At 44.1% G+C, this 249,488-nt stretch overlaps 1 protein-coding gene across 1 annotated transcript; it reads left to right on the plus strand.

Moving 5' to 3' along the window:
* The first annotated feature begins 88,607 nt into the window (after positions 1-88,607).
* Positions 88,608-243,454, plus strand: NCAM1 (neural cell adhesion molecule 1). Its single transcript, XM_087970211.1, is given in 22 exon segments — positions 88,608-89,072; positions 184,631-184,705; positions 185,276-185,488; positions 186,231-186,374; positions 186,754-186,891; positions 188,317-188,434; positions 189,233-189,402; positions 190,297-190,439; positions 197,238-197,267; positions 199,932-200,082; positions 201,521-201,705; positions 202,972-203,068; positions 203,664-203,834; positions 204,921-205,052; positions 208,164-208,178; positions 223,472-223,596; positions 225,615-225,795; positions 234,289-234,496; positions 236,303-236,419; positions 237,229-237,407; positions 237,410-237,983; positions 240,025-243,454. Coding segments are annotated over 22 exon segments (3,342 nt in total). The 5' UTR covers positions 88,608-89,020; the 3' UTR covers positions 240,149-243,454.
* Positions 243,455-249,488: the final 6,034 nt, after the last annotated feature.

A 249,488-nucleotide genomic window follows, 5' to 3' on the forward strand; every position in this document is an offset into this window, starting at 1 on the left:
CTAAATAAACTTTGTGGGTTGTGTGAGCAGGACAGCCAGAGGTCTCAACTCTCATTTAAGACTTTCTGGCTGTCATTCTTGGCTGACAAATCCTTACTCTGACATTACTCCAGTGCAAAGCTGGAAGGAAACAGAGGTTGTTAAACCAGACACTCTTGCCTGATCCAATTTATTGAATATCAGAAGCAATGTAGGCAAAATGAGAATTACATTTTAAATCAAGTGTGTCCAAACCAGGAAACTTTAAGACTTGTGGACTTCAACTCTCACAGTTCCCAGCCGTGGGAGATGAAATCCACAAGTTTAAAAGTTTCCACAGCTGGACAGTCTTGTTTTAAATTAGAAGTTAGTCCAAAAGTCTTCAGTTTTGAACCTGTGACTTGTCTTCGGATCTTCATCTGATATTCTGGGACAATTAGGAAGATTTAACAGGAAGATCTAATCTAAGATGACTTTTGGTTTAAAATTTAGTGTGGTTGATTTGGTAGGTGAAGACATTTTATGCCTGAAAACTGAGAGATTTAGGGATTTCATAACTGACATCTGTTAAGGCAAAAATAAGCGCTGTCATCTTGGAGTGTGAAATTTCAGGAAAAACAAGATTACATCTAGGTTTACACTAAAAGGCTTTCATTCTGAGAGAATCTCCTGTTATGAGAACAGTGGTCTCATTTCTTTTATCTCACATTGTTCTATATCCTCTGTCTTCTTTTTCTACAGAATATACCCAAAAGCTCTTTGGAAATCTTCTAATCCTCATGGCTGGATGAGGAATGCAATTTCTCAGCAATAAATACATGAATGAAAACATAAATCCGATGCAGCTTACAACAATATCCTTAAGGATGTCAATGCATGACTACATTATTGGCACCTTAAATATATTTATCGGCACCATCAATTTTTCATTATCTGAAGTCCCAGGAATACTGGATCTTGAAGACCATATTCTGGAAGGGAAAAAAAAAATCTTCTCTCCCTTCTGGTCTTGAGATCTTCTCTCAGCCACCAAACGTTGGAGTAAGAACAAACACGATGACTTTCAGCTACTATACAATCATATCTAACAGAACAGCAGAGTTGGAAGGGCCTTGGAGGTCTGCTAGTCTAACCGCCTGCTTTCCAGCTCCGTTCTCCTGTGCAGGGCAACAAAAGAAGAGCCAGCTGATCAGCTGGGACTCAATGGGAGGCAGAGAATAGATGGGGTTGGCAGGGCCAGTCAGAGGTGGTATTTGCCAGTTCTCCAAACTACTCAAAATTTCTGCTACCGGTGGTTCTCCAGAACTGGTCAGAACCAGCTGAATACCACCTCTGGTTGGAATTCTGCTAAATCAGCAGAAGCTTGTTCTTTCTCAACTGCGCATCAAATATGAATTTTCATTCTTTGCCCTATTCATCACTTGAACAATTAAATTAAGACAATTGTTTTAATGAGCTAATGGATAATAAAGAGCTGTAGACACACATTTATGAGCACTTACAGCCTGAAGACTTTGATAAAAGTCAGACTTGTCAATAATATATTAGGTCGTAAACATGCTCCACCAGGAGCAGCACAGAGAAGACTTCAGTGGTGGATTTAAGCTGCAGAACACCTGCCTTGTCAGCATGCAGTTAATGGCCCTGCAACCATGTGCCAATCATGGGTACATTTGATTGGCACAATGTGTCTTTTACAGGGCCAGCATGGCCATTCAATCTGATGGACATGAAATTGCTTTGGAAACAAAATGGAGAGCAAGGATTTTCAACGTCCAAGGTTGGACATGGAATAGAATTTTGCTTTCCACCTTATGGATAGTAGCTTCTTCTGCAGTGGATACACACCTGCCTTGTCAATCTGCCAGGTCCCTAGTGCTATCATACTTTAGACATCCTCTAAGCCACTGCGTCTCAACCTTGGCCACTCTAAGACATGTGGACTTCAACTCCCAGAATTCCACATGTCTTATAGTAGCTAAGTCCCCTTTTCTGCTGATGGCCTTCCAGGGATGCAATCACTCTCTAACATCTGTCGTTTTGCTTTTTCAATTTTGCAAAGCCATTTTTTGCAACAGTTGTAAGCTCCTTTGGGATGTTTTATCACAAGACGTGACATATAGACATTTCTATGTCATATGGTAAGCTACTTACTACATGCTTAAAGCAAACCCTTCTTCACTGGAAGTGATTTCATGGACTTTGTATGCCATCAGCTTCCTGGACACACAAAGACTAATGGGAGTTTATTGCCCCAAACAGTACAATTAGCTTTGGTGCTGCATGGATCTCTTATCTATCCGATGGATCCTTCCTTGGCCAAGCCAACTGCCTTAAAGGTTGATGAAGACGTTCCTCTTAGTTTATTGGATCCATCTCAGCAGCCATGGGAATACTGGAGAATGAGCAAGGATGGTTTGAAAGGAAGGTTGGTGTTTCCTTTGCACAAGGGAGGAAAAGAGACATTGGAACAAACATGACAATGAAGAAGCGTGGTTGAAGATCATGCCGAAAACCCTGACTTTGAGAGTGAAGGAGAAACCCAATTAAGTCGCTCCAGGCATCGTTCTCAGGACCTCTGCAACATCTTATGGATCAACCAGTCATAACTGTGGACTTCTTTAGAAGAGAGAGGCCCATTTATAATCTCTCTCTCTTGCTCTTGGGTAGAACTGACATGATTAATGCTTACCCCAAGGGAACACGGTGTGCTTGATAAAGCTGAGGAAAGTGCATAAATCACAAGTGGTAGATCTCTAGTTTGCCACATCATTTATTTATTTATTTATTTAAAATGCAGAGGCTTCCTGACTCCCAGGGACACAAGATGGGATGTTGACTAGAATCCAGTGAAACTATCCATGTTCTGCAGATTAATGGACTACGAGAAATTTCAGAGGCATTCTTTGTGCTTTCCACGCCAACAGAAGGGTTTCTATAAACATCTCTTCGTACAAGTTTTCCCCATCATATTTGGGGGTTCCTATCTTCACATCGCTTGTTCCTAGTCCTTCAAAAAGCAGGTACCTGAAAACATCAATGTCCAGACTTCAGGTGAGTTGAGCATCCTCTAAGGCAGGTGTGTCAAACTCAAGGCCCGTGGACTGAACCCAGCTCATGGAATGCTTAGATCTGGCGCACGGGGCTGTCCTGGAAACAGCCAGGTGCCTCTTCCAGCAAAAACGGAGCTTGAAAAAAATGAGCCTCAGTGGCACAGTGGTTAGAGTGCAGTACTGCAAGCCACTTCTGCTGCCTGCTGGCTGCCTACAATTTGGCAGTTCAAATCTCACCAGACTCAAGGTTGACTCAAGGTCAGCCTTCTGTCCTTCCCAGGTGGGTAAAATGAGGACCCAGATTCTTGGGGGCAAGAGGCTGACTCTGTAAATCACTTAGAGAGGGCTGGAAAGCACTATAAAGCAGTATATAAGTCTAAGTGCTATTGCCCTTCCTTCCTTCCTTCCTTCCTTCCTTCCTTCCTTCCTTCCTTCCTTCCTTCCTTCCTTCCTTCCTTCCTTCCTGTTAGAATGCAATATTGCAGGCTAATTCTGCCAATTGCCAGCAGTTCGAATCTCACCAGGCTGCCTGCAATTTGGCAGTTCGAATCTCACCAGGCTCAAGGTTGACTCAGCCTTCCGTCCTTCCCAGGTTGGTAAAAGGAGGACTCAGATTGTTGTGGGGGGGGCAAGAGGCTGACTCTGTAAACCTCTTAGAGAGGGCTGTAAAGCACTATAAAGCTGTATATAAGTCTAAGGGCTATTGCTAGGGCTATTGCTATTGTGAGGGCTGCATGTGGCCCTCCTGAGCTCCGTTTTCATTGGTAGAGGGTTGCCGGACGCCATCCCAGCTGAAAACGGAGCTTGGGAGCCCGTTTTCCTTGGCAGAGCATTTGGACCGCCACACGTACCCCGACACGAGTGATGTCAAGCTTCCCACCCTCCTCCAGGTCAAACACAACCCTGATGCTGCCTTCAATGAAATTGAGTTAGACACCCCTGTTCTAAGGTATCAAAGGCACGCCATTAAAACATCTGGCTAGAGGCAATGATGCCTCTTCCATCTTCGAAGCAGGGATTTCATTTTCATTGCAATGCTGTCCTTGCAATTTAGGCCTCCACAAAAGAACAGTTGGATGGTTAAATACAGGTACATTTGTCAGCTGGGAGACTTGCACACCGATTACATTTTCAGTTTTTGGCATCTTGAACCCGTTTTTTTTTCCTCCAGAGGAGAGAATTTTGTCTCCTTTCCCCTTCCAAACAAAAGTTTTGAAGATGAAAAATGTACGCCCATAGAATTCTCATTAATCTGGAGTCAGAGATAGGGAGATGACAGTGGCTTAATTTTAGGCTCTTATTTTTAAATTCAAAACTATTTTATGCCTTTCCCCCATAATCTTGCCAATATTAAGAAGCACCCCCCCCCCCCCCAAATTTCTGGATCTTTCAGTTTTGGTAAAACTCCTGCATTTGGCTAACCTATACATGGTCGCATTAAAAACAAAAAAACAAAATTGCTCTTTTCCTCTAAACTTCACTAACTGTCGGGGCTGCATCGACTCTCAGGCATTTTCCTATAATGGGAAATTTATTTTTGACAGAACTTAAAAGGAAACAAATTGATCCTTGATGTCAAAAGCGGTGTGTTAATCTTTGTGGTGTCACAAGTATTTTGTTATTTTAACTCCACGCTGAATGACTTCTTTATCCATTTGAATTTCTGCTTGCTTTTCTGAGATTATCAGAAAAAGAGAGAATTCAGCTTTAGCTGCTGGGGTTTTGCCTTTGGAAGATATTTCTTTTCAGGTGGGGAGGGGGAGTAGAACTCCTAAGCATCAGAGCGTGTTAATAATAATAATAATAATACGGGAAATACTCTAAATGCTCTGGTGGTTATTTCAAAAAATCCTTTCTTAGCAAGCCCCTAGAAGCCAAGAGGAACATATGGGCCAAATTTCAAGTTTGTAGATTTTGTGATGACACGTGAGTGGTATTTCACACACACACACACACACACACACACACACACACACACACAGAGAGAGAGAGATAGATAGATAGATAGATAGATAGATAGATAGATAGAGATAGATAGATAGATAGATAGATAGATAGATAGATAGATAGATAGATAGATAGATAGATAGATAGATAGATAGATAGATTGATTCCTGGTATTCAAAGTCTAGCAACCCCCAGTTGCAATGGACTGCACATTAGAAGGTGGGACCTCTCTGCAACATCTTAAGAGGATATCAAGAACATGAGGGGCCCAAGACCATCATAAAAAGGATTGGAGTCTCTAACTAAGGAGTGAGCAATGACCCCAGTTGCACATCCATAATTTAGAAATTAGAGTGTGTGTGTGTGTCTGTGGGCTGCTTATTTTCAAATCCCCTCCCCTCAAAGATAGACAACTAGCAAGGTTAAGAAATAGTCCCTACTTCTCTCCTCATGTACAAAAAACATGAATCCCCGTTGCCAGTGAAATATTATTGCATCTGACCACAATTCTTTGCAGTGGGAACAAAATTGTTGCATCTCTGAACTGGGAACCCCAATTATGATTCCAAGTTTTCCCATCTACCCCCATCCTGTGGTTGTGCCCTGTAAGAGGAAAATGCCAAGAAATGGTGACATCAGTTTCCATTAATATAGTCCTCAGTTTTAGAGTGACACGATTAAGCCAGGGCTGGGATTCTACCAGTTCGCACCTATTCGCTAGAACCGGTTGTTAACATTCTAAGCAGTTCGGAGAACCGGTTATTAGAAGAAATTACTGGCCTAATCCTGTAAGGAAGGCAGGAAGGAAACATTCTGGTATTGCTTATAGAAACTGCCTCTCCGTTAACCCTTATTACATTCTTGGAAGGACTAGACTTCCTGTCTCAGGAACGTCTCTGGAGTTTTTTTCCCCCTCCTTAGCTGGTACTTTGCTTGTGTGGAGTGACCATTCAAAGCTACAATGGCACTGAAAAAAGTGACTTATGACCATTTTTCACACTTACGACTGTTGCAGCATCCCCACAGTCATGAGAGGCCAGGCGAGGAGATGCGTGCCTCGATGTGAGTGATATTGAATTGGCCACACCCAGCCAATAACATGACCACCAAGCCACGCCCACCCAGTGACATGAACACCAAGCCATGCCCACCAGCTAAGCCACGCCCACAGAACCGGTTGCTTAAAAATTTGAATCCCACCCCTGTATTAAGCTATCTGTACAAACAGCCTTTCTCGCCTTGTGCACACCTGTGTTTTTACATAAACTGCATATGTATCTTCAGGCAAAATGAGTCTATTTTTATTTCTTTCACTCTAAATAGGGAGGAGATGAGAGATCTTTCCCCTTTCCTGTTTACTCTTGGATAGCATCTTCAGCTATTAAGCAGCTTGCCTTCCTGTCGTGGCTTCCCGGAACGACAGAATTGCAAAATGCAGAACTCTAGAAATGTAAGAAGAAGCATATTTTGGTAGGGCATCAAGATGGTGGCCATCAGAATGTGATGGAAATGGGGAATTTGCACAAAAAGGGGGCAGGGCTTTCATTGCACAGGCATGACTGCCATCTTGACTTTTTGGATCCCCCTTCCCCTGACGTCCAGGTGTTGGAGACGGCTCTGTTTCAGGACGATGAAGGCATCAAGGTGGGAAGTGTGGTGGAATGTAGTCTGGATTCCCAGGAAGGAGAGTCTGCTTTCCAGAGGACTAAGAGACAATGGAGTTTAGATTGTTTGTTTGAGAGGAAGAGAGTTCAGAAGACCACTCCCTAACAGTTCTCAGAGTGTATCTTTCATGAGGCACTTAGTTGCTTTAGTTTGGCAAGATTCTGTCTGTAGGTGAGGAACAATAAAGGAAACTACTTAGAAGATCCTCACCGTACTTCTTTCTTGGTTTTGGGGTCTGACAAGAGTATAACGTACATAGAGCTATGTCAAGCACAAGATTTCTCTTGGGGAAGAGTTTGGCTGTTTATTTTTTAATCAGAGCCTTGTAATGCTTTGGAGTCAACCCCAAAAAGTGTCTAGGGGTGCAAATAGATCATATCTTGCAACACGTTGAAAGGCAACTGTGTCATATCAGCAAAAGATGTAGCTGCTTTGAAGAGTTTCAGAGAGGAGCCATGTTTGCTGAAGCCTCTTTTTTGGAAATCATCGTACAGCTCTCTCTCTGCCCCCACTGCCCCCAACAATCATTTTAGAAAGAATGACAAAACTTGGTTTCGAATGCACACTAGGTGTTCTAGAGCAGGGGTGCTAAACTCGATTTCATGGAGGGCCGCATCAGGGTTGTGTTTGACCTTGGAGGGCCGGTATGTGTGTATGTGTGTATGTGTGTGTGGCTGGGGGGACATGGTCATGGTGGGCAGAGTGTGGCTGGAGGCCAGGGAGGCGGAAAACAGGCTCTGACGCAACCTGTTTTGGCCGGCAGAAGCATGGGCTGGTCCTTTGATATTTCCAGACTGGGCCTATGGGCCAGATTTAAGCACCCTGTGGGCCAAATCTGGCCCGTGAGCCTTGAGTTTGATATCCCTGTTCTAAAGACTAGCACTGATGACGTTACCTAGTTTAGTAATGAAACATTTGCATGAAAACAAGCAAGCCCAGAGAGCACCAAAGACTCTTCAGATGTTCTACGCAATTTCCATCGGGTGAGAAAGTAAGCACTCCATTTCAGCACTTGGGCTTGGAGTGACTTCATAATCCTGGTTCCCTGGTCCCCCAATTCAGTAGGGAAATGGCCATTCATTTTCTGTGTGCCTGAAATACAGTATTTGGGGTCTCCTCTTTCCTGCCACTTTGGGTTTCTCAAGAAACTAAAATGTATGCAATCATTTTTCCTTCTAGGCCAATGCACTATAATTCCCAGGTTTTGGGGAAGCTGATCCTTTTTTGATTTCCAAAATCGTATATACAACTAACGCGAAAGAGCAAGAAGAGAGATTTTGTGGGGAATATTCCGATGGTGATAAATATCTACAACTGTGAGACCGTACTCTTTCCTTTGTTGGGTAAGATAACTCGCTGCTCTCTCGTTTTGTGGCCTTTTCAATTAAGAAGCCTGTATCCTGTGTTTCCGTATCACCCTTCAATTCTTAATCTTGTTTTTTCTTTTTTTATTAAATTGCCATCTTTTCATAAACCTCCGGAATTCAATGAGGTTCACAGCAGGAGAGGGAAAAAATAGGTTTAAATACTTTGGAGAAAATAATTAAAAGAGGGGAAAAGAAAGAGTAGCGAGAGGGAAGATAATTTTTTATACGTAGAGGGTTGAAGTCTCCTCTTTAGCTCTGTGCCATTTCTAAGCTAATCCCATCATTTTATAACACACCAGATTTGCTTTAGCAACTTGGTCGTCAGGAGGAATAAATTAAGGTTCTCACTGGGTCAGAATATAGAGCAAATAAAATAGATACGTACTTTGAGTTCTGCTTTTATTTTTTATTTTATTTTTTAAATATTTTTCTTTTATTTTTACATACAATAAATCCATTCTATTTCAATTGTGTGTTGATTAGATACACATTTCATGTGCTTACAATTAATAATAATACTCTTCTTATCAATATAACAATAGTCACATTCCCATATAACTAATTTCCAATATATCTATTTCACAAACCTCTTTTATTGCATTATAAATTCATCTAGTCCATTTTAATTTGTTTTATTATATAACCATTGATAAAACAAATCCCATACCATATAATATTCAGATTCTTCTTTTTCTTTAACTTCTAATGTTAATCTATTCATTTCTGCACAAATATTTTTTCAATTACTTTTCCCTCTATCCGTATCTTGTTACTTTTCCAATTCTGAGCAAATACAATTCTAGCTACTGTTAAGACATGTATGATTAAGTATGTTTTTTCTTTACTGTAACCTTCAGGTATCATTCCTAATAAACAATAGTTCAGGTTTCAAATCTATATGTTGTTTAATCGTTTTTTCCAACCATGTGTGTATTTTAATCCAATATCTTTTAGCTTCTGTGCAAGTCCACCACATATGGTAATATGTTCCTGGTGTTTGATGACACTTCCAGCATTTGGTTGATTTATCTTTGAACTGTCATACCCTTGGTAGAGTCGGACTCTGAGGGAAAGGAGGAACAGCCAACAGGGAGTGGAGGTGTGGCTCCGGAGGTTGTGGAGGAGGCTGGGGAAGGGCAGAGATTGGCTGGGCAGTCAGAGGAAGAACCAGGCCCATCCCCTCTTCATCCTAGGACACGCAGGGAGGAACGGGGAAGGAAACAACTTGGCTTCTGAGAGAAGAAGTGGCCATGATCCCCTTCATTGGTTGCAGCTGGGGAGAATAGTATATAAGAGAGAAGGTTAAAACACAGTGTTGCCAGAACCAAAGCGTGTTTTATTTTGGGCTGAAGTTATCTTGGTTGGAGTCCTTCCAACAGACTGTCCCTTGTCATCTCCTTGAAGTTGGTAATTACTTCTCCTGATCCATTGTGGAATTTCCTTCATTGTAGTTTGTTTTGGGTTTTTTATTTCACCTCTGTCTGCTCATTAAGTTCGGACTGTATTGCTTTCTTTTGAAGACTATTTTTGAATAAGTTTTATCTCCAACTGAGAATTATTGAACAGTGGGGCCAGGTTGGAGGCATTAAAGGACATTTATTTACGTTTTGGATTTTGTTACACTTGTGTTACACTCCGGGTCATCACATGAACATTTTAAATAGATATGAACTTATGAGGAGGTTTGGTTGTCTTTGCTGCATAAGGAACATCTCTTATACAGGTAGTTCTCGACTTACAATAGTTCATATAATTACCGTTTGAAGTTACAACAGCACTGAAAAAAGTGACTTATGACCATTTTTCACAGTTAGGACCATTGCAGCATCCCCATGGCCGCATGTACAGAATTCAGAATTGGTTCATATTTATGACGGTTGCTGTGTCCTGGGATTATCTGATCCTTTTTTGTGACCTTCTGACAGGTGAAGTCAAGCCCGATTCGCTTCATAACTGTGTGACTAATTTAACAATGGTAGCAATTCACTTAACAACAGTGGCAAAAAAGGTCGTAAAGAGGGGAGGGAAAATTCATTGAACAAATGTCTCGCTTAGCAACTTAGACATTTGGGGCTCCGTTGAAGTCATAAGTTGAGAACTGCCAGTAGTCTGGAAAGATACAGCTAGCTTGGCCTTCTGGGATGGCCCTTGTGCCTCAGTATCCTGAATGTGGCACCTCAGCCTTCAGTCCTAAATTAAAACATGAGTTAAAAGAAACCTAAATGTTTGGAGGATAAGGAGAAGATCAAGATGCTGACTAGGGCAAGCAATTTATTTATTTATTTCTATCCCACCAGTAGTAATTTACAAATAACTGAAGGCAGCGAACATATCCAACACACCTTCCTCCTCCTATTTTCCTCACAACAACACAACTTCTAAGGTGGGTGGGGCTGAGAGAGAGGGACTGGCCTACAGTCACTCAGATGACTTTTCTGCCTAAGGTGGAACTAGAACTCCCAGTCTCCTGGTGATTGGACCAAAGTCACCCAACTGGCTTTCATGTCTAAGGCAGGACTAGAACTCCCAGTCTCCTGGTGATTGGACCAAAGTCACCCAACTGGCTTTCATGTCTAACAGAGGACTAGAACTCCCAGTCTCCTGGTGATTGGACCAAAGTCACCCAACTGGCTTTCATGTCTAAGGCAGGACTAGAACTCACAGTCTCCTGGTGATTGGACCAAAGTCACCCAACCACTTTTGTGGGACTAGGAATCATGGTCTCCTGGTGATTGACTCAAAGTCATCTAACTGGCTTTCATGGTTAGGGAAGGACTAGAATTCACTGTCTCCTGGTTTCTAGCTGGTACCTTAATCACTAGACCAAATGGAAATCAAAGCCTGACCCACTTTTTGAAGGTGCAATGCCATCTTGCCTTCTCTTTAACCATGCTCTGTGGACACCTCCGATCTTCTTGCAACGGCGGTTGATAAAAACCGAAAAAGATCAGATTTGAAGTTCAGCGAACCAGTGAAGATAATCTGTACTGAATGGGTGATATTGACCCTTAGATACATAGATTAGAGCTGAAAGGGGGAGGGGGGGAATATGGCTGGCAGGAAACTTGTCCAGTTTAGCTGGTCCACATCTTGCTGTTTTTCTCCCAAAGCTTTTCATCTGGGTGGTTGCTGGGACTCTTTTGACAGCAACTCAGTCCTGCTATAATGAAGCATCTTATCTTTTCCGTAAATGAGTTTGCCTCCTTAATGGAATCAGAGGAATAATTGACAGTGTCATCCCATTAGGATCGAGAGGTAAAGCTTCATTTCCTTCCTGCTTCCTCTCATCTCCCCCCTCCCACCGCCTCCATCGACTTTATCTTTATTTTGATGCTCTGTTTATGGCTTATAGGGAGAATCTTTTAATAAAAAAAACACCAATCCAAAATGCTTAAAGACTTCATCATACCTTTTTCACTTTAGGCCTTTGGAAATCCGATCGACCCAGGAACCATGAAAGGGCAGAGTTGAGTAGGGTTGCAAACTTTAACTCGTTAGTGCAATGGAATTAGAATAGAATGAATGAGCTGGAAGGGACCTTGGAGGTCTTCTAGTCCAGCCCCCTGCTCAAGCAAGAGAACCTATACTATTTCAGATAAGTGGCTGTCTATAGACTCTTCTTAAAAGCCTCCAGTGATGGACCACCCAAGATTTTTGCTGTTCTACTGGTTAAATGTCCTCCCTGTTTGGAAGTTTCTCCTTAATTCCAGGTTGCTTCTCTCTTTGATGAGTTTCCATCCCTTGTTTCTTGTCCTGCCTTCAGGTGCTTTGGAGAATAATTTGACCCCCTTTTCTTTGGGGCAGCCTCTCAAGTACTGGGGTACTGCTATCATGTCACCCTTAATTCTTCTTTTCTTTAGACTGGCCAGACCCAAATCCTGCAGCCGTTCTTCATATGTTTTAGTCTCCGGGCCTTTGGTCATCTGAGTTGATCAAAGATCAACTTAGAATTGTTAAAACCCTTTTGACCAGATCTCCACTGAGTCATGATGAAGGCCTACAATTATAGAATTATTATTGTTGTGATGGTCATTGTCAACCTGCCTTGAATATCCACATTTGGTTTCATTTGCAAGGAGAGCAGCTGTCCAAGGACAGTCCACATCCAGGGCTCATCTGCTGGGGGGTTGCAAAGTCAATATTGTGGTTACAAGCAGTCTGATTTAGATCTGAAACTCTTTTCTTATGCCCCTTCCCTTTTTGGAGACTTCCCTCCCTGAAGCTAATTGTAATCTAATCTGGAGGAAGAAGAGAAATAAATAGTTGTGGTGACTTCTAATTAAATCATCAGATATGCTGCAGTGTTTATTGGATGACCTTAGAGTAAACATCACTCTGTGGATATTAGCATTTACTGGTTTCCCTAGTTCAGCATTTTTTTTGAGTAATGGTTTTGTTTTACACACACACACACACACACACACACACACACACAGGCATCCCTTAAATGAGGAACTTTTCTGTTGGAAATGATTCAGCCTCTCATAGTGTCTTTATTCCTCAGAATGGCTCTTGGGCTCACACGGAATGATGCTCTCAGAAAAGAAACAGCGGGATGTGGCAGACTAGGAGTTGGGAATTGGGCTGGCAGCCATTTTGGAAATTTTGTAAGTGCAATCTCAGGTTGTTAGAGTAGGGTTCAAATGGGGTGTTGGAGAACTGAATACATTCTGCCAGGGGGCCGACAGCTGATTTAACACTTCTGAAAGACTATTTCTCTATAATCCGATTGAAGCTGAATTATAATCAACTAATCATTTTAAGAGGGTGCAATGGCTCCATGGTTAAAGATCCTGAACAGGTCAGCTGGAGAGCGGACAGACTGGGTTTGAGACCCTGAGCATGAAGCATTTCTTGCTTCAACTCCTGCCCACCTAGCAGTTCAAAAGCATGCCAATGTAAGCAGGGAAATAGGTACCACTTAGGTAACAATGTTCCATGTCCCTCAGTGTATAGCCATACTGGCCACATGACCACAGAAATGTCTTCGGGCAATGCTGGCTCCCTCCGCTCTAGAGTCAGACACGACTGGACAGGGAAACCTTTACCTTTTAGCTTCTAGACATTTTAAAAAATAAGATACAAAATTGTATTGGCAAGGACCATTTTTTAAAAAAATCACAAATTAGCCACATTGCCCTGATGGGTAGGGCCAAGAATATAATGTTTCAAATGCATTTTTGGACACATCCACATCTTTTATGCTAAATGTATTTTGGGATTAGGCTGCTCCTTTCATGCTCCATTGGTGGAGGACCCTAACCATTTTCATCAGTCAGGTGGGCTGAGAAGCTTGGGAGCCACCAAAGAGCATGGAGGCTGCTTTCTGATGATGATGATGATGATGATGGTGATGATGATATCTATTCAGTTGTGTCCAACTCTTGGCAATTCTATGCGGCAGTCTCTCCACATCTTCCGATCTTGCACTGCTTCTCTGAGTGGTTCAATGTTCTGGCTGAGGTCTGATTTGATGGTGTCCAGCCACCTGTTCTTTGGTGGTCTAGTTTCCTTTTATCACTTTCTAAAGGTAAAGGTTCCCCTCGCACATATGTGCTAGTTGCTTCTGGCTCTAGGGGCCCACTGCTAATCTTACATGTTACAAAGCCAAAGAAGAGCCAGTGCTGTCCGAAGACGTCGCCGTGGTCATGTGGCCAGCAGGACTAAACGCCGAAGGTGCACAGAACGCCGTTCCCTTCCCACCAAAGGGGTCCCTGTTTTTCTACTTGCATTTTTACATGTTTTCAAACTGCTAGGTTGGCAGAAGCTGGGAGAGTAACGGGAGCTCACTCCGTTATGTGGTGCTGAGGATTCGAACCACCGAACTGCCGACCTTTCTGATCGACAAGCTCAGCGTCTTAGCCATTGAACCCCAGCATCTCATCACTTTCTACTGACCTCCAAAATCTTTCCTCCAGTTTAGAACCCAAGAATTGGTAGAAGCCATGCAAAGCACCAACGCCAATCCTTTCCCCCACCCCTCTTTTTCCTTCCTCACTTTAGTTTTTCAGATCTAGATTGGACTTTTTGAGAAGAAGTCTGTCGCTTCAGAGATGTTCCCTCAAAGGGCCACATACATTGCTGGGTTCCATAAGTAGGGCTGAGACTTTGCCCTGTCAGACAGAAGTGGGTGATTTATTAATGTTTCCCAGCATTAACTATATCGCTCTTGGGCGATGGGAGCTGGTTAAAGAGGCACAGGAAGGGGATTGAGCACTGGCAAAACAATAATAATGTTTATAGTTCTTTTCCATAAAACCTCTAATTGACAAGATTATAGCCTGCTTCTTATCATCCTGGGGAGGAATTAAAGATTCTTTCCATCCCAAGAAGTAATTACATCACTGTGCGTCGTCTGAGGTACCACCAATACAGTCTAATAGCAGCAACTCTAATAGCAAATTAGCAAATGATGGTGCCAGGTTTTTGGGTTTTCATCGTTTTAATATCTTTGCTTTTAATATTTTTATTGTGCATTGATGGGGTTTTCTGTCTGGTTGGGAGCTGCCCGCAGTTTGGTACAAAATGGGCTGTTGTATAAATGTTTTAAATAAATAATTGCTTTAAGTGAAGTAAGCGTTGGGAGTACATGTATTTCAGATGTTGATTTTCTGTAAGACTGAACTCTTCCCCAGTGATATGTCAGTCAAATTTCAACTGTTCATGGCATTGATGTGAAGGGAAGGACAATGCCATACATAAAACAAGATTTCTATTTTGAGAGATTGTTTCCCCAAGAATGATTTCAGGACCACATCGGACTGTACCAAGAGCACATGGGTAAGCCCACAGTCTCGCATGCATACCTTTGAGTGTATGGCAGACAAGCCAGCTTTTGCAACAGGAAATAGCAACAAGAAATCTCACTCACAGCCCCAACATGTTGGGACCATGAAAGGGCTTCCTAATCCCACAGGATCCTACTGTATCCAGGGTGGTTTTCTCCAGCTGCTAGAAAGACACAATTGGAAAACGGCAACACCGGTGAAATGAAAAAAGAAACCCGCAGGAAAAATGTTTTTCTTTTTTTTAAGTTTGTTTAGTCCAAGAAGTTTCGAATCAAGAACTTCCTTTGGAGTTAGGGTGGAGTAAGAGTTGACCTTCTAAGAAACTTGATCTCCTGGTGTGTGGCTCCAGGCAAGGCATCAGCATTCTCTAGAGCAATGTTTCTCAACTTTAGCAACCAAGGAGCTGCTGATCCAGTTCTGTAGATGAATTATTGAGTCTGCACCTCTATAACAGTCTGGTTTGGTTCTGCAATCCAACCAGACAGACACAGATTTCAGAAAGTAGTTAGGATGGCAGAAAAAACAGTTGCTACCAATCTGCCTTCCATTGAGGATCTGTACACTGCACGAGTCAAAAAGAGGAATGTGAAATATTTACAGACCCCCTTGTAAACAACTAGACACAAGGACAGTTTTTCCCCCTGAATGCCATCACTCTGCTAAAGAAATAATTCCCTCAATACTGTCAAACTATTTACCAAGTCTGCATCACTATTACTATTAATCCTCCCATCCTTCCTTTCACCCATCTCCTCCCATTTATGACTGCATAACTGTAACGTTGTTGCTTGTATCCTTACGATTTATATTGACTGTTTCCTAATATGATTTGATTGCTTACTGTACTCTATGACTATTATTAAGTGTTGTACCTGATGATTCTTGACTCTTGATGAATGTATCTTTTCTTTCATGTACACTGAGAGTATATACACCAAGACAAATTCCTTGTGTGTCCAATCACACTTGGCCAACAACAAATTTTATTCTATTAAAGATTGTGGACTTCAACTTCCAGAATTGCCCAGCCAGCAAGCAAGCCAAAAATGAGAAACACTGATCGAGAGAGTTGGATGCTTGATTATTTCATCAGGTCTGATGGGGCTTCCTGTGAATTGCAAGTCCCTTATTGGACAAGATATCCAGGGCAGAAGTCCATTCTCATTGGCCATTTCTTCAGTCCCTCTGGGATGAATGCCAAACCCTTTGGGTTTGGCCTTATACAATGTGCTTCCATCTGAAGACCAAATTAAGGCTTTGAGGATGTTAATTTGGTTCCTCCTTCCAATTTTTGCTGCTTCCTGTGCCAATTAAATTGACAATGTAATTATTTTTTTGTTCAATGGAGTCTTGGCCATAATAACTAAACTCCAAAATACTGAATTCAGTGTTGACACTGTGTTGTAAGGGATCTGTTTCATGGCACCGAATGATTATAAGCCACCAATCATTTCAAATTCTGAGCCAAACTTTGGATGTGAAATGTCTGCCTGGGCCCCAAGCCCTTCCCTTTCTTCATTTGATTGTATCTTTCTTTCTGTTCATTCCTCCAGAGTGAAATGAGAATTACCTGCACATATCCCTCCTTGGCTTTTGCCGACAAAACCAAGTTTTTCCATTTTCATCCCTCACAATCAAATTAATTTGAGTCTCGACGACTGACAGCTTAAAGCATTTCCCTGTGCAAGTGCCTGTCAACATCTGCCTTGTTATTGCCAGAGGAAGTCAGCAGAAATGGATATGCAGCAAAATGTGAACTCCAGAGAAAGTGGAATTTTATTTCCTAGATGAACGATGCACTCCTTCATTGGCCCTCATTGTTCTAATGTTCCCCCACCATGGCTACCAAGCTAAAACTCCTTTTGGAATCCCAAGTCTATGACTATGCAAATTTTTGTTATCTTTAGCCCTATAGAAAAGGTGAGGAGGTGTTACATATCCATGGAGGTTCACCACTGCAACTTCTCCCATTATCAACCATAGTGGAACAAGCAAAACTAGCAGAACCGTTGGATCACACAATATTTCTGCAAACCCCAAGTTCCTCCTGAAATCCATTCTAGTTCATTAGCATGGTTTTGGAAAAGTCTACTTGGATTAGACACTTCTATAGTTATCAGTTGGGTTCACCCAACCCACTATATCAACAACCAAGGGTTTGCAAACCACGATAGGAGAGATTCAACCTAGAAATAAGGATAAATTTTATAATTCTGTTCCATGAGCAATCAACCAATGGAACAGAAGCTGCCTTCGGAAGTTGCCTTCATCACTGGAGGCTTTCAAGAAGAGACTGGACTGCCATCTGTCAGAAATGGTGTAAGGTCTCCTGCTTGGGCGGAGGGTTGGACTAGATGGCCTACAAGGTCCCTTCCAACTCTGATAATCTGTTAATAGGTCTTGGGGAAGATTGATCCAGGAACTATTAGATCAATCTTGATCTAATAGTCCCTACATCTTGCAAAAAGGGTCAGCACCAGCAAGCCAAAAAGCCATCATAAAATGATCTGACCACGAGAAAGGAGTCCTGGGAATGTCCTCCATCTTCTGGGAGGACTCTCCCAAGGCTGAAATCAGATCTAGGCTGCAAATTTTGGTATGGTTCAGGGCCCTGATAATTCCAGTAGGCCCAAGGTGACCATGGACTCCTATGGTGCCCTTGACCCAGGCCATTGTGGGCCAAGTTCAGCTATCTGAGATTTCACTGCCAACCCAGCAATGGAATCAAACAGCTCAAACTACATTTGTTTGCAGCAACAAATTCAACTCTTCCCAAGAACCCAAATTTAATAGCAGCAGTTGGAGACTATGGCCACCATATATCTGGTGACTAAGTATCAGGCAGTGATAGGATTCAAAAATGTTTACTACCGGTTCTGTGGGCGTGGCTTGGTGGGCGTGACAGGAGTAGGATACTGCAAAATCCCCATTCCTTCCCCACCCCGCTAACCACCTTTCCAGCTCCGTTCTCCTGTGCAGGGCAACCAAAGAAGAGCCAGCCGATCAGCTGGGACTCAATGGGAGGCGGAGAAGAGATGGGGTTGGTGGGGCCAGTCAGAGGTGGGATTTTCTGGATCTCTGAACTACTCAACGTTTCCGCTACCGGTGGTTCTCCAGAACTGGTCAGAACCTGCTGAATACCACCTCTGGTATCAGGGATCAATATTGAGAAATGACAGGCGGGATTGATCTCAACCATTGAACCTCCCAACCCTAGGAGTAGCCTGTCCTTTTTCACGCTACCGTGAAACAACAGAATGATTGGCATTATATGCTGGTGATAATAGATTGACATTAAATTACCCAAATATGGCTTATTAATTGTGCAGTTGTTCATTTACGCATTCTAAGACATTCTTGACATTAAAAAGAATTTTCTCCACCTATTCTATATCTCAACAGTCCTAGAACCTATCATCCACTCTCCTTTTTCGGCAAAAGTTGTGTGCAAATATCTACAAAAGTATTGTACTCCTAAGGTCCAAATGACAAGTCAGGATTTGGCCTTCTTTGGTTAGAGACCAAGAATCTGGAGATTTGTAGAGTAAAGCTCACAACACCTGAAAGGATAGCCGATCCCAGACTTCTAATACTTTCCATTTTGTCACAATCCTCACCATTGATTTTTCTCAGACGACCAACACAAAGCTTCAGGAACACTATTAATTACACATTGATTTGGTGTGCAAAAAAGGGCCAAGGAGTGTTTGCAAGTTCCAGCTGCCTCTCCCTCAACCATAACCCCTTTTATTCAGCAAATCAAGGATGGAAGCGAGTCACCGGGCAACCCCCATGTGCAAATCCAGAGGTTCTTAGGAATAACTTCATGAAATTCAAAGCGGCTCACTTTTTCTTGTCTCTCATCTCATTTTCCTATTGGTTTTAGAGTATTTTTTAGAAAGTCTACACAAATGTTTCTCATTTCATGTCGTTGCTCCTGAAAATAAATGGTTCTTCGCATGCTTTTGTACAACTTTCTTCTAATGTATATTTTTTGCAAGCAATATGCCTTTAATACCCTTTAGGTGTAATTGTGCTCAAGAGCATGTTTTTTTTTGGGGGGGGGGGAGGTATATGTATTTTATCCACAAACATTTCCTTATGTACATAATTTGTACCCATTAAGGAAAGACAGGTGGAAAGAATTGTGAAATTATATGGAAATGTATACCTAACAAATTTGTTCTCTGCTGTACTTCTGAAAACGATCAAGTTCTGTATATAGAAATGTCACTATGTTGGATTTTAGAGACTTATCGGACTCTCTACGGACTCATTTCTGTTAAATTACGTGGAGTTCCACTATAACTTGAGATTTATGTGCAACTCTGAGAATTCCTTCAATGCAATTGTCATAAGCCACTAAATTCCAAGTCTCAAGTGCTGAGATGTATTATTTTTCCCACTTCTAAAGTAAGGGAAGATGTAGAGAACTTTATCCTCTGAGATCACACAGGTGAGCCAAGTCCAGAACCGAAATTATAATAAAGTCCACTTTGGCCTTATTTGCAAGTGACTTTGAAGTCTTTGTCCCTTGAAATCAGCCTGTTGCTTGGCCTTTAACACAGAAACCGCACACCTGTGACCAAACCTTCCTGGACTTCTAGTTGGATTTATTGGATGTTTCAGTTGTGTTGTTTTCAGACTCTGGAATTCCTCTTTTCTCCTTAATCTTCCATCTTTCTGTGTCATGGAAACCTGAAGATGTAACTAACCAGTGATGGGGTTCAATTTTTTTACTACTGGTTCTGTGGGCATGGCTTGGTGGGCGTGGCAGGGGAAGGATACTGTAAAATCTCCAGTCAGAGGTGGTATTTGCCGGTTTTCTGAACCACTCAAAATTTCTACTACTGGTTCTCCAGAACTGGTCAGAAGAAGACCACCTGAATATTAACTCTATCAAACTATCTGTCTATCTGTCTGTCTGGATAGAATGAATGAAGGAAGGAAGGAAGGAAGGAAGGAAGGAAGGAAGGAAGGAGGAAGGAAGGAAGGAAGGAAGGAAAGGAGGGAGGAAAGAGATAAAGGAAGGAAGAGGGAAGGAAGGAAAAAAGAGAAGGAAGGGAAGAAAGGAAAGAAAGGAAAGAAAGGAAAGAAAGGAAAGAAAGAAAGAAAGAAAGAAAGAAAGAAAGAAAGAAAGAAAGAAAGAAAGAAAGAAAGGTTACCCATCTCCACTTTAATAGGGCCTCTGCCTTATTTTGTGGAAGTATATCAACTACATTGCAATGAAATCAATGTAGATTCCCAACAGGGAGCCGGTACACATTTTTTTGTCTTCCAAGAGGAAAGTAACTTTTAATGTTCTGGTTGCCACAAGCAACTACTGCAAACAGAGCTTCCCAACTGGGCTCAGCCTGAAAAGCATAAACTTCTACCACAGAAGAAGGACCCCGTGACAATTTCTGGTCCTGCTTTTATGAGGTTGCTTTCATCATCTGCCGGATCCCACCGGTGCCTGCTGTTGAAATGCCTGAACTAACCCCAGCTATTTCCATTGCAAAATGCAAAGTTCTTCGTGAGCTTGGCATGCATTTCCCACCAAAGCAGGGAAGGTGATGCACGAGCCTTGGACTTGCAAATTAGCCTCTGCAAATTCTGCATCGAAACAGAACTTCATTGATTTGTTCACTTAAGCCAATAGTCCAGTGGTGGGATTCAATTTTTTTTTTACTATTGGTTCTGTGGGCATGGCTTGGTGGGTGTGGCTTGGTGGGTGTGGCTTGGTGGGCATGGCAGGGGAAGGATACTGCAAAATCCCCATTCCCTCCCCACCCCACTAACCTGCTTTCCAGCTCCATTCTCCTGTGGAGGGCAACAAAAGAAGACCCAGCTGATCAGCTGGGACTTGGGAGGCAGAGAATAGATGATGGCAGGGCCAGTCAGAGGTGGTATTAGCTGGTTTTCCAAACTATTCAAAATTTCCGCTACCGATTCTGCAGAACTGGTCAGAACTGGCTGAATACCACCTCTGCGATTGTCCCCAAATTAACTCGCCATTGCTGCACATTATGGGTGGTTGACCTAATGTGAGCCCATTGGAGGCATTGTTCATAAAAACAATTGGCCAGTGGTAATGAAAAAGCCTTCATAATTAATGGATGGTTTCCAGTAGAAAATGCAGTGTCAATATTAGAGCCCCATTGACACTTCATCGGGGCAGCGGGAAGTGATTAATTTTCACGATTCTTCTGACCACATGGCGGGAAGTAATCGTTTAAATTAGATGCAGTGAAATCTTTGGTAGATTCCACCACCACCACCCTTCTATTGATTGGACCCTAAACTATCTGAGGTGATTTATTGGAAAAACCAAGAAAAGAAACGCACTGCAGTTTCACAAATGCTGGTTAAGTTTCATTGCTGTACCATTTTCCAAGCTCATAGATAAATTACAGAGCACGTAGCCTAACCCTCACAGGTGATCTTCAGATTGTGATTAAGGGTAAAAGAGGAAATTAACTCTCCTTTCTCAAACCACCGGAAAGGTCTTGCAAATATTATCTGCAGAAACTTAAAGCCAGATGCAGACTCAGCTTCTGGAATTACACTTCAGCGAGAAATGATCTTAAAACTAGCCGTGCCATAATTCTTCAAAGAACATTATTGGGACTATAACTTTCCCAGTAGTGAGATGTAATTGGAGAGCTTGGAGTCAGCTGGATTTGGGTGGGCATGTGTGTGTGTGTGTGTGTGTGTGTGTACAGTACACACACAGAGAGAAAAGGAGAGCAGGGTGGACCTTCTAAGATTCACTAAGGACAATGCTGGCTCTTCAAGATATGGAAGATGTCCTTCATACTTTCTGGAAGGTCAGCCAGGTGAAACCCTAAATAAAGGAACTTCTCTGGTTTAGCGGACCAAAGTTTCAACCATTTGGGATTCTCCAGATGTATTTGACATCAAATGGGCAATTCATTCAGTCTAGTGTGAATACAACATCAGGTCAGGATGGTGGAAGCCCCTCCCTTTTTCACATGTCACAATGAAGGGATGGATGTCGAAGATGATGGAACATGACAAAATGGTTGAACGGACGTCTAGTTGCAAAAAGGACAATGTGTGTGTGTGTGTATCTTTATCTATCTATCTATCTATCTATCTATCTATCTATCTATCTATCTATCTATCTATCTATCTATCTATCTATCTATCTAATCAGCCAAATTTATATGGCTCTTGGCAGAAAATGACTCTGAGCGGCATACAACAATCTAACCCTTTATTGTGTAAAACAGGAAAAACAAACTTATGATTTATAGTTTGGATGATTAGACAGAGTAGATCATAGAAAGAAGAGACAGATAACCAGAGACGAAGAGGTGAACTTACTTTACTTTTACTTTATTGTTGTTGCACCCCGTACAATGAAATTAAATGCCACCCTCAGGGTACATTATACATAAAAAACAACAACAACTAATACTTGGACTTACGTTGTAAAGAAGATCGGAAGCTACTTCTCTGTAGCTTTTGGTCAAGCAAATTCCTCTGCAGATATGTAGTCGTGGTAGATGGATGTCCAAGCATCTCAAGCGTCCAAGATGAGGCCCTCACTTCTCAGTGAAGTTAGTTAAAAACTGGGCAGATGTGTTCTCTCTAGCCTGTCCCAGTCCCAGCTGTTTCCAAGATGCCTTCAAAGCAGCCCACACACCAAGTCTTCTTCTACAAGTTTCATCTGCTCTACAGACATGGCCAAAGAGCGTGTGCTTTGGAGTCCAACTTGACAGATTCCTCTGGCAGGGAAACCCCAGCCTAATCCTTTCAAGAGTGTGTCACTTTCTTTCACACTGCGAGTGTCCAAGACAGTGAATATTTAATCCAGGAGAGAGAGAAGGAGAGAGAGAAGGAGAGGGAGAGGAGAAATAGACTGAGATTTTTGGGATACAAACTCAAGGTTAATCGCACCAAACTTGATTGCAGGAAATACGACTTCAGCAACAGAGTGGTCAATGTCTGGAATCCTCTACCTGACTCTGTGATTTCTTCCCCAAACCCCAAAAACTTTAACCTTAGACTGTCCACTATTGACCTCACCCCTTTCCTAAGAGGTCTGTAGGGGGCGTGCATAAGCGCACCAACGTGCCTACCGTCCCTGTCCTATTGTTTCTTTTATTTTTCTTATATGTATCCATTTCATGTACCTAACCATGTTTGTACTTATACCTGTTATTTAATAATCGCTTGACAAAATAAAATAAATAAATAAAAAATAAATAAAAATGTTGTGGGAATGCATTTGCTAGGTCTTGACCTGACGTGGTACGCTGTGTGGTCTGAATCAGAGATGACATTCAGCAGGTTCTGACCAGTTCTGGAGAACCGGTAGTGGACATTTTGAGTAGTTCAGAGAACTGGCAAATCCCACCTCTGACTGGCCCCGCCCCCATCTATTCTCCACCTCCCGAGTCCCAGCTGATTGGCTGGGTCTTCTTTGGTTGCCCTGCACAGGAGAACAGAGCTGGAAAGCAGGTTAGTGGGGTGGGGAGGGAATGGAGATTTTGCAGTAACCTTCCCCTGCCACGCCCACCAAGCCGTGCCCACAGAACCAGCAGTAAAAAGATTTTAATCCCACCACTGGTCTGAATATAGCCCTGAAGTTGCACAGCGGTTTTTATTAAATAAAATAACCTGACTAATTCAGAGCCAGTGGCTCTGGAGATATGATGTCTGTGTCGCATCATAGAAAGGAGTGCTTGGAAGTGGATTATCTTGCAGATCATCTAATACACTCTCATGGCTGAATTCTTGGTACTTCCTTTTAAATGTTATTTCCTTGCTATTGCATTAGCAGTGCCTTAATGTCACTTAATGTTTTGACTGATTTGTTGTGAAGCAAACTGTTCTGGGTACTTTTAATTTCTGCTAAAATGCAGCCGAGCAATGAAATATAAATACTTTTGTTATTGTTAGTAGTGATGGTTCTCAAACTTCAATTTTATGAAAAATTTGTGGAAGCAAAGAGGATAAACTTATGGTGACTTCAGCTGGGAGGCAGAGGCCAAGGGACAGGCATGCTTGCCGAGTTTGACTTATTGCAGATTTCTTTTGTTGTAAAATTGAATCTAGAGGAAGCCCTGGAGGATCTGAGATCTCACTCTCCGTTCCAGGTGTAGCTACAAAGGTAAGTTCCGAATCTCCCTGCCTGCTTCTCCTTCTAAAGACTCTACTTCAGAAGTTGATTATTTGCTACTTATTTTATTTCACAGCTGCCATTGAATTTTTCCTGAAATGTTGCTGAAGACTAATTTATTGGGTCTCCTCAGGCAAACATTGTCAAGGAAGTTTCAAGCTAAAATGACTTTTTTTTTTTTTTTGGTTAACACGAGAACATTTCCTCAGGGGCATTTCACAAATTCTTCTTCCTTTGCAGCGCTAAGGAGAAACTTTCTAAGGGTTTTCAAAACACACCCAAGTCTCTCCACAATGTAAGCTCTGGTGTCTTCTGAATTGAGGCAAAGTTATTCACTCTGGAGTCCTCCCCCCCCCCACCCCCCCGAGGCGGGGTGGTGGTGTTTAGAACTGAGGTCCTGCAAACAGACGCAGTGCAAATGTTGGATTTCCAAGGTCAAAGTGTCTCATTTTAGCAGATTCTTCACTTATAGTGAAGACAAACTCATCCCAACCAATTTAGCACTGCTGATGTAGGTAGTCCTCAACTTACGATGACAATTGAAACCAGGAGTTCCATTGCTAAGCAAATCCGTTGTTAAGAGAGTTTCAACTGATATTTGATGCCGTTAAGTGAATCCCTGGAATTGTTATGTGAACCAGGGGTCTCCAACCTTGGCAACTTTAATCCTGGAGGACTTCAACTCCCAGCAAAGCTGGCTGGAGAATTCTGGGAGTTGAAGTCCTCCAGGCTTAAAGTTGCCAAGGTTGGAGACCCCTGATATGAACCACATCAGTGGTGATATGCTACCGGTTCGGACCGGTTTGACTGAACCGGTTGTAAAAAAAAAGCCCCAGATCAGCTGAGAGGAGGAAAAAAAGCCTGAGGGGAGAAAGAAGAGAAAAGCGCAGGATCGTCTCTCCCACCTGCCACTGCACTTTTCTCTTCTTTATCTTCTCAGATGATTGGCACTGCAGGCCTCAGCTGGTGTGGAAAGCTGCACGCATGCGTGTGCGATCACCGATCCAGTAGTGGAACAGGTAGGATCCTTCTGCTGAACCACGTGGTTGTTAAGTGAATCCGGCTTCCCCCATTGACCTTGTGTGTTGGAATCTCACTGGGAAGGTCACAAATGAGGACCTTGGGATGCTCCAACTATCATAATTACATGCTGGTCCCCAAATGCTCAAATTCTGGTCCCATGTATCAGGATACCCCCCATTTAAATCATGAGTCTCGAGCCTGATTTTCAAAGGCTTAAAGAAGATTTATTAGGAGTAAACATGCCAGTGCTACCTGGGTTTGAGACACATCATTCCTTGTCACCCTTGACCCTGGTTTTCCCCTCACCCCCTGGGTGTATTATATTTCATATTCTCCAATGGGACACATCCATGGCCAAGAATCATCAATCATGCTCTCCAGTTAGAATTTTGTGCAGCAGAAACTTCAGTCACCTAGTTACTATCTTTGAAAACATTTATGGAATGCAGTTTCAGTTTTCAAGCTGCTGCACTGCTCTTTCAAACCCCTTTCCCCCCCCTCTCTTTCTGTTGGCAACTCTAAAAAGACCATAGAAATATTTTATGAGTTGACACCATGTTGCTATAAAGATCCAGTTGGTTATAATTACTTTTTTCAGTTGTAACTTTGAATGCTTGCTCAATGAACATTTGCAAGTCAAGGACTGTCTGTAGATGCACCTTAAGTATCTCGATGTCTCAACATATGTCTCAGTTAAGTTTTGGACTCAAGAAAAGGAAGCCCTGCCATCCAGTTGTAGTTTTTTTTCTCCCCAGTGGCAGTGATCAAAATTGAAGAAGTGCAGAAGGAGAAAAGATACATCGATGTCTCCTGTGGTCCAATTTATGTGTGAGGGATTCTGTAAATAATTCACTTGTCTTGAGGGAAGAGAGGCTTGCAAAGAGCTAATGTTAAAAGCTCTCCTTTTGTTTGAAAAATTCATTTTGATGGCGTATCTGAATGGACATTTAATGCCGGTTCCCATAGCTACAATGGGCCCAGAGCAAGACAGAGAGAAAAATAAAGTCATTGGCAGTTCTATAAAGCCAGCATCAAAGATAAATATCACCATGAAAGATCAAAATCGGGGATAAGTGTGTTGCCATACTTGACTCCATAAACAGAGGCAGCATAGAAAGGTATTCTAATGAGAAATAATTCCCAGGGAAAAGAAGATAGGCAGATCAAATGGTTGTGGGGAGGCCATTAAAAAGCTCTCCTCTGTGAAGCTTAGCATTTTAAATATATGAATATATAAAAAGTCCAGTGGCCTGTATGTCAACCATGAAAGGATCTCATGCACAATTCATAACCATTGTCTTCTGCACTAGGAAGAACCAGGGAGTGAAGTCATCTGTAGACCCAGAGACATCCAGGGGGTAGGTCCAAGAATATCAGGATCACAATAACAGAGTTGGAAGGGACCTTGGAGGTCTTCTAGTCCAACCTCCAGCTCAGGCAGGAGACCCTATACCATTTCAGACCAATGCCTCTTCTTAAAAACTGTCAGTGTTGGAGCGCCCACAACTTCTGAAACAAGCCATTCCACTGGTTAATTGTCCTCACTGTCAAGAAATTTCTCCTTAGTTCTAGATTGGTTCTCTCCTTGATTGCCTTGGCATATTATACAATGTGGGTAGAAACAGGTTGAAGAGATATTTTTGTTGCCTTCACATAATATTAGAATTCAGGGTCATCCAATAGGAAAATGCAGCTGACGAAGCAAAATTGCTGCCTACGGAACAGAAATTTGTCGGATTTTCCCTGCCCTGGTTCAAATTATTTTAGGAAGAATTAAACCAAGCAATGGTGGATGAAGCACGCTCTAATGTTTAATGGGGCTTCTATGTTTAAGGCCAGTTTATCACTGAGAGGTTATGAGTGAAACGAGTTACGTTGGGAAATAAATTCTCAAAGCCACCCTGGTTGGAGAAGCCCGAATATTCTTCCAGAAATGCCTGTTTCATTCACCTTAATGGTGTAAACAGTATTTCTGTTGATAGTTGAGTTTCCTAAAATGAAGACACAATATGTGGGTAAAGACACAGATTTTAACTCTCAAATACCATCACCTGTGATTCCTGAAGAAATATGTAATTCTTTTCCAAAAATTAGATTAAGACAGGGCATGTTAATGTCTTTTCTCAAAAGAGGTATTATTTCTTCTTCTGAGCTTTAAACCCTTTAATTTACAACAAAAGATTAAGTAAGAAGTAAGCTAATTTAACATCCATTATCACTTTGGATAGGGAATTAAAAATATGACAAAGGGGATCTGCATTACAGTGCTGCTGTTTGATCCATGTTTCCTTGATTAAGCAGATGGATTGCAAACATCGTGGAAACCTGTTGTGGCTCCTCTAGTTGGCTTTGAACTGCGGGTAACTTTGTTTAAGCCTGAGAGACCTAGAGCCTTAAGGAGTGTCCTGTTGAGTGGTTGGCCAACATTGCTTCTCATACTTCTCCTTCAGTGCTCTGGACTCAACTCTTTGAAACCCAATCAGTTCTAGGACAGATATTCCATAGGTTTGGAGGAACACCAACTAAAGAAGGTGTCATTCAAGCAAAATAACAACCAGAATATGTTCTTAGTAGAACTACTCAGGAAGTTGTAGGTGAAAATTGGCTGCTACTATTCAATACCATACTATGCATTTTGGAGAAAAATATGAGCTTAGCTGATGAATGGAAGATCAAGGGTCCAAAAATGATAGAGTTTCTGTTGTGAAAAAAACTCAGCTAGGAAGACAGAAAACAGCCCAATGAGATCCTAGGTATACACCGGAGGTGGTATTCAGCAGGTTCTGACCAGTTCTGGAGAACCGGTTAGTGGAAATTTTGTGTAGTTCAGAGAACAGGCAAATACCACCTCTGACTGGCCTCATCTCCATCTATTCTCTGCCTTTGAAGTCCAACCATCTTGAATTGCTTCCAGCCAAGCACTGCTGACCGAGGCAAGACACAAGAATGGAATCTGAGCTTGTGTGGAAGATCTTATCCACTGCCAGTGACCATTGGAAAGAAGGAGAGCAAGGCAAACCAGCAGAAGAAAATAAATAGTTGCGAAGTTGATCTGGGGGTAAGGAAAGAAGGAGAACAGCTTGGAAAGGTCTGAGGTTTAATGGCATCTTTTTCAGCAAGTCCAAAGGCCCATAAATTCCAGTGGTTGTGCTTTTAAGGGACACCATGTGAGCAACACATGAAGATGGATTTTCCAGGCAGCACAAGTGGAGATTAATTAATGCTTCTCTTTGCCATCTCACCAGCCAGAAGTATTCCCTTGCCTGCCTCCACTTCAGCCAGCATTCCATATTGCAAAGCTGTCTGCCTCTAAGATTATTACCCATGGATGGGTTGTAATTCAGAGCACACACACCAAAAATCACCCCCAGGAGAAAAGGGACAGGCTGGAGCTGCAATTGTGGCCACCTTCCGTCTCTTTTGGCAAAAGGTGTGACTGGAAAGAGCTTTGCCATCTCTTCTGTTTGCCATCTTCCTGAGTTTGGGGACTGGCATCAACTATTTTTTCATTCCTGGGCTTTCTGTCCTCTTTCCTCCTTTTTCAAAAGTGGTGGAGGAAGCTACTTTCGAAGTTCGGCCTTGAAACAAATAGGTTTGGTGTTGAAGGCAACTTCAGAATGAGATGTTTGATCCAGGGATGAACAAGGCTAAAGTAGCTTAACCAAACAGCAAAGGAATGCAGAGAAGCTGATTTTGAATACTGTTTCCTTTCCCCGTAGAAATAAAAGCATTCTGCCATGAACTTCCTCAAGTCTTTTTTCTACCCTGTTGAGTAGAGAGTAACTTACACAATTTGCTGTTGGTGATCACACAATTCTGCAGATAGGAAAAAAAACATATTTATTGAGTCTCCCTCCTCGGCTCCCCTCTCTGCTAACCATTCACACCACAAAGTCAAAACACTCAGTTTTGGCAACTGCTCGATATTTCAAAGGAGAGGTGAAGTTTCAGGTTTCATTCTTACTCGGTAACCCAAGTTTGTTGCTGAATTGGCACATTGCATGAGTTATTTGTCCTCACAGAATTTGTCCTCACAGCCAAGGGAGAGAGGATGATTGGATTGGGTGAATTGGCACATAACATGCTCCGTTGGAGTTGGCCAGGTAGGATGGTTGAATGAACCCAAACCATGGGGGCTTGTAATCCATAGTTTATGGGAGAGAATGTTGTAGCAAGCCTATCTGCAGTTTAGTAGAACCCAATAAATCACAGTTGAACAAACAACAGCTTAGTGTGGTTGGTGAAAGAGTTCACTGCACTTCCCCCCCTCCCCCCCATGTCTGAGCTGCCATCTGCAATATGGGATAACAGCTGGAAGAACCAAAATATATGGGAAACAGAACCTAAAAAAATAAATCAATATATAACTGCAGCCCTGAACTTCTGGAACAATACATCCATCAGCAACGGAGTGTGAAGCAGGAACTAATTTTGATCTTCCTCCCCCTGTGTTTATTTTGAACACCTGAACAGGATGTGGCCTAGCAAGGAGAAATAATTTGGTGAGGCTTGTCAAATCAAAGCTAAGGTAAGGAGTGTGGAAACCTTTTGATAAGGCAATGAAACTGCTGGGATAATTTGGGAATGAAACAACTCCCTCTTTCAGCTGTCCACCTCCAAGCATTTGCCACCCTGACACCTTAATGACTGGCTCAGTATGTAAATCTTCCTGTATCCCCCTGGAAGGTCTCATTGGCACCGGGGAAGATGTTTCCCCATTGCTGATAATTACATCCTTCAAATCAGTGGCTTACCTGGTAGCTGAAAGCCCTTCAAACAGGGTAGCAGGTGGGAGATTGCAAGAGATGGGCCCCCCTAAAGAGCAAAAGGAAAATACGGGAGTTCAGATGGGTGCCACTCTGACACTTGGAAATAAGGAGAAATTTTCTGACAGTGAGAACAATCAACCCATGGAACAGAAGTTGCCTTCAGAAGTTGTAGGAGCTTCATCACTGGAGGCTTTCAAGAAAAGACAGGTCTCCCATCAGAAATGGTGTAGGGTCTTCTGCTTGGGCGGGAGGTTGGACTAGATGACCTACAAGATCCCGTCCAACTCTGTTCATCTGTTACCTGTAAACTGCAGAGCAGGAGACCCTAACTTTGGCTTATAAGAGCCTGATCCAACAGGTGTAAATGTTGGTATTATTTTCAGTGGGTGCTCACCTGGTCTGCTGAAAGGAAGATCAGCCATAAGAAGGCCACCAGCTCAATTTCTAAGAAGCTCCCCAAACTTTTAGAAAAAAGGTTTCCAAAATGCCGAGACCTACTCCAGAAAAACCAACATCTTACAAGATTTGGGCTGCTCTTGCTGAAGACTTCAGCTGTCTGGATGGGGTTTGGAAAAGCTAATGACCTCTAGGTTCCTCAAGCGTAATGAGATCTTCTGTTATGTCTTTTCAGGTCAAAATATTTTCATACACAAGCTCATTACTTTTTAACATGCCTACAAGGGACTTCCATTTAATGCAGGTGGAGTGTGTGGCTAAACAGGGTTTAGTTCGTCCAATAAATAGCTATGTTAAATTGTTTTGCTCAGAACTTCCCTAGGAGCTTCATACTCATCTGTGACAGTAGTTCCCCCCAAAAGATTATGAAGGACCCTTGATTATTTTGCTACCCACCAACCAGCTGGCCTCTTCCTTCCCATCTTCTTTTCTCCATCTTCCCCTGCAATAAGAACATCAGCGGTCCCAGGAGAAAAGAGATACTCACCATGAGACATATGGTCTTCCTCCTTACATGTCTTTTTGCATTAATTCACTGGTACTTGGGACCTTCATAGGTCTGGCTGGAAATAATAATGTGCGGGATGGAAGTGAGTAGCAACTGTGCATATTAAGTGGCTACCAGATGGAAGCGATGGCTCAGTGTCTACCCATCATAGCAAGAGCCTCTCTAAGGGAGGGTTTGAGGACTCATCTTGAGTTGGAAGACATTGGGGAGTCCTTGGTTCTCTCTGAGCTTGGTTGGGTCCCCCGCACCGATGTTTCACTACACAACTAGGGAATATCATCACTATTAGCTGGAGTGGATTTTCTCTCTGTTTATATACAGGTGGCTTGTCCTGTAGTGGTGAGAATGTTCTTGGTCAGGGGTCAGCCACCCATGGCTCTGGAGCCACATGTGGCTCTTTCATCCCTCTGCTGTGGCTCCCTGTCACTGGTTGGCTCCACAATTGATAGGGCTTTTGGTTAGGACAGGTAGAGGAAAAAGGATGCCATGCTAGGAGGAGACTGTATGATGGGGGAACCAGACTTCCGGTCAGCTCCAGAATAATGGGGGGGGGGGCTTCCAGTTAGGACCTTTGTGGCTCTTTGAATGCTTAAGGCTGCCGACCCCTGTTCTTGGTGGTTCTTTGATTAGGCTGGTTACTCCCATTTCGCACTGATGATGTTACCTAGTTGGTTAATGAAACCTCTGCGAGAAAACAACCAAGTTCATAGGGCACCAAGGATCCCTCTTTTCAACCTTGAACTACAAATATCCTCCTCTACTGGAAGATATTTTGTAGGTTGGCTTCATCTCATGTCCTCCCCCTTTCCAGAATCCCCAGCCAGGTGGGCAATTTTGCAGTTCAACAGAGCTGAGGGCATCAAATTGGGGAAGACGATACTTTCGCTAACTGAGGAGACCTGAATGGACAACAGTCCGAACCACTTTCTTATAGGTGACTCTGTAAAAACGGTGCAGAGAGTTGCAAGTGCAACCACCTTGTTTGTTTGCCCTTAGATCCTTCCAGGAACCTGGCACTCTCTCTGGACAGGTGGCAAAAAAAAACAGTGACAGCGATTTGGCCAAGTTCTGTTGGAGACGTGGCCTCCTCTGGTGTCATCACGGCATCCCCTGCAGGAGTTTGGTGGATCCTGTTTGCTTGATCCAGACAAACGTCTCTTTCTCCTCCCTGGCTGGCTTCAGGGCCCTGCCTGGAATGCTCACAATGAGCTCTGCGGGTTACAGCAAAGATACCAGCAGCCAAAATCTGGTCAAAGAGATCCTTGTCTTCTCCCCTACCGTGGCATGAAAGAGACATGAATGGCACTTCTGTCCCTTTTGGATCTGCTGGCTGACAGTTCATTCAGGATCCCGAAGCACCTGTCTTGGCCTGGCTCTTCTGCAAGGAAATTCAGTGCCCTCCAGGACCTGGCATTTTCTTGGGATTTTATATAGGGGGACTGCCTGGCAGGCAGGGTCCCCTTTGCACCTGCGTATTTGGAGGGTGAGAGAAGGGATGACCTCATTCCTATGCCGGGTGTGACACCTCCAGAGAGATAAGGCAGCTCTGATTTACATATTGGTGTGATGCATTACCCTTTGGGGAAATTGTGCTTTGGATTGTAGTCCACACACATGCTCACCTACCCTGACTGGGAAGTGTGCAGAATGCAGGCAGGAAAAATGACTCACTTGAATCTCCATTCACTGAAAAAAGGACAAACAAGAAATAATGGATGGATCTCTCTGCTTGCTTTGATGTGACCTTCAGCAAGCTTCAACTCTGTAAACATTTTCTTGACTTGTGGAATTACAATAAGGACCCTTGACCAGTTGGGTCCAGTTGAGCAGAATGTTCTTTCAGTTGTTTAATTATGATGTTTTGCACCAATTTATATATTGGGTGGTTATAGTTTAGTTAACATTGCGTAATCATGTTTCCCTGTTTATGGCTTGTTTTTGTTGGGTTCTGCTCAAAGCCACGTTGTTTGAGTGGGGTTAACAAGCAATCGACTTTGCTGATCAAAGCAAAGAATGGATGAGACCAAAGAATATTTATTAGACAATAGGGATAATTTTAGCATGTACAGTGAGAGCAAAATCTTCCTAAGCCAGTCTTGAAGTAGGATGATGTATTCAAAGAATGAGTTTCAAGCTAGTTGGAATCTGGAATATATATTTATATGTAAGTTACCTGGGAGTAGCAGGTTAGGAGAAATTCCTTCAGATCATACCTCAATATTGCTGTGGAGTTTCCTTGTGAAAGTTAGGAGCTCTAGGGAAGCAGAACTCCAGTGATGTGCCCTCTGTCTCTACCATGTGGTGGTCAAAAGACCAGGTCTTTAGTAGGTCAGTGGACATTTCACTTGAGTAGAATTGTCCTTGAAGGAGCCATTTTTTTTCCCTCTGGGATTTGTGAGATTAAAGGTGCTTCCTCAGCCTTTATTGGCTTTGCTGGGCTGAGAAGCTGTGGATAAGTGTTTTGCCAGGAACAATGCTGTTGGATGCTTTGGTGGCAGCTATGATGACATGTGAAAAATGATGCAATCGCTTTGCAGTTACATCATGATGTCTATGATGTCATTTGTTCCAGTAGATGCCAATCATCAAGGCTCCCTGGATGCCTGAAAGAGTTGAGGGTTCCCCTGTGGCTTTGTGAATGGCAGAAGCATGCTCTAACTCAAGGGTCTCCAACCTTGGCAACTGTAAGACTTGTGGACTCCAGCTCCCAGAATTCCCCAGCCAGCTGGGACTTCTGGGAATTGAAGTCCACAAGTCTCAAAGGTTTGGAAAGCCCTGCTCTACCTAACTGCTGCCCTCTTTTTTCTGGGGTGTCCAGGAAAGTCCCCCAAAATCTGTTCCTGGATTCCTCGAAGGCCAGACAGCAGCCTCAACCTTTATTTTTCCAACTTTTGATTTTGTAAAATATTTTAGGAATCTCTAGTTCCTGCGACATTTCCAGAGTTTAAGAGCTGGAAGAACTGACACTGCTGGGAGTTTAATTTAGTTTCATCCTTCACTAATAATGTTTTGGTTGGATTCCAATTTTATATTTTTCTCTGGTTTGATTGTCTTCGTATTAATTTCCTTTTGTTGTATGAGAATATTGGATAGCGGGTATCATATCAATGTTGCAAAACATTATAAATTTTAAGTGGCTTGTATTTTTGCACAGGAGTAGGGAGAAAGTCTCATCTAGGTCTTCTATCCAATGAGTTAGAAAATCATCCCTTCCTTTACGAAAGAGCAAAGATGGAGTTATCCTTGTTTTGAAAGCATAGAGACAGACCTTTATTCCTCCTCCTCCTTTTCTTCTTTCTCCTCCTCTCCTCCTCTCCTCTCCTCTTCCTCTCCTCTCCTCCTCCTCCTCCTCCTCTCTCCTCCTCCTCCTCCTTCTCCTCTCCTCCTTCTTTCCTCTCTTCTCCTCTCCTCCTCCTCTCCTCCTCCTCCCCTCTCCTCCTTTCCTCTCCTCCTCCCCCCTCCTCCTCCTCCTCCTCCCTTCCTCCTCCTCCTCCTCCTCCTCCTCCTCCTCCTCCTCCTCCTCCTCCTCCTCCTCCTCCTCCTCCTCCTCCTCCTCCTCCTCCTTCTTTCCTCTCCTCTCCTCCTCCTCCCTTCCTCCTCCTCCTCCTCTCCTCCTCCTCCTTTTGTTTTGATTTCAGCAGCTGCTTAGTAATTGGGAAAAAATTCAGCCTCTTCTTTCTACATTTGATCTACTTTCTATATGCAGAGAGAAGTGATTGTAAATCCCAGTTTAGCACAGGAGCTTCTGAAAGGAAATTCTCATCCCAGATTCTTTCCAGGCTGGTGGATTTAATTTTTTTCTGTTTTCTTTCTGCAGCGCCGCCGAGGGCACAAGGGGAGAGAGGTAGATCCCCAGGGTCTTCTCCCTAGAATAACAATGTCATATCCTTTGATATGGAAAGAGGGGCTTCAGTTACATCTGGAGGCGAAGAAGCCAGCAACAAGAGGCCAAGGTCAGCCTTCCCTTTCTTTCTCCATTTTTCTTGAACCTTCTCTTGCAGCAAGGTCTGGGGGCTGTTTGAAGGTACACCAGGGGAGGAGGAGGAGAACTGGAATAAAAAGGAGTTTTTGGTTTTCAGCCTCTTTTTCAAGGTGAATATAATGAGAGACAATTTGGAGAAAGCAAGGAATCTGGATGAGGCGGGGCAGAGAGGAATATCTGGTGATGGGGACAGGGCCACAGATTCTTCCACTGCACAGAGGGCTGTTGGTTTGTCCCAGACTTACTCCTTGTCCAGCACTTGGTAGTAGTGGAGAGTAAAATAAACCCAACACATTCCTGAGCTCAGGAAATGAATGTACACAAAGGAATGGAAAGCCGGGTGGCTTAACCAAAGGACACCATTTCCCACCTGGTTTTAGAAGGATTGGAAGGGAGACTCAGGGTGGGTTTCTTGCAGGTTTTCCAGGATGGATTTGATGTCATCTAAGATCAAAGCCACCATCACAGCTGACACTAGTTGGACACAACTGAATGGATATCATCATCATCATCATCATGATCATCACCAAGATCAAAATGGACTTTTGAGGAGCAGCTGGAGCTATCTCCCTGTAAGGCATCCAGAAAGTATCCATGATATCAATCACTCCGATACATTTTCTCTCCAATTGATTTATTTAGAAACAGATCTGGTATGTCTAAGGCAATTTCCCAAAGTGAAAGTATTTTTGCACGTTACACAGAATCCACCTTCTCTCCTCCCACTTCTACACGTCATAAATCACGAGAACCAATTAACTGCAACTGGAATTTCTTAATACGATATACAGAATAACCTTGAACTTTTCAACTCCTCCACCCACCCCGCTTTCCATTAAATGTGGCAGCTGAATTTCAAAGCTGACACTCCCCAGCTTTGCTTAGCTTCTGGCCTAAGAGTATAATTTTCTCTTGATTCATTCTGGATTTGTGGATTCTTTTCTCAGTGGGGCCTATTCCTAAGAGGCAGCCAGAGAAGGATTCCTAAAGGTGAGATCAAAATCCTTTGGCTTCCCCTTCTGTTCTGAGAGACCACCATGTTCCTAAGTCAGAGTGGAGTTCTGGGGCTGAAATCTGTTTCTGAATTTTGCAATGCAATTCACATTCACACCCTCACGGGCATACCATACACAGCCCAAATGTAGACTTCGGGGGAAAGGGCACACATGGCATTTGTACAAAATAGTTTTGCACAGCACAAACATCTTGGCTTCGTGCAAGGGAAGGAAGGCCAAAAAGTAGACATTTGCAAAAATATGCTCATGTAGACTTTGGGTTTTGTTTTGTTTTTTAATCTATAAACAGTTCCAGAAATTGCCTGAACTAAATTTAATGCTGAGGATAATAAGACATTGATTAAAAATAATTGGAACATGCAGCTGTCACGCAAATCCAGGACCCTTTTGGCCTCCGAAAGTCTGAAGTTTTCCTGCCTTATTTGGTTTCTTTGCTTCCTTTCGTCTTCCTGATCCCCCTCCTCTCCTGGTCCTTTCAGCGGAGACCCCATTTATTTGCCTGCCTGTAATCTGGCTGAGCATAAAAGGCGAAGTCTCTGGTTGCATGAATCAAAAGGGGAGGTGTCTTTTGTTTTCCTCTCCCCCTTCCCTTGCCATGCCTTTGTGGTTGGGTGGGGCAGCAGAGTGTGCTTTCTTTTCAAGAATGGAAAGAAATGAAACTTTGGATAACCACTTAAGGGTAAATATTGAGATGATGTGTTGGTAATTAGACCATTAATGCTAATGGGATCTGTCTCTGGAGCTAATTTGCACTGCAGTGTTGGTCCTGAGTAGCTGACCCTCCATGCTTGTGGAAGACAAAGTGGAGATGGAGAGCAGTTGGCTTCCATCTTCTCCTGGTCCCTTTCTCTCTTTCCGACCAGCATGTAAACCAAGGGTCTTCAAACTTAGCAAGTTTAAGACTTGTGGACTTCAACTCCCAGAATTCCTGAGCTAACATGCCTGGAGGAGGAATTCTGGGAGTTGAAGTCCACAAGGCTTAAAGCTGTCAAGTTTGAGGACCCCTGATGTAAACCCTTGAAGTCCTAAGATCCCTGGCTGCAAGGATCAGTAGCTCTGGGGCTTTGGTGAGAAACATCACAACCTCGATAATTATTGTTAATTAAATCACAGCTTGCTAGCGAGTGTGTAGACCTAAAAGTCAACCTTGGAGGCCTTGGAGGTCTATCTGGACCTGGGGAGAAGCAAGCAGTGGCAACAGCCCCTGGGCTGGCCAAACAGAAGGGAGCTTGCTACAACACCCACAACGTGCTTGGATCACAAAGTAGGTCTTCTTCTCTTCCCTGTTTAGATGCAGACCAGGGCTATCAACTTCTTTTGGTTGGGAGTTCTTTACTCCATCCTGAAAAAAAAAATCCAACAAAAACAGAATAACAGAGTTGGAAGAGACCTTGGTCGTTTCCTAGTCCAACACCCTCCCCTCCCCGCTCAACCAGGCAAATGAAATAGAGCTAAATTGGTTGGCTCTGACAACCTCCCTTGTGTTGGTGTTCTCCACACTTTGCTTGGTTTTCTTCTTGCAAATGTTGCATGGTCAGTGGTAATAAAATAAAATTTGTCCTCACAGCCAAGGGAGAGAGGATGATTGGATTGGGTGTTGTTTCTTCTTTGATTGACCTTCTATCGTTTGGTACTTAGAGAACAGTTGGATGCTAGTTCCTATCCCTGGATAGTTGGGTAATAGGTGGTAATGTGGGAGTCTATTGTATATTGACTTTTGCTTGGTTTTTTATCAGTCTGCAAGAAGAAAACTGAGCTCAGAGGCCACCAGGAACCAACCAATTCAACCCCGCTCTCCATCATTGCCAGTTTTGCTAGTTTCCATTTTTTTAAACTGCCGTGTTCTTCCCAGTTCCTGTCTTCTTACAGACAAAGTTCTCACTCTTGCCTTTTTTTGGTAGTCCTCCCAAAGGCTAAAAAGATCTTGCGGTGAAAACTGGTGGCAATGCAGTCAGAGTAACGCTGGAGCAATTTCCTGCTGATTTTGAGCAGAAAATGAATTATTTAAAAACACCGCTCGTTTTCATAACCCTTTGCAAAAAAAAAGCAAGGAGAGGCAGAGGGTATAGAATCGAGTCAGCTTCCATGCTGGAGATTCGGGGGGTGTCTTAAAAGAGACTGGGTTGGGCCAGAAAGGGGCGGTTATAATCTAACTTTATTTTGGCCCTGAGAAACCCCAAACTTGCTGGGATGTTCCTCCACGAGGACCTCCCGTGGTTTTCCTTCATGTTTGTTCTTCAGGTCCTGATTCCTGACTAAAGACCAATTCTTGTGGTGTTCAGCAGAAGCCCTTTACCAGGTTCACACCTCATTAAAGCCATAATGTGATCAGAGTAGCTTTGCCATGGGGCGTTTCGCATAAACTCGACTTATGATTGGTAAAGGCTTAGCATGTCGCGTACCCAGCCACGTAATAAAGCATTGTGAGGAACATCATGGTTTGGTGGGAGGTCTCGTTTGCTGAAGACCCACGTGATCCTCGAAAGAAAAGTCCTTCCACAGAAGAATTCAGACTTCTGATTCCAGAAGCTGAAGCTGAAATCCGAGTTGGCTTTTTGTGAGAAACACAAGTACAATTTCTCTCCCCCCTCCCGTCCTTTGTTCTCTTTCAATTCAGTTTCCTCATTGCTGCTTTTCTCTGCAGTGAAAACCCTGTTTACTAGGCCGACAGTGGTGCCTGGAGAGGGAAATGGAGCCTTTTCACCCTAATCATCCCTTTTTCTCAAAAAGTTTCACGTTGTCGTGATTAGAACAATCAAAGCAAACAGCATGTAGCTGATTTCTCCGGTGTCACTGTTACCAACTGTCTGGAAAGGCAGGGTAAGCAATTCTGTTTGTTTTGCAAATGACTGAGCACATAATATTAACATCAAATATTGATTCGGGGGAGAGAGAGAGAGAGAGATGGGAAAAAAGACAGAAGGAGAGAACCTCATTACAGAATATTTTTCTCTTCCCCACTCTGCTAATAATTAGCAGAGGTCGAATTGTGAACATTGACCAGGTGTGTTGGACCCCAAACTTCCACCAATGTTTGCAGAGTTAAGGCTCCACTTTGGTTGCTCACCTCCATTGTCTTCAAACGGAGGTAGGCCGATGAATACAGCTGTCATCTTCACCTTGTACAATGGGTGACCTCTGAGCAGATGAGAGGATTCAGGGAGAGTCCCGTCTCATGGACAAGAAATATTCCTAGCTTCTTGGGAGGAACTATCTTGAATCAATGTCTGCAAAAATAGAAGGGAGATGCAAAGTCAGAATGACCAACCTGGCAGCCAGGTGGACTATTAACAGAAGAGACTGCTCTTCAGGTAATGCCCCCCTCCAGGTGGTTGCTCCTACTTGGTGGCACTATGGAACCCAGCGGATCTCCTCGGACCCCAATCCGGTGTCTGTCTCATTCTTGGACAGAGGTTGAAGTGGTTTTGGGAGGCCTCTGCTCTTTGGTGTTGACATTTGAAAGAGGAGGAAACGAAGTCTTTTTTAAAACAGCTACCAAAGCCTGTCTGTCCAAGAGCAACACATCAACTTGTCAAACATTGTCACTGCCACGGCCTTATTCACCAGGCAGTGAATAGTACAGGAAAGAGATGTTACACTGAACATGCAGTCGTTCGCCTTTCCATCGAGCAGAGATTGATGGGTGTGTGCAGACATTCTTTCAAAGGCTTCGGAGACCCCATCCAGCTTGGCCAAAAGGTGCCGTCAACATCTCCCTCAAATCACTTCTTCTTCTTCTTTTTAAACAAATGAGCTTCCTCTCGTGGGGAAGGAGGAATGGTGGGGTGGAGATTAGAAGCCTGCTGTCTTTCCCTTGTGTTTGCTCTGGGCCCCTATCGCTAATTTCAAACTTTAATCTAACATATGTTTGAAAGTCGTTTGATGGAGCTGGCTGGAGTCTGTTCTTGGCAGTCCCAGCTTCTGGCAGAACTCAACTGAGTGAACCATAGCTTTGCTGATTAAGCTAGCTGTCAAGTCAGCCGACAACTGGATAGCTACTTGGGCAATAACTCCTTTTATGGCAAACCTTAGCAGGATCTGGCTGGAGGCGAGGATGTAAAGTTTTGTGCAGGGCGTCTGTGCCTAAGAATGGGAAACAGAGAAATCTTGCTGAGAACCTGGGAAGCCTCCATTTGCATTTTGCAAATACCTGATCAGCTGGCCTCCAAATTGGTTGGGTTCCTAGCTAAACCCAGCCACGAGTGAGTCTCCCTTAAGCAGAGAAGCTCAGAGGCATTTGCAAAACAAGCCATCATGCAGAACTATGATGGTCTATGAAAGACCGTTCTTCTGTGCTGGGTGAAACACCCCCCACTTGAAGGTGTGGTAGTATCAGGACTTGAAGCAGCATTGTTAGAAATAATTACATGTTGTAGAGGTACATCAGGGAAGCCAAGAGATCCAGAAGTCTCCATGCAGGGTAAGTGATTCTAGACACTCATTCCAGAATCCTGGAGGGTTTGTTCTCTAAGCTTGTGATGTGAATTTCAATCAGGTCTGTGGAGATACTTCAGGTCAAAGGATTCTGAGCTTGATTCTTTGCACCAAAAGGCACTTTCACAATCAGTGCAGCCGTCAGATACAAAATTGGACTGTTTTTTTCTTGCTCTTCTTTTTCCTCCAGAGACCCAGCTGGTTGTCCTTCAACCAGGTGAAGAATGGCAGTCTCCCCCACCCCCATGGGATGTGGACTTGTAACACATCTCAGAGGGGAGTTTGCCCCCGTGCTGCCAAATCAGCTGGCTCGATGGACATGCCGGCCCTTAAAGATAGCACAGAGTTGCAGTTTTGTGAACAATTATAGTCCTCTCCATTTTTATTCAGGAAAACAGTACATTTCTCTCTCTTTCTCTCTCTTGGGATGCTTTTGCTTGAGCTCTGCAGTTGATGAAGATCTGGATGGAGCAATGAATAAAATCAATATGAGCTAACACTGAGCCTCTACAAATCACCCCCTCAAAATGTCCCATGGCTTACACACTCTGTGGACAAGTTGCATAGTTGGAAACCCCCTCCACGTAGGCAGCTGAAGTGTAGAAACCAAGAACATCTGGAGATGTTCTTCTGAAGCGGGTGATCGGACATTCCATAAATTTGTGGTGGCCATAAGCAAATTAGAGGGGCTCTACTGAGTCTCATTAAAAGGTTTCTTTTTGAGTCACTTATTTACCACATGTTGGGATGTGTCCTCTGCGAAGAAGTTTCATGACCACAGCAAGCTGCCGTTGCATCTCTGCTTTGCCCAGGGAGGTCCCTTCCAAGCCAAGGGTTTCCAAACTTGGCCATTTTAAGACTTGCGGACTTCATCTCCCAGAATTCCCCAGCCAGCATGGTTGAAGTCCAAAGTCTTAAGTTTGGAGACCTTTGTTCTAAGTGGCTTGAGCTACAATCAGAGGTGGGATTCTACCAGTTCGCACCTATTCGTTAGAACCGGTTGTTAACATTCTAAGCAGTTGGGAGAACCGGTTGTTAGAAGAAATTACTGGCCTAATCCTGTAAGGAAGGCAGGAAGGAAACATTCTGGTGTTGCTTACAGAAACTGCCTCTCTGTTAATCCTTTTTACATTCTTGGCAGGACTGTCTCAGGAACGTCCCTGGAGTTTCCCCCCCCCTCCTTTGCTGGTACTTTGCTTGTGTGGAGTGACCATTCAAAGTTACAATGGCACTGAAAAAATGACTTATGACCATTTTTCACACATATGACTGTTGCAGCATCCCCACAGTCATGAGAGGAGATGCGTGTCTCTTCGTGAGTGATATTGAGTTGGCCACACCCAGCCAAAAACATGACCACCAAGCCATGTCCACCCAGTCACATGACCACCAAGCCATGACCACCACCTAAGCCATGCCCACGGAACCGGTTGTTGTTTAAAAAAATTAATCCCACCCCTGGCCACAATTCCCACCATTTCCGGACAGTTGGGGCAGTGGCTGGGGCTGATGGGCAACGTGGCCATGCAGAGAAACTTGTTCCACAGATTTACCTGTTTTAGTCGCAGCTCTGCAGCAGTGGTGGGATTCAAATTTTTTTACTATTGGTTCTGTGGCCGTGGCTTGGTGGGTGTGGTGTGGCTTGGTGGGCATGGCAGGGGAAGGATACTGTAAAATCTCCATTCCCCACCCCACCCCCACTGACCTGCTTTCCAGCTCCATTCTCCTGTGCAGGGCAACCAAAGGAGACCCAGCCAATCAGCTGGGGCTCAATGGGGGGAAGAGAAGAGATGGGATTGGTGGGGCCAGTCAGAGGTGGTATTTGTCGGTTCTCCAAACTATTCAAAATTTCCGCTACCGGTTCTTCAGAACTGGTCAGAACTGGCTGAATGCCACCTCTGCTGTGCAGATGGAGACAGCTTTTCATCCATTGGCCATGCTGTGAATCCTGGACAGGACTCAGGAGTTCTTAAAGAAAGCACAGAGCTATTCTCCTGTTTCGACCCTAAGATTCCCTAATTCTGGGAGTTGTGCGGGGGAATCCATCCCTCTGCTCCCATTTCTGGGGTGGGTGGGTGATAGGGAGTAGAACAGCCCCCACATGCAACAACACAACCTCAGCTAAAGCAAAGCAGCCTTGCAGAGAATTCAGTGTGGGAGGAACGTTCTCTGAGCTGTTTGTCAAAGAGACCTCCTGCAGATCCCTGTTTGAAACCAGAGCAGATGTTGGCTGAATGCAGCCAGGATGTCTTGTTCTTGCTGAAGATTTGTTCTCTGCCGGATTGCCATGCAAAATTCACTTTTCATCGTGGATCCACGAATGAATTCCCTGAGTTGTATGTGTGTGTGTGTGTGTGTGTGTTTTAGGCAGGGGGCATTTGACAACTTTCTAGGCAGATTCGCTTTCTCCCCTGGTCTTGTCTCTTGATTAGAGAGGCAGCCCAGAGTGACACCCATTGTTCTTCCCCACTTTAACATATTCAGGGCAGGACTTAGTTATTGTTGTACGGCTGGATTTGTACGGTCTGTTTTACAGATTGGCACGGGAGCGGCTGCGATGGTCTTGCCACAGTTATTAGGCCTTATGGAGACCATTAGCACCTGGCTCAAGGGAGTCTCTTTGTTTTGACATTAAGGGATTGGGCGCATGGATTGGCGCTGAACTGTGCAAGGACCGTTTGCCATTTCTCCCGGGAATCATGATGGCAATTCCACTCGGCTGTTTCAGAAAGCAGCACTACTTTCCCCAGCCAGCTTCTCCAGAATCCTGGGAATTGAAGTCCACACATCTTAAAGTTGCCAAGGTTGGGTAACCCTGGCTCTAGATCAAGCTTTTGATGAAGCAAAATGTCCTGGAGAAGATTCACAAGCTCTGTAATGTCTCTCCTTTTCTGCTTCGGATCATCCAGACGGACAAAGTTATCTGTTGTACTTTTTTATCAGTTCTTCAGGTTCTGTTTGGGAGCCTTCTTCAGGGATATCATCACCCATCAGTGGTGCATTAACCATTAAGCAGACTAAGCGCGTGCTTAGGGCACCAGGCCCAAAGGGGGCACCACAAAGTTGGAAATATGACTTCATTTGTACATTATGTACAAAGGAGGCGGGCACCAAGATTTGTCAGTGCTTAGGGCACCAGTGAGACTTAATCCGCCACTGTCACCCATACCTGGATCCATGAAAGAATGTAAATATATTGGCCAGGTTCTAGAATAAACAAGGGCGAAGAATGATATGTCATTTAACATTCTGTTTAAGATGGGAAGACAATTATGTTCATAAGTGTGTCCCCCTTTTTTCTGTCAAGAATTGAACGGGATGTGTATCAAGAGGGCTCAGGTTGAGGTTCCTATAGTCACAGAAGCCCCACCAAGTGTCTTGGATGCGTTTCTTAAAATATCAGAAAGTTGCCACTGAGCTGTAATGTTTAATCGGATTGAAAGGAGAATTACGAACGCAAGAATGTGGCAACATCTCTGTTGCATCAAGTTAACACCAATCTAGTCCAGCAATTTGTTCTCACAGTAGCCAGCTTTTTGGGATGCCTACAAGCTGATGCCTGAGATATAATGTTTTCACACTGCCATAGTGGAGAATGGATGTAGTTCAGGGTTCAAGTATTGGGTTCTTGACTACCTTTCTGAAGATGTTTTGCTACCAAACTAGGTAACACCATCAGTGTCTCTCTCTCACATTTACTAAAGAAATAGAAGAGGTGAGAGGAAGAGAAAATCAGGGGGGAGATGGAAGGGAATGAGCTCCGATCTTGACGATTTGGCTTGCCCATGGCTCTCTCACATTGATGGCCCATGGCTCTCTCTCAATGTAAGAGAGCCATGGGCCATTTTCAAGCCAAATCGTCAAGATCGGAGCTCATTCCCTTCCATCTCCCCCCTGATTTTCTCTTCCTCTCACCTCTTCCATTTCTTTAGTAATGCTTTGTTAGAGCTTCCCCCAAATGCAGGTGTTCCTCTCTTGCCCCCACCCCCAGAAACCAAAAGACCCTCCCCAAAGTGTCCTGCAGAGATTGAAGAGTGGCCTCTTTATCCGAGAGCCTCTTTTCAGCATCAAGAGGTAGGAGACAAAAAAGAAAAGGGCCATAAAAATACCATACAAAGACGGGGACGTTCTGGGGTAATTGATGAGGAGGCTGTGTAAAAGCAGGCCATTGTCTAAACATTCCCAGGATGCAAATACGGGGGTATTTTCAGCTGGGATCCCCCCTGCATAGCTAAGTATGCCTTCTGCCCATGGATTCAAGGTGGAAATGAATGTTCATGAAGGCCAGAGAAGCAACCTTCTCAGGTTCTCCTTCATGGTGCTCCTTCTCTTTTCCTTCTACCTCTGGTAGCTGGAAGCCAGAGAAACAGAGGCCAGAGGCCAAGAGACAAAGAGGTAATAGAAGAACGTTTGGATCTTGTTCATGGAGACGGAAGGAACACAATTGTTTCTTTGGACATGTGTTTTGAAGTAGCTCCTGGTGTCCTCAACAATCCGATGAAGATTCTTTTTAGTTCCGATGGCATCAAGACACACATGTGCTTCTAGGTGTGGCAGAGAGGCTCCGTATTATTAAAAAATAGACCCACTGGTGGATTCCAGGATTTATTTTAGAAAAGACAAGCAGGAAGCTGGAATCGGAGTCAAGCATAGGCCTGGGAGATAGTGAAAAGACGGAATTTCTCCTTGCTATTCGTCCTTGCGGAGAATAGGCAGGCCCTCTCTTTGTCCTTGGCTGGCTTCGCTTACATATTATCCTGGGACATATTCAGCCTTGTGGTTGGCTTACAAGATCTAAGCCAGGCCCAGTAGGCCTGGTTAGATGCAAAACGGCTATGCTATGTTAGCAAAGAATGGTTTTAACAAAAATCCTGGCTTAGCCTTGTGGAAATCCTAAGCAGTTCCCTCACTGACTTTTTTCCTTAGCCTGGAGTACAGAACTGAGCTGTCCAAAGAAGTTTTTGAGCCTCCTTCCATGAAGGAAAGCAAGGAGATCTTGGCCAAGAGTGATTAGCAAGCTCTTCTTTTCTCAGTTGGTCATCTCATACTCAAAGTGGATGCATTTTCAGATTTTTTTTTCTCTGCTAAAGGGGTCCAAATTGTAAGTCCTGTCCCTGGAATGAAGCAGTCCATCCCAGCTGATAGCCAAATGCATTTCTTCTCCTCGCTTGTCACTGTTTTCTGCTTTCGTTTTTTTTTTATTTTTGAAGAAGAAACTCAGTTCTGTCTTCTTTTCTATAAGGAGACATCACAAGGAGCTCTGGAAGATTGACACAATCTTCCCTTGTCCCTTGTCATGTTTCATTTGTGGCGATGGCACAAGACAGGCTCCCAGCACAGGGACCTGGAAAAAAAAAAAGACAAAATCTTAAGGTTGATGTTCAATAGGCTTAGGTTCTTCTCTCCCAGGGTTGCTTTTCGATCTGACTTCTTTCCCAAAAAGAGCAATCCGTTCTTCTTGGAGATAGACCGTGTTTCCTTGAAACAGCCTCTCTCCCCATTGGCTACTCAGCCTTGGCAATTCTCTCTTTGATGTTTGAGGCCTGAGCAAAACATTTCCCAGTGCCCAGTCGAGCTCAACGTGGCATTGGAGCGTGGTTCCCTCCTGAACTTCTCATTTGTAATTTCCCCATGAGTAATGTTCCTTTGCTTCTACTTCCTTGCAAAACGATGATCTTCTCAGATTTCCTGAAGGAAAAAATGCTAAAGGCTGCACTGACTGTAGCCTCTTCTCCTTGGCTGGCCTTCGTTTCTCAGTAAGCTAAATGGATTTTCCTACGGCAGATGGTAAATCCATTATGAAGCTTTGAGTAGCTGGGCTTTAGTTCTGAACTAAAGACATCCTTACAATGGGTTCCTTTCTGTATTCTCAAGGGAGCAAGAGAAGGCTGGTCCAGTTAGGAAGAACCTTAGCCAAAAGAACCCCATCTCCAGAACTGTGTCCTGTTCTGGACACAACTCAGTAAGAAAGGTTTAGAGAAGAGCTTAAGCGAAAGACAAGGTAGACAGTCAGGAGATTGGAAGTGAAGTCATGCAAAGAGAGATGGGAAGGACGTTTGTGTAAGAAAGGACAACTCTTCAAATATCTGAAAGGGTGTCCCACAGAAGATCAAGGCCACAGTGCAGGAATTGAGATAAGGACTAGGTTATGGGAAAGTTGAATTCCATCTGAACCTTAGGAAAGATTTCACAACAATTACAGCAGCTCAACAATCAAACCAATGACTGTTGAGCTTGAAGGGAAAAAGAGAACCAGTAGAACCTCTGGTCACCACCATAATTCGTTCCATAACTTTGGTGATTTCTTCATCTTCTAATGTTTTGTCTTCAGGAATTTCTGGGTCAGGGGTCATGTTTGATTGCCACCCAAATATGTGTTCAGATTCAAAAATTTTGTGAATTTTTTGTTTGGAACCTGATTTAGTCGTGGTCAGAAGCGTTCGTGACCAGAGGTCCTACTGTATCTTGAAGCAATGGCTGAACAGCCTTCTAGCTAGTATATAGGTTTCTGCAACATGTAGGGGGTTGGATGCCAAGGCCCAAATCAATGTCCCTAACCTCCATCTATGATTTTTATGATTTTCTATGGAAGCTGATAGCCTATAAAAGAAGCCAGCTGACTTTTGAGTGAGCTCCAGCTGACCAAGGAAACAGCCCCAATTTTCCTAAATTCTGGGATTATGGGTCAACTTCTGAAGTGATGTTATTGGGCTACCAATTGTTTTCCGAAGACAAGAACAGATGTGGACAAACGGCATGGAACTGCAAGGGGCACTTCATCACTGTTTGGGGGGGGGGAAAGCAAATAACTTAACCCTCTTTCCAATTTTGAAGGGTAGATATTTAGAATTCAGCTGTCTCAATAATTGCTTGATTTTTGCTGTTTCTACAAGATGGAGCAGAAATGATTGATATAAGCAATTGTAGCAAAACCTTCTGGATTTTGAAAATCCCATTCATTTTCTGTCCCACTCATTTTGGAGATTATTTTATAGCTGGACTCAGTTCAGGAGTCTAGGATTCTTGCCAATTTCTTTTGGTAAGCTTTCTTTCTTTCTTTCTTTCTTTCTTTCTTTCTTTCTTTCTTTCTTTCTTTCTTTCTTTCTTTCTTTCTTTCTTTCTTTCTTTCTTTCTTTCTTTCTTTCTTTCTCCTCCTCCTCCTCCTCCTCCTCCTCCTCCCCTTCTTCTCCTCCTCCTCCTCCTTCTCCTCCTCCTCCTCCTCTCCCTCTCTCCCCCTCTCTCCCTCCCCCTCTCTCTCTCCCCTTCCTTCCTTCCTTCCTTCCTTCCTTCCTTCCTTCCTTCCTTCCTTCCTTCCTTCCTTCCTTCCTTCCTTCCTTCCTTCCTTCCTTCTTTCCTTCCTTCCTTCTAATGTGAAACCCAAGGTTATTTGGATAGCCCATTGGCCAACATTTCGTCCAGAATAAATAGCCAATGGGACAACTCAAGCTCTTCCAAGTTGCATCTCCAAAAACTCATTAAGGCTCCCAGGTCCAGCTGGAAGGCACCCAGGGCAGGGCAGCAAAGATCATTCCTTTGTGTAGAATTTTAATTTTAAAGGGTCTGGCTTGCAAGTCGAAAATGCACAGCTAGGTGTCATTGTCTCTAGAATCAACCAAAACAACACAAATGGATTGGTAGATTTTCAACTTCCTCAGAACATTTCACTGACTAAAATGCCAATACAGCTACACCATTGCTAGTCGTGATTATCTACGGTGAAGAAGAGGTTCTTTGAAGGCCATAGCATTGTGATGTAGAAAGGTGACCAAAGCAGATGAGGTTCTCATTGTTGTTTTAAAGCAGAGGCTGCCAAACTTGGCAACTTTAAGATTTGTGGACTTCAACTCCGAAAACCCATGCTGGCTGGGGAATCCTGGAAGTTGAAGTCCACATGTCTTAAAGTTGCCAAGCTTGGCGACTCCTCTTTTAAAGGAAGCCCATAATTCTGCCACCAAGCCCAGGTATCACAGAAGGTAATTTAATTAAATCAAATTGGGCCATGGCGTTAATAAACTGCAATAAACATGAGCTTTCCCACCGCCCATGGCTAGACAAGACCATGGCCTGCCTCCAGTTAATTGGTTTAAGTGCTTGAGCATCTGCGCTTCTCTGAATATGAAAACCATATATTCCTGCCCCAGCCACATGCTGTCACTGTGATACCCTCCCTCGCTGATCTATGCCAGATTTTAGCTCGATTCTTGGAGATCTGCATCTTGCTGAGTCAACAGGCAGCGGATTTGGTACAGAGAAAAATGAATTCCTCGCCAGTATGGGTTTCGTTGGCAAATGCTCAGCCTTGGAATCCAGAAGATACCTGGAAATGATCATCCCAGAGAGGAGTGCATGTAAACAAGAGAACCTTTCTGAAAAATGAGCTGGAGAAACTTGATGAAATGGGGGCTTAATCTTGACTTTTGCCATGTGAGGTTTGGTTCCTTGCTGATCCCATCTCATGAGACTGACAAGAATAATAAGCAGAGGACCAGGCAAGGAGCTGAAGATGGCAACACTCCTGCCAATGACATGATTATGGGAACTTAATCTGGAACGTTTAGAGAGATTCTCAATCATCCAGGTCATGGTTGTCCCAGGGTTGCTTCTTCCAAAAGACAACTGGGCTTTATCGGGCTTTTTTCCCCCTTGAAAATGTTTTACTTCTCAGAGAAGAAACTTCTTCAGGTCTGACAGAATGGTGGGTGGGGAATAAAAAGATTTATTTTCTTTGCAGTCATCTGGTCCTTGGCACTCTGAGAATAGTTGAGGCCCTTCGGGTCACCTGAATCAGAATGCAAATGGGTATGGAGCTTTCCTGAGACTGCTGAAAGGACGAGGTTGTAGGCAAGAGGTTTCGTATCCAGTGGTGGGATTTAATTTTTTTTTTTTTTACTACCGGTTCTGTGGGCGTGGCAGGGGAAGGATACTGTAAAATCTCCAGTCAGAGGTGGGATTTGCTGGTTCTCCGAACTACTCAAAATTTCCATTACCAGTTCTCCAGAACTGGTCAGAACCTGCTGAATGGCACCTCTGGTTGTATCCCTCCTCCTCCTCTGTTGAGAAATGGCTGTTCAGTTTTGACATAGGTGGCCTCTTTGACCCTGCTTTCAAACCATTTTCTGTCTAGAATGTGGACTTTGATGTCTTCAAAATGGATTGGAATGGAAATGTTGGTAGAGTCTTCAAAGATGTTCTCTGTTGTTCGGTAGAAACGGGCTACCAAAGAAATGAATGGATCTCTAGCAGCAGTCGGTTGTGTGCTGCACGCAACAGGGATTGGCCCCTAACAGAAGGCCTTTGTCCAGCTTCATGAACAGCCAGCCTGGCCCCTGTAAAAATTCATGTGCACCTGTCTGACAAATCTCTTGAAATGCAGTTGACAGGCAGTCATAACAAAACGTTGTGCAATGCTGTTGTAGACATCGGTGGCTCTCATTAGCGCTCAGGACTCGCGTCTTTCAGATTAATGGGATCTGGCACCTGAGAAGCCCAGAAGTGCTCTTCCAAGGGGAAATCCAACAGTCACAGCCTGGAGTTGTCATTTCGGTTCTAGCGGGCTACAGACAGCAGGAGGGCCAGTGACAAACAACCTTGAATTCAGCACTGTTCAAACTTGGAAGAATGGAAGGAGCTGAATGTTTGGGGAAGGAGCTGGGTTTTCCTGAACTTCACAAAGGCCCAAAGGAAAAAATTTGGAAGCTTTACACTCCATAGGCTGTTCTTATTTTTTATGGATCATTTTCTACATTTCTTCCCTCCCTCCCATTTTCCTCCTTAACTTCCCTTCCTTTTTTCTTTCTCTTTCTTTCTTTCCTTCCTCCCTTCTGGCATTCCTCCCTCCCTCTTCCTCTCTTCTCCTCCCTCCTCCCTTCCTTCCTTCCTCCCCTTCCTCCCCTTCCTCCCCTCCCTTCCTTCTTACCCTTCTTCCTTCTTTCCCTCCCACCCTTCCTTCCCTCTTGTCTGTCCTTCCTTCCTTCCTTCCTTCCTTCCTTCCTTCCTTCCTTCCTTCCTTCCTTCCTTCCTTCCTTCTTTGCTTCCTCCTTCCCTCCCTCTCTCTTCTTCTTTCCTCTCTCCCTCCCTCCATGGCATTATTAATGCTGGCATTATTGAGAGGAAATGAAGGCCATTTAGAGTCGAAGTAATGCTTTCATCAGACACCAGATACAGGAGTGATTGGCTGTGTACACGATTAGGGATCATGAAGGAAATATTTTCCTTGTGAAGTGAATCTTCTCTCCCTGTTACAGAACAGAGCGTCCTGTTTTGATTTTATACTACATTTGTAGAAAAACGGGCCCAATCCCTGCTAACAGAAGGCTTGCAGATGAACCACCATTGGGAGGGAGGGAGGGGAAATATCATGTTCAAACAAAAGCCTTCCTTTTGCATCAGGATTGGGCCCACGTTCATTTCAACCAAGCCCTTCTTCGTGTATTCATGGCAAGCCCTGATTGCAAACAATATTAGTTAAACAGATGATCACGTTCTGGGTTGTTGGCCAGCATCTCGGGGCTCCTGGCATCAGATTGGTCCCTGCTGTTTCTCCACACTTTTGCTAATGAAAAAATAGCTTCTCCCAACTTCTCAAAGGTTACGGTGTGGGGTGCAGAGAGCATCTGTTCTTCGCAGTGTTTCTTTGTCAACTCTGGATTTCAGGGCTCACCTTCATGTCTGGTCGGAAATGCCAGCCCCTTGGCTGTATTGGGCTGCTCAGTTGCCTCCCCCTCCCTCCCAAAGTAGCAAAATAAAATGCCTTATGCCTCCACAGCCAGCTCCTTCTCCTTGGAAGAATTAATGGTTCAGCAATCTTTTATGCATTTGGATTTTTGGAAGGGGGCAGCATTGGGAGAATGTAGTCAGATACAACTGCAGGACAACCCATTGCTCAGGCACGCAACTAGGAGTTACTCTCCCGGGACTGAATTATGCTCAGATAACCAAGCAACGCTTTCTTTCTTCATTCCATGCACACAAGAGCGGCTTCTGCACGGGGAGAGGCTGAGACGCTGTCTCGCCAAAGCATAGAAAAGAGGCAAATGGTTGCCGAAGTAAATAGTGAGCAGCTCTTTTGACGTCACCTCCCTGAATGGCTCTTACCTCTCTTTCCAGAGTGGTTGGCTCAGATGCCTGGGGTCTCATTCTCGGTGGAGAGATGGTCTTCCTAGCCTGGTAAACAATTATAGTCCAGGGAGTCTGGACAGGGGACATCTTTTGACCTGTTGGGACCAAAAAACAGTATGGCTGGGGAAACCTAAAATCTGCTCTGAATCAAGGAATAGATGCTATCTGGTAATCCTACAACTGAATATAAAACCTTGGCAGTGACCTGTTTTGGGTGGTAGTGTTTAATATGATAAAGGGAAAGGAATAATTGTAGATTTTACTCTGTTAATCATTGCTAACTTTAGGGGGCATTGCTCATCTCCATCTCCAGTTGAGCCAGCACTGTCTGAAGATATTTCCATATTCATGTGGCCAGCATGATGTCACGGAGCCCTGTTACCATATTCCATATTCATGTGGCCAGCATGATGTCACAGAGCCCTGTTACCTTCCCACCAAAGTGGTACCTATTTATCTACTCACATTTGCATGCTTTTGAATGCCTAAGTTGGCAGGAGCTGAGGCGAGGACATGAGGTCACCCTGTCATGTGGCACTCAGGTCTCAAACTTGGGCTGCCCATTTTCCAGCTGGCCAGTCCAGTGTTTTAACCACTGAGCCACTGAGCCACCAATGTTTAATATGTGGGAAATAAAAATTTACATGACTACTGAGTAATACAGTTATAAAAATTAATTTTAAACAAGCACAGATAAAACCGAGCTGAAACTAACTTCATGTTTTATCCTGGCCCAAAAGATGTCACTCAAAGCATAAATTCAGCCTCGAGAACATCGTGCCTCCCTTATTGAAGTACAAACCAGGAACATCTGGCCCAGACTCACAAAACATGTGGAAGCAAGAAAGGGGCATCTTGGCTTGATGACCATCGCTTTGTGATCTTTCTTCAGAAGCTTCCACTTGACCAAGGACAAAACTCCTGAGTGTCCAGTCAGTTCCCAGATGTCCAAGAGTAAAACCATCATGTATTAGCCCAAGGTCTTCCAACATCAAGTGCGCAACAGCTGCTCACACACTCTATGCTTCTCAATTCATATCAGTGTTTCTGACTCTAGAACCATTCATCCATTGCAAGTGTGGTTGCAAAGTAAGTCAAAAAAAGGGATGAGGGGAAGGAAAACTGAAGTGGAAAACAAAATTGCAACCCGGTGGCTTTGTGGCTACTCTGTCTGGGACTCAAAGAAAGCTTTCAAGAAGAGACTGGACTGCTATCTGTCAGAAATAGTGTAGGATCTCCTGCTTGGGTGATGGGGTTGGATTAGAAGACCTACAAGGTCCCTCCCAATTCTGTTAATCTGTTAAATCTGTTAAAGGAGGAACACCAAGAATCTTGAAGCCTGAAGCTAATGCAAGTCAAGAGCTTTTATTAATGCAAAAGGAGAAAAATGCCTCAAAACTCCCCGTATGCTTTCTGTAAAAAATAGCTATACCAACTAAGGAGTTAAACCTTCACAGTAATCTTTCTATTTTTCTATTTATCTTTAATTCAGGTATTGGAGGAGCAGGCAGGCTGCAGTTAGCCAAAGTTGAAGCTGCTTTTGAAATATGCATCACTGTCTTCCAAACATACGTGTCCCATTTCACAGCAGGAGTATCCGACAAAGTATAAATGCACTCCGCTAAAAATTCTGCGGAAAGTGGTTGGTGGGTTGGGAATTTGGAGTCGAAAGGGATGAGCACGGAAGGAGGGAAACCAATTCCCTTAAACTTTCTGAAGAATGGAAGGAAGAGGAATTCGACAGCCCTTGATTCATTTAAACTCTGGCATATTTAGGTCAAAATCCATCTTGTCAAAAATGTATAACTTTGCACACAGCACTTTTAACTACAGAGGATGGGGAGAAAAAGCAGAAGAACATATGCTGGAAATGAAGAAAGGATAAATCATATGCCACTCGCTGCCTTGCCTTCAAAAAGATCTATCTCCTACTTGGAATGCATAAATATATTAGTAACATTTGCTCAATGTAGTACACATGAGGAAAGGAAGTGGAAAACAGCAAAATAAAGTTTGTGCGAGAATTTAGGCTTGTGATGGGCTCAGCTGGAGTTGGGAGACTGGGGTGCAGTGACAAATTATCACCATTAAATTGTGGCAGAAAATAGCTGGGGCGCAGTTGCTCTTCCTAGGCAACCTGGTGGATCCCAGGTGTTCCGGATCCATTTCCACCATCCTAGGAGACAGTGCTTGCCTTAGAAAGGGGACAAGTTCTCCTCCAAGCCACATGAGCAAAAGGCATTAGCAACAGCAATAGCACTTACACTTATGTACCATTTCACCGTGCTTTTACAGACCTCTCCAAGCGGTTTTACAGAGTCAGCCTCTTGCCCCCAACAATCTGGGTCCTCATTTCATCGACCTTGAAAGGATGGAAGGCTGAGTCAACCTTGAGCTGGTCAAGATTGAGCTACTGGTGGTGGGCAGAGTTTGCCTGCAATGCTGCATGATAACCACTGCACCAGCAGAGTGCTTCGTTAGATAAATATTTACTATACTTCATTAGCAGTTTATTTTTCAGTTCTTTCTGGTATACGTTTAGATCATCTGGTTTTTTTTTAGCCTAGGGTACAGTGTGTCAAGAAAACTTTGGCAGCGTTTTATAAAATGTTGGTATAGAACAGAAGTGGGCAATTAATTTTCACAAGGGGCCACATGAGAAACTGCGACTGTTGTGGAGGGTGCATGCACCAGAGGTGGTATTCAGCAGGTTCTGACCAATTCTGGAGAACCAGTAGTGGAAATTTTGAGTAGTTCGGAATACCACCTCTGACTGGCCCCACCTCCATCTATTCTCTGCCTCCCATTAAGCCCCAGCTGATCGACTGGGTCTTCATTTGTTGCCCTGCACAAGAGAATGGAGCTGGAAAGCAGGCTAGTGGGGTGAGGAGACAATGGGGATTTTGCAGTATTCTTCCCCCAGGAGTGCGGAGGGAATGGGTGGGAGGGAGGATTTTGCATTTTTCCAGAACGGGTATCCTTCCCCTGGAGTGGGGTGGGAATGGAGATTTTGCAGTGTCCTTCTCCTGCCATGCCCACCAAGCCATGCCCACAGAACCGGGAGTAATTTTTTTTAACCCCACCATTGGCATGCATGCACATACTGCAAATTGAAAACAAAAAGCAGTCCCCTTCGAAATAAAAACAATGCAGTATAATTGGGGGCATGGTGCACACCCATTTCCATTTGATTTCTAATTTCTAATTGACCTCATGTGGGCTCAAAAAAGGGACAGCCAGAGGGCCGGATGTGGCCCAGGGGCCCTAAAATGCCCAGGTTCCCCAGGTATAGGAAAATGTTTCTCAACCTCCCCACAGCACAATCCTGGCAACTGAAGTCCACACATCTTAAAGTGAAGAGGTTGAGAATCTCTGGCATAAAGAGAGGGAATAAGGGCATTTGTCCCGTCGCTTTGAACAGTGACACCCCCTGCAAACACCCCCTGTTGCAAAGGAAAGGCTGGGCAGGGGGAAATCTTGTTCAATCTTCTCAAATTTCTGTGTCCTTAAAATGACGACTGTCAGATAAATGCGGGTGAGTGGAGAATTGCCAATAACTCTTTCCAGGTATGCAGATCATGGCTAAAGGAAGAATGCAACTGACAAGCGCAGAGAACGGTGCCTTGCATGCTTGCTTGCCTGCCTTCAGTCGGGAACCGAATCTGATAAATTTAGCAGAAAGAAGCATGAATGCTTCCAGGGAGCCATCAGCCAGCAATTCCTCATCCGGCTGTATGAGTGACAGTTGTCTCCAAGAAGTCAGTTCCCTAATTCATTCTCAGCTGCCTCACTGGCTGTCTGGGGAAAGGCAGCAAAACATCCCTTGCTTTATTTGGCTTCTATAGAGGGTTAGCACCTGTTGTTCCTCCTCCTCTTCTTCCTCCTCCTCCTCCTCCTCCTCTTCTTCTTCTTCCCCCTCCTCTTCTTTCTCCTCCTCCTTCTCCTCAGTCAAATTTATTCTAAAGATCTAAAGGGCATTATGTGTATGATAATATCTGTTAAAGGAGTGTGTCAGCCTCACTAGAAAATCAATTTGACAAGACTTCTAGAATTACTGTTCTAGCAACAGAGATTTTTATGTCTAATTGTGCTGCACATCCATCTCCCTCCTTATACCCTAGTGAATCAGGAAAGTGCCTGCCTGAGTCACTTCTGAATGTTATCTGTCTCTTTTGGACTTAAAATAAAATCCTTCAGCCCCATTTGCTGAGGCAAACAATTCCTGCATCTTTCCATCAAGTCACCCCGCTTACTCTCTAGAGCAGGGGTCTCCAACCTTGGCAACTTTAAGCCTGGAGGACTTCAACTCCCAGAATGCCCCAGCCAGCAAAGCTGGCTGGGGTATTCTGGGAGTTGAAGTCCTCCAGGCTTAAAGTTGCCAAGGTTGGAGACCCCTGCTTTAGAGGGTGTGACACTGAAGATCCAAGTTCTATTTTCTATCACATCGGAATTCAACACATGGGATAAGTTACAAGGAAAGTTGGTTCTGATGGTCTATTAGGAAGAATTCTTAATGATAAGAATAGTTTAAGAGTGGAACCCATTACTGGGAGATCTGATGACTCCTCTAGGCGCTGTTCAGGGAGACAGGAGTCATTTATCAGGGAACTTTAATTTGGATTTCTAGAACATGGACCATTCCCAGCCCACAAGTCAGCTGGTGAACAGAAGATATTTTTGGCAAAAGCAACCAAAGCCCAGGAAAAAAAAAAAAATCAGTGGGTAAACTCCAGCTGTTTAGCAGATTCAAGAGAGTTTTTGATTTGATTCGAGATAGCTTTTGGTTTTCTACTGGAAATTTTATTTGGTTAATATAATTCTCCCGTGGCTTTTCTCACCCCTGGGAGAAGAATGTTCTAGAGTTGTGGCAAATGAGCTTTGGGAGCTGTCCATCACAGTTATTAATGTGGAAATTGGAGGGTGGTTTTTCTGAAAATTGGTCAGGGAAGGTGAAGAATTTTAGGAATTTCTCATGAACAGGACTCCGTTTTTATTTTTTTATTTTATTATTTATTTATTTTGTCAAGCGTGCATTGGATAATATATATAAGAATAAACATGATTATTAATGCATAAAATAGATACGAATAAAAGGGAACATTAAGACAGGGATGGTAGGCACATTGATGCGCTTATGCATACCCCGTACAGACCTCATAGGAATGGGGTGAGGTCAACAGTAGACAGTTTGAAGTTAAGGTGTTTGATAGTAGCCCCGCTTCTAGAAACGCTCTTTTGGGGGGTGGAATCCCCTTCTGATGGCTTCCTTGGGAGGCTGTGGATATGTGAGAAGCCAAGGAAGCTGCTAATACTTGGGGAGAGGACGGTTACCATGTGAGAAAGCGCATTCAACTTCTTTGTCCTTCTGCCTTATTACTAACCAAGCACAAAGGATGGGCCTGGCCTTGACAATACGCTAAGAAAATAGATGGGTTTCTCTAACTCCCAATTCCAATTTTGGTCTTCTCTAGCATGTAAGTGTCATTGGACTTTGTGAGTCTCCTGGAATTTTGGGGGGTTTTGTTCTTTGGGTGGTCCAAAGTGCTTTTCCCTGCAGCTGAGCACTTCAGAAGGACTTCATGGAACAGAGTGCTGAAGTGCATTGAATGCAGCCAAAGGTGTTCTAATCCAGCTTCCTTCCAACTGTTGGCTAACTGCCTTTGAGACATTCCTTTCCATTTGTGCAGCTAGCCTCTTCCAAAGCAATTGTCATAATCTTGTTTGCTACATTTGAGGGCCAACACAACTACTTGAGAACCATACAGAAGGAGAGCTGCCCAGAGCTAGTTGAAAGTTGGGGGTCTATATAAATGTTTTAAATAAATAAGATAAATAAAACAACACAAGGGGGGGGTCTCTGCCCCACTGGGACATCCATATTTGACTTGATCTTCTCCTCTGACCCAAGGATCATGTTGCAAGGGTCAGCTCTGGTTGCCCACCAATGGGCTTCTTAAGCATGGAGATGCCACTAACATCAAGAGAAACAGCTCCTTCCATGAATTTGTCTGTTCCTTTTTTTAAAAAGCTGGCAGCTACAACACAGCTTGTAGCAGCAAATGCTCATAATCATAATGGTAGCTATGCAGGGAAAGTAAAATTGAGCATTCTTTTCTTAAAGAGAGTTCACAATAACTACAGTGCTGAAGCTCAGCTTATGCTCCTGAGTAGAAGGGGCTGAACAGAGGCAATCAATGTGCAAGAATTCGTGTCCATTCCTGGTCTCTGATGAAATGATCTTCCATCTACTTTAGCCAGATCAGTGGAATCTAATAAATAAAACAAGGTTACTATTGCTGTTCTGAGACGATCAGTCTGGACCATCTCTACATGGGCCAGCGAACTGAGTCAACACAAAATAGCTTTGTATACTGTAATAAGCAGATCATTCGTTGTGTATTATTGCAGCTTCTCACTGCTGTTGAGTGATGCTCCCCTTTCCTGCACCAATCCTAGTAAACTAACCCCCTGCTAGCAAGATAGTCTGGCTAAGTGAAGGTTGCAGAGAGACACAAAAATGAATCCTCCTCCAAGCTGAAACAAACAAGTAGAAAGGAAGCATGAAATTACTTGCTACTAACAAAAGGGGAAAGATGAGGATACCCACAATTTGTGTGATGTACGGCCAGGGGAACGTATGATCCTTGGCCATGACCACTCTGCATAAGTGGCCTGGCTCACAGTTGTGCTAAACCTGTTTCCTAGGAGGTTGTCTTTTTTGTAAAGTCCTGCAGTGGAATCCAACAGAGGCATCTTGCAGCCATAAATTTGGGGTGAGAGGAGGGGAAGGTTTAGAAGCACGGGTGACTTTAAGAGGAGCATGCAAAAAGAAACTAAAAAAAGGTGAATGGTGGGATCAGCCTTAATCCTGCCATGTTGACTTGGCAAGTACACCTGCCAATTTTATATGGTGGCTGTTGACAAATTGACTGCAAAAGAGATTTTTCTGCTATTGTACATAACTATGAAAATGATTGCCTGTTTCCTCCATTGCAAAGTAATCTGGAAATTTACTATCAGCTTCTGAGAAAATGCACCACAGATAAGCCAGTATATATTTCTTCTGTCAGGAAATAGGTGGGCTGGGAGGGGAGAGAAAGGGAAGCAGAGGGAAAAATTGGGCTAGGCAAAAGACATTGCCAAACAGGTTGGCATGCTTGAAGGCAAGCAATTCAGAAGAAGGTTGCTGGGGCAGAGAAGCTCATTTGGTTTTTCTTTTTTCCTGAAGAAAAGCTTCTGAGAACCCTACAGCAGTTGGCCAGCCAAGCTTGTCTTTGTCTTGAGCAGGTTTCTCTTTCTGGGAGCTGCTGGGATGGGAAGAGCTTCATCCCATGAAGTGCCTTTCTGAAATTGAGGGGTTCTTGGTGGATCTCTGAGCTTGGTGGTCTTTCTGAGATCATAAGACCCATGGAAAGGAACATGAATGCAGTTGGCTGAGAAGTCCAGCAAGGATAGTGCTTTGAAGGGAGGAACCTAGCAATAAGAAAATCCGGTGAGAAGACAGGCCAACCTGCATCTGGAGATGGTTCACCAAAGGACTAGTAGCCTCATGGATCAAAAGGAGAACCAGCTGCTGTAGTTATGCCTGGAGGTGTCCATGGAGATTCTCAATCATCCAGGTCATGGTTGTCCCAGAGGTGCTTTTCCAAAAGGCAACTGGACTTTCTTATTCTGTTTTTCCTTGAAAAGGTTTCACTTCTCACTGAAGAACCTTTTTCAGTTTTATGGCTGGAGAATATATTTGGTGTTTAGTTTTGGACTATGAATACATTTTGGTTGATTGAGAATCCCTTCGAATGAGTCAAGTTTCCTCCATGGATATGTTGATCAGAGACAAGGGCAGTTGAGAGTAGGGGGATTGTCTGGAGAGGACGGCAGTTTAGGGAAGGGGGTTTATCTGAGAGGAAGGTGAAGCTCACAATAGGAGGCCTACAAAGTTTTGGCATAATGCCTGTATTGACTGAAGAAATTGTGTTGTTCACACAGACTCCTCCATCTTCCAGAGGACATCATTCAATTCCCTTGGTTGGTAGATCACCAGGAGTCTAAAACATTTGCAACCTGAAAGCTTTCCAGTAGAAATCATTATTTTTTGCACTTTATTATATAACTTCCCAATAGAGCAGCTCAATCAACTTCCTGCATTAAGAAGCTACCGCTCCAACATAAAGCTGGAAGATTCTCCTTATTCTTTTAAAATGTTCTGTTATTAAAGAACCTTCCAGAACCTGGAAACGTGAAATATTTTTTCCTTACTAAGTGGGAACTGTTGAATGGTGCGCATGTACATACTAGCAAATTCCCAACAGAGCTTCAACACAGCCAGAGAGTAAAAGCCACTTGTGTTTTGAAATAGCAGGACAGTGAAGGTGGAAAAATTGACAGAAGACGCCTCCCAGGTTCCACCTGATGCTCACGGGGGATTCTGGATCCCAGAGGAGATCTCCTGCCACTGACTCACTCTCCTTTCACAAAAGCCTTCCAAATGGGCAGCAGCCAGGCGCCCATCCTGTTTTGAGTGCACCATCTGTCTGATGTAACAATTGGTGTTGTCTACCTCTCCTTGGGCCTCTTGAGACTAATTTGCTCAACGGTGCTTGAACAACACAGCTTTGTTTAGGCAACTAACTGCATTTTTCCCCCTTCACCAGTTGCCTAGGTCTACCCTGAAGAAGCCGTGGGTAGGACAATGGTACCAGCACCACTCTGCTTTCTCAGGGAGGATCAGAAAAAGGTAGGAGGGAAAAAAGCCAATGCAAGCCTAAGTTGCATTAACAGAGGGATACAATCAAGGTCAAGTGAGATACTAACACCACTCCATAAAGGAGCCTAAAACATACGATGAACGGTTGCAGAAACTGGGCATGGTCAAGCTATTTTCCAAGACACCTGAAGGCCAGACAAGGAATAATGGATGGAAACTGAACGAGGAGAGATGCAACCTGGAAATAAGGAGACAGTGAGAACGATCAACCCATGGAACAGAAATTGTCTTCAGAAGTTGTGGGAGCTTCATCACTGGAGGCTTTCATGAAGAGACTGGACAGAAATGGTGTAGGGTCTCCTGCCTGGGCGGGAAGACAGGACAAGCTGTCCAATCTTCCAAAGGACAGAAGGCAGGTCAATCTCCCCGAGGAGACAGCTGTCAAAATAACTTTTTTTAAACAATTGGAAGTCTTCTAATCCAGCCTCCTATACTATTTCAGACCAATGGCTAGACCCTCAGAGGATGGATAGGCATTCCCTCTGCCTACCCTCAATCCTTTCCTGAGTCGACATTTATGACCCACAGATGCCAAGGACTCTCTGCAAACTCCAAAGGCAGCAGGCTGGCTCCCTGCCCCAAGCCCTTTTGGAGCTTACTTGGAGCGTCTTTCCCTCCACAGTGAACCTTTGAAGGCAACCGATGAACCCGACAGGATCAACCTGAGCCAAACCTTCTGGGAAGCAGCCCCAAAGCCAGGACTTGGATGAGTACGATGGAGCAAATCCAGAATATCCAAACAAGCCCAGAGAACAGGGTCTCTAAATGCTCTCTGGCATGGGTAACACAGACTATTTTAGTCTCCATCCACCCTGGAAGCCAAAATCAATGTTTACCTGTTAACATAATGAGAGTCCTTTCCTCTGTCCAGCACAATTAAAATAGCCATTGGGATGGAAAAGAGGCTGTTTGGGTCACCTCCAGCTGATGTTTTACAAGACAACCGTGGGCTGGAAGGCCAACAGGGTTTGGTAGTTCTGCATGATGGGACAGATGGAGCCACAGAGATGGGGCTGGTTGGGGTTGAATGTAGGCCCCAGGACTGTTGGAACTCCAGGAAGGAGCAGAAGGAAAGGAAGGCATCATTGGCAGGAAATTCCACTTTTGCAAAGCTTTGGAGGGAATCCTCACTTAGCGACTGCTTTGTTCAGCAACCACAGTGATGAAAATAATGACTTTGCAACCAATCCTTGCGTAGGTGACCTTTGCAGATCTGCAAAACAAGGGAAAGCTGGTGTCAGATCATAAGCACAGTTTTGAGGTTGCTTAGACACTACTTCACTCCACAAGTGAGCTGCCAGTCCCAAATCTGGATGCTGTGAAGATCATTTCCTCTATGTCGGGGAGAGGGTGGGGGGGAGAGAGAGTTGGAGGAGGCCAGACGATCTTAATTAGATTTCCCAACTGTCATTGAGAGAGTCACAAGGGGATAGATCTGGATCTTCTGGAAATGGCTGAACCCAAATAATGATATTCCCCCTTTGCTTTTATTTTTAAACTTTCCAAATTCAGACCTCATGCAAAATAAATCTAGATATACTGCAATATGTAGTGTGAAATAGGGTTTTTCACCAATCTGTTCTACTATACCTAAGAGGACTACGTAAGGTTGAAGTGATGAGCAGGAGCTCGGTGTGAAATGAGGATGATGGAATTGAGTGAAGACCAGCCGTTTTCCTAAATTTGGTGACCTCCAGACTGATGGTAATTATTTATTTATTTGGTTTGTCAATTGCTTACTAGATAATAGGTATAAGTAAAAACATAGTTATGAATACATGGATTACATATACCTTCTCCACCCACAACCACTCTGAGTAGGAAATCAGGAGACCCCAGGTCTATCTGGAGGACATCAGGGTAGAGAAGGCCAAGGCAAGAAAAGCACCAAAACTTGTTGAACTTTTGAGAGGAAAAAGGAACTTTAGAACTTACTGGAAATGAACTGTCTGGCTTAAGTGAAAAATAGCATCTGTGTGCAAGGCAATTTTGAAGTGAAAAATGAGAAAAAATGGAACGGGGTGCACTGGTCTCTACGGCTGCTTTGGGATGGAGAACAAATCACAGAATTGCACAGAGCTGAAGCCATTCAGAGAGGCTGATTGGAGAGAGCAAGATAGATGTCCACATGTAGCTCCAGTATTCTGAAAAGATTCCGGGGTAGATAGGGGAGGGGGCTGGAAATACTGCTGGTATTAGAAGTATGACCGAGGTCTCTTTTGCAAATGGCAGTGGTGGCTACTATTCATTGCTCAGCCTTTGCTAGGGATAACACAAATGTGTTTAGAAGATCAAAGAACATCTGGTGATACTTAGGCCCCAAATCAAAATGTAGGGCTTTCCTCGAGCCTCCAGGAGGGCGAAAACGGCCTCCCTGGGCCCTAGAGGCTCTAGAGCTGGAAAACGGGCCCATTTCCGGCCTTCTGAAACTTCCAGGAGGCCTGTTTTTTGCCCTCCCAGAGCCTCCATGCGCACCCTGCACTTACCTGCATCCAAAATTGGCTGCGTGGGGGCTCCTGGGAGGGGAGGGGCAGGGTGGGTGAGGCCAGCAGGAGTGGGATTTGGGGGTTCTCCAAACTGCACAGAATCTTAGCTAGGGACTCTCCCGAACCCCTGTGAACCCCCAGCAGCCCACTCCTGTGGACAGACCATAACTGGGCCCTAAAAAGCATTCCCGTTTGTCTCAATTGGAAGGAAAATTTGGAAAAGCAGAGCTCTTTTGCGGAAGTCCTCTAGGACTGAGTTAGACTGAGCTCCACCAAGTGGAAGGAGAGTTGTGGAGGAGTTTAGGAGCCGCACCTGTGAAGCAGAACATAGGCAGCCTGGAAGATCTCAGGCTGCAACCAGCACAATTTCTTTTGCCAAGGTCTACTTTTTATAGCTAGTTAATCATGGCCAAAGTCACTGTCAGGTGATCAAGTCCAGAGGAGTTGTATCTTAGATTGCCATTCGGAATCGGGGAGATCCCAGACTAGAGAAACCACTTGGCTGACCGGGAGATCTTGAATGACTAAGGGTTCTGCTACATCTGGTAGACATTACATTTCCTGCAGCAGCTTCATGGTGGTCTATACCTTTTTTCATTTAAGGAATAATAAGGATCCTTCACTTCTTTTTCCTAACTGCCTGCCTGTCAGGGTTTGTTACACATTTCCATTTTTCCGATTTTGGTACAAGACATCCATTCTTCCCACGGCCAACCTTACTGTCCCTACTGTGTTCACAAGACTTTAAACTTGTCACCAAATATTTATAAAGGAGGTGGAAATGGAGGGGAGGCTGGGATAGAGAGAGGCAATTCCTCCTGCAAACATGGAACGCTCATTTCTAAAATTACATAATCAGAGGTTGTGCTATATAATTAAAGCTAATAGGTTAACTAGAGAATATTTAGACTGCAGCTCTGTCAGGTGCTGGCAGTTACTTGGCACTTAAGTGGAGTCTGGAGTCTAAGATGCCCAGACCAAGAATAGTGACAGGACTGGCAACTGACCATCAAGCATCTTGAGAAATGTAACCTTTTGCCAAGTGGGAAGGTTTGTATTCAACTGTCAGTTCCACAGAAATGTTACTTTAGGGCCAATTTCATAGTTGCTGTCTTAGATTGGTGTCAGATGGGATTTCAAAACAATAAACCTGAATAGGTGTGTCTAATAGGTTTTAAATATGGCTTGTACCTTCTTCTAACCTCATGACTGATGGATGCTTTGTATGCCTTTCTCTAGATCTCTAATTTCTACATTATCTGTTGAGAAGACAGCCATGGATTGACTTTCCAGAAGCTACCATGGATCAACTCCAGTTAGACCAAACCACCCAAAGGAAATTGGCTTCTCCGTGGGGTGTCCATCTTTGGTAGGTCATCACTCCATGATCACATTCTTCTTCTGTATCATAACTAATTTTTGACCAGATGGACAACTGGTGGCCCATGACTTCATTGCATTTCCTCCAGCAGCCTCAGATTGTCTGGTCAAAATTCAACGGCAGAATGGCAATATTGTGACTCAGGACTTTTGGAGGGAGGGGAATATTCATGGCAGTGGAAAATATTTGACACCCCAAATCTTCCTACCCTGCCCTTTCCTAAAATCCCATTTTCATTCAATGTCAGCATTCCAGCTAACAAGCTCCAACCCAATAGACTCCAAGACAAACATTTCCTCAAAGTTCCATTTTATTAGAGTTGTCATATTGGCACATCGGGGAAAACCCGAATCTGAAAGTCAAGAATCCATCCCATGCACCCACCACTCCATCACATGGTCCAATCAAACATCATCCCAACTGGAGACATCCCTCCAGATGCTCCTCTCCAGGTGCAGGGTAACATGTCCTTGACTTTCTGAGAAGAATGTTGTTGAGTCTAATCTTCCACCTCTCTGTTAAATCCCACCCCCCAAATTCCCAGGCACGAAATGCAGCAGCCTTGAAACTTCCATGTAAAATATGTCTCCCAAGGTTGACACTCTAAACTTTCCCTAAAGAAAAAAAACCAAGTCAATATAGGTACCTCTCCTTCAAGGAAATTGCATAATACTTGGATGAACTCTTGTGGTCCTCTGGAAGGTTGAGAAACCAGGTTGAAGCCCCCCCAACCTCCAAGGCATCCCCCTGCCTGCTCTAGGAGGTCCCAACCCAGCTTTGCAGCAGGAAGAAGCAATCCACTTCCAGTCATGCCAATAAGAAGAAAAGACAGTTGAAGAACGGCGGTATTTTAAAGGATACATCAAAACTTAAGCCAGGAAAGTGGGAAGATTGTGCTGTTATTTCCTCTGGATGTCTCATCTGCATGCCTAAAGGATGCAGCAAGGTGTTCTTGGATTGTCCCACCACAACGGAACCTCATGTCCTTGGACACTCGCCAGAGATCAAGATGGTCTATGTTTCATTCTCCGGGCGGCCTCCTGAATCAGCTTGAAACTCTTTTAACAAGCTATAAGTTCTGTTTTTAAAATGCAATCTGTTATATGTTTTATAATTTATTCCTCTCCCTGCCTACCCCTTCCAGATTAAGCCCTGGGTGATACATTGGGGAGAGGTGAATGAACACATGGTTGAGGGGCTTACATAAGTTGTCTGAAAGCAGATCATTCTTGAGCTGGGGAACAGGTGGAGACAACTTCATGGTGACCCAGAATGTGATGACCCAGGGTGGGATACAAAATAAACACAGTCATGAAAACAGGTGAAGCCCCTTTTGTTCCTTCACTTTCCTTCAAAGCTCTGAATATCCTTGACTGGAGACAAAAAATTCCCCCACAATCAGTTACAAAAAGGAGGAAATGCCATTTAAAATAAAAATGCCTATAAATTATAAAGAGGAAAAACAACACAAACCACACTGAAGCAATTCAGGGAACCAGGCAAGATAAGGGCTTGAAGATGTCCACAGATATCGGAACACACACTGGGAAGGACACCAAACTTGGAGAGGAATGACAGACTAGAGATATTTCCACGCTTTGTTTCCAGCACTGGCCCATACGCATGTCTGTCCTTTTATCCAGTTCTCACAGCTGCAGCCCATGAAGAGGATCAAGGCCCTTTCCTCCCCCATAGACCACGCCATTCATGTCTCTCCCTTATGCTCTCCTTCCTGCGTGCCCTAGGATGGAGAGGGGATGGGCCTGGGTCCTCCCCTGACTGCCCAGCTGGCCTCTGCCCTTCCCCCAGCCTCCTCCACAACCTCCAGAGCCACACTTCCACTCCCTGTCAGCTGTTCCTCCTCTCCCTTGGAGTCAGTCTCCTACAGGGGCATGACACAGAAGATAAAAGCAGTTTCCAAGGTGGGGATTGTGCTATGATTAGGGGTGTGTGGGAGGAGGTCCTCTGAGGTGTACATTCTCTCCCATCATTGATATTCCAGCCAATCTTTACATCTTCATCCTCTGAGAAGAGACGGAAGGACCCATTCTATTCTTAGGAACTGCTGTCTTGGCTCCTATTACAACTTCATTTATCTTATCCCCTGAAATGCATCATTCAAAGAGCTAAGGCAATTTTTTTTTTTAAAAAAAATGATGCACTGATGATGATGTTACCTAGTTTGGTGATGAAACATCTGCAAGAAAGCAAGCCAGCTCAGAAAGCACCAAGGACTCCATAGAAAATAAACACTGGTCGCCCTATGGAATAACCTTGGTTGGCACCATCTAGTTCAGGGGTGTCCAACCTTGGCAACTTTAAGACTTGTGGACTTCAACTCCCAGAATTCCTCAGCCAGCTTTGCTGGCTGAGGAATTCTGGGAGTTGAAGTCCACAAGTCTTAAAGTTGCCAAGGTTGGACACCCCTGATCTAGTTCCTTTCCCACCTCCCCAATTCTTATCCATTTGAATGGTTCTGCTGGACGTGGAAGAAATCAGGCCACATCGGTGTGTTTTGCCAGCAGCCATTTGGATAGACAGAATTGAAGAACTTGTGATATGTCCTTTATTTATTTATTTATTTATTTGATTTGCCAATTGTTTACAAGATAATAAGTATAAATGTATACATAGTTGTGAATACATGAAATGGTTACATATAAGAAAAATAAAAGAATAAGAGAAACAATAGGACAGGGACGGTAGGCATGTTGGTGCGCTTATGCACCCCCTACAGACCTCTTAGGAAAGGGGTGAGGTCAATAGTAGACAGTCTAAGGTTAAAGTGTTTGGGGTTTGGGGAAGAAACTACAGAGTCGGGTAGAGTATTCCAGACATTGACCACTCTATTGCTGAAGATGTTGTCCTGTTTTAATATTTCTCCCTGGCATCAAGTGAAGGATGCCGAGAGAATTCTTGTGGCATTCTCAGAGCATACCGACTCTGGGCTCAGTGGGGGTATTGACAATAAAGGGTCTTCATGAGGACCTTGGCTTACTCTTGGATCCTACCCCATTATGGGTATCCTACCCCATTCTTGCTTTATCACCCAGCCCTCATTTCCCCTTTCTGGCCTTGTTCTCTTGTAATCTTTCTTTTTTTTCCTCTTTCCTCCCATACCTTACCAGGCAGTGGCAGTAGCACCTCTGTTTTCTTTCATTTAACACCTGAAAGGGCACCAGCATGGGGTTTTTTCCCTCCCAGAGGGGATTACTAGAAGCGGGGAGAGGAAGAGAGAAGCCTCTCCTAGGCAAGGCTGTGAAGATGGAGGTGCGTTCATCCTGCAGCCATCCATTTCAGAGGAAATGTCTGCCTATTTCTGTAATGTGTCTCTCTGTCTATCATCTCTACCTGTCCATCTATCAATCTATCATTTATCAATCTATCATCTATCAATCTATATCTGTCTATCTGTTTGTCTGTCTGTCTTCTGTCTGTCTATCTATCTATCTATCTATCTATCTATCTATCTATCTATCTATCATCTATCTATCTATTTATCAAGCATCTATCTGTCTGTCTATCTAATCTATCAAATCTGTCTGTCTGTCTATCTAATCTATCTATCAATCATCTGTCTAATCTCTATCTATCTATCTATCTATCTATCTATCTATCTATCTATCATCTATTTATCTATTTATCAATCATCTATGTCTGTCTATCTAATCTATCTATCTATCTATCTATCTATCTATCTATCTATCTATCTATCTATCTATCTATCTATCTATCTATCTATCTATCTATCTATCTATCTATCTATCTATCATCTATGAATGAATTATTTTGATGCATCTCCTGAAAGCTTCTCCTATGGGCTGCTGTCAACTCTCTTTGTAGGTCCTGGGTATGATCAGAAGGAATTTGTCACAAAATGCACCCCCACCACCTGCCTGCCAAATGAAACCATTTTAAGCATTTGGGAGGGAAGAATGGGGGGGGGGGAGACAGAGGAAATGTCTTCTGCAGTTGCTATTTCATTTTAATCCTAACATAAGGTAGGCCCAGATGTTGGGAGAGATTTGGCCATCCTCCACTTGGACTCCAAATAAAAATTAACAAGACAAAAGAAAATATAAACTTCTTGCAGGAATGTTGAAATCTGTTTCTCTTCTCTGGGTGGGGAGAAGATGGCCCTGCAGAACCAGAGACAGAAGGCATCCCTGCCTCGGAGGGGGGAGGCTGATATCACTCAGGATCTTCTCTTGGAAGGAGCTCTGTGCTTGGTAACAAGGGGGCTCTTTTGAGAACGGCTGCAATGGACCGAAAAGACACCAGGGGATTCCATTATTGAACCAGAAAGTGATCTGCAGAAAACAGAGGCTGAAACTGCCTTCATGTTCTCCCCTTCCTTTCCCCTCTCCCCTCTCCCTTCTCCCTTCTCCCCTCCCCAACTTACAACCATTTGTTTAGCACCGAAAAAGGTCATTTGCAACCGATCCCTGTTGGTTACTAAACCAATGCGGTGAAATAAAGTAAAATAAAATATGATTGATATGACTGCCCCTCATGACTACCAATTCAAATATTAAAATAATAATATAAGGAACTGTCAAATGGGAGGAGGAAGAGAAAGGGGAGGAAAGGAAGAGGAGAATGAGAAGCAGGTATCATTAATAGCTTGTTGCTGCTAATCAATTTGGAATTGAGAGAAGGGGGAAGAGGAGGAGGAGATGAAGGAGGAGGAGGAGGAGAAAGAAGGAGGAGGAGGAGGAGGAGGAGGAGGAGGAGGAGGAGGAGGAGGAGGAGGAGGAGGAGGAGGAGGAGGAGGAGGAGGAGGAGAAGGAAGTTGGGGGCCATTTAGTTTTGACTTATTCAGACAGACTGTGTATCTCTGACATTCTCCAATGCCAACAAATGAGTTGGTCTTTTCTTCTTTTTTAATACTGCCAAGGCAGAGCCAGCCAAAGTGCAAAGATTCATTTCTTGAAAAACTGCAGTGGGCGGGAGAAAGGCTGGCTTGTGCGATTTGCCAAAAAGTTATTAATATACACAACTGTCTCTGATGAAAGGCCATATGGTCTGGCTTTCGCCCTTTCTATCTTTCCATCCGCCCGTAAGGAATACCCCAAGGCCAATCAATGCTGGAAGAAAATGCAGATCCTGCGTACACAACAAACTCACATGGAACGAGAATGGGAACTCCATCAGTTCAGGTAAGGTTGAACTTCTCGGTATGGACATTCCTGAGTAAACGGGATTATTTTTCTTCTGCTAATTACTTAATTGTCAAGCAAGGCCAAGTTCAGCACCTACAGCTCCATCCTCATAACAAGCCTGTCACCATCTGACAAATGAACCTTCTCCAATGCCATGAGCCTTCTCACCTTTATTGTGCTTGGAGATGTTTTAAATTCATACCAAGGAATCTAAAATGGGATTGGTTTTTTTTTAAGGGTCAAAACATATACAGTAGAAGGTGCAAAGGTGGTGAAGCTGTCCATCACATACTTCTTGGAAGCCACATATAGTTGGCAACTAAAATATTGTCCCCTAAGATTAAAAAAATAATAATCCATGCTTTTACTGGATTCTGAAGGATTCCAGATTTCTCCAGGATCTCTTGATCTTTCCTGCCACCTGCCTACATCACAGCCTGGCTGAATGACCTTATGGGTAGTCCTCAATTTATCACTATAATTGAGCCTGGAATTATGGTTGTAAGTCATTGCAGTCATAAATGATTAGATTCAAAGTTATGACTGCTTTTATTATTATCATTAAGAGACTCCATTTACCCCAATGGGTATTCCCACCCCCTGAACATTGGGAACCCCCAAAAGTAGCAAATCACAAATAGCTCTAAAAATGAGCTGGTTGCTACCTATCCAAAATGCAATCACTTGACTGTATGTTTGAGTATAAATACAGCCATTGTGACTCCAAAATGGGTTATACATGGGGTCCTTGGTGCTGAGCTTGGTGGTTTTCTTACAGGCATTTTATTACCAAACTAGGCAACCTCATCATGTTGGTAACAACATCAACTGATGAGGTTACCTAGTTTGGGTTATGAAATGTCTGCAAGAAAACAACCAAGCTCAGAGAGCCCCAAGGACTGGTCTCTAGAAGTTGTGGCTGTTCCAACACTGGAGGTTTTTAAGAAGAGACTGGACAGTTGCTTGTCTAAAATGGCATAGGGTCTCCTGTTTGAGCAGGGGGCTGGACTAGAAGACCTCCAAGGTCCCTTCCAGCTCTATTCTGATTGATTGGTTGATTGACTCCACATTCCTCCTCCTCTTCTACAAACCCCCTTTCTTCTGGCACTGATGATGTTACAGCTGGATCATGAAATGTCTGCAAGAAAACAACCAAGCTCAAAGAGTACTATGGACCCCACAGTCCTCCCCATTCTCCTCTTCCTCCTCTCCATAAACCCCACTCCCTTCTAGCACTGATGATGTTCCCTAGTTGGGTCATGAAACATCTACAAGAAAGCAACCAAGCTCAGAAAGCAGCAAGGACCCCCAGTCCTCCTCCTCCTCTTCCTCATTCCTCATTCCTCCTCCTCCTTCTCCTCCTCCTCCTTCTCCTCCTCCTCCTCAATTCCCCTCCTTTCTAGTGCTGATGATGTTCCCTAGTTGGGTCATGAAACATCTGCAAGAAAACCACCAAGCAGAGAGAGTACCAGGGAGCCCCTCATTTCAACCCTTCGAATATTCTCCTTTACTGAGTGGTAAGTAGCTCTGGGGAGGTCCATCATAACTGGTTAAGCAACCAGTTGTAACTCAAGGACTACTTGTGCTTGTTGGCCTACGTCAAAAAATGGCTCTCTTTGTCACTTTCCTGCTCCGCCTTAAGCATGATGTTTCATAAGTCATAAGAATCCTGCTTCTTGCCATTTAGCACTTTAAAGAGTGACAAATTGCTCTTCTAGTCCACCAAAGGAAAAGCGAAACAATGCCATTGCTGTCCTGATTCTGATAAGGGCCTCTTGTTTCCCTTCTGTAGGATTCTTGTTAGCCTGTGAGTGGGCTTCGTTTCCTGCTTAACATTTGATTACAAACAGCATCTTGTCTTAAGCCTCGCTCGATGCAGGGAAGCAGATCTTGTGAAATAACATCCACAAGGCCAAAAGAAAGCCCAAAGAAAATCTGTAGCCGAGCCTCGCTTTACCAACTCGTACCAGAGGTGGATATTCAGCCAGTTCTGACCAGTTCTGGAGATTCACCGGTAGAGGAAATTTTGAGTAGTTTGGAGAACCGGCAAATACCACCTCTGACTGGCCCCGCCTCTATCTATTCTCCCCCTCCCAAGTCCCAGCTGATTGGCTGATGGGCTGGGTCTCCTTTGGTTGTCCTGCACAGGAGAACGGAGCTGGAAAGCAGGTTAGTGGGGTGGGGAGAGAAGGGGGATTTTGCAGTATCCTTCCCCTGCCATGCCCACCAAGCCACACCACTCCATGCCCACCAAGCCACGCTCACAGAACTTGTACTCAGTGGTGCGATTCAACCACTGTAACAACTGGTTCGGTGAGCGTGCACAAGCCAAACACATACTCTGCACATGCTCTCCATATTTTAAAAAGCCCATTTGCAGCTCTAATACTTACCTTCAACTGCAGCCCCTGTGAATAAAACAGCTGAGGCATGGCAAACCACAATCTATTACACACATCAGCTGAGCTCTAAAAAGACGAGATAAAGCCACAGGGAAGGGCTGGCCAGGTCCACATGCTCGCCGGAGCGAACCAGTTTGGAGCCAGCTGATCATCGGAACTAGGGGTTTGCCCGAACTGGTCCAAACCGAGAGAATTCCACCCCTGCTTGTACTCCAACAATGGCTGGAAATCACCTGAGGGAAACTGGTGGTGGCCGTAAGTATGGTGTCAATTCCCCCCATTTTCCAAGTATGCCAACAATACCATATTCCTACTACTTTTGCTTAGTAATTTGCTGCTAAATAAGTGCAGATGCTTCCAGTTTATTGTGAACCAGAGCCAAAACTGAGCTTCCTATATTGTTCTGAGATAGATAGATAGATGATAGATAGATAGATAGATAGATAGATAGATAGATAGATAGATAGACAGACAGATAGCAATAGCAATAGCAATAGCACTTAGATGTATATACCGCTTCACAGTGCTTTACAGCCCTCTCTAAGTGGTTTGCAGCCTATTGCCTCCAACAATCTGGGTCCTCATTTTTCCAACCTTGGAAGGATGGAAGGCTGAGTCAACCTGAGATTTGAACTGCCAAATTGCAGGCAGCTGCCAATCAGCAGAAGTAGCCTGCAGTACTGCACTCTAACCACTGAGCTACCATGGTTATATATAAAATACCCAAACAAAGCTGAATACCATACATATAGATACCCACGAAAACTTAAGAAAACAAATCTATCTATCTATCTATCTATCTATCTATCTATCTATCTATCTATCTATCTATCATCTATCATCTATCTATCTATCTATCTATCTATCTATCTATCTATCATCTCTATCTCTATCTCTATCTCTATCTCTATCTATCTATCTATCTATCTATCTATCTATCTATCTATTCCTAGATTTTCACGGGTACAGGTATGCAGGTCTAGGTGTGTTGGGTCTTTTCCAGTGTAAGATTAAGAGTATCTTGGTGACGTTTGGCGAGGTCCCACACGCCATCCTCAGGCTGGTGCTTTCAGCTTCATGCCAGTGCTTCGTGCCAGCCTGAGGATGGTGAGTGGGACCTCGCTGAAACATCGCCAAGATACTCTTAATCTTACACGGGAAAAGACCCAAACACACCTAGACCTACATATATATACATGTGTGTGTGTGTGTGTGTGTGTGTGTATAGATGGACGGGTGATAGAAAATCCTGAAGTCTCATTCTATTCTACTCGCAGTGTCAGGTGTCCTGGACACAGACTGTGTTCAATGCCATGAACTATGGATGTTCATAACTTCTTATTTGTGCATTTGGTATCATGGCTTTTAGCCAGATTTCAAGATAGCAGAGAGATTATACATGTATTGCTTCGATCATTTTGAGATGCACAGCACCAGATTCGTAGTGAATCCAGGTTTGGTGAAATATGACGCTTTGTGTATTCCTACTAGAAATTTCTCACAATCTTTCTGGCCCTTGCGTCTTGCCATCTCTTCTGTCTCAACGGGCTCCCGGATTGCTGCCCATGGTCCTGAACATGAGTCCTGGTGGCTGAATCTGCACTGCTGTCCCTGTCCAGGGTCCTGACCTTCCCTCGGCACCAAATGGCTGAAGGATCTGGCCTGACTTCCTCCATGAGCCTTTCATAATGGGGAGAAGAAACCAAGACAACTGTGTTTCATTGAATCTCAGTTTAGGCCCAGCTACCATAGTCCTTTTTACATTGGCCACCAGCAGATCTTCAAGGTTTCCAAACTGCAGACTTTCTTAACTCTGCCTGGGGATTGAATCTTGACTCACAGGTACATTTTTCTGCAACCCAGATTTCAAGGGAAACTTCTTGACAGTGAGATCTGTACCCCAGGGGAAGTCTTCCTGTGAAGGTTGTGGATTCTCACCTCAAGAAACTTTTTAAGAGGAGGCTGAATACCACCTCTTGAAGTTGGTTTTATTGGGTTTTCTGCACACTGCAGAAGAGTTGGGCTAGATAATTCTTGGGGTTCCTTCCAACTCCACAATTTCTGTGATGTTTTCTTGGTCAGCTTGCTCGAGGGAATCTCTTTGGGCCATATCAGGGAACAGAAATCTCATTTAGGAATGAATCCAGCCAGACATGTTGGTGTTAGCATTATTTTTGAGAGTGGATGTGAAGATAGTTCCAGAGTTGTACAATTACTACACTCAAAAATGGGGCCTGGACATTAATGAGACTCACTCCTTCTGCCAAGCCCTTTATAATTTTGGAAATACATTTCCTAACTCCCGTTTCTGGCAGCAGCAGGGTTTCAACAACAGAGAAGAAGAAGAGAGAGAGAGACAGGGACACACAGAGAGAGACAGAGAGAGACAGAGAGAAACAGAGAGAGATATGCAGGTATTGAATTTCTTATTTGAGCAGTTGGAAGTTGGTATAGGATCCTGTTAGTTTGTTGAAATCCCATCTGCATTAGTCAAACAAGTAAGCAAAGCTGCTTATCTTTCTTTCATCTACAGAAGAAGAAATAAACCTGTTTGGGGGCTTATTCTCTGCAACTCATAGGGAAGCCCGGATAACCTTCCTTGTTTTTAAGAAGTAAAAGAGAAATCTCAATATGTTATTGCCCAGATAAAAATGAACATTGACCTGTTTTTTAAAATAAATAAATAAAGGAAAGCAGCATTGTGTGGGAGAAATCTTTATGCCAGATTTTTTTTTCACGCATTTATCTTAGAGTGTATTGTGATGTTAAAAGCATATTCCTGAAAGGAAGACTAGGCTGCACATAATTTAATATGCAGAGTGCATTTAAATGATGGGGGATACAGACGATGTAAGCTATCTACAACGGAATGAGTTTATTTTTGATTTGGATCTTTGCAGCTTTCAGTGGGGAGCTGGCAAAATGGGGAGGGGGCCATGCAGAGTTCTGCAAAAGCTTTCAGGTTCATGAGTAAAGGAGGACTCGCTAAACATGGAAATGAGACAGCCCTCCCCTCAAAATACAGTATAAGCTGCTATTTCAGAATAGCTCATCCTAAACCCTTCCACTGGCACTTGGAAATATAGGGTGCAGAAGAGAGCAGAGGTAGCCGAAACGGCTCTATCCATGAATTTGAAATCTGATGTGACAATGGCTGAGCATTGCAATCATGCGTCTTGTAAAACCTAGACAGAGGGATGCATGCTTTTTCTTGCCTATTTTGGTTTTATAAACCAACATCCATGGCACATTGGCTTCCGCAGAAATGCAACAGGTGAATTTCAGAACCTCTGGCAAACACTGGTAAAGCCTCCTAACTGGAGGTCCAAAGAACCAACTACTGAGGTTGTGAGTATCATGAGCCAATAACTTTCCACAACCTTCATGGCCTAAGCGTCCAGCTCTTAAACCCAGTGAGTGACAGTCCTTGTGATGACCCAGGGCGTGGCACAAAGGCAACACAGTCAAATAAGCAAGAAATGTCCCTTTAATACTTCCAACTTTGCCCCCAATGTCCAGGTTACCTTCAGCTGGAGAAAAAACTCTCCCAAGAACAGTCTTTAACTGGAGAAAATTCAGTCCAAAAACAAAGTACATACAAACTGTAAATAAAAATCCAAACAAACCACGCTGCAGTAATTAACTTGACAGGGCAGGAGAAGGAATTGCAGACTTGAAAGGCCTGCAAAACACGCACAGTTGGGAAGAAGCCAGGAACACAGATAAGCCTCAATGATACCAGATAATTCACGATTTGCTCCCAACAAATTTGCTGTGCACAGCTTCCCTTTTTAAACACTGTGTTTCCAGCTGCAGCTAATGAAGGGAATCGGGACCCTTTCCTCCCCTGTAAGCCATGCAACTCACGTTGCTCCCTTCTCCATTCCTCCCTGCATGCCCTAGGATGAAGAGGGGTGGCCCTGAGTCTTTCTCCGAATTCCCTCTCCCTTGCTCTACTTCTCCCCTGCTCTGACCAACCAGCCTTTGCCCTTCCCCAGTTTCTTCCCCAGCCAACGGAGCCACACTCCCACTCCCTGTCAGCTGCTTGGCCTTCCCCTCCGAATCAGATTCCAACAAGGGTATGACACTCCTTTTCCAGGGAAAATTCTTGCTACGATTGCTATGTTGACATTCCTTTGCTTTAGGACCCTACAGGCTATGGTTTTAAGTCCACTGATGTTAAGAAGATCCCTGAGCTGCTGAATATAAATTCAATATCATAACCAGAATGGAGCGGATGTAATTTGACATGGACAGCTGCAACCTCAAATTATTATTAAGGAGAGAAAAGGGCTACCCTCTCAATTGTGCCTGATCAGTTCAGAATGTTGGGATGTCAAGGTTGGCATTTGTGAAAATAATAACAGAAAATCATATTCTGTCAAGAAGAGACGTTCCGGAAAGGGAGGGCCGTCCCCACCGATGACAATCAAAGACTGAGCCAGCCCCATCTCCTATTACAAAACTTGCCTTCTCTCCTTTTCCAACAGAAAGTGTGTTAACTACAACAGCACTGAGTCTTCATCAGAGGTAAATTAGTTATTTCCTAAGGTTTTAATAAACACTCATCTAGTGAGCAATAAAAGAAATCTCTTGAAGGTGGTTTGGAAGGGAAGGTTTATCTCCAAGCCAGGAAGAGAGAGAGAGAGAGGGAGGGAGGGAGAGAGAGACAGAGAGAGACAGAGAGAACCAGACTCCCTAATCACCCAGTCCTCATTCTGCAGAGATTTAGGTTGTGGCTGCCAAGAGAAAATTCTGCATGATTGCCTTTTGCTTGATCAAGTGACGTTTCGTTGCTTCTCATTGCGAATGTTGTTTTTGTGGCAAGAACAGCAGGACAGAAGCTCATTTGGGGAGAGAGAAGGCATCCTACCCAGAGCCCGGGAAGGAAAATATCCCAGCACTGCAGGAGATAAGTCTAAGTACAGACAAATCCAGTTACTAACCAGAGCGAGGGAATTTTTTTCATCTTGTTTACCTGAACAAGGAGCTGTAAACTGAAAGTAGGCATGTGGGTTTTGCTTGAAAGCATCTCTTGTGCTTCTGACTTCCTTCCTTCCTTCCTTCCTTCCTTCCTTCCTTCCTTCCTTCCTTCCTTCCTTCCTTCCTTCCTTCCTTCCTTCCTTCCTTCCTCTTTTCCTTCCTTTCATTCTTCCATAAAGCAGCAGTTAGATGCACCAGTCCTCACCTCCATTCTGCAGTCTTGAAGGACTGGACAATTGTTGACTGCACCTTCTAAGAAGAGGTCTCTCAGCTGATCACTTCAAATGGAAGAAGATTCCTGGAAGGAACTGAGCCTCTGCCTGGCCTGGCTTTTTTTCCCAACTTTTCTGCTTCAAGAGCTGGGTTGATGCTATTGGGTTGGCCCAGATGCTAAATGAATTTTCCCACTACGTGTCCATGAAGCTTGGCACACATATTTCTATAAATGCAGCATTATAAAGTATCTCTGGCTTTTCCATTACGTAGTTTGACTTCTGTGCTGGCATTTGGACTGTGCATGGAGCTGCGTTGCTAGGCAACATCATATATGTGACAAGAGAATCTGAGCGGCTACCATGTCTCTGGCGAAGAGAAGGGCTTTGCATAGCAGCATTCTCTTCTCCTAAAGCTCTGCTCAGTGATGGCAGAGAGGTTGCCTTTGCTGGAATTCTGGGAGTTGAAGTCCTCAGGTCATAAGAGGGCCAAAGTTGTTCACGTCTGATCCAATCGAGTAAAAAACAGCCTATGCATCTCTCCACTTAGTAGACTGATGCACAAATCGGTTGCAGTCACCTACCATGAAGAAATAATGATGACATCAGGAGTGAGCAAACGGATATTCTCCAGTGATTTAGATTTCAACTCTCCTAAGACCTAGCCAGCAATTCCCAGGTGGTTTACTCAGATCCTTATTAATCAAGCTTGAGGCTCCAAATTCTGTTTGTTAGGATGATGAATTTTGTAACTTCCCTGCTTAATATGCATGTTGGAACTGAGTTGCCTACCAAATGTTGCATTGCTGTTTTTAAAGGCAGAAAATGTTTTTTTTCCTTTTTCTTAAATTGCTGTCTGTGGTTGGGCAGAAAATATATTTGGAAAGTTGTCAGATGAAAAATTGATCTTAAGCTGGATATTTAAATGCTAGGTTGAATATACTGTTTATTTGATTAACGGTGTCCCCTTTCCTTGGCAGCAGCCCTTCCATTCTACACACAAGCCAAACCCACCTTCCTTATCTCTTTGTAGAGAGCAATCCATAATGATTTGCCTAATCAATACTAGTGTGTGTTTTTCTCCTGCAGTTCTATAAAGAGTCAGATATATGCAGGGGATCAGGCCAATATATATGACTCTTCATGCAGAATGTTTAAGATTTACTGCCATCATTTACTTAATTAAAAAGGAGACATACTATTGTGCATATAGAAAGGAGAACTTGGAGGACGAGTCTAACTCGCTGATAAAAATGAAAAGGTCTCCCAAATGAGAACCACATCTCCCTCCTTTCTTCATTAGCAAATTGCTGGAAGGAAAATAGATTTTTTTAAAAAGTTAGAGCAAAGCGGACATTGGGAGCTGCACGTGTCTCTGCCACTGATTTTGCTCTCCTTTAGTTTTGTCTACTGGTGGACCAGGGATCCAAGTTCAATGAAGTTCTGGAGATGGGCAAGTTCTTCAGTGCAAATTAGTCAGAGACCTTCTACCTATTGGTGTGGTTTTTTTTCCCTCCTAGTCATTAGGTTAAGCTATACAGTTTATGTTGAATGCCTATCTCTGTCTGCAATCTAACCAGGTTGTTGAGGGTTTTTGTTTGCAGATTAACAGAGTTGGAAGGGACCTTATAGGTCATCTAGTCCAAACCCTCGCCCAAGCAAGAGACCCTACACCATTTCTGACAGATGGCAGTCCAGTCTTTTCTTGAAAGCTTCCAGAGATGAAGCTCCCACAATTTCTGAAGGCAACTTCTGTTCCATGGGTTGATTGTTCTCCCTGTCAGAAAATTTCTCCTTATTTCCAGGTTGAATCTCTCCTTCAGTTTCCACCCATTATTCCTTCTCTGGCCTTCAAGTGCTTTGGAGAATAGCTTGACCCCTTCCTCCTCTCTGTGGCAGCCCCTTAAATAGTGGAAGATGCTATCCTATCTCCCCTGGTCCTTCTCTTTACTAGACTAGCCAGGCCCAGTTCCTGCAACCGTTCATCATATGTTTTAGTCTCCAGTCCCCTCATCATCCTGGTTGCTCTTCTCTGCACTTTTTCTAGAGTTTCAACATCTTTTTTATAGTGTGGTGACCAAAACTGGATGCAGTAACTCTAGGTGTAAGGTTCTTACTAAGGTTCTTACTAAGATTCCTTCTGGCTACTGCAGCAATCTTTTTTCCTAGGAGCCCACATTCTGTCCATGAGGTCGCCAGGAAAAGTGAAGGGTTAACATTGAGTAGATAAGACACCTCTAGTTAAGACCCTAAGTAGCCCCAATAAGGCTGATTAGCTTCTGTAACAGTTTTTCAAAAACTTTATATAAGATGATTAGATTACATAAAATGAACTTTTTCTCCATAGCATGCATGGCTGCAATAAGGAATGATGCTTTATATTGTAATTCCCTTGTGAGAACCTCCATTTAATCTTCCTTAATAATAGAATGAATTGGACCTAAAACTGGCAAAAAGGAGTCTACTCTTTGTGCTTCTGAAGCATTAAAGCTCTTGATGCGGCAGTTAAATATATAGCAGAGTTCCTATTACTCATCCAGTGTCTCCCACATCTGTTTTATGTTTCATTAATAGCTCGGTAAACGAAACCCTCAACCAGGCTGCTTTTTCCCCCTGTTCAAGGCATGTGGACCAAGAAAAAGTAAATTCACCAATTACTCTCTCTAATAAGCTTTTTCTGGAGTTCAGGAAGAGCTGCCAAATCCACAAATCATATTTGAGTGGCAATCCTACATTGGCCTTGAATAAAAACCAAATGGTGTTTGCATCCTACACATAGATAAAGCAGAACAGACTAAGCAGGGGATCAACCTTGTTTTGGAAGTCAACTGGGAGAGGAAACCAGGATTGGGCAGGTTCACCCCTACCTCCTACGGTTATTTGTACTTTCAAAATGAGTTGGTATGACCTTCCTTAATGATTCTCCCAGCTACTCTTTTAATTGCTATTCAAATTACCAACCTGAGAATTTGCTTTATTAACAATTTTTCAAAGTTAATTGCCTCATCCTTTCAGGTAGAGAGGTCTGGTTCATGCTTTGGGCTCCCTTTGCTGAGATTCATTTGGTTTGGGCTTAGTAAAATATGTGAACCAGGTCTTGTGGTTTTGCAAACAATTCTCCATTGTTTAGTGAGTATGATCCCAACCTATTGTGTTTTTTTCAATGAGAGCCAAGGCTTAGCTCAAGATATGAATCACACCTGCCTGTAATAGCCAAATAATAGTAACATGGTTTGTGTAATGCGTAGACGATTTTTAAATTCTTGAGAAAAAAACAGGGTTCATGTGTTGTGCTAAATTGTACTTTATTGAGTATGCCTCTGATAACTAGATTCATATCCTGAGCTATAAACCTTGTTCTACAGTGCATAATGGTTTTATTGTGGCCAGCAGATGGTTGAATATTTTTTGTAAAATCCAACCAGTAAAATTTATGTTCAATATGCAAACTCTCTGCTGCATGTATCCACCCTTAATTTCCGATAGCTTTCTAGTTTTTCAAAACATTTGCCATCCAAATTCTTTTTCATAATGGTCAACCCAGAAGCCAATGAACAACATGATCCCTCTTAATTTCATGGACAAAGGCTGGAAAGGCAGGTAAAGTAGGAGATGACCAGGCTGAGCCTGAGAAAGGAGGAGTCAAATATGTTATCAGTCTCGAATGCCCACAAGAGATCTAAAGTCCAGCCCCTCTTGAATTCCATTGACCCTTATCTACTTCCAACTCGCTTTGACAATTAGTAGTTCAGATTCTTGTAGAGAGTGTTAGCATACAATAAACCTATAGATTCATTTGAACTGCCTGGACTCCTGATATATCTCTGCTTGACAGATAATAGGTTTATATTTCAGTATTGTCAGTGGTAGAATTGTGGTTGAATTGACATCGATAAATTCCAAAGAAAGGGCAATTTCAGGAGTCATCCATCCCGAAATGGACGACTCCATTTCATCCAAACCTTCAAGCAAAAAATGGTGCCTTTAATTGAACACTTCCTGTTTCTAGGGTTTTGTTTCTTAGCCCAGATGTAGAATTGCTAATGAATTGTCTCTTTTTCTTTTTAAATATTTACAGCCCACGCAGTTGCACAATCTCCCAGAAGAATGAGGGGAAAAAAGCACTTGAGTTGCTTCTCACAGCCCCATCTTTACCACTGTATAAGGGTCAAGATGATGACATATGTGGGGCATTCTCATATAGTGACCGCCGTGGGAGCCTACAACTTGGTTGTTCAACTAAGTGAAATGGTGACAGTGCTTATGACCTTCATTCAGCTTTCCTTTGCTTTGCAGACCTGCAATGGTCATCAGTACGAGGATTGGTCATAAAGTGAGTTTTTCATCACCGGCGTAACTGCAAACAGTCATTCAAGAAAGTCTACCTGTATGCTTAAAACAGAAAACCTTCACAACCTTTTCTTTATGTCCCTTCCCAGGACTGGAGAACATAATCAAGATAAAATTTAGGGCACTGTAATCTGAAGGGGGAAGAACCAATAGAACAGCTTGCCCTCAGAAGTTGTGGGAGCTTCATCACTTGAGACTTTCAAGAAGAGATTGGACTGCCATTGGTCAGAAATGGCGTAGGGTCTCCCGCTTGGGCAGAGGGTTGGACTAGATGACCTACAAGGTCCCTTCCAAGTCTGATTATCTGTTATTTAGATTCAAACTGGTTGGCCAATGAAGGTGGAACAGATCTTTGGGCCAAAGACTGACCTCTGGGGAGCTGAGTTACATCTGGTCCTTTGAAAGACTCTCTTCTCCAAGCAAGGAGTACCTGAGTTGATTTGAGAACCAAGTTCTGGAAGTAGTAAATGTTAAAGAGAAATTTCTGCCTTAAAATTAAGGGTCTGATGCTTGGCAGCCACTGTACTTTCCTTTCCCACCCCTTCTTCTGGGGATGTCCCTGTTTAAGAGCAAAATAAAACAACACTATTCCAATAGAAGATCTTTGAACATCAAAATGTTCCTTTATTCAATGTATTATTTTTTTTAAAAAAAGGCTTGGATCTACTTTTTGAAGTCCTCATTAATGAGGAACTAATATTTTCTTTCCGACTAGGGGATACTTGGGAAGTTTTGGTTGGATCTTGTTAGTATGTTAAGATCTCTGGTTTTACTACCTTCTGCAGACTTTTTCTTTGGTTCAACTATACAGATTTGTTCCTCTAAAAGTTCCAGAAAAACAAGGTGTCTGAATATAAAATGTCCATTCAGTAGCTATTTGCAAAGGAGGTCATTAGAAGTTTGGCTTGATTATGATGGGCATGGTTCACATGTCACATTAAACCGTAGTTTGTAAATGGTGGTTTATTGAATAAAAGCATTGAAATGGTGTGTGAGGCTTTGTAGCTTTTAGTGGAATTCTGCTCCGGGTCAGTGTGGGAATTCATTGCAGAGGGCACTGAGGTGGGGATACCTGTTGTGCAGGTGTTAATGAAAGATTTGTGAGCAAAACATATTGGTTTTATTGCAGAGAAATTCCCATTTGATGGCGGTTTTAAAGAGTAGAATATCTTATGTTTGGTTTAAAAGGGTGTTTTAATGCCACCTTTCTGCTTAATAAAACTCTCAGGGTGGCTTACAATAATCATAAAAGTAATACCATTTCTTTAAATAAAAAAAACCAGCAGAGAACACTAAAAACCGTGCCAAATCATAATGTAAGCCAAGCTGGTAAAAAAATCATCCAATTAAAGCAGCTTTAGTTGAGCCTGCTAAAAAGGAGGAGAAAATCAAAAGCCCCTCACCCAGCATAGATCACAGAGTGAGCAAAGTTAACAAGGGAAAAGCATCACTTTTGATCCTATTGAAAAGTACACTTGTGCCGAGAAATGAACCCGAAGCCAAGATCTGACCTAATATTGAGGAAGACTTAGCTGGCACTCTCACTCTTGGTGTTTGTTTGAATTCTTCCATGTTTTTAAATGTTTATAATGATTTGTAAACTACCCAGAGTTGTTGGGAATCGGGTAGCATATGAATTTAATTTTATTATTGTTGAGTGACATCAATTTTAGTTTCTGTCCAGCTAGGGCTACTACGATTAAAGTATTTTGACAGATAATCTGTACAATTGTGTTTTGTTTTGTTTTTTTACAATTAACTTTGGACATGAATACAGCAAACTTGGAGGGAACACTTGTTTTTCTGTTTTGGGTAATGTTTCTACAAGTTGCAACAGACTCCTATCATAGAGTATATGCAGAGCCTCTTTCAAAAGGGGTTTTGAAAGTTGATAAACTATTTTATTTTTTATAGTCTCCGTTCATATTTTATTGATTAACTTTTCTTACTGGCCAACCAACAGTCCCAAAAATTCAAAGGGATTTTCAATAGCATTAGATAATCACTCGTTTAGATGGTCTGTGTTTTCGAATAAATGGCGATACAGCCTTGGATAAATCGTTACGAGGTTTGTAAAATGATAGATAGCAATAGTAAGTTTGTAGTAACTTCATGCCACCATGGAACTATTACAGAACCTGTTTTACATTGGCATCTGATTTTTTTTTTTTTTTTGATGAAGAGATGCTACAATGATGGTTGCAACAATAACATAGAGATGGTTCACAGCTACTCTAGGAGAAGACATGGTTGCCTACTGGAACTGTGGGGACGCATGACCAAATGAAGACTTCTTCATGCTCTTAGTTGAGGTAGCCAAAATTCATCTCCCTTACAAAACCAAGTATTTTCAGTATTAAAGAACAGATTTTAATATCACGAAAGACTTTTATTTTGAAAGTAGTTAATGGGCCACAGTTTTTTCATGTTGCTTTGCAAACAGACAAATGATTACAGATCTTCTGAGTGTGGGTGAAGTCTAGCAAAGCTGCTCATAAACTAAGTCCCACACAAACTTACCACCTGTTGCAACTGAGTTAATGCCAAACACATAAATTTGATTGGGAAGGGAAAGTGAGAAAAAAAATAACTGGAAGGCTCACCTAAGTGCTTTTTTATCTTTCCTGGACGTTGATCGTTTTATATTAGGGTGTCGTTCAGTAGACCGAGAGAGACTGAAAGTATAAATGAGTCAATTTTACAGCGGAGAGCAATCTAAGCCAACTGTGTCTATGAACCTTTCAGGAACTTTGGTTTGGCTAAAGTTTAGCCTCCTGTCTAGATGGGTAACATAGACAAGAGGACATCTGAAGACCATCAACAGAAGATGACCCAGCTTCTGACTTTCATTGAAATAACATGGGGGTTAGGAATCCATACAGCTCTAAACCATGTTTAAATGTGGCTTAGCATTACATGTAAAACTGAACCCTGTCTCAGCTCACTTACAGCTGTAGCTGAAACGTAGAAGGTGGTTTGACAACTTTCAGATGCGTGGCTCTCTTTTTTCAGAGAAAAAGAAGGATCTCTCACTTGTTGAGTCACCAACCTCACTTCTGTGCTGTTGTATCGTATTTGTTGTGATGGTATCTGTTAACTTTGGTATTGGTGTGATACAGATATGAAGTAATTTTCCCCGCCAACAAGAGGGAAGTAATGCCCTGATATTCTTTCATCTCCTGGTGGGGTTTGACAGTTGATGCTCCTTGCGGCCTCCTCTGACACTAATGTCATCCCTGCAAAGGAAAACGGAGCGGTAATTGCAAGACACCGATCCTTGAAATGTGTGATTTGAAAAATGGTTTGTATTTGTTCTGTCTCCCTAAATGGCAAGAAATTGCTGTAGCCTAAATGGGATCCTTCACTCACCTGGCTAAATCCTGTCTACCCTAATTTGCTGTGGCATTCCAGGTTTTTCAATTGGAGGCTGTCCCAGATCGGTCTGGAGATTTTGGGGGATGGATAGGTAACGCATAGCCTCTTGGAGGGATCTTGATTAGTTCTTCACCTATCTGAATAAGCTGTGATCATTATAATTATTAACAAATTTGAATGATGAAAGTATGTAAGGAGGGAGCCAGGATCAGTGGTAGAGGATATGCTTAGAAAGTAAGGTTGGGTTCCCATGTTAATTAAAACATGGTTCATTTAACCATAGTGTGCTGAATAGTGTGCTCTATGTCCAGATTTATGACAGAAGGTATTTGTGAGAATCCGTTACTTATTTACCCAACGGTGCTTTTTTTTTTCAAGAAGCAACTGGACTTTCTGGTTTTTCTTTGAAGATGTTTCGCTTCTCATCCAGGAAACTTTTTCAGTTTTGAAAAAGCACCTTTGGGACAACTATGACCTGGATGACTGAGAATCTTCATAGACATATTTATTTACGTTCAAAAGAGCTAAACATTAGTGTCCAACCTTGGCATAAGTGTCCAAACTTTCAGAATTCTAGGAATTAAGATCCACAAATCTTAAATGTTGCCAAGGTTGGAGAGCCCTAATGAGTTACTCACAGTAATTCATGCTTATCCTCCCAGTTGGATAACTGTGATGTGCCCTACATAGGACTGTCTTAAGGAGTGTTTGGAAGCTACAACAGTCCACAATGTACACTGAAAGCACTTTGGGGTCTTCCAGAATATGCTCATGGAATATCTCTGCTCCATGAGTGCTACTGGTGCAGTTCTAATGGATTGTGATGAATAAAAACCAGAAAACCAAGGTGAGTTCATGAATTAAAGCTTGTTAAGGAAGCAGAGGTGGGGACAAACTTTATCTTACCTTACATTATAGCTTATTTTATTCATGACTCTTGGACAAACCGTACCACCTTGGTTTATACATTGTGATAACCCATCCAGGCATCCTTTATAGATTTCAAATCCCACAACTGAAGGAATGGGAATTTGGGGAGTTGGTCCACATTTCAAGATGTATGTGCCCAGGCTGGAAAACACTCTCTTAGGCCATAAATCATGATTTACGAGCCACGATTGGCTGGGTTTCACATCATGCTAAAACCGCAAAAGCAGCCTTAGAACTTAGTGCAGTGTATAAATCTGAACAAGGTTATGTCACTTGGATTTCCCATTCAGGCGCTCTTAAGTATTTCAGCAGCAGATAAACATTCACAGAGTTGGCCTCCGTGCCTTACTTACTCATAGATTTTCCTCTCTGCTTTTCAGTTTTTTTTAAAAAAAATATGTTTAATAAGATGCGTAAATTAGTTTACACTTGTTGGTCTGCTTTCTTTGACATGCCATCTTGCAGTTCTGATTATTTCCTTGGCAATCAAAAAGCAAACAATTACCTGCATTTTCAAGCCTCTTTTTAAGCAGAAAGAACAGTTAATCATCTCAAATTATGTTGCTTGTTATGACAAAAGGGCGTTTTCAACTGAAGTATTTGCTAGTATTTTAGGTAAAAATGAAGTTACTGGTGGAAAATAATTGGGTTTTCCCCTCCCTCCAATTAGTTGAACCTCAAGCACCTTTAATTTAGTCTCTTTTGGTATCTTCCTCTCTCTTTCTCAGTGTTGCCTCTTATGAGATTATCACAACAAAATGTTCACATGGATCCTCTCCTGGGTGGTTCTCTGAATAATTAAAAATAGAAGGGGAAAAAAAACACTTTGCACAGGCTAAGCTAAACTTCTGAGGATTGTGCTTCTATCCATGGTTTTAGCAACATTAGCAAGTAAGATAGGGCTGATTTTCCAAACGTACTTACTACAGACTTTCTGGCATTTAATGGGAATTAGAAAAAGAGGACTGTGAAAATATCTACAGACTCCTCACATCTTGGACACAAACTGTTTCAACTCCTACTCTCAAAACGACGCTATAGAGCCCTGCACACCAGAACAACTAGACACAAGGACAGGTTTTTCCTGAACGCCATCACTCTGCTAAACAAATAATTCCCTCAACACTGTCCAACTATTCACAAAGTCTGCATTACTATTACTATTAATCTTCTCATTACTCCTTATCACCCATCCCCTCCCACTTGTGACTGTATGACTGTAACTTTGTTGCTTGTATCCTTACGATTTATATGGACTGTTTCCTGGTATGATTTGATTGCCTATTTGTACCCTATGACTATTATTAAGTGTGGTACCTGATGATTCTTGACAAATGTATCTTTTTTAAAAAATGTACACTGAGAGCACATGTACCAAGACAAATTCCTTGAGTGTATAATCACACTTGGTCAATAAAGAATTCATTCATTCATTCATTCTTTTCCAACTCAAAGTTGAGATTACAGGTAGTAGTCCTGGGCTTACAACCACTTGTTTAGCAACTGCTCGTAGTTAGTATGGTGCTGAAAAAAAGTGACTTACAACCGGTCTTTGCATTTATGGCCATTCCCAGGATCGTGTGATGAAAACTTGGGCACTGAGAATTACCGGCATGTATTTATGATGGTCGCAGCATTCCAGGGTGATATGATTGCCGTTTGAGAGCTTCTCAGTTGGCTTCTGACAACAAGTCAATGAATGGGAGATTTTTCTAAAATCTAACGTTGGCTTCAAGAACATCCTGATGAGAAGACGTCAAGATTTAGAGAGTGAAAAATCTTGGGTTTCAAAGATAAAATTGTTCTATGGTTCCAGAATATGCCAATGAACAAGCAATTATGGTACAGTCATCTTCCAATTAGCTTATAGTCCCTATGAAGTCTTGACGTTGGAAGTCCTCCGCCTTGCTGCTCTTTGACACAGAGTTGGAAGAGACTTCAAGGATCATCTAGTCGTACCCCCTGTTGTGTGTAGGAAAATCAGTTAAACCACCCATAAGAAATGGTCTATAGGTCTCCTGCTTGCGAAGCGGGTTGGACTAGAAGACCACAAGGGCCCTTCCAATTCTGTTGTTCATATTTGGCTTTCATCATACTTGGTTGAGCTCTGCTAAATCCTCCTGTCTTCCTGGATGAAGGTCCCTGAAGAAATCTAGAACCTTTTTTTTATCCAGAGCTGCTTTTTTTCTAGCATTTACCCTCCCTTCTACCTAGGTTGCTCCATCTAAGCACAAATTCATGGATTTTTCTAAGGAAACCCCCCCTCCCCAACTTGGTAGCTCCAGATCAGTGGTGGGATTCCATTTTTTTTTGTTTACTATCGGTTCTGTGGGCGTGGCTTGGTGGGCGTGGCAGGGGAAGGAGACTGTAAAATCTCCAATCAGAGGTGGGATTCTCAGGACTACTCAAAATTTCGGCTACCAGTTCTCCAAAACTGGTCAGAATCTGCTGAATGCCACCTCTGCTCCAGATGCATCAGGATTTCATGTACAAGTGGTCCATCAGCCCATTCAGGAATTCTGGGAGCTGTAGTCCCAATCCTGCTGAAGATGCCCAGGTGGGCGTGGAGCGGACCTCTTGCCTAGAAGAAATGCTTTGAAATTTACGTTTCAGGGGTTCAGCTGGTGGGCATATTTTTCCTTCTGGAGGGCCTTGAGATGCTACACTTTGTCTAACGTCAGCAGTTGAGTGTTTGATTTGGACACGCCCCCCCCCCCAATCCATCCTTGCTGGTCCAAATGTTATTTTGAGTTGGGTTTGAATTTCAACCCCTTCTGTGGCTTTGGGTTTTGTCCAAGCCGATTGGCTTCTTATGGTTTCATGTCTTCGGAGTTGTATATGTTTCCTATAGATGGCAAAGTAAAAACAGTCCTCGTGTTTACGTTTTTTGGGGATAAATGAGAGGGGGGAGGATAAAACACCCCACCCTCAAGTATGCCTGCTCTTACAACATGTACATACACAATCCTTCCAAGTTTACAAAAATGCACTGGTTTTTGTTTTTTTTATTCCCCTAACCACCGAAAAAAGGAGAAGATCATGCAAATGTGTATGTTTGTCTGCAAAGGGGAAAATTAAAAGGAGGAGGAGGAGGAGGAGATGAAGGGGTGGAGGGGGAAACAGCCTTTTTTTATTTGAAGTGGGAAGGAATCCAGATCCTCCACCAGGCAGCCAGTCCACCTTTTCTAGGCAGTTCCGCCTGCTTTTCCTCCTCTTTCTCTCTCTCTCCCGCCCCCCACCCTCCAAGCATCCTCCTGGATGCTGCCTATTGCACTGAACTATTTCGGTGGCCAGTCTGGGTGGAAGAACACAGCGCAGTGCCTCGCCCGCCTCCCTCCCCAAAGCCGGGACAGCGCAGGGATCCGCGTTGCTGCCCGCGTGCTGAGGCTGGGACTGTCACTCATTCTCGGATCAGCTCCCGAAAGCAGCTCGGAAGCCGCTGGATAAAAAAAAAAAAAGGAAATAAAAATCAAACTAATTTCTCCCCCTCTCCCCCGATAGATAGAAGAAACGGGGAGACTCGGGCATAGCTAGGTCGGTTGGGCCATTCCGGACGTTTTTGTTTCTCTTTCCCCCCCTTTTCCTCCCCCCTCCCTCCTCGCCTGGCATCTCCCGGATTGACCCACCCAGGTTCCTAGTGAAGAAGAGGGAATAGATCAGCCCGGGCATCGTCACATCTGTATCTGGTCCAGCGAAAGAAATCTCTGCAGCGCAACTTCCGCGGCGGCCGGCCGGTGACAATGCTGCAAAGCACGGACCTCGTCTGGACTTGGCTTCTGCTGGGCACCGCAGGTACGTCTCAACCTTTATTATCTGGAGGCGTGTGTGTGTGTGTGGTGTGTGTGTGTGTGTGTGTGTGTGTTGGGGGAAGCAAAGGGGGCGACGCCGGGACCCCAGCCATTGCCCAGCTCCGGCGGCTTTGCTGCCCGCTGGCTCCCTTTGCGCTTTGCCGGACGTCTCACCTGGGGGACCCTCCGGCAAGGCGCTGCCTCTTTTGGGGCGGAGGGAGGGAGGGAGAGACACCCCCCCACCCCTTGGCTTGCCTCGCCCTTGTCTTCACCCGCCACCCCCCCCCCAATCCCCGGCTTGCCTTCCCTCTGCCCTGCCGGGCTTCGTGCGTGTCGGCGAGGCTGGGTGCCACCATGCCAGGGCGCTAGCGGGCTTGGGAGGGCAGAATTTGGGACCGACCCACGCCTCCTCCTCCTCCTCCTCCTCCTCCTCCTCGCCTGGTCGTGGGGCGAAAGCCGCCCGAGCATCTTGCGCGGAAACAATGAGCTTGGCACTGGGGCCGTAGAGGGAGGGAGGGGGGACTCCGTTAACGGGGTGCAGAATTGCGCGCAGGCAAGGCGAACCTCCCGAAAGTGGGTGCGGACGCGGCCGGCAGGCAAGGAGGGAAGCAGGGAGCGCCCGTGGGACGGGGGCTGGAGTGGGGAGGGCGGGGGGAGCCTCGGCGCACCCACCCTACCCTACCCAACCCAACCCCCGGCGGGCTGGCTCGGGTGATGCTTCGCTCCTAGCAACGTCGCCCTCATTCAAACCAGCATGGAAAATTGCGGGATTGGTTGGGACCGGGGGTGGGGGTGGGGGTGGGGCGGGAGGCTGGGTTGGGTGTGTGTGGGGGGAGGACTGGCTGGATGAGGCGGGGGGGACACCGCGCCGTTTGACAGGCGAGGGCGGAGGGGGCTGGGAAGGGCGTGCAGCAAGGGCGCGCGCGGGGGAGACGGCCCGGGCGCCTATTTTTTTTGGGGGGTTGGGGGTAGAGAGAAATCAGCTGCGCTTTTGCAGGGGGGGGGGAGGTGCAGATGCGGGGCAGGGATTCGCCCTCCACGCGCGCGAGACGCTGCCGAGTCTGGCTGGCGTGCCAACTGCAGACAATGGAGGGAGGCGGCGGCGGCGGCGGCTGCTGCGTGGAGGGGATTCGCGGTGCCGCCGTGGATGGGGGCAAGGGCTGCCTTTCCCCACCCCCGCCCCTCGGGTGCCTTGCTGAGGATCCCCGCTGCCGGCCGGCCCCGACACGTCCCCGTCGCTCCGCCGCCGCCGCCGCCGTTGTCATTTCCCCGCGTCCAATTATCTGTAATTTAATTCATTAGCTGGGGCGCTTGCAGAAGCGCACACCTTGCTTTGAGGAGGGCTTGCGGGGAGGCGGCGGCGGCGGCGGGGGGCGATTCCCGGCGGGAGCAGAAGCCGGAGGGCGGGTTGGAGTTTGCAAAGAGCTTTGCAAGGAATGTGGGAGGTGGGATTGAACTGGGGGGAAGGCTCCGGGGTCGGCGCCGGCGGAGGCCAAGTGGAGAGGGGGTTTTCAGCCGGAGGGGGGGCGCGGGGGAGAATTACTCCGTGCAAGCGGGGCTAAGGCGAGAGAGGAAAAGACCCTTCCCCACGCCATTTATGGGGGCGGGGGGAGAAGAAAGCAATAACAACAACAAAAAGGGCTCGTCGGAAAAGATGCGCGCCCCCGCGGCCGCCCCTCCTGGGTCTGGCGAGCCCAGCCAGCGCGCGCGCCGCCGCCGCCGCCGCCGCGGGAAGAGCGAGCGAGCCCCGGGCCCCGGGAAGCAGAGGAGGAGGATGGGGGAAGCTGGGCGTTGTTGACGGCCGCCTGGGCCAATCAGAGCGCCGCGGCGCCCGGGCGGGAAATGCCGTTAAGGCTCCGCCGCTGCTTTTCTCGCGCCGCGCCCAGGGTCTGCCCGAGCTTCTCCAAGCGGGCGCCCGCCTGAGCAAACGCCGCCAGGTCGGCTCCTGCGAGCAGCTGAGCCTCTGACTGCGGGGAGTGGGGGCGGAGGTCCGTGGCCTGGCGAAGACTCCCCGTGGGGCTCAAAAAGACCTGTCAAGGGTCTCTCTCTCTCTCTCTCTCTCTCCCCCTTCCCAAAGGGTTCATCGGGAGGGTCCTGAGCCCCTTGGCACCCCAGCAGCTGGGCAAGCGAAGATGTCGTCAATTGCCCCCTCCCATCTCCAAGATGCCCCCAGCCCCGAACTAGGTCTCCCCTGGATTGGCATGGCCACTTGGAGGGGTTTGGCTGCAGTGGTATCCCCCAGGTGACCCCCACCCACCCAGCAGGGTCAGTGAAGTTTCCTCAGATTGCCCCCTTCGATTGGAAGGGCTGGAGAGGTGACTTCCAATCACCTTTCCAGGGGCATGGACCCCTGCCCCCCAAGTGCCCCTTTGATAGATGGAGCTGGCGAGGTGGCCCCTCCACCCAACTTTGGATGGAGAGGAAGTCTGCAAATTGCCCTTCACTCAAGCCATGCCCCTTTCCCTCCCTGGCACACACCCACAGTCCTGGTTGGTCAACTCCAGTTGGGTGGGCCTTGAGTGATATCAGCCAGCACTGGCCTTCCATTCAGTGCCATAGCCCAGGGCCCTCCAACTGTAGCAACTTGAAGACTTGTGGACTTCAACTTCAGTCTCCACAAGTCTTCAAGTTGCTACAGTTGGAGGCCCCTGCCATAGCCAACTAGCAATGTTGTGGTAACTCCAAAGCCTTCTCATTGCACTAGAGTTTGATGCTGGTGCACGGCCCACCTGATACAGGTAAGGGTCTGTTGCAACTGTACCCTGTGTGATGCAGTCACTGGTCTCTGGTAGAATTGTGTCTTCTCCCAAAGGTGCTTTTTTTTCAAGAGACAATTGGAGTTTCGGGTTTTTGAAGATGTTTCGCTTCTCACCCAAGAAGCTTCTGGAAGCGAAACGTCTTCAAAGAAAAACCAGTCTAGTTGCTTCTTGAAGAAGTGCCTTTGGGACAAACCATGGCCTGGATGGCTGAGGATCTCCATAGACATTTAATTGTGGCTTATGTACACCTGGTTGTGATCCTAGTTTCTACAGCAGTGGAAGTGTTCAACCTTGGCAACTTGTAGACTTGTGGACTTCAACTCCCAGAGAACTCTGGGAGTTGTAGTCCACCAGACTTCAAGCTGCCCTGTTCTACAGTTTTACTGTTTGATAATTGTTTATGTGGGCATTGTTGGCATCCTCTTACATTATTTGAAGATGTTGAAAATGGAACAGAGTGGCATATGTTAAAAAGTCATTGGTCTCCTTGTTGCAAGGACCTTCTCATGGTTGATTCTATCCATGTGGTCTCCAACTCTTGGGGAGATCATCTGGCATTGCTTATGGTTTATTTGGATTGATTTTTTTCCCACTGGAAGTTGATTCCATTGCTTCTTATCAAGTCTACCAGAGTTTTTTGATGTTATCTGCTAGTAAGCACAAGGTGGTTGATAGACCACCCATGGTCCACCTGTGGTAGCAGATTTGGCGGCGCACTCACAGGTTTCGAAAAAAAAATGTACATCAGTTAGATCTAGCCTCTGGTGGCCATATCTTTTTTGCAGCTTCGTATTTTGTCTGGTTTGTTTTGTTTACAGTGGGATGTTCCAAAGATCCTTTTTTTCAAGAGGCAACTGGACTTTCTGGTTTTTTTTTCTTTTGAAGACGTTTCACTCCTCATCCAAGAAGCTTCTTCAGCTCTGACTAGATGGTGGGGGAATGGAAGGATTTATCTTCCTTGCAGACAGCTGGTCATTTGCATTCATTGCAAATGAGTCATTGAGGCCAATTGGAGGTTTATTTGTGTTCTCAGGGTCACCTGAGTGGCGCTAATGGTTCCTGTAGTCTGCAATTTTCCCCACTTGGCAATCCGTTCTTACTCCCACACCATTCCAAGGGGGTCCATCCCAAATTGTACAGCTAAAAGTCTGTAGAGATTCCTGGGAAAAGCACCTTTGGGACAATTATGACCTGAGAATCTCTGACTGAGAATCTCTACAGACTTTTATGGTCCTCAGTTTACTAACATTTGTTTAGTGATGGTTTGAACTTACTGAAAAAATGACTTACGATCATTTTTCACACTTACGACCATTGCAGTATCCTCAGGGCCATGTGATCCAAGTTCAGAGGCTTGGCAACAGGCATGTGTTCATGACAGTTGCCGTGTTCCGGAGTCATGTGTTCAGTGTTTGCTACCTTCAGATAAGCAAAGTCAAAGGAGAAGCCAGATTCGTTTAACAACCATGTCACTAGCAATAGCACTTAGACTTATATACTGCTTCACAGTGTTTTACAGCCCTCTCTAAGCGGTTTACAGAGTCAGTATATCTGTTAACTTCAGTGATTCCTTTAACAATGGTGGCAAGGAAGATTGTAAAATGGGACAAAGTTTTCACTTAAGTGTCTTGCTTAGAAAATGGAAATTTTGGCCACAAGGCAAGGACTGTGTTGTGTATACCAAGAAAATACATTAATTTAGTAATCGTGCTTAGCATGTTATATTATCCATTTCCTTCCTGCTGATCAATTACTTTCTACGATACGGGCACATCAAAAAGGTAATAGGAATAAGATGCTTCTGTATCAAAAAGACAAGTTGTAACCAAAGTCAACAACCCAGTATAAAAATGGCTATAATTTAGGGAAACAACAGCTCCTTGAAATTTGACACAGATTGTTGCAATAAGCTTTTGTGGATCCGATTCTCAAAACACAAAATACGTTGCTGAAAGATCACAGAGTTTCTTCCCCTCGGCCTTTGTTACAACTATCTTATTTTGTTGCAATCTGCACTTATACAACCAATACTGCACTCTGAATAAAGTTGCAACCCCGGGAACCCTGATGTAATAGTAGATTGATTGCACGGTTGACACTGGATTTCATTCGTTCCACATGATATTGTTGTTCTTTCTTGCTGCTTTTATTTGTTGTCAATAAAAGTTGTACATTTTGTGTGTGCTACCAGAGGTGTCCATAGGATATGGTTAAAAAAAATCCAACCCATTAAACACACACACACACACACACACACACACACACACACACAAGCAGAACTTTGATCAGTGAATAATGAAGTTCTTATATTTTCAGGGGAGGGCCAATAGTATGTCCTAAAAGTTTCAGGGTGTTTTGGACTCTGAGACCCCGTTACTATTGGCAGGATGGAGAATGGAAGGAAAGCTGGCCTTAACATGACATTATTGGATTGCAATTTTATGTGGAAGAGTTGGAGGGGAAAATATCCCAGGTTGGCACTAAGAATTGTCAACATATCTTCCTTCTTGAGAGGAAAGCTAAACACAGATTACACCCTTTCTAGAGAGGTGTCGGCTTCTAAATGTGTCAGCTTCTAGATAATTTTAAGAACTTGGAATCTAGCTGATAACGGAAGAAACTTTGTAGGACAGGAGAGTTAGCCGATGTGTAGAAAATAAGCACGTTGGGATGATTCAATTTTAAGTAATGTTTCTTTTCCAGGGTTGTGAATTGTGCAGGGAGTCTGACAAAGCATGTCTTTAGCTGCAGGGAGTTGCCCTCCCAGAGCTGTCCGAGTTAACATGCTTTTCTTTGTTTTTTTGTCACAGATTTTGGGTCAAGTGAGAAAAAGATACCTTGGCATAGAACTTGGGTATATTGTGTTTTGTCATAATAGTTGAACACTGATGTAGATACAAGATACAGTCTTGGGTTCTCCTAAAAATTGGCTATGTACCAATGGAGGAGAATACCTGATTGAATGTGGGCTCCTTTTGATCTCTGAACTTGGTGGGTTTTCTTGCAGATGTTTCATGACCTAACATTGCACTGATGGTATTACTTAGTTGGGTCATGAAACGTCTGCAAGAAAGCAACCAAGAGCCCCTCAAATTACCATGTTGTGCGAGAGAGAAAGTGGGGCCTGCTTGGATGGCCCCATTTCTCCCATCTTTCTCTGACTAGTTTCACCATTTTCCTTATGTTGGGAATGAAGTCCCTGCACAATGTAAGACTTAAAATAACTTTACAGAGTTTACGGATAATCAGAGTTGGAAGGGACCCAGTAGGACATCTAGTCTAATCCCCCCACCAAGCAGGAGACCCTACACCATTTCTGACAGATGGCAGTCCAGTCTCTTCTTGATGTCCAGTGATTGTCCAGTGACGAAGCTCCCACAACTTCCAAAGACAACTTCTGTTCCATGGGTTGATTGTTCTCACTGTCAGAAAATTTCTCCTTATTTCCAGGTTGAATCTCTCCTTGATCAGTTTCCATCCGTTATTCCTTGTCTGGCCTTGTTCTTCTGATGTTGCCACCCCCACATCCAATTGTATTCTTAACAATTCACCTTGTGAGAAATTGCTGTCTTCATCCTACTTTGGGAGACCCTGAAATGCACGTGATAGACTTGTTAAGGGTACTAATGATTGTGCAGTTGTGAACCCACACATTTCCTGAGCAAAAGGCCTTTTCTTTTCTTTTGACTGAACCACGTGAAATGGGGTGGGGAGGAATTATAGGCATAATAATAAACAAAGCATTTGAAGGATAAGGATCCCGGTTTGAAGGGTGCTAAGCCATCTGTCTTGGGGAGGAGAGTGGAGGGGGATGGCTTCAAAGAGGAGAGGAGGAGCAGGGTAGCAAATGAGCACCCTTTGAAGGTCACAATGTAATTAAGAAAAGAGGTCTGAGTCTTATTTACAGTAGGGGAAAGAAAGCAGGAATCTCAATGGTCATTAGCTTGGATGGCAGCATGGCTGCCTTTGACCGGTGGCCATTTCTGGCACAGTTGGTTGGCCATTGTGAAACTCTTCTGGACTAGCAGGGAGGTGCTTACGTAGTTGCCCTGTTCTTAAGTAGGAGATAGAAGATGAGGCAATAGGGAAGCCCTCAGTACGACTGTAATTTCTGCTGGATGCCCCTTCTTGTCCCAACAGGCTTTCCAAACCATTTCCCTTTGGTTCTGTGTTCAGGGATATGGACACCCCAAAGTAGGTGGTTTTTTTTTTTTTTTTTGAATAAAACAGAAACGGCAGCCTTTAATTTATGGATACAGCAGATGGCTCCTCTGTTTCCATCTTATGTGTTTTTAACTAACAGAGATATTTGGTTATACATTGACCTGCAGATTTGGAAATCTCAGTTTTGTCCAGGTGACTTTTGAAAGTGACACTTAATTTAAGGCTGACTGGAGTAATCTTAGTATTTTAAAGCATTCAGGGGTGTGGCTATCTTGTAGGTTTCAAAATTGCCTTCATACGTTTTCTGTCTAACCCCAGACAGTTACTTACATATTTATTTTTAAGTGCTGTTAGAGATCTGCTTTGGGTTCCCTGCTATTAATTTTTTTTTAAACTCATAGTTGCATTTTCCTGATGTGGCTTTGTGTGAGTTGGGTGGCATGACACCCGAAAGAATAGTTGGGGAGGAGAGAATGTAAAGACATTGTAAACACTACCATCAGTCTAAAGCAGGGGTCTCCAAACTTTTAAGATTTGGGAAATTCAACTCCCAGAATTCCCTAGTCAGCTGGGAATTCTGGGAGTTGAAGTCCACAAGTCTTAAAGTTGCCAAGTTTGGAAACCTCTGATCTAAAGAAGGAACAAACAACGATTCATTCCATAAGACAAAACCAAATTGTATTGATTCAAAGAGTGCCATTCCTTTGCTTATTGATTACCAATGTTATCTGGAAAGCATGCAGGATTCTCTCTGTTTTATTGGAGGGATTGTAACTTCTTGAGCTGACTTCCACAAAGGTGTTTTGGGGCACAACCTGGATTTATATCTATTCCATATTCTCAATCCGTATTGATTTTAACTTTATTGAACCATAAATAAATATTGGATTTCTGTTGTGGTCTCACTGATATGGAGGGTGAAACCCATTCAGTGGTATCTGAGATGCTCTCTTGGGGAATACAGAATTTCAGGCTAATTTACCAAAGCTAGTTCATATGCACAACAAGGAAGTTTGATAAGTTCGTTTACAAGCTGTTGAGACATTTACATTGTCATTTTCTTGGTAGGAAGTGTGCTCAAGTGTCAGGACAGAAAAGTGGAGATGTTTTGTGAAGAAAGATGAGTGCAGATGTAATAAACAAGAATACATAGTATAGTATAGTATAGTATAGTATAGTATAGTATAGTATAGTATAGTATAGTATAGTATAGTATAGTGTATAGTATAGTGTCTCCTGTTTGAGCAGGGGGCTGGACTAGAAGACCTCCATGGTCCCTTCCCGGACTGTTCTATTCTTATTGAATCTCCTGGTATCATCCTCTTGGCTTCTGGTCCATCTCGCTTATATTTTGGCATTGTTTGCAAATATTTCCAGTTTGGGAATGTCATCCCTCACCCATCATTAGGGTGATGATTTTCTTGTTGGGCCGGATATCCTGATGATATTGTCCTGATATCTGTCTTTATTTTGTTAAATATTCAAAGCACTGAAATTAAATGCGATGGTCAGATGTGTGGAGGATCCTATCCTTTTGTCTGAGAAAACATCGCACGGGGCTGAATCTTAAAATCCTTGCTCATATAAAGGGATGTAAATGAATTGGCGTTTGTTGGTGGCATCATTAAAACCTTTTCTCTGTGTTGAAACGTTGCTTCTTTCTTGCAGCTGTTCATTAGGGACTTTGCCTTTGATGTTACCACGGGTGCCAAATGGCAGGTTTTCAAATGCTTTTAATGTGCTGCCTTTATAACTATAACCACAAAGTCTCCACAAAGTGTCGGAACTTTTTAAGTATCAGCCTGTATCTGCCTTTCAGCTTACAGTGCAGGGGTCAGAATCAGCCTGCAAAAATGGCCAGGGACAATGTTGTAAAATTAAAATAAACCCCACCCCTAATCATGACTCACGTGGCTTCCATAATTGACATCACACTTAGATGGAGATCCATGGCAATAATTTTACTCGTTGACCATATAGTATTTATTTTGTATTGTTTGAGTTGCTTTTATGCTTTATGATGTACGCCGCCCAGAATCAATGGTTGAGATGGGTAGCTATAGAAATAAAATGAATTAACTAATTAGTTACTTAATTAATTAAGCCCAAGTTCAAAGGTTGTTTCCCACTTCATGGTTGTAGCCAGGCAGCTCTGCTTTCATGCTGACATGTGCCAAGTAGCACCAGCCTCTTGGATAAGCTGAATAATTCTGCTTTCATGTTATGTTGGAGCAGTCATTTTTCTGTTAGGAATGAAAATGGAATTTCAAGCCAAAATAACCTTGGTTTTATTTCATTTCATTTATTTTATTTTATTAGCAAAAATGTCAGTGTAGTTTAAACCAGAGAAAGGTGGCCAGGCCAAGTCAGGTCAAATTTGTTCATTTCAGTCTTCAATCAAAAAGACAAAGCTTTGGAAAACAGGATTACAGCCATCTCACCTGAATAATAATGTAGCCTATATGTTATAAAAATTGGCTAAAACATTTAATCGCTAACACATATATTACATATAAATATACAATTACTTTATTGTCATTGCACCTTGTACAACGAAATTAAATGCCATCTTCAATGTAAATTATAACTATAAAAATAAAACACAAATACACATCCTTCACATTCTATACAATTGAATTGAAAATCTGATATAAGTATATATCTGTGAAGATAGCTAGCTAGCTAGCTAGCTAGCTAGATTGATCTATCTATCTATCTATCTATCTATCTATCTATCTATCTATCTATCTATCTATCTATCTATCTATCTAGACATAGACAAAGATAGATAGATAGATAGATATAGATAACATATGTATGGGTATGTAAATATTCTTTTGAGAGCAGGCATCAGAATTTCCCTTTTAATGTGTGCCAGTGTGTTGACAAAAAAAAAGTGACAATAAAGATGATTTTACATTATAAAATCATGATACCACAATTTTAGATTTAGTGTAGAAGACTTTATACCCTAGAGTGAATATAAACAGGTGGCAAACACATTTAATAAATGAAATAAAAATAAATATTTGATTTTAACGCTGTGCCTACCAGAAGGAGGACATGAGGCTAAGAAGGAGGACATATCCAACTTCTACAGAATGTCTGATAATGTTATTCCTGAAATGGGTGGAGTGAGGGATGGGAGAGCACCTCCCTTATTAGAAGATACTAGTGCAGGTTGCAATGCATTGTGAAGTTGAGATTTCCTGCTGGTTCCTGTGTGGAGAGATAAGGGAGCTGTAGAGATCTGTGAAATAAGAATGGGGGTCAACCTATTCCCCAAAGCACCTGAAGGCAGAACAACTAGACACAAGAACAGTTTTTCCCCAAAAGCCATCACTCTGCTAAACAAATAATTCCCTCAACACTGTTCAACTATTTACAAAGTGTACACTACTATTACTGTTAATCTTCTCACCACTCCTTATCACCCATCCCCTCCCACTTGACTGTTTCCTAGTATGATTTGATTGCTTATTGTACCCTATGACTATCATTAAGTGTTGTATGTTATGATTCTTGATTCTTAACAAATGTACCTTTTCTTTTATGTACACTGAGAGCATTTGCACCAAAGACAAATTCCTTGTGTGTCCAATCACATTGGCCAATAAAGAATTCTATTCTATTCTATTCTATTCTATTCTATTCTATTCTATTCTATTCTATTCTATTCTATTCTATTCTATATTCTATTCTATTCTATTCTATTCTATTCTATTCTATTCTATTCTATTCTATTCTATTTTCTATTCTATTCTATTCTATTCTATTCTATTCTATTCTATTCTATTCTATTCTATTCTATTCTAATCTAAGAAGCATGGATGGAAACTAACCAAGGAGAGAAGCAATCTAGAACTAAGGAAAAATTTCCTCACAGTGAGAACAATTAATAAGTGGAACAAGTTGCCTCCAGAAGTTTTAAATGCTCCCACGCTGGAAGTTTTTAAGAAGAGATTGGATAACCATTTGTCTGAAGTGATGTAGGGTTTCCTGCCTAAGCAGGGGGTTGGGCTAGAAGACCTCCAAGGTCCCTTCCCACTCTGTTATTCTGTTATTTTTCTATTATTCCAGTAAGGCCTTAGGACGGAGGCAGGGAGTTGCTTAATGAAACTGCTTTAGCACTGTAACCAACATCAGAAAGTGAAGAAATCTTGCAGCCAGCGAGTTGCATGCCTTCATAGCTCATGGAAGGAGTGTTTGAAAGACCAAGGACTCCTCCACCAATCATTCCATGGGGCTCCTGGGACCGGAGCCAGATTGCTGACACAGGAGCCTCCACAATGGAAACCGAATCCTTGCAACTGGCAAGCTGTGATTGTGTTACTGAGTGGTGGTTTGACAAAAGATCATGTCTTTCACAATGGTATTCTGTTGAAAAGAATGAGATAAGAATGTTTTACACTCCTCTTTAAAAAAAAAAAAAAAAGAAGAGGGAGGGATTGTATCTGGCAATTGGGGTTTTTAATTCATAGTGAAAGAATGATCTAAGAATAGCTGCATTGGGATTTCATCACTGTTAATCTTAGCTAAGCACAGTGTATGTGTTTCTAGAGTTTCTTACAGCTTCTCTTTAGTTTCTACACAAACTTTTATATAGAAAGAGAATAAAAAGAAAAACAGAAAGTGCAGGAGTTGAAGTCCACAGGTCTTAAAGTTGCCAAGGTTGGACACCCCTGTCTTAGATAAAATGCATAATGTATTTGATGAGAAGCAGCTGTCGGCAACCCGGAGCCAGTCAAAACTCTTCCAGCCACAGTTGCTGAAGATCAACACAGAATTGAAGGCTATTTTAGTGGATGAAATATAGGAAAACTGTAAGACTGGAAAAATGGCCAAATTTCCCCCAAACTCCAAGAGGAAACTTCCACCAAAGTTCTAGACCTCTCCATCTAGAACAGACTTGGTCTCCTTTCCATCATTGTTGCATACAGGTGGCAAATAAATTTAACAAATACACTGGTACCTTGGTACTCTTCCTTAATTGGTTCCGGGTAGTGCAGTGAGTACCAAAAACGATGAATACCAAACAGATTTTTCCTATAAGGAATAATGTATGAATCACAAGGCAGCCGACACCAACAAGTTCTAGCTTGTATGTTGAGTACCAAACAAATGATGAGTACTGGGACAAAATTTTTGCATCAAAATGCATCGAGTACCAAATTTGATGAGTTTCAAAGCAGTTGAGAATCAAGGTACCAGTGTAAATAAAATAAATAAATAAATTCTTCCCCCTTCCAAAGCTCTGAACTCTCGCCCCAAGTCAAAAAAGGAGGACCTATCTCTGCTTCTCACAGGGAAGATGATCTTGAAAATAAAGCATGGAAGAATAATTCCAGGAAATGGAAATTAATTCATGATTTTTTTTAAAAAAAAAAATCCTGTTCTGAATGGGTTTCCTCAGTTCTCACATCTGTTGTGGAAAGCTCAGGCTGTCATTTTAAACAATCACTCCTTGTATGATGCCTAGTATTAAAATCACCACCATTGTCCTGCGTTTTGTCACCACAAACACTTTGAAGAAATCATCAAACATTCATAAACAATCCTCATTAGCATATTGATATTTAAATGCACTTTCTCCCAGTAATTCGAATATGAAATTACATGTTTGTTTGGGGAATTAGCCGTAGCTGGCTTTGCTTTGTTGGATGTAAAAAATTTAAACAAAATGAGTGAGTTGGCGCGTGTTTACAAAATATTGACAAATTGGCATCTCTTGGTTTGGTGAAATTGAATGATCTTGCCCGTGAAAGGGAAGGGTGTGAATAATTGACGAAAATGTGAATTTAAAAAGCAACAACAACAGCAACACTCTAAAAAGAAATGCTCGGTGGTTTGCATTCTGCTTTGGAGAAAAGCAGCCTCTCTTTGCATATTAATTGTGGCTTGAAAAGCGTTTTTTTTCCCCATCCAAGGAGAAGACCCACAATGCGCCCGAGGGAGGGGAGGGGAAAACAGGGCAGGAGGGGAGGGTGATTGTTTTTCTCAAAGGGGTTTTATTTCATTGGACGCTTTTTTTTAAAAAAAAGGAGCTGAAAAGCAGAGAATTACTGCAATGTTTTGTGGGTGCAAGAGTGGCCAGTTGTTTGCTGTGTTTTTACTAAGACCTTCTAAGTCACCAGGAATGCAGAAATAGCAGGTCAAGAGGAGAGCAGGATGGGGTGCCCCTTGATGCAGGACAACTTTTCCCCCCAAATGATCAATGTTTTATGTTCCCTCCCCGCGACAACCGGATCGTGATCTCATTTCTAGCAGGTTTGGGAGAGCAACACCTAAAGTTATACTTTTAATAATTTTTTTTCACCTCCGTATCACAAGGATTCTCAAAATTGGTGCTAAGGAACGGCCCACGTTAGGCTTCGAGAGGGGAACAAAATGAGTTTTGACAGAGCTCCCATTTTGCCCATTGAAACTCCGATTTCTTTCTTTTCTTTTCTTTTTTTAAATGGGACTCCTGCCAGCTGCCTACAGAGCCCTGGAGAGCTCCAAGCTAAGCCTGAGAACTCCTGAAATCAGAGTCTTGATTCGGAGAGGTAAATAATAAGAGAAGGATGCAAAAAAAAACCATCCATGGGAAACCGTCTACTAACATCTGTGTGCCATTTACCTCTCCAGAGTTCCCTAGAGCAGGACCTTTGATTACTCTTTTGGTAAGAGTTATTTCTCAATATTTTTAGTGCTCCATATCTCCAGCACTAAAATGTTTGCTCTGTCCTCAAACCTCTGCATTTCCTCTTATTTTATTTTAACCCTAAGGCCAACTACAGCCATTTTGGAGTATCCTATAAAGCAGGGGTGTCCAACCTTGGCAATTTTAAGACTTGTGGACTTCAACTCCCAGAGTTCCTCAGCCAGCTGGCTGAGGAACTCTGGGAGTTGAAGTCCACAAGTCTTAAAGTTGCCAAGGTTGGACACCCCTGCTATAAAGCTTAAGCCAACGAGGGTAGGCAGGAGTGGGTTTCAACAGCCATGCAAACTGCAGGAATAGTTATTTGGGAGGAAGGAGATAATGTTGATTGGGGAAATTCAAGAGGGAGATTTTTGTGTGTGGATTAGATCTATCCTTTGGTTTCCTGGATGTAATCGGCATTCCCAAAAAAATAAAATAAAAAGACTTTCCTTTGATGTGTTGAGACAGTTGTCCAAGCCATATCTACTTTCCTTCTTTCCTTTTTCATAGTAGGCTGGAAAATGACCAGTTTCCTCTTACAGTTAGCAGTGTTTGGTGTTTCCTCAAATGCCCACCAAAAAAAGTTTGCTTCGGTTGAAGAACAGGAAACAATAGTTTACTGTAGAATGGAAGAGAAAGCTGTGGGATTCCCTTCCTTTGCCTGTGAGAGAGTGGGGGCAAAGAGCTTGGGTCCAATTACTCTTAGCTGTCCTATGCTTGTTACAATTCTGGTACAATTCCACTTCCTAGCCTGCTCTGGTTCCATATCTGGTGAGAACATACAGTTGATTTTTTTGCTGGTCTACGACTCTAATAAAAGACCTGTGTAATTTGAAGGTTGGTTTCTAAGTGCAGGAAAAACTTGAGAAATCCTTGCACCATTCCTAGTTCTTCTGAGATGCTTCTATATTCCATATTCATGAAGGACAATATTTGTAGCTCAGGGTTGAAATGAGGGGTTGCTGGTGCTCTCTGAGCTTGGTGGGTTTTTTTTTAAAGTCTTGGTGGCAGAACTTACGCTAGCCCTGATAATGTTATCTAGTTTGTGGGAATGAAAGGTCTGCAGAAGAAGCTTCTTGGACCAGAAGCCAAAAGTCTTCCAGGTAAAACAATGTTCAGTTATCCTTTGAAGAAGCACCTTTGGGACGTCTGATGCTGCTGTCCATGGGGCAGAGGTTCTATGGGACTCTTCCTGCTGCTGAGCATGGATTCCCCTCCCCCCATCAACCTGGGTTGATCTCTGTGGAAGAGGGCATTGATTTTGAAAATACATTGTATTGGATTTTTCTGAATATATATAAACATGGGAACAGTCCCATCTACGTCATTCTGATATGGCTGAAATAGTTACCATTTTACAACCTTTGAAGATATTTGTCTTTCGTGTTCATTACAAGGAATACAAAATTTGGCTTTCTTATTTTCCTGTATGATTTGCACTCTGCTTTCTAACTGGAAGACTCCAAATGCTTCACAACATTCCCATAGATTGACATTTCAAAGAACATACATTAAAAATTCGAAGCAATGAAATATATAAAAGTGAAGTTTCTGGTTGCACCTGAAACAGAGTCCTGCTGCTGTAAGCATTTCACTAATTTTTATGAGTTGGATCCCTGAAAACAGCTGCATTGTTTGTTCAGGCTCACACAGAAGCTTGGGGGCGGGGAGTCAAGGAATGGTTTTTAGGAATAGCAGACAAGTGTTGCCTTTGAACAAGGCAGGAGTTATTTTTGAAGCATGCATGCACCCTTACAGGAAAGTTCATCCCAATAGCCAAGAGGCTGATGGATCGCAAAGCCATAATTTGCTCAGCCCCACATCATGATTAAAGATACCCATGGCAACTTTTGGAGATGGGTGACAGCTGTTTCCAGGAGCCAAGTGCAAATTATTAAAAAGAAGAAGAGTGGCTTGGGATTGAAAATGACAACCATGTTGAAGGTTGATGTACTTAGTCAGTGTGATGTACTTGGGACCAGCAATGCTTGTTGATGTCCACAGTTGGAAATATGTCTGGGCTCTACTAGAAGTACAATGTTTCTCGACCTTGGCCACTTTCAGAGGTGTGGACTTTTGACTCCCAGAATTCCCCAGCCAGCATGTATAAAAACCAACTGGTACAGGGAAGGAGAGAAATTAAGGTGGAAACAAAAATGGGTTTTCTTTAAAAATCTAGAAAGATAGTTGAAAAGCTTTTCAAATTTGGAACCACTCTAAGAACTCTGTGAGAGCCACTTTGATGTGGTGGTGAAGGGATCAAGCTAGAGACCAGGAGATTTGTGAGTTCTAGACATATCCCAGCCTCTGAACATCCTTTTCAAGGTCTTCAGTCCCCCCATACTGGCTTCGTGAGCTCCTGAAGAAGAAGAGTTCGTTCCAGTTTATCATAAGATCCCGTGTTTCATTTCTACGCCAAGCCAGTTGGGTGTTGTCTAAATCAGGGGTATCCAACTGTGGCAACTTTAAGACTTGTGGACCTCAACTCCCAGAGTTCCTCATCCAGCAAAGTGGATAATTAGGACTCCAGAAAGAAATAATTACTACCAACCTGCCTTCAATTGAGGACCTGTATACTGCACAAGTCAAAAAAAGGGCTGTGAAAATATCTACAGACCCCTTACATCCTGGACATAAACTGTTTCAGCTCCTTCCCTCTAAATAACAGTACAGAGCACTGCACACCAGAACAACTAGACACAAGGAGAGTTTTTCCCTGAATGCCATCACTCTGCTAAACAACTAATTCCCTCAACACTGTCCAACTATTACAAAGTCTGCGCTACTATTACTATTAATCTTCTCATCACTCCTTATCACCCATCTCATCCCACTTGTGACTATATGATGCTTGTATCCTTACGATTTATATTGACTGTTTCCTAGTATGATTTGATTGTTTATTGTATCCCATGAATATTATTAAGTGTTGTACCTGATGATTCTTGACTCTTGCCGAATGTATCTTTTCTTTTATGTACACTAAGAGTATTTGCACCAAGACAAATTCCTGGTGTGTCCGACCACACTTGGCCAATAAAGAATTCTACTCTATAAAGAATTCTATTCTTAAAGTTGCCAAGGTTGGAGACCCCTGGTCTAGATCTTGTTGGGAGCCCAGATCCCGATCCACAATGACTGGAATCCTCTGAATTTGAAACCAGGGCTTTTCGAAGATCATTCTGTGCAGCTTCTAGACCTCCTTTGGGAACACAACTCAGCTCTCGGGGGGCCTTTTGGAGACCAAATGTCTGCCGTGAAATCTTGGCGCACAACGCAAGCCCAAATGCAAATGGGTCTCCAGAGGAGCAATGTAACAGGGCCTATCTGGTCTTATTTTTGCTTTGTTGTCCCCAGCTCATCAATCAGACACAAAGGCGGCTGCAGCGGAGTGGGGGCTGGTGGAGTGGAGGATGCTGGGGACAAATGGAAGGGTTGTTTTCTTGAACAGAAGGTTGGAATCCCAATTTATTATCTGGCATTCATGCCGGGTGGGGGGTGGACGAAACAGATGGAAAACACATTCTCTTTTGAAACGCAGCAGCGATGGTCCCTTACTTGCATCTTATCTTATCTTTCTCTCTGTAACATTTGTTTCTTTTAAGCTTGGCTTTAAAAAAAAAATGTTTCGGTGAAATCTCGGATAATTGCATGCCTGGGATTTGGGAAGGGAGGTAGAAGGGAGGGAAAACACCCACCGAGTATTATAGTCTGCAAGGGTTAAAAATTTCCCTGGATTGCCAACATTTTGAGTTAATGGTCTCTGACTCACTTAGAGCCTCCATGATGGTTTAATGCATGCAACCATTTGTAGTAAGGAGCCAGTTGCGCACAGTGCTCCCATATGACGTTATTTCTTGGAGGGAGGGACTGATTGAGTGTTGATTGGGACTTTTTTTTAATGGGTAGACAAGAAATAAAACAGTTATTTGTAGAGATCTCCTATTGTGCTTCCATCTCCTCCCCTGGTGCCTTATTTAGCTGAAAAGAATAAACCTTCATCGTATTGTGCTAATACCTTGTTTATATACTTCATGTAGTCTGGCCATTTCAGTAAGATGAGAATAATGGCTGTACATTTCTCATGATTGCTCAGCTAACCAGGAATAGTGGTATAAAGATAAGCAAGTTACAGTTCCTGGACTTCATTTTAAAAAAATATTTATTCAACATGCCAACATTTAAAACAAATTTCCACTCCTTACAATGATTCTGTAATAGTGTTCACACTAAATTAACAAAGTCTATAACTATATCGATTACTTCTCCATTCTATTCACTTATACTCTTATTTTTCATCTTAACTTATAACACTATTAACATATACACACATATATAACATTGAATACCGTGTTTCTCATATAATAAGGCCGGGTGTTATTTTTTTTTGAGCCCCGAAAAAATGGCTAGGCCGTCTTTTTGGGGGTGACTTAATTCCCCCCCCCTTGCATCTTCAGGTGGGCGGGCGGCAACAGCTTGGATGTTGACCTCGGCGTTGGTGGGGCACTTCGTATCGGGGTCAACGCAGGCAGCACCATATCCGGGTATGCAACAAAAGTACTTCCTAATGGCAAACCCCCCTGCCATTCCCCCCCATTTCGCATGTTTTAATATAGGCCTTAATTTGGGGGGGAGGGGCTTAATTTCATTTCATGCCTATAAAACATGCTGGGACTTCCTATTGGGGGAGGCCGTATTGTTGGAGAAACAGAGTAACATTTTCTCATATTTGCTATCAATTGATGCCTTTGCATCTTCTTTCTAACCATTTATATCAAACATTCCATATCATATAATACTCTATTTCTTCTGTGTCTTTCAATACCATTGTTAGCCTGCCCTGGACTTCATTTGTATGTGTTGACATTAGAGCAGTCTTACTCGCCTCTTGCCCATGTGCTATAAGGCTGAATCACCCAGAATTTTGAGTCTGGTTTGAATGTGGACTCTATAGTCTGGAAATTATATACCTATCCCATGTCAGTGGCATGCGATATAGGAAGGCTGCCGTAAAAATGATCCCTAAAGTTTATTTTGCTTTTTTCCTGAAGATTTTCTACTGTCTTCTGTTAGAAATCTCACAATTCTAGTCAAAAGGGCGTGTTGGCCGTTGGAACACCGCAAATGTCTTTTTCCAAAATTCTTGCTTAGGTGTTGAGTTCTTAGGGAGACAAAATGGAGGAAGAGGAAGAGAAGGTAGCAACGGACTGAACCAAGTCGGCCAACAAATCTGTAGCTACTCCTCTCTCTGTCCCTCTAAACTCAATCAAATGAAATCATTGTATGTAGGTGGTAGCTTTCGGTTTACAGTTCCTTTTAATGTCACTGCTTTGGATACTATTTCTACTGAGTTGCTTGAAAAGTGCAGAGCAGAGATGTTCGCAATGCAGAGAAGGCCATAATTCCTGTGTTTTCTTGTTTACAGTTTCTGGTTCAAAGTCTCAGCTAAGCCACTTATTCTTTGTCCTTTTATTGGATGTTTTTGGTCTGATGGCTATTAATGTTTAATTCCCACAGTAATGATATACTTTTCTTTGCTGTGAAGGGAGGAAAGGTTGGTGCTCCCTTCCACCACTTGTGTGTGTGTGTGTGTGTGTGTGTGCAATGAAAATTGGACGAGTAAGGCAAAAATGAGGCACAAGGTAATGCAGTTCTTTCTTGTTCAAAGCTTCGCCGGTCATCTACGAGCCTTGTCCAATTCATTATAGATCACTGCTTTAGAATTAGCAAACTCTGTTATTAAATCACAATGCCATTCTGTGCTCATCAAATCCAAGCGAAGAGCCTTGGAATTCCTAGGAGGGCTGTCCTTCATGAACAGCTGGGTCTTGAGTGGCAATCGGGCAAGGTAGCCTTGCAATCTGATGAAACTTTTTCTCCAGCCCCCGGACTTATTTTTCACAGAAGGGGACTGCCTGGAATAAGCAGAGGGAAGCAATAATGAAGAACAACTAAGGTGTAACTCGAAAAGAAAGATATTCTTAAAAGCTGAAGGAAGAAGGAAGAATGGTCTACTTTCTTGGTCAAAGAGTTGTTGCTGTAGGACGCTTGTCAATGAGAGAAATGGCTCCTTTTTGCCACTTGACAAAAATAGATTTTAAAAAAGGGAGTTTGGAAGTCCACAAGTCTTAAAGTTGCCAAGTGTGGAGACCTCTGGTCTATGGAGATTCTCAGTCATCCAGGTCAAAAATGCTTTTCCAAAAGGCAACCGGAGTTTGGTTTTCCTTGGAGACATTTTGCTTGTCATCCAAAAAGCTTCTTCAGTTTTGAAGCTTCTTGGATGAGAAGGAAGCACAAAGTCCAGTTGCCTTTTGAAAAACCATCTTTTGGGATGGTTGGGACCCAACGTTCTACTGATGAGAAGAAGCCAAACAATCAGTGGAATGTTTTGCGTGCAGAAATTGTGGATGTTCCAACATCAAGGTTTTTCAGAAGAAATCGGACAACCGTTTCTTTGAAATGGCACAGGGTTTTCTCCTGAGCAGGGGGCTGGACTAGAAGACCTCCAAGGTCCCTTCCAACTTTGTCATTCTGTTATATAGCCTAAGTGCTGGAGTGTTTCCCTGTGTCATTGGAGGGGGGGTGGGATTAGAGAAAGAAGTTGGCAGTGTATTTACAGGGACGGCCGGTCCAGTCAGTTCCCATGTACTGTTGATTTATTAATTTTATAGTTAGAGATCAGAGGGAAGTATATTGCACAGAGTATTCACAATTCTAGATAACAGGGAAAATGGGTGACAAAAGGGTCTTTGTCTCTGAAAATACTATACTGTGTTTGTTCCCTAGAAACGTGGAAACTTTGCAGATCATATGATTTTGAAATATGCCTCCAAGGGATTTCTTACTCAAGCTAAAAATGATGCAAGATGGAGGAAACAAAATGGCAGGCTGAAGCTTGGTGGAGGGAAGATGGCAAGCCTCTTGAATAATAACTGACTTTTCCCTGCAGAATTCCAGCTGTGTCGGTTGATGTAATAACAGTCTTGGGTTGTCTTTGTTTCAGACCAGCTCTGCATGCTTAATTCTCTGGCATGCTGTAGAAATGACCTGGATCTCAAGTATGGACTTTAAGCAGGGAAGGCTGGTGTCTCCGTTTCCAAAGACAGAGTAGCTGATTTGGAAATCTTTCTAGAGTGTCGAGTTTATGTTTTACCGACAAAGAAATAAAGGGGGGTCTAGTATGGATCTATTTCAAGCTATTTAGCTCTCATCAGCTAGCCTTACCTTCTGGGATTAAAACCTGGGCTACTTGCATATTAGGTAGAGTGTATTAACCTCTAAGCCACAGGCTCTGCTCCTTTTGTCAGCTATACCAGGGGAAAGATTGTTTTTTTGTCAGGGCAACCTGGTCTACCCAATTATGGGATGGAGCATATTGCTTCCATTTTCACCTTTCAGCCCCAATCCAGGAGCCTTCACAGGCAGTTGCTTTTGCGACAAACTATTTTTGTGTTGAATTTATGAATCTGTCCCATAATTGGGAAGGTCAGGTTGCCCTGACAAAAAAACACTTAATCTTTCCCCTGGTATTACTGACAAAAGGAGGAGAGCCCATGGCTTAGAGGTTAATACATCTACCTAATATGCAAGTAGCCCAAGTTTGAATCCCAGAAGGGTATGGCTAGCTGATGAGAGCTAAATAGCTTGAAACAGATCCATACTAGTCTCCCTTTATTTCTTCATCAGTAAAACATAAATTCAACACAAAAATAGTTTATTGTGAAAGCGACTGCCTGCGAAGGCTCCTGGATTGGGGCTGAAAGGCGAAAACGGAAGCAGCGGTATGCTCTGTCCCATCATTGGGTAGACCAGGCTGCCCTGACAAAAAACACTCTTCCTATAGTAGGGACATTAATCTGTGAACGTCTTTAAGGCCGAGTGTGCTCCTTTCCCAGGTTTAATTAAGTTGAGAAGAGAATGAGGGAGGCAGCAATCTGGAGTTCTTCTCGAGAAGATCTCTTGAAGAACCAAGAGGTGAAACTAACTCTCCACCTCACCTTTCTTTCTCTGTTTCAGATGTTTTAGGAGAAGGAGCTGTCAAGAAAGCAGGCAGAGCTATGACCCATCCTGTTCTGTCTTGACAGGTGGTACCCTGGGTGGAGAGTTTTCTTCCAACGACATGGCCAAGGCAAGAGGGAAGGCAAGTGAGGGAAGAGGCCTTTCCCATCTTGAGGCAATTTAGCCATCTTTTCTGAGAGATTTGGGAGACACTGAAAGAAAAGGGCCGCGGATCCTTGCTTGGCATCTGAGGAATTGGCTGTCGCCAATATTAACCCCAAGGGTGTCTTCCTAATATTATTCTAAGGCAGTGATGGATGACACAGGTCTCAGCAACTGTTTTGCTTCTTTCCCTTGACGGTATCAATATAGACATTGTCTAGGTGTTGTTATTTTCATTGGAGAGGATAGGAAATTAAAAAAAAAATTCTGGACCAGGATAACCACAATGGCTAGAATCATGGAAGTAGAAATCACTTGAAGGCTCCAGGTTAGAGAAAACTTGTGTGGAAGTTTCAGTTTTATTTTCTCTCACATACAGAATTGCATTCAGTCTCTGATAAGATAAAAATTTAGATAACAAAAAAACCCTGTCAAACTATTTAGTAAGACTGTATTACTATTATTCTTCTCATCCTTCCTATTACCTATCTCCTCCCACTTATGACTACAGCCTTGTTGCTTGTATCTTTACAGTTTATATTGTTTGATTTGACTGCTTATTAGTAACCTATGACTATCACTCAGTGTTGTATCTTATGATTCTTGATGAATGTATTTTATTTTTTCTTTATGTACACTGAGAGCATTTGCACCAAAGACAAATTCCTTGTGTGTCCAATCACACTTGGCCAATAAAGAATTCTGTTCTGTTCTATTCTATTCTATTCTATTCTATTCTATTCTATTCTATTCTATTCTATTCTATTCTATTCTATTCTATTCTATTCTATTCCATTCCATTCCATTCCATTCCATTCCATTCTAAAACGGTAACAGAAATCACCACATGTTACTTTATCCATCTTATTTCATGAGTTTTATAGATCATATAGGTGGGTGAGTATAAAACAAGTCACTTGTCTGCCATGTATTACCATATCACATATGCAACACAAATATTTAGACTTAAAGCTGTGTCACTGGGAGGCAACTTCTTGGGTGGGCGACCCCCTGGCCCACTGTTTACTAGCAAAGGCTTCTAACTCTCCTTCTCTATCTTTCCCTTTGGGGTGGATGTTTTCCCCGCCCTCCCCTACCCCGGGGAAAGTGCTTCAAATCAAATGAATGCTAAATTATTCGAAATGTAAGGATGCCTTCTCAGGAACAAAGATGGAAAACACAATGACGTGTGTCCTCTATTTACTGCCCTAAGACCAAGGCATCCCCTCCCCTCCCCTTTGTGTGCACTGAACTTAGAGCACTACTAAAACAGTACTCTTTAAGAGACCGACTGAATGGCAGGCTAACCCCCTCCTCCCCCGTTGCTCAAGGAGTAGGAAGCAAGTAGAAATGACTCTTATTGAAATGCAGTTTCAAGTCTTGATAAGGGCGGCCGGGGAAACAGAGAGAGTGGAGGCACTTGAGCTGGAAAACCCACGACTGTGGCAAATCTGCAAACTCCCTGTCTTTCTCAGAATGCAAAATCACAACGTGGTGGTTTGCCCACCCCCTCCTGTGCACTAACTTTTTTAGGACCAGGAGTGCCAGACGAGATTGGCTTTGCTCCTTTTGGGCTTGTAGGATGTTCTGGAGAGTGAACTGTGTTCAGCCTGTTGCCCCTAATTCTTGCCCCTTAACCAATGTCAAGATTGCCACCTTGTGCATTGAAACCCAAGCCTCGCCTTGAAATTGTAAATCAACTCAGAGCCACGAAGTGGAATTACTGTTTTTTTGGGGGGGAGTCACGGAAAAGCTTAACTCTTGCACGTCAGGTAAACATGAGACATGAAGAGGTGGGAAAGGACCAGGTGGCAAGTTGAAGAGAGGCTGCCCTGAGATTGGATGGATGTATTTATGCCAGTTGCTCATCAAAATTCAGAGTATATGCATTGTGCAATGTTATTTCTTCCCCTATTATGCACATATATAGGCCAAACTGCTCCCTAAAGCAAGCAAATATCCAGGAAATGCAATATGCAAGATTTGAACTAAGAACCAAATGACAAACTACACAGATATGCAGAATTAAAAGAATGCATTTTAAAAACTTAACGAGTTGAATGACATATGATGGCTGTGTCTACTTGCTGATTTTCATGTCTCTCCAACATGCTGTTGAGGGAGGGAAAGGATCTGAGAAATGGTATTTTACCCTCCGGTTGTATTTATGACTCTCCTTTTGATTGTTCCAAGTTGGCCTTTGATCTGATCAAGCCACCTTGGCTTTATCTTATCCTTCATGGATCTCCAAGCTTGGCAACTTTTAAGATTTGTGGACCCTCAATTCCCAGAATTCCCCAGCCAGCATGGCTGCGTTCACACTTTAAGGCTCTACAACAGGGGTCCCCAAACTTAGCAACTTTAAGACTTGTGGACTTTGTCTCCCTGAATTCTCCAGCCAGCTGGAGAATTTTGGGAGTTGAAGTCCACAAGTCTTAAAATTGCCAAGTTTGGAGGCCTCTGCTCTACAACATGGCTGGCTGGGGAATTCTGGGAATTGAGGTCCACAAGTCTTAAAGTCGCCAGACCCCTGTCATACATTAAAGATCTTTCTTATTGGACAGATGTTGTTGTTATTTTGAGGTAGGAACAGGATCGAAATTTGGATAAGCTAAGATTTTTTTTATTGGTGGTATATTTTACCTGTGAGTTGGCTAGAGTCCCAAATTGTGATTATGTCCTATTTTATTAATAAATTAAATTTTTAAAAAATCACGCTTATGAGGAGGAAGTTTCCCTCATTCCTGAAATCCCTGCATGTAGTAGACTTGGTTGTGAAGTGTGCTGAAGTGGAGTGCCATATGTCATCCAACATTTATTATTATTATTATTATTATTATTATTATTATTATTATTATTATTATTATTATTAGGCTTTTTGTAATAGATGTCCTGCCTCTCTCACATGGTGGAAGTTAACAGAGTTGGAAGGGACCTTGGAGGTCTTCTAGTCCAACCCCCTGATCAGGCAGGAAACCCTACACCATTTCAGACAAATGGTTGTCCAATCTCTTCTTAAAAGCTTCCAGTGTTGGAGCATTTACAACTTCTGGAGGCAAGTCGCCCCACTGATGAATTGCTCTCACTGTCAGGAAATTCCTCCTGAGTTCTAGGTTGCTTCTCTTCTTGAGTAGCTTCCCTCTGTTGCTCCTTGTCCTCTCCTCAGGCACTTTGGAGAGTAGGTGGACCCCTTCTTCTTTTTGCAAATCCCTCAGAGATTGGAACCCTGCTCTCATGTCACCCCCTGGTCCTTCTTTTCATCAAACTAGAACTTCCAGAAGGGGTCCTCCATGGGGCCCTCAGTGGTCCCATCCAGAGTGTTCTTGCCTTAGGTGGTCTCCATCTTTGCCCGACACAAAGAGATGGACTTCGACAGAGGCTCCCTTGTTGCCGTTTTTCCACAGCCTCTGAAAGAGCCGCTCCTGGCTTGGATGTGTGTGTGGAGTGGTGAGCCGCTGGGGAGAGCGTTGATTGGCGAGGCTCGGAGCCATTCAGGCAAGAGAGAAAATCATCGACTGCTATGAGAATTGGCTCATGTTTCCTACATGCCTTTTGGGAACAAGAGCTCCAAACCACGGCAGCTCTGCCTGATGGCATCTGTTCCTTCGCTTGTGCGCGCTGCAGTGACAAATCGACTGGCAAAATATGGACACAGAAGATCAGACTTATTGTAATAACAGAGTGGAACCATTACACACACACATAAACACATACACACACACACACATGCTTGGCCATGTTTGAAATGTTTTCCATTTTTTAAAAATAACAATATTTATTAGATAAACATACAAGCAGAGATCCTCATTCCCAGGTTGTGCTAAACCACAGTTTAACTGTAACAGCTGTACTACTCAACTTTCTTTCTTGTCATGCCCGCATTCTGCTTGCTGAGTTGGATAACTCAGCTCAAAACTCTTGCCTGCTTTCTATATCAGGGGGTCTCCAGTCTTGGAACTTGAAGACTTGTGGATTTGTGGCTGGCTGAGGAATTCTGGGAGTTGAAGTCCACAAGTCTTAAGAGTTACCGAAGTTGGAGACCCCTTGTTCTGTATGACTTTTGTTTTTCCTAAGAAATGTATTATCTAATGGTGGATGGATCTAGTGAGAGGATGCATTTTCCTGATTTCTCCTGTCCTTCATTTTGGTTGTAAATGTGTGGCCAAATCTTTTGTCATTTTGAGGTGGTGATTTTTTCAGAGATTGACATCTAAATAAGGATGCGCTCCAGCACCTCTGCGCACTCAGGAAATCAGAGTGCTGAAAGGCATCTCAATGGGATCACATGATTGCATCAAGGGTCCTTTTTGTGCTGCAGCATCATCATTACTGATCTTCAGTGGGGCACACTGGCACCCGACTCTAAGGATCATTTGAAAAGCAAATAGAAAACTGGAGGAAATGGATTTAGGTAGCAAAATCTGAGCTGTATCTGCCAAAATATAGATGACTGGCCATCCCTAGCTGGTTGTTTCTTTCAGAGTCAGTTAAACCAGCATCTCTCAACCTTGGAGTTGAGGTCCACTTGTCTTAAAGTTGCCAAGGTTGAGAAAAACTGGATTAAAATAATCTGGAGGATGTATCATCTTTGAATTAGCCAAGCGGGACTATGTTAGACCAGAGATTAGTGATAATCCACAAACTAATAATCCACAAAGTGCTTATCCCTGGTGCCTCTACGGTAGATTCTTTCTGAATGGATCATTGGGTGGTTAAAATAAATAAGCTCCCATTTGCTTTATGTTCTTTGGTGTCTCTTGTCTTTCCTGTTTCTGCAATAATGAGATTCATTCTGCTCATTCTACTGTTTTTCCAAAATCGTGCATCTGTTGATGTCTATAAAGCTCCACATCATAAATAACCAGCAGCTTCAACCACCCATTGTTTGTGAAGTAAAACATCTGAAGATGATTTTAAAGACATTTGGAGAAGAACCTAATTTATTTTCTGTAAAAAAAAAGGGGGGGAAGGGGAGAACAGCCAATAGCTTCAATTTTCAGTTTCAGGACCTTTTATTGACCAAACTGTCATACCATTTCTTCAATTATTTCATCTCAACACATTCCAGATTAATGAAACTGTCATCAGGGCAACCTGAAGACCTCATAAACAAAACCAAACATTGGATGCGTTCAATACGCCAACCCTTTAAATTACGAATAGAGAAATTACCTTTTTTTCCCTTTCTAATGGCTTTGATTTTTCTTTTATGCCTATGCACCGTTTTGATTTAATCTATAAAAGTCAACACATATTTTATGTTTTCCCTGTGTTTCTCTAAGGAGAGCATCCTAAGCTACTGGAACTCTTGGTATTTGTTCACTGTCATTGTTCGGTTTCTTTGTCATGTTAGACCCCCCCCCCAAAAAGAGGGGGGGCTTGATGAAGCTCCCAAAATCCAGGGCTGATAGTGAAATCTCAAACTGTCTTCTGTCAGGATCTAGAGTTTGATTTAAATAACTGCCTCAATTCTGTGAACGTTGATGACTGAAATGTAAACTCTCATTGCTGCCAGTATCATACAGAGATGAAGATGCCACATGAGTATGCAGCTTTAGTCAGATGAATTGATTGATTGATTGATTGATTGTCCAGATGCTTTGGATACCTAACAGCAGGGATGAGCGTCTATAACAACTTTATGACCTCTGGACTTCAACTCCCAGAATTCCTGAGCCCTCTCTGTTGTGGGAGTTGAAGCCCACAGATCTTCAAGTTGCCATAGTTGCCCACTCCTGCCTAACGGGGTCAACTTAAAGTAAAATAATAACCCTAAAACCCCAATACATATAAAACAGAACTAAATCAAAAAAAGATAAAAGAAAAGAAACAGTTGATCCTGTAATTGAAGAAGGACTCTCCCGCTAGCTCTGCAGACCATCTAAAAGGAAGAGAAGAAGAGTTGGGCTTTTCTTAGGCAGGGCTAAAGATGGCGGAACATGAACTTACAGCTGTGGGCCTGACAGCTGTGTTGAGCTATGCATTATGCTCTTGATTCTGTAGAGCAGGAGTGGAATGTGTGGATTTTCTGATATTGCTGAATGACAGTGTCCAATATTTCTCCGCCACCATTGGGGTGGCTCTTCTGTGGACAAAAACACCCAGAGGGCCACAGTTTCCCCATCTCTGTCATAGCCAGTGGAACTGTTGCTTAATTGCTATGCAGCTGTCATGCCCCTGAGGGAGACTGACTCTGAGGGAGAGGAGGAACAGCCAGACCGGGAGTGGAAGTGTGGCTCTGGAGGTTGTAGAGGAGGCTGGGGAAGGGCAGAGGCCAGCTGGGCAGTCAGAGGAGGACCCAGGCCCATCCCCTCTCCATCCTAGGGCATGCAGGGAGGAGAGGATAAGGGAGAGATGTGGTCTACTGGGGGAGAGGAGAGGGCTTTGATCATTTTCATGAGCTGCAGCTGTGACAATTGAATAAGAGGACAGACATGCATACGGCCGAGTGCTGGAAACAAAGCATGGAAATATCTCTAGTTTATTGTTCCTCTCTGAGTATGGCGTCCTTCCCAGTGTGTGTTCTGATATCTGTGGATCTTCAAGCCCTTATCTTGCCTGGTTCCCTGAATTGCTTCAGTGTGGTTTGTGTTGTTTTTCCTCTTCTAATTTATAGGCATTTTTAGTTAAAACAGCATTTCCTCCTTTTTGTAACTGCTTGTGGGGGAGTTTTTTGTCTCCAGTCAAGGATATTTGAAGCTTTGAAGCAAAGTGAAGGAATAAAAGGAGCTTCACCTGTTTTTTGTGACTGTGTTTCTTTCGTATCCCACCCTGGGTCATCACAGCAGCTAAGAAAAGCTATATCTGATCAGGTGAGAGGTTGGGTAGAATTTATATTGAAAGAGGGATAGATCCCTGACCTGATCAAGACACTTATGCATCTGTGATGTGTTTGTGAATAAAGGGGGTGAGCTATTTTTGTCCTGCGGCTTTCTCTTTCAAAATGAAGGCAAAACGAGCCAATTTTGCTTTTAGAAAACACCAGTGCAGAGTAGTTTATATTGCAGGATTTAACCTTGTCTACCTTGTTCCTGGAACTTGTGGTTCCTCTGGCCTTTTGTCGAGAGAATCGTTGTCCTCCATTGAGGGCAAATAGAACTGAGCCCATGGATTGTAGAGCTGTGAAAAGAATGACAAGGCTAGGAAGGTGAATCCAGGACACCGAGGCCTTTGAGGTCTGAAATTCTTTGGTTAGACTAGAAATGTTTCAGAATTAATATGTTTGTATATGTCTGCCTTTGTCATTCGCTTTTCAAGGGGAAGGAAATATTGCTTGGAGATAAGAGGAACCACCTAAATCAATCATCTGGCTTGTGTTAGAACTAGCTCAGCTTGTGGAAGAAAGATAAGTCAGGATGAAACCTGGAGATGGGCAGCAGAAATTTTCCATTTGTCTTTTTGGCGCTATTAATATCGGGGATTTTTTTCAACACAGTCAAGATTTATACCTGTTGGGAAGTCCCCACAACTCTTGACCGTTTTCCTCCCTGGTTTTCCTCCTGGGTTTTCTATATGCCATTAGATGAGAGGAGGGAAAAAATCAGAGCTTATTCTATTTGGGCCAATAAGATCAAATAGATATCAACAGTTTTGAGTTGTAGCTCTCCTCAAACCAATATCTACTGTTGGTTAAAGTCCAGTATGTTTTGTAGCTGAGAAGCTGCTGGAAACTATAATTATTATTCTGTCCATACAAGCGGACATCTCTCGCCACCCATGTCTTTTCCTGTGTCCTTTCCTCTTAATTTGCTTGCTATTTCTTGCCTCGCATTCAGAGTTTATGTTCCGGCATACAGCTGTCAGGCTGCTGATCTCTCTGGCATAGAATTAAGCAATTGATTTGGAACTTGTCTGTGAGCTGCATTTCGGAGATGGAGAGATGCATTGAGCTGTCCAGTAGCCCTAATTCTTGTTAAGAGACTTGGCTGTGGCATGGGGGCCCCGTGGCATCTGCCAGTCCTAGCTGGTAGACTGTGGGAGATGAGCAGGCTGAGCCCGAGGGAGGAGGAGTCAAACGCCTCATCAGTCTCAAATCCCTTCAGGCTCAGAAGAAATCTAAGTCCAGTCATCCTTGAATTCCATTGATTCTTATCTACTGCCAATTTGCTTTGGCCGTTAGTAGTTCAGCTTCTTCTAGAGTGCTTTGAATCATGGTGGCGCAGTGGTTAGAGTGCAGTACTGCAGGCTACTTCTGCTGACTGCCATCTGCCTGCAGTTTGGCAGTTCGAATCTCGCCAGGCTCAAGGTTGACTCAGCCTTCCATCCTTCTGAGGTGGGTAAAAGGAGGACCCAGATTGTTGGGGGCAAGAGGCTGATTCTGTAAACCGCCTAGAGAGGACCGTAAAGCACTGTAAAGCGGTATGTAAGTCTAAGTGCTATTGCTGTTTAGCGTACAATAAATCTATATATACATCTTAACTGCCTGGATTCATGATTTCCAGACCAAACACAGAATCATTTTCCAGAAGGCCAAGAGTACCTTTATCGAGAGTGGCTATGATAAAAGAGAATATTGCAAGTCTGATGTTGCCTCCTCCCTTTTTTACGCTCTTGTGAATTAGGGAGTTGTCTGTCTGGCTGCTTGCACATACTCTCTGCTTGTTTTGGGGCTCAAGCAATGTTTTCCTCCTTGTAGCTTTGATAATGGCTCCAGCCAATCTCTGTCTCAGAGGTTACCTTCCTTGTGTCAGGGTTACGAAGGATGCCCTGATTAATTCATGAGCCTCGAGTTACGAGCCCACACCTTGCTCTCTGCTGGTCCCTGAGCCTTAATAGAAAGGGCGTGGATTATCTCAAAAGAGTGGGGAATTATACCTGATTTTTTTTAAGCAAGTATGGAAGGTCCAGGAGCCACACAAAAAGGAGTGGTACTACCGGAAGCACCAAATAGTGCCACGGAGAAGTTCCATTGGCTAGATTGGGATTGGGCAATGTGTATATTCCCCCTAGTGGAGAAGCCTTAAAAAGGATGGAGCCCATATGCTGTCAAGGGTTTGGACAAGCAGGGCTGAGAATGAGCTCTGGAAAGTGGATAATAAATTTGAGAAGTCACTGAAAGGAATATTAATGCAAACAGACAATTTAGCCCTCGTGATCCTTCAGCTGTTGGAAAGATGACATCTCAAGAAATGAAAGACGTTGCTTTAATTGTGGATCACTCCCTGACTTTACTTTTTTAGCCTCTGTATTGATTTTAAAAAATGTGATTTACTCTCATCTCAGCACAAAAACTCCAGAAAATGCTTCGTTACAGATAACAGGGATTGCCTATCGATCAGCTCATCTTGCCTTTTTCAGTGGCAAATTCCTTGTTCTGACCATCATCAACAAACCTTCTAAACTGCCAAGGATTTGTCTCTAAGCCAGAGTGCCATATTTCTGACCAGAGTTGGAAGGAAGGTTGGAGGTACTGTCATATTTATTTTTTATCTCGTCCATTTCATTTGGCCAAATGTAATCACTCAGCCTGGAAAACTAACATTCAGAGGGGATGGCTTCTTTTGAATGGAACTGGAGCTTCCATTGTCCCGAAGGTGCTTTTTCCCAAAAGGCAACTGGACTTTCTTGGTTTCTTCCTTGAAAATATTTCGCTGGTCATCCAAGAAGCTTCTTCAGTTCCGTTTCCTTCAGAAATAATGGGGTTTCCATTGTTACAAAGATTAAAACGCAGGAATTCCACACGCTCCAAGAGGAAAATGACTTGATGCATATATACTGTAAATAGATCCACAGCATTTCATGCATAAATTGTGATATAACTGCTGGCCTGAAGCTTCAGATCTTCACAGTCTTTCCTCTTTACTGCTCTTTCTACTTACTGCCTTCCCTGAATTCCTGGAATTATGCAATTTATCATCGGAATCCAACTAGTCAAATTTTGATTTCTCTGCAAGAGCAAAACTGCAATGTGTCTAGCGCTTTGGGTTTTGCGCTCACACAAATCCCTGACTTGCAGAAAATTGAGTGGTCCTCTTTGCTCATTGTGGCAATAAAGCTGTAATAAACTGCAAGCAAAGATGGGATTGGAACGAGTTTGATACGTAAGGAAAGTATGCTTCATCATCATTTGCTAGTTTCTTCGGCTTGGCTGGATTCACCTTGTGGCTACAGTTTTCCACTTGTTCCCACTTCTCTTCGTAATAATAATATCATCATAATGCTGTGGTTTGGAAGCATTCCATGAGATCTTTAAAAAGGTTTCTACCTCCCAGGACATTATGGGGTGTAATCCAGTCCTGTTTTGCAGCTTGAATTACAGCTAATCCTTGATTTACAACCGTTGGTTTAGTGACCTTTTGAAGTTAAAACGGTGCTGAAAACAGTTGTAACCAAAGCCAGTTTTTTCCGTACTTATGAGCGTTGCAGCATCCTCGTGGTCATGTGATCAAAATCCAGACCTTTGCCAACTGACTCATATTTATGACGGTTGCAGTGTCCCCGAGTCATGGGATCCCGTTTTTACAACCTTGTGACAAGGAAAGTCAAGGGAGAAGCCAGACTCACTTAGTAACCATATGACTCACTTAACAATTGCAATGATTCACTTAACAAACATGGCAAGACAGATCATAAAATGGGGGCAAAATTTACTTAGCAAATGCCTCACTTAGCAGCAGAAATGTTGTACTTAAGTGTGGTGGCAAGTCGAGGAATACTGTACTTGAAATTTCTATAGTAGGTTCAAGGGTGGGATTCTACCTGGTTGGTCCAGTTCATTCCTTACCTGACACGCACGCCATCCAATTTGCCTGCCTAATTTTTGTTAAGTTGCTATTTTTCATTTTATTTTCCAACCATCAGCTGTTCTGAATATCAGCTGTGCAGGGAGATTTAGATTAGCTAGAAAGCAGGAAATCGTTGGATTTCTTGCTTTCTAGCTAATCTAAAAGCAGAACTGAACCTTCCTTAGGACTGAAGCTCCTATTTTTCAGTGCAGACTCAGGTAGCAGATTGCAGAATGGTAGATCTCTAAGTGAATCTGTGATTCTGTGAGCAACTCCATCTGCCTGCCTGCTTTGCCTGATTTTGGGTAAAAGTTGCTCTTTTTTATTAAAAAAAATAATCAATATTTACATCAATATTTACAATATTTACATACAAGCCATGCCCACCCAGTCATGTGACCAACAAGCCACTCCCAGTTACATGACCACCAAGCCATATCCACAAATTAGGCTACACCCACAGAACCGATTGTTAGGAAATTTGAATCCCTCCCCTGAGTGGCTTGATACTTTTGGTGGCATCAGAAAATCCTGCACTGCGCCCATGTTTTGGAACAATCTCAGTGGCATGTAAATTTTTTCTCCCAATTTTGCTCGCACATCAATTCTCGGTCCTCCCTGGACAATGTCTGTGAGCGCTTTCTCAGGCACGTAGCTCTCCTCGCCTGTATGAATTACCCACTCGTTTCTTGGTTTTGCATCTTTCCATTAAAGCATTTTATGACTCAGAGACTCAGAGATATACCGATAAGTGTCTGGACAAGATGAAAGGAGTGTATTTCTTTTAACGAAGTGACATCAATTCCTGTCTCGAGTATTTATGCTGATATGAAAGTCTTTCATATCAGCCTAACTCTCCAAATCAACTTTCTCCAAATTGATGGCTCCCAGATTTGATGGATTGCTGCTCCCAGTATTCCCACCTAGCCTTTTATAATTAGGGTAGATAAAAATAGATGAAAACCAATGTCCTGTATTTATTTATTTGTCTGTTTATTGACCTTGACTATTGCCGAGTCCCATAGGACTGCTGTCTGCAGGTAATATTGTACAGGTAGAACATCTAGGTAAATAGTAAAACACTAGAGTAGGAATTTAAGTAAATATACACAAAGCAAATTAAAATTAAACTTCAAACAACAATTTAATAGGTTTTTATGGTCTAATAAAACACATCACAGCTGAGGCTAACATTATTTATTCTTGGTTTAATTCTGGTTACGTTGGCCTACGGATATAGATCAAATATGTAAAATAAATAACATCTCAAAGCAAGGCTGAGACTCATTTAAACATTTCTTCTACGCTTTGGCAAAAAAGAAATTTAATTAAACTTCTGTTGGCCAAAGTCCAATATTAACTAATATTTAAGACAATTCACCTAATAGGTTACTGCATGTCAGACTAGAAACGAAAAAGCCTTTCCTTCAGGGTCTTTGTTAAAATTAGTCTCTAGTGAGATATCAAGATTGTTTTGCAAGGGTAGGGGTTGGCACCTGGTGCTGCTTCCATAATACTTTTTTACATAATTAATTTATGGAATTCATTTCCTTTGGGGGAGTGATGATGATCATTGGGTTTGATAGCTTTAAGAGTGGATTAGGTACCTGCCGTATATGGATAAACAGTATTTGTGTTGGTAACACATGTTTTTTTTCTCAAGTCGTTTTATTAAAATTACAATTACTATAGTAAAAATTAGTACAAACTAAAAGAAAATTGGAAAAATCGAAATAAATAGTAAAAAGGACAGCTGGGAAAAAAGGGTGCCTCCTTTTCATTGTTAAAACATCAGCCAGTTTCTTTTGTGCATTCATTGTAACATCTTTTCCCGGTGTCATTTTTGTAGCCAGTCATTTTTAAACCCACTTTCAACTTGATCTCTGTCTTGTCAGGAAAAATCTGTCCCTTTTTCATAACATCTTCTAGACAAAGTCTATCCATAGAGGCAGATATCACGGTTGATGTTGTTATTAATTTCTGACTCCCATTTTTCAAAAGTATCCTTCAACATTTCCAGTATTAGAATATTTGTGTCATTCTATAATTACCAGTCGAGTTTATATATTGTTTTCTTTTAAATAAAATCTTTAGTACCCTCTAGTGTCCAATTTTTAAAATCTTATTTTAAAAAACAAAACAAAACAAAATCAAAACAAAGGTATTTTCCCACAGGAAGGTTTCTTTATAATTAATTCCAAAATCTTATTTCATGTTTATCAGGATCTCATTTGTAGCCTTAAAGTTTTAATCAAGTTTTTGATATTTATTTATTTATTTATTTTTAAATAAGTTCTTAAGCTTGTAGTTATTTTTTTTCTTTGATTAAGGATGGAAAGAAGACTTAAACAGCATTTTCAGACTTGTCAATCCAAAAGTTTCTAATAACTGAAAAGTAAAATTTCTGTATGTGTTTGGAAAAGGAAGCACGCAAGCTTTAGTGCCTTTTCAAAGGTGCAGACTAAAATTTGAGCAACATCCCTTGTCTTTCCAGTGCTCAAAATCCCTTGTTTTGTGGTGAGAGATGTCTGGAGCACTTGTGGGCAACCTCTGGATCTCTCCTTTGTCCATAGAGGTTCGAAGGGCCAATCTACTCTCTGCCTTTTTGTTCTTCCACCCTTCTTCCTCTGGAAGTAGTTCATATTGTTGGCTAAATGGAGTGTTGGCTAAATTTGTTCTTTGGAATGCTATTTGCTGTCAGTAAAATTTGTCCTCAGGCCTCATTCAGGGCTTCCTAGATTTCCTAACTCCTTAATTTAATCCAGTGCAACTCCTCTTACGTTTGCTGCTCCTTATTCATGAATCCTGCACCAGCACTTATTCCTTATTCAACACTCCTTATTCATGAATCCTGCATGCTGCTTGTTTCTCTGAATTAGGCTGAGCAAAAGATCTTGGAATGCTAGGACATTATGACAGCTAACCCATGAGGGCTTCCTCGTGGCTGGTGGAAGAAGAAGGCCCTGACCACCATGTCAGCAATTCTTAGTTCTCCCAGGACAAATAAAAAGGCAAATGTAAGGCCACGTGTCAAAAAAGGAATGATCCTTATTCCTTTTCTAAACATTTCCAAGTATTTCTCCTCTAGGTGCCGGAAGCCAAAATCCAAGCTGACATTTTAGCTAGGTAGGTACTTCAGCAAACAACACAAAACAAAACAAGAACAAAACCCAAGACATTGCCATTCCACATCTGGCATGCCTGATGCACTGGATTCATGGGGAGTAAACATGAAAACCACTGTTTGCCTTGAGACAATGGCAAGAACAAGAACTCCCAAGAACAAGACTCATGACAAACATCAGCACATGTAGCCCACGGAGTCTCCTCCTCCTCCCCTGAATTGTGCCTTCTGCATTTCTACCCCAGCAGAAGGAAGCCTTGATTTCTTTTTAGATGGAGTTCATAAATTCGCAGTTAAGGAGAGCGGCTAGGCACAAAGGCAGAGCTTGTTGTGCTGATTGTTTGCCTCCTCAATACGCGTTTCCTTAGCTCCGTGGAGGACTTGGCTCAGACTTTGGCCTTCGTTGAATGAACAAGAAAGCCATTATTTCCACCCCGGCGTTAATTGCGGAAGCAAAATATGGAGGGAAAAGGCACCGGGGTGTTGTGGATGGCTTTGAAATATGGCAGGGCCCCTGTTGCTTTTTTCTTTGTTTTGGGGAATATCTAAAGCCAGCCACCCCTTTTTCTAGGCCGCTTCCTGTAGGGGAGGGGGCAGCAATGCAAGGTAAATTACACAACACAAAATCAGAGTTTGCATCATGGTGGCAGGAAGGCTGGGGCTTTCCATGGCCTTAGATGAAAATGGGGGGCCCCAAGAAGCTAATGGGGTTCTCCTTGAAACTGAAAGATGATGATGATGAAGAAGATGATGATGCATTGCTTGGTAGCACCGGGTGCTCAGATCAGTTCAGGGAAGAAATAATTGAAGATTCAATACAGTACTAAGAATGATTGATCAAGGCCAACAGCAAGGACTGTCATCAGGCCAGAGGATGCTGTCATGCCTGGCACAAGGACAATAGAATCCGAGAAGAAATGTTTCAGACAGCATTCCAGAAATGAATCTAAATTTGAGAAGGCCCTCTTCCAAAATCACCGTCACAACTCCCTGGGAGTTGAAGTCCACAAGTCTTAAAGTTATCGTGGTTGGAGACCCCTGACGTAGAGAAGGCCTTTGGACAGTACATGGACTGAACTCAGTACATGGGGTGGGCTGGAGACCCTGTCAAGAAGGTCTACCTGAGCAGAAAGCCCTCAGTATTTTTGAGAAGATCCGCCTCTTGGGGCTGCCCCTCCGAACAAGGCAACAACAATTTTGCTTCTGGGTACTATGGGTCAATAGGAGCCTTGTACTTCTGGGGAAATGACACCTTTTGTCTGGTGTTGTTGAGCTCGTTCAGGTTTCTGTGGTCAGTTGATTTTATATTTAGCTTAGCAGAGCTGCATAGTGAGGGGCCGCTTGCTGGATATCAAATCCTTTGGACATCTGCTGGAACTCTGTGCTAAAATTAACTGATAAAAATAAGCCCTGAACATCCAACAGAGGTGCAGAGAACGGTGATGGGCAAACTGTAGTAAGAATCGCCCATCTGAGAAAGCGTTGGCCTCACAATTGCCAGTCTGTTTATTATAATGTTATCTTGAGGAGGGAGAAAAAGTCAAAGCAGTTTTGTGCTTCTTTATAATTCTGTGGTTGGCGGTGGAAGATTGAAAGTTGCTTTCTGAGGATGTTAGGAGAACATTCAGATAGAATCCCATCAGAGGTGGTATTCAGCCCGTTTGGACCGGTTCTGGAGAACCGGTAGTGGAAATTTTGAGTAGTTCGGAGAACCAACAAATACCACCTCTGACTGGCCCCCATCTCTTCTCTGCCTCCCATTGCGTCCCAGATGATTGGCTGGGTCTCCTTTGGTTGCTCTGCACAGAAGAACGGAACTGGAAAGCAGGTTAGTGGGGTGGGGAGGGGATGGGGATTTTACAGTATTCTTCCCCTGCCACGCCCACCAAGCCATGCCCACCAAGCCAAGCCACGCCCACCAAGCCAAGTTCACATAACTGGTAGTAAAAAAAACCTGAATCTCACCACTGAATCTTATATCTTGCTTTTGGTTTCACCAAACTGATCCATGCCACGGTCTGGACTAGCACTCCTTCCGTTTCTCCCTTTGTGAGGGAAGTACTAGCTGTAGGAAAATGGTTATTTGCCTGCAAACCAGAGGATCAAAGCAAAAGTATTACAAACAGCAGCTAGTAGATATGTTGAGTTCAAAAGGACTGAAGTTCAGGTGATAATAAAGAATTTTAAATCCAAGTTGAGCTATGTTGGCCAGAGACTTACCACAGCAGAATTGATCGCCATCTCCAATGTTTTAGGATTAATTGCAATGTAGGAGTGATGGATTCAGCTTTATCCTTTCTGTATCCAACTATTGAATGTCCACAAAGCATCTGTATGGTAAATATCTTTTAATTGTCCATTTTATGCTATCCTTTGAAATAATTCTGAAGAAAAAGCATCCATACTTCATTGGAAGTTTGCTTCATGTGAACATTGGTGATCCCTTGGACATTGGGGTGAAGGCAGGAATAGATTTTGCTGGGGTTCTTGACTAAGTTTCAGAGCAGAATTAATTGATTTTTTCGGGCAGCCTTTGAAATGAATAAGGGAAGTGGTGCTGTCTGTTGGATATGCAGTTGTTCATACGTTGCAACAGCTCTCAGCTGAAACAAAGCAATGGAATATATATTTAGAAATGCTATTTAAGAATGAATAGCAATACTTTTGAAGGGAAGAATATATGCAACTGAGAGAAATGAACACAATAAGATTTTCTTTCTGTTCTAAAAAGAGCACAAGGAAAAGTGTGAGGGCTACAGGATTTGGAATACTTATTGTCTTATAGAAATTAGTATAGACAGATACAGATTAACAGAGTTGGAAGGGACCCTGTAGGTCATCTAGTTCAACCCTTCACCCAAGCATGAGACCCTACACCATTTCTGACAGATGGCAGTCCAGTCTCTTCTTTGAAAGCTTCCAGGGACGAAGCTCCCACAACTTCCAAAGGCAACTTCTGTTCCATGGGTTGATTGATCTCACAGTCAGAAAATTCCTTATTTCCAGGTTGAATCTCTCCTTGTTCTCCTAGTGAATGGGTTGGTATTGGATTGAAAAGAATATTACAGCCAGGAATGGGTAGGAGCATGGACTGATGAATGATTAGTCCATTTGGCATGAAACATTTATGCTGCATCTCTGAATTAGAGCCCATCTTTTGAATTTCAGACATTTTTAGAGGGTGTAGAGAGTTGAACTCAGATCAGTTATCTGCTGTTGGCTACACTACGTTGGCTTCCTTTTTTTCCCCTTCCTCCTTTTAAATCTTTTTAAAGAGAAATTTTATCCTGCCTTTATTACTGTAACAGTTACTCAAAGACAGCAAAGAAACCTACTATCTACTCTATGGAGATTCTTAGCCATCCAGGTCATGGATGTTCCAAAGGTGCTTTTTTCCAAGAGGCAACTGGACTTTTTGTGTTTTTCTTTGAAGACGTTTTGCTTCTCACCCAAGAAGCTTCTTCAGCTCACTGAATAAGCTTCTTGGATGAGCTGAAGAGCAGTGCTGAAGAAGCTTTTTGGAGGAGAAGCGAAACGTCTTCAAAGAAGAAAAACCAGAAAGTCCAGTTGCCTCTTGAAAAAGCGCCTTTGGGACAAACATACCTAATACTTCCCACCTCCGTTTTCCCCACAACTACTCGTTGGGTTGAGAGAGAGAGAGAGAGAGAGAGAGAGAGAGAGAGAGAGAGAGGGAGACGGAGACAGAGACAGAGAGACAGAGACAGAGACAGAGAGAGAGAGACTGGCCCAAGGTCACCCATTGGCCTTTGTGTCTAAGGCGGAACAAGAACTCACTGTCTTCTGGTGATTGGTCTAAAGTCACCCAACTGGCTTTCATAACTAAGGCAGGACTAGAACTTTTGGGGGGTGAACGTGACTCATACGATAATAATGCCATCATTTGGAAGAATTTGGGGAATTTGTTTTTGAAAAGGAACAAGAAGCCGTTGAAGGAATTCTTCTGGCCCATAAGGTTTTGCAGAGACACAGATCTGTTTCCCTGGGACCTTTTCAGAATTTCTGAGCACAGCCACAAAAACTGGGGAAAAGATGTGGCTGCGTGAAACAATTTTGTCGTTAATGCTTCTGTGCATACCGGAGAACCTTATTTCCAGATTAGCCCTAGTGCAGCCCTACTGGGCAATAAGTGGACAGAGAAATTAAAAAAGAAGCGATTGGAGCGTCTGCCATGGTGTCTCTTAATGGTCGGAAATGTTAGGCTTCAAGATTGTGAGTGTTTTATTCAATGTAGTTTTAAGACTTTTCCCTGGGCCGGTTTTGAAAAAGGTCACCAGATTTTTAGAACTCTGTAGGGAAATTTTTATGCAGAACAAAAGGGTGAGGTGGATTAGCACTTGAGATGATTTAAAGACCTAACTGTGAGGTTTCTACAGAAGGTAACCTTGCACAGTGTATGCTAAGCAAATAACCTGAAGTTGGATCTGCCTTGTAAAAGAAGAATTGCCCACAACTGCTTTCAAAGTAGCCACCAAAGTCCTATTTTCATGTGTGACAGCGAGAAAATTATTAAATACAGAGAGCATAATCATATGAAACTCTATAATCTTCTTCCTGGGAAGAAATCTAGGAGCGTCTGAAAACCCACTGTGGTAGAGGCTGATGATTGCAGATGAGTTAGCATAATGTAACTTCACTCAGTAAATTACAATTGTGAATTGAAAGCACAATTGAAATTTTACTTTGCAGATTACTTTACAGGAAAGCTGCAGAAACTGCCTGGCTCTTTTCTGAAGCAGTATTGTTGCTCCTCTTGAAAATATTCTTAAGTTACGTGCATGATTTCTCTGGTACTTCCGTGTTGGGAGTGGTGGAAAACGGAAGTGGTCCCTTGTGTATTTCCTGGGAAATTTGAAACTCCCGGTCTCTCGGTTTCTAAGCTGATGCTTTAACCACTGCACCAAATAGGATTTCACATTATTATTAGTAGTAATTCAACTTATATACGTACTGCCCGACTTCCAACTTCTCTGGGTGGTTAAATGTTAAAAACAGTACAACAATAAACAAAGGAGAAGATGGGAAGAGTTGTAACAAATTGAATTGGACCAGTTTGTTCATCCACTTGATTTGGATTGGAGACCCTATTCAAGCAATCAATCAGAATAGAGCTGGAAGGGACCTTGGAGGTCATCTAGTCCAACCCCCTGCTCAAGCAGGAGGCCCTCTACCATTCCAGACAAGAGGCTGTCCTGTCTCTTCTTAAAAACCTCCAGTGATGGAGCACCTGCAACTTCTGAAGGCAACTTCTGTTCCTCTGGTTCATTGTCCTCACTCTTAGGAAATTTCTCCTTAATTCCACATTGCTTCTCTCCTTGGTTAGTGTCCATCCATTGTTTCTTGCCTTGCCTTCTGGGCTCTTTGGAAAATAAGTTGACCCCCCTGTTCCTTGTGGCAGACCCTCAAATACTGGAATCATATCACCCCTTTTTTTCTCCAGCCTAGCTGTACCCCGTAGACTGGGGTATATTTGGGGGTTCAGTTTTAGAGCAGTTTCTCAAGTGAATGCTATCATTTCTCCCGGGAAGCTTTGCTAGTGGGTTATTAATCTTGCAGCCAATGTTTATACCTCACAAATTTCAGGCTTTTGTGCTCTTGCAAAAAAAAGTATCATTAACAATGTGTCATAAAATGGAATATAAATCTACAGAGACTGCTCGACCAAAGAGGCAAGATGAAAGCAAAATGACATTTGAAATGCTATCAATGCACATTTGTTGTTGAGCTCATTGTGTTGTGGTTGAAATGTTTTGAAACGTGTTGCCTTTTGTGCCACGGGGTGTAATTTTCCCCCCGTGCAATTCCTCCATCTTTTCTTCTTGCCCCTCTTGCCAGTGAACCGTTCCTTCTTCTGGATAAAAGCCATTCCTTCCCCCACTGTGCTTTGTGGCTGAGGTTTCTCTCCATTCATCCCTGCTGTAGCTCCTATTAATCAGCCTCGAAAAATGTTTTCAAAGGACCGTTAAAAAAAAGAAGAAGAAGAATTCGCTGGTGCTTGAAAAGCTGTGACTTCATGTTTGAATGTCCATTTGACTTATGTCCCCATCTGGTAAGGGAGAAATAGTTGGCATTGAAGTGTGAGTTTTCTGGAAAAAAGTTGGCTCAGTAAAATTTCCTGTACTTGAATAAATGGATTTTACAATAATTTTAAAATACATGACTTTTCCTGTACACGAATACTTTAAGACTTGTGGACTTCAACTCCCAGAACATGACTGTCTGAGGAATTATGGGAGTTGAAGTCCACATGTCTTAAAGTTGCCAAGGTTGGAAATCCCTGATATAGATGGATTGGGTATTCGCTTTTGTGTATCCCCCCAAAGGTTAAATACGTTAGGAGTTAGAAAAGTAATCAAGTTGTGGTGGTTGTAGCAACAAGCATGTGGGATTGGTCGATAAATATCATCCTCCTGAGTTCTGATAACTTACCAACATCCAGAAACAGTTTCAGAACAAAGCAGTCCTGAGCGTGTTTATAGAAAGAAATTCTGAGCCAACGACTGATGATTTTTGACTTCCCCAAGGAATTTGTAATTGCCTTTCATGAGCAAAAACATTACTCATTTAAGCTTGTATTTCCTTATCCTGATTCTCTGTCCAAAGAATGAATTCTTTGGTGAAGGTTTGGGTTTACTATTTGTCTCCATCTGCTGGGTGAGAAACAATATTTGGCCTACCTAGTTTTGCTCAAACGGGTCTCTTAGAAATAAATAATAATAAGTGGCTAGCAAACTTCAAAGCCTTAATTTGAGGAGTTTTGGCAGTGATGGATTTGTCTCACTGACCCTTGTTGGGTTTTCACTGGCTAATAGTGCAGAAGGAGGGGAAATGATTGTTTTGTTTTCTTTCTCATAGAATTTAGAACATGGTTTTCAGTGCATGAAAAAATTATGCAGTGCTTCAGATTTGAAAGGTGATTTGGAGTAGATGGGAGAGTAAATGTTGGTAGCTCATGAAAGCAGCCGCATGTCTTTCCAAGCTTTTCATGGCTGCTTCAATGACATGTCATCTGTTCTTGACTCTGCAATCTCTTCGGTTTTGGAATCTTTTTCTGGAAGTTAAATTCAAAGCCTTTCCTGGTAGAGTTAATTATTACCATACAAGCTCAAATAACTTATTCGTTCATCTATTCACCCTTTGTGGAAAATATCTGTGGGAAATTGTTCTCATTTAACCTCAGAAAATATTTGGGGAACAAAATTGAAAGCTTGCAGGGTGAGATTTTGCACCAAGCTATCTTTCTCTTAAAGGCCTTTTCTTCTTTGTCTTTTGGTGCTCCTCAATCCTCAAAAATCTTCTTGTATCGTTGAAATCTGAGCTGGTCCTGCATGATGGGATGAAGTGATGTTGTCAGCGTGGTGTCTTTTTTCCATGCTGTACAGCTGCACTTGTCAGACTAATGGAAAAAATCAAGTCTTATTTTGACCTGAATTTGATATACTATTGATTTCTTTGTGTTATGTAGGTGGTAATGCAGGACATTGAATTCCTTAATCTCTTTGCAGGATAAGTTGCCAATTGAAAGGTTATTCGTCCCTGACATTTATTATTATTAATACAATAAAAGTGGAATGTTTGAACTCCTGCTGTGCCACATTCACTTTGATCTGGCCTTAACCCTTGAACCAGGAGGCCCCACAATGGCATGAAAGCAAACATAGAGCAAGTCTATGTTGAAAGAAAGCATGAGTTCCATGCCTCTCCATGTTCTTTCCTTGCCTTTCCCTTCCTTGCGCTGGTTAGGCACATCATGCTACATCAGGGGTCTTCAAACTTGACAGCTTTAAGACTTGTGGACTTCAACTCCCAGAATTCCCAAAGGCTGAAGAAGCTTCTTGGATGAGAAGCTAATCTTCTTCAAAGAAACACCAGAAAGTCCAGTTGCCTCTTGAAAAAAGCACCTTTGGGACTTGTAGTTCACAAGTCTTAAAGTTGCCAAATGTAGAGACTCTGGCCCTAGCTAAACAACGAGTAGTTGAAATCAGAGTGGCCATCTTTGTCAGACCGAGGACTGAACTTGGCTTTTTTGTGATATGTTGAGATGGTTCTTTATGAGTCAGAGAAGGTGAGAAGAAAGTTTGCACCAGATTGAAGAATGGGACTTGGAGTCAAACATGTTTGGTTGGTATAGGTTGAGGTGGGCTGCTGTAATGCAGCCAGCAAAAAACAAATATCTCTTCACCTTAGTGGATTCATATGGCAAGAAAGAATCAAAGTAAAAAATAACTTCTTTCTCGAGTGTGAGAAAGAGAAAATAAAGTCCAGGTGTTCCTAAATGTTCCTGTATCCTGGACAACATCTGGCTTCCATTTCCTTGTGCATCCTGTTGCTTCCTGTAGGACTTCTTGCTGCCTTAGCTCTTCTGGGTGCTTCCTCATTGACAATGTGGATTTTTTGACAAAAGTCAGAGCAGTGAAGACTTCTATTCCTTGCTCCTGTTCTCCCATCCAGCAGCCCCCTTTGCAGCATAGAAACCTAGCACGTAAATATTTCAAACGCTGTTTTATCATTAAGCATCGATTACGAACTACTGTGTTTTTAATCCAGGCAAACAGGATCTAAAAATAAAAGCTGTCCGTGACTTTGATGAAGAAAACAAAAAACAGGACAGCAACATGACAGCTTCCCCACCTCACTCGGGAGCTTTTATCTTCCATTGAAAGATTGTGGTCAGCGTCCTCTTCTAAAGTTAGAATATTGGCTTTTCTCCCAGCAAAGAGAGCTTTATCTTTTTAAGGAAAACTACCACCTAGTGGTGTTGAATGGCTCCTAATGTTACTTCTCCAAAGTAGAAATAAACGAGGCTAGCTCCAAAAGACACTGTGAATCAGAGCTCTTTCCAATCAGGGGGATCCAGAAACGCTTTGGAAATCCATCGGAAAATCCAGTCCTGGAGGTTTGGTCCCGAGGCTCCTTCAACGCGGCTAGATTTTGTAGAGATGTGTTTACATGAGTTTTCCTGTTGCTCGCTTCTGGGTGTTGGTGAATTTGGGAATGCATCATGAACATGAACAAGAGAAAGGGGGAGTGTTGGAGTTGACCATGCTGTTGGGATTGGAAAGAACTGGGGTAGGCAGAGCATATTTAGGGTCTATGACAACCAACTTGTCATGGCCAACTCACCGCAGGACAACTTGCTGAGGGACAAGTGTTATGCCAATATCAAAGAAATGGTGGAATAGAATAATTGAAGAAAAGATGCAAAAGCAAGGACAGAATGAAATGGGAACGGCAAAAATTAAAATAATGTTTATTTATTGTAAATAATTAAATAGAATTGTTAAATTGTCCCACAGTGAGTTATCCTGTGGCAACTTGGCTGTGGTGAGTTGGCCATATTGAGTTGGCCATGGTGAGTTGGCCATGGTGAGTTGGCTGCAGCAAGTTGGCTGTGGCAAGTTGTCCCATTCCCAACATTTAGGAGGGGCTTAGTATAAGGCACTTTTATAGGGTGGTCTTAACAATGCTTCAGCAGCAGGAAAACAACCATCCCTTGGTATTTGAGTGTTGCCTGTAGTCTTTCCTTTTCTTTTTGACACCATGGAGTTACTGCTTCGGATTAATGACATACAATAAAGAAGCTACTTAAGATGGTATCCCTCCCCCAGTTTCCCCTATCTGCTTTTCATGGGAGAGCCCCATGAAAAAAAAGTCATTATCTATTGTATGGCAAGGCCTGTTCCTCTTCTTGTGCTTTTTCTGGCTAATCAAATGTTACCTTTTAACTAAACATCTGGTTCTACCTGCTCATAAAAAAATATGTTTTGCATTGACTTGAGGAAAGACTTGAGGAAAGACTTGAGGAAAGAGTGGTCAGTCCTGGGGAGGCAGGCTGGGTGCCAAATGTAACAGAAATACCCAGGCAGGGTCTGTGGCTTTGGAGGACGTTTGCTTTCTTCTTCACCATCATTGACCCAAAGATGTTCTTGTCCTCTTAAACCAACACCAGATGATAGAAACTCTGTAAACAATTGGACTAGAATAGCTGCTTTTCTCCCTGCTCTCTATAGCTTCTTCCACCAATGTGTAACACTACAAACCATCAGTCACGTCCAGTCCTTTCTCTACTGAAGTTGGGTTCTCTTGTCTGTATCACCAGTTTCTAAGCTTGAGACATTCATATTCTACCTTGCCTAAATCTGTCTGCTTCTCATCCCCTCAAAGTGTGGCCAATGAGGCTGTGTCCTTGCATTGCTGTTATTTAATTTAGTTGTAAACAACCTCATTTGGAATGGGGAGAAAGCCTTTTTTTTCCAGTTAAAATGCACAAAAGGAGACGATGTTCTTCATTTTATGTTGATGATGTCATCTTTGTAACTCTGGCCCCTCGGAGTGGCTTGTATAGATTCTTTTTGACCCCTGGTTGCCTTGGAAACTGACTAATGATTAATTATGAAGAAAAAACGAGCTGTGGATGTGGCTGAAAAGTTCCCCAAGCACATTGACACTTATTTCAGTAAACAAATCCCTGCACCTCTGTTCCTTTAGTTACCTTATTTTTTGTCATTTGGAAGGTGGCTTGCTCATTATGAAGGCCCCAGCATAAAATAGCAATTAAATGGGTTTGCAAAGTTTTGCATGTTGTCAAACACAATCCAGTTTTCTGTGTGTATTAAAAAGGAAGTTGTTTACACTGAAATTCAGGCTGTGCATTTCCCATTTGATAGGAAGTCCTTTCCAAACTAACGGTATTCCAAACAATTGTTGAGGTCACCTGTCTGTCTATCTGTCTATCATCACAGTTTCTGGAACCCTTGAATCTATCTCTGACTCCAGATGCTAAGTTGATGTTTAATCTTCCAAATATTGATGTGAATTAGAATTAGGGGTAAGACTGAGAGGTGCATATTCTGAAAATACTTCCTACTTCTACATAAATGATCATATCCTTGAACATGGCCATCAGATATTTTTCCCCAGCCTACATACTCCAACCATATCTAAGAGGACCCCGATCGCCTTCTTTGCTGTGTTGGCTGGTTGTGGACATTTTTCTGTTTACAGGACACCATGGATACTGATGGCAGTAGTTGAGTGTTGGGTTAGTAGTAGTGATAATCAGATTATAAACCTTGGCCAAGTATTTCCCTGAAGGCCCATTCTGGCCATGTTGGCCCCGATTCCTTCTGCCTCATCCTAACTCACTTCCTAAGAATAGCATGCAAGAGAGGAGTTATATGCACGGCATAGGATTCCTGGAAGGAAAAAGAGGATTACGACATCTGCTTAATAACAGTGGAGATGCCCCAACTTCAGACTGGAGAAGGTCACCCTAATAATGAGAACATGCAAAGATGATGGCATTTCCATCCTCTTCGGAAGAAAGCTGTTAGACAGATTTGAAGGCCAGGCTGTCCCCTCGGTTTTTATTCACAGAGAAATGAGCCTCTCACAGGTTCAAGCAGCAATCTTAACACTAACTTTTTGACATCAAGTTATTTGGCAGGATTTCAGCAAGATGATCTCGGTGCCTGAGAAGGCCACGCTCACCCAGGTTTTGACTAGTTCGGGGTTATTTTAAGCTCCGTGTCTCTCAACTGCGTGGAGCCAGCCGGTTGTCTGGTTTGGGTTTCACACTGACTGAAGAGGGAATACTCTTGTTGTTCACTTATTGAGAGTGTGGGCTGAAGCAGGCCATCTGTCCAGAAATATTGTCAGTATCACTTATCTGTAGGCTAGAGAAACAGAGAGAAGAGTGTGTTTGATGTGATTTGTGGAGAACAGATGTAGGGACTCAAAAGTCAAGGAAGCCTTCTTGATGTCAGTGTTTCTACAACTCAGGTTGAAATTCTGAACACGGTTCAAACGGCCACTTGAACTTTTGACGGTTTTGAATCCTTGATACTAGGTAATCCTCAACTCAGGAGCCCAACAGTGCCCAACGTTTATGTCGCCAAGTGAGACTGTTGTTCAGGGAGTTTTGGCCCGTTTTACGAAGTTTCTTACAATCGTTGTTAAGTAAATCACTGCAGTTGTTAAATTAAAACATGGTCATTCAAACATGGCATCCGCGTTCACTTTGCTGGTCAAAAGGTCGCAAAAGGGGGACCATGTGACCCCCAGAGACACTGCAACTGTCATAAGTATGAGTCAGTTGCCAAGCATCTGCATTTTGTTCAGAGACCCTGGGGATGCTACAACTGTTGTAAGCATGAAAAATGATTGTAACTCACTTTCTGCAGTGGTGTTGTACTTCGAACAATCACTGAACGAATGGTTATAATTTGAGGATTACCTGTACTTGGAAACCCAGTTCTTCCATTTCTGGATCCCTAATGAGAGATAATTTTCCTGGAAATATCAGCCTGGCTGTTAATTCCTGACCATTTCTCCTGGCCCACAACCGCAGAGGGTTTGAGGAGGGAGAGTTACGTGTAAGAACTTCCTTTATTGTCTGGAAAGAATTACAAGCATACCTCAGAGATCTTGCGGCTTCGGTTCCAGACCACTGCCATAAAGTGAATTATCACAAAATAAAGCAACTCCCACAAATATTTTGTCTTCCCAAAGCAAATAAAAGTGATGTTCAACCGTACTACAGTCTACTAAGCGTGACAGCATTACATCTAAGAAAACAAGGTACATATGTTAATTACAAAACACTTCATGATTTAAAAAATACTGGCCCTCATCTGAGCGAGTCGTATTGTCTTGCTGGAGGAAGGCCTTGTTTAAAAAAAACAACAACTGGAATATCTGCGAAGAGCAATAAACCGAAGCATAATAAAAATGAGGTATGCCCGTACTTGGAATTGTTGAAATGCTGCAGGCATGTTTTGGGTCAGATATTGGTTCTATTGTAAACTGGGTTTGAAGGACCCAGTTCAATATTTTCATCTGAACTGGGTTAAGTTGAACCTAGTTTTCAGTATTGAAAATTTGAGTTTGAACCTAGAGCTAAGGAGAAATTTCCTGAAAGTTAGAACCATTAGTCAGTGGAACAACTTCAGAGGTGGGTATTCAGCCGGTTCTGACCAGTTCTGGAGAATCAGTCGTGGAAATTTTGAGTAGTTCGGAGAACCGGCCAATGCCACCTCTGACTGGCCCTGCCAACCCCATCTCTTCTCTGCCTCCTGAGTCCCAGCTGATTGGCTGGGTTTTCTGTAGTTGCCCTGCACAAGAGAACGGAGTTAGAAAGCAGGTTAGTGGGGTGGGGAGGGAAGGGAAGGGAGATTTTGCAGTAACCTTCCCCTGCCACGCCTACCAAGCCACGCCCACCAAGCCATGCCCACAGAACCGGTAGTAAAGAATTTTGAATCCCACCACTGAAAGTTGTGGGTGCTCCAACACTGGAGGTTGTTAAGAAGAGACTGGACAACAATTTGTCTGAAATGGTACAGGGTTTCCTGTTTGGGCAGGGGGTTGGACTAGAAGATCTCCAAGGTCCCTTCCAAGCCTGCTGTTTTGCTATTCTATTATTCTGATGTGTTGTGGGCCTTACCTTACCTTTTTAAGCAGAGCTTCAGTGAAGCAGGCTGGAGGCTTCCAGATGGAGCTTTCTACTCTATAGATCAGGGATGTCCAACCTTGACAACTTGAAGACCTGTGGACTTCAACTACCAGAATTCCTGAGCCAGTTATTCTGGGAATTAAAGGCCACAGGTTGCCAAGGTTGGACACTCCTCTGTAGATGCTCTTCCTCCTTATTCTGCGGTGGCATATCCAGCAAACTAAGGTCAAGGTACCACAACTTACTATATTGAGAGAAACTATCTTCTGTTGATACTCTTTCAAGCTCTTCCATGTCCTCTTCCTTTGTTTTATCATAAAGAATGTGTGTTAAGGAGGGAAAGGTAAATTACTGCATTAACATATTGATTAGATTTTCCAGGAGCTCTTTGCTGGTCAATTTCTGTTGTTCAGCTCAGCATTTCTTCATCAAATGGTCTAGCTACTTCTCTAAGAAATTAATGGGTAGACCAAGAAGATCAGTTCGCCTCTTCCAGGAGCTTCTGATTTTGAAATATTTCATCCCACAAAGTGTCCAGAGAGTCATGGTGACACATTATCCTTGATCAATCTCTTCTCTGGGAATTTAGCACAGGTAGTCCTCAACTTAAGACCACAATAGATCCTGGAATGTTGCTTGTAAGCCATTGCAGTTGTAAGTTGAGGCACCACAGGACTGGACTCGATTTTATAACCATTTTTACCATGGTCATAAAGCAAGTCATATGGGTAAAGGAATCATGTGGCCAGTAAGCAAATCACTTAAGCAACCATCGTAAATCAAGAACTACCTGTAATGATTTGTTTTCTACACTAGGAATGGATTTTCTTTGGTGCTGGGGGAAGAGAGTTGAGCAGTCCCACCTACTCCCATTAATTAACTCTTAAATTGATTCTCTTTGCCATACAACTTTTAGTTTGGCTTTGAGGAAATGTGGGAAGTGGAAAGGCCAAGTTGTGGATCATACTATTCTTCTCAAACAGTGTCCGCTTATAGAGGATGATGAGGATGAAGATGAAGATGATATCCATTCCGTTGTGTCTGACTCTTGAATCAGATCTCTCCACATCTTCTGATCTTGCACTACTTCTTCTGTGATTTGGTAGGCATCAGTTGTGATGTTGCTACTTATCAATAGGTAGCAGCATTTTTAACTGTTCAGTTGTTTCCGGCACTTGGGAGACTTTATAGGCAAATGTCAAGCACAGCTCCTTTCAGTTGTTGGATGTTCATCTTCACACCAGTTTTGATGGTGTCAAACCAATGAGTCCTTTGCTTGCCCCTTCTTCTTGATCCGCTAGCCATTCCTATCATCACTGACTTCTCCAGTGAATTTGCATGCAAGATACCGCCAAAGTAAATCAGACGTAGTCTTGTGATCTTGACTTTTAGTGATGTGTCTGATTTTATACCATTCAGCACCTTTCTGCTGGTACCTCTGGCTATCCATGTTATATACAATAATGGTCAACTCATAAAATATTTCTATGGTCATTTTAGAGTTGCCAACAGAAAGGGAGGGGGGGTAGTGCAGCAGCTTGCAAACCAAAACTGCAATCCATAAATGTTTTCAAAGATAGTAACTAGGCGATTGAAGTTTCTGCCATGCAAAATTCTAACTGGAGAGCATGATTGATGACTGAGCTATGGATGTGTCCCATTGGAGAATATGAATTAGGATACACCCAGGGCTTGGGGGAGGGAGAAACCAGGTCAAGGGTGACAATGAATTATGTGTCTCAGAGTCTGCTACACCTAGGCAGTGCTGGACATGTCCCAATAAATCCTTCTGAAGTTTTGGAAGTTTGGCTCGAGACTCATGATTTAAATGGGGGTAACTGCCAGAATCCTGACAGCAATTTTATAGATCCATACATGGAAATTAATGAGACTTATGGCTGGTCCTGGAGTCTTCAGGGGAGGTCCACTTGACCAGTGGAAGTGCTCTGGAGTGGTGTTTTTTTGTTGAGCTAGCCAATGTGAACCATCTGTTTGCCAGAGTACTTCCAAGTGGAGATGCAATATTGGGTTGATACCCACCTATAATGATGACTTCTCTGTTCTGTTCTGCACAGCTAACCCAATGATCTCTTATTAATTCTGCACCAGTTTCCTGATCCGAACCATTTATTGCACTTGATATTCCCTTGCTTTGATTAATTTGGTACTTAGCTTATCATAAGACAACCGAGAAATGAAATGGCAATCATTACGCAGAGATGAAAGGGGACATCATAGTAGACCCCTGAGCTTTCATCGGTCAAAATGCACTCAATGCGTCCGAAAATGGGGCAGCAACAAGATAGGACATTATTGAGCTTGTGTGTTTCTTCACAACAAAGATAAATTAAGAAGGGAGGGGGTTTAGTCTATGGTGTCCTTTTTCCCCGAAGCAGAGGACAACTGTCTCATTATGCAGATAAGAGCACTGAGGATATGCAATTTTTCTGATGGCTAGGGCAATTGGTCTATCTTGCTTTAAGTTCCCAGATTTTATGAGGAAATGGGAGGCTCAAGACAGATTGGAAGAGGCTGAATTAATTAATTTATCAGGCCTGTTCCATCATGCTAATAGAATTAGCATACTCATTCTGATTCATTGCTCTACACCAGTCCTTTTGTGCACAAACAAGCCGAGGGGTGTAACCTTTGGTTGCAACCTTGCTTTCTTCATCTCATCAAGCAGTTCTGCCTCTGCCAAGTACCAACATTTGACTGATGAAAATTGCCATGCTCTTTTGGGATATAGTTTACTTACGGGGACGCTGGGCTTATCGAGAGAGAAGATAACATGGTGTGTTTTTTTTAATCTCAGCTCCCTTTAGGGCAGGGGTGGGGGACCATGTCCCTTTTATGACGTGTGGACTTCAAGTTCCAGAATGCTATGCTGGCTCAGGCATTCTGGGAGTTGAAGTCCACATATATATCTGCATTTTGCTTCAGGGCATCTTCCTTCACATCGTAGATGCTCAAAAGAATCTGAGAGCAATGTGGCTGAGCTCACAGTGTGGTTCTTTCAGATAAATGAGCTTTGGTCAAGGTGACTTTGCAGCACCCTGAGGGTTTTGGTAGGACCTGGTGGCATAGTGGTGAGAATGCAGTATTGCAGGCTAATTCTGCCCACTGTCAGCAGTTCAATCCTGACCTGCTCAGGGTTGACTCAGCCTTCCATCCTTCCGAGGTTGGTAAAATGAGAACCCAGATTGTTGGGGACAAAATGCTGACTCTGTAAAATGCTTAGAAAGGGCTGTAAAGCCATATGAAGCGGTATATAAGTCTAAACCCTATTGCTATCTAACGACCTAATATCTAACATCCAACCAAGAATCCTGGTGGAACAGTGGTTAGAACGCAGTATTGCAGGCTGACTTTGCCCACAGCCAGGAGTTCGATCCTGACTGGCTCAAGGTTGACTCGGCCTTCTACCCTTCTGAGGTCAATAAAATGAGGACCCAGATTGTTGGGGGCAAGAGGCTGACTCTGTAAACCACTTAGGGAGGGTTGTGAAGCTCTGTAAAGTGGTATATAAGTCTAAGGGCTATTGCTGTTGCTATTGCTAAGGGTACTTTCTGTCTCTCCAAATCCTTAACCTTAAATCATACAGTTGTTTATCTCCAAATTCCTTCCATAGAAATGCAGTTGGAGAGAAGTTTGGGGTCACTGGAGTTCTGTTTATTGAGGGCATGGGTGGGTGGGATGCAGAGACAACAGTAGATTTGATGGCATGGTGGAAGGATAATTTGCTTGGTCAGATTCCACATGTGACATATTATCCCTTTATATTGTTTCACGGCTCTGTCCAGCAATTGTTTTCATATTTTACAGGGTTGAGTTTCTTTTTTTTTTTTTTAAATTAAACAAGCCAAACAGAGAAATTTCATTTCAGTGCTAGGACAAAGTGTTTAGCAAAACACGATGGTTTTTAGGAGAAATGTTTCTTTGAAAGGACAACATGACAATCTCCTTTTTTTAGGAAAGAGCAATTAACCACATGGGAACCTTTTGGTGAAACAGAACAAGAAGATGGAGTATCTAAAGGTGGAAAACACAGGACAGTTTCATAAATCTCCTAAATGAAACGCCATTTATTCTTAGCTTTTAATATTTTATGCCTTCTTCAACCAACTGAGAAAGCAATTTAATCAGTTGTTAACCACAATAAAGCTGTGTTTTGAAAAATGATCCGAAGCTAAAAAGTAAAACTTATTCCTTCCATCAAAGCCACAAAGTTGTGATTGTGCAGCTAGAGAAAGTAACTTCTCTTTGCGGTTCTGAAGTGGTGCTTATGGAGTTCAAAGTTGTAGGATATCCACTATGGAAATTTTTGCTTGAGGTCTCTTTGCAATGCTTCTTGCTCACAGCAGACCGGGTTCACCTCCTGCCCTTTCCCACCTTGTGCCAGAGTGGAGGTAATGGATCTGGCAGACTCAGCACTCCAGCATGAAGATGTTGAGCCTCCAGCTATTAATTAAAGTTTCTGTTTTCATCAACACTTGGTTGGAGCCGTAGAGAACAATAAATGCCCTTGCCACATCCATCTGAGAGGGAAGGTGGAGGCCACCAAGCCTCCCTTCTCCTTTTATTTTACAGACCCCATTCGGTGATGAGGGCCCACTGATGGAGGGGAAAGGGATGGGTAGGCACCCGTCATTCATATTTTTTGTAATAATAATAACTGTAATGCAGTGGTGGGATTCAAATTGTTTTACCACCAGTTCAGTGGGAGTGGCTTGGTGGGTGTGCAGCTGCAGCACCAATCAGCTGAGAGGATAAAGAAAAGCGCAGGGACAAGTGGGAGGGGCCAATCCTGCGCTTTTCTCTTCTTTTTCCTCTCAGCTGATTGTGGAGGATTTTTTTTCCTCCTCAGCTGATCATGGGTTGTTTTTTTTTACTACCGGTTTGGCTGAACCGGTCCAAACCGGTAGCATGCCATCACTGCTATGGTGATAACATTAGAACAGGGATCTCCAACCTTGGCAACTTTTAAGACTCATGGATTTCAGCTTCACAACATAGCCAGCTGAGGAATTCTGGGAGCTGAAGTCCACAAGTCTTAAAGTTGCCAAGTTTTGGGGACCCCTGCTCTAGAATGTATATTCTGCACAGATGTTTCACCCAGATACACCAAGGCAAGGAACCATAGTTACAAGTAAATTTACCCATCCTTAGCTGGGGATTCGACAATGTAGAAGCCCCATCCAGGCTGGGGAATTCTGGGAGTTGAAGTCCACAAGTCTTAACATTGCCAAAGTTGGAGACCCCTACCTTAGAATACTAGAGTTGGAGAGGCCTCTAGGTTGGAGACCATGATGTCCAACTCTCGGCTCACTGCAAAAATCCAAATTAAAGCCCTACAGTGGACCTTCTGGCTCCCAGTTGAACACATGTAGCAGATTCTGTGCCTATCTGGGTCATAGCCCAAACTATGTTTATTTATGGTTAGGATTTATGGAGCACATAAACCAACATACCTCAAAGACATTATGTTGGAAAAGGACGATCAAGGCCAAAAAAGATGAAAAGACCAAAGGGGCAGGAAGACCAAACTGGAATTTATGTAAGTCTCTTCAATTCTCCCAAAGGCATTTATTTCTTTTATTTCTTTTATATACTAGAGTAAGGAAAATCTTGATATGCCCCAAAGATTTGACATACTTCTTCTGAACTATTTAACAAGCCACATGCATTATACCTTCTGCTCTGTTGGAGTTACCAATAAATTCCTCTCTTCCAACATACGTGTATTTTGAACCAGATGGAAGCTGTAATTCATTGCTTTCCAATGAGACGAAGTGGGGAAGTTGAAGAAAAAAAAACAAAACGTTCAGATCAATGAATCATCTGTTCTTTTAGTAGGAGATTTTCAGCCTTGTGTGAGTTGTAGAGGCTTAAAGTGCAAACGGGGAGCTCCAAGGCACTCTTCTCGGTGTTTCAAACTACATCTCCCAGTGTCCCTTTCCTGAACCAATTTTTCTTTCTTGAACCCCCATTGGATGAACGTAGCAGTGGATCCTTCTGCTTGGAAGTCACGAGAACTTGATATGTCAGTGGCCCAAAGGTGCTTTTCCAAAGGACAACTGGATTTCCTTAGTCTTTTTTTTTCTTTTGAAAATATTTTGCTTCTCATGCAAGAAGCTTCTTCTTTATCCAGCTTCTTGGATGAGGAGTGAAATATTTTTAAAGGAAAAAAACAAAAAAGTCCAGTTGCTCTTTGAAAAAAAAACACCTTTTTGGGGGGGATGGGAGAACCATGACCTGGATCAGGGGTGTCCAATCAACTTTAAAACTTGTGGGCTTCAACTCCCAGCATGCTGGCTAGGGAATTGGGGGAGATGAAGTCCACAAGTCTTAAAGTTGTCTTGGTGGACACCCCGGACCTGGGTTGATTGAGAAACTCCACAGATGTTTGAAATGTCAACTTGTAAAATGTGTGCACAACCAGGGTGCTTTTGTTTGTTCCTGAAAGCAAACACCCCCCCACCATTAAGGGATAGAAACAGCTGCAAAACAGTTTATAACTGGATCTACTTATAGTCCTTAAATAAAAATGCACGGGGCCCTTTCTCTCTCAACGTTCCTTGCTACAGCGTGATGCCAGGACCTTCCCAGGGTGTGTGTAAAATTCTGTGCCAACTGCTTTTCCAGAAATATTTTATCATTTTCAACATCTCTGCTAAAAGATCACTTCGCTTTTTTAACAAGCCATATGTGGCTCTTCAGATAGCTCGAAGCTCAAACATTTGTCTCCTCTTCTCCCTTCCTCTCTTTTCTTCTTTTCCTTTTGCATAACACCAGCGATGCTAGAGAGAAACAATGCCTGTGTCTTGCCCAGTGTGCTTTTAGTTGTTTCTTCTAAGACAGTTCTGTTCGTGTTCTCTCTCTCTTTCCCCCTCTCTCTGTGTGTCTCTGTCTCTCTGTCTCTCTGTGTCTCTCCCCCATCTCTCTTTCTGTCTCTCTCTCTCTCCCCTCTCCCTCCCTCCCTCCCCCCCTCTCTCCCCCCTCTCTCTCCCTCTCTCTCTCTGTGTCACTGTCTCTCTCTCTCTCTCTTTCATGATTATTGGATCACAATAATGTTCAGGTTCCTCCTCTGACCCATTCACATTATGAATTGCACATGGAGTGTTACTGCATGAATCTCAGGGTCTGGAAATTAAAGGTCTACGATGTTGGTTGTTGGCAGTAAGTTTGAGTTAACATTCATGATGGCGCTGCAGTGCATAGATGATTACTTACATATTATTACTGACCCATAATAACGGGATGGGGAGCTGTAGATCTTCTCCTGAGGAGCAGTGGTGCATTCAAGGCCAATAATATGGGTTGGCAGGAGGAGCATTTTTTTCCTTGGATGCAGAAAATATACGCAGATAGTGCATAGACTCGGAAGGGGATACACAGATCTAGTTGGATGAATAAAATTGATCCACAGGATGGTTTCTGGAATTCTATCCTCTTTGGCCAAATGGAGTACAATCCCTTGCTGAGTAACTATGACCAAGGAGGGGCTGCCCTAGTAGCTTTGACTGTGGATGGCTTTGCAGGATCCGATCTGAGTCACTTCACCGGGCGAAAGGTTTTATTTTTCCATGCTTTGGGGCTTGCGCTGAAGCCCATTAGGAGGGAACGTCTTTCTCTCTAGAATACATCCCCATATTCTGAAGGTAGAGAAGTTTCCCTGGTGATGGGCTCCAGAACGAGGCCAAAATCTGGGAAGAATAAACCTTTGGCCCCATTGACTGACTCAGATTGGATCCTGCAACCTTATCCCGGGACACAGGTATATTTTTACCGTCTTATATGGATGTTTTTTTTTACACAAGATTTGTCCCAAAGACTTCACCAAACCTGCTCTCCAACTCATCTCTACATCCAGAGCACTGGATCCCACTGGATAATTTCACAACTGCTCTTCTTCTTCTTCTTCTTCTCTCCCTATGATTGTAGTTTCCCTGCTACCCAAATGGCGTGACTATAAGGCTGGAATGCGCATTTACGAGGCTTCGTTCCTTTTCACAGTTTCTTTCCAATTTATTTATGTTCTGGACTCCCTCCCTCTGCCCCCCCCCACCCACCCCTTGGCACAACAAAGGGGTCTTTGAGGCCTGTGTGGCTTTGGTCTCTCCTCTCCTCTCAAGAGACTTGTGATTTACGGCTGGGGCTCTGATCATCTCCCCTTTCCCCTCTTTGCCTTCGCTTCGGGCTTTCCCATATGCTAACAGGCCACCGTGTCAGCGGGACGTCGGGAGGAGGTCCTGGCGATGGCCGTTTCCAGGCCTGGGAGGAGGAACAAGGCAGGAAAGGGCTTCGGGTGGGTAGAGACCATTCAGCGGTCCTTACAATGAACGGTTTGCAGGTTTTCTGAAGAGGCTGTGATGGCCCAGAATAGTAAACGGGTGGAAACTGATCAAGGAGAGAAGCAACTTAGAACTAAGGAGAAATTTCCTGACGGTTAGAACAATTAATCAGTGGAACAACTTGACTCCAGAGGTTGTGAACCCTCCAACGCTGGAGGTTTTAAAGAAGAGATTGGATAACCATTTGTCTGAAGTGGTGTAGGGTTTCCTGCCTAAGCAGGGGGTTGGACTAGAAGACCTCCAAGGTCCCTTCCAACTCTGTTATTCTATTCTATCCTAAATCTCTCTCAGCTGCAAGGAAGGACTCCACAGCTTCTGGGACTGGCTTGGAAACCCTTTTGCCTTGCATTAAAATATTGTGGTGTGTGATGTGTTGAGCAGGAACCTTGGCAAGAGAGGAAGTGCCTGAGATTTAGAGATGGACAAAGCTAAAACATACTTTTTTCTATGTAAAAATCTGCTTTTATTTGTGCATGTAGAAGTGCCATCCCCTGTCCCTATCACACAAGAATTGAATGCTAATAATGAGAGAGAGAGAGAGAGAAATAAATTACAAGGCAGACTGAATTGCCGGGACGCCTGTTCCTTGCTTTTAAAACAATGCCAGCAGAAGCCATGCCGGGCATATGGCTGCTCTTGGCTGCAGCGCACAGTTGCGTTATCTTGCCATTGTGCTGCCGAGGCTGTCGTTGTTTCTGTGTTAACATTTATTCAGGAAAAGCACAGCATGATCCTCGAAACACAGCTGTGGCAGAACAATAGTAGCACAGTGTGTGTGGCACACAGAGATCTCGCTGTCACGCCTGGGTGGCTGCTACAAGACATGCGCCTGTGCAGGTGTTGCGAAAACCCAGCCATGCATCTTTGATGTGGTGCAATATTTGCCGGGATTCCTCGTGGTCCCTGGGATATTTTCTGCTCCCTGGGGAGCAGGTGTTATGTTCGCTGGCAGCCTGTCCAGACAGCAGTGGAATCGGACAGTGGAGAAGAACGCGGATCAGTCCGGGAGTCTGGGGAGGACTCAGATGAGGGTCCTGTGTCTGATGCAGAGATGGGGCCAGGACCACCTGGGAGTGGGGTGATGCCTTCGGAGCCTCCGGAGTCTGGCAACAGTGAGGCAGAGGAACAAGGGGAGCCTGTTCCCAGTGCAGTATGCGCAGAGCTGCTAGAAGGCAGGAGCTGCTGAAACAAAAGGGGCGACTCAGGAGTAAGGCTGGGAGGTGATTGCCCCTCCCATAAGGTATAAAAGACAGGCAAAGGTGATGAAACCTTTGCAGGAAGCAAAGTCGTTTGCTCTGTTCCAATTAAACCTTGAAGCTCTGTGTGGACTTTGTACTTTGGGTTTTTTTTATAATTCATTTGGCACTCTAGTTGTTGGCAGCAATTCAAAGGAAAGAAAGGTGGGTGCTTATCTCAAGGGACTGTTTGGGACTCATTACTGGCTGGGAATGAACATAATTCCCAGCATTGAAATAAAACAAGGCTTAATTACGGTCTCGGGAAGCCTTGGTCAGAACAGCAGGAGAGAGAAGGACAAAGGAAGGGAATGGCGGAGGGCTACAATAGCCTTTTGCAACCTGGCACCTGATAGGTGTGGTTGGGACTACTGGAGAATCATCAGCCAGCATGGCACACCCGTTATTTGGATGTTGCTTGAAAGAAACATGGCTGGCTCAGGAATTCTGGGAGTTGAAGTCCACAGTCAGGTCATAAACTCACCATAGATGCCCATCACTGCCTTAGTTGCTTGAAAACGTTGCACTTGGATGCTCCATTGGTACCTTCATGTGACAAAGCTCCTGCTTGGAATCGCACCTGATTTGCCGCAGAGTTCTAATCCTTGGAATCAAACAATTTCAAACAGTCAGTTCACATAGCAACATTGGGAGAACAGGTAGCCATTTTTCCATAGGGAGAAACAGAAGGAGTTGATAGAGCAGAACCGTCCTAACAGAAGAGGAACGAGGAGCTCCCTCTGATAATATTGGTGTTGGTGAGGAAATCCATGGCGCTGCAGTTGCAAAGCCTGAATTTGAATGGAGTGATGGGTGAAGATGTGCCAATTTCTCTGAAAGGAAGCTGGCTCAGCCCTCTCTGCCCAGGAGGTTGGTTGGGGGGAAGGGAAAATAAGCTTCTTCCTTGATCATATTCTTAGCAAACTAAATGCATTACAATAAATTATTTGAGGGAACCGTCTTCCTTAGATTACGGTGATTTGGTAACAGGCCAGAGCCAAAATCTGCATCATAACATCTATCGCCGAACTTTCTCTACCATTAAAGCTTGGTGGTTTTGCTCAAATTCTGCCAATTTCCTCCGTTTAATTCACAATGGTCCATTTAGTGTTAATGATGCTATATCAGTCAGCATCCTTGAGTCATTAGGGACTAATGAAAACTGTGTTTTTGTTTTCTTTTTTCTCTCTTGCTTCCTGCTCAACTTCATCTGGCTGCTCGTTTTTTTCAAATGTGGCTGCCTGGAATGATCTCCCTCTGGCCTTACCTCTGGGTGCCTTTGGTCTTCATCTTAAAAAGGTAAGGCCTCCTCTACGCCATAATTTAAGTTTTTAAGCAAAATGGGGCTGTCTTTTCTCGATTGTGCTAATCAATCCATTAATTAAAGATTTACCTGATGTTACTGTCCATGGGCAGATTTGGAAACTCTTTTTCTTCCGGCATCTTGAGGTAATCCTTGGTATGAAAGAATGGCCTAAAAGTTAACATACAGCTAGGAGGCTCAAGCTAACATTTATAGACTTGAAAAATGGCCTTGGGGCCACAATTTTATGTGAGCTCAACTTGTCAAAGCTTTTGAACTCATGCTTTGGAGCTGAGCTATTCAAATAGCATCCAGCTGGGCAGCTATTTGTTGCAGGAGGTGGTGGAGACACGCACGCACACTCTCGTAGCCTCTTGCTTGTTGCCCTCAAGCTCTCTGGTGCTCTGCAACAGATTGGGTCTCCAAACCTGGCAACTTTAAGACTTGTAGACTTCAACTCCCAGAATTCCCTAGCCAACATGGTGCAGGATGAAGTCCACAGATCCTAAAGTTACCATAGTTGCCCGCTCCTGAAATATGCGGACTGAGGATTCTGGGAGTTGAAGTCCACGGGTCTTAAAAGAGCCATGGTGGCATAGTGGTTAGTGTGCAGTACTGCAGGATACTTCTGCTGATTGCCGGCTGACTGCAATTTGGAATCTCACCAGGCTCCAGGTTGACTCAGCTTCTGTCCTTCCGAGGTGGGTAAAGTGAGGACCCAGATTGTTGGGGGCAAGAGGCTGACTCTGTAAACCGCTTAGAGAGGGCTGTAAAGCACTATGAAGCAGTATATATGTCTAAGTGCTATTGCTATTGCTATTAAAGTTGCCAGGTTTGAAGACTCCTGTTCTATAATGTGCACTGCTGCACAGATGTATGTGATACACAGATGCAATGAACTCATAGTTACAAGTAAATTTAACTATCCTTAGCTCAGGATTTGACAATGTACAGTCACCTGTGACTAACTGGTCAAGGATCTTAGTTTCCCAAAATTTTGATGTTGTTGCAATTACTTTACAAGACATGAGCCATGTCCTTCTTCAATAGAATGAACACTTTTTCATGGTATTCTGTATTGTGTTCATTGTGACTTCTGTTGTTCTTTTTCTCTATGGTAAGGGGAGCTTCCTAGAACCAGGTCGCAGTGTAGTTGTTCACGTGTTTTATTGAATGGTGCTTGTTGGCCGGAGAGCCACGTAGGTGTAAGGCAATGTGTAGGACATGTAAAGGTTTCATTTAATCATTGGGAGAAAGATATAGTCTGAGTATTTTTCACTCATTGCATAAAAAAAAAAACTAAAGCAACATGAAGATATTTGATTATGACAAATTGCTACATGCATTTAGCCTTGTTTTCTTTCAATTTGAGTTACATTCCGAGTATGTTGTGAAATGTTGAGAATGTTGTCTAATTTCCTTTCAATAATATTTTTCTTCTGACTTTCATTTGTATGTAGGAGCTCTTTCAGACCTTTGTCTGAATACATCAATAGTTGCCTCAAGGGCTTTGGATGAGTTCCCTTCCCTTCGCTTCCCCTCCGTCCATTCACTCAGCCGATCAGTGGAGGTGAATTAGCCATCCAGAAGATTTTTTAATGGAAGGGAAGGAGAGAAGGAGAATAACAGAATAACAGAATTGGAAGGGACCTTGGAGGTCTTCTAGTCCAACCCCCTGCTCAGGCAGGAGGCCCCTAGACCAGAATTGTCCAATCTCTCCTTAAAAACCTCTAGTGGTGGAGCACCCATAACTTCTGGAGGCAACATTTGAATTATCTGGTGGATCATCCATTTATTTATTGATGTATTGATTTCATTGATTCATTCATTCATTCATTCATTCATTCATTCATATTGAGGATTCTAGCCCTCTTAATTTTGTTTGCTGAATGCCCGGATCATGATCAATGCCATGCCTGGAACTTCAAGGACTAGATTGTAACTGCATATCCCTCGTGAACCTCCTTTGTAAGTTCGAACAGTCAATAAATGAGCGGTCATTGAGTGAGGACCACCTGTAATCTGTGTGATGAACAGAAATTGTAAGAAATCAGCTCTGTTTAGGGGTTGATTTGGCAGGAATATAAAAGTCTGGATGGTGTGAAGATAGTAAAAGGTAATTCCCCCCCCTCCCCCGCTCATAATTTCTAGAACCTGAGGTCATCTCCCTGTGGGCTGAATGGCAAGACAGGGACCAAAACTAGCCCCTTCTTCATCCAGCATGCAATTAAATTATGGAGAAGGCTGATGGCTGCCAACCTAGGCAGCTCTAAAAGCAAATTAGACCCAATTTGTGGACGAAAATGCTTCGAACAGCTCAATGACTAATCTTACTTCCAGTATCAAAGGCAGTGGGGCCCAGGCACCTGTTGTGCTCATCTTCTTCTGTCTGAGGGCCTCCTGCTGGCATCCAGTTAACTGCTTTGGGGGGGAAAAAGAGTGTGACCTAGCCAGGCTAATGATCTCATCCAGCGCAACGGTCTCCGGTCTCCGTTTGTGCGATAATGAGATGCGCCAGAGGGAAGAGATGGTGCCAGGTAAAAAGAGAAGCAGGCAATGGAGGCCTTGTTTGTCATGCATTGGCTTTTCGGTAAGAACAATGAACCACCCAAAGTTGTCTTTGGATCCAGTTTAAGCTTTGCTCCTGGTGGCATTAAACACATAGGAAAACTAATCCTGTGCTACTCAATGCTCTTATCATAACTTGATTAAGAACTGGAGTTCTCTTTGGAAAGGCCTTTTGATCCATTCTAAAACAAAGGCGAGAAAGAAGTTGCATTCCTAGGATGGAGGCGGAATAACATAGTTGGAAGGGACCCTGGAGATCTTCTAGTCCAACTCCTTGCTCACTTCCATTGTTCCTCACTTTCATTGTTCATGGCCTGGATATATGAATATATGGATAATGTTGTGGCCTGTTGGCTGCCAGCCCCTCCAGAAACTGAATCAGGTGAGGAGGAGGGAGGGAGGGAGGGAGGGAGGGAGGGAGAGAGAGAGAGAGAGAGAGAGAGAGAGAGGCAGAGTCTGGTCCATCCATCAGCCCTCAGATGGAGAGTTAACAGCCCCCAGGTCTGGAAGTGGCTGATGAGGAAGAAGCGGAACAGCTGGGTCCAGTGCCTGATGCACAGATGCACAGAAGGCAGAGGAGAGGAGAGCAGTGGAAATCTATGGGCCGGTCCCTGGGACCACTGCAAGGGAAGCCCCACTCTAGCTCTGGGGATAAAAAGCAGGGGGTGGAGATGAATAAATGTGGCAGATAACTATTCATCTCCCTGCTGGACAGACTTGTTAGCCTCTGGTGAGAGAGATAATTCTTGCTGGGGCTGCTGGCACTCCTAATAAAGGAATAATTGCTTCAACTACAGAGGGTTTCTCATGTTTGGGGATCTGGGTCAGAACAGATAGTTTCGACTCTCTTCCGTGTCAATTTCACCTCGGGCATTGGCTTAGACAAAGATGGTGAGATCACGGTCTTTCCAAAAAGCAGTGATAGTGATAGTGATTGTAGCAGTTGTGCTGCTGCCATTCCTCAGTGCCTGAAGTGGCAAGACAGGTAGACAGAATTGTGGGTGTCGTAGTGTGGCTAGGGTGCCACAAGTTTTACTCTGTTTCCAAGAATTAGTCAGGATGCACTGTGTCCTATAAACCAGGGGTCTCCATCCTTGTCAACTGTAAGACTTGTGGACTTCAAATCCCAGAACTCCCCAGCCAGCAAGCTAAGAGTTGAAGTCCACAAGTCTTAATGTTGCCAAGGATGGAGACCCTTGCTCTATAGCTTCCTTCTTACTCAAAGAGGAAACAACCTAAATACTTGCTTCCTTTCCTGATCACTGTCTTGCATCTTCATCTGTCTTTGCCATCAACTGTTGATCTGGAGCCAAACTTTTGCCTGTTTTGGCCCATCCATCAATTAAAAATGGCTGCAATCAGCCACATGTGTAGCCCCTAACCATTACCACACCTGTGGAAGGAGCTGAAAAAGAAATGATGTAATGGATTCATGGAAGGATGCTCTCAAGCATGGCTGGCTCAGGAATTCTGGGAGTTGAAGTCCACAAGTCACAAAAGGGCCATAATTCTCCATCCCTGCCCCAAAGGCGGGTGCTACTGTCTCTCTTCTTGTTGAAGAGCAATATTGGCCCACCAAGCAAGCCTCCCATCCATCCATTCGTCCATCGTCTTGATTTCTCATCGTACGGCCGATGCAGTGCAGCCTTTCCCCACTGTTCCCCAGGAAAGCCTGCAGCCTTCCTTAGCACCCCCCTCTCTCTCTGAAGAGAATGCAAAAATTGGATTTTGTTAAGACCAACCATTGTCATCTTGAGATTAATTGCTGTATGTATTATTTGCATAGCTGTGAAGCCTTGCTGCCTCAGATGTTGGAGTGCGAGGGAAGTAATAGCTATCCCCGCACAAAAATTGAAAGGAACAAATATTGGTTCCTTGATTATCAAAATGAAAAGCTGGGTGCTGTGGTAGAGAAATTGGAGAAGACTGCCTCTATGCATCTCAGCGTTCCTTGGGGAAAGTTTATAGTATAGAGCGATTAATAACAAAAGCAGGCAATCCGAAAAGCTTTTGAGTGGTACTTATGTGCTGCAGTTTTCAATCACGATGGTAAAATAATACAGCAATAATAGTATGCATTGATTATTGGACCATAAATATCTATGTGTTTTACAGCTTAATTTCACATTGTTGTTCTTTCATGCTCCAGTAATGCTTCTGATTGAACTTGTAGCATTTGGCATTCTGTTGCATTTTGAGCCTTGCATATTTAAATGAAAAAAAGAAATTAGAGAAAACCTTCACAGAATATAACGGAATATAGCGGTTGGTTTGTTTACATGTTTATGAGCAGAATTTGTTTCTTTGTAAGTATCGGTGGGGGTCCCAGTGGGATTTGGGCAAAGGGATTGGGGGACTGAACTTCCTTTGTCATGTACATGCCATAACGGGGGGAAAGAAAAAGTCCACAGATATTTGAATATTTCTTTGGAAACATATATAGCGGCCTATCTTGTACAAATAATTCTAAGCAGCTCCCAACAATATTAAATGAAAACAGAATAAATAAAGTAAACCAGGCCCACAATATCACCATCTCTCCCAAACCCAGGGGTGAAACTTCACATGGAAGAACTCCTAATGCTCTTACTTCTGGCTCACACCTGTCCTAGGCCAAGGCCTGGATGGGGGGGCCAGGTCTCTGGAAGGCTAATGGGTTGGGGTCCTCTGAATCTTGGGGGAAGGTTGCTCCAAAAAAAGGTAGATACGAGAGTCTATATAGGTAAAGGGATCCCTTCAAAAATAGCGGCGAGGAAAAAAATGGTTTGGTTTTCATTAAACACACCCTTTCTCAATTTGCACTTTGTGGGCAGAAATACCAATTTGCTTCAATGTTTATGCTTCCTCTCATTCTTGTTACTCAGCTTTTCAATGAAAGGGATGCATATAATGGTGTGTATATTAAGGAAATGTGCCATTACAGCTGAAGGAGCTTCCTATTACAGGGAACAGGGGTTGATTTGTGATACAGCTCCAAACTCTTCAAAGGATCAAATCTATTTTGGGTGTCTGTGTTTTTGGCTCCCCTTGGTATACAGGATTATACTGTCAAACAATGTGTGAATAAGGGTGGATCTAGGCCAGGACCTAAGTAGATAATGAAGCCAAGAGAAAAACATTTGCATTAGGATGAATACCAGTATTAATCTAAAGTGGAACTGTAATATTTAATTCCGCATAAATTCAAAGTACATCCATCATCATGGGACACCCATCCAGCCTGGCATATTCTTTATTTTATCCTTAGCAAGCCAAGTTTCCATTCCATAAAAATTCTTGCTGGCAAAATGTCAGTGGGTTCATCATAACATCTTTCCCCACTTCGTGGCACTTAAGGACTCCATCTCATGCATTAGGTAGAAACTGGATTTGATGAAGGCCTTTTGTCCAAGACGTAGGGCTCCCTCAACCAAGTCTCCTTTGCTGGAATGCAATATGGCCTTCGGGGCAGCGGTATGGTTTTCTTCTTCTTTTATTTAATTTTGTCCAGTTCTTGGAGTTCCTGGGTTTCTGAGAAATGGTTGGCCATTGTCTCCTTCCCATATCTGAGAGAGAGAGAGGCTGGCCCAACATCACCTAGTTGGCTTTGTGCTAAAGAGGGAGTAGAGCTCCCAGTCTCTCGATTTCTAGCATGGTACCCAGTGGTGGGATTCAATTTTTTTTACTACCGGTTCTGTGGGCGTGGCTTGGTGGACATGGCGTGACTTGGTGGGTGTGGCAGGGGAAGGATACTGCAAAATCCCCCTTCCCTCCCCACCCCACTAGCCTGCTTTCCAGCTCCATTCTCCTGTGCAGGGCAACCAAAGGAGACCCAGCCGATCAGCTGGGACTCAATGGGAGGCGGAGAATAGATGGGGTTGGCAGGGCCCGTCAGAGGTAGGATTTGCCATTCTCTGAACTACTCAAAATTTCCACTACCGGTTCTGTTGAACCAGTCAGAACCGGCTGAATCCCACCTCTGATGGTGCCCTCATCACCATCCCAAACTGGCTTTCACAAGAGTTTTTATACTTGTTCCGTTTTAGTGTCTAGTTCCAGGCAAGAAAGAAATGGGAACGAAGATGCAGAGGTTGTGGGAGGGTTTTTTATAAATGGGAGCTCTTTCGGAAACTTTTTTGGTTGAGTGGGTGGACACCATTATGTAGATTAACTGACTTTGCTGTTGCTGTGGGTTTTATTAGCAATACTTATTTTAGCATTTTTAATTACTTTGTGTACCGTGGACATTTTTTATTGTTTACGTGGTATATAGTCCTGCTGAGAACCTTTTGATTACGGAAGCATGGAAATGCAACAAATAATTAAGGCAGCAAATGAAGTGAAAGGAGATGAGAAAGAAAGAATTGGAGCCACATATTTATAGAAAAGCCTTCTCTATAAGCTGCAGTGGGAGAGGCTGGAAGAGGTCTGAGAAGAGGAGAAATGAATGGAAAATGGTTTATTGATCCAGAGATGAAGCAGGTGGTTTGGCTTTCCCATTCACCTCATTCTATAGCTGGCAAATCTTTAGGTTTAATATTACCTGCTGATCCCAGGGCTGGTATAATTCATGCCCAGTGCTTCCTATTGCTGTACAGATTACGATATAAAAAAGGAAGTCGAGATTCTGGAATGGGTGCAGAGAAGAGCAACTGAGATGATCAGGGGACTGGAGGCTAAAACATATGAAGACCGGGTGCAGGAATTGGGTAGGTTTAGTCTAACTGATGCCTTCAGTTAGAGTAAACCTAGAAGTTGTGGGAGCTCCATCCCTGGAAGCTTTCAAGAAGAGATTGGACTGTCATTTGTCAGAAGTGGTGTAGGGTCTCCTGCTTGGGCAAGGGGTTGGATTAGATGACCTACAAGACCCGTTCCAACTCTGTTAATCTGTTACTCTGTTAATGAAGAGAAGGACTCCCCTAGTGAGAAGGGCATGATAACAGAAATGCCTTGTTGGCCACTGCTGCATCAATATCTCTTTTTGATGGTTTAAAGAGAATTTGTCCTTTCATTGCCTCTGTCCCAGGTCTGTTGAAATAAGTGGTTACTTCAAAACGGATTGGTTTGTGCCTTTCCCCTCCTGCTGGAAACTTCCAGCCTACAAGCATGAAGTATGAGAGGCCACCATTTGTTGACTTGGAGCAAGACATTTTCTGCGTTTCTGCTGCATGGGAACGGATAGTGACAGGGAGACCGAGCTATGAATTCCAGAATGTTCTGCTTTGCTCTTTGTTGTCAAGCAAACGGGCTCAAACAGGAAGCAGAGTTGTTTTGATTTGGACCTTTTTTTTGGTGAATATTGTAAACAAATCAACAACACTTGCATCCTCAATCTCGTTCATCTACACACCTTCAGTGTGAATTGGGTTGCTCATGTAGGAATTTTGGTCTTCCGGAGATTGAAAGCCCTTGAAATTTAGTAAGATAACCCAGCGTATTAGCCTTTTTAAAAGAGCACTGTTTAAAACCGGGGGTCTCCAACCTTGGCAACTTTGTGGACTTCAACTCCCAGGGTTCCTCAGCCAGCTTTTCTGGGAGTTGAAGTCCACAAGTCTTCTGGCTGAGGAACTCTGGGAGTTGGAAGTCCACAAGTTTTAAGGTTGTCAAGGTTGGAGAGCCCTGGTTTAAACAGAACCCCGTGCACGTTATTCAGTATTGAAGTATCGCTGAGAGATGGTTGGCCAGGTTCTGCTAGAAGATCTCTGGTTCATTTACCCTTCTCAGTAATTGGTTCCATCAACAGACTGTTCAGCTTTGGGTTGAAATGTGGGCTTTCAAAAATTGAAACCCATGAATTAGAACCTACGGTAATGGAGAGCTGAGTTCTGTTTATCCGTATCTCCCCTTTGCCTTTCCTCCTAAAGGCTAAACAAATACTGTTTCTTAATTATTCCTTGCAGGACTTGCCTTCTGACACTCCTCCCCCCTCTCCCCCCCTTCCACTGACCTGATCTGAATGAGTAATTCAGTTTGTCTGAAATGCTTAGAATCGGACAGATTATTTCAGGCAAGAAATGCCTAGAAATCCTGGGGAACCAAGAAGCCCACTTCCCACCGTGGCTTCTTGAAGTGATAAGGTTGTCAGACAATATATCTCATTTGCTTTGCCCTTTGTAATAAGATGTCCCTAATAGATGTCTGAAGCTATCGAGGCTGCCTGGTCTACAGACCATCATCTCAGGGACTGATGGTGGGACTTCGTTGGCAAAGCATGCCATGTACAACTAAGAGAGGCCTTCCTCCTAAGAGATGTCCCTAACCCTACGTTATTTTTTTTAGCAAGGGACTTAAAATATTAATAATGCACATTATTTATAAGTGGCGGTGAGAAGTTTCTTGGAACCCCCTTTTGAACCCTGCACTTCCGTTGTACCCAAATGCTGGAGTACTTGAGGGTAGAGGTGGCAGTTTGATAGCTCTACAACAGGGTTATTCAAACGGGGCCCCATCATTTGAACCCTCCTTCTTTCACAGCTTCGGTTTGGCTATCCTTTGATGTATATGGAGATGCTCAATCATCCGGGTCCATGGTTCTCCCAAAAGTGCTATTTTCAAAGGGCAACTGGACTTTCTTGGGGTTTCCCCCCCACTCCCCTTGGAAAGGTTTCTCTTCTCATCCAAGAAGCATCTTCAGTTCTTCAATTCAAAGATTGTCCTTTGATGGTTTACCTAGTTGGTTTTCCATTTGCCAAGAAGGCTTCATCCGGGATAGTTCAACAACATTCCCCCCCACCCAAGCATTCGTTTGTTGGTTTAGTTTTGAATGCTCCTGAATTACTTGGAGATAATTATTCTGATCTGCTTATGCTTGAGCAAACTGGTTTCTGTAGGTTTTTCTGCAAATTAATCCGATATGTAAGACTATAAAAGTTGAAACTTGCTATGAACTCAGGAGAGGGAGTATTGATCACTTAAAAATCCAGCATATTCTGCATATACGTAGTGTTGCTTTCCAATGTGAAGGGAATCTTTCCTATCCATCCATCCATCTATCCATCCTACTTACTTGGAGATGTCCAAATATTACTTGAATCCCTCCTGTGCCCAAATCCTTGGTCATTATCCATTGGGCCATTGAAATAGTGGGTCCATCAAGATAGAGAAAGAAAAACTAGTCAGTCTTACTGACTCTCAACATTGTATGGCTGATATCCTCGAGTTGTGACTCATTAAGCTGAGCGTAACCCATCATCTGCCTGTTTTTCATTGTGTTCAAACAGCTGCTTGGCAACTCTAACGTTTTGTCACACCAGGCAGATGGTAAAAACACTGACTGTTTATCACATTATCTAATATACATGATTTGTATTTGGCCTGGCAGGTCAGCAATTGTGCAGTTCTTGGTTAAGAATTGCAGTTTACTGGAAGATTCTGATGAAGATTTATAGAGATCCTGAATCTTTGTCAAAATGAATTAACCGTGAGAGGTTTGGGGGAGGCTGGGAAAGGAAAGGAAGAGAGAGAGAGGAGGACATAAACAATCAAGCGACAGCAGGAAGTCAGTTAATTCTTATAAACAGAACTTAGATGGAAAAGAAATCCAGGAAGAAAGTTTTGAAGTGATTTAGACAAGGGCCTTAATTAGCTGAGAGTGGGAACTTGTAGTATGAAAGGTATTTACTGAAATCCATCTGCTAACACCTTTCAAACTAACACATTCTTTCTATCTTTTTTTTCTATTTATTTTAAAGATTTATATAACTGGCCATCTTCCCTATCATAATTCTGGGCAGCTTTTATTAGTCACAAATTCTGCCTGGGAAGGAATTGTTGGACTCCTTTTGTTTTTTGACTACCATTGACCAAAGCAACTCTACTCCTGTAGCATCTTATTAAAATTTGTGTAGTTTTTGCTTCCTTGGTGTTGCAAAGCTGCAAGGGAGTGACAATAAGGATAGAGGGGGTTTCTCCATAGTAACTGCACCTGTTTATATAGAGGGATGTGTTCTTTTAGAACTAAAGTCTAAAGAATTACCAGGATGAAATAATTGGATAATATAGTTATCTCAACCAGGACAAAGCTATGCATGCATGCATGCATGTATGAACGTATGTTATGTATATATGAACACGTATAAAACTTGCATGGAATGAGAATTGAAACACACACACACCCAAACCAAGCTAATGGTAAAAATGGAGAGCTGTTGTGTTGTGCATTTTTTATTCCGTCTGTCTTTGTACAACCATGTTGACTTTTATAGTTCAGCAATAGAATTGCTCCTATGGCTGGATTTGGGAGGATGCTGTTTATAAGTATTTTTGTTGTGTGGAAAAAGCATGGAGCTTGAGTTTAAAGGGCGAGAGGGAAGAAATAGTTACATGTAAGATATCCTGTGTTTATTAGAGCAGGCCAGTCACCTTCTGGCTTTCTAGCTGTTAACAATAGCTCTCTGTTTGGATGTGGGTCGGGCATTATCACAAATATTTTCTCCCTGTGCTCAGTTTCTATTTTCTGTCCATGTCTGGCTCTTGGCTCATCCCACTTGTCAGAACTTAACGAGCCTAGATAGCTACATCTTTCTAATGCTGGTTAAATTCCTTTAACATTTATTCATTGCAGGATTATCTTGGTCTATTCATTAGTGGCTGCTCTCAAATGAGGACGTTTCATCTGACACTTTCCAGCTGGTTTGATACCCGACTCTTCTTTTCAACAAGCATATATAGAAAAAAATTCTTCTTTGAGACAACTTCTTCCCCACTGGGAACATTACTAAATTCATTCCCCGTGTAATGCCAGATTCAAGGTGATTGATGTAAGACAGGGGTCTCCACCTTGATGAGGAATTCTGGGAGTTGAAGTCTACAGGTCTTAAAGGTGTCAAGTATAGAGACTCCTGATAAGAGAGATTAATTTCGTAGTCCAAGTTCCTACTTGGATATATTCTCAAGAGTCATATATAATCTGTTGAATGATAGGACTGAAAACTTGGGGATGGAGGAGAAGATTCAGAATTATCCAGTTTCCAAAAAAAGAGCTGAGGTTGAAAAAAACAAGCCAGCAAAAACTAGTCAGGGCCAAAACAAAATTATACTTGATTAAATTATTAAATACAGTTAACATGACTATTCTTTATGTTCAGTGGGTTAAAGTTAGCTTCAAATTGGTGGCAATGTTTACATAGACTTTAGGGAAAATAGGTGTTGGCTGAAAGGGCATATAGACTTTGGAGCTTCAGTGCATTTACTGCTCCTACATAATATAGTTTCCATTTGGGGGAATGAATGTTACTCAAGCAAACATAAATTATTAAGGGAGAGGGGGCTGGAAGAGAGCTCTGGAAATTTGGCTGTCTGAATGTTCAGTGGTTTTCTAGATTAGTTTGGCTCCATTTATCGTTTGTCTACTTTATAGCCCAAGGTCAATAGTTTAGGATGGTCTTTGACTTTCCATGTTTTGGATAGAAAGAAGATCTTCAACCACAATGGCTCAGCAGTTAAAGATGCTGGCAGCTTGGATTCAAGCCCTGAGCCCTGAGCGATGGGGTGAACTCCCGTTCTCTCCCCAGCTCCCGCCCACCTAGCATCTATTTTTTTAAATGGAAAAAAAAACCCAGGCTAATTATATTGAGTTGGCAGTTCTGTGCATGAGAATTTCCCATAATTGTTACAGGTGACCGGAAAGTCAGTGCAAAAGCATCCAGGTATGGGAACAGGTTTCTGAGGGAAGGAAGAATCATTCTGTTTTCTCTTCTGGAAGCTTTTGTTCAGGCAGTGGAAGACCAGCTCTTTCCTCCTGGCCCAGCCTCCTCCTCTGTGGTCATCTCATTTCTCATAATGGGAGCCAAAGAACATCCAGATGGTATAACGTTAGCCAAGGGTCTAGAGCTAGTTATAAATGACCTGGAAATGGCTTCAGCTACTTATGAAGAGTAGTCTTTTCATGTGTGGCAAGCCTAATTCCACGGAGAGCATCCCCATCTATATTCTTTAAGAACGTTATTCTTTAGTGGGACAGGAGAAACTTCCTTCTGTTCAAAACACGGAAAGTCAAAGACCATCATAAAACTGTTGACCTTGGGCTAGATAGACAAACAACACATAAAGGTCAAAGGTAAAGGAGGTAGGGTCCATCTCTGTTTCTTATCCAAGGGAGCCAGCATTGTCCAAAGACATCTCTGTGGTCATCTGGCCAGCATGATTATACACCAAGGTGCATGGAATGCTGTCACTTTCCCACTTTCTCCAACACAAAATTCTGGAGAACCACAAAGTCATATCAGAAATGATGGCAATAGGTAAATTTCAAGATTTTCTTCCTGTTTATTTCAGCCAACTATGAGGTAAGGCAAGCATTTTGCAGGGATAATTTTAATTCTATAGAAGTGTAAGGAAGTTGTCTTTCTTTAAATGCCAACGGAGAGATATTTTTAGAGGCCCAGATGTGGTTTATCTTATCAAAAAATGGGCGAGTCCTGCAAGCCTTCTGTCTCAGGAATTGGTCCAGGGATCTCCAAATGTGGTAACTTTATGACTTGTGGACTTCATGGCTGGCTGAGGAATTCTGGGAGTTGAAGTCCACAAGTCATCAAGTTGCCAAGGTTGGAGACCCTTGGTTAGACCTTCAGAGGAGGAGACAGAGTGGGGCAATTTGTTATGTGCTGTTCTCTTTGGGGATCATTGCTTGCCCTCCCCTCTCATTTTTGTCTAACAGTTCTCCTTGGCCCTGGTGCAACAATAACTTTTTTTTGGGGGGGTGGATAAACATGATATAAAAGGGATGTGGTGGCTCAGTGGCTAAGATGTTGAACTTGTCAATCAGAAAAGTTGGCAATTCAGCTGTTTGAATCCCTAGCGCCGCATTATGGAGTGAGCTCCCATTACTTGTCCCAGCTTCTGCCAACCTAGCAGTTCGAAAACACGTAAAAAAATGCAAGTAGAAAAACAGGGACCACCTTTGGTGGGAAAGTAACAGCGTTCCTCTGTGCGCCTTCAAAGGCATTTAGTCCTGCCGGCCACATGACCACGGAGACGTCTTCGGACAGCGCTGGCTCTTCTTTGGCTTTGCAACGGAGATGAGCACCACCCTCTAGAGCCGGAAACGACTAACATGCATGTGCGAGGAGGGGAAACTTTATCTTTTAAAGCATGATATATTGCTGCTGTATTTTTACAGTGGATGTTACTTTTCTGGTTGGCTCAGTGCAAGGTTTGATCAATAAACCATTTCCCAGTTTGGGGCTACAGGATCTGGGGCACTGCTCCTATATCTCTCACCCAAGGCCATACCCTAAAAACATGGGCCCCGCAGAGCCTAGCACAACACACAAATCACATACTGTCTCACATGGAGTATGTACCCCTGCAAGGGCATCCTTCATCTTCAGCAGTTCAAATGCAAAGTGAGGGACCCAGGAAGCTTTTAAATCTCATCAATTTCCTTTTGAATTTCTCAATTTTTTCCCCCTCCCCCTCCTGTTAATGCACAGAGGGCTTTTCTTGCTGTTGCTGTGATTTGAAGGCTTGAATGCCACTACATATGAAAAATTAATTTGCAACTTAAATGGAATATTGATTGCTGCTGGGGCCTGCCTGCGCTTGGCAGGAAGCGGGCCAAGTTATGATGCGAGTCTACTAAAAGTCATAAACCTGTTTGCCAAACAAGTGGGCCAAGGCTCTCTGACACGTGGGAGGAAGTGCTGAAACATCTACCAAGCATTTCAAATCTTTCTGACACCAGAGGTGTGAGAAAACGCTCTCTTGGTTCAATTTTGCTCAGGAGCAAAATCGCGCTTCGGGAGAATGCGGGGAAACAAAACAATGCCAAATACTATCAAAGAGATGCAAATGTGGTTCCTGGAAAGAAAAAAAACCCACTACGGGTTCCCTTTCTTGGATCAAGGAGGTGGCAGGTCTGTTACTCCCTTAGGCGGGCAGCTTCGCTCCTCTCCTTTGGCTCGATCAGGGCTTTCCTATTGTACGTTAATAACAGGGGTTGGAGGTGGCTCTTTAGTAACAAGGGATGTTTCTTGACTAGAACGAACGGCATTGTTCTTCTGGGGAATCCAAAGATGTGTTTTCATGCAGGTGGTCTCGGCCGTGGCCTCCGGAAGGAGCTTATTTCATCTAGTGCAGGGGTGGCCAACATGGTGGGATTCAATATTTTTTACTGCCGGTTCTGTGGCTTGGTGGGCTTGGTGGGCGTGGCAGGGGAAGGATACTGTAAAATTTCCAGTCAGAGGTGGTATTTGCCGGTTCTCCAAACTACTCAAAATTTCTGCTACTGGTTCTCCAGAACTGGTCAGAACCTGCTGAATGCCACCTCTGGTGGCCGACCTTGTCAACTTGAAAATCTATGGACTTCAACTCCATGGTTGGCTGCAGAATTCTGGGACTTGAAGTCTACAAGTCTTCAAAGTCCACGAGTCTTAAAAGTTGAATCCCACAAGTCTCAAAGTCTTCTGGGACTTGAAGTCCACAAGTCCAAGGTTGCACATCCCTGATCTAGTGGCTTGTATTTTGGAGCAATATGTGCACGTTCACCTTGTTACCTTCCAAATGGCGGCTATATTGTCCTCCATTTGGTTCTTGCAGCCATGTTAGTCTGAAATAAGCCTCAGGTCACCCCACTGGTCAATAAGGCTCAGTTGCTGCTTGCTTGACCAGTTGAGACTTCCTTGCTCCTTTAGAAACCATGGGCAACCAGAAGCTTGGTAGACAATTTCCCAGAGGAAAAAAAATGAGGTATCATTTGTCCATAATCAAATTTCTGTTCCAATAGCTCTCTGTTTCTATCAGCTTCCGCCAGCAATCAGAAGTTTTAACCCAAGCTGCTTCTCCTTATTTGAGGAAATGCAGCTTTCTTTGTCAAGATTTTAATTAAGACTTGGAATTTAAAGTTTCTCAGCTTACACTGCTGCAGGTGAACGAAAACATTTGTTATGGAAAATAACAAGGCTATTAGTTTTATGACCCTTTCTGCCACTGAGCATTAAATAGCTTCTATCTAGACTACTGTCAGGACAAACATAAAACTCTGCCCCTTGCAAATTTCTTGATAGCCTTCCATGGTGATTTGACTACAGTTACTACTACTTGTAAGGAAAGGTTCTTCTGGGTTTTTCAGGGGAGCACAGTCTGATCAGGTGTTTTGTTGGTGTCTCCTTGTGTTCAATGACATCTACTAATTACTTACAAGGTTGAACGCTTCTAAAAAATTGCACCGGACTAAGTATAAATGCGAAATGCTTCATTGACACAGGGGAAAAAAACCCCACCTAACTATGATTCAGGAGTAAATACATTTGAATAATATTTTTTTCCCTGAATCTAGAAGGGGCAGTCAAACCTGCCAGGGAAAAGATGCGGCTCTTCTGATATGACTTGCTCTGGGTGCAAAAGGAAAATGTTGTTTTCTAATGTAAGCAAACTTGGCAACTTTAAGACTTGTGGACATCAACTCCCTGAATTCCAGGTCCGTAAGTCTTAAGCTGCTAAATTTAGAGACCCTTCAAATTAAAGGATAGTGCCAACCAATGATTGAAGAAAGACTGCCTGGAGCAATCCGGTGTGTTTCTGCACGTTGTTTAAAACTGCTTCCATTCCATGGATCAAGGAGTTCCCACGTTTAGGCATGACCAGATCGTTCTGCAGGGTGGAAGATGTGGAGATCGCATGCTTTTTTTAAAAAAAAATGTGGTGCTTTTTTAGGCAGAAAGGTAGATTCTAAATCAACGGAATCTAAATAAAGAAATGGTCACACATTGAGAGGAATGTTATGAGGGTGCAGTGGAGCTCTTGCCTCAAGTCAGGAGGTTGTGAGTTCCATCCTAGGTAGAGGCAGATATTTCTCTCTCTGGGCACGTTGAGAATATATCTGCCGAATATAACTCCACATTGGCAACAGGAAAGGCATCTGGCCAGTAAACACTCAGCTCCATTCAGTTGCCCAGACTGCACCCAGCAAGGGATTATGGGGTTGTTAGAAGAAGAAGAAGAAGAAGAAGAAGAAGAAGAAGAAGAAGAAGAAGAAGAAGAAGGAGGCGGAGGAGGAGGAGGAGGAGGAGGGAGGAGGAGGAGGAGGAGGAGGAGGAGGAGGAGGAGGAGGAGGAGGAGGAGACATCGAGAGCAATGTTCTTATTTCAGCCAAGCTTTGCAATTATATTGCCTCCCCCGCCCATTATTATTATGCTGCCATAGTCCTTTTTATTCACCTGTAGGATCTTTCCAAGGACCTGGGACAGGTAGATGGTGTCACTTGATGGTGTTACTGCATGCTGTAAGCTGTTCCAAGTCAAGCTGCCTATTGCAATTGACCGGTGATGATTTTGTCAATGCCAACAGTGTTCAAGGAGTGCTCCCGATGTTTCTGGGTTGCACCCAAGGCACCTTTTGGGATTGATTCTATCCTTGCTTTATTTTGCTTACTATTAACAGTCGGTCACATAGACAGATGTTTACACTGGATTTGGCATTTTTATCCAGCTGTCAAGTCCTTCCTGGGATAGACAGATGTTATTATTATTTGATGGTGTTAGAGGTATCATCACAGGATATCAACTGTTCCAAGTCAACTTGCCTTTTGCAATTGATCGATGGTGATTTTGTCAATGCCGAGAGTGTTCAAGTGATGCTCCAGATGTTTGGGGATTGAACTCAAGGCACTGATCCCTACTGGGACTACCTTTGTTGTCTTTTGCCACAGCCATCCCTCTTCTATTTGCAGGGCTTCGTATGATTGTTATTATTATTATTATTTTGCTTGCAGAATAGGACTCTCTCCCTTGGGTTCATCCCAACGATTTGCTCCTTATGTAACTGGACTCAGCTTCGTGGTTCACTGCAGATTTGAAGCTCGGCTCCCAGATGCCCTCATTAATGCCTTTGCCCCGTGGGCATCCATTTCTTCCCCATCTGCGTGTTGGTGCCGCTCAGGGAATGCTCTCTCCGAGCATCTCTTCCCAATTCTTAATCATGATCTCTTTGTTGCCCTGGACTGCGGTTCCTCTCCTTTGGCTTCCTGCCTTCCCCGCTATTCCTCATCCTTCTTCTGAACCACATTTTCCAGATCTGAGGCTTCGTGTACCTTTTCTCTCTCCCTCTCCCCTCAGCTGTCTCCCCCAGCCCCCTGGAACCACAGACCTGCTTTCCAACCCATCAACCACTGGGTTGTTGCCATGGCAACTGGCTCTGCAGACTAGCAAGATCAATTCCCCTTTCCCAGCCCACCACCATCCCTTTTGGTGGGGAAGGGGAGGGAGAGGAGTGGAATCCAGCCCCCTCTTTAACCAGGTACAGTAATTTTCATCAAATGCCAGAGGAAAAAAGAGGGTCAGGAAGCTGGCTGCTATGTCCTCTCCACATTGGCTTCTCCTCATTTGCACCCATTTAAATGTAGAGCGAGTCCGTGGGGTGAAGGATTTATTCCTTTAAGAGTGTTTAAGTTGCAGTCCAAAGCTGTGTAATCAGCCTGTGGGGCCTATTTGAATCTCACACAGGCTGTGAGAGGGAGTCGTTTTCCTTGACAAAATGGCCATCTAATGCTATCGCATTAACTTGCTCTGTGTACGGTGAAATACAGCCTAATTCTAAAGGAGTATATACATCGTGTTGCAATTAAAGCTTTCTGCCTAATGCATCTGAGTGTGTCTGTGTGTGTGTGTGTGAGAGAGAGAGAGAGAGAGAGAGAGAGAGAGAGAGGAAGGAAAGATAGAAAGGAAAAAAGGAAGGAAGGAAAGAGAAAGGAAGAAAGAAAGAAGAAAGAAAGAAAGAAAGAAAGAAAGAAAGAAAGAAAGAAAGAAAGAAAGAAAGAAAAAGAAAGAAAGAAAGAAAGAAAGAAAGAAAGAAAGAAAGAAAGAAAGAAAGAAAGAAAGAAAGAAAAGAAAGAAAGAAAGAAAGAAAGAAAGAAAGAAAGAAAGAAAGAAAGAAAGAAAGAAAGAAAGAAAGAAAGAAAGAAAGAAAGAAAGAAAGAAAGAAAGAAAGAAAGAAAGAAAGAAAGAAAGAAAGAAAGGAGGGAGGGAGGGAAGGAAGGAGGGAAGGAAGGAGGGAAGGAAGGAAGGAACTAACAACAAATAAACAAACAAACAAACAGTGAACTCTCACTTTTTGGCCAGTATTTTCTGTAAGAAATATTAATATAAATTTCACTCTGAACTAAACTGAACATTCTATTTAGCATAGTAAATAATTCTGGGATTTTCTCTACAGGGAATGTCTTCTGATCTTGATATCTTAAGGAGGAGGTGGGGTTTGGGGGGAAAAAAGACTATTTCAAATGCATGTAGCAGATGTGCATGCAAATGACGTAATTCAAAAGAACCCCATGAAAACGGAACTAAATCCCTTCTAGTTGCTCCTGTGTATTATGTTCCAAGTTTCTTTTATGTTTTTCTTGTGTACCCTTTAAAGAATTTCATAGTGATAAACTCCATGTCCTTAAGCATGAGATTTAACACCCTGGAGACAGCAGATAATCACTCGTAATCCAGTTTCCAGTGATTTTAAAATAGGGGGAGGATTTCTGCAATTTATTTACTGTGGAAGCGAGGCATTTTCCAGAGTTGAATGAGGAGTGGTGTGTCGCTGATTGAGGTTCATCACTGGAAGAGCCACTTCCTTATTGCCCTTCAATTATTTTATGGTTAAATAAGATCTTTTGTGGAAGTTTTGGAAGAGATGGATTTGACATTCAGACCAGGTTGTTTACATGTTGAAGACTGCCATCTTCTGCTGTGGACTTGTGTGGGAATATTTTCATAGTTGCATGCATGATGTGTATTTTTGTACACATGGGATCAATAAGGATAATGTGTACGTATGAAATACGACGTGTGTGTGTGTGTGTGTATGTATGGGATGACAGTCTGGATAAATCCCTCTTTGCAAGATCACTTCTGTGTCTCCCTCATTTCAATCTTCTGAAGGCTGAGGGTTGACTTTCAAAAACTATTGTGAAGGCGTGGTGTTTAATCTCATTGGAACAAGCAGCCACCAAGGCTAAGAGGTTGCTCCTTAATATAATTTGACAAGTTCAGCTTTGATTGAGTGTGTGAAAACATTTTGACTTGCAACAGAGATTAGAATGAAAGAAAGCAGGGTAGGTCACTCCGATGCACCGAGCTTAAATGTTGGCCAGATACTTGGTGCTATCCAAGAGGCCTTCTGGAGTGCAACATCTAAAGACACTTTAAACGACTGCATTTGAGCTTGGCCTGTGTGGAGTTGGGCGTTTAGATCTTCTGTTCAAGTAAAAATTACCATTCACTAGTCATCTCTTCCCTGGTCTTCTGCCCATAATTCCCCCCCCACACCCAATCCGTAGGACTCTTGTGAAGCATTAACTCAGCCTCACTGACAATTATCTCTTTCCTCACCATCTGGATGGCAGACATTTTGTGCCTGACCCCTGAAAGGCTGAAATGCTTACGGCCATTCCGTTCCATAACATCAGCAGCACAAATCAATTACTGCCAGAGGTTTCACTACCCCAAAAATCAATATCTGTAGATGTAATGGAACTTTCAGTTGATGCCTCGGAAGGCACCATTGTCTTTGGAATCCGTCCTCAACCAAGGGAAATGGCTGAAAATGGCTTCTTTCAACATGGTTATTCTTTAGATTGGGGTTGTCTAACTTTGGCGACTTTAAGGCCTGTGGACTTCAACTCCCAGAATTCCCCAGGCCTTTGATTGAAAGGTCTAAGCATGGCTGGCTGGGGAAGGTTGGAGTCCACAGGTCTTAAAGTCGCCAAAGTTGGGACACCCCTGCTTTCAATAATGATGCATCTCTTTCTCTCTAGACACCCCCCCCCCCAAAAAGGCAGCCTTTCCTGTCCACAGTGTGAAGAGCCTGTGGAGTGGACCATCCCTAAGCAGAATGTACTTCATTGCTGGGATGCAATGGCTCCGTACAAAAATTATCCTCTGGCACGCTGTGATTCTGTTTGCAAGGGAAGGCGCAAAGCAGCTCATGAATATTCACAGGCCTTCTTCCCCTTTGAGCAATCCTTTGTCTTTCCCTGAAAAGACAGCAAAGAGGAAGGAGCTGCAATCTCTATTGTTTGTTTGTTTTTTTCTGAAGAAGCTGTTTTGCTGCAGGCATCTGAATGGCACCTTTCAAAGGTGATGCAGCAAGGGTGACCCTTCCCTAGACACACCCAGTTCCCAAGGCGAGTAATTCTGGCATTGCACCAGAACTTTCCGTTTCTCTCATTTTCAGGAAAGAAACAGAAAGTGGCTTGGACTGCACTCCCGTTTTAGCCGTAAAAAATAGAGGGTGATGATTTCTGCATAATTTCTTTGTTCCTCCCCTTAAATTGAAGCCCAAACTGAGCAGCTGCAAGTCCACCCAACAGATCAACCTCACCAAAAATGGTTTGTGTCCACAAAGAAGAACATCTAACTCCATTCTTCATACTCCCAAAATAAAAGAAACCAATCCCTGCCCAAAACGACTTGTTGGCTTGCTGTTGTTTGTCATTGGTGGTGTTGTGGTGGCTTCTTCTGGGGTACTGTTTTTGTTACAAAATGTGCTGTCTCTCTCTTCCCTGGAGAGTTGCGGTTCTCCAAGTTTATCTCGTTCTTCTTGGAGTTTTTTCCCCCCCTTCCATTCTGTTGTGTCCGACTCTCAGTGCTGCCTGGACTCTGTTTTCTGCAGAAGTGATTTGCCGTTGCCTCATTCCTAGGACCGAGAGAAGGTGACTGGCCCAAAGTCACCTAGTGTCAGGTGTAGCTCCATTCAAAATCCAAGAAAGAAAACCTTAAGACGCCATTTTTATAGAGAAGAGGACTTTTACTGAATTTTGTAGCAACAGAAGAAATACAAGATCTGAAGCAAAAGGCACGGAAATTACATAAAGAAAGTTACTCCAGGTCCCCACACCCAACAATTCAAACTGGACATCCTATCTGAGCTGTGTATAATGTCATGTGGTTACATCTGGTATGCCAAGATGGTTGACCTTGGCCTAGAAAAGATAAGTGGCTTCATTTGCGCAGAAAGCAGGAAAGTGTCCCATCTTTTACAACTTCAACCTCCAGCACCACGAGGCCCAATTATTCCTCCTCCCCCCCACACATTTCTATGGCAGCCAGAAGAAGTCAAGCAGAAGAAGAAATCTTGGAGGCTGACACCTAGCTGACTTTGCCCCTAAGGTGGGATTAGAACCTACCATCACCAGTATTCTATGGGGAGGGAGGATTGGTTTCCTGGACTGGCAATAGATGGACCTGTGCATAACTTCCCTTCAGGGGTCAAGTGCAGGATAGTCTCTCTAAGGATCAGGTTGTGTTTTGTCCCTTCCTGCTGAAGCCTTGGTCAAGTAAATTCCAACTCCCCTGGGTGATAAACTTCACTTGATATTTTATACCCCGCGAACAAAAGAAGCCAACTTTATTGATTATCGACCGCTACTCTGATGAAATAAAGTTCATTCACATGACCCATAGACACTAATACATGTGATGCCTAGATCTGATATTTAGAGGGTAATGATAGAGATCATGGTTAAAAACCATGTTGTCTTCTTAGTTGTAAATGTTTGTGTAGATATTTCAGTGTCTAGTCTCTAGTGGTCTTTAATAATCTTTTCACCACCCTTCCTCTGAGGAATTGGGTGGACTTCAGCTCCTAGAAATTCTGGGAGTTGAACTCCATCTGTTTGCCAAACACCGCAGGCAACTAAAAAGCATCGCCTAATTTTGACCTATTTAACAATTTTGGTAGATTGTCCCATGCCCTCTGTTGGGTAGCCTGCAAACCCATCTGGGAGTGTGACACAGTTTAAGCCTTACACTTTTACGAGGCTGTGTGCAAGAAAGAACAGACCATTTTGCATGCATTTTGCTGATACACTGCATGTGATCGGGTGGTTTGGCCTGTGGTGGAACCCTGGAATTTTAATGGGCTGAAATGACCCAGCAGGATGCCTGCTGTCTCTCATTCTCCGTCTGCTCTCCCCCCACCAAAAATCCCGTATTTCTGGAGTCAGCAAACCTCAGAAAGAAAAGTTGATGCCACGATCTCTTGAGACGAGACTAAATTAGCTTTCTTATTAAGGAATCGGTAGTTAGAGGGCAGCGTGCCTGGTGTAATTGGGCCGTTGTCATCAGCAGGATGTCGCTATGGGATAAATTACGCATCCCAAATAGAAGCAGCTATGTTTCCACAAGGTGAGTGGCTCTCGGGCCTTTTTCCTTGAGAACTGAACACAAAGTAAGTGTCACTGGATATGGTCAATAGGGCCCTTTGCCTAGGTGCCTTTGCACAGTTGTTAGGACTGCCCTAGAGATGAGAACAACTCACTTGTTAGTCCCTGGTATTGGTTCTGGGGTCTTGTGTTTGGAAAGTCTAGCCTGGGTGAATAAGAGGTTGACCTTTGCATCTCAGAGTGACCCTCCAAAACCTTCCTTGGTTGTTCATAACAGATATCTGTAGTCTATGGAGATTCTCCCTTATCCAGGTCATGGTTGTCCCAAAGATGCTTTTTCAAGAGGCAACTGGCCTTCCCTGTTTTTCTTTGAAGACATTTCGCTTCTCATCCAAGAAACTCTGAAGAAGAGCTGAAGAAGCTTCTTGGATGAGAAGCGAAATGCCTTAGAAGAAAAACCAGAAAGTCCAGCTGCCTCTTGAAAAAATAGCACCTTTGGGACAGATATCTGCAGCATTTCAGACAGAGAAGACTCTTTCCTATCATTGGAAGTAGTTTGATAGCACCTTTTAAGACTAACAAACCTTATTAAAATACACAAAAATTCACTCACAAAAGCATTTGCCTTTTAATAAAATTGGTTAATCTGATACATTACTACTAGACTCTTTGATTTGGGACTACTATGGGCTTATTAGAGGCCCTTTTCCTAAAATATCTATTACCAGTGGTCCTTTTAACTGGCAATTTAACTCTACACCTCTTTTTTCCTGACAACAATCCTCAAATTAGGAACGAGGTCCATTCTTAAGCCTGAGTTTAACTCGAATTTGTATATAATTCCAAATTCCTACTTCTGAACAGACGGCCTCCTATTAAAAATGGCGGATGGCCTTCTCCTTCCTTGAGCCAATGAACCAATGAAGTCATGTCGTGTTTTCATGAATCGCCAAAAACAACCTTTGTGTTAAAAACGTGCAGCTTCAGCCGTTCACCCCACTGCACAGCTTCAGCGATTCGTGGGCTCGAGAAAGGAGGACACCACCCGCCATTTTCAGTATCATAGGCATCCCACCAGCGAGTACAAGCTGTCTGCAAATGGGACGCTCTTAACCGCCTGTGTATTTGCACTTTCCCGTGAAGAGTTCATGGCCCTGCATGTAATCCTCTCTGTGTAAGAACCTTGTGCGAGGAGGAGGCGGCAGCTGTAGAGATTACGGCTGCTCATCAGTCACCTGGTGAGCTTCACAGCTGAGTGGGGATTTTAGTCTGGATCTCGTTTGGGTAATCCAAGTATTCTTTTACAGGTGTCCATTGTGTCAAAACAATCCATATATTCTCCGCCCCTACACACACACACACACACACACACACACACACACACACACACACGGTATTCAGATCATTGCAACCCACTTGCCTTTGCGGTACACCACAACCTATTGTCCCATTTTTCACCTCTTCGTGGCCTGACCAATTTCTCCAACCATTTTCTCTGGACAAAAAGGGAGAGGAGGCTGAAGAGGTGGAATCCAAGGTCATGATGGAAAAGTGGCTTGCAATAAATAATATTATGGATTCATACAGATTGTCCTTTTTTTCTGAAAATTCCGTTGAGGGGAAAAAAATAGGGGTGTGTGTGTTGGAGCGGAGAATAATGGATCAGACTGTGTTTATGGTTGCTTGTGTGTGCTTTGATGAAGCTCATTTTAGTAGGTTGATTTGTTTGTCTGAGAGGCATTAGGGATTCCTCTTTAACCCTCTTACCAAGCCAGTTCCTTGGAGTATCCCCATAGTGCCTCCCTTCTCCGTTACCCTTTCCTTCTTCACATTCTTTAAAAGTTGTATAGGGGACCAGGATTGTAGTGTCTCTTTCTATGGAAAGGGAAAGTCTTGGATGTGAAGGGGTCCTTGGCACTTTCTCTGTGCTTGGCTGTTTTCTTGCAGACGTTTCATTACCCAAACTAGGTAACATCATCAGTGTTAGAAGGGAGGGGGATTGAGGAGGAGAATGAGGAAGAGGGAGAATGAGGAGGAGGAGGAGGAGGACTGGGGTCCTTGGTGCTCTCTGAGCTTGGTTGCTTTCTTGCAGATGTTTCAGGACCCAACTAGGGAACATCATCAGTGCTGGAAGGAGATGGAGTTTGCAGAGAAGATGGAGTTTGAAAGGGAAGTGGGAGTGGGGAGGAGGAGTGGTTGGTGGTTTTCTTGCAGACATTTCATTGCCAAACTAGGTAACATCATCAATGCTAGAGAGCCTTAAATGTAAATGAAAACGTTGCTACCAGTGACCAGGTACATTTGCTTGTTTAAATTCATGTTCCTGTTCGGCAGCCTTCCCCAAGAACTCCTGTTCTTCCATCTTGAAATCTTCCAATTTGGGCATCTTCCTTGGACAGTTGAATGCCTGGGAATTTAGAGGCTCCTGGAGTCGCTGGTCCCAAAGGCCGAATCTGCGAAACTCTTCCTAGCCCTTTGGATAGTAGGCAGAGATGACGACGATGATGATGGTTAGGCCAAGGCAGGCCCAAATTACCTCTGGGATTCTTCCTGCCCCGCAACCTTTGGGGCATTCTGTGACAGAATTGCTGCCTTAAAGGCTCTGAAGCAAATTTGTTCCCCAAACGTAGCAAAAGGCCAGCCAAGAGTATGAGTAAAAGATGACTCATGCTTTTGTGGGATGTGATCTTTCCTGGAGCTATCTGAAAACGAGACAGAGGGGAAGCCCTCTTGGAGGTACGGCTGCTTAGCCCAGAAACCTTTTGGCAAGAGGAATTTGCTGAGATGTTAATGATCCGAACATCACCTTCCCCATAAGTGAACCTCCCTTGACAGACAGATTGTTTGGGGCATACCTGGAACACTCTACCTGACTCTGTGGTTTCTCCCCCAAGCCCCCAAAACTTTAACCTCAAACTGTCTACAGTTGACCTCACCCCATTCCTAAGAGGTCTGTAAGGGAGTGTGCATAAGCACACCAACGGGCTTATCATCCCTGTCTTAATGTTCCCTTTTATTCTTATCCATTTTGTGCATGAAAAATCATGTTTATACTTCTATCTGTTATCTAATACATGCTCGACAAAAATAAAATAAAATTAAATTAAAATAAAATCTTAGCAATGTCTGTACAATGACTGTTTTTCAAGGAAACGGAGCCCTGGATAACCATTAACTTCTTTGTAATATTCTTCCACTTAGAAGTGTGGTGCACGTACACAAACACACACACACACACACACACACACGCCTCTGAAGGCTGAAGTTCTGGACTTCTTCTTCATAAGGAGGCTGCTGTTTGCACGTCCTGCCTCCCTGGAAACGTTAGAACCGTTACAAACCGTCTTCCCTCGCCTTCCATATTCAAATGTTTGCTTTGCAAAGGCCGTTATGACTCCGGAAGTGCCCACAGTGAGCTTCAGAACTCACGCCAGCCTCATATGAAACAGCTGCAGCCTTGCCTGGCAGCATGCAGTGGGGACCAGGGATGCTCGCGGTGTTCTGCGGGGGGGGGGGGAGATGAGCCCTAATAATGGACAGTTCCTTCGCAAGCAGTAGTTGCTCCTTCAAGCCAAGGAGAAGAGGCACCCCAGACTATTTCATTTCTGTTTTACTCTCCCCTGCGACCCCTGGCTGGTTTTGGCTGCCGAAGGGCTGCAGTGATTTGCAGCAAAAGGTTTGTTTTATTTCCACCCTTTTCCCAGAGTCTGCCTGGCGCGAGGAATTTGACTGTGCCTTGGTCTCCACTCGCCCTCTAATGGCTGACCTTAGCTTGGCACGGCTCAACACAGTGGAGGAGGCAATTCACACCCACCCACCCCAAGACCCTCTCCTAGCTTTTGAGGTCCTGCTTTGGGTACAGGAGGGGCTTGCACTCTTCTTTGGACCGAATGAAGCTGATTGCATTTTTGTCCTGCGTAAAGAAAACAGGATCTCTTTCTTCAACCCGTTGCTAGCACACCCTTGCCTTTCCCCCTGCTGTGGGGTGTTACTGACAGAGCACTCTGGTGCATTCTTCCTCTGACTTAGCAGAGTTCCCCTTTTTCTCCAAATCAGACAGGAATTTAATCTGATCCTCCTGCTAAAAAAAAAAAAAAACCCTATCAATTAATTATGCTCTGTATGAAGCTGTTCTTTATGTTTGTCCTAAATTTATGGTGAGACAGCCACATCGGAGGTTCCTACTGGCTTCTAGCACTGTTCCTTTTTTAAAAAATAATAATCATGTTCTCCCTACCAGTTTAGCCCAAGCTGAAATGCTGCAGAACAGTTCTGGGTAGGCAGAAATAGAGAAATGGGGATCCAATTCACCATAATTAGAACATAAGGATGCAGTGTCTGCAGAGATTCTCAACCCTCCAGGTCATGGTTGTCCCAAAGGTGTTTTTTTCCAAAAGGCAGTTGTACTTTCTTGTTGTTGTTGTTGTTTTTGTCTTTCACTTCTCATCCAAGAAGCTTCTTCGGTTCTAGATAGAATGCAGGGGCCTCATTGCTGAGATGCTTTTGCCCGGTTGGGTTTTGGAGGAGCGTTCTTCGGGGTAGGATCCAAAAAATGACATTTTATTTTATGATTCTCCCCATTTGCTGCTGATGGGAACCCTCTCAGGTGGGCCTGGAGGCTCAGCCAAGGTGAGAGAGGAAGTCAGGAAAGCCTTCTTGGAATCGAGAAAACTGAAAAGAGACATGAATCATGATGAGCTTGTAATTGAAATTCGGGGTCTAGCATGGTTTAATGAGAATTATTCTGCTGAGCTGGACCAAGGCGATGGAGGATGTTTGTTCCTGGACTCCTGCAGGAAGGTCTGTTTATCCACCACATTGTGCTTCTTGACCGTTAAAACATGCCTTTATTGGTAGAACAATTAAGAACGAGTTTTCCCAGGAGGAAGATTGTGGCTGCAGGTTAGCGTTAATAATTCAAGGTAAAAGTGGTTTCCTTTGCAATCAGGCCGCAAAGACAAGCCTTTTTTTCTCTCTACAGAATTGGCTCTTTAGCTGATTGTTCCACGTGCTGGAAAAGAGGAGAGGAGGAGACTGCAAATTAATGTCTTACTGCACCTAGAAGATTATAGTTTTCCATGCATCATATGAATACTTTCAAAGGAATGGTAATTCGGTGCGCTGAAGGTTGATTTCATATGATGGTCAGCCAGAGCCTGGTGGTTTTCATCGCCCTTTGGCTATTCCCATGCCTGCAGTGGCCCATCCGGCTGTGTTTCCATGGGATCACAGAATTCATTATTCCTGCAGCTTGACTGCAAAACTATATATTTTTTTTAATGTGATGCTATAGCTAAGCGGATCCTTTGGATAGTTAACTTCCAGAGAAAAATACTGCCACAAACCCCGACCTTCGTTTCCCATGCTTGATATGGAAGTGGCGCAAGGTAATATAGGATTCCTGGAAGATTGGCAGTAGATCAGGCATGTTTTTCTGCAGAATGGTTTAACCACAGCATCACCAGTTGCCTCCCTCATCCAATTTAAATGCAAGTTACACCAGTTGGTTTAGCGGCTGAACTATAGAATATTCAACTCATACAAGCTCCTAATCTACAATCCTAAACGTGCCAGAGCTATATCCTAAGGTTGCCTGGACCTGAGGTTTCCAAAGCCACCTTCAGCTACATCACTGGCCAGGGTGTGCTACCTTTTCCTGAAGGCACAGCATTTTTATTACAGCTTGCACAGTCTGTCTGTGCAATGATATAGTGTCTGTATTGACTTTGCGGTCCGCCGATTGGTTTTCTTCGGGTAGAAAACGATTAAACATTCTTCCTCGTTGCCTTTTTCCATTCAAGAAGGGGAGAAGAGTATCTGGATTAGGGAAGTAGGGCAGACCATTAAATATGTAAAACTCCTTCGGCAGGTGGAAGTAGGATGTGATTGTGTGTGTGTAAGTGTTGTGTGTGTGTGTAAATCCAGATGTTTATCCTTTTCTGTCTTTCTGGGCTCCTGTTCAGCAGATCACACTGTAGGGCCAGGATAAAGGAAGAAGATTTGAACTATACTTTATGTTCTGTACTGGCAAAACAAGGACAATTCCAGCATGCTCCCCCTCCAATGTGTCTAGACGTTCAGCTGGTACACCGAAGAGGGTCAGCTAAGGTAGCAGCTGCCACGGAGAGCCATCTGGATTGGCAAAGGCAATTGTTTGTCCCCCAAACAACAAGGGACAGTGGAAAAGAGCCTCTGTCTCAGCTGCATTCCTGAGCCCCAGAAAGCCCCAGCTGGCTTGCTCCATCCTCCAGCCCCAGAAAGAGTTCCAGTGGCCACACTGGTAAAACAGGGCAGGTGAGCAAATGGCAAATACCTGGTCTAATCATTGTCTGGAAGTGATCAAAGATTACAAAACCCCTCCCCTTTTCCCTAGGCTCCTGCATTTACACATACTGGCATGTTTGGTTCTGAAGTTCTACCATTAATGGTTAATTATGGAATAATATGATTAATATTGAGGAAACTCAATACTCTAGATTTTCATTTTTCATTCTGATCTATCTATCTATCATCTATCTATCTATCTATCTATCTCATCATCATCATCCCTTTCCTTCCTTCCTTCCTTCCTTCCTTCTTTCCTTCCTTCCTGTTTTGCTATGAAAACAGTGCAGCTGCTTGATTGGAGAAAGGACTTTCTTGACTTGAGATTATTCAGTCTCAGTTCTTGCAACAACTCCTGGACTATATGAAGCCTGATTTGAAGGGAGCTTCTTAAGTTTTGGTTATTTGGTAGAAAGCAGAGAATGAATGAACTGGGTGAACCCAGAACTGCAGCAGAGGTCTAGTGAAAGCTCCACCCTCGATTTCAGCCTTGCCAAATAACCATAAAACGGTTATTAACAGGGCGGTCCTGGGCATTTACCCAGAAGTGCTAAGTCTTTAAGGGCTCCCTTCCAAGTAAGCTTTCAAGGGTTGGAATTTGAATCTACATTGAACCAGCAAGGACATGCATTTCTATCAAACATCCATAGATTCTGTAGTTCTTATTAATAGGAATTAATATAAACCAATAATTTTCAAGGGGCTTGATTGCAACTAAATTGGGACACAACTCTAGCCTGCTAATCATTGAGGGGGGCAGTAGCAGTCCAAGTGAAATAGTAATTTCTTATCCCACAGGTGGTTTTTTAAAAAGCTACTACTGGACTTTCTTGGGTTTTTTTTTCTTGAAGATGTTTCACTTCTCATCCAAGTAGCTTCTTCAGTTCTTCTTCAGAAAAGAAAGAATGTCCAATTGCCATCTGAAAAACCACCTTTGGGACAACCATAACCTGGATGGCTGAGAATCTCATATACATTGATTTTTTTTTATGTTGATTTCCACCATAGAGAGAGGGGGAGGGAGGGAGGGAGGGAGGGAGGGAGGGAGGAGAGAGAGAGAGAGAGAGAGAGAGAGAGAGAGAGAGAGAGAGAGAAGAGAAGAGCTGCCATCTCCTGAAAACTTGGGAGAAGAGCTGATCTCATCCAAGGAATATAAGTTGAAATTTCTCAGTTGACCAACTAAATATGGAGTGACAATTCAGTGGGCCAAGCTGAATGCAGAGGAAATGTATAAGGAAGTAATTCTGGCTGCTGTGTCCCTCCAAAGTGGTACAGAATTTCCCCAAAATACACTTTCCTGCCCCCACAAGGAATCTCTGAATGCCATGTTGGAAATTCAGATTTCCACCGTGCAGATGCTGTGCTTTGCTCTCATTTCGTTTTAGTTCCATAATTTGAAATGATCCCTAAGGCATGATGAAGGCATGCAACAAGGGCCAGCCAGGCTTTTTTTTTTTTGGCCTTGGGTATCATTCTGCAATCTCACGACGCCTGACAAAATATCAGAGGATCACCACACGGGGCAAGATCTTTAGATCTCTCCCAAGACTGTCCATCTGTCATGGTGCTGAAACCTTGGGCTTCCTTGCATGAGATCTTGGGTGTGATTTTATGAGATCCCATCCATATTTTATGTCATTTGGTGGGAACAGTTGACTTTGAGTTGGGGTCCAGCAGAACGCTGCAAGTCCTCTGTTGATGGAGCTCTGCTGTAGAACATAAAGAAGAGAGATGATAATTCAGTCTTTAGCCATATAGTCCGTGGTGTGTGCAGCCTTATTATACTCGAAAGAGAGCAGCTATGTGGGGAAAGCCTTGCTTTCCTAGAGTAAGATGACACATTTTTATCCCTAACAATAGGATGTGAAATCTCAGGGGTTGGAAAATGGCCGAATTCTGCTAATAGCATCCTTATTTCAAAACTTTAAGCTTGCCACTCAGCCACAATTTCCAGGAAGACCACATAAGGGTCAATCCATGTAGTCCTCCAAAGGCATAATTTTTTTCTCTGTGTGCCTTTAAAGGCTGTGAGGTGTCCCAGATACCATTTGAAAGAAGAGCTTTGGGATGGGAGGGAGGGTAAATAAACCTCTGTTTGCAACGAATCCATGCAACCATGTATGTTTCCAGGATAGTGTGGGCTGCAGTGGAAACATCCCTACCTTAAGTGACAAAATTCTGAAAAAAGGACACGGTTGTTTTAATGAGTTAGATGAGTTTTGGACTCTTGCACATTGTTCCCTGTCAGTGCAGCTCTTCGGTGTAAGGAGGAGTGAGATAACGTACCTTCACCTAACAGTCAGGAATTAGGAAGGAATCACCTCAACTTTTTATCTTTCTATCATGAAACCAACCAAATGAGTCAAAACTGCGTAAACCGGAAGGAATGGTGATGGTCCAGGAAAGGCTGTGATTCTAGAATTCAGAATTCCCTGCTAAAGTGAGGTTTAATCCTGCAAATGGAAATGGAAGTGACATTTCTACAATATTCTTTGCTTGCTTGCTTGCTTTCCTGTTTGCTGATTTATTTATGCATCCCTTGCTTTCTGTTGGATTTAGTTTGCAGGGTGTATGTGTATCTGTTTAGTTGATGATTAAATTTGTCACAGATGATGGATCTCATGATTAGATGCAACATACGCCCTGCACTTTCCTTAGAGAATAGACAAAATACTTAATTCTAAAGGATGTCCTCCTGTTCAGCCTTCACCTGTCAAAGGGCGAATTTAAGAATTATGCATGGAAACATGAGCTCTCCTATTCCTGAGAATCTCTCCACAGCTTTGGTCCAGGTACATAAAAATAAATGCAGGGAGTGGTTTTCATTATTTGATGCGATGGGCCTAGAAGTAGAGCTCTCGCCTCACAGTCAGGAGGCTGTGAGTTCCATCCTAGGTAGACGCAGATATTTCTCTCTCTGGGCACAATGAGAATATATCTGCTGAAATGACACTCCACATTGGCAACAGGAAGGGCATCCGGCCAGTAAAACACTCAGCTCCATTCAGTTGCCCAAGATTCCACCCTGCAAGGGATTATGGGGACATTAAAAGAAGAGGATGGTGACTGGTTGCCCACCAGCAAAGAGCCATTGCACTGTCCTCCTTGCCACAGTCCTGGGCCACAGAGGCCTCCCTTGGTTGCTAACTGTGGCTGATCTGGTCGGAAGATGCCTCTGGCCTTTTTAGACCAGACATGGATGCTTTTTTGCAGCAGGTCATGCTGCTGTCGGCAGTGACACCTCCAGTAGGTCATTGTGGAATACGGACAATCACAACGACGACCTGGAAGACAGTAAATCAGGAAGTGCTGAAAGTTTTTAACCTTGGTGCTTTCTGTTTACTTTAGGAGGAACAGCCACTGGCGTACAGACAGAAGATTTTTAACGGTCTGTCCCCTTGGAGTGAGGCTGTTTGCTATCACTTTTCTGTTGTGCCCAGTCAATCAGTGGTGGGATTCAAATTTTTTTACTACCGGTCCTGTGGGTGTGGCTTGGTGGGCATGGCATGGCATGGTGGGTGTGGCTTAGTGGGCGTGGCAGGGGAAGGATATACTGCAAAATCCCCCTTCCCTTCCCTCCCCACCCCACTAACCTGCTTTCCAGCTCCATTCTCCTGTGTAGGGCAACCAAAGGAGACCCAGCCGATCAGCTGGGACTCAATGGGAGGCAGAGAAAAGATGGGGTTGGTGGGATTTGCCGTTTCTCTGAACTACTCAAAATTTCCGCTAACGGTTCTCCAGAACTGGTCAGAACCGGCTGAATACCCACCTCTGCAATCAATGCATGAGCCAAATAAACAAGATGCTGGACAATGATCCCCTCCAGCTTTTAAATTCCTGCATGGAGGCACTTGAAACCAATGGGTCTGTGGTCCAGCCATCTCAAAAACCAAACACCCACAGTCCTGTAGGACTGGGCCACTAAAGGGTGGAACAGATTAAGCATTTGCAACGCTAAGAGAGCGGGGGAGGGGGGATGCTTTGACTATGCTGCACCAAGCAGTTCTTTTATTAAGGTGATTGTTTTCCATCCAACTAATGACTGCAATTAAGAAATTGCTCGCATTAAGGTCAGACTTTCTTGAAATCTTTCTTTGACCCAGACTTGTTAGGGCAGGAAGCTCCAGCAAACGTATCCACCGATGGGAGCCAGGATCCAATTATGTCTTCTCTAATGGCTCATTACTTTTCATGAAAGACCACAACACTCTCCGATGCCAAGGTTTGGGGAAAGATTGTGAATGCCTTTGTGGTGTGGAGGCCATTAGAAAGGATCTCAGGCAGCTGCACAGAGAGGCGGGCAAGTTCCGTGGAGGGAGGGCTTTGCAGGCACCACCTGAATGTAGGACAAAGCTGAGCCATGCCTTCTTCACATGTTTCGTGGCAACCTTACGCACAAATTTGAAGAGATCCCATGATGATGATGATGATGATAGCCATTCAGTTCTGTCTCACTCTTGGCGAGTCTATGGGCCAGGTCTCTCCACATCTTCCAATCTTGAACTACTTCTTTGAGTTGTTCTAAGCTCTGTCTAAGAGATACGGCGGCTCAGTGTGGCTTAAGACGCTGAGCTTGTCGATCAGAAAGACCGGCAGTTTGGCGGTTCAAATCCCCAGCGCCACGTAACGGAGTGAGCTCCCATTACTCGTCCCAGCTTCTGCCAACCTAGCAGTTCGAAAGCCTTTAAAAATGCAAGTAGAAAAATAGGGACCCTTTTGGTGGGAAGGTAACAGCATTCTGTGCAACTTTGGCATTTAGTCCTGCCGGCCACATGACCATGGAGATGTCTTCAGACAGCGCTGGCTTTTCAGCTTTGTAATGGAGATGAGCACCATCCCCTAGAGCCAGAAACAACGAGCATGGATGTGCACCTTTACCTTTTTACCTTTAAGCTGTGTCTGGTGTCAGCTTTGAAGGTCTCCAGCCACCATGTTCTTTGGTGCCTGGTTTCCTTTTACCGCTAACCCTTCCAAGCATAATTTGCTTTCACCAGTGAATTTTTGGCCTGATTTGGTCCAAATAGATGCCTTAGGGTTATTTATTCTTCATCCGGCAAGAGAAGTCACTGCCTGGAAGCTGTTCTTTGTCGAGATCCATACCTAAGACCAGAGTGGGCAACGACGACGACTTGTGGACTTCGACTCAAAAGACCCCCTTGGGATCTTGCACTGCGCAGCCCGGATGAGCTGGCCCTACACAGCATCCCCGAGAGAAGCCGGGAAGTCGCTCAGTTCCTGGCTATTTAGGTCTTGGCTGCACTCAATCTAATCAAGCTTTCATTGGGATGATGGTGACGATCCCCAGTCCTGTCATTCTTCTGCCTGGGAGTGAATTATGCTGAAGGAGAACGGACGGGCAAAATTGGATTACCCAGAAATAAAACAGAGTAAAAGAGTAGCTGGCCCATTAATGGCAGGGTGAGGGGAGGGAAGTGAAGCCATGCGAGCGGAAAGAAAGTAGAGGAAAACCTCTTAATTCTGACAGAGAAATCATTCAAATTGCTTTTCTTAACTTTTGTAACAAGATGCATTCTAATTTTATGTTGCAAGGGTGCTCAGGTCTATGCCGATAATCTTGCTAGAAATCCATACAGCATCTTCGCTACACGAACAGTCTTTTTACAGTTTTATTTTATTATATAAACTGCAAAGGAGAGAAGGAAAAAAATGGGGAATTAAGGGAAGGAAATGGAGCGGGGGGGAAAGGGAGGGTGAGATACAAGGGAAAAGAGGAAAAGAAAGAAAAGAAGGCATTGACTTCCAACTCTGATTAGCCCAGGACAAGATAAGGACACTCCAACTGTCAACTGTTCCTGCTTTTAGACATTAATATATAACTAGCCAGGCCTGTAAGACCAAATCTTTCTAATCAACAAAACCAAAGTCAAAGTTTCAGGTTTTTTCCCCCTTCACAAGCACAGATTCCAGAAGTGATAGCCAAATACAAAACATATTTTCCTCTTTGAGTAAAATCATCACTTTAACCATTCCTGCTTTATCTTCCTTGCTATGGAAATAATGTGTACCCCAACAGTCTTGACCCAGGGATCCCATCTGGATCGGTCACTGGGACCAGAGGTTTAGTCTTCTGAGCAGGAGCCCCTCCTGAGGGAATTTCTCTCTACTGGGTGCTGGGTGGTTGAGGCCAGTGGTTCTCAGCCTGCGGTCTGCAGACCCCTGGGGAGGGGGGCATGATGTCATCACAGAAGGTCTGCAAAGGCTTGAATAAATGATTTAAATCTTGAGTTAAGTCTTGGGGGTCTGTGGCCACAAAAGATACCTAAAGGGTGTTTCTTCCATGGTGAAGAAAACATTGAGAATCACTGCTTTGGGCAATTCTGTGCATAGTATTTATGTGGCACCTGGTTGGGTGTGGCTTCTTATTGGTTGATTGGGGTGTTGTTGGCCCCCAGTTGTTGTTAAATTGTTGGTTGTTGTTGTTTCCTTGTGCTGCCAAGACCTCACTTCCTATGTACTGGATAAGCTGATGGTAAATCACTACTCCTGTTGACTGTAGTCTTAATCTGGCCCTAACACTCACGTGTGGACATTCAGTTTTGCAATTAATATTAGATATTTCTTTGTTTGGTGATCATCATAACCTCATGGTGCTTCTTTCAATCTTTCAGTCTCTCTTCAGGTGAACATAGTTCCAAATAAGGTGGAGGTGCCTGTTGGAGAATCCAAGTTTTTCCTATGTCAAGGTGAGTAGCTGCACAATCAGGTGTTGAATCCAGTCTTACATGGGAGTAAACCCACTGAATAGAGCTGTACCTTCTCCTCATGCAACAGCTGAGTTAACTGACAGATAAAAGAGGGTTGAGTCCAGGGAAGAAATAATAACAGAATAACAGAGAGAGTTGGGAGGGACCTTGGAGGTCTTCTAGTCCAACCCCCTGCTTAGGCAGGAAACCTTCTCCCTATAGCTGCTCAGAGTCATTCACTGTCAGATGGGTGGCCAATCAGTTCATTGAATTAAATTAATTAAATTTAAAACATCTCAGGCAAGATCCTTCCTGGTTCTCAGGAAGATAAAGAGAAGTGGAAGGAAGACCAAAGTCTACTGGAGTTGGGTGGTCAATACATTTGGATAACAAATAAATAAATGATTGTGCATCCAGACTTGCAAGAATCCATCTCTAGATATTTGCAACAAAATCATTGTTGGCCTACGTGACTTTGGTTCGGTCTGGCTGTCTTGAAAGGCTGCCAGCGTCACGTACCCAGCAGCCACCCTAACCCAGCTCCTGTTTGGATTTCTTCCTTGGTTGCAGTGACTGGCGATGCCAAATCCAAAGAAATCTTCTGGTTTGCCCCCAATGGTGATAAGCTGACGACAAACCAGCAGCACATTTCCGTGGTCCGGTCAGATGATTCTTCCACTCTCACCATCTACAACGCTAACATCGATGACGCCGGCATCTATAAATGCGTGGTCTCCAGTGAAGAAGGGGAGGAAGAGGCCACTCTCAATGTGAAGATCTTTCGTAAGTGGTTGGGCTGGAGGAGGAAGGGTTGGGTGGGGAATGAGAGAACTTTCCCCTCTGTAAGGAATCCTGCCCCATAGAACAGAGGTCTCCAAACCCGGCCACTTTAAGACTTGTGGGTTTCAACTCTCAGAATTCTGGGAGCTGAAGCCCACAAGTCTTAAAGTGACCAAGGATGGAGACATCTTCCATAGAATACCTAAGAAGCAACTTTTATGATGCCTTCTCCCAGAGGTGGCATTCAGCAGGTTCTGACCAGTTCTGGAGAACCGGTAGCGGAAATTTTGAGTGGTTTGCAGAACCGGCAAATACCACCTCTGAGTGGAGATTTTACAGTCTCCTTCCCCTGCCACGCCTACCAAGACACGCCCACAGAACCAGTAGTAAAAAACAAAGTCCTTTCTGAAATTGGTACCTGATTGAGATAAGGAAGCCCAACCTTCACTCCTGAGGTATGCATTTTCAATTAATCCATGTTTTTATTAAGGTAAATGAGTTTTGGGTCCTTCTTGTAGCTTCATGTTAGTATTTGACAAGGCAGAACTTCCAAACTGAAAAGCTCTCAGGCATCCATTAGCAGCCTAGTGGTTAGCGACTTGCTCCGTGAGCTGATTTGCAAGGTCCCTGGCCTCTTCTAGAGCTGAAAAGAGGCAAAGCTCTCCTCATCTGCCTAGCATGTTTGCTGCATGAACTCTGACCGGCTCGGGATTTACTCTTCCCTTCCTATGCATCTACTTTCCAGAGAAACTGACCTTCCAACATGCCCCCAGCCCACAGGAGTTCAAAGAAGGAGATGATGCAGTTATTATCTGTGATGTTGTCTCCTCACTGCCTCCCACAATTATGTGGAAGCACATGGGCAGAGATGTGGTCCTGAAGAAAGATGGTAAGTGTATGCATCTTTGTGTGTGTGTGTGTGTGCGTCTGTGCGTGCATGCATGTGTTTTGAGGTGCGCAGGAAGTCCTCCACATAACTTTAATGTTCTAGATTACTTCTGGAGAGCAAAGCGCCAGAATGAATGAAGCCTGGATTGCTGGCCTAAAGCTGCCAGAGGTAGCTACTGATAGGTCAACCTTAAAGATCTGGGAGGCAAACTGTAGGCTGAGTTCAGTAACTGTGGTTGGGTTTGATCGGACTTGGCTCTTTCCAGGAATCTCTTTCAATTGGAATGCATGTCTTATTATGAAGTTGCCCAAGATGGAGACTTAGGACTTCCTCAGGGCCAGGCTTATATCTACCAGCTTCTCTCCTCCATTCTTTCCAGTGAGGTTTGTGGTGTTAAGCAATAACTACCTCCAGATCAGAGGGATAAAGAAAAGCGATGAGGGCATATATCGCTGCGAAGGGAGGATCTTGGCCCGAGGAGAGGTGGACTTCAGGGATATCCGGATCATCGTGAATGGTGAGCATCTTTTGGTTAGAAGGCACATGAGCTTTGGGTGCTGCACCTGGTATTGTCCATCCCTTTCAGGTCTCTGGAGTCTTGCATCCTCTAGAAGGCTAAGGCTACCATTCCCAACAATTCCAGACCAACCCATCTCTGTTCACCTCGGTTCTGGAGAACATCCATTTGGGAAGGAAGGAGGATTGCTAGCTGACAGGTGGTTTCTTTCTGATCACTGATTAGAATTAGAATGCAGAGCTCATTCGGCAACCTTGAAATGAAAGAATAGATAGAGAGGCCATTTGTTCTTATTTTAACCCTTCTGAGTTACGGACAAGCTAGAAGATAGTCTGGCAGCTGTCATCCCATCATAATAAATTATCCCATGATAATTTCCAAGGCAGCTAGAAGAGATTGTCCTCAGCTCCTTGGCTGTGGTTGGATCTCAAGCAGGTCATGTTTCTCAAGTCCCTGGGCACCCTGACAGAAAAGTGCAGGTGTTGTGTTGGTGCCTTCTGCTTCCATGATTTGATAAATACCATCCTGAACATCCCAGTTACTCAACCTCTTCACTGCTGCCTCCGCCAAATGCACGCATGGATTGGTACTCTCTAACCACTAGTGAAGTCATAAACGTGTGAATGGGTAGCTTTAGGACTCTGACAGCCGATCGCATAAACCTGAGCAATTAAAGTGGGCGTCCTTTTCAGCGAAAGCTGAACTCTAAACTTTTTATTTCCTCTTGTTGTGCTCTGCATCAAATTATGTCTTTAAGCAGTCAAATGCAGCAATATAAGCACTATGATGCTAACAAACCTTAAAAATAACAGATGGCCCTTTGGACGTGTTTTCGGATTCATGCATGCGTTTTTTTCTGTAGAAAGATGGCCTATTCAGAAGATGGAGCTCACTTTTAGCTTTAATTAAAGAAAAGAATGCAGCTAGCTTTGTTTCCACTTGGAAACAGCTTCTGGACTTTGTGCGTGAGATGGGGGGGAAATTGAAATTTTGGGTTTTGCTGATTAGGTAGATTTTGTTGTTGTTGTAGAAAGGGCTAGATACTATATAAAAGTAAGAAGTTGAGGCTGTATGTTATTCTCTTGTTCTACTGTGCTAAAAAAATGAGTCAGAAGTCAGTGCTTTGCTTTTTCCTCCCTTACTTTCCCATTATTTCCATTTTTCTTTGTGTTTTATATTTTGATAAAAGTTAAAAAAAATAAAATAAAAAAAGAAGAGGGAGCGTAGATGGACAAAGAGCAGTTGCCCTCAAATTCTAATCAGTCTGTTGGAATCGGGTTGCCTTCTAGTAACCATGCCAAGAAAAGATGAAAGTAGAAGAGAGGCCCACCACATGAATCTCCTTCACAGGGGGTCTCGCCCGCCCACCCCCTTTGCCACTGGAGGGGCCTGCACACCTTACTCCACTTCCCTCTTTCCTTTCAGTGCCTCCCACCGTTCGTTCTCGGCAGGGGACGGTCAACGCCACTGCCAATCTCAGCCAGTCAGTCAAACTGGTGTGCGACGCTGATGGCTTCCCAGAGCCCTTCATCAGCTGGACCAAGTAAGCAGGGGTTGGTGTGTGGCAGGAGGAATGGGAGGGGGGACTTGCTCATGTATTCATTGGTATCCCATCATTATTATTTTTATAAATAACTCAAGGTAGCAAATGCATCCAACACATCTTCTTCCGCCTTGCATTTTCCCTACCACAACACCACTGTGAGGTGAGTTGGGCTGAGAGAGAGAGGGACTGGATAAAGTCATCCAGCTGGCTTTCATGGTTAAGGTGGGACTAGAACTCACCGTCTCCTGGTGCTTGGCCCAAAGTCACCCAGCCAACTTTCGTGGATATGGCAGGACTAGAACTCATTGTCTCCTGGTGATTGGCCCAAAGTCATCTCACTGGCTTTTGTGCCTAAGGCGGGACTAGAACTCACTATCTCCTGGTGATGGACCCAAACCCAACAGGAATCATGCCTAGAATTTATTGTCTCCTGGTTTCTGGTGCCTTCATCACTGGACCAAAGTGCCTCCCTCTTCCCATGGTACACTAATGGGTCTTAGTAGTACAGAAGACCAGTGATCTCAGAGCATATTTATTTATTAAATTTATATGACACGCATCCCTCTATCAAATGACTCCAGTCAGTTTACAACACTATAGGAAAGCAGCCCAGCTAATTAATGCCTTGGCCATGATTAAGTTGCATGAAAAAAAAAAGCATGAGGAACTGACCGTTTTGCTCGCAGAAGCTTTGTCGTAATTGTAAGCCTTCTAGAGTCACAACGAGTCGGGCAGCCTCTGAATTATGTACAGAAACCAATCGGTGTCTCAGATAACGTCCATTTCTGCCTGCAGGGATGGAGAGCCAATAGAACGAGGGGAGGATGAGGAAAAGTACGGCTTCAGTTACGATGGCTCTGAGTTGACCATCCACAGAGTGGAGAAGAACGACGAGGCTGAGTACGTGTGCATTGCCGAGAACAAAGCGGGCGAACATGATGCCACTGTCCACCTCAAAGTCTTCGGTAAGCTGTCCTCACGGCTCTTCAGTCTTTCTTTTTGTTTTCCTTCAAAGCCAGAGTCTTGGCAGCTGGATTTGGCTTATTAACTAGCAAGGATAGAATTAAGTCTATTTCAAATAGGTTCCATTACATGTCCACTTTGCGTGTGTGTTTTTTTTAAGTTTCTAGTGTCAACTCATAAAACATATTGTATACATGTTTTATAGTTGTCAACAGAAAGAAGGGGGGAGTTTCAAAGAGCAGGCAGCAGTGTGGTATCGAAAGTACATTCCATTCATATTTTCTTCAAAGACTGATTAGATGAAGTTTCTGCAGTGCAAAAATCTAATTGGAGAGCATGATTGATGGCTCTTGGCTATGGACGTGTTTCATTGGATGGTACACCTAGGGGGGTGAGGGGGAAAGCAGGGTCAAGGGTGACAGTGAATCACGTATCTCAAAGTTGGCTATGCCCAGGCTAATGCCAGCATGTTCACTTCTAATAAATCCTTTTTAGTTTTGGGAGTGTGGCTTGAGGCTCATGATTTAATTGGAGTAACTGCTGGAATCCTGACATCTAGTCCATTAAGTTCTGAAAGGAGTGTGCCTAGTGAATTTCCCCAGACTGAATAGCTTTACTGCTGTTTTCTGGGGGTGGGGAAGATTTCAAAAACTTTGTTCGTTTGGTTTTTATCCCGCAATTAATTTAGACCCATTCGAATATGCAGAATGTGTCCATATATGCAAATTGCCTCATGTATTTTTGGGGGGTCGTATGGCACTTTTTACAGTAGCCCCCTTAGCAATCAGGGAGCTTCTCCTTAACAATGAGCTACCAGGAGAAGGGGGGCTTTGCGATCTCCAACTGCCAAATCAACTGTGGTCTGTCTCTGCTTTTTTTTAACCCCCTTCCTTTAGCAAAACCCCAAATCACCTTTGTGGAGAACAAAACTGCAATGGAGCTGGAAGACCAGATCATTCTGACCTGCGAGGCCTCTGGCGATCCCATCCCCTCCATCACTTGGAGGACCTCTTCCCGAAACATCAGCAGTGAAGAGAAGGTATGGCTTTCTCCTAGACCCTCCTGTTCTTACCCCCAGGTAGTAGAAACCAAAGACGGAAGGAGAGACGGGATTCTGTGCAGCTGTGCACGCTGAAACCAAAGCTTTGAACGTCAGGCGTAGATAATCATAATTTGCGCTCAGGCAATATCAGAAATAGCTCCTGAACCTCTGAAAGCACCTAGTGCTCCAGTGCTGAAGGAAGCTCGTTGTTGCTGTGGAATTGGACCAGCACAGGAAGCCCACTCCCAGCATGGAAATCTGGCCCAAAGTCCTATCCGAATCCAAACCTGGAGCCACAAAGCCTTCATCAACTCGATGCCTTGCAGACATGATTGCAAAATGTCTGTTTTTTTAAGCAAAAAAGAGGACTCTCATGCAGGAAATCAGGAAAGTCACAGGAAAACTGCTAAGTCAGAGAAGATCATCTCTACCCTGTTTGTGAAGTGGCAAGCTACAGATCCAAGCACAGACAGCAGGACTTCTCCTGGGAGGCTGTCTGGAGAAATGGCAGTAGTAGTCTAGCATAATGTAGAGCAGGAGTATCCAACCTTGGCAATTTTAAGACCTGTGCTCTTCAGGTCCCAGAATTCCACAGCCATTCTGGGAGTAGAAGTCCACAGGTCTTAAAGTTGCCAAGGTTGGACACCCCTCCTGTAGAGAATAGTGGGGCTCAGGGAGAAGGCTTTGACTGAGAAAGGCTGCCTAAGCATCACAATGACAGGGTGCAAATCTATTCTCAAGAAACCAGCAAGTGACACCACATGTCTCATGGTGCCATTGTGGACAGAAGACCTCTGATGTCATGATGGTTTTTCATTCCAGAAGATGAGGGTGATCGACTCGTTGTGCACTTCCTTATTTTTCCATAGTCTTCTTGACCTAAATTTGAAACTAGCATTTTGAAAGGGACTAATGCCAGTCTCCTAACCAAATGAATCCAACCTCAATGTCTTTTTTTTAGAAGTGTTAATAGTTTATATGTGTCACTTAAGAAAATAGAAAGAAAATGAACAGAAAAGAAATCCAGATCAAGCCAATATTTGGTGTGATTACCCATTGTCTTCAAAACAACATATTTATATTTATTTACTGTATAAATAAATACAAATATTACACTCAGAGAGAGAGATACATAGATGACAGATAGATAGATAGATAGATAGATAGATAGATAGATAGATAGATAGATAGATAGATAGATAGATAGATAGATAGATAGATAGATAGACAGGTGATAGATAGATAAATAGACGGATAGATAGATAATAGATAGACAGAGCTAGATGATAGGTAGATAGATAGATGATAGATAGATAGATAGATAGATAGATAGATAGATAGATAGATAGATAGACGGATAGACAGACAGGCAGACAGGCAGACAGATAGATAGACAGATAGATAGATGATAGATAGATAAATAGACGGATAGACGGATAGATAGATAGATAGATAGATAGATAGATAGATAGATAGATAGATAGATAGATAGATAGATAGATGATATAGACAGATGGACAGACAGATGATAGATAACTAGATAGACGGATAGACAGACAGACAGACAGACAGACAGACGAATCGATAGACAGACAGATAGATAAACAGACAGATAATGTGATGACCCAGGGTGCACCCTCAATGTCTTGAAGAGGTGGTTAGAAGTTGAGCCATCCAGCTGTGACCAAGAAGAGCCTTGCAACAAACAAAGGGGTGATCGGAATCAATTTGATTCCAGTCTTGAATGCTCTGGCTTCAGCGTGCACTGCCGTTCCAGCAGCTCTTGCCAAGTTTATAAGTTGCCTTGAGGGGGTGAGGGGCAAAGGAGAACCCGAAAAAGTTTTTTTCTGGAACACCATTAGCTTGTGGATGGTTCTTTTCCCCTTTTCTCTTGATCGCCTGCATTTATACTCGTGCTGCACATAATTTCAGGCACAAAAGCCATGGCTGCCTCTGTGTTTGCTTGTTACCTGTCATTGCTCACTTCTGGAAGTTGTTTCTGTCCTTACTGGCAAAAATAATTAGCAGTTTGGAAAAGGGAAAAAAACCAAGCCTGCCAGATGGGATCTGGGTTTTGTCTCCTGCCCTTGGGATCTGGTGGGAAAGGCAGATGTTTGCAGAACCTGAGATCCAAAGTCCCATAGCTACAAGTACTGCACTAATGCTCCTATTAAAAGGAGAAGGAATTGAGATCTGAACTCCAAGGCTAAAGAGCATCACAGCATCATATTAAGAAAGGGCTCCCCTTCTTGAGGGCTTCCTACTGATCAGGATATTGCTTTGATAGACCAATAGGTAGGCTTTTGGTACACCAAATGGATCTGACTCCCGGCAAAAACCTCTTTTATTACATTAATGTGAATTAATTTCATTCACTGTCAGTCAAAGGCTTGGCAAACAGTGTTGCGAAGGTATACTAAGGAGCTTAGACCTTTATCAATCCTGGAACGCTCCCCAGTAAATAGTTCCACACTCAGTGCTGGCAGGGAAGGGCTGGGTTATACAGACAAATCTCCACAAGGCTGGAACAAACAAATGAACGAAAGAACGAGTTGTTTTCTGCAAAAGCTCCCTCCCCTTTGGCTTCTCTTTTAATCCTGATGGGAGGGGCCATTCACCATCCACCTGTGGCCTTACTCCCACGTCGACCCTGAGTTCTTAATTGTGCCTTCCTTTTGGCAGCTCTGCGCATGCACAGGCTGGGAACCGGTTCCAGAAGCTCCCCTGCCTCACTGCTGTCCAAGCCCGAAGGCAGCTGATGACTGCTAGCCTGCCCTGGCCCCATCTCTGCCTCTGATGCAGAGCCCTTGTCCGAGCCTTCCTCAGCCTCCAGGAATGGCCCAGGTTCCTCCCTAACCTCCTCACTACTGTCTGACTCTGCTGTCAGTTCCGCCAGCCGCCGGTGGTCCACAACAGCCGTCCCCATCCCTCCCCCTGGTCCATGGAAAAATAGTCTTCTGGGAAACATCCTTGGTGCCAAAAAGTTTGGGGAACACTGCCGTACCGGAATAATCATGGCACATGAGATGAATCATTTTCAAGGACAGTACGACTTGTTACTGGATTGCTGGAGATCATTTTTGGCAAGGCTCGTTCTTGGGCCTTCTAGTTTTTAGAATTCACGAGGAGAAACAAATGGGACATAGCTCAGTTGTAGAAATCCTTTCGACTCCAGCTAGGATTGGAAAGGTTTCAGATCTGATCATCCGAACAACCCCCTTGGCCTAGTGCAGAGCTTCAGCCTTACCTGGCCTTCTTGCCGGACAGGTGTTTAGATTCAATAATCCAACATCAGTTCAAGGCAGGCTGGTGTAGAACTGACCTAGCTAGACCTGGCTTAAGGGAAGGCAGCTCCACAATCTTTCAGCATTGATGACATTGGGAAGGGATGGTGTGTTTCACACGCAGAATAGTACAAAGGAACAGGTAAGTTCACCATGACATTTTCCCCTTGAAAATATTACCGTTTTGTAGAGGACTCTTCCAGGAATGGCTGTCAAACTGCTAACTATTTTTGAAACATTCACCTCTATGGTTGGACAATTGATACCAAAGAACTGCGAAAGTTCATTCTTTCTTTTTTTTTAAGGATTAATTTCTGATGTGGAGCCAGTGGACTGGAAGTCTTGTTTGATGCATGCTGCTGAGAGCTGCAGCTGTTATTTTGCTTTCAGCAGTGTGGCCTCTGCATTTTATCCTGGTTTGTGCATTTCTCAGTTGCCTGCGCTGTGGCATTCTTGTTAATGCAACGCTGCCTTCCAAGTGCAGTGCAGCAGAATGATAGTGAAAGGATCCTTTGGGGTCATCAATGCGCAAAACAAACATCAACCATTATTATCAATGGCTGTTTCAAAAGAAAAGAAGGAAGAAGGGATCAATTTATTTCAGCTTTTCTTGATTGAGCCTCTTCCAGATGTTTTGCACCAATCTGGATGATAGAAGAGGCGGAAGTTTGGTTTAGCACACTATGCAAAACAATCGCCTTTGTTTTTCAGTGATTTTATGTTGTTTATTGTTACATTGCCATCTTTTCTCTTGAGACACGTTCATGGGAAGTGGGGAATCTCCCTTCATTTTATCCTTGCAGTGGTCATCCTGTAAGATAAGTAGGGTAGAAAAAATACATGACTGGCCCAGAGTCACCCAATGAACTTAGTGCTTAAATAGGGACTTCAACCCAGGTCTTTCTTAACCAGCTACTGTGCCCTGTGGATGGAATCACCAGTTGATGATGTTTAACACCAATAACGGGTGTTTTTTTTCCCCCCATCTTTGCTCCAGGTTAATCTTCTCCTCTGACCTCTGTGGGCTTAGCACAAGCCATGGGTTTACAAGATCTCTTCGGCTGATAGCAGGGGGCAGATTGTTTTCATGAAACCTTTAGCTGTAATTCCCCTGCTTTCCTTCTAACCATCACACCCCTGCGTCTGTTGAAGGCAATTGCCACAGCAGAAGCCAGTCAAAAACAATCCTCCTTCTACCAATTCTGTCCAGATGGAAATGAAAATCTTAGGCTCTCAGGTTGGCCGTTCCTAATTTTGAGCATCTAAAATTAATGGTTCGGGAATTGAACAGAGGTGGGTTGTCATGTCTTTTAGATCAGGGCTGGCCAACCTTGGCAACTTGGAGACCTGTGGACTTCAACTCCCAGAATTCCCTAGCCAGCATAGAATAGCATAGCTGGCTGGCTAGGGAATTCATTTATTTATTTATTTATTTGATTTGCCAATTGTTTACAAGATAATAAGTATAAGTGTATACATAGCTGTGAATACATGAAATGGGTACATATAAGAAAAATAAAAGAATAAGAGAAACAATAGGACAGGGACGGTAGGCACGTTGGTGCGCTGGGAGTTGGAGTTCACAAGTCTTCAAGTTGCCAAGGTTGGGCACCCCTGTTCTAGAATGCCAGAGCTTTGATTGTAACTACTTGGGGTAACAATTCTTTGCTGAATTTTGCAACCACCACTGTAGGTAAAAACAATGGTAGATTTTGTATAATTATTCTTTTAAAAAAACACACAAAAATGATGTTACGTTGGTCAGTCAAGCGTCATGTTATAAAAAGGGCTATAAACCTGGGGAATAGAAATAAGTATGATTCTCTTTTCCAGAAGTCCCCTGCGGAAGATTCTGCTACATAACTCCGTCGTTTATTTACATTTTACCACTCAAATTTGCCATGGTTATTTGTAAAGCAGCACATAAATTTACAGCGCTTTTTATTTTGAACTTTCATCTGATTGGAGGTACCTCCATCCGGAAAAAAAAAATTACATACCTTTTTAAACATGATCTTCAAATATCCAGCTCACTTCCCCCCTCTCAGAACTGCCAAGCAGAGGTGGTATTCAGCAGGTTCTGACCAGTTCTGGAGAACCGGTAGCGGAAATTTTGAGTAGTTTGGAGAACCAGCCAATCCCACCTCTGATTGGAGATTTTACAGTATCCTTACCCTGCCACGCCCACCAAGCCAAGCCCACAGAACTGGTAGTAAAAAAAATTGAATCTCATCACTGCTGCCAAGGTTCTTCTGTGAGAGTTATCCACATAAATATAATTTAAAAATAAATAGTGGGCTTGTAAACTATGTTTCTACATGTTGGAAATTGCTTCCTATTCCTGTTCCTTATCAAAATTAGGCTCAATATCATGAAAATAGAGAAATGGTTTTTCTAGAGCTGTATAAGGAGTGTCTGAAGCCTCTTTGGTTCGTAGCTGACACTTACTTTCAGGAAGAAAATGCTTCTTTTCCATGGTCCCCACCCCTCCTCTTATTATATTTGGGGAAAGCATCAGACAGACTGAGCGTTAATGGACCTTTGGATGGATTTTATTTCAATCTTGTGTTGTTAAAATAATGCAGCCTGGAGGCCTTTTCCTCAGATGATGGCATTTGACTGTAACAATGAGATGTCCGTCCACCTCTAACCGAATTTAAATTTCTGTGTGAATATCTGGAGCAGTTGTTACTTGAAATATGGATTGGGTTCTTCTCTGGTGAAGAGAGGGGTTTCTCGCCCCTCTTGGCAGCCTCTAAATCAGGGCTGTTATTTAAGCTTAGCCATGTTAAAACTGGTGGACTTCAACACCCAGAATTCCCCAGCCAGTTGGCAGGGGAATTCTGGGAATTGAAGTCCACCAGTTTTAACATTGGCAAGCTTGGATACCCCTGTCCTAAATCAAAGTTAAGACACAGGAGTTTTTTTGTTTTGTTTTCTAGTGGAGCTGGTGTTGTGGATGTGGCATGCGAGACAGCAGTCATTATTCACTGGGGAAGCCTTGGGGTAACCATGCCGTGTTGGTCCCCCTCTCCTTGCAGCATATCATTTGTCTCTTGGATTGTCTGGTTTTGTGTCATGCTTGCTGATTGTGGACCCCTTCACTGCAGCGGATCAAGTTGGGAAAGTAACAGGTTGACCGACAACACAACCTGAATGCTTGCAAAAAATATGAATCTCCCAGCATCCCTTTCCCCTCCAGTAGCTTTGCGGCATTTGATGAGCTGAGTCTCTGAAAAGAACCAATAGATATTTTGGGAATGGAGGTAGCTTTTCTTCCATTAGTGGGTCACTTTCCTTGCACTTCCTGCCCCAGCTATTTGGACTGTGCATGAGTACGGAATGAAGGGGAAATGCATAAATGGTGGTAGCTGAAACGGAGGCGAAGGGATGGGCTGGTGGCGGGAAGGACAACATAACCTATGTAAGAAATTTATTATTCTTTGTGTGTCTGTGTGTGTGTGTGTTTCTGTGTGCGTGCATGTGTGTTTTATTTATCTATTCTTTCCAGGCTTCATGGACCAGGCCCGAGAAACAAGAGGTATTAGCTTACCAGACCAATAGTACATTTTATCTAGCTTTACGTATCTATCGTTTGTAAATATTTAGCTGTTGCAAAATAACCAATTGATTGTAGAAGTAACAAAAGCAAACTAAAGGTAGTGTTAACAACGTAACTTCACCGATGCTGAGGATATAAATTCAGCCGGGAAATATATATATATATATATCGGATAACTCAAAGCTGCATTCTCTCCTAGTGGATGTTGGAGTGAGCAAGCATCTTCTCTTAAAGTGGCTAGTTCTCACTTGCTCTTTGGGACGTTGGTGGATTTTAAAAAGGTCCCATAGCTTTTCCAGGACAATGTGCAACATCAAATTCACAAGGTTTGGAGCTGCTGAGGCACCAACGTCCAAAGCAGATTTCGTAAAATATGTAAAGCGCTTGCATTCCCTGGGACCGAAGCGATTCCTCTCTATCCACCACTTCATGTGTTTGCTCAAATGTTTGCTCATTTCTTTCCAATTAGACACACTCTGTTCTCTTTTACTGTTTGCGTCACGTTCCAGCTCAGAAGAGAAACAATGGCCCTGTCTCCCCGTTTCACAAAAGGGCCTTCTAGATCAGGAGCCTGCAAACTTGACGATTTTCAAGACTTCTGGACTTCCACTCCCAGAATTCCCAGCCAGCATGGTTGGTAGCTGGAGCTTTAAGCAGCTCCTGAGTTTTCAGGAAGAAAATGCCCCCTTTTCCATAGTTTTGTTCCCTCTGTTGTATTTGGGAAAAGCACCAGACAGGACTGAGCATCAATGGCCCTTTGGATGGATTTTATTTCAATTTCGGGTTGTTAAAATAATATAGTCCGGAGGTTGGCTGGCTAGGAAATTCTGGGAATTGAAGCCTTAAAGTTGCCAAGTTTGGAGAACTTTTCTCTAGATTAGAGTTTCTGGCTTCTGGCCTGGATTTCTTGTGCATATTTAACAGGCCACCACATGTTCCTTAATGTGAAATGAATCACGTGGGTTAGTTCTTATCGAATTTGGATTTGGGGAGGGTAGCCATGGCTTTGGTAAGACTCCAAATTTCCACTTCAGGCAGTGGGATGAGAATCGAAAGCAGAAGGAGCTTTTGTCATAAGATGCTCTCAACCTGAGCTTGGGCAGAGAGTGAACAAATCTTGAATTGCACAAAAACAGACGTGAACCAGATAGCGGCCTTTATGTGGTGAACGGAGTTCGGCCGGTCCACGAGATTCTTCCTCTGCCCACAGAAGGGATCCTGTCTGTTTAGTGCGCAACTGATAACATGGGGATCGTTCTTCTCCCTTGAGTCAATTTCTGTCCAGGTGGAATTGAAAACCTTAGGTTTCCAGAATGGCCAGTCCCTAATTTTGAGGATCTGAAATTGGCGGTTCAGGAATTGAGCAGAAGTAGATGAAACGGCAAAGGCCTTTTCAAGGATGTGGTCTTTAAATTGCCCCTCCCACAGTCATGGGCTGCATCCCTTGTCTGATTTGCATGAGGTTGAGGTTGGGAATGGCTGCCAGGCCTGTTTTGGCATCTCTACAGCAGCCATCCTCTGCCTGCATCTGTTGCCATGGCAACACCCGATCAAACTGGGCCTTTCAACTCTGTGTGCGTGTGTGTTCTCTTTGGGGTTGGAACAAGCCTCTTCATGCACAAGAAAGCGGAAGGGAGGGGGGGGATGTTTCCCTTTTGGAATGCTGATTCAGGGAGGCCATACCTCTTTTTGGGTTAGTCATCTCTTTTCCAGTGGATTTGGGAAGGATCAATTGTGCAGATTTTGTTTGGATCTTTACATTATCTGTGAAGGGAGAAAGAGGAGATTTCTCCCTTTTTAGCCAGCCTATCATTCCCCTCAAAGAGAAAAAAGTGCTCATGAAACTGGCAGATTGGGAAGGAAGCCTTCTAAAACCTGGTCTCTCTTACGAGAGGGATGGGCGTCGTGGATCCAGTGATATCAGGGAGCAATCCGCAACACGAGAAGCTCTCCTTCCATTCCAATTCTTGTATCTCCCTGCAATTTGTGCCAGGTTCCTTCTCCATCCCTGCCCACAATATGGCAAACCTTCCCTTTGTCTCCAATCTTAAGCCCAGGCTTGTTGCAACTTTGCTTCAAGGAGGCTGGACTACCCTTGCTACAGCATTTCCACCGACCTTCCGAGAAGTGTAGGAGCGAAACAAACCTAATTCACAATGGTTCCCCAAAGGAAGACAAGGAGGGAGAAATAGAAAGGTTCTGTGTTAGCAGCAAAGGGGATAAGGAAGCGGGGTTGGAAGGCACCTGCATTGCAAACAAACCATAGGGGGCAACAGCAAAGGAAAGGCATGGGGTCCAGGGAAGAGGGAACAACACCTCAAAGGAAAAGGAGGCACTGATAGGCTGGACTATAGGGGAGCCGGCCAACCAGGCTTGCCTGCCTGGAAAAGATAGGAAGGACAAGAAGCAGGAGAGGGACCAGTCAGGTCCATCTGGCAGCTTAGCCTATCCATTGCAGTCCAGACTGCAATGTCCGAAACTGGCTTATGAAAGTGCCAAGACCTCCTTGGGAGGCAAGCAGCTTGGTCTGCAGGGTGGAATTGACCTGCCGAAGGGGATATTTTCCTGCATAACCAGCATTGCCTCTCTTCCAGAATTCGCACCTTAGCCACCTTCTGAGACGTTTCCTCTCTTTCCTGCCAGACCCTAGATGGCCGCATCGAAGTCCGCAGCCACGCCCGCGTCTCTTCCCTGACCCTGAAGGACATTCAGTACACGGATGCTGGGGAGTACACCTGCATAGCCAGCAACACCATTGGGCAAGATTCTCAAGTCATGTACCTAGAAGTTCAGTGTAAGTTGAGTCATTCCACCCTCGCTCTGAGTAGAGCCAACTCCTGCGTTTCTCCTTTGTCTTGCAACTTGTGGGTGGTAAGGGTGATGATTGGCAGACTAGAGAGCAAGAATCAGAACAGGAAAAGGTCATTTTGAGCTAGAGATGGACTTTCAGGTAGTGGACTTTTATGGAATACCTGTGAGACTTGGGGTACGGTGGAAAGGGGAAAGAGAATAAGAAGAACAGGAAAATGGAGTACATAATCCACTGATATTGACTGGCCTTTATGGCCAAGTGGCAAGAATCAAAGGCAACAAGCCAAACTAACCCTGATAAATTCAAGCTTGTTATCAGTCTTTACACTGATGGAGTTTATATTTATCCATTGGGTTGAAGCCCATGGACCTCTCATAAGCAGAGACAGCGTACCTCTGCAGTGTACCTCTGGTTGTAGTGTACTTCTACATATACTAAAGAAGTACTACTACATTGCACTTTAGAGTATAATAATGGAGCAAAAAAGAAGGGGGATTTTTGCTTGTGAAGTCAGTTGATGAGCTGGAATATCTTTGCTTCTTGGTGGCCACTCTTGGGAACAGGAAGTTGAGTAAAGGGACCTGTAGCTGTGTTTGTATGCCCCATTGAAGATACATAGATATCGATAAGATGTGTGTATTCAAATTAAAGTAGGAGAATTGGATCTTGCAGACTGTCAAAAAAGGATATTGTCTGTTTTTAAACGCATCTTTTTCTTTTTTCTCTTTCTCTTCCTTTGTTTCTTTCTTTTCTTTTACATCTCTTCTCTTTTCTTTTCCAGTTTGTAAGACCGAGTGTTCTTTTTTTGGTTTTTTCCCTTTTGTGTATGTAATGTCGATATGTTTTTAATTGTAAATTTAATAAAATTTATTTATAAAAAAAAGAAGATACATTCTTCTTGGACATTTCCAGGGCTTCCTAGTTCCCTTGACTTCTCAACAATCAACTCTAGGAGATGTCTGATGCTGGGCAAAGAATTGACTGCATTAGCCTACAGACACAGTCAAGAGTTTGCATTTCAAGGTCCCTTGCCCCCAAATATATGAGCCACCCAAGATCTTGCAAGAAACACAGCATGGCGTATTTGTGGGTAGCATTCCCAAGATTCTTTGCTTTGGCCTAATGGGCTGGATCTGCCTGGAGTATCATTTAGAGCAGGGCTCTCCAACCTTGGCAACATTAAGACTTGGGGACCTCAACTCCCAGAGCTTCGCTGGCTGAGGAACTCTGGGAGTTGAAGTCCACAAGTCTTAAAGTTGCCAAGGTTGGAGACCCCTGATTTAGAAATCCATTCGTTGCCATGGCAGAATTATGCAAACAGGTCGGGTGGAAAGAAGGGACCAGAAGATATGGGGGGAGATGTTCTTCTGGATGCCTTCTCCTGGAGACTGACTTCCACGTTGCTTCTCCTTGGTTCCAGATGCCCCAAAGTTGCAGGGCCCTGTTGCGGTGTACACCTGGGAAGGGAACCCCGCAAACATCACCTGCGAAGTCTTTGCTTATCCCAGTGCTGATATCTCATGGTTCCGGGATGGACAGCTGCTGCCCAGCTCCAACTACAGCAACATCCGGATCTACAAGACACCAGCCGCCAGTTTCCTGGAGGTGAGCACTGAGAAGTGGGGGGGCTGCATCTCTGTGCGCACAGAATGAGGTGCAAAAGTTGGCTATGAAGGACAGGAAAACAAGCCAAAAATGGCATTGTTCATGCAACCCCCATCAGTTTAGGACATTTGTATCAACTGCCACTTAGCACATGTTTAAATTGCTTCGGACAGTTACTGCGTGTTAGAAGAGTGACACCCAAGGACTGTGAAAGTGTTCAGGAGTAGCTTTGCTCCCTTCTCAGCATCCCAGTTTGGTGCTGTGCAGGCTTTACATGCATTGTGTTTGATCTCCCTCCTTCCAGGCTGATAGCTAGTTCACTCTTGTTGTTCCTCCTCCTCCTCCATTAATTGAATCAGAATAGAGCTGGAAGGGACCTTGGAGGTCTCCTAGTCTAGCCCACTGCTCAATCAGAAGATCCTATATCAGTTCACACAGTCTCTTCTTAAAAACCTCCAGTGATGAAGCACCCACAACTTCCAGAGGCAAGCTGTCCCACTGGTTAATTGCCCTCACTGTTAGGGATTGCTTGGTTTTGATTATCCCAAAGGTGCTTTTTCAAGAGGCAACTGGACTTTCTGGTTTTTCTTTGAAGATGTTCTTTCTTTGAAGCTCAGAGCTGAAGAAGCTTCTTGGATGAGAAGCGAAACGTCTTCAAAGAAAATAAAACAGGAAGTCCAGTTGCCTCTTGAAAAAGCACCTTCGGGACAACCATGACCTGGAGGATGGAGAATCTCCATAACATTGGTTTTGATTAGTTACTTAAGTTAATAGGTGCCTCCACATCTCTTTCCGCAAATTCTATAAATTTGACGTGTGTGAAAATGTATTTTCCTTCCTTCTCTTCTGACTCTGTTCCTAAACATCTTTGCTGACCACTTCTGGTAGCCTGAGAATGGCCAGGCTACCCATTGCCTATCGATTTTCTCTGCATCGTGTGGACTTAGACAATCCTTAGACTGCCTTCTTTTCTTTTCTTTTCTTTTTAAATAAACTTTACTGATTTTACAATTAAGATATACAAGCAACACACACACAAATAAGAAAAAAGAGAGAAAAACAAAGGAGAAAAAGGGGTAAACAGTTAAAAAAAACATTGCATCATCAACATTTTGTGGTTCCTTATTTATGTTATTATTTTGTGCCATGTTTACAATTGATCTTTTTTTCTTCTTTTCTAATTGACCAAATCCAAAGTGCTTCCTTCGTTTTTCTTCCTAAGAAGCATTTTTCTCTGGCTCACCTGGTCAATCTCCTTTTTTTCAGGTGACACCATATTCAGAAAACGATTTCGGGAATTACAACTGCACAGCAGCCAACCGGATTGGCCAGGAATCCTCCGAGTTCATCCTGGTTCAAGCAGGTTTGTTTGGACTGGTTTTTCTCTTCCTTTGGAATAAATCAGGGGTTTCCAAACTTGGGTGTCAATGTTTCGAGTAATGCACCCATTGAAAGCAGAACTCGGAGGCAGGCAAATTCCTCAAAGAACAATTTATTGGCACAACTGGTGAAAACCGACTCTGAAATTCCTGCGGTTTTCACCTAATTAAAAAGTGAAAGTTCCCATTTCCCCTAGGTCACATTGTCCAATAGAGGTGCTGGTTGGTTGTTTGGTTACTCTACTCCTCCTCTTCTCAGCCACTGATTGAAATGTCCTTGATTCCCACAAGAATTTTTTTTGTTTTGACTACAAATCCCCAGCTAGTTATTTTCTCCTCGTCTTGTGGCAACCCCTGGAGCCGCAAAGATGGCCTCAGCTAGGTTTGTTTCAGGGTTGACACTTGGCAACTTTAAGACTTGTGTACTTCAACTCCCAGAATTCCCCAGCCAGCGTGCCAACATATTGGCAACATATTCTGTTCAACCTCCCAAGCTCCCTCAGTGATTGGCTACTGCTGGGATAAAAATTTCAGCCTAGTCTAGGCCTGACCTCCTTTTCTGGCTCCCTTCCTCCACAGATACGCCCTCTGCGCCTTCCATCGAGAAAGTGGAGCCATACTCCAGCACAGCCCAGATCAGATTTGATGAACCGGAGGCCACTGGGGGTGTCCCCATCCTCTGGTACAAGGCCGAGTGGCGAGCCACCGGGGAGGAAAACTGGCACACCAAAATCTACGATGCCAAGGAAGGTGAGGTGCCCAAACCTGTCCTACATTGATTACTTATTTCTTTGTCTGTTTGTGAACTGTCCATCTTACCTCAAGGTAACTCTGGTGGGGGGCTTACAGTCTTAAAGGATAAAAACTTACATAAAATAAAAAAAGAAATAAGTTGGCACAAAAAGTCAAACACTGCAGCACAATGAGAAGATGGAGAGGGTAGCAGCAGGGTGGAAGGTGTGTGGGGCAACTTTGCAATGTTTCCACTCTGGCTGATAGGAGAGATCTGCTTTGATCCTTTTTATTGGTTGTATTTACAACTCTTCTCTCCTCCCCCCCCCCCCAAAAAAAGTTTCAAGCTAGCCAGCAGGGAAGCATGAAAGCAGAACCAAACATTTGAAAACATTAATTCCTAAATGTCACCGCAATAAAGCAATAGGGAAGAAACAGCAGCGGCTCCAAAAATAACTCCCAAGCTCTGTAGACTTTCTTCTAAGAAGCAGATAATTTCTCCCCAAAATGAAAGCTGACCTTTCTTTGGGAAATAAAGCCTAGGTTTGCCTACAGAATATGTCTTTAGTCTAAATCAGAGTTAGATGGATTCCTGGGGATTCATGTAAATGAAGGTTCAATCCTCCAAGCCAAAAAGCATCTCAAAAGGTGAAATCATGGCAACTGGACCAACGTTTATTCAAACGGAGACATTTCGTTACTCATCCAAGCAGCTTCTTCAGGCAAAATGGTGTGGGAGTAGGAATTGATTTCCGGTGGAAAAAATTGCAGACTGCAGGAACCAGGAGCACCACTCAGGTGAACCCTGAGGATACAGATAAACCTCCAAGTGGCCTCAACAACCCTCTAAAAGGATGCAGATGACCAGTTCTGTCTGCAAGGAATATAAATCCTTCCATTCCCCACTATCCTGTCAGAGCGGAAGAAGCTTCTTGGATGAGAAGCGAAACATCTTCAAAGAGAAAAACCAAGGAAGTCCAGTTGCCTCCTGGGAAAAAAGCACCTCTGGGACAACCATGACCTAGAGGACAGAGAATCTCTATAGACTTACATCCCTAGAGATGGTTCTGATCCTCACCTTGTCTGCTGTCTCTCCTGGCACAGCCAACACTGAAGGCATCTTCACGGTCATCGGCTTGAAGCCAGAGACCATGTACGCCATCCGACTGATGGCCATCAACGGCAAAGGCACCGGCGAGATCAGCTCCCTCTCCGACTTCAAGACCCAGCCAGTTCGTAAGTAAAGCCCTGCTCCTCCCCTGTCCTCTGCTTGGCAACCTCAGCCCTTTCTCAGGCCAACTGCCCATCCTTCACCTCTCACCTGGTCCTCCTCCTCCTCCTCTGGACTCTGTGTCCAGGTCCCCCTCCATGTCCCTGAGTTGGAACCTTCTTTTCTGTTTCCTCTTCCGAGAAACTTGTCTTGTTGTTGTTGTTCAAATCCTTTTGTTGAGCTGTGAGGATTGTGGAGAGCACACTTACAGCACCTAGGAATGTATTACTATTACATTACTACCATTAGCTCTGTTGGTTTTTTTTTTTTTTTTTAAATGCTGGTCCTAATATCTTCTGGTTGATTAGGTCAGGTGGAGGTGGGAGATGGGTTGGGGGAGACAAAACACTGTTTTGGGGCAGAAGTGGCTGCTATAAGAGATTAGAAGGGTTTAAAAAAAAAAAACCCACCAATTTGGCCTTTGAGCTTTTATTCTCTTGAAACATGGGCTCGTAAGCTGCAGATCGTTCTTAACTTACAAGCACAATTGAGCCCAACATTTCTGTTGGTAACCGAGATAGTTACTAAGTGAGTTTTGCCCCTTTTTACAACTCATTTGCCACAGCTGTTAAGTGAATTTGCCTTCCCCACTGAGTTTGGTGGTCAGAAGGTCATAAAAGGGGATCACACACACCCCCCCAGACAATGCAACTGTCATAAATATGAGTCAGTGGCCAAGTGTCCAAATGTTGATCACATGGTCATGATCAACCACAGTGGTCAAGTGTGAAAAATGTCTGCTGGTCCCTTTTTTTTCAGTGTTGTTATCATTTCAAATGGTCACTTAGTGGGTGATTGTAAGTCAAGAACTACCCGTAAAGCAGGTTTGAAAACGTACTTCCACTTAAGACCTCGTTTGGAGTGGTTTTCAAAGCTCGCCCATCTCCTTCCTGGTCCCAGATCCCAGCTCTGCTGGATCTCCCCAAGAGATCCATAATCTGCTTCAGAATATAGTCCTGTGGCCTTGGAAGATCAGCTTCAGGCGAGGGAGGAGGCGGTCTCTCTCCCACGGTGCTTGGAGAGGAAAACTACGGCTGCCTAGCCCTGTCCCATCCTGTGTCCGTCGACAGATTTAGCAGCTTCTGCCGACTCGCCTAATTGGCTTTTAGAGCCTCCTAAGCTTTTGCAGGAAGCTTTAGGGCAGTAAATTCAGGCAGGTTTAAAAGTCTGAGATCTTCATTGTTTTATCCAACCTGAGTTTCCCATCAATTTGTTTCCGGAAACGGCTGCTGACCAAGCGATATGGAAGCATGCATTAAAAACCCTGGCTGGCGGAGAATGGATCGAGTGCAATTCCGTTCAGAACGATGCCGGCTTTGCAAATGGCACGCCTGAATGAGCTGCCTCCCGCTCACATTTTATATGCTGCAAGACCCCCCAACACACACACACACACACACACACACGCACACATGCACATGCACACATATGCACACTGTCGAATTCTGGAAGAGCAGCAGGCAGAGGGGGAGGGGGAGTCCGAGGGCCCCGCCAGTGTATTTTTTCCAGCCTCCGAGCCGGGGTGTCCAATCTTGGCAACTTTAAGATCTCTAGACTTCAATTTCCAGAATTCCCCAACCTGGCTGAGGAATTAGAATAGAAGAGAGCTGGAAGGGACCTTGGAGGTCTTCTAGTCCAGCCCCTTGCTCAAGCAGGAGAACCTATACCATATAGACTCTTCTTAAAAGCCTCCAGTGATGGAGCACCCAAGATTTCTGGTGTCCAGCTGTTCCACTGGTTAATTGTCCTCACTGTTAGGAAGTTTCTCCTTAATTCGAGGTTGCTTCTCTCCTTGCTTAGTTTCCAGCCCTTGTTTCTTGTCCTGCCCTCTGGTGCTTGAATAAGTTGACCCCTTTCTCTTCTTTGTGACAGCCCCTCAAATACTGGAACACCATGATCACGTCACCCCTAATTCTTCTTTTCTTTAGACGAACCAGGCCCAAATCCTGCAGTCAATTCTGGGAGTTGAAGTCCAAGTTGCCACGGTTGCACATGCCTTCTCTAAGCTTGGTCTTCTTCTCTGGAAAAAAAAATGGGCCGTTTGACGTCCCGTTTAGACACAGTCCCTGCCCTGTATAACTTGTAAGCTCTGGGAAACTCGGGACAAATTGGATTTATCTCTGAGTCCTTTGAATTTGGAGAGAGACAGATTCGTCTGTGTAGCCCTCTCGATCACATCCAAGGGGCTGGGTCCAGTGGTGAGATTCAAATAATTTAACAACTGGCTCTCTGCCCCTAATGATTTCTTCCAACAACCAGTTCATCAGACTGCTCAGTTTGGTTCTCCCAGAGAGGTGCAAACCAGTTCTGTCAAAGTGGTGAGAACCGGCTGAATTCCACCCCTGGCTGGGTCCCTTTTATCCCATTTGGCTATCCTCCTTCCCCTCGCCTAGAAATCATCTCTGCCCCGTCCTCTCTGCTTCTGCTGCCTCTAGCAAAACCCGGTGGCTGTGTGTATGTGTGTGTGTGTGTTGCTGCCCTCCCAACCCTCTGGCATTCCCCATCTCCCCTCCCTCTTCGACCCTCATAATAATTCATTAAGCAGGGGGCAACCGACCTGACATTTCCATCTGCAGCAGCGTTTTTATTTTAGAAACACCTCTGGGTCTTGCAGGATACATTCTTAAACAAACGGAAACACGAGATCTTGCAGATGAGCTGAGTTTGGAAGGGATGCCCCCCCCCTGCCAAAAGAAAAAAAAGGGGGGGGACTAAAGAAACTGGGCTTCCTGCAGAATTCATTGACGTGGGAATAACCTCCACGTTTACGACTCCTGGCCCCTTCCCCCTCCTTAGCTGCGGTTTTCCGATGGGTAACCTGAACCCCCAACTCTTGCTTGCCACGAGTTGAAGGGTGGCCCATGGTGTGGTTGTCGCCTTACCCTTATTCTCCCTGAAAACCTGGTCGGCCTCCTGAGGAGCTAGTCCTCAGCAGACAGGCGTCCCAGAGTGTTGCCTTGTTTTCAGCGCCTTCGTCCATCGACTCCTTTTTTTTTTTTTCATCTCTTTTGCCTCTTTTCTCTTTTGGGGGTCTGTCTTTTCTTTACATTCGTCTTCTGCCTATGGGGGAACTGCAGGCCTTCCACCACCACGTAAGTGCTGCTTCTCCATTCCTTTTCCCCGCTCCGAGTGCCCCGGCTTTAACGTGTCCCGTAGATCCATGTGTGGTTTCTCCTAACTTAACTTAATTCCTCTCTTTGGCTTTGCTTCTCTTTCTCCGTAGAAAGAAAGTAGCGGGTAAATCATTTCTCCTAACAATACTGACTCTAGAGTAGCTGTCGTGTTTCCCATTAACACCTGGTCAAGAGGTGAATGCTCTCCTTTCCCCCTCCCTCTGGAGCATGCATCTTGTCTGTATCTGCATGAGACCCAGTTGGAGTGGAGGTGTCTTTCCTTTTCTTTTTTCTTTCTCTTTCCTCTTCTTATCCTTCCCTTATCCTTTCTATCTTCTCTTCTCTTGTCCCATCCCTTCCCTCCAGCTTCTCTTCTCTTCCCTTCCCTGCCTCTCTCTTCTCCTCTCTCTCTTCTTCCCTTCCTTCCATCCTTCTTCCCTTCTCTTCCCTTCCCTGCCTCTCTCTTCTCCTCTCCTCTCTTCTTCCCTTTCCTTCCATCCTTCTTCTCTTCTCTTCCTCCCCTTCCCTGCCTCTCTCTTCTCCTCTCCTCTCTTCTTCCCTTTCCTTCCATCCTTCTTCTCTTCTCTTCCCTTCCCTGCCTCTCTCTTCTCCTCTCCTCTCTTCTTCCCTTTCCTTCCATCCTTCTTCTCTTCTCTTCCCTTCCCTGCCTCTCTCCTCTCTTCTTCCTTCCCTTCACTTCCATCCTTCTTCTCTTCTCTTCTCTTCTCTTCTCTTCTCTTCTCTTCTCTTCTCTTCTCTTCTCTTCTCTTCTCTTCTTCCTCCATGGCAGGGACATGCAATATTGACACCCCCAAACTGTCTCAGGCAAGGGTGCTACATTCTGCCAAACCCTGTTTTGTGACAAAAAATTGTTCAAGACAGATACAAGGGGGAAAATAGCAGAAATAGCTCAGGCAATGACAGAGGGGGAAATATAAAAAGACAGATCTTTTCAAGAAAGATCTATAGCAATAGCACTCAGGCTTATATACCGCTTCACAGTGCTATTACAGCAGTTTACAGACTCAGCCTCTTGCCCCCTACAATCTGGGTCCTCATTTTACCAACCTCAGAAGGACAGAAGGCTGAGTCAACCTGGAGCCTGGTGAGATTTGAACTGCCAAATTGCAGGCAACCAGCCATCAGCAGTTGTGACTTGCAGTACTGCATTCTAAGCACTGTGCCACCACAGCTCATCTATAAGTAGAAAGTAGGGGAAAAACTTCATAAGAACATAATTAATCTGTCCACAATTTGAATTTAGTTTAGAGTTCGAAAACCATTCCCTAGAAGAGAATATTAGAAACTATCCCTCCCTATCTATCTTCATTCATGTAACTGAGAATCATCTCCAGGGATCTCCAACCTTGACCACTTTAAGACTTGTGGACTTCAACTCCCAGAATTCCCCAGCCAGCCTGGCTGGCTGGGGAATTCTGGGAGTTGAAATCCACGAGTCTTAAAGTAGCCAAGGTTGGAGACCCCTGATCTACAGTAACTGGCAGGAGTGGTCATTCCCATTCTGGCTTGGTTTGAATTTGGGCGCCATCCTTGGATTAGGAGTCTTAGAGGCCTCTTAAGATTCCAGACCATTGGAATGAACCCTTTACTCTTCTCCTGCCTTAACTGTAGGTGAAAGGTCTTCCAGCAGGGAGCATGACATGGTTTCCTAACTTCCCTTTCAATGAAAAATATGTACGCAAGAGCATTCTGGTGGATGTGAGCAAAAGTGTGGGAGATTGCCAATTGCCGTGATTGACAAGCAGGAGGCCAAAGAGCCCTTCACTGGATGGTTTCCCACACGTGACATGCTGCTGCTGATTTAGCTAGTATACCTAAGAGCAACGCCTATACTTGTGGAAGTCCACTTTATACAGTTTGGATAATTCAAGAGAATGCAGAAAGCTGAGATCTCTCAGATGGGCACATAGAAGATCCCCTTCAGTGGGACAGCAAGAAGGAAAACATGGTTGCCAGAGCCACGTCTACAAGAACCTGAACCTGAAAAAGCCATCCTGTGGTCTGGGTGTGGAGACTTCCTTTCAAGTGACACCAGAACCGCCGTAAACCTAAACTTGCATTTCTTGGGCATGGGGTTGACTCTGAGATCAGCCTTTTGGAGAAGGGGATTTGTCACTTGGGTGGGTCTCAAAATGCTCACATCTGCAGCAGTAGTGGGATCCTACCTTAGTCACTACCAGTTCGGTGGGGGAATCGCAGAACGCGTACGCCCCTAGCAAGCCGATCAGATGAAAGGATGAAGAAACAGAAAGCTAGGAGTGACCCTCCCCCTCCCCCGTGTGCTTGTCAATCTTTTATCCTCTCAGCTGATTGGAGGCTCTTTTTTATTACCGGTTCAAGCGGTAGCAATTTTTACTACCGGTTCGGTTGAACCGGGCCAAACCGGTAGCATACCATCACTGATCTGCAGTTTATGTATCAATTTATTGATCACATTTAGGAATCGCCCCTTTCCCTCACAGTTGCAACTCTTCAGCTTCAGGATAAAGTTCCCTTCCTCTTTCCTTTAAAAAAAAAATGCTGTCAAATAATCAGGGCCAGATGGAATCCATGAAGCAATATATTTCATTAGGTTACTGATTGCAGTTTGAGAGAAAGAGAAAGAGAGAGAGAGGAAGCTGTTAGCAAAGGAATGAAGTTGCTGTAAAAGATTCCTCTCTGCTTCCTTGTGATTGAGCTGTTAACCTTTTGAATGTAATTGCCAGAATGTTATTACCTAATTTTTTCAGGAGAATTAAATGGGAGAGAGAGAGAGAGAAGTAATGAGAGATGAATTTCATCAATGGAAGGCACCCAAAATAGAAATCCTGGTTTTAATGTCATGATGAGCTATTCTGCTTCTTCGGGATTAAATAAAACGCTTGAGAAAGGAAGATGCAGAACAACCCTGAATGGCTCCTAAATTCCATCTCGAATATATATATTTTTTTTAAAGAAAACTTCCAGAAGCTTTTGAGAGGTGGAACTTTACAAATGAAATCATGCTTCCTTGATGTTTGTTGCCCAAATTTTGGAAGAAAATGTTGTTTAAGAAAGAAACGCAAACCTGTGAAGTAGATTTGCATCATTGTCTCATTTTATAGACAGGTAGACAGTAAGGCTGAGACAGCAAGAAGTATCTGAATTCAGGTGAGTTCAGGTGAATTCATGGTTAGGGTTAGGTGAGGTGAATTCAGGTGAGTTCAGGTGAGTTCAGGTGAAACTGGAGTCAGGAGCCTTGACCCTCAGTGGTCTATCTGTTGACCACTATCTCCAGATACCCACACAATTGTTTCTCTTGGGTTTCCTCCACTTTCTGACTGGCAGGGATGCCCCTTGACCAGGGTGGAACTTGGATTATGCCCTGGGAACATGGAAAGCAACAAATATTTCTGACTCAAAAGTACATCATTCCTTTTGACCAGAATCTTTTTTGTTTTTAAGTTCTTGCTGAGAAATATGTTTACCTCATGCAGAGGTGGCCATTGATGATGGGCTGATTCAGAACAATATTTTCTAGCTTTTTTTTTTTCCTGAAGAACAATTGCAGTTGTGTGCGTTCTTCTGAGCCTTGTCTTTTACTTGGGACCTCCTTCTTCCCAATTCTAGTGACTGGGATATTCATTTCTCCACTGTGGACAGCCAGATGTCTGTTTTCTCTTTGAATTTTGCCTCTGCCAAAGGCCCCAATCTAGTGGCATTCTTCCCTCCTGCCATTTTTCTTCAGATATTGTGGTTATTTACATTTTTATCACACCCTGCCTGGAGGGAGTTTGGGGCCCTTCCTTCTTTCCTTCCATCCACATTTCCTCCCTCCCTCCCTTCCACATCTCCTCCCTTTCCTTCCTTCCTTCCTTCCTTCCTTCCTTCCTTCCTTCCTTCCTTCCTTCCTTCCTTCCTTCCTTCTTCCCTCCCTCCCTTCCTTCCACATTTCCTTTGTCCCTCCTTCCTTCCCTCTCTTCTTCATTCCTCCTTCCCTCCCTTCTCCCCTCTCTTCTTCATTCCTCCCTCCCTCCCTCTTTCCCTCTCTCTCCTCCCTCCCTCCCTCTCCTTCCTTCCTTCCTCCCTGCCTTCACCTAGTCCTTAGATTTTCCCCATAGTCTTGGCAAGTGGGTGACCTTGACCAGAAGCTACATGAACTCCGCTTTCCCCCAACTTGGTGTCCATCACAGGGACTGAGGTAAGATTCCAATTATCCCCAGCTGCCGAAGGCATTTGGGGGGCCCTCACGCAGCCCCAGTGGGGACACACCAGCTTGAGAAAAGCTGATCTAACCTTGACGCTCACAGCCCGCCGGTCTTTACACGGTAAACCCAGAGGGCAACACCTCTCCTCCTTTATGTTCATCCTCCTCATTAGGTCTTGTCTCCCTTTCTTCTCTCTGCCTTTTATTTTCCTGCATAATTTATCTTCACAGCAGGCTTCACCTTTATGTGTCTTTATCTAGCCTTCATGTTGCCATAGCAACCCAGCATCCCATCAAAACTGAAACTACCGAACCAGATTGAGAGGAGAGGATGCTTCCTCCCCTTTTCTCCCTCCCCCCACAGCTCTTCTTTTGCCCCTTTGCCTTCCCCCCTAATTCCAGGGTCCCATTCAATCACGGGACCAGTTGCCCAACAGATGTGGACCAGATGTCCATGAATTAAGGAAGGAGGAGCCTTCCCCCCCCCCCAGAAGGTCCCCGTGGATGGATTTGTTTTGAACACAGGCATTAAGATGGATGTGATTGGGATTTTTAGCCATGTTTCAGGGAACCTTTATTTTCCTCACACTTCCTTTCATGCGTGCTTTCTAAGTAGCTTATTGATCTTTGCAAACGGCAGGAATGAATTCAATTATATTAGTCCTCGTTTCAACTTTGAGCAGGATGAAACTGAAGGGGGCTCAAAGAAAACATGAAAAGATCCTACGTCCTTGAAAAGTTTTTGCAAGTGCCACCTCCAAAGCATCCAGTCCTCGAACTTAAACCTTGGCCTTGGATGTAGGGCTACCTGGGAACATTTGTGGATGGAGAATGAAATGGACTCTCAATGAAAACTGAACCCCTTTGTAGTGACAAAGGGGGGGCATGGCATCCTGGCTGATAGGTTTGTCCCCATTCTCCCCAAAGTGAGAATTCACTGTTTATATTTTAAATCTTCCTTTCCTTCTTTCCCTTCCCCCCTTTCCTTCCTTCCTTCCTTCCTTCCTTCCTTTCCTTCTCTCTCTTACACACACACACACACACACACACACACACAATGTCAGAGTATTTGCAGCATGACTACTATTGTGGGACCACCCAGCAGCAAAATACAGCACACACAGAGGCTTTATCTTTTAACAGTGGTTTATATATAAGACAGCTATATACATACATATATGTGGTAGGCAAATACCTGGCAATCAATCAATCTTCTTTATTCTGCACAGAGGACTACAATGGAGGCAGAACACAAGGAGAGAGAGATACGCCCTCTCATGGCCTCATTTATATATACAGCTTCTTAAAGTGGTAAAACCCAGTGGACCCATCCTCAGTCTTAAAACGGCAATAACCTGCTGACTCATTCTCATTGCATCAGCCTTACAACAGCTGGTCAGCTATTAAATCTCAATACCTTCACAAACACACACATACATACACACAGATTATTTCATAGAGAAGAAGAAAAGCGTGATGGTTAACACAGGCAGGTGACACCAAACCTCTCTGAAAAGACAGGGCTGAGAAGATTATGAATGGATTTGGGGACCTTAGACCTTTCCTTTCCTTTCTGTTATTCAAAGGTGTGGCTTTGAGTGACAGGAGTTTCATTTAAAAATGGCCTCCTCTTTCTTCCTTCTACATCCCCATTTCTTTCGGTCCTCACAAGCTGTGAATTTGAATGGGGACAAAAGCTTTCATGACGATGAGCAGATATTAAGGGATAAGGGGGCGAGCTGCGGAAGAACAGTGGAGACACCGAAGACTTGGATCTAAACCTCTTGAGCATCCAACTGTCTTACATGAAGTTGTTTGATGAAGGTCCTTCGGTCTCCCAGCGCCTCCAATTCTACTTTAAAGATAATACGGGTGATCTGAGCTGCTTTGACTGTGGATGTTGAGATGGGTTGCAAAGGGATCTTTGCTTCTTTGTGTATCTATAAGATTGGCCACCCTGGCCGGCCTTTCCTCATAGCAAGAGACCAGTTGGCCTCCCTTGCTGGCCACTCACCCATGCCTTGTCCCGAGCAGGCAACCCCTCTTCTTCATTTAAAAAAAAATATAGAAAGGTGTTTATGTTAAATTGCTGGCAAGGTATCGTAGGGTTATGCCAAGTTTCAGTTAGGAGGCTCCATTGCAAGGTCTCCCTTCCAGCTAACGTGGTGACCCTAGAGCTTCCCCCTTAGGAAGAGGGAAGAGACTCCACTCTTTTCTAATTGAGTCTTTCCGGGGATTTTCTGACTTCTTCCAGACAGGTTGGCAGTAAATCTGGAACTGTCAGAATCTGCAGACCCAGGACTTGTGAAGGCCCTGGGTACCAGGAGGCTGGCTTAAGTCCAGAGGCATCGATGGGCTGCATGGTTTCCTATGGTGCCAGCAACAGACCCGGAGGATTTAATTCTACTTGTGTTGCAGAGGGAAGGAATGAGTTCCTCTCTTGTTCTCTCTTTCCATTGTTCTGATTTTGTTGTGGCCTGTCGGCCGCCGGTCCCTCCAGCAGCCAAATCAGAGGAGGAGGCAGCGTAGGAGTGAGGGTCAGAATCAAGGCAACCTGCAAGCTCCGAGGGGGAAGAAGGAATGGAGCTGTCAGAGACAAAGGCAGAGCCTGGACCACTCGTCAGCCCTCAGATGGAGCCCCTAGGTCTGGAGGTGGCTGATGAGGAAGAGGAGGAAGAGCTGGGTCCAGTGCCTGATGCACAGATGCGCAGAAGGCAGAGGAGAGGAGAGCAGTGGAAATCTGTGGGCCGGTCCTTGGGACAGAAGAGCCACCACTGCTAGCAAAGCCCCACCCTAGCTCTGGGGATAAAAGGCAGGGGGCGGAGACGAATAAATGTGGCAGATAACTATTCATCTCCCTGCTGGACAGACTTGTTAGCCTCTGGTGAGAGAGAGACATTTTGCTGGGGCTGCTGGCACTCCTAATAAAGGAAACATTTAGTTAACTATAGAGGGTTTGTCGTGTTTGGGAGCCGGGTCAGAACAGACTATAGTTAGATAAGGAAAGGATTAGGAGAGCTGTTGTGCAACTATCCAAAGAGCACCAGGATGAAGGACTAAACAGATGTTTGGGGTTAAAGTCCTGGATATTGTTTCCAGGTTCTCGCCTTTAAGATGATGGAATTATGCTAGTGGAAAAGTCCTCCCCCCAACAACTGCAGTGGGCAAGTTAGGTCATATGGGAGAAAGTGGCTTGATGATGCCCTACCAGGACAATTTTTCAATGATGTGACAAGGAGGGCACTTGGGGCGTCTACCTTCACCGCTGTCCAAACCAGCAAAGAGACCTTTGGACACAGTGTGAGCCACACTGCTTGGGACTTCCCACATACAGCGAAATCATTGATTGACCCTTTCAGAGTCTTGCTCAGCCCTGAAGCTTCGACCCATCCTAATTGGACTCATCCAGTTGGCCTGGGGCACTGATGCCAGAAACCTGGAGCCCATATCGAGACACCACCACCACCCGTTCATCTTCCTGCCTGCACAGCCAGCAGAGTGGGAAGGCGGGTGGGGAGGGATTCTATGGGTTTCCCTTTGTTTTTCTATTCCTACAGAGAAGAGGAGACACCCAAAGGAAGGCAGCCTGCTCCGTTTGTCTTAAATGTTAGAAGCTGACTGAATTCTTTGCAGTGTCCTTTTGGATGAATAATCTGTTGCTATGCTAAATCTTCTTTCCTTTCCTTCCCTTCCTCCCCTCCCCTCCCCCCACTTCCCTCCCCTTCCCTCCCCTTCTCTTCTTTCCTTTTCCTTTTCCTTTTCCCTTTCCTTTCCTTTCCTTTCCTTCCCTTCCATTCTCTTCTTTCCTTTCCTTTCCTTTCCTTTCCTTTTCCCTTTCCTTTCCTTTCCTTCCCTTCCTCCCCTCCCCTCCCCTCCCCTTCCCTTCCTTCCGTTCCCTTCTCCCTTTCCTTTCCTCTCCTTCTTCCTTTCTTTTCCCTTTCCTTTCCTTCTCCATTTCCTCTCCCCTCCCCTCCCATCCTGTATTATGGCTGTTGCCAGGAGTTCCTTGCGAAGAGAAAGCCCTTCTCTAGTCTTAGTGATGTTTTGTGACTCTTTACCTGACTTGGTATTAATTAATCCGCAGCCCCATCGCTCTGCCTAACCAACCCAACCCAACCCAACCCAACCCCTCCCTGCCAGGATCTCAGTGCTTGCGCTTGTTCAATAATCTTGTAGGTTGTTTTTTTTAGATCGATGGATTTTTGTTTTTGTTTGTTTTTGTTTTGTTTTTAACTGTCTGCTCTGGTGTTTCAATAGAATGGCTAATTTGATTTTGTTTAGACTTTAATCTGTAACTGTTGTTGATTCTTTTTTGCCCATTGTTTACATCCGTTTTTTTAATTTTTTTTTTTTTTGTATTTTTCATGTGACTTCCTCCACTTTCCTTTCAACCAAATCATGTGCGTGCGTATCATGTGACTTGTGTCATGTGGCTTGCATGGTGCTGCTGATGTCGTCCACGCTGGTGAACAGAAGGTAAAAAATTTAAATGACAGCAACAAAACACAGCCTTTGTTTGGATTAGTTAACAAATTCTGCCCAGGACAAAACAAAAAAACAAATTAGATATCTTTCCCCCCACCCACCCCCATTCAGAACCTCTGAATTGTCATCACTTAAAATTTTCCTTCTATAACCTCTCATTATTATTATTATTATTATTATTATTTAAAAAAAGCTTTGTTCAACACATTGTGTCTGCATGCAACCTGACTAAAGTTCATCCTTCTGTTGCTCTTCTGTGAGGACACGTTGGTGTTTGGGCTGAGGGGTGCCAGGCTAAATTGTTTGTTTCCATTGTTCAGGGGTTGTTATCATTAGGTGTGTTTTTCTTCCAGAGCATGTTGCAAACAAACATACCTGCTGGATATACTCATGTAGAGGACAGGATAAGCTGTAGGCCCAACAGTTAGTGCAGAATTAAAAACATGCAAGCTTCTTCATTGAGTTTGCCTGCTCATCCTGCAGTTACTGGCCCATCAGCTAATCCAGGTTATCGTGCGATTCCTGGAATGCTGCCATGGTTGCATTGATATAACAGACCGATTAAGGAAGTTGTCATGGTTCCGAGTAATGCTCCCAGAGTTGACAGAAGTTTGACATTGCACAGAAGAGAAAGATTTCTAGGAGAAGGATGTCCCCTCATCTGGGCTGGTTTTCTTGGACTGGGTCTACTAAGTAGTAGCCCTCCTAAGTAGAAGACCAATTCTCCACTTCCATGCTAGCAGCCATCGGTGATGATAAGAGGCCAGGGTGCCATGCGAATGGCACAAGCAAGCATGCTCGGATGTTAAATAACAACAACAACAACAACAACAGTTGTTGAAAAGAAAAGCAAAAAGTCTGGATAGTGGATGTGGCAGTGCCTAGAGACAGCAGAATAGAAGAGAAAGAACTGGAGAAGATAACAAACTACAAAGACCTACAAACAGTCCCAAAACAAGTGGAGCCACCACTTGAACATTATCAGTGGCATTGACAAATTTGCCACCAGTCAATTGCAGAAGGCAGCTTTGCTTGGAACAGCTTCCATCCTTCGGCGATATCTGTAACACCATCAAACATCCAGATTTACCTATCCCGGGTCCTTGGTAAGGGCTCGATAGGTAGACAAAAATGCCAAACCCTGGCTGAACACCTGGCTGACTGTGCAATGAATAATAATAATAATTAACAACAACAACAACAATTTTTATTGAGTTGGTCTGCTCATCCTGCAGTTATTCGTCCATCAGCAAATCCAGGTTATCGTGCAATTCCTGGAACAGAATTCCAGGAATTTTTTTTCCAGACAAATTCCAGACATTTTTTTTTTTTTTTTTTGCTGTAAAGAAAAAAAATCAATTGATGGGGGTTGGGGGCATAACTTCAAATTGACAGGACAGAAGTTCAAAAATCACATTCAAAACTATTATTTCACAGAAAGAGTAGTGGAAGCTTGGCACCAATTTCCAGAGGTGATTGTGGCTCAGTCGTCTGTAACTGAGCCTTTAAACATGCTTGGTTTAAACACATGTCCATCAGTCAACAAAAATAAAAGTAATAATTAAATATAATAAATAATTACATTAAAGAAAACCTCACAAAACAAATAAATTCAAAGGGCAGACTTGATGAACCACTGGATCTTTTTCTCCCAGCAGTTTTTAGATTTCTGTGTTATGAGAAGGTTGGAAATAATAAGGAGGATCACTTGAGGAAGTGCTGAGTATCACTTCCCCTGGACTACAATTATCTTCCTTTTTTTTTTTTTATCCAAGTGCTATTCCCTTAGACTCCTTTTCCCTGATTATCCTAAACAGGAACAGGAGAACAGAGAAGGCAGCAGAAGGCAGCTAGTCGCTTCTATAAATGTCAACCATAGATCAGTCAAGAGAGTTTATGTATGTTTGCATGATAAAAGGGTTTTGCAGAGTTGGTTCACCCAATGGAAATAAAACTGGCACAGAGGAAATATTCTGGTAGGGCTTCCTGTTCTACCATTTGTACCTCTTTTGAGCCAAGAAGCCTTTGAAAACCCTACTAGAAGTATCTATCATCACATCCAGGGTGTGTTTGTTATTATTCAAGAACACGGAAGCAAACTATTTAGCCTTTGTCATGTAAGGAAGAGTGCTTATCTTCCCGTTTGAGTTGGTGGCCATGAGGAAGGAAGAATTTTCTAGAACAGAAGGCTACCTAGAACAGGGGTGTCCAACCTTGGCAACCCTAAGATCTCTGGACTTCAACTCCCAGAATTGGCGGGTGGGGAATTTTAGGAGTTGAAGTCCGCGGGTCTTAAAGTTGCAAGGTTGGACACCCCTGGCCTAGAATTTCACTTGATTTACCTCTGCCTGCCATTCGAGAAGACCAACCTCACCCCTTGGCTTTTTGCTTCCCAGAAGATCAATAGTTTGTTTGGAAAAGCATCCAAGGCCATCCTCATTTCATCCCCTTTGGACCCCCATCTCGGAACGCAACTCCCCTTTGTGTTCAAGTAGGGGGTTGGCCAGGGAAACTAACCTGCGTAACTCAACAGCGTGTGGAGTGAAGAAGCCACTGTCCTGTTTTCTCTCTCTCTCCTTCCACAGATGTTTGGGCGACATCCCCCTGGAACTATCCCTCGGCCTCCTTGGTTTTGTGCAGCCTGTTGTCTTTTCACCCAATCCATCTCATTTCTTTGTGTGTGACTCTAACCCTCTTCCTCTCCTTGTCTCTTTCTACCTCGACTATTGACCAAACTTGGGATGAGTGCCATTCGTGATTTGAAACTGTGGCAGCTGCTTTTTGTCACAAGTTTTCAACCCTTTTTACACAGTGACCAAAAACGGGGAGGTGCATTGGAAGGTGTTTAATGGCATGGGAAGGAGCGGGGAGAAGTCTTTAATTGTGCTCCAAGGAGAGGCATGAGACCAAACATTTTTGAATAGCCTCCTGCTCAACATTTCTGAGTTGGGTTTACTTTAAGTGGTGGTTTTTCTCCCTCCTGCTGAAGTGAAGGAGAAACGATGCTTTTTGCAAAGAACCATTCCCTTCATTGCTTCTTAATGTCCCTCTTTACTCGTGAGATACCTGAGTGGCAGGTGTGCTCTTTTCTCTCAACGGCTTCTTGATGTACAAAGGAGCACATGAATGCCGAGGCAAGAGTCAGGGTTGGGCCCTCCTGTGTTTTGGACTACGAGTCTCATAAAGCCCCCTTAGCATGGTCAGGGCTTATGGGTGGTGTGCCCCAAAGTCCATGGACACCTGTCCCTTCCTTCCATCTATTCGAGACCAATGAGCTGCTGTGTAAAAGGAGGTTGTGTTCCTTTTCCTCTAGGTTGCATGGACAGTGTGGTCGTCTCCTCCTCTCTTTTCTTGGGTGGGGGCTGTTTGTTGACTTTTATAATAACCATAACTTCTTTTTTCCTTCAGCATTGGTCATTTGAGACTTAACACCCACGAAGGTCCATTCTCAATTTGGTCCAGACTTTCAAAGCCCCTTCCCATGAAGAAGTGAAAAAAGGGCAGGGGAGGAACAAAGAGGAAAGATGTTTACACTGGGTTTTTTTGGGTCTGGATCCATCCTCATGTCTATCCTGACTCTGAGAAACCGACTTCCCTCTGTTGATACAATTCCTCCTTTGAGTTCTGAGGAGGAAGCATCAAAACTGGCAAATCTGGATTTAGAGTGAGATCAGAATTGGGAAAAGCTGAAATTCGTGCAAGTTGTTTAATGCTACTTCTGTTTACCCCAAAATAAGCTTCATGGAGTTCAGTGGGAAAACTCTGCTTTTGATTGCAGTCATAAAGGCCCCTTTCGCAGATTGGCCTAAATGCACGAATGCCAAAGGACATCACCAATGGATGGGACTGGTGGAGGGGGATAGATTAAGAGGAACTTCCATGGCAGAGCTGCATTTACTCATGTTGTCGGTTGCAAAACTGGCACTGTGGTGGAAAGAAGGAAGGAAGGAGGGAGAGAGGAAGGAAGGAGGGAAGGAAGGAATAGAGCATGAGGAGGGAGGAAGGGTGGGAGGGAGAGTTGGGAAGTTTGGACTGACATATTCAGTGGTCTCCCACCTCTAACTGGAAAGAGCATGTTCAAGCCACAAAATGTTCTTCCCCATGGCCTTTGTGACTCACTCAGGAAGCTTGGCTCTGTATCCAACTTCTGTAATGACACCCCAACATTTTTAGGGTCCTTGGAATCTCCTCCTCCTCCCTTCTTTTTCTTTGCAAATTTCACTCTTTGCCTTGTAGCACTGATGACGTTCCCTAGTTGGGTCCTTAAACATCTGCAAGAAAACCACCAAGCTCAGAGAGCACCAAGCACACCACACGTCCTCCTTGTCCTCCTCCTCCTCTTCATCTTCCTGTTCCTTCTTCCTCTGGAATTGGTTGGGCTGGGGAAGAGGGAATGGGCCATGGGAATGGGAAAATCAACCTTTGGAGTGTGACCATTTTTCAATCGCAAGAAGGCAAGAAATGAGACCAGAGGGGTCCTTTCCTGTTTCACCTGCAGTGGGTTGGCCTTCTCAGGTCACTGCCTCCTCGGGGGGGGGGAGGTCCATTTTTTGGCATGGCTTCCGTTGGGTCCCTGGAGGGATAAGAAAGAAGGCAAAGGGAACTCTGTCCTTGTTTCTTTTCTTAGAGATGGCACGAACACACCAGTCATCCCAAACATGAATGGGCGTCTCCAGGTTTCCATATCTGAATCCTGGGAAGTTATTTAGATAATGTCCTGAGACAGAAATTCCTTTTTGATGGTACATAGCAGGAGTGTAAATACAGACTTCCACTCGGATGTTGTGTTTGGCTGCTCACAAGGCTTCCCATTGAATGATACAAGTTACATTTGGTCAGGAGGAGCTGTGACCAACAGCTATTGGACCTCTTCTTGTGAACATCTCAAGAAGGAAACTCAACCTCTTTCTTCAGGGTATCTTCTGCTAGAGACTTACAGGCCTCTACTGCTGTGTCTCTTTTCTTAAGAACCTCAGAGTAGCTACTCTTGACTGAGACTATGGATAAGGCTCCACTTGAATAAGATTGCTACTCTTTTCTTCCCCACCTTCACAACTTAGGAGCTGTCAGTATCTTTTCTGCTTCTAAGTACAAATAAAATGCTCGATCATGACTGGTGAACCTGGAAAAAAAACCACCCCATTGAATATAATCCACTGGAGAGAAATTCTAGAGGATTAGAAGTTCCTGTTAGCACTGGAACTTCTTTTGATCCTCTGAGGGGGTCTTTTCTTCCCTTTGGCTTTTGGGGTTTCTTTGTTTTTGTTTTTTATACATCTATGGGTACAACAGCAACTGAATTAGCAGCCATCCCAGACTTTTGCATGCTCATCCTATAATCACTCTAACATCATTTAGGGCAGGGGACTCCAACCTTGGCAGCTTTAAGACTTTTGGACTTCAATCCCCAGAATTGGGCTGGCTGAGGGACTCTGGAAGTTGAAGTCCACAGATCTTAAATTTGCCAAGGTTGGAGATTCCTGATTTAAGGGTCCTATCAGAAGAAACCATTAATTTCAGGGGCGCGGCCCTTCTCACTGAGAAAAGGAAGGAAGTGAAGGAAAATAGAATTCTCAGGGTGTTTTCCTGAAAATTTGATTTGGGTTTCAACTTCTCTTTCATGTCGGCTTCTGTAGGATCTCTTTAACTGACTGTTGTAGTTTAGGCTCCCATAACAAAAGGAAGTGGGGGAGTGTCCGTGTGCACATACATGTGTGCACATGTGTAGATGAACTGAAACAGAAAAGTGTTTAGACTGGAACATCAGCAAGACCCAGAAGTTCCGCTGCGGCAGAGGGGGGCATTCAATGCACGAGTTTCTTGCAGATTCCAGAATGCTGAATGTTGAAATCTGATAAGAAACCGAAGAAGGGCTGTGTGATTGTCCACACAAAGATGTTGTGTTTTCCCCCACAAAGGGGAGGGAGGAGAAAGAAAATGTCGTGTGTTAGCCTTCCAGGAAAAGTGAGACAAGGGATCATTTGTATGTACTACTTTGAGCTCCTCAAGGAACATAAAAGATTTATTGGCACTTTTAAAATACTCAAACTCTGCGAAAATTAAAGGCAAAGCTCCTATTTTCCTGTCTACACCCTTGGCCACAGGCTCAGGAGATTAACCCAGGCCTCCTGGTTTCCAGGCAGATCCTGAATTTGTCAGGCACAAGAAATCAGGAACCAGGGTTATTCCACTACGTACAAGTTTATCCCACACTAAATGGGAATCTGAACTACTAACGGTCCAAGCCAACTGGCGGTAGATGAGGGTCAACGAAATTCAAGGTGGGCTGGGCTTAGATCTCTTCTGGGTTTGAAGGGATGCCAAACTGATGACATGCTTTGCCCCTCCTCCCTTGGGCTCAACCTGGTCATCTACTCCAGAATCGTCTTCAAATCTTTTTTTTTTTTTCCTTCATGAGAAACTTTTAGGCTTCAGTGAAAAGGTGGAGGTGGAATGGAGTTTGTGGCTTGAAGGTGGCCCAACCTTCCGGATTGAGCCACAGGAGCCTATTTGAACCTGGGTCGGTTGTGGGGTGTCACTGTGTATTTGCTGAGTCGATTGCTTGCCCCCATTCAATGTGCAATTACGCTCATTTTGGCAGGGGAGCCCAGCGCGCCAAAGCTGGAAGGCCACATGGGAGGAGACGGGAACTCCATCAAAGTGAGCCTCATCAAGCAAGACGACGGGGGATCCCCCATCCGCCACTATCTCATTAAATACAGAGTTGTAAGTCTGGCTGGCGAGCCTCTCGGTCAGCTTCTGGGGCTGGTTTTTAATCAGGGGCGGGAGTCAAAAATCCCAGCGACTGGCTCGCTGCCCAGTTGCTGGGTGGGTGTGGCCATGGTAGGCGGGGCCTACTGGAACTTCTTGTTTCCGGCTTCCAATGGGCCTGCAGAGCCCGGGGGAGGCTGTTTTCACCCTCACAAAGGACCAGAGGCCTCCCTCGGGCCTCTGGGAGGGCAAAAACAGCCTCTCCCGGCCTCTGGAAGCCAGAAACAGGCCTGTTTCCGGACTTCCAGAAGGCCTGGTTTTCCCCCTCCCAGAGCCTCTGCACAGACCCTGCACTTACCTCCATCAAAAATGAGTCGTGTGGAGACTCCTGGGAGGAGAGGGGCCAGCCAGTCGGTTGAAATACCGGTTTGGGGAACCATCCAGTTCTTCCAAACTGGTCCAAACTGGTAGAATCCCACCCCCTGTTTTTAACCCTCGGCTGATAATTAAAAGGAACAACCCTTAGTTCACGTCAGTCAATTTGCCAGATAAATTTGTCTGCATTTGGAGGTTGGAAAAAGCAGAAGAAATTATTTTGTTGAGTGAAAAAAATATTACCGTAGCTTTGGGACTTCCTAGAAAAAGGTGCCTTGTAACGAAGCCCTGTTTCTCTCAAACTCAAAATCAAGTTTAATAAAGATAAAGAAGATCACTTTAAAAGACAATGCTACTATAATGTCATTCTGCTTCCCCCTTTTTCCCTCTGCACTCTTTCTCTGAAAAGGATTGAGTATTTTCAAATACCTGCCATATACTTCACCCTTAGCTTCCTTTGAAAATGTCTTATTTTTGCAAACCTTCATTCAACACCTATTTTTTCACTACTCCTTTGGAAAGGAAGATGGGAGAAGCAGTAGCAGAAATAACTGCATGCCCCAATTTGCGCAGGAACTGGTCAGGCACAAGCAAGGACATTCTGCTGGCCTCCAGAAGTCTTTTAAACACCTCACTGGGGAAGCCTCAGTGTTTGGGCTCAGCAAACCAAGGATGGGTGGGCTTGAGAAAAAGGGAACATGGAAGAGCATGGAAGTAATCCCCAATTTCTGTGTGACCTTGTCTTCGAAGGCATCACCAGCTGCCAGTGAAGGTCTTTGATGCATGATGTTCTTCCGTAGAGCTTCTAGGTGCTACCTTTGTTGGGGTGAAAATGCCTAGAAGTTCTAGGCAGGTCTACGATATCCCATAATGCAGGGGTCTCCAATCTTGATAACTTTAAGACTGGTGGATTTCAACGTCCAGAATTCCTATGGCTGGCTGAGGAATCCTGGGAGTTGAAGACTGCAAGTCTTAAAGTGGCCAACATTGGAGTTCCTTGCCATAAGGGATGCTGCCATTCCACCATCATTTATAATGTTGTTAGCTCTTACACATTCCATATTGAGCAGGGAAAACCTTCAGCCAGTCCTAAGACAGATACGCCTATAGATACTCCTAGACTTCTCCTTTATCAGGTGTCAAGTTCTTAGATACCCCATCTCCACAGAAAGCAAGGTTCTCTGGGAAGTCCTTTACTAAAGAAGGATGGGATAAGATCACAGTGAGTTGATCATCCTCCCTTCCTCCTTCCCTTTGGGATTTAATGGATCTCCTAGATTCCTAAGAAGACCTTCCCAGTTGCCATTGGGAAGCTGTTCTGTTAATGGCCTGGTGGTTAGCATGGGGATTTGTCTCCAGCTTCAACAAGCCATGATGTCTCAGGACAGCTGTGGCCGAGGGGCAGAGCAGAAGACCCTCCCCAGGTGGGCAGGTCAAGGTTCATCCTTGAGTGATGTCCTGCTAACTGGACCTTGATGGCCTGACCAGAGAAGAGCATGATTCATATCTGCTTTGGTGCAAAAGCCAACAGTGGAAGGGTGCAAGGGATGGGTTGGTCTTCCATGTCAAGCTTCTGAAACTGAGGTAGTTCCCAACTCCATGGTGTTCATGCCTCCATCCTCTTCCTCCCTTGCCCCACACCTTCCCCTTTTCTGCAGAAACAGTCTTCTGACTGGAAGCCAGAAATCCGCCTCCCTTCGGGCAGCGACCACGTCATGCTCAAGTCGCTCGACTGGAACGCCGAGTATGAAGTCACCGTCATCGCAGAGAACCAGCAGGGAAAATCGAAGCCAGCACGCTACGCTTTCAGGACCTCAGCCCAGCCCACCACCATCCCAGGTAGCCCCTCATTTTCTACCTCCCTTTTCCGCTTGAACTTTTAATGCACTGGCACCACATCCTTTAATGCGCTTCCGTTTAAAACCAAGACAAAAAAAAAAGCCACAGAAACTCTCCTCGGCCACTCGCTTGCTTTCCGTCATCCTCATAACTGGTAATCCATCTTAGAACTTAGCTCTTCGGCCTCGTACATACCGAAAGGGCCTGTCTGCTGTATGTATGCTCCATCGATGGTCGGTCCCATCAACCCCCCTCGGCAACTCTTGAGATGGTTGAGTTTGTTGTGCATGGCTTTTGAGTTTGGTTCTTCCAAGCAAGGCACAGAAGCAAGTGGGAAAATCCACCAGTTTGGGTCACTGGTTTTTCTCCACTTGTCGCTGATGGTCCCCTGCCAGGGGCCAAGATGGTAATGGTATGGCAAAGGCTGGTCAACCGTGCGTCCAGGAAACCTTGGCGTTCTCTGCTAAGATGGTTCCTTCAAATGCTTGGCTACAAAGAGCTGAATACCAGGATGCAAATTAAGCATGTATTTATATTTAGCTCCTTTGTATCATTGGTTTTGCTTTGGGTGGGCAACCACTAAAAATAGTGCAGATTTTACCCCTCTCTGTCCCCTCACCTTTGGAGTTCCTGGCAGCCCTAATTCTGAAATAATTGAAAGGGTAGAGGAAGAGCTCATAGAAAAGATGAGGAACTCTACAGCTTCCTTCCTTCCTCCTTTCCTTTCCTTTCCTTTCCTTTCCTTTCCTTTCCTTTCCTTTCCTTTCCCTTTCCCTTCTTTTCCTTTCTTCCTTTCCTTCCTCCCTCCCTCCTCTCTCTGTGTCTCTCTGTCTTCTTTCTTTCTCTCTCTCTTTCCCACTTTCCCTCTTTCTCTCTGTCTTTCTGTACAACCTAGGCTGCAATGGGTCTTTGATACGATTTGTCAGCCAAAGATTTATATTTCACTCGAAGGGACAGTTTCATTATCCCAGTGTCCAGTAACATACTAAAACAACTGACGACTCATTCAGCCACATCAGCAATTCTAATGCTTCCCCACCCACCCCTTTCACCTTGGTTTCTCTGAAAGACAAATTGTGCAGCTCCATTTGAAATAAATCTGATTGGGGAGTGGAATGGGAGACTGGCTCCAGGTATATTTTTAACATCATTCTGTTGGCAAAAATTTTTGAATCCACAACTTCTTAACTTGACCTGTCCTCTGGCGTTCATTTTGTTTTCCCAGTCCCCTGAAAAACCTCCAGTTTGTATGAGATCCGTCCCGGTGGGTTGAAATTTGGCATTAAGGCCTCACATTTCATTTTCCAAATGCTCAGAGACAAATTTATGTGGCAAATTCTGAAGTGGGCTAACTCTGAACTTTGACATTCCACTAGGAAGGTCCTACTGAAATCTTGATCTTGTGCATTTGCTCAGTAAAACCCTCCCCAGTTGGTGCCCAAGTCCCAGGCCATCTCAGTAAACATGGCCAAAAATGCAGTGGTGAGGAAGGCAGGTGCTTATAACTTCTAGTCGCTATTTTAGAATTAGCAGAAGGTTGAATGACATTCTTGGCTGGTGAAAAGCCCCCGGGGCAAAGCAGTAGGACAGTGAGGGGGATCTCAGCACAGCTGATTGTTGGAACAGCTGATTATCGGGAGGGAAAAAAAGAAATACCAGTTTGGCCCAACCGGTAGCTGTTTTTTTACTACCAATTCAGCCAAACAGTAGCATTTTTTTTACTGCCGGTTTGTTTGAACCGGGCCGAACTGGTAGAAATACCACCACTGTGATAGAGGCCTTGAATAAACTAGGTAGTATCCATCCCTACTTGCTGCATATTTGGTCCTCCAACCTTAGAAAGCAGGAAAAAATCTCTCAGACACAACTTAGATTCCTACTTGACCAAACATAGGTGTGTTCGGTCAAGAGATGCAAAGAGAAACTTTAATTTGGACAACCTGCCTAGGACTCGACCGGCTGTCCTACCTAATGCTGGATACTGAATTTAAGAGAAAGCAAACTCACGAAGTCCAACAGGCTTAGTTTAGGAACTCTAGCCTAAGATAAGTCTGGGCTGTATTACTTCGAACTATCTCCAGAAGTTGTCGGCGTTCCAACACTGGAAGCTTTTAAGAAGAGTTTGGACAAGAAGAGTTTGTCTGAAAGGGCGTAGGTTTTTCTGCCTGGTTGGACTAGAAAACCTCCAGGGTCCCTTTAGTCTGGGAATTCTCACAGCTTCTGGTTGCCAACATTTGCTCCATGCAAGGTGTCTTTGAAGGCATAGCGGGGAAGAGGGTTCTAAGGAGGCCTGGGGCACTTCAACCATGACATGACCCCTCTCCTGTGCTGGATCCCACCGGCTCCTTCCCCAGCCCCACAGGGAGGAACCTCTGCCCTTCGCCCCCTTCGGTGTCAGCTGCCCCCAATCCTCCCCCCATCCTTCCCCACCCTCTCTCACCCCCCCACCCCCCTTTTACTGTTGTCCTCCCCATCACGCTTCTCTATTACCATCATTGCCGCTGCTTCTGCTGCTGCTTCCGCTGCTCTGTTCTTCTAACTTTTTGAACATTTTTTTTTCTTTTGATTTATGCTGAGTTAAGCAAAAACTTTTTAAAATTCTTATCGGTTTTTTCTGTATTTATGACCTATTTTTTTCTTTTAACTATTCTCTCTCTCTCTCTTTCTCTCTCTCTCTCTCTTTCTTTTTTTATTTTTATTCCTGATCCCTTCCCTTCGATCCACCGTTGTCCCTTTTCGTTGCCCTACGTGTCACTTTGGATCCCAATGGAAATGTCCACTTTTCCCGCCCGTGACATTTTCCTTTCTCCCCTCCCCTCCCAAAAAAACCCCCTCCCGACCCTTTCCCAACGGTCCTCCTTCCCTACTCCTGGGAAACCTCCTTGGTTGTTGCAGCCACCTTGGGAAGCCCAGCTGCTTCGTCTCCTTGGGTCTCTCTGCTCCTGATCCCAGCAGCTCTGCTTTTGCTGTGTTAGGAACACAGCCGCTGCTTTCGGAAGACCCCCCGTTGTGTCTCCGAGGCCGGACACCCCAAGAGAGGATCCCCTGTTTTCCAAGGATGGCATCCGTCCGGGGATGGGGGGATGCAGGAAGGTGGGGGGCGGAGGGAGAGAAATGCAGCACAAGGAAGGATTCTTCCTTTTTTCCCGTCTTGGCAGACAGATTGGCTATTTTGTAATGAGGAAGGAGGAGGAGGAGGAGGAGGAGGCACTGTTTTAAACTGGGCATGTTTTAAGATTCTGTGCATGTCTCTCCTGAAGTACAACAGCTCTCTTCTGAACCCCTTTTTAGCCCCTGGCTGTGAAAAATAAAATGGATCGCTTACACTTTTCAAATTGTAATGGGGAAGAGTTGGTTTTTCTTGAAAGTTTGGTCAACCGTTTCCACTCATCGCTGTCCTTTTGCACATCGAAGAAGAAGAAAAATGGGATGGATAGCATCACCGCCAGATGGATTCATAACTGGCTGGCAAACCGTACTCAAAGAGTAGTCCTTAATGGGTCTACATCTACATGGAGGGGAAGTAAGCAGTGGGATCCCACAAGGTTCCGCCTGAGGCCCAGGACTCTTCAATTTCTTCCTAAATGACTTCGATGAGAGAATAGAAGGGGAACCATAATGTCAAAGGACAGGCAAAAGACAATCTTGCAGACTCACTGCACAGGTAGTCCTTGATTTACAGCAGTCTTGTTTAGTGACCATTCAAAGTTGCAACAGCACTGAAAAAAAGGGACTTGTGGCCGCTTTTTACACTTATGACCATTGTGGCATCCTCTTGGTCACGTGCTCAAAATTCAGATGCCTCACAACTGACTCATATTTATGATGGTTGCAGCATCCCAGGGAGATCACACAATCCCCTTTTGCAACCTTCTGACCAGCAAAGTCAACAGGGAAGCCACAATCACTTAACAACCGTGTGATTAACTTAACAACTGCAGTGATTCGTTTAACAATTGTGGCAAGAAAGGTCATAAAATCAGTCAAAATTCACTAATAACTATCAAAATGTTGGGCTCAGTTGTTCTGTCCTAGGCCTCCCCAAAAAACACCACGTCAATTCTGTGTCCCGGCAAAAACTTCTTTTATTACATTAATGTGAATTAATTTCATTCACAGTCAGCCAACGGCTTGGCAAACAGTCTTGCGAAGGTAGACTAATGAGCTCAGACCTTTATCAATCCTGGAATGCTGCCTGGTAAAATTCCACACTCAGTGCTGACAGGAAAGGGCTGGGTTACACAGACAAATCTTCATGAGGCTGGAATGAACAGATGAACCAACGAGCGAGTTGTTTCCTGTAAAAGCCCCCTCCCTTTTTGCTTCTCTTTTAATCCTGATGGGAGGGGCCATTCATTGCCCACTTGTGGCCTTACTCCCACGTCGACCCTGAGTTCTTAATTGTGTCTTCCTTTTGGCAGCTCTGCGCATGTGCAGGCTGGGAACAGGTTCCAGAAGCTCCCATGCCTCACAGCTGTCCAAGCCCAAAGTCAGCTGATGTCTGCCAGCCTGCCCTGGCCCCATCTCTGCCTCCGATGCAGAGCCGTCATCCAAGCCTCCCTCAGCCTCCAGGAATGGTCCAGGTTCCTCCTCAACCTCCTCACTACTGTCTGACTCTGCTGCTGGCTCCGCCAGCCACCAGCGGGCCACAACACTAGTTGCAGGTGTAAGGCAAGGATTACCTGTATTTGTGTCCCCCCACGTGTCTCCTGGACATGGGGAGAAGCAATGCGCTTCTCCCACAGAGTTTCAACCGATTCCTTGCCCATGGCACCAAGTGGCAAAGTCCATTGTGTTCTCACACTATTCCCCAACCGGGTGCCCACCATGTTCGTTGAGCTTCTACTGCCATCGTCCCCATGCTGGATGAAGTTGATGGGAGCACAACTTCCATCCTGTGTCCCAAGCACTGGTGGGAAAGGCAGCTATTGGAGGTCTATCCTCATCACCAAAATGGGGCTACCAGACTTGTGGGTTTGGACTACATAAGGAGGCTTTCGTGTAGGTAACAAGATACTGAGGTGATTCTCCTCATCCCCAATGAAGTTACTCGTGAAAAGGTCCTCCTACATGGAGGCCAAGGTCCACATCCACTTTGCTGCCAATTCCAGGTGGTTCTGTCCAAGGGTGGGATTCAAAAATCCCAGCAACCGGTTCGCTACCCAGTTGCTGGGATTGGGCGTGGCCATGGTGGGCGTGGCCTACCAGAACTTCCGGGAGGGCTGTTTTTCGCCCTCCCAGAGCCTCTGCATGGACCCTGCACTTACTTGCATCCAAAGTGTGGAGACTCCTGGGAGGGGCTGAGTGGGGTGGGTGGGATCAGCCGATCAGTTCAACTACCATTTCAGCGAACTAGATGTAAATTTTACATCCAGTTCTGCCAAACCAGTCTGAACCGGCTTAATCCCACCCCTGGTTCTGTCCCCTTCTGCTGCATGGAAAAGGCCAATATTCAACTGGTGGGCATTCAGGAAAATCTGTTGGCTTCCATGTGCATTTAGCAATGCATCCTTCAGGGCAGGGGTCTCCAAACTTAGCAGCTTTAAGACTGGTGGACTTCAACTCCTAGAATTCCCCAGCCATGCTGGCTGGGGAATTCTGGGAGTTGAAGTCCATGAGTCTTCAAGTTGCCAGGTTTGGGGAAATCCCTACTTTAGGGGAAAGGAAGGTCAGCAGGAGGATGACGTCTCTCTTGTTTCTTAAGACAGAGTGATCTTTCTTTTGGACCATTTTCCAGGATCTATTTGAACAGACTCTATAAATAAGTGTGGAACGATTTAAGTTCTGCCCATGAATGGTGTGTGTGTGTGTGTGTGTGTGTGTGTGTGTGTGTGTGTATTCCTCCTACGTCAGCTTTTCAGTGGAGTATGACCCAACAGATTCGAAGCGTGTTAGGCTGAGGAGGCAGGCTGGGTGATAGCCTCTTTGTCCTTTTCTTCTTTCATGCATGTCCACTGACCTGTTAAGTACCCAAACAATGTCTTACACACACACACTCACACACACTCACACACATACACACACACAAGTCCTAGGGTCATATGATCTCCGTTTGCAACCCTGACAAGACAAGCCAATGAGGAAGCCAGATTCACTTAACAATTCAGAATTTCAGGGATTTGATTAACAAACCTGGCACAGAAAGGACATCAAATGGGGCAAAACTCACTTAAGAACCATCTGATAATTTGGGGGCTCGGTTGTGGTTGAAAGTCGAGGACCTCCTGCCTATCCTCCTGGCCTGCAATTCCCGACCTGGCCTCTTCCAAACTGGGTGAAATCCACGTGCTTCGACCTGCCATCTCCTTGCTTGGACCATCTGCACGATCCCCATAAAGGCTATTAATAGGACCGTTCTGCTTAGTCACAGCAATTCTCTTTAAGCCTTTCATGATATTTGCACATTTGCATTAAAAAGAGGGAGGGAGAGGTTATATAAGACACCTGGTTTTCTTTAAAAAAAATTAAAAAAAATTGCATAGCGGTATCAAAACCGCTTCCTTGTGGGCCAAAAATAGCGGTTGCTTTTTTTCTCCCTCTGCTTTGCAGTAAGGATGGAAGGGTAGATCAAAGGACTTTCTCTCATTCTGCAGCCATGAACACAAATAATTTCATTGTCTTGTTGCAAATCCCATGTCCTTCTTTGTGATATCTTATCAGCTCCTAAGAGATGGAGCGAAAGGTTGGGCACATGACAAAAAGGATTCGTTTCCCCAAACCATGTCAGGTTACCAGTTGCAAAGGGCCTGGCGCTGACCCCAGAAGGGCCCTGAGAGCATCCTCAGAGTTGAGGCCAAACATGAACCCAGAAACATTTGCAATGGATCACCCCAAAGGTGCTTTTTCAAAAAGCAACTGGACTGTTTTCCCTTGAAGATGTTTTGCTTCTCACCCAAGAAGCTTGTTCAGTTCTTCTTCAGTTCTTCAAAACTGCCCAGTTGCCTTTTGGGGGGGGGGAAGCACCTTTGGGACAACCAAGAACCTCCGTAGGCATTACCAATGGACAGTCGCTCCTTTGAATGTCCATCGTGGGAAATCCATGAGACGAGAAGAAGCAAAAGTTGACAGGCTTATGAAAGGCTTCCTTCAGAGAGAATAAACCAAGAGAAGAACATTGCTCATAGCTGAATAAACTGCCCATGAATTTAGACCGGGTGTTGGCAACCTGTGGCTCTGGAGCCGCATGTGGCTCTTTCATCCCTCTGCTGAGGCTCCTTGTCACTCAAAATATGCGTCACAACTGCCAATGTGCTATACCTGCTGGCACGCGATTTATTGAACCTTTCAACCCCTGGTAGGTTTTGTAGCTCCCGGTGTTTCCTTTTCTGTGGGAAATGTATCCAAATGGCTCTTTGAGTGTTTAAGGTTGCTGACCCCTGATTGAGACTGTAAGATAGGAGGAAAAGGCAACTGGTGTCTCCTCGCTGTCCTGACCAGAGCAGGTGGAGTTGCTTAATTGTAGATCTTGGCATCGAGCTGATCAGGTAGGTACAATCCAGCTCCAGAGACCTTAATGCAAAGGTCAGACTTCACCAGCCAGAGGCGGGCAGAGAGAAGCACACTCAATATTTTCTGCCTTCAACAGAACTCCAACTCCCTGGGGAAGGAGGCAAGACGTCCTCTTTGTATCCAGTGTCTTTGGGTGCCCTGGTAAAACCGATGCCACAAAAGAAACCCAGAGGCAGCTGCTGCCTCTCATTTCTGGAACAAAATGGCTTTTCTGTGGGTCTTTACCAACCTAGGGAAAGTTTTGCAAAACCAGTTGAATGTTCCACACACAGGATGTCGATGCGGCCCCAGACAGTGTGTGTAAAAAACGTTTGATGCTGCAACAGAAATGCGCACAAAAGGTACAATTGCAGTAGCACTGCGATCCATTAAAGAAACAATAATAATCTCAAAGCCACCTATTTTCATGGTGCTTCCGCTGACTCTGGCTCAATGAGACTTTTTGCAGAAATTAGCCAAACGCTCCTGAAAATGTCCCAAAGCAGCGAGACGGGGAACATAGTGAGGTGCCTGCTGTTCTTTTCATCTGGTAACCTCCTGAGTAAGTTTCGGGTAGCTCCTTCTCCCCAAAACCGCCCATCCAGGCCCAAGCAAGAGCTGCGTTGTCTTCACTTGCTTGGATTCGGAGAGAGGAGAAATGTCCCAAAGGCAACTGGACTTTCTTGGGTTTTTTCCCCCCTTTGGGAACATTTTGCTTTTCATCCAAGAAGCTTCTTCAAGGCTTCTTTACTTCTAAAGATGCCTCTTGGGTGAGAAGCGAAATGTTTTCAAGGAGAAAAACCAAGAAAGTCCAGTTGCCTTTTGGAAAGCACCTTTGGGACAACTGGGACCTGGAAGGTGGAGAATCTCCGTAGACGAGAAGTGGTGTCCCTGGTGGGCGGAGACTGAATGGACCCACCCCACCCCCATCTCCCCGAGCCCAGCAGAACCTGGCCATGCCTCCTTGCTCATCATGTCTTCTCCACTTCCTTTTGTGGTCCAAAGCCAGCACAACCCCGACGTCGGGACTGGGCACAGCTGCCATCGTGGGCATCCTCATCGTCATCTTCATCCTCCTGATGGTGGCCGTGGACATCACCTGCTACTTCCTGAACAAGTGTGGCCTTTTCATGTGCATTGCCGTCAACCTGTGTGGCAAATCAGGTCCCGGTGCGAAGGGGAAGGACATGGAAGAGGGCAAAGCTGCCTTCTCGTGAGTAACTGCTCTCCTGCTCAGTGGGAGGAAGCCACCTCCTCTTCCCTGCTCTTGAACCATAGCAGAAGGTGGCACTTGCTCGTTTGCTGGGTCCCTGTTTTGTTCTGAGTTCACTGGGGATGTAGGCTCTCACCTGTGTAAATCGGGTGAGAGCTGGTAGCTACCAAGACTGGCCATCACTATCGTATTTGCAGAATTCCCGAGTGGGTCTGAGCCTCATGTGAGCTCCCTGGGAATGTTTTGAACAAGGATCTCCAACCTTGGCCACTTTAAGACCTGGGGACTTCAACTCCCAGAATTCCCCAGCCATCCTAGAGTAGCCTAACTGGCTGGCTAAGGAATTCTGGGAGTTGAAGTCCACAAGTCTTAAAGTGGTCAAGTTTGGAGGCCCTGGTTTAGAAGATAAACAACAAAGGGCTTACAACCTGCAGCTCTTAATGGATCACATTTTCTCCTGCCCAGGTCACGGCTATTTTGCCATTGCCAGTTTAATGCTTCCTCAATTCCAAACACTGCAACATCCTCTCACTTAACCCTGGAACTGTGGCTTCCAAAGTCCTCTCCGAACCCACTCAGAAAGGGCAAAACGAGGTGTTGAGGCTCCCCAAACTGCGACTCTCCAAAACCCCGCACCTCTCAGAGCAGCCTTGAATTTTGAATGATTTCCTCAGTCGCTAGAAATCTCACCCAGACAAGTAAGGAGGGCAGCTTGACTCCCCTTCCAGCCACCCACAAGACTTGGAGATAAAAACACAGGATTGTAGAAACCAAGTGGTCAGTTGGCAAAGATAAGGGACACTTTGCATTTCCAGGCCGGTCAGTTTGGGGATCAAATTTTCTCTTGTTGTGCAATGTAGAAAGCAAGAAAATTTCTCTCTCTCTCTGAGCTGCTGGATTCCAACTGGGTTGCACTGAGTCTAAATAGGGAAGATTTTAGCCTAGCCCTGCCTCTTTCTAGCTTCTCCCATGCTTAACGTTTTGCAAGCTAGAGGCACCAGGAGAGGTGAGCCAGGGTGTTGTCTTCGTAATCCACCAGCAGTGTAATGAGTAGGAAAGGGGCAGCATAACATAATAATAGAGTTGCAAGGGACCTTGGAGATGGTCTAGTCCAGGGATCTCCAACCTTGGCAACTTTAAGCCTGGAGGACTTCAACTCCCAGAATTCCCCAGCCAGCTCTGGGAGTTGAAGTCCTCCAGGCTTAAAGTAGCAAAGGTTAGAGACCCCTGTTCCCTTGCTTCCTTGCTCAAGCAGGGGGCCCTGTACCATTTCAGATCTGGAGGCCTTCTGGTCCAGTCTCTTAAAAGCCTCCAGTGATTGGAGCACCCACAACTTCTGAAGACTAGCTGTTCCACTGATTAATTGTTCTCACTGTTAGGAAATTTCTCCTTAGTTCTAGGTTGCTTCTCAGAGGTGGGATTCAGCAGGTTCTGACCAGTTCTGAAGAACCGGTAGCAGAAATTTTGAGTAGGTCGGAGAACCGGCCAATCCCACCTCTGACTGGCCCCACAAACCCCATCTCTTCTCTGCCTCCCATTGAGTCCCAGCTGATCAGGGTCTTCTTTTGTTGCCCTGCACAAGAGAACAGAGCTGGAAAGCAGGTTAAGTGGCGTGGGGAGGGAATGGGATTTTGCAGTAACCTTCCCCTGCCACACCCACCAAGCAACGCCTACAGAACCGGTAGTAAAAAAAAAAAAATTGAATCCCACCACTGTTGCTTCTTCTGTCCAACCGTTGCAAGTTAAGAAATCTTTTCAGGGCACTAACTGAAAGACTTCAACTCCGAATCCCTCCCTCCGTTACAGGAAGGACGAATCAAAAGAGCCCATCGTTGAAGTGAGGACGGAAGAAGAACGGACTCCAAATCACGATGGAGGCAAACACACCGAACCCAACGAAACCACCCCGCTCACTGAGCCAGAGTAGGTTGGGAGGGGGGGACCCTTACTTCCCCTGGAGGAGAACACCAGGATGCTCGTTGTCCTCCCGGCCTCTGTGGGCCTCTTGCCAGGCACCCACCTTGGGTGCCAAAAAGTGGGTGAGAAGGGCGTTGAGGTCGCTCCAGGAGCAGGTCCAGCATCTGGAAGTCTGGAAATCCCAAGGGAGAAACGGAGGGGGGTGTAGGGGTCTCCAGAGAGTTGTGCATTTCCTTCTCTGTGTGGGTTTTCGTGGCCTGGAGTCCATTTTATCCATTGCCTCAATTGGCCCTTGGAGACCCCGAGCAGGGCAAGAGAGGAGGGATGTCCAACCAAGGATGAGCAACGCCAACAGGGAATATTTGTGCATTCTTATATTTTCTATCGTTCTGTTTAATTAACAAGCTCAGGATCACCCCCCATTTGTAGAGACCCCTCCTGTGGGTGCCCATGGGGGTGCCATGGTCATTGTGATGTCATAGCACAAGTGAGATAAATGATTTATATGCAGCAATTGCACCGTTGACACCATGGCGCCATGACACATGTCAAGGTCGCCGTGTCTTACACCCGACACCAGTGGCCCCGTCCTGGCTGGATGTCTGTCCTTGGGCCTCAATCCTCTTGCCTCTGTTTCTCTCCTTCCTGCCCCTTGTTTGTGCCTAAGTAACCGCATGCGAGTCCGGCTGTTGCATTGACTCCTCCTCCAAAACGCTTGCGACGTTGATGGCTGTCACTGCCTCTCTTTCTCTCTCTCTCTCTCTCTCTTTCTCTCTCTCTCCCTTCTCCCCTCTTCCTTCCCACCCTCCTCACAGGCACCCTGCCGACACCGTGGCAGCCACAGAGGACATGATGCCGTCCGTCACCACAGTCACCACAAACTCTGACACCATCACTGAGACCTTTGCCACTGCCCAAAATAGCCCCACCAGTGAGACCACCACACTGACCTCCAGCATCACACTGCCAGACACCCCCATACCCAATGCCACCATGGGGCCCCCAGCCAGGGCACGCCTTCCAAAGCCGCTGCCCCTTCGCCCCCACCAGCCTCCGCCCCCAAAGTGGCTCCCCTGGTGGACCTCAGCGACACCCCCACATCCCCTCAAGCCGCTGGCAATTTATCCTCCAATGTCCTCAACCACCAGGGTGCGGTGTTGAGCCCCAGCTCCACCAGCAAGGGGCCCGAGGCTCCCAAGGGCCCTGCCATTGCCTCCCCACCCTCCAATCCAGCCAGCCTTCCAGACTCCTCCGAGGCCAAGCAGGAGGCAGCCTCCAGTGCCAGGAGCCCCGAGAAGGAATCCGCGCGGAAGAGCGCCGCAAAGAGCCCGACAGAGGCACTGAAGACCGCGGGGGGGCAGAAAGGCGAGGCAGCCCCAGGGGGCACCAGAAACCCTCCTCAGAATGAGGACTTTAAAATGGACGAGGGGACCTTCAAGACACCCGACCTTGACCTTGCCAAGGATGTTTTTGCCGCCCTGGGCACAGCGGCCCCCGCTGTCGAAGCCCCAGCCGCAGCCCCTGCATCCACCCTGGAGACTTCAGCATCGCCAGCGCCTGCCAAGACAGAGTAGGCCTCCCCCTTGTGCCCTGTTGCGATGCACCCCTTCTCTTTCCCGTGCTGGGGAGGGGGTCGACGGTCCACTGCTTTGCCCCCTTTCTCTGTGTTAACCTGGCTTTTCCTCTAAGCAAGCTAACCTGCACCGTGGCTCCTTCACTATCACAATGGAAGTGTGGGGTTCAGCTTCGTCCTCTAGGTGCTACAGCGAAATTGACTTTCCCCCATCTTGCCTTGAGGCCTTCCACCTGAAAGGGCAGCCAAGATGCCACCTGAGGATTTACTACCTGTCTAGGGAGGGTGGTTGGGTCACCTGAGGCTGCCTTGAGATCAGGTTGGGCTGGTTGGCCAAATCCTTGAATGGTTAAACATTCTGTCCTCAGCACAAAGTCCTACCAGGTGGTGTGTAGACATCCCCGTACCCATTTCTGCCTCCTGGTCCAGAGAAGCATTGGGGGTCCGAAAGGGGGAAGCAGAATTTTGGTAGTCTCTTGGCTAGAACAGCACACAGATAGATAGATTGGGGAAGGGGCAACAGAGTTTCCTGCCCTATGAGGGCTTTGGGATTGCTGAGCTTAAAAATAACAAACAGAGGAGAGGAAAGGAAAGGTGAGGAAAGGAAAGGAAAGGAAAGGAAAGGAAAGGAAAGGAAGAAGGAAAGGAAAAAAAGGAGAGGAAAGGAAGAGAGGAGGCATGCTAAGAAGGGCCAAAAAAATGGAAGAGCCTTAAGAATCCTGAAGAAAATCTGGAGTTTGGAAAAACAGGATTCTGAACAGATGCCAAAGGACAAGCTGTCCTCCCCAAATATGGTTCTGGTGATGGAGCTTTTGTAGAAAAAGATTTCACAGTGATGAGATAATTATGGTGATTATCCCCATCACACGTTTGTGCTGTTGAACAAAAATCCACTTCCTAAGCCCCAGGTGGTCCTCCCCACAAATAGGAAACAAAGAGAGAACTTAGGGTTTACAAGGGTCAGGAAGGCCAGGCATCATCCAATGGCTCCAGGTGGCACCTTTTGAGCTTTCTCAAACTTGTCCTCCTCTCACCCGGAACCCAGTGGTGAGATTCAGCCAGTTCGTACCGGTTCACAAGAACCGGTTGTTAACTTTCTGAGCCGTTTGGTGAACTGGTTGTTAGAAGAAATCATTAGGGCAGAGAACCAGTTGTTAGATTATTTGAATCCCACCACTGCCTGAGCGCAAGTGAGGAGAAGCAGGAAAGGCAACAGTCCTGGGCTCAGGAGGTCTCCCGAGGAGCAGGTGACCAGGCCTTCTGTTGGCATCATGGCTGGATGGCCAGGGCTCCAGAGCTTCTCCCAAACAAGTTTGGCCAATGTGGTTTCCCACCAATTTCCCTGTTGGGACCCTCCCAAGTCCATTAAGTGCTTGCATTGTGTGATGCGCCTAAAACGCCCAAAAAAAAATATCTTCACCAAAAAAAGAAAGAAAGAAAGCTTGGGAAATCTCTCGCCAAGCCAATTCTTACACACTTTTTCTGGTGACCTCCAGATCATTCTTCCAAAAAGGTGTTCGGATTCTGATACTTAACCCCATTTAAATCATGAGTCTCTAGCCAAACTCCAAAAGGATTTATTGGGAGTTAACATGTCCGGCACTGCCTGGGTGTAGCCGACTCTGAGACACGTAATTCACTGTCACCCTTGACCCTGGTTTTCCCCCATTGCCTGGGTGTCTCATAATTCACATTCTCCAATGGGATACAGCTATAGCCAAGAATCATGTTCTCCAGTTAGATGTTTGCCCAGCAGAAACCTCAGTCACCTAGAAACTATCTTTAAAAACATTTATGGAATGCAAGCTGCCCACTGCTTCCTCCTCCCTTTCTGTTGGCAACTCTAAAAGACCACAGAAATATTTTATGAGTTGACAATAGGGCCACCATTGATGACCGTCATCCAGCACATTGAGTTCCTTCCTTGGCCTCCAAATTGGGGGGTCCCTGCCCCTGACCTCCTCCCCGGCCTTCTGCTTGAAATAAGCGTCACCAACCTTCCTCTTAACCCGCCGTGTTTCTCTGGTTTTCCACCCAGGAAAAACGCTGTAGAAGAAAAGCCGGCCGTTCCCGCCACAGAAGCCAACAACGCAGCCCCCGCAGAAGTGAAGACGGTCCCCAACGAAGCCACACAAACAAATGAAACCGAGAGCAAAGCATGATGGGCACCGTGGGTCGAAAGCAGAGCAGGCGGGAAATTTAAACAAAACAAAACAAAAAAAAAATTGACAGAACAGCTTCACCTGAGCATTTAAAACACAAAAAATACACATCTCATTCCTCTAGTGTCTTTGCCTTTTTTAAATGAAAACAGACAAAAAAAAATGCATACAACGGGGAAAATGTGTTTGGTTATTGGGGGGGGGGGGATTGTTTTAATTAGGGCTTGTTTTTTTGTTTTTGTTTTTCTGTTTGTTTTCTGTTTGGGTAGGTTTGTAGAAAGGATCTTACTTCATGTGCACTTGCTTTGAAGAGGAAAGGAAATCCCCCTCCCTTTCCCCCCACCCTTCCACGATCACTTCTTCGAGGACAGCAGACAGTCCGTGCAAAACACCCGCGTCAATGTACCCAAACTAACTACTGCAAATTTAGGGAGAATCAGAAACAGAATTAGCAAGGCGTGGCCGAGCAGAACGGTAAACGCCGGCCCCAAATCTTTTATTTTTATATATTCCAACTAAGTTGAGGAAAAAAAAAATACCTGTAAAGTCTCGTTAATAAATCGCCGTTTCCTCCCTCTTTCCCCCCCCCACCCTGGTTGATTTCGGATTCCTTCTGTGTGTTGTTCGTCTCCCCACCTCCTTAACCGACTCCTGTTCTCGTGTCTTGAAGCCCTTGGGGGGCACAGCTGCGGTTCTCCTCTGGGGAAGAATCCTTGGCAATGAGCCCCCCACCCTCCCATCCTCGGGTTCATTTCCATGGGTTTCCTGGAAGATGGCTGACTGCTGGTTGCGCCCTGCAAATCGCTCGTTTTAATCCCTATCCTTGCATTGAGGGAGAATGCGCTGGGCAGCTTTGGGAGGATGAGTTTCAAACCACAGTATTCTCCGTTTGTTTGTTCTCTTCTGTTTTTGTGGGTTTGGGGGCGGGGAGGGTTTCTTTTCGTTCCTTTGTTTTGCCAACATTTTTTCTTCCAGTGTTTACAGTCAACGAAATGTTTTTTTTAAAAAAAAAAACTGTTGTGTTTAAAAGTCTATGTAAAATAGCTGCCTTTTTAGAGAGAGAAAGAGAGAGAGAGAGAGAGAGAGAGAGAGAGAAAGAGAAAGAGAGAGAGATTGACAGAGAAACTAAAATGCAGGCTATATAGATAATAGGTGGGCCAGCATGCTTGCTTTGCAGAGGGAAACATTTTAAAATATGGATGTTTACAGTAGATGTTTTCCCTTTTTATCTTTCTTTTAATTATTATTATTTTTATTTTTAATTCTTACTAAAGTAAGAAAATCAAGTAACCCTCCCTTTTCCTTGATCCTTCTTTGGATAGAGATGGGCTAATGAAGGGCCAGCTGGTGTCTTGGTCCAAGCTAGTTCCTTGAGAGACATGCAGGAAACTCTTAAGCACCCCGTTTTAGGAAGTAGAGTTTGGGAAAGCAGGAATGTAGCCCCCCAAAAGAAGATTTTACAAAGTGCTTGAGTTGGAGGGAGAATATCCCCATGTGGTGCTTAACCTGCCCCGCCTAGAATCCATGAAGGTTAACTGGGGATGCCCAGGCGGTTCCTTCCTTCTCAATACTTTCTGCTCACCGCAATTATTCCTGTAACCGTCAAGAGAGCATCTGGGATGGGCTGCCTCCAGAGGAGCTGTGGGGACGTCCCTGAGACACCCCCCCCTCCAACCGCTCTCCATTGAAAAATAGGGAGCTTGGGAACATTGGTAGGTCATTCCCGTCCAGGTTGGGGGCAGCAGGGCGTGGCCCCTCCTGCTGTTGAAAAAACGGTTCCTTCCTAACTTAATATATTTGAGTGAATTATATATTGTGTTGAATTTCAGGAGCCAGTTAATCGTGGCCTGGTTTCGGAAGAATAGCCGTAATGTAAATGCAAATGTCATGAATGCTGTTGGCCAAGTTGGACCTTGAGGGTACTTTTATGGCCCTGGAAAGCAGCATCCCCTGGAGGTTTCTTGGAGTGCAGTCCAAATGTATGTATATAAATATGCCTAAGGCTGGGATGTAAGAACTGTAAATCTGTCTTAAAAGAATGTATAGACCGAGGGCGCAGTCTTGGGCTGGACCGGGCTGGCAGAAGACACAGCCCCCCCAAGCTCCAGCCCCGAGGGCACCTGATCTCTGGTAGCCGATCTGATGGGCGTCCATCCTGATTCCTGGCCAGGGGTGGGGAGCGGGGAGTGAGAAGCCATTCAGCAAGGGATTCAAAGGCTCGGCTTGGCAGCCCCTCAATTCCCATTCAGTTCAGAAAGACCTTTCAAGAGAGCAAGGGATGACTTTCCCAAATCCATGGAGTTAGAGCTGAGGTCTTCCTTAGGTGGCCATTAGTGCATCAAACTCAGTCTTTGGCACGGCAAGTTTGGCCATTTGAGCCCTTGGGGAAAGAAGCAGCTGGTCTCTGGTCTCTACGGTGGTGGAGGATGTGGTTCCTTTTGGCTCAAGTGTTTTGGCCTCCCTCTTTCATCAGCTGTAGGTGAGCCACAAGGGGGATCTGCAGCCAGGCCCTGGTGCTATATCTATATATCTTTAAGGAAACGCAATTCCCTTGTCTAATGCCAAAATCTGGCCAAAAAGGGCTTTGCAAAAGGAGTGGGCATTCTAGATTGCATCTACTGATCTAGAACGCCCTTAGGAGAAATGGCCAGTGGTTCCAAAAAACACACTATAATTGGCATTTGGAGGCTGCTTCTTGTCAGAATGTTAAAGTGGTCCGGATAAAGATTTCAGCACTCTGATTGTTATTTGCCAGAGTAGAGCTGTTTGAGCACAAGGACTACTCCTGGGTCATCGTGAGAGACCAATAAATGTAAAACCCAGCATTCACAAATTTCTCCAAGGGCTCTTGTGCCTAAAAACTGTAATTTAGCTTTGAAAGAAATTATTCTTCTGCAAATGAGAATGTGGAAAAAGGGATAGAGAAGTGGAAAAAAAGACAGCCCTTTTGTAAAAAAATAATAATAATAAAATATCATTTTCATTTTTTAAAAATCATTAGATCTGCAAGCTTGTGCACTGTGGGTGCGTGAATATCTTAATGTGAAATGTGTTCTTTGTCATAGTAACCATTTTTTTTATTGAAAAAAAAAAGAGGGAAAAAAAACCTTCAACCTAGTTCGGATGTGGAAAGGGTAGCAGGGATTAGTTTGGGTGATGGAGGAAAAACAATAATAATAATAATAATTTAAAAAAAAAAATCCCGAAAGAGGAACTCTTGGGTTCAGGAGATGTAAAAAGAAGAGCCGACCGCTGTCCTTTGACCAGAGAGTAGTTCGTCTTTCAATAAATGTACAATCTGTGAAACTGAATGTGATACGTAACATTCCTTGGGCTGCAGGTGTGGGGAGGGGGGGCAACGGGGGGTGGGGAGGGGGGCTGGGGAGCTGGAGACACCCCTCCCCTGCCACCGGCATCTCCAGGTGCAACGCTGCGACTCACGGTTAGGAAGAGGCAGTCTTCTCCTTTGGCTCGTTGTAAGGTGGGTGTGTTCGACTGTGGTTGCCTGCAGGAGGTTGAAGTGGGGGAACGGAGGGGCCTTTTTTAGTTGGCCCACCCATTTGACACTCCCTGTCCTTTGGAGGAAGTCCTGGATGGACAAGCAGGGAGATTTGGAGCCCTAGAACGGGGGTCTCCAACCTTGGCCAGTTAAGCCTGGAGGACTTCAACTCCCAGAATTTCCCAGCCAGCTTGGTCTCCAACGCTGGCTGGGGAATTCTGGGAGTTGAAGTCCTCCAGGCTTAACTGGCCAAGGTTGGAGACCAAGCTGGCTGGGGAATTCTGGGAGTTGAGGTCCTCCAGGCTTAAAGTGGCCAAGGTTGGAGACCCCTGCCCTGGAAAGTGCTCTCAAGAAGGTTCACAAGGGCAGGAACGTACGGGGGGAGCCTTGCCATGGAAGGTCCTGAAAGGTTTCCCAAAAGACAAGCCCGTGTGGTCAGTCCTTCTCCCGCCCCTCCCCATGTCCTTAAGCCCCCAGTGGCTCCCAAGAAGGCTGAGAGAGTTAGGGATGGTGGAAACGTGGTCTTTTTCCATCCAAGCCCCTCTTCCCCATCCATTTAAAGAGGGAGCCAGTTGGATTGGGACCTCTTGCTCCCCTCACCTGGATGGAGAACTTGCCTGCCTTGGGGGTAGACCCAAAGGTGGCACGGTGGAGAAAAATTGTGGGGCTCCTGAAGGCTCGGAAACCCACGAGCAGGAAGTCTTGTCCCAAGGCTCAAGAACGTTCTGGAGAACATCAGCTGCAGCATCTCTTAAGGCAGAGGTCTCCAAACTTGGCAACTTTAAGACTTGTGGACTTCAACTTCCTGAATTCTCCTGGAGTTGGAGTCCACAAATCTTAAAGTTGCCAAGTTTGGAGACTTCTGCCTTTAGGAGGGGACACCATGTCCTGACCAGCCAATGGTGACCCCCTCCTTTTCTTTCTCTGCAGGGAAAGGGCTGGGAGGGGTCATTATGGGCTTCATTTAGAAATGGCTTTCTACTTTTATTTTTATTTTTTTTTAAAAAAAGAGTTTTTGCACTCATGTTTATGCCGGTGTATTTTATTTTCTAAGGGGATACAAATTTTGAAGAGGGACCAACTTGCCCCACTGTTTACAATGTATACATCTAGATATGTATGCACCATACATATCTGTCTGTCTGTCTGTCTGTCTGTCTATCTATCTATCTATCTATCTATCTATCTATCTATCTATCTATCTATCTGGCATTCATGGCATTCATACTTCTTGTAGTACAGTAACGTGTTTTATCATGCAATATATTAGGGGTGGGGAAGAGAAGACAATAGCACATGATTTGCTTGGTTTCTACTCCAAAGGATTTGGGTTTGTTTGTTTCTAACTGTGCGTTTTCTTCTGCACCCCCCAACCACCATCACCTCCATCTCTGGGGCAGCCTTTGGAGCCCTGGTTCACTTTGACAGGGGGGAGGTTGGCTCTCCCCCCTCTGCCCACCCACCCACCCCCCTCCTCCAGCATTCCTCTTTCAGGGGCCTTCTCTCTTGTTATAAAAAATGAAAGAAAAGACAAAAAACTTTTTACCGAGTGAAACATGGGTACCACCCTTTATTGCCATTCTCACCAATGTAAATACTGATACTAACGGAGAATTTTGACTTTGCATTCTGTCACAATACTTGTGTTCAAATAAAAATTACCAAAAAAAAAAAAAAGGAAAAAAAAAGGATTTTGTGTAAGCCTTCTGTTGCCTTGGTCTTCCCTGGCAGTTCTGGGAAAGGGATATTCTAAAGGTGGCTTTGTCTTTTGCTAGGCATATTATGGGTTGCATAATCAAGTCAAGCACCACTGACAGGGCAGGTCTGAGAGAAAAACCCACTCTCTTCTAGTGTTGGTTAGGTTACCTAGTTGGGCTATGAAAGGTCTGCAAGAAAACAACAGAAGCTCAGCTGGCACCTCTAGATGTGCCTGGATTGCCAGCTTCCGAAAGATCTGCACCTCTACTGGCAAAGACCATTTTGTCAAGTAGATCTGATGCTCTTTGAGTCCGCTGGTTTTCTTGCAGACGTTTCCTAACCCAGCTAAGTAATCTCATCAGTGCTAGGCGAGAGTGGGGTTTGCTCTCTGTTTATCTATTTGTGACCTGCCTTGTCAGTTCTGGTGGGAGCCGTCTTGGTGCTTCCTAGATTGGTTTCCTGTTAGCTTATTTGCCTGAGGTTTGGTCTCTGGCTTCCCTGTTCTGGCAACTCTCCATGAGACCCCAGGGGTGGTCCAGCCAACCCCAGCAGTCAAACAGTTACTAGCAATTTAGACCAGCCCTCCACCCTCTCGTGTTCCAAGGTGTGTTTTGTGTTCAGCTTGTATCTTGCGATATTACAATCCGTTGACAGACCTCGTGTCTGAATTGGTTTGGTTGAGCACATTCATCACAGCTGTTTCTGACAACTTCAATAATGGTGCCCTTTTCAAAAGTATCGTCCTGCCGGCGCATGAATGCTCCTTGGGGGAGATAAAGGCCCACCAGAAAGCCAAAAGCATGTTTGACTCTTAGAAAGAGCTTCAGGGTCAACCCAGAGCTGGACAGCTCCAATTGCACCAGCTTGCAAGAGGCCAGGATATGGAGCGAGCCTGCCAAACCGCCACCTTCCAATGCGGCCAAATTGGGGGCCATCTCAGCTTATGAGGGTTTTTTTGGAGCTGTCAGAAATGGAGAAGAAGAACCAACCTGGTGAGGTTGAAAAGAGGCTGCCCAGCGGACCTTGAATCCATGGTTCGTGTAGTTCATGGTTCATGTAATCCTATGGTTGTCTGAACCCAACCAGAGAGTGATTTCCCTGTGAATTTTATACACCTTGCCTCCTACCTTCCTGCCCTCCTGATTGTGGCATAGAATAAAAAGGAGATGAGATCGCTTTGCTCGGTGCCTCCAAGCTGAAGGCAATTTGAATATGTTTCCAGGATGATTGGCAGCTCTAATTAAAACCCCAAAAGTTTGGGAAAGGAACCGGCCAGCCTGGCAAATACCAGGGTGGGAAAGGGAGCTGTCACTCACCGTGCGGGATGCTCAAAGGTTTCGAGACCTGCCACTCTTCTTTAATACTTCTCAGGCCATTAGCTGTTACCTACTTGCAGGTGGGCTGGGATCTACCTGAACGGTAGCCTGGTATCTCCAGGGCAAGGAGCAAAAGGGAGAGAGGAGAAGGAGGAGCCGCTGAAGAAGCTGATGGATCTCCAGAGGACGATGGCAGAAGCCTTAGCCAAGGTCTGGGTCCTTGGAGGTGGGGGAGGAGGGACATCCAAACACAGGCTGGTGTGCAAGGCCTCCTGACACACTTGGGGTGTGCTTTGAGCGTGTGCCCTAAGGGGCTGTGGCGGCATTGGCTGCAGGACCTCGGAAGGCGATGCCTGCTGACTGTAGACCCCGCCCCTTTTGCCTTGCGCTAAAGGTAAGACTCTCTGCTGGAAGTTCCCAAAGGATGCCACATATGGAGACACGGTGGCTCAGTGGCTAAGACGCTGAGCTTGTCGATCAGAAAGGTCGGCAGTTCGAATCCCTAGCGCCACGTAACAGAGTGAGCTCCCGTTCCTTGTCCCAGCTTCTGCCAACCGAGCAGTTCGAAAGCATGTAAAAAATGCAAGTAGAAAAATAGGGACCCCTTTGCTGGGAAGGGAACGAGCGCTCCGTGCGCCTTCAAAGGTGTTTAGTCATGCCGGCCACATGACCATGGAGACCTCTTCGGCTTTGTAACGGAGATGAGCACCGCCCCCTAGAGTCAGAAACAACTAGCACGCGTGTGCAAGGAGAATCTTTATCTTAGGTAGGTAGATAGGTAGGTATAGACAGACAGAGAAGACAAAGATAGACAGCTTGTCGATCAGGAAGGTTGGCGGTTCGAATCCCTAGCGCTGTATAACGGAGGGAGCTCCCGTTCCTTGTCCCAGCTTCTGCCAACCTAGCAGTTCGAAGCATGTAAAAAATGCAAGTAGAAAAATAGGGACCCCTTTGGTGGGAAGGGAACAGCGCTCCGTGCGCCTTCGAAGGCGTTTAGTCCTGCTGGCCACATGACCACGGAGACGTCTTCGGACAGGCTGGCTCTTCTTCGGCTTTGTGATGGAGATGAGCGGGAAATAACTATCACGTATGTGTGAGGGGAACCTCTGCCTACACCTTTAAGGATGCCACGTTGTGTAGCCAAGAGCTTTGCATCACGTTTTTAGCTCAGCGACCTTCAGCCTCTACGCAGTATGGAATCTTCTCGCAGTTCATCCTTGACTTACGACAACAACTCAGCCCAAAGTGTCTCTCACTAAGCGAGACATTTGTGGAGTACGGTTGGCCCCATTCTGCAACCTTTCTTGCCACCGTTGTGAAATTGAATCGCTGCGGTTGTCCACCCCACGGTTGTTAAGTGAACCTGGCTTCCCCTTGGACTTGCTTGTCCGAAGGTCAAAAAAAGGGGATCAAGCGACCCTGGGAAACACTGTGACGGTCATAACTTAGGGGCCAAGCGTTCAAATTTTGATCAGATAACCCTGGGGATGCCACCAACAGCCGTAGGTATGAAAGAGGGCCATAAGTCACTTTTCTTTTTTTTGAAAAATAATTTTTATTAAAATTTTACAAAATAAAAAAACACGCAAATCGTGTTTACAATTTTTGCAATTCGTTGTAGCATCGGTTTTTCCACTTTCCATTATTCATGTCTACATTATTCATATTTACTTTATACATTATCTATTATTCCTGCTATCTATCCAAATATACAAATTCTCCAAGACCGTATAGAATTTTCTTTTTTCCTTCTCTTGCAACTCCGTAGTAAGCTTATTCATTTCCGTACAATCCATAATTTTTAATTAACATATTATCAGTGGGATTACCCTTCAGTTTCCGATTTTGAGCATAGGTTATTCACGCAGCTGTCAGAATATGTATTATAAGTCACTTTTTTCAATGCCTTTGCAACTTTGAGTAGTCACTAAACATGGACTACCTGTATTTTAGTTTATTCCCTTCCTTCTCTTCCTGGTGTATCCTTTGCCCCACCAGAGCCTTACCCAAAGCAATTTTTTTCCACTTTCCTGCTGTGCTGTGAAAGGAATTGTGTGACCAACCCACTTCCCCAACCCTCCCAGGAAATTACGGCAGCTGGTGAACCACAAGAAAAAGTGCAGAGAAGAACAACCAGGATGATGAGGGGGACTGGAGGCTAAAACATATGATGAACGGTTGCAGGAACTGGGCCTGGCTAGTCTAGGGAAGAGAAGCACCAGGGGAGACAGGACAGCAGTCTTCCAATATTGGAGGGGCTGCCACAGAGAGGAGGAAGGGGGTCAAGCTATTCTCCAAAGCACCCAAAGGCCAGACGAGGAATAATGGATGGAAACTGAACAAGGAGAGATTCAGCCTGGAAATAAGGAGGAATTTTCTGACAATGAGAACAATCAACCGATGGAACAGAAGTTGCCTTCAGAAGTTGTGGGAGCTTCATCATTGGAGGCTTTCAAGAAGAGACTGGACTGCCATCTGTCAGAAATGGTGTAAGGTCTCCCACCTGGGCAGGGGGTTGGACTAGAAGACCTCCAAGGTCCCTTCCAGCTCCTATTCTATTCTATTCCATTCTGTTCCATTCTTTATTCTATTCTACTTATCATTCTATATTCTATTCTATTCCATTCCATTCTATTCCATTCCCAATAAATATTCTATTCTATTCTATTCCATTCTATTCCATTCCACTCTATATTCTATTCTATTCTATTCTATTCTATTCTATTCTATTCTATTCTATTCCATTCTATTCCATTCCACTCTATATTCTATTCTATTCTATTCTATTCCATTCTATTCCATTCCAAATAAATATTCTATTCTATTC

The sequence above is a fragment of the Notechis scutatus genome, chromosome 7 (genome assembly GCF_049901735.1).
Source record: "Notechis scutatus isolate UNSWTSFEM ecotype Mainland chromosome 7, rNotScu1.2, whole genome shotgun sequence".
In the NCBI taxonomy this organism is placed as follows: domain Eukaryota; kingdom Metazoa; phylum Chordata; class Lepidosauria; order Squamata; family Elapidae; genus Notechis; species Notechis scutatus.